The following is a 255,606-nucleotide window of genomic DNA, read 5'->3' as shown; positions in this document are numbered from 1 at the left end:
AACAAAATACTGCCTCAGCTTCCATAACAGCGTCAAGCTCATGCTTGGCTAAATCTTCCTTTGAGGTCTTGGCCAGACAAATCGTTATTTAACACACCTGCTTTTATTTTTTTAAATAAAATTGTCTTTAAAATGTATGGGGCGCATCGGAGGGTATAAGGTATACAAGGACGGACAGTGCACAGTCAGCCAAATAAGCAGCTAAATGCAATAAATAAGTAACGAGAGGAAGCAGAAGGTCCTGAAAGACAGGACCATAAAGATGCAGGAATGCCCGAGATAGCAGTCTCACAGATGGGCAAACACTAAAGCTCTGCTGCCAGACAGCCACCCAGCACAGAGGACATAGAAGACAAAGCTGCCACTTCTCCAGGCAGGTGTGGGAAGGCTCCAAACACAGGCACAGTCACTCCTAGGGCTAGAAATAGTAATGCTCTACATGGGAGTAGTCAGAGAGATGCTAATTGGAGGTCACAAGGGTAAGGAGAATCCGTTCCTACTTACAGTGATAAGCTCAGTGTGACTGTCCCAGAGGGATTAGATAGCCTGCAGTTTCCATTTGATGAATACTTGGCACTGTGTGGTAATGATGGTGTGACCCATTCAAGCAAATCTGGAATTGATCTCTTCTTTTCTCTTTCCCCAAGACAACAAGGGCGACAATCACCTGGTTCCACATGTCCAGCAAATCTGAGACATGAAGCAGGATTTCCATACCTTTGAAAGCAGGGCAGTAAGTAACATGCCCAGGCTGCTTGCCTGCTCAGAAGGATAACAGAAATGAAAATGGAGGTTGGAGAGGGAATGCCAGTGTGATCTGCCACAACTGGTACATACTGAAACGCATGAGGAAAAATCCCAACATTCGTTTGTTGGAAAGAGACACTGTTGTGAAGCTGTTAAATCCGAGTTGATGCCATTATTCCCAAGCGTTTCACTGATTCGTTACTTTGCCAAAAACATTATTAACTACCCAGATCACTGTGTGCCCTTGGCTTCTCATTTCTCCATTTAAATGGATGGAGACTGGAGGAGATACTTTCAAATAGAGGAGCTGTAAATTCAAGCAGTACTTGATTTTCAGAGGTGGCATGATTTCTGAACTGCCAATGAAATGAATCAGAGGGGCATTTGCTCAGCACTGCTGAAAATTAGGGTGGTTTTGCTCAGGTAGTGCATTAATGTGGAAAAAAAAAAAAAAAAAAAGGAAGGAGGAAAGGAAAAAAAGCCTAGATATGCAGCTGGGTTGAAGACTGACCATTATTTTTTATCAAATGTCAGTCTGAGGCCAAGTGCCTTAGTGGTACGTGAAGAAAATCCTCGCTTCATCCTTCACAAATGTTACGAGCAGCAATTTTGACTCAGCTTTTCTTTCTTAGTAGCGTACTGTGGTCTGGAGATTCATGGGTCTGCTCTATTTAGATGCTCATTAATTGAGTTGTCCCTGTTGGAGCAGAGGCAGGGTAGTAGCATAACTGATACCTAAAATTTCAATGGAAATCCCTTTTCTCTGTTCCTTAGGTGAGGAAAAGCTATAAATAGATTTGTTTACCATGAAAATGCAAAGGGCCTGTGGTATATTAATTTTTCACATGGAAAAAGATATAAACAGGTTGCAAGTTTAAATAATTTACTCAGAAGAGGTAATAGCCTCTCTTTTATCTAACTCATTCATTTTTCAATCACAGATGTTTCTGAGAAACAACCATGTGCTGGCTCCTCAGCATTTTGCAGTAGGTGTCTGTTTAGTGGCTCAGTGCAAACCCCAAGTGATCAGCCCAAGGGATCAGCCTCAGTGCTCCCTCTTCTTGCCACAGCTGGATCAGGTGAACAGCGGTGTGAGAGGAGGAAGCCCCTGTTGGCCAAGTAAAATACATGGGTGTAACACAGTGAGCCATTCACCAAAGCAGACTTAGTCTCTGCAGTGATACTTCTAGAAATTTATTCTCAGGCCTCTTGGGAATACTCTTTCCCACTGCAGTTATTAGATGAACAGCATGCTTTGCTGGGTTTTAGTCATCCTGCTTTCGGGAGTTACACTCTATATAAGGAAGAGGAATGGCTCCCTAACCTTTTCTGGCTACATATTACAGTACTGTTGAATCTGATAATGATGATTAATACTGTGCAGGAGGTTATGAATACAACAGTGCTAAATACAGAACTAGAACAGAAAATGCTTTGAAACGCACCCAAAACATTCAAATTCAATATTACTTCACAATACCAGAAAAAACCACTGAAGTCTTTCTTTACAAACAGTCCCATCTTTCAGAAATCTCCATTCAATTATCAATGTTGGGAGCATTTATTTGCCAAGCATTAAGTTTAGTTAGAAACTGAATCAGGAAACAAAATCTTCTGTTGCTTTCAGCTCCATTCCCAACATGAAAGAGCATCAGAAGCACAAAAATAAAGAGGATGTTATAAGGTTTTGCTCTCACACTGGGGAGAGAAGCTTTGAAAACACACTACCTCCGCTCCCCAAGGCCTGTCAGGAATTGTATTAGCAACAAAACTGGCAACAGTGTCTTAATCTCTGCTGAGCAGTGGTGGGGTGCAACCAGTCATGAAACACTTTGTACCATGCAAGGTCTACTGATATGAAGCCAAATCAGTGTCTCCTCTCTCTCGCAACAGAATGGCCCTTTTAGAATAAAGTATAGTAAAATATCTGCCTCCAGAATTCCACATTGTGAAGCCATCTGACAGATGGCAGCTGATGTGAATGTTGTGACCTAAATTACTTATCTGAGGGACAAAGAGCGTTCTGCACTTTGGGTGGATAGCTAAATTATGCCTACGCTGTTTGTTAATGATAACCTTAGGAGAGCTGATGATACTGGGCAGCATCTATTTTCCAACAGCGATACGACTTCATGGAACAGTCCCATATCAGTCTGATATTAGATTGCAAATATTACAGTGCCAAACAGCGAGGAGTACGAGTGAAGTTCCTCTGCTAACATTTCTTCATGCAAAATACTCAACGAGTAGCTCTGGGTGTGAGATTCACTTACAGAAGCTGTTATCTATTCAGAAACAAAATTCGAGCTCAATGGGTAAATAATTTGCTGCAGACAGCTTGGGTAGATAGACTGTGGCAGGCTGGGCACGCCAACATTGTTCTCTGTACCCACAAAAAGCACTTCTAAGGTTATATGCTGCAGATCAACGTAATGGAGAAGCAGAACATCAAACATTTTCTGTATGGAAAAAGTGAATGTGGTGCTTTTGTCAGCTGCTTCCAGTAGACAACATGAATCTGTGAGCAGGAAAGAGGAAGCTCTAATATAGCAAAGATTTTCTAAAGGGCAAGTCAAGCAAGCATTCTCTGAAATTTCCAACAGAACAAGCACACGTATTCCAGGCAAATCTGCTGTCCAACTGGATCTGTTTACAACCTGCCTTATCTCGGAGGCACAGCTGAAATAATAACAAGGATTTTGATGCTGGTGAGTTACTTTACATACGGCTTATCAAAACTCAGGGTGACTTGGGAACGTGAAATATTTGCTGTAAGACACAATAGTGTCAGAATCAGAGACTGACACAAAAGAATGCCCTCATTGCTGGCCGGCTTATGGCTGTGTGCGCTGGGGGGGTTGAAAATGACTCGTTTCACTTTGAGGAGGGGGCTTGAGGAGGCTGTGGGACAAAGAGGAATATATATACAAATCACAGTAGTTGCAGGTCTCCATTTCTATCACTATTACTGTCACAGGAGATGGTAGTAAAGATATGATTTATTCTTCCACACTTTTGTAAGATGCTGAAGCCTCAAAGCAGGCTGGAGAAAACTGCAGTGGGACTGGGTACGACGTAGTGCTTTTCTTGTTAAAGACACATGAGTAGCCTCCTGCTTCCTGCACTTCCTAACCTTGGTGATCTGAAGCCTGTTTCATGCTGACCATGCCAGGCTATGATCCCAGTGCACAGATTCTTGTGCAAAGGCAGTCAGCTACCCTGCGGGGATGGTTAGTGGCTCTCCCAGAAGAGGACAGTAACTTAATGTGAAGACTGCAGAAAACCCAAAGCTTCCAGCAGAATTAACAGGAAAACAAGGTAGATACTGAATCAGTAGGAATCTTGCCATAGGCATCCCATGTCCACTCCCACTGGAGTACATTTGGCTTCTGCACCCTCCAAGGAAGACTCACACACTTCCACCAGCTCCTGAATCATCATTGTGTTGTCAGAGCAAATGGTTATTCACTGAAGCCAGGGACTTTTAACCATGACTTGTCTATTAATATTCACTTTACTCACAAAGGTGAGATATCAAGGGGAGAAAGGGCTCATATTATTTACTGCTTATGTAGAACAATTGATTCTTCATGGAACAGAAATACTGGCACAGAGGTATCAATCAAAATCCAAGTCTGTAGCCCACAAGTGTGTTAGAATGTGTGCACCAGAAGAAAGTGCCAAAAAAACAAAACAAAACAAAAAAAAAAAAAAACCCCAAAAAAACCCACCCCAAACAAACAAACAAAAAACCCCGCACCTTTATCTTTCATTATATGGTAACAAAGAAGATTTTCTGGTGCCCTATCTGACTCACCCCTCTGCCTTTTTTTTCTTTGTCTCTGAAGGAGGATAGCAGGACATACTGCGTCACCCCTATTCAGTATTTAAAAACATAGAAAATTTATGATGAAACTGTGCTCTGCCAGCCCTTCAGAGGTCTCACAATACTTCATAAATGCTAATTCAGCCTTAGAAAATCCAGTAAGATAGGCTAAAGTCATAAATATCAGAAAACTGAGGCCCAGCTATGATTCACACAGTATTGCATCAGGAAGGGATCTTCAAAACAAGGAATTTTTGCAACAGAGCAAACTGGTTGGTGAGGGATAAATCAGAACATTCCAGGATTCATAATTCTCAAGGCATTCACCGTTATAGAGCACTTCATCTCCTTTCTTACTTGCTGCATGTATCTGATACCACTAGCTGTACAAGCTGTAAGAGGACAGGAGGTGCTTTCTTCCTAAAGCTTTCTTGATGACATTCTCTGATACTCTCCAGGGACTCCTGAATTGTGAGAGTTCTTTAAATGAAGAAGCTGCAGCTCAGCCAATCCGTTTCTAGACAGGTGCAGCACCTGTCTCTTTTTGTTTGTTAGTTTTAAATTAGAGGCACTATCACAGCCACAGCATTTTAAGATATTTATGACAGCAGCACTCTATGCTGAACTCAGAGCTGTTGCTGTCAGGTATTCTTGATGTCTTCTTGTTTAATTTTCCTTTAGTTGTTAAAGATTCAGGTGTTGTTTTACTGTAGTAGTGAAAGTACACCTCCTCTCTGTCATCTTTAGGATGACAAGGCAGGCGATTCTAGTGGTTGCTTACATACTCACTGTAAAGGATCTTTCCTTCCCCAGCAGTCAACCAAGAAGGGGAACATTTCCAGTTAATGCTGTCCCTTGCAGTTTTCCATGTTCTTCCAGAAGGTTAAGGTACACAGGGCAAGTGAAACCTGCTTTGGGTTTTTGAGTACATGAGACTTCCTTCGAGAATTCTTCATTCAGCTGCCTTTCCTTCAGCATATAAGGTTCAGCTGACCTAAGAAGCACATCCTGTTTTTCCGCTGAAAATACCGATAGTCATGTATCCAATGTAGCACGACACCATGGAAGACGAGCATTTTTCCATACTCAGCTCACAAGACATTTGCAATCTGTTTTCCTCTCCTGCACCTCCAGTTCCTGGTCACCCTAACCTTGCAAAGCTATAATTTGCAGAATTGCTCCACACATTATTCTTCAATCACATCTATATTTTCTAGGATTAAATTATCCTAATAAGGGTTTACCCCACACTATAGATACAGAGGTAGTCAGCCCTGGTACACTTTATAGCTAAGGTAGAGAACATGGACATACTGCTTACAGGCCTGTAAATCGTAGAGATGTTCTGTGTGGCAAGGAGCCCCAACTATAAACTGTGGCAGATCCAAAGCATCTCAGTGTGTGTGCCACATTGGCAGGATCTTGTGGGCAGGCAGGATAACATGCAGGGACCATTTCCAGGGCTATGAGGAGTAAGCCAGAAAACAGCTGTGAACATGAGCTCTGCTCATGCTGGATATGAGCTAACCACTTTGAGCTGTAATGTAGCTGCAGACCTAGGTCAGGGCTAGTGCTGCACTGCATAAATGAATCCTCCCTCTAGAAGACTGGGGAACACCCAAGTGACTCAGCAAGAGTCAGCCTGTCTCTAGCATGACCAGAAATAACAAGCCTGACAAAGCTCAGACCTACGTTTGGCACAGACATTGAGTACATCACAGTGTGCTCTCAGGTGCACCCAGCAGCATCTGTATGATCCAGGCTTCTCATCTCACAAGTTTCCCTGCTGCCTTTGATAATGGATGTTTTACTATAGGATCTCACTCCTGTCTTCTCTCCAAGAGGATTTATGCATGTGGCATGAAAGAACAAGTATGACAGATGAGATCTGCAATTTGCCAAGCTGTGTAACTGCAGCATCTCAGCATGCACTTTTCCATTCTTAGTTGCACATATTTTGCAGGAGATTCTAAAGATGAAAAATCTTTCGTATAGGACTTGATCAAACAGAGCTTTGTTCTTGGCTCATTTGTTCTCCCTGATGCTTTAGTTATTTGCAGAGATAAGGCAGATTAAACCCAGAGTAGTGCTATCTTGCCTTTCCAGGAGGTTGGGGAGGAACCAGGCAGGGTGCCAAGACATGGAAAGTACTGGAGAGCCCACCTGACACTGAGAAAAACGGACTGGTTTCTCTAGCAGGGGTGCTAAATTAATTAACTGTAGTTTTCACAATGTATTTAGTATACTTTGTGCCTTTCATGTTCAGGAAAAGCAATACTTTGGAGGGAAACTGTGATAAATAATTTTAAACTGGCTGATCAGGGCTACTGTTTTTCCACTTCTTTATTACCAAGACCTTGGCTGCCTTTTTTTTACTAAGTTGTGTGCATGATCAGCTTGAAGCTGATTTAATGAAAATCACATTTGCATGCAAATTTCGTTTCACATCAGTGTCTCCAAATCTAAGCTTCTTCTGAATTTTTGGCTTCCCATATCCAGTGTTTTTTTTGGTCACAGCCTCTCGGTTTGCTCTTTGTTTTGGCTGACATACAAGATCCAAGGTTTTGAGCAACGGCACCTATAGAAGTTCCAGTTTTCGAAAGAACCAGAAAATAACTCAGTTTTTTTCAAGAAATTCTATTGGATGGTTTTGGTTTTTTTTTCCTTTCAGTGGCCCTTCCATCTCTTTCCTAAGGATCTCTGTGTGTTTTTTACCCTACTTTCCCAGTCCTCTTGTTGTTTTTGTTGCCCTAAGGTTACTGCTGTTGAGCATATACTATACTTAGAGCTTAAAAAGTCCTACAGCTATGGACAGTAAATCCCTGACCTGGCTGCTGGTTTGCTGTTTCCTTACTATACCCATTAGAGAAGGCTTTCTCTTGATCAGAGTCCACAGAATTAATTCCTACAGGTCTCAGCTGGTGGGTTAGTTATCCTCCTTCCTTTCTGTCATCAAAAGAGCATGACATGAGTACAAAGAGGCCATGAACATAAAGAACATTATTTCAAGGTCATATTTTTACCAGCTGTTAATCATGCCAGTAGTTTCTTCCCAATCTGTTTCATGTGCTGAACCTTCTCATTTCCTTTAATCATGAATTAGTGAACTTGTCAAGCAAAGAGATTCTCACAAAGTCCAAGGCTCAGCCCTGACAGCCTTCCAGCTAAGTTTATTGGGTATGTTTTAGCAACTCTATTCATGGAAAAACAGTTTGTCACCAAGCTGAGATGTCACATTGATCCTGGTTGGTTACATTGTAGGGTAGTCACTTTCCTGATGTATCCTAGTGCCAAAGGGGTGCTTGTAGCAAATGCATGCCATTAAATGATTGTCCAGAAGAGTAGTAGCAGGACCAGAAAAGAGCAGACAGTAATGTGCAGGGCTTTGAATTTATTAATCTAAGATTCCCTGTTTACTTGTTGTTTTTTCTTCCCTGTCTCAGCACTTGTTCCCTCCCACCTTCATAAATTATAAACCTTACTTCCCAGGCTGAACATAGTTGTGCTGTTTAGTGGAAGCACACTAGGCTGAGCATCAGTATAAATACACAGAATTCTGTAAATGTCTCACTTTTTTTCCATTAGTTAAGCCATAAGTCTTGGTTTGCAATCCAAACCCCATTAAAGGGAAATTCAGACAAAATAGTTTTTGTATTTTGAAATACAGGTGTACTATCAGAAAGACAGCTGTTACAATCTCTTTTGCCACTAGATATGAAGAAAACCAACACCCTAAGTTATGTTTCTTCATTGCCAGATAGTAGGAGTGAAACTTTATTAAAGCCCGGAGTAGGACAGAATATACTGACTGCTTTCTGTAGTTTTAAAACCACGATAAAAATAGTATACTGTGTTTTCTAGTGAGAGAGACCAATGCTCTGTGGTCTCCATTTTCATCTAATAGACATTTGGGCAAGTCACTTTAAATCCACACTCCAGTCTGTGGTATATAAAAGTCAACAATTTTTTCATTTGCTTTGCCACAGACCCTTCCGTAGCCTCTGGCAATTGTTTTTCTACCTTACCTTTTATTTCCCTTGAAATTAGATTTCAAGTTCCTTGAGCCAGTGACCTCATAACCTGTTTTACATTGTAGAAGTGGTTAGAATATATTAGACTGAGTAACTTAAAAACATATAATGAGAAAAAAAACCCACAAAAACATAGCATGGCAATGATTCTGACTTTCAGTGGTCCTCTTTAATGTGTGTCTCTACCAGCATTTACTTCCCATACAATGGATTCTGGGTTAGGTTTGGAATTAAAGGCTGCAAGTGGGTGAACTGCGAGTGAAGACTACAAGCATAGAGTGAAGACTACAAGCATAATGTTTTCACCAAACATCAGGTACAGAGATCTGCTAGTGGGATGAGACTCTTATCAGACAAGTTTCTCTTGAGTATTTAAAGACCCCTTTGTCTTAGTAAAACAGCGGCTCTTTGGGAAAGAGGTTGCCTTCAGGCCGTGTATGTTCCTGTGGACAACCAATTCTGCCATTGCTGCAACATGGATGTTTTCTCATGTTTTTACACTGGGTTTTATTTCAAACATTCTTTTTTTTTTTTTTTTTTTTTTTTTTTTGTAATTCTGCCGTATAGAAACAAATGTTGATTCAGCTACAGACTTTAATGTTACCCTCCTAATTCACTATTACAACCAATACTCATTTCTTTGTTATCTGGGTGCCTAGGCAGAAAACTCCACTGCAGTTTTCTTAAAGAGTAAATAGAGTAGTAACCAGACAACCGTGCAGTTATGAAATCAAAAATCTCCCTCAAATATGCTTTAAATTCATGCTGTCTGTTTCACTCCTCTGATTGCTTTTGCCAGAGTTAGTTTTCTGGGTGACACAGGACAGCAAGAAATAGAAAGGACTTCTGAGAAATCACTGCATTCTCAGGCTCAGGCAGCAACAACAGCAGCACAGATGGACCTTATCTATCAGTGATGAACGCTCCCCATAAATACAAACAGTGCAGGAAAGCAGCTGATATTGTAGCTTCTTGGGTGAAACTCCATGATTTAGTGCGTAAAACAGTGCTGCTTACTGTGTGACTATAATAAAAAGCTCTGGAATTTACAGCAGTTGATTGTGCAAGACCATTGCCAAATACTGTGATTTGTATGAAGTAGAATTGGGAGAGTAGAAAGCATGGGTAAATATAACACATGGTTTTTGCTTCTTCTGCCCGCTTTGTTTCATTTATTTTTATATGCGTTAGCCAGTTAGGTGAGAGACTTGGGGAGCTGGATCAAACAAAGCTCTTGTGTGTGTGTTCATTTTCTTATACCTGTGAGCACATATTCATGCATCTATAGCATTATTTATCTAGAAGCGTGGGTGAAGAGTTATTGTTAGGCTTGTACAGTAGCAGTTGTACAAGCAATATCTATAACCAATTGATTATGTCTCAGAAGAAAGCCTGATAAGTTGGGGTTTTGTTTTCTTTATTTTTTTTTATTAGTCTGCTGTTCCTATTTTTTTACATTCATGCTACCATATATCTGATACTTTAGAGGTATGAGGTAGCAATATAGGCAGTAACTATAAATACTGCATGTGCTGCAGATCTTAGATTATATCTTTTCCTGACTCACAGCCTTTGGGTGTCACTAATCTGCCTGATTTTGACTAAGAGGGAGAAAGAAATTAGGAGAGAGGAACTTGGGGCTGTTGGGCAGAACATGACAGTTGTTTGTGTATTTCCTGTTTGAAATCAAAAGGAAGGCAAAGCAAAAGGAATTTAAGATAATGTTATTTCACACCAGTGTGGTCTGTTACTAGTAATTCATCCTTGTTAACGATATGTGTATACTGCTGCCTCTCAAAATCAGTGACATCCTTTAGTCTTGCTTTTCAATATCTGATGAAATTGTAGTAGGACATTGTGTGAAATTCCTTTGCAAATATGGGTAAGAATAGAAAAGTTTAATAGGTATCTGAAGGATAAACATTCAGTGCCATATACTATACTATGCTGTGCTACTCCTAACTGGAAAATGCAGCATCTTCATTTACTTATCTTCAGCAGTGATCTGAACTGGTTCTTCCTCAGTGTTGGAAAATGTGGCAGTAAGGTGGCCAAAAATACTCTTAGAAAATCTCCCTTAGTCTGCATTTCTTTAGACTGCCTTTGGATGAGCTGCCAGTGTGACTTGCTGGCTTCACTGACGCCTGTTGTGCTCTGGAAGAGGAGCCCTAAGCAAGCCAGGGCACTTGCTCTCACCCACCTGGTCACTGAGGGGGCGGTGAGGAGGGGGGTATGTCTCTTTGCTGATACCCCTCATTTTTCAGTGGAAATTGAGGCACAGTCAGCTTCAGGAAGTAGGAACTCAAGCTGCCTCCCATCTTAGAATGATGCTGTTCAATGCCTTCTTTTCACTCACTGCTGTTTCTACAGCTTCCAGCATTGAGATATTCAACTTTAAAAGCCTTCCCCAATTTAACACAGAGCGCCTGATGCATCTCTAACTAGGAAGGCTAATTAGATGAACCAGGCACACAATGAGTTCCACTAAGGATAGTCTCTGTGACAAACCTTTGAAAAGCAGCAAATAAACTCCCACTGGAATACACAATGAAGTAGTAGCCATATGGGGATTGTGGCATCGGATACATCAGAGAAACCAAGAAAAATGTATCTCAGGGTAAGTCAACATATGGCAGGCATAAGCAAGGCTTAAAGAGCCTCAGCTTGAGCTGTGTGTCTCTTGCAGAGGTCACAGAATAAATGCTAATGCCAGGGAAAAAAAAGGAAAGAAAGATCAAAGTTTGCACATGAGTTAAAAGCAGCTCAACATGCGGGCACAACATGTAATCTGTGCAGCAAAAAGAGCAGCATAACATATTGGAAGCTTCTAACACCTGATTGCAGCCATGGGGGTAAAGCAAAGTCCATTCCCCCACCCTGCAGCCTGCTCTTCTTCCTACTGATGTTTTCATTGGTGGAAAAAGAAACGAAATCAGACCTCGTATTTCAGGACAGACAGTGATCACCAGAAGGGATAATTAGAATTTTCTGTTTAAAACAAAAATTACACTGTAGTGATTTTTCCCCCCCTTCATTCCTTAGAGATTGCTGCCTGACCATCTTCCTCTTGTTTGGATGTGGTGCTCAGAGATATGATTTAGCAGAGGGTTGTTAGAGTTAGGGTACTATGGTTAGGCTAAGGTTGGACTTGATGATCTTAGAGGTCTTTTCCAACCTGAGTAATTCTATGGTTCTTCTATCCAGAACTGCTCAGCAGGGCGGATACGTTTTAAAGAACTCTTCTATCCCATTGGAAGTTTTGGACATCGGTCACCTGCTGGGTGACATCATCTTTGCGAGAAACAGTTTCCTCTCTGAAAGCAATTCATACATTCAGAAAGTGGTCAAACATGGTTTGCAATAAAATGGTCTATCGTTCAGTGAAAGTGAGTTAGCAATTTCCCAGGTAACTCCTCTGTTACCCTGCCAACAGCTCTGACAGGAGCCTCTGAGGAAATGACCATTAAGCAAACGTCTGTGGGGATGCTGATGTATAGGACACGCACAGCTCCAGAAGTGGGGGCTGATGTGAAGAACCAGCCAGTTCTTTCGGAGCCCAAAGTCTGAGGCAGCTGAGATTAGCAGAAACTCTGACTTAAAACTGATAAAGACTTAGAGATAGACCACACAGTGCAAAGTAGCAAATTGCTGTTTTCCTAAATGTATTATGTTCACCTTGATGCAATATATGTCAATTTTTACAATAGAAATCTCCCTGGAGAACTTACTGCAGGATTAGTATTGTCATCTGTCTAGTGTCATCTGCCTGGTGATGATACATCGTATTGTCACCCTGTCAAAATGATTAAGTGAGCTAAAAAGCTAGATTTTTAGCACTTTCATGATAAATAAAATGTACAAAGTTCTTTTTGTTTGTCAGCATCTGCTCTCCTTCAGTAATGTGACTCTGAAGAGGGATGGAAAAGAAAAAATGGTAGGGAGAATGACACATAAGGAAAACCATAAATCTTGAGAAAAATAAAGCTGCCTAACAACATCAAAATTAAAATCACTCCAAAAGAAATTGGCGAATTTACTTATATTTGAGGAAGAAAATGATAAAGCAACTTGCTACTTCACATCCTCAGGAGTAAAATTTACACTACAGCTGTCAGCTAGTCGCTTCTACAATGTCTTCAGGGAAACAGAATGCGTTACTATCTTCCTTGCCATAGAATGGGTCAGGTGACACTTTCAAACTAAACCTGAAATACATGTTTGCATAGCACCTAGCACAGAATAGTGCCTTCAGATACATCATGAGTGCAACCTTAACCCTATGTCATCTTTAATATTGATTAAAAACAGGGAGGTGCTGCAAGTGACATTTGTGATGGAGACTGTACTGTACTTAACTCATTACAAACTTGTAATCAAGTTAAAAACATTCGATATTTTGAATTTAGATATGACACAAGCATCTCCAGCTAAGTAAAAGCAAACCATTAAATATGATGTAGTGCCCCTCCATGGTATCTTACATTTATGTGCCTACCGATATGCCTCAACCTGTGACATCACAGCTGATATGACCTGTTTAATACTGAAATAAGTGGAAAGAATTATAGATCATATTTAGTCCACGTAATTCAGACACCTGTTAGCTTCAGTATCCAGCCTACTTGCTTCTGACTGCACAGACAGTCAGGATTTGCAAAGCAGATGTTATAAACACCAACTTTACTTACAGGTCAGTATGGCCTTGATATGGCCCCAAATGTTCACATTTCATCTCCTACTTTCTCTCTCATCTTCACACAAATAAAAAACATCACAACCATTACAATACAAAAGCACTTCCTTGACTATGGATCACCATAGCCTATGAGCTCCTTCATGTCTGGCCAAAGAGTTACTTCTTGAAGATGAATCCCCTTTCCTCATCTTCTGAGAGGGAATCTGACCTTTAACAGCTAAACTTAGAAACTGCTACATTGAAGTAATTGAGAAAGTTATTTCCCTAAGCAGCTACCTCTGTTTTCAGAGTTTATACTTGGTAAAACAAGAAAAAAAATACTCTGGGATATTAATAAACATGCAGTTTGTGTTTTTGAGGTCAATGGTATGAATAACAGCATGAAAGGAGTAACAGCATCCACTTTGAGAAGATTTAATCGTCCTAGTCATATACCCTAATGTCCAAATGCTGGCCCATCACCCAGAAAGATTATGTGCAAGTGTAATGGGCCGCAGGAGCTATTAAACACTCCATCAGTCAAACCCAAGTCTTGCAAATGCCAGAAGACGACAGCATTTCTTCCTGTCCTAGTCTGGTTTGAAACCAAAAGAAAGGTCAAATTAATGAGGAATTAGGATTTAATAAAGTGTGCAGGATAACATATCCATGTTCATACTATCACTCCCAATTTGAGAAAGGTGGAAAGAATACTGAAGCTAATTGTCTTTTCTAACCAGGGGCTAAACTACAGCTGAGGCAAAACTTTGCCCAGTTAAGACTTTGAAACTGCCAATGCTGTATTCAGTGTTCTGCCCAGGTAATTCTCCAGGTCTGCATTTGGAGGCAACATTTTGATAAAGGAGCATTTCTATGCATTTAAATAAATATTTTCATCAGTTCTACATAAGAACACGAACAAAGAAAATGTTTGTATAGTAAGGATATGCTCCATTTTCCTCACAACAGACTGAACTTTAGAGAACTTCACTGTCACTGATAGAAACCCCTCTGCACTGTAGTTACAGCAACACAAAGGGGAGGAAAGCTGCTGGAAGTAGGCCAAGAAAAAGTACCATTAAATATATAGGAGAGAGTAAAGTGTACAAATCCTCTGTTTTCTCTTCCTGCGCTTTTTCTGAAAGACACATCTTCTATCACCCTCAGTCACAAAGGCAGAGCTTTCTTCCCTTATGATCATCCTAACAGGTTTTAACCTAGAGATTATTATGACAGCAAACAAATTATAGGTTAATTCCTTTCTTTGTTCTGATCACTTACAAGGGTAGTTGTTTCTGTCTCATATTGTCATTAAAAACCATGAGCAATCAAAATGTTACTGTAATGTAAGCTTATGCATTTCCAGCAAGTTTGTTCTGGTGCCGTTTGGCTTTGAGCATGGCTAAAAGTATCACAGTATATTTTCCATTTATATTAACAAAATCCTATTTATTAATAGTAACACTATTAGCTTAAAAATATTTCTGTGAGAGAAAGTGTCATCTCCACTATATGATGCTGAAATCTGGACAGTGCAAGCAGCAGTAAAACTACACTGTGTCAGCACTTTAGTAAAAAATGTCTTTTCACCCAGCAGCCGATAACAGAATGTGATAATGAATTAAAACAACAAGGATATTTGTGCAGCAGTCCTGCAAAGGGCACTCAGCAAAAAGAACACGCTTGTCAAATCACCTATTTGTTCCACATTCTCATTTTTTAAAAATACACATCTTAAATGTACATTTCATGGGAATGATAGAAAGAAAGACCTTTTGAGATCCTTACAGTGGCATAAGTTTAATCCATTGCAGTGGCGGACTGAGAGCAAATTGCCTTGCTAAACCAAGCGTACTTGTAGAACTGCACTAGGGAGCCTCAGACACACCCCAACCTTTCTAATACTCTTTTATTAAGCCCCACATCAATATATTCAAATACACTTGTTTGTATATGATTTCCTCCTACACTTTGTACCTAAGTAAATCATGAAACCAGGCTGCAGAAAAAGCTTTTTTGTCAAAAAATGAATACCTCCAAATACAGCTCTGACTTGGTCTCATGCATGGGCTCCAATGCAAGTGCTATTATTAGCTGTTCTTAGAATCCCTTTTACATGGTTTTTAGCAGCAATCCTGGAATCATCAACAAAGCTTATTAACAAAGAATACAACAGTCCACATTTTCAAAGCTCACAAATGGTACAAATCAAACTAGGAATCTCTCATTGTACAAGTATGTGCATGCCCACGGCTGATTTGCTTGTAGCAGTTTGCATCCATTGAGCACACAGAGATACGAGCACCTACTCATGGCCTATAGACAGTCTTTAGATGAAATAAACACAGCTGTGTCTCAGCCTATGTTGTTGCCCTCTGCATGAGCTCCACGGCACAAGACAGTAGCCCAGGGAAGCAGGCACAAGGGAGAGCAATTGGTAATGCTTCATGACAACCAAATTCCTCAGCTATTCCATAATCATGCTTCCTTGGCTGGGTGTGGGTTGATTAGCAATACACACTACACCCTGAGCAGTGACTCCCATCTTCTAAAATCACACTAAATGCAGTAGCGATGGAGTCCAAATGCAATAGGGGACAGGTAAGAGCGTATGACCCAGCAGATAGGAAAGGGTAAAAACTGTTCCACGGTGCACAGAAGCGTGGCTTGTCTCTTCATTTCCTCTTTGGTAAACAAATTGGGAACACTCAGGATGGCATTTGCAGAGGAAATAATTACCTTATAAATATGTTAAGAGCCTTGAAGAAGTCAGTGAGCACAATGGTGCAAGTCATCAATTCAGTATACTATATGTAGGTTTCCAAAAAGCCTTTGATAAGGTTCTTCATGAACCTTCCTCTGCTACGGACTACTTTAAGAGGAGGGATGCCTAAGAAGGGAGACCATATCTCTCTCCAAAGGCTTAAGGAAACCGAGCTGTCAGGATACAGAATGTCCTCTCTTAAAGAATAACTGCTCAAAAAAATAAGAAGCCAAATATACCTTTATACCTTTCATATTCTAAAAATGCCTCCTCATGCCTGTTTGATTTTATCCTAGAGATGGTGATATTTCAGCACTAAGCGATCCCACTATATCCCATAGACACACGCCATGAATCTTAACATTCAAAAACCACGCTTGTTTGATCAAACAGAACGAGAGAAACTAGCATTTCTATGAATACACTGATAATAACTGGCCCGTGTCCTTTCTGCAAGCCAGGAGGGAACCTGTGCAGCTGGCAGGCTGTTTGTTGCTGATAGGAGTGAAGATTTATGGTTATTTCTATTCCTCCCTGAGTCATGCAGCCTTTAAAAAATAAAAGCTTAAAAATTTAAGCTTCAGCTTCCAAGCTTAACATCTTCAAAACAGATAGCAAAGAACAGTTGTACATAAATGGGACTAAAGCTGGCACTGCACAGAATAGACACATGCTATTTTCCAATGACTCTGCTGCAATAAGAGATAATTTTGAGATTAACTTGTTCTTATTAAGTGGGATACATTTTTTTTTTCCTATATACCTTTCCTTCTCTGATGCTTCAGAAACAAAAACAAACAAAACCAATTAAATACACCCCCACCCCACCTTTTTCCTGCTATGGAATAACATGTATTGGTAAATATTTGGGAAAGAAAAAGGGGAAGAATGGGAAAGCACGGGAGCAGAGAGACTCAAGTAAGATCTTACATTATTAATTCTTTTTTACCTTAAGCTACAAGGAGATCTGTGGAGCATAGCCTACAAGGGTATGTAAGTAGCAGTCAATAGAGGACAAATTACAAAATGATTAACGAAAATGTCCCATTTATGTGTATTTTGCTTTATATAGAGAAAAGAAAATGGTTTTTACATGGTATGTATCTGGTCTTTCCAACTCAGATGATGATATCACAGTGTCTTATGCTTAGATTGCCACTACTTGTTAACAAGTGAATCCATCCTCTAGAATTAGAAGTAATTTGGAAAAAAGTCCTTAGACTGTAGCAACCAACTGCCCCTGTACTCTGCTTCTGTTTGGAAAGGTGTCTGCATTTCCACTTCAGTCTGCATTCCCTCACGTACCCTTCCTATTCATAATCATTTTACAAGCCTAAGCACAAAGATAAACCAGATCCTTACCAGAGCAATGAGACAGAATATTTCTTCCACACTTTGTTCTCATCCAACTTGCCCCTCCTCGCTCTGTTTTGTAACTTTTTATTTTCTTTCCAGTATAATACATCAGCACGATGCTAGGAATTGCATTATCTTGGACATTACCAACATTGTGCCTGAGGGCTGCAGTGGAAATTCTTAAAGCCTTCAAGAAGCCTTTGATTCATCAAGATCGAGCAAAAAGCATTCACCTTCTTTGTGACTTGGACACATGGCCTGGGAACGCAGATGGTTTCAGAGTACATTGCTTTTCACTGAGTGGGTTATACAACTTTCTGGCTTACGTCCTGCCTGTACTGTATTAGACAAATATTATTTCAAAACCAAGTCTTCCTTGCATCACTAATACCATATGTTAAAAATGTCTAAGTTTAGTAAATGAGGTGACTGGCAGCTTATGCTCTAAAATATATACATCCATTTCTTAAAAGGAACAGCATTTCTTAAAAGGAACTTCGAATCACTGTGTTCTCAGTCTCCAAACCTAACAACTGTCAAACTCATCAACGGTTAATAAAAAACTCATTTTATGGCTAATAAATGCACAAAAGTAACCAGATCTAATTATATTATGCCATTTTTGTGATGGTTTACTATGGCATCTCAGTTTGATCTTACAATTTGGCATTGTACTTCTGTCCTTTGAGTTCGGTCTCTCCACTTCCCAGGTAACAAAGATTGTGTATTCATAATTTCTTCTTCCTAAGAGTACAGTGGCACATGCTGGTAGTAGCCTACTGCAGCTGTTGATTTCAATATTTTCAAAGCTTCAAGGAAGTGCACTGGCATGCAAGTGCCCAGTGTTTTCTATGCTGAAATTAAAGCTGCTGTATTATGAGTTCCACATCAATAGAGGCCTTGATGTGTCTAGGACCTAAGTCCAGTTCTTCCAAAAGCCTCAAATTCCTAAATGCAATAAGTGAACAGCACCAGAAAGGCTCCACCGTTACTTTAACAAAACTGCGGGTAAGTGTTTGAACATAAAAGATCACTTTATTTCTCAAGCTACATCCCTCTCGTTCCTGAAAAGCTGCATTTCTGATTATCACCATTTTAAATATACCCTATATTTTTTCTATGAAGTTAAATACTTAAAAGAAGAATCCCTAAAGAAAAGAATACAAAGCACAAGTTTCACTTGATGTTTTGAATTCAGCATTGTCTGGTCCCGTATTCGCTGTGGAAAGTTTGGCTGCTCTTTGAAACTCTAAAATAACAAATCCAGAGCTAGTCTTCCTTGCTGTCAGAAGCCTTTGCTTATCAGCTGTTCATGCAAACTGTTAATACAGTGCTAGAGAATGGACAGAATGCCCTATGCTTGTTTAATAACCCCGTAACTTGCATTACAAGCACAGTTGTTACAGAGGACTGTGTTGGTTGTTACAGAGGACTGTGTTGGTTGTTACAGAGGATTGAGATGCTTCTTTTTCTACAAGTTCACAGAAAACGACAATGTGCATATCTAATGGTAAATCAGTACTAACAAGGCTTACCAGGCTGAGTGGCTAACTTAAAATCCAGGCAGTTCTCAATGTTACCAATCAGATCACTGCAGTGCAATCTGCAACTAGCGTTCTCCCTGAAAACTGATTAGCTCAACTGGTTGGCAATGCATATCCACAGCAGTAGAAAACGTTACCAAGGTCATGGAAACAGTGCTTTGTGGGGGATTATTCTCACCTGATAAACACAGTCCAATACAGTAGTGCAGCTCCTAACAACCAGCAGTGGAGGTGTGATGTCACAACATATCCAATGGTTGTCACAATAAAAAATAGGTTAAAACAGTCCAGTGCAGGCAATATCATGTTCCTTCAAAGAACTCAACCACAAAGGTGAAGTATTTCCCATATCAGAAATCATGCTCCTTAAATGTTTTTCATGAAGGAGTGCTGAGTAGGAGCCCTGCTGGGTGTGCCTGTGAATTCATGCTGCTTAAATGCCTTACTCCAGAGACTGTGCTCCTGACAATGCAATTGCTGTCTGTCAGGCTGATTAAGCTCCATGTACGTGCACTTAATGTTTAAAGGACTATGATAAAGTATTCACTGTAACTGAATCTCATATCTGTTCACAGTAATGTCTGAGGTAGGTTTGGACCAGGCTTTGGTAAGTGGATGCTTAGGAAACATGAGAAACAAGGGTAGGGATTTAATGCACAAAACTATCAAGATAAAATGGTAATTGCTACAGAGAAGGGGAACATAACCATAGAGTTATATAAACCACTGCCAGCTGAGAAAGAGGAGCACTGATGGGAATGAGTGGAAAAAGTTCATTAAAAATAGAACTTCTGTTTGGCCTGGCTACTAATACTTAACTTATAATATTTGAAGGAACAATATTAACAATCACCCCACAAAGAAAATCAGTATTGATGAAACTGAGCAAAGCAGAAAGGAAGGTTCTGCAATATAATAGACAAAGTTAATAGCCATGGACACTGAATTGTGAAGCATTGCTGTATTTCTCACAAGGAGCCCGTGCGCTCAGTGTAACATTTGAATCTACAAGCAGCTGAAACAAGCGTTCTGAAAAGTTGCAGATTCTTTCAGAGTTCACTTTTCATGATGCAGTTTATTGAGAAAACAACACCTATATACAACTGGAACATCGAGCAATGAACAACTAACAAATTGAACATATATGAACATCACAATGAACAAGAAACACAATTATATTGGATTTAAATTAGATAAGCCCACACAAATCCTGACCTTTTACTTAAATCAACAGAAAATATCTCAACTGATTTTTCTCTTAAGGAAAACAGAGTTCAGATTATGAAAGTAGAAGCTTGAAAGCAGTTAGTATTTTCCATATCCAAAGACAGCCAAATTAAACTCACTATCTCTTGACAGCTCAGCAGTAACTGACTTTTAAATCTGATGTGAATGAATTGGGACTAGGCTACTGAATTCTGTATATAACAGAAAAAGGTGTAAAAGTCAATTAAATAAATTTAAATACTTAATATATCCCAGATTAGTGGAAAGTTCCGGGAAACACTGCAGCAACAGCAATATGATTCCAGATAGAGAGAAAAAGAAAAGGGGAAACAGGCAGACTGGGGGAATCGTGTAGGAAAAGTTAAGAGCTGTGAGGACAGGAAACAAGCAGATGTAGCTCAGACTACAGTGATCAGACCTTCATGTTGTTCTTCCTATTAAAATGAACAAAATCTTACTGCCTCAGTTCATCATCTTCCTCGGTTCATCATCTACATTCAGTTAAACTACAGACTCCTTATAGACACACACACACAAAAAAAGCATGTAAAAATACTTTTTTTGCCAAGTCACTTCAACTTGTGAAACAGAAGCATGCAACTACATAACAGCCTTTCTCCAGTTTCTTCCTCACAACTCCAGCTATAGAAGACACTAATAAACAATCCAGGGGACAAATCATGCTTCAAAAGCACAATATAAAACTTTTCATTAAAGACAAAAGTTCTTGATATCAATTGTTAAACATACTTATTGGATTCTAGGTACTTATGATTATAAACCACCTAGCAATTATAGCTCAGGAGTACAGAGACATGGGATGTAGAACAGAAACAACACAAAGAAAATGAATTATTTCTGGTACGCGTGCAAATTCCCTGCTTCCTCTGCAGAAAGAAGCTGCAGCCACTACTGTTCACTTGGATTGCATGGCACAGAGTTTTAGACATGCAAGATCTCATCTCAACAATAATACAGGCCAGCTTAAGATATTTTAAGGTCAGCTGGTACTGTTTGGACATACAGCATTTGTTGTATAACAGTTTTGCGAACTCCTTAATGCAGACAGTAGTGGTGAGGTATCTGTCAGTCTGCAGGAGACAATGAGTAACTTCGAAAGCCATGAGAAGCCAGCTTACCTTCTTCTAACAGAATGGATATGCCAAGATGCTAAACACAAAATAGATGAGTAAAAGTTCTGACAAAGAAATGTACTTACACTGCACCAACAATGTCTCCTTCCACTACAAAAGCTCAGGGCCTGAAGCAGCAGGAGGCACTGGGGAGGCAGATTTACACCTAAGCAGACAGAAGTCACGACTCCTTCTGATTTTTAGCTACAATAATCTAAACTTCAACTCCCAGGACATTTATGTAACAAATCAATTATTTTTTATTTTTTTTTTTATTTCTGAACATTTAGCTACGCTATTCTACTAGGCTGGAAGGAACAAGAAAAGAAAAACTTCTCTGATTTCCTGATGGGATGATAATGTCTACTACCAAGGGCATATTACTTAAGTATAGAGCTGGTTGTTTACTTACTTCCACCATCTGTATGTACATCATAGTGATTAAATACATACAGTATTAGAAAATCTAGTCAATCTATGTGTAAATACCAGATACTTGCATTTTCCTCATATTATACTACATTATGTTAATTTAGGCTTTGTTTCTCTAATAAAAATTGCAGGGTGCTTTTTATAACTGATTTTCCAGTAATCATTTTCAAAGACAAACAGACTCAAATTCTGTGATGGACTCTTGGTGTGACTTCCACATTACCTCAGTCTACACTGCAATGGAGCTTGTGAATGGCCTTTGAGAAGTCTGTACGTGTTTTTGAGAAGTCAGCTAAATTCATATGGAAGCTCACTGTGTAAAGACCACAAGTCACATGCAAGTTACCTAGGAGCAACATGCATAAATGTCTTTGAGATGAGCATCTGATTTGCTCTATTTTATAAACTTTACTACAGCCAAATCACCAATTCCTAACAACTTTGGAAAAACCAGCTTTGGACGTGTTCACCCATACCTTAGACATTTCCACATCTTAAGCAACCATCAAAGTGATCTCACATCCTGCCATACCACAGAGTATTAACATTTCACATAGTTTTTCTCAGTTTAGGAGCTTTAGGAACCTATTCTAAATTCAAGTGAAACGATAAGCTACTAAGCTCCATTTTAACACATATATGAATATGGTATTCCAATTAAAATTGGTATATGGTATATGAGTATGGTATTCCATTCAGAATTTAACCCAGTATTTTTATTACTTGTGTCCTGTACAAAGCCTGTGGAGCTCTGACATGTAATTTAACTAGTACAACAGCTGGCAACCAGAGACAGCTGAGGATTCTAACCTAAACACATCATCAGTTAAGAGAAGGGAAAGGGTACCAGGCCTCAAGAAGTATTATCTTCTAAGCACAGTTTTATCCTCTAGCAACTGCTACAATAACATACAAGTCTAAATGTCTACTCTTAAATACTCCATTAAATACCACTGGCTCTGGTGTTTGCTGATTGCTCCAACCACAACAACAAATTACAAATGCATTCATTTGCTGATTTGATGGTATGTCATCACCTGTCAAAAGACAAGCCAGCAAACATTTTCTTAGGGGAAAAATGATGCAGAGCTTTTCTGCTTCCTGTGAACTTAGCTGAATTCTGATTCCATATCAAGGGTCTCTGATTGGGTGACACTGTATAAGCAGAAGGATTACATAAGAATCAGACAAAAATGACACTAACTTTGCCTTCTGATCTTCACACTGACTTCTGTACAAAGCACTGTTGAACACTAAGTAGATACTCACATGCATTTGGCTAGGTAACTTAATTTGCTTAAAGTAAAAAGAAAACTACTGATATCATTTGCTTTCTTTTCTCTCATGGAAATCAAGTTAGGTAATAAACTGAAGACTCTCTGATTTGTTGTTATGATTAGTAAAGATGAAGAAGCATTAAGTTCATTTCAACTTTTCAGCAATAATGAAAAACACAGAGCTCCACCATGAACTGTCATACTGAACAAGCAAAACAGATTTGCATGGGAAAAGGATTAAATAGAGCTGTAAAGGAAGGAAAGTGCAATGAAAAACAGTTACTTTCCTAAGAACACTGATGATTCTTCCTCTGTACTGTCCTTTATGTAACTCTTGGATTAATTTCTCTCATTGACATTCTTGTTGTCATTCAGACTTGTTTTAGAGTTCATTTGAAAGCAGAGCTGCACAATTTTGCTCATTTTAGAAACTTATTTTCACACATAAATCAGTTTTACAAATACTGAATTTACTCTTGCTGAAGGCAATCTTTGGCCACAGATTTCAGTGAATAAAAATCTCTAAAATTCACTTGGAATTAGTGCATTAAATAAAGAGAATTTAGAAAGAGCTCTGTTAAGCTACATATGAGTTAGACCCAACTCTGAATTCAGTCAATGGAAGAAAAACAAGAGAAAAAGAGGACAAGAGAATTTAAAGATATCAAATGATAACTACGGCTGAAGTACTAACTAAACAAAATGGTTCAATATTGGCAATACAGTTAATTCTATTGTCTAGAAAGCTGACAACAGGTCTATCCTATAGTGTCCGACAAAAAGCAACGAACAGCTGGTCATTTCTCTTCAACCTCTGTTGCAAGTAAAAGAAAGTGATCATGCAGTTCTGAATAATTATAGTATCTCATGACTCAGTTAAACCCTGTTGCTTATAAGTGCCTTGATATTAAGCCATAACAGCACAATTTATTTCCACTGCAAGAAAAAAAACTAGATTTCAGAAGAACATCCAAGAGCTACATCTCATATTAGGAGTTAGTAGATGCAGAGAATACTTAGAAAGCACGAGAACACTCACAGAAAAGTATATATCAGTCTTCTCTGATGTCATCCTTTGCCAGTAGTAATATTTTGCTGGCACTGTGTTTAAGGCAGAGACCTATACTAGGCCACAAAGATATTGGGGGTGTTTGAGAGTGGATGATGTTAGAAGAACAAGCAGAGTTCAGGTCCCTTAGACATTTCAACATTATTTCTTTGAATAAAAAGGTAGACATTCTTAAGTTGTGGAAGGGATAAAGACTGTAAGAAAGGACACTGCTATACTGGCTTTTGTTTTGAATGATTTTTGGGGGTGCAAATTGGCATTTCTATAGGACAAGATTCTTTTTGCTTTGAGAATCTCTCTTATCTGTTCATTCAGATTCTTGGCAGAGCACTAATGCCATGGGAAATTAATAGACGTTTCTCTTCAACAGTGAGTCATAGGGCAAGATCAAAAAGAATCTGCAATAGCGTATGGTCTGTAAGGCTTATTAGTATACAAAAAAATTAATTGTGCACATCAAAGATTACAAACTGAAAATCCTGTTCTTTCTCTGAGCACCTAAACTCCCAACATCTGGCACAAACTTCTTTTTCTTGTTCTTTTTTAAAAAGTTAAGTATTTTCTGTAACAACAGCTAGGAAGTTACACCCCCTGCGTGTCCACAACTTGAAAAACGTACATTTGTTTGATCAAACTGCAAAGAAATATCATCACTGACACAAAAGGTCTTAACTACCAAAGACAAGACATGCTCCATTCAGCTCAGTAAGTTCTGGCATGGACTAAAACTAAACTAGATCTGTTTTCACTTTTCAAAGAAAAAATAATCCAACTTTTTGGACCTATAATTACATAAAGCAATTGCATCCCCAGTAGCTAGCCTCAATTCTTTCATGCTCCAAAGGCTGCTAAGCCATAAGGTAATCGGCAACCAAGACTAGGTACTGGCTCATAAGCAAGATCCTGTCTCAGAACTCAATGCTGCATAAGGCAGCCATGAAGTGTATTAAAAATGACAGACAATGTAGTGTGCATGCATCTTCACTGACAGACATCACAAGACAGACGACAACAGTGGGAAGGGATGGGACGACATGCAAATGTCAGTACTCAAAAGTAATTTGGCAATGAAAAATACTGTAATATTCTTGATGAAGTCTAGTCAATTTTATTGGAAACAACAAAGAGAAAGCATTTCTCCTATGATGCTTCTACTGATTCATTGCTGCCATTTGTTGTATTTCTTCCAGTTTTAAGCACAACCAGCACACAGTAGGGAAATTCTTTCAAATTACGTATTGTGATAAATTAGCATACTATTTGCTATATTGATATGTAGCTCATTTTATCAGTATGGTAATGCAAAGGAAAACCATTTTTATCCTATATTAGCTTTGTTTTCTTCTGACAAGGCTATTTGTCACCGCAGGAAATTCCATGTTCATAAAACTGGATGGCTGACATTTCCAGTATAAGATGCTTTGAGAGGAATCACTACCCTTCTAATCAATTTTGCCAATTACACCAGTGCTTGTCATAATACAAAAACACACTTTCACTGAAAGGCCAACAAGGAGCTCTTCCTAAGTCATCTGGATCTGGAAAGTGAGAGGTTGCATTCTCATTAATGTGTAAACACATAGAATAAGTGAAGTAGTAAGCAATTTAATCCAGACATGGATGGATAATTAATTCTGTGAAGTAAAATGAGAGCCAGATCCCTTATAATACAGTGCAAAAGCATAACACTCCATGAAGATTATGAGAAAGTTTATGTGTGGCCCTTAAATTTTTAGATTCAGGCTGTAAAGCATCGTTTCTTGGATAAAAATAGCCTTCTGCAAATCCTTTCTTTTGTATTCTGAACAACTACTTGTCAGTGACCAGATGAATTTTCACTTTCCGGACCAAAAAGTTTTGATTATCTGTTGCAAGTTGTCTTAGAAATATGAGTAAAATTTAAGTAATCATCTTCACGAGTGAAAAACAGGTTTTTCTCAAGATAGAGTTTTGATTTTGAAATTTTCCTTTTGACTCTAAGAAATGACAATTTTGCACACAGAAAAGCCAACTAGGATCGAGATTAATACAGCATCCATTAATTAGTTTGTTGATATCATAAAGGCTTTTCTTGACATCCCACTGATGTATGAGGGAATTTGCATCTCAGCAGGTAAACATGTTTGATGCTTCCTTAATCTACTGCACAGCATTTGCTGCAGCCAAAAATAAGAGAGAAAGTGGGATGCAAAGTTAAAACAATTTTAAAAAGAGATTACTGGTTACAAAGGAATATGAATGAAGAATAACTTTCAAAAATAACACATTCTGTACTGATGTGTTCCATAAACATTTTCTTCGCTAATGGAAGCCTTCAGGGAACAAATAGTTATTTCATATGCCTTCTATTCTGCTCAAGTCATTTTAGATTTTCATTGTAGGTCTGCCTTTTATTTCCTTTTGTTCTCCTTGCCTTGGTTAGATTAGAGAGGTAGGGTGTTAATGGGGTACTTGATGAAGATTGAAGACCTATTTTCTCCCCCTTTGGAGACCAGCCTGATTTGAACAAATTGAGAAGAGTGAAGCAGTCACTTCATGTCCTTGGGAAAAGCCTTTGCCATTTCAGCATTTCAAGACATGGTCCCCTTTCTTCACAGTGGAGAAGAAAGAAAAGGTGCCAGCGCAAGAAAGTTCTGAATAATTTTATATAATGTCAAGGGGGCTGCAAAAGCTCCCTTTCGATCTCCTTTATGGTTGGTGAGCATGTGAACGCAAGGTGGATCCAGGAAGAGAATGCAAAGAACTAGTGCTCCCAGCTCGAGCAGGACGAGAAACAAGCTGTTGTTCACTAGTCCCCACCTCTGCTGTTGCCACTTCCTTGCAACCCTCATCCTTGTGGGTACCACTTTGTGCAGGGCACTCAAAATGCACACAGTGAAACACCTGGAGAGAACAAAAAGGAAGATAAACAATTAAATGCCGGAAAAAGCATGATCAAAGTAAGATGAAATCTTTATGCAAGCATGCAGGCCAGATCAGTGCAAAAGCACTAAGTCCAATAAGAATGCGTCATCATGAGCTCACAACCTTTATTCCATGTGACAGAAATATTACAAACTGATACAAGTTATAAGAGTGGAGCAAGAGAAGGCCTAGAAATTATACAAACTTTTCCATATGACACAGAAAATTAGGAAGATAGCTTGAAGGCAGATAGATATAGTTGTGATTTTTCCTTTGCCAAATAGCATAAATATCTAATACATACTATTGGAAAACAATAAATCACATTAATTGTTTTAAATGTGTAATATGATTTAATTATCATCTTCAAAAGACTGCTATTCACACACACTAGATATGGAGTTCAAATCATTACCAATATGATCCTATTTCAAGATCGCCCATTTCTGTAACAACAGTGGCAGCTGTTCAGATCTTTTCTGGAGTTATGTAGAAATGTATTCAAACCTGTTCAAGGAAGCTGCTACTGAAGCAGATGAATTGTGCCCTTTATTACAGTGACCAGCTTTGGAGGCTTCAAACAATACCTGGACCACTATCATCAATCTTATATGTAGCTGATGTCTTTAAAGCTCTTCTCGCAAAGAAGTGCAGTCACTTCTAAATTCGCTTCCCAGGCCTTGTCAAGTTGAAATGGACAAAAGCAAATACCATAAACGAAACACAGGAGTACTACATATTCATTGAGGAATACACACTATTATATTTTTTTATCCTTCCTTTAATACAACTGAAAATCCTATTACTGTTTTTGACCATCCTTGCAAAAGTGCATATTGAGCAGATGCCTACATTGGCATGTCTGCAATAGCCCCTGGGTCTTTTCTGGGAAGGTAGCTTGTTAATTCAAATTCTAACAGCATGAATGAAATGAATAATAAAAAATAACAAAGCAAAAAACATTCACAGTCACTGCTTTTTTTCTTTTTTGAATCCCCATTATATTTTCTTGTTCCTTTCAATGTAGAAATTCTTGCAGATTTTGTATAGATACACTATGATGTATGTTTGTAATCCCTTATATATGTACACACGTTCACATAAAGATGCAGTGCCACCTCTCTGTCTGCACTGTTGCCAACATGTATATACACCCACATGGAAAGAATGGAAAAATGGCTTTTTCTCTGCATTTCTTCTGGTGATTTTTTTTCTAAGTCAAACTAATTTCTACAGTGGTGTGAATTCTCTCCATCTGCTACAGTTCTTAATAAGTCAATTCATGTGTTCAGTTCCATTTCTTGAGAAGCCACTTTTATATTCATTGCTCTCCTCTGCTTTTTAAATAACAGCTATTGACATTTTTCCAGCCATACTTATCACTATCAGTATTTTTAGAAGAGAACAATATATCTTATCGTTGTATCTCTTTAATACATAGCTTTCCTATAAAGGCAGCACACTCGAAAAAAAGGAATGGATAACTGTAAGTTAGAAATTCCTTATCTCTACTGTATGTTACACTAAGAACGTTTCTCACCTGAAGTTTCACTTCATATAGTATGTTAAAACAGTATAGTTACCACTGAAATTCAGCTGATACTGGTCAATAACATCTAAAGTAACTAATTCTTAAATTACAACTTTCTTTGTTACCACCTCCTTCACACTGAATTCTCAGCATCTGGCAAGTGTTAACAAGTCTGTGAATTCTCAACATCATTTTCAGTTGCTCTATCACTTCAACATATGCAGAATACAGCTTGTGAAAGAATCACAAGACAGAGCTCATGTACCTCAACCAGTATTGGAATTACGTATTTAAGACCAGTATTCTTGAAACAAAAAATCTGGTATGATTTTCTCTATAAGGGCCAAGATCACACGTCAGTATCACTGTCTAATTAGTAGCATGCTAAGTACACCTGAAGATTTGAAGGTAGGTTTGACACACAAAGCAAGTACATATACGCTGGTGCAGTAATCTGTTAGATAGGGCTTTCCCATTAGCAATTAGATGCTTATTCCAGGTCAATACTATTTGAAAGCTACAAGAGAAGCATTAGATGACCTGCCTGACTAATGCTAAAACAGACCAAGAAAAAATTCTTTTATTTATGAAGGTGGTATATCTGTAAGAGCAAGAAAAATAGTTACATTTTTACCATGTTGTAAAATAGAAAAGGAATTTACTAGGTCAAGTAAATCTATGAGCATCCTATCTTTCAACACATAGAAAAAATGGTGAATGAAAGATGAGTTAAAAAGATGAAAACATTTACAGAATTGAACAATTTTATGTTTTTCTTGTGCTTGCTTTTTTTTGTAGCTTCAAAAATCAGATTGTGCTTCGAAGTTAAGAAGAACTCTGCGGCAGTGCACTGACAGCACAAGTAGGTAATGCTTTCCTACATGTTACAGTTAAACTTGTGATGAGAACATGCTGCCATTAACATATTTTGTTTAAAATGAAAATGGTTTGACATATCATACCACTTGCTGTGGGCAAATAATTCTGCATTCTGGAAATGCTTACATTCCTATGGAAGTGACTAGCAAGGCTCCAGAACAAACTGAAACTTTCATTACAGTGCTGTTAATTAAACTGGATTTATGAAAAATATCTTGCTATATACTTTGAATAATAAAACTTTATAACAAAATATTACAGATTATTTGCTTAATATATATATCAAAGGAGTATAATACATTAGTATGTGAAAGCTAATAATGTTCTTTTTAGAAGCCTTTGGAGCAACAAACTGTCTAAAAATTAAAATAAAATAGCATGGGGCAATGTTCTTAAAGATAAAAGACAGAGGGACTTCGAATGGCAATGTATTTATGGTTTCACTGAACCTTTACGTGAATAAGCATAATCTCAACTTCTACATACTGATCTTCAGTGTAGTTATACAGAGCTCCATCTATCAGTAACTAAACAAGATATAAAATTTCTCGTAAACCAGTCTGTAATTAGAATTACGTTTAAAAGTCCATATGCTCATTACTTTTCAGGGCTGCCTTTGAGAATTAAAAGTTGGAAGCAGTGTTTCTAGTCGGCTGATTTGCTAAGTTTAGTCAACATGTCTCATATTCTCTTTTAATGAAGATTAAGAAATTACAGAGATTGGCATGAGAGCAAATAGGACTGCCTATACTGATCAGTAATGGAAAAGGACTCCCTCATGCACATGTAACAACCCCAGAGGCAGTTTCTGATTCTGTATTTCTGCGTACTCACTGATGAAGACTGAATTGTTCTCCATAAGAGGCAGTCCTTAGGAAAAATAAAATATAATTGATATTTTTGGTTTAATTTAATGGTCAGCTTCTTTCCAATTGTCTGCTGAAAACTAATGTTGACATCTCATTGTACAAACAATGCTATCTGACAACTCATTCAATGCTAAGAACTAGCACCCATTAATATCAACGTTAAATAACAGAATGGTTAAAGGTATAAGGGACTCCTGGAAGTCATCTGATCCCATTCTAATCAGTAACTCCTAATAGAGGTAGAACTGACAACCTCTAACACCACTACCTATGGTTCACTGTAAAGGGTGAAAGTACAATGTTCTGTGGGTACAGTACACAGATTGTGGACGTGCATTAACATAGAAGGAGCTCTCAGTGCCTCTAGTGTTTTGTTACGTAAGGTCCTGATATTGCAAAGACATACACATGTTCTTAGATTTACATACAGTAAATTGTTTCACTGAAGTCAACTGTCCTCTGGGACATTACACAACAATGATCAAAGACAAATAAAATGATCAAAGGCAATAAAACCAAGTAATCAGAGACTATACACCTTTCTCTAGTTCACCACAGTGCTATTTTTAACAGTCATCAAAATAAGGAATGATTCAAATATTAACCAAAGCTGACAGGAATGCTTGTTGGCACAGTGTATAGGTCAAAACCTGAAACACGCTGATAGTACTTTGTCTGTAAAACATGTCAAACCAAAATTATCTTCCACACCAGCAACAACCTTTCAAGTCTGTAGAGTGTAGAATTAAGGTAACACCATTCACTAATATTTTAATATTTAAATACAGAAAGCACTCATTCTCATTCTGCTAGATTTCCAGAGGGGAAAAGAAAAAAGAAAGAAAAAAAAAGTTCTCTTTAGAGGGTATTGTTAATTTCATTGTAAGATACCAAAAATTGTATAGTTAAATATTCATGAAGAATATAAGTTGTATTAGCAACTCCTTACCTCGTTAGCTGTGTTCTGAGTTCCAACTATTCTGATAAAGGATGCAGGCTGTTTATCAAAAGTGATTGTTTGCCAGGATCTACAAAAAAAAAAATTCAGAAAGACATACAAATATGAGGTTTGGTCACCACATCTTGCAGTGAAATACAGAGGGAATTTATCTAAACAACAGTACAGAATTACTTAAAAGGACAAACAAAGAAACACTTTGCAGCACCTGAATTATCAACACTATTTGTTCATTCTTATTTTTAAGTGCCTTGTCTCTGCTTTTGTGTATTCATACACAGTTTGTATCGCTACAACCTGAATGCAGCAATAATACCCAAATTACTGCTAACAAAAGAGAAGATAAATAAAAGTAGGTGCTCCTGTTAACTACCCACGAGAAATCTCAACTATCAGAGCTCAGTTTAAGAAAATTATAGCTCTAGGAAAAACAATCACTCCAACTCATTCTGTAAGTGGAACAGTGGAGGCAGAGATGGGGGGCACAGTTCTTCCAAGTGCAATAATGCATTCTTTTTTGTTCAGATTTTGAGGATTTCTCCATGTCACCCTCCCAGAGCTAGAGTGTAACTTTGGCTATAAGAGCTTGATTGGGAACCCTATAACCTTTCTGCTTCATTTGTACTCTTCTGACTTGGGTGAGGTACAACACGTTACAAGGAGCTTCATGAATGGCAGGCAAAGGACACCGCTGCCAATCACATCTTTGTGCTCACAGAACACACTGACAATAAAACAGAAGAATAAAAAAGGTCACAGGAGCTAGAGGCTCCAATGCCAGTCTTCTATTGCAGCTAAGAAGTGCTTTAATACAATAGAATTTATATTACATTTATTCACAAAACATGAAAACTAGGTACAGAATACAACTTTTCAGCAAAACTAGTCTCTACTATAGAAAGCTTTAGAAATAAAATGTTGTTAAGAATAACCAGATTAATTCACCAAACGGGATAAACATTGGATGAAATTATACTGAAAATACCTTTACAAATGCTCACAGAAGAAGGGACCAAAACAAAACCAGAACAAAACACTACTCACCATCAGTAAGTAGAGTGCACAAAGACATGCAGTATTAACAGCTTTGTTGCTTAGTATTTGTCACGCACTGGAATCTTACCCTGGCGGAAAGCTATCATCTCATTGACACAAACATAGCATTTCTGGGTCTGATTTCGTCTACTATTAGGTTTTCAGCTCCTGTCAGGTTATATTTGCTTAAAGAAGGTTACGAGCCTGATTAAGAACCTAATTTCATGTAGTTTACTGGTATTACTGCATGAAGTAATGGATGTGATTAGAGTTGCTCATCATAATAGAAGCATGAGGTCTGAATCAGGCCTTGGAGGTAGAGCTGTTACCTACCTATATTTCACAATTTATTTATAACCCTTAAGAGGCTATGTTTGCTTTAGCTTAAAGTTCAGGCTGTTTCTTCAACCTCGATATAAAATATAAAATGAAAATGGTCTGTTCTGTTGACTGCCCCAAGATCTGAAGAGTTGCCATGATCTAAATATTTTTTCCCCCTTAGCAGGAAAAAATTTTCCTTGAGGGTTCTTCTCATTTCAGTCTACTACAGTCAGTCAGCTAAGCTTCACTGCCAAGTGTAGACTTAACAATTAGACGATCACAACATTATTTCTCTAAACATGAGTATTTCCACAGTTAGCACAATGCATATGCTTTCACATTTATTGACCTGAACTTTAGTGAGAAAAGTGAAGATGTTAAAAATCAGATCTCTCCAGTGATTTGTAAAATATTAGTAACTGTTCTATACAAAAAGGGTTTAGAACCACAGGGAAGTTCTTGAGAATGGTCTGTGCTTTCCAGGGCTTTAAGACAAATTTTGTTTTCTGTGACCAAAGGAAAAAAAAAAAAAAAAAAAACAGAAAAAGAAAAGCCTAAATGAGGATCACAGAATGGAATGTTTTGTTGTTTTGTTGTTGGTTTTTTTTTTATAGTACTTCTGAGGACCGGTCAAAAATCACTGCTAGATGACAGCAGGAAGGATTGAGAGAAAGGCCTCTGCAGATCCTTTGAGAATGCTCATTTAGATCAGCAGCTCCAGGAATCTGAAGTTCTTCCCTTCATTTCTTCTATACTGCTGTTATTTGGATTCGATTATAATCACCCTTTCGATAATTCCAGAACACGCTACAATACATTAAAAAATGGAAGAATTTTTGAAAAAGAATGTGAGATTTGAACTGAGATTGGGTAAAGATTCTGTAAATTTGGACCTAAGAATATTTACTACTTTTATTATGTCCGTTTTGTTCCTTTCTCACTGGGGGAAAAAAAATCCCAAAATGTTAAAATTATACACAGCTTGCAGAAGAGTTATTAAGATTCAAGAATGCTGCCACCAGAGAATTAGCACTTGATGAGATAATGAGAACATCAGGTCTCTTAATTTATTTCCTTAGCAAAAAGAAAAAAGCAAACTAGAAAATGAAAAACTGTTTTGGAAAAAGTCGCTTTGGAAATAAGGAAGATAAACCTTGGTTGCTAAAATACTGCAGCAATTTTTGACTATAACAGAACATTTGAAAACAGAATAGAATCACACAGAATCATAGAACCATAGAATCACAAGGTTGGAGAGGACCTACAGGATCATCTAGTCCAACCATCCTCCCATCATCATTGCTACCACAAGCCTCTAAACCATCTCTCGTAGCTCCTCATCCAGACCCCTGTTGAACACGGCTAGGGACGGCGACTCCACCACCTCCCTGGGCAGCCATTCCAGTGCCTGACCACTTTTGGAGAGAAAAAGTTTTTCCTTATGTCTAATATAAACCTCCTCTGGTACAACTTGCGGACATTTCCTTGGGTAACACTGATATATACAAGGGAACGGAAAGATAATTTATGCAGTGTAACTATACCCATATGGGAAGATAGATAACTGACAAAAAATATCATGACTTATGTGCTCTCTTTTTATACTTTTTGCTGATGAAATAAATTCAGTCAGACTTCTATTTATGTATGAAGCTGTAACAACCGTCTTCAGAGGCATTCCTCAATTAAACAAAATAAATCCGTAGCAAACCTTCAGTTTCTTTTTAATTTTCTTACTTTACTGCAAGTTATACTTTTAATGCAATTTCAGTTTCTCCATAAGATTTTTATTTATTTATTTATTTTGCAAATGGTCAGTCAAGCCATGAATATTTGCTTATTTCCTTTCCTCATGAGAAATAATTCCTTTACAAAAATTTTCATCAAATTCAGTGAGTCTCTCCAGTATTGATGTATACATATGTCACTGCATGCAAGGAACAGCAGCAATAAAATTTGTCTAAAGCATCTCTATTTTTGGTCTGGGATTAGACACTTCTATAAAATAATAGTCATTTCTTCACCTTGGCTGCCCAAGCCAACAAACCTTTCAAGCTAATGACAGTGCTTTCTTTCCCATTATCTGACATTCTCACCTTTGGACTTCCTGTATTTATATATTCTTTATTAGTGATTTTTCAGCATTTAGCTTTTTTAAATATTCAGGGAGTGTAGATGGTTTGTTTTTTTCTGCTTCCATACCCACCTTGGTGTCTGATTCTTTTGGGATTTGCTGCTCAACCTACAGCAGCCTTGATCATCACTTTAAGATGGTCAGCTCTAAGATAACATTAGGGACTATCAGTGTACTCAGACTCATAACAGGGTCCTCAAGATGAAATGCAGCACTTTGGTTTGGCCAGCAAAGGTCTCCTGATAACTTAGCTCCATTTTCAAAAAGAAATTAGCCCTGCTACAGCCCTACAGTGTTTTATTTAACACTCTACATCTCACCTCTGCCATCCAGCTTCTACCTCTCTTGTTCTGCCTGGCTCCCCTAAGGAGATGCAGTAATTGATGATTAGCATTCCTAAGCCATGCTTGCATCTTGCGAGCCTGTCATATTTAATTACATTTTAACTATATTCGTCTTCTATAATAGACTGAACATAATTTAGATAATTATCTTTTGCTCTCTTATTCTCTGACTCTGCCCATCTTACTTAAAACTCCTTGCAGTGAAAATCACTTTCTCTGCTCAAACATATAAACAGACTCTTGGGCAACATGCTTTCATCTCTCCAACAGCTGTCATTGAAAACTCAATGGCTCTGTGCATCCCACAACTTATTCACTATATTCTATTCTCAGTAAGAAGAAAATCATTAAAAACCCCTCTACTTTCATGGTTTGTTTTTTTTTTTGCTTTTTCTATATTAGCCCACTGCAAGAAGAATGCAAGAAAAACTGATGTCCGGGTAAATTGTAATAATAGCTTGCCACAGCTTAAGCTATCTATAGCTTTAAAATTGCAATTTACCTCTTCAAGAATTTAATGGCTTTTCTCAGCATTTAAAATTCTTGCCTAGTTATCTCTATGAAAAACTGGTATCTTTCTACAGATTTATTATATAGAATGGGATATAAATAGTGACTTATCCCATTTATTTTCTCCTCTTCCAGAAGGAACAAATTAAGAAAGAAGTGGAAGCTTATCTTTTATTGAGAATTTCTAATGATCCAGTGGCATTACAAAAATACTACCACACTGTGGGATCACCAGAGCAGCACTGATTATAGTTGAAACCAAGTTCAGGCCAAAGACATAAGAGCAAAGAGAAAGATATTACTTGTAACCAAAATTCATCAAGATGTAATAACCATATCATATTCATTTCCTGGCCTGACTCAGGCTAACACTGTGAGTTTTGTGCATGCATACAACCTCCATTTTTTGTTCCTTCCTCCAAGAATAAGCAAAAGAGTTGGAAGAAAAAGTAGAAATAACAACCCACCTTGAAAAATTTAAACTGTCAACAAGTAGCCTCCATTTTGCTTTCTAATGCTTACCCGCATATGTCTAATATTGTAAGTGACAAAACACTCCTCAGCTTATTTGGATGTGGAATTCTTCAGTGATGACTACAACTTTTTGAACTGAAATCCAGTATTCATTGTGATGAATGAGAAGACATTTGAAAAAGGAGATGAAAGGAAAAGGAAAGAGTAGTTGTGTTGACTTTCCACACATCAGTCTGATGACTGTACTGAAAACAAGACAGCAAGAAAGTAACTAGCCAAATAAAAAGCTGTGTACACCTGTAAGCAATCAAACAGAGACAGGAGTAGTATTGTAGTATGTACTGCATGGTAAGTATTACATTTCCTATCTATTAACAAATACTATATTTGCTTCTGCTATGGAGTATCTAACAACGCGGGCAAATGCACTAAAAATGCTATAACGGTTATTGCTATACAGACTTTTTCTTTATAAAATAATAAGAAGATCTACAGCCACCTCATAAACTGCCAATGAAAAAACATGTTTTCCATTATAGCAGTACTAAACAATAAAGCAAAATAAAACTGCACCTGCTAAAACTGTCATTAAACAGCATATTAATTCAGAGTGTCAAAGCCATAAAGACTTAAAACTGGGTTTCCATGTATTCCATCATGACAGCACACTCACAAACCAAGGATGCAAGTTAGAAGCTTGAAGTGACAGCTTGCCTTCTGCTGGTCTATTTGAAACAGGGCCAAAACCTACCAAATAATAATGCACTACTTCTACTTATGTGATAGACCACTGAAGGGATAGCAAATATATCTTATTCGGTCTACTAAGGAAAGAACAAAACACCCAAGGACTGGCAATACTAATGGAAGGGGTAAAGAAAGTGGCTAAGGGAAATATAATGAGCCTAGAATAAATGCAAGAATATTAAAAACTAAAAATCTCTCACAGTGCTTGTTACATAAGTGCCTTATATATTTAATACACATAACGGTACCTCTCTTGGTAAAACTTCCCTCAAGAGTTTTTATTCTAAGTGTAATTCCTGTAAGGAACAGACATAATTTTGAAATAATCTGAAGAAAATATGTTAATATTTCTGTCATTCTCATTGGTCTTTCCCAATGCTAGGACAAATCCACACAAAATAGCTATTTAATTGTGCATCTTGTATCAGTAATAATTTAGTGTTTTAGACTTCCCTAAAACACTAAAAACCTTTTATTGTATATGATTTATTGGAGAAAATGTGAGCTTGATAAAGGAGATTAAAAAGTCTGCTGCAAAATATATTTAATGAACAGACTCCTAGTACAAGACTGCTTATAGCTCTGCATTTGCAGCTTCAGTGCTTATGGCTTGCTATTTTAGAAGCAACATTACATTAAATAACATTAAAAAGTAGTGAAATTAAGCAACAGTAAAGCTAAAAGTAAGTACTACTTTTCATACACATCCACACACCAATACAGGCATCCAATTACACTTCTGTGTTGCATAGGCTGTGTACTCACACATTTAGCTTGCTTGGACATTTTGGACATTTTAATAGGATATTTTTCTGTATTTCTAGAAACATATATTCTAAAATCTTTCCAAAAAATGAAATTATTACCAAATTGCTGCCAAATGTCTGACAAAATGCCACAAGCCAAAATTTTATGCTGCATCAAGAATGGGGCTTGTGTTATCTACACCTACACCCTTTGTAGATAGAGGATGTGGACTTAAGTATCTTGACCTACAAGTTCATTCTATCTACAAACTTTTCTGTACATTATAGCATACAAGCAGAAGACAAGCATGCACAATCAATCCTAACGGTTGAATTACTTTTGTTGTGTTCACTCATTACCAATATTTATTGCTTCTGATGTTCATTTAGATAGCGAAGATAATGAACAGCCACACAACATATGAACATGCTCAGTAATACAACTAGTGGGCTGCTCTTAACTGTAAAGACTTCTTACCCCTGTAATCCTAGAACAGTTTGTAAGCTATTGTTATTATATCGCTGTTCACACAAATGGAATAGTTGATTAACAGCAAATACATAAAAATATTTTTAGGGATAGGAGACAGAATCACACCCTCTATTAATCAGTTCCTTTGTAGCATATAATGTAACACCGTATTTATCGCTCTTCTCTCTTGCATTCCCATGGGCACCACTTCATGGACCACTCATAAAAACTTCACATTTACAGCAACTGCCCTTCTATTATTGTCGATAACATCTAATTGACATGTCAAACCTCCACGGAATGCAGTAAATTGAACCACAACCTCTAACAAGAATGAAACAGTGAAAAAAGTAAATCAGCATGTGCCTTCTTACAATTGCAATACAAACATACAGAGGTTTGCTAATGGAAGGCAGGAAAACTATAGCCCTTTATTCTACCAAACTGAATTATCTATTAACCTCAAGGTCAGAAAACAAAGCCTACTGAGTTCAGACTCAAACTTGCGTGGGCTGCCTAGAAAAAAAATGTAAATACATCCACAACTGCAATAATTTCAGAGATGAGACTGACGTGAATTATGGCAGACAAAACCAGCAAATACAACTTTTGTTCCCGTTATAGTGTTGCAGAACAATGAGGCTGCCCTCCTTCATGACTCCAATAAAACCATATTTAGCATTTTAGCATTTTGTTCCCAGCGCAGTACTTTAATAGTAAAGTACATAGAGACAAAGTAGAGGAAGCTGGGTGAAATTAACAAGCATCATTTTAAAAATGGAACAAATGATGAAACAGCATGGAATAAAGTCAGGCAAAATTGTTGAAATTGCAAACAGAGTTACAGGAAGTGGGCAGAATGACTTCATAAATATATAGCTGATGTGTATTAGAACTCATTAAGCAAGAAAAATTAAGTTTCCAGAGATACAAGCAAAACAATGGGATGAAATCAGGTAACACAATGTTCAGTAGTGACATCAAGAACAACAAAATTCTCACTGTGGGAACTCGGTGTAATAGAAAAGAGCAGAAAGGAATTAAACAGATGGAATAATATTCTAAAAAGCACACCGCATCCACAAAGTACAGAAATCCACAAAGGATGAACCCATAGATACAATAATCCTTCAATTTTGTGATTCATGGATATAATTTGCCCCAGTAAAAATACTACTGCGAATAAATCAATGGCTTAATACTGCATACATCTTTACACAGGATATTTGTAATGCTTAAGACTACACTTGTTTTGTCTACCATAAGAAAATGCATACTTTTCCAAGCATTAATGAAATCAAATCTCAAATGCCAACAATCTAACTAGGGCAAATCCTTAGAAATAAAATAGAATGTCACATTTAGCATAAGATGCAATGACATCTGTCTGGCCCACTGACTATACAGGGAGATGTCAGCACTTGCTATGTTTAATGACTTTGCCTGCAAGAATGGAAAACTGTAGACAGAATAGTAATTCAGCATCTTGTTCATGAACTTTTGGGCATCTCCTGTTTATTGGGCTGTTAGATGACCTTATGCAATAATCAATATCAAAGTAAACAAACACATCTGCAAAACAACATTTAAGTATTAGATATTCATTTTGAATCTCAAGCAGAAAAATGGGTCAGTTTCATAGGAGATCTATTACTTGCATGACTTTTTGTAGTAATATTTATTCATAAAGGTGCTGAGAGGGTGCATGTGCATGCATTCAGGTATATGCATTCATATGTAGACATTTTCAAAAGAGAATATTTTCAGCCTCTGTGAGTGCAACCCAGTGTACTGCCACAGCGCATATGTAAGGATCCTTCTATAGGATAAAAAGAAACAGGCACTGCTGATACTGTGGGTATTACTGGGTATTGGTTGTATTCCCTCAGGCAGAACTGAGCTAACATCTAAATTGATGTCAGTGATATTGTGATGTTTTCTTCACTGTCCTCACAGCAAAGTGCTGAGAACATAGCAGTCATGTGGAACAGCACAGCAAAGGAAAAGAAGCCACACAACCTTAAATGCATAGAGCGTATGCAGAGCTGCAGCTAAAGAAGCAGATGGTAAAGCATTCAAAAGAGACATATGCTGCAGTTAGCACCACCTTGCTACTCTTTTCAAAGCCTATTTAACGATTTGAAAACCTTCTTGTGATCCTGGATCTTTGTTGAGAGACATAACTTAAAAGAAGCTAGACCTTTCTTAATCAGACTAGACACAGTTAAAATAAAGGCCAACAAATTAAACGCTAGAAGCAGAACTTAAACACTTTGGAGTGCCTCCTAACATTCTGAACTGGTATACAACTCAGGTTCCTGTCTGTGAAATTTTATTTTTTGTGCTTAATAAGGCAAATCTTATTTTTTCTTTTGCTTTATGAGGATCTTACAAAATATGAGCATATAAACACCAAATAAAATATGTACTTAATGCCTCGATTGGCTCAATAATTACACAAAATGACCCTTAATATCTGTCTGACTTGCTTCAGCAGGCATTACTAGCAGCATAATGAACAGACTAATGAGAGCCCTCAGTTCATTTCTGCAAAGTGCAACTTGAAATTGAGCTTAACAACGTAGCAATTTCCAGACATGCTGCTTAACTATATTTCATCTTTGTATCATATGAATGTATCTGCACAAAGTTCTGCAAGTCTGGAGAAGACATCTGGATTACACAGAGTTACTGTGAAATTAGCATCATGTAAAATAAAATGAACTGTGGTTGAAGTATATTCTGTTTGACATAAGAGGTACAAGAACATTTTTACTACGAAATTAACTCCATGTAAAATAGGATGAGCTGTGGTTCAAATACATTGTTAAATACAGTAAGTACAAGAACATCTCTTTTCATCCTGCTCTACTTTGCTACTTAGCAGCTCAGGTGTGAGATAGAATGAAGAATTATATAAAAAAGAGACTTTTTTTTTGCCATCTAGGTATGACAGGATAATACATGCATGACAGACTAATGGGAAACAACAGAAAAAAACTATGGAGAGCTGGAATAGCAAAACAGCTTAGAAGTGCTCAAGAGGTTTTACTGTGGCACAAAACAGTCATATGAAAGTGGTTAAGGAGAAGACAGTGGTTGAAAGCGGAGGCAAATAAATGCGCAGATGAGATCACAGACTGCACTGGAGGAATCAGAGAACAGGAGTTAGAAACTGCTGCTTGTGCTCAAGTATGAGGAACTACTTCTTTCATAGAATCATAGAATGGCTCTGGTTGGAAGGGACCTCAAGGATCATTGACCTATGAGTATGTAACACATGCTGCATGCAGTTATGAACAAGGGTATTCACACTCTTCAAATATTACCACTGCAGCAAAATAGATGTTTACACCATAATAGAGGTTACAAAGATTTCACAAACGTACGTAAAAGAAAGAATGAGCAAAATTAAGTTTGCCACTAACATTTTGCAGAACTGTTTACTTAGTTTGTGCTCTCAGACAACATAGAAAACCCTATATTATGCATATAAAAAGCTGTTTAGAACAGTTAAATGCAAAAGTTGTTTTTAGCCTTAGATCTCTCCAGTGTGTTCTCCAGCTGCGATTTGTTATCAAAGGAAATAAGCAGTGTCTGAAAACTGGAGATGCTTAAAGGACACTGGTGTGTCAAAAATCTGAAACACTGGACAAAGCTGACAATTATTCTTGAGAAAATCCTTCAGGATGGTTAAAGAAAAACAAATCTGTTAACGAATGTCGCATCCGTGCCTCAAAGGGCCAGTCACATGGAAGTATTCCAGATAGAAACTATAGAAAAAATAATTGAGGGGAACTGAGCTCAGAATTTAGAAATTGAAATACTTATTACATTAGATAATAAACAATGGAAATATGAAATTAAGTTCGGAAGCTTCTAAACATCTATCATAACAACAGTAAGCTTTGCATTTTAAATAAGAAACGAGCTGAGGAGTAAAAAATAGTGACACAACGCAGTATGTTATAAAGCTTCTGAAAACAGTCATACCTTCCACAAAGAAAATGATAAATCTGTCTCTAAACAACCATATAGACAGCTGGTATCAATTGCTATAGAACTGCTTATAAATAAACTATATTAGAGTATTAGATTTCTTTTTCTCCTACTGGGAAACTGAACATAATACATCTGCTATCATGAACCAGATCCATTTCACAGTAAATATACATGAGAACATTCAAAATGATACTCAGTTGATAACCTTCATGACAGCCTGTTGCATATTTGTCTTTACAGGGCTTATTTTATCAAAAGAGTCATTAACTCTGAGCCTTGATCTCCAGTGGCCTTTAGATCTTGTTTTTCATTTGACTTTCAGCTTTTTTGTCAGCAAATTTTTCTAACAAGTGCAAGTCTCTACTGTCCAACACTAACACACTCAAGCCAACTTATCATACATGTTTTAAAAAGTAGAATGAAACGTGATTGCTTTTCATTGGTGTCACACTGGGTTGAGAAAAGCAGTTTATTGTGGAAATCAAAGAAAGAAAACATCTACATAGAGAGTTTTTAAACTGACAATTACACAGCCAGTGTGCATTAACTGGCACTCACTTAGGGGAGGAAAGCAAGCTTCCCTGTGAAGATAATAAACACAGTTTCTGTCCTCAGCCTTTTAAAACTGTGAGAGATGAGGAAGTTAGGAATACTCTGTCAGATTCTACCTTTGAACACTGAACTATTAATTTATACAACATACTACATTAAAAATGCTATTAAAACAGCCCAAAGTGGCATAACAAGAGTTTAAAGGGAAACTTCATAGTTCAGTAGACTGCCAAAATCAATACATCCTTTTGAAGCCAAATTCAATTTAATTTTCTCAATTGTTTTGTTTGCCACTTGCTGATCATCAAAGACGTCTCTATCAAGGTCTGAGCCTTAGTGGGTCATTCAACCCCTTGTGCCAAAGGTGCAGCAAAATGATTTGGAGAACTCACAAAACACTTGCAAGGCTGCACACTAATGAACGACTTCAGCAAAAGATTTTAACTCCACTGAAAGATTATGCAGACAAAGCCAGGCAGCAAAGAGTTAAGCAAACAGCTCTTATCCATGTGTCTTTGAAGAAAGAAAGAGCGAATAGAGAATATAACTAAGAAAGCAAATTTTTTCATTGCATGTATTCTATCTCTTTGAATGTGGCCCCCTGTGAAATTCAGACTGAATTTTTAACTCTACCCACTTTGATTTCCTACTGCAGCAGTAGCAAGTTATTTTTCTAGAGCCCGCTGAAGGATATTTAACACAGATGTAATGCAAGGAAGAGTGAGTTCAGGATTTCAGGGCAGTATCACCTACCTAGAGTTCACTCACATATCTAAAATCTATGAAAGAAACAGAGATAATTTGGGGTATACTTTTTGGAAGGCATTTCAATCTTGCAAAAAAATACACATATAGTGTTATTTTGTAACAGTAGACTTGTTGCTCTGCAAAGTAGTCAAGCAGACAGTCTGAGTCCCAGGCAAGGACTTATTTCTTGGATGTCTTTTTTTTTTTTTTTTTTTTTTTTTTTTTCCTAAAGCAAAACTGCATAAGCCTAAGTAATCACAATTTTTATACTTTTAAGAGCTGGAATGTTCCAGTTTTCATCTAAAGAAGTATGATTTGGCTGAGACAAACCACTGTTAAAACTTGAATAGACTTCATTTCTTCCAGGATAAATGGATGCTGCATTCATAAATATACACAGACAGAAGAGATGAAGGCATTGTTAATACCCAAGGGTGAGTCAGGCACTACACACAAGTCTGGTTCTCACCCATCCTTGGGAAATTCCTCAACTGCTTGACTAAAAAACATTTTGAGGAAAATTCCTCTCTTCTGGAGCTGTGCTGTTTGCATAAGATACCTATGTAATCAATAGTAAAGGGAAGGACAAAGACACGACAGCACATTGGATCTAAATGTCCTATACGAAGTAAGATACCTGTACTCTGCTCTTCAGGCTATAGAACACATTGGTCTAGAACACATCAGATAAAGTAGCTTAGATAAGAAGTTTAAAACTGCACTAGAGAAAAAAAAAATACTTTTCATGCATCAGGAGTATCTTCTCCATTACCTGATACTGCAGTTTGTCTGATTGACCACTATCTCTGCCTCACTGTAGCATCATTTAATTTTCTCATTTTCAAACTGCTTAAAGAATTATTTTTACTTTTTAAACTCCCAAGTGCAGAAACAAAATTAAAAAGACAGACCCGTACATGTTCCTTTAAGTGACTGGTTCAATTTTCTCTAATCATTAACATGTTTCCCTTACTGTATTGAAACCTTGTCCAGCAAGTCAGGGACTTGATTCAGTGCACAAGTCACGGACTGATGAGTCAGTGCATATTCTCCAAGCCCTTCACAAGCCTTACTGCCTTTCCTTGGACCTTCTCCAGCATCTCCATGTCCTTTCTGTACTGAGGTGCCCAAAACTGAACACAGTACTCGAGGTGAGGCCTCACCAATGCCGAGTACAGAGACAGGATGACTTCCCTAGTCCTGCTCACCACACCATTCCTGATACAAGCCAGGATGCCATTGGCCTTGGCCACCTAGGCACACTGCTGGCTCATATTCAGCCAACTGAATATGAAATATACATCTACAGAGAGAGCATTTAGACTCATCAATCTGCTCTTAAAAATCAGAGTAATTTTTGAAATTAAGTAACTCCAGCATTTTTGAAAATCTTACTTTAAAAGAAAATGAAACATACTTAAAGAGTGTTCTCTTCAGTGGTGAGATACTTGTAAATGTGATTTGCTGATCATAGGGCAAAAGATTTAAATTGAATATGAAAAATCCTCTCAAATACAAAGAAATCACTTGAAAATTGAGGGATGGTGCTGTGGGACAGCCTACAAACCTTTTAACATACCACAGTTACAAGTGATACAGGATTGAAATATAACTACAAAGGATAAAAAACTTTCAAAAAGAAAGATTTTATAAATGAAAATTATTCAAGTCAGTTTTTCAAAGTGACCCATTTTCCTCACAATTTTCTAGTCCTTGCTAAATTGTTCTGGAGTTTATCAATATATATATATATATTGTAAGCTTCAGAGCCAGGTCTTTGTATTTATTAAGAACAGATAGTTAGAGGCAGTGTTAGAACAGTAGACATCTGTAGACTTTAAATTCAAGACTACCATTTCATAAGCTGGATATATGCCTGTCAGAGTAAGCTAGTCAAAGCGCAGTTTCCTAATTCACATGAAAACAGTTCCTGCAGCTTTGAGAACTTCCATAGCAGTTACGTTTTGAGTCAGTACCCTGAAGTATATCATGACGGACAGCCACCTTTAGTTCAGGAATACACCTATTTTTGTCTAAGGTTAAGGGTTTCAAAAACATTGTTTGAACACAGTGAAAAGATACTTGAACTAGGATGTCAACCAGCAATTTAACCTGCAGTGTCCAAGTGCTTCTTTTGATTGTGCTAGGCTATTAGTACCAAAATGTAAATGTAATGCACAAAGCATTTGTGACCCTCTTTTTGCTGGTTTCGGCTTCCCAGTGCTACCACTCCTGGGGCAAACATGATGATGATTTTTTTTCCATTGAACTGAGATGTCCTTGAGAACAATCACATTTCTTTCTCCAGACAAAAGTCAGGATTTCTGCACATCAATATCATGGCTTCTTCACAGGCAGTAAAAGCATGTGTAAATTTCTTCTTCACCAACATCCCTAAGACTACATTGTAACTGCTTGGATCATAAATATTAGCAATCATGTATCAGCAGTGTTGCAATTTGGCACAAGTACAAGATGGGTGGGAGCTGTCCCCATATTAGCTAGTAACTTAGTTTTGCCCCACCAGCAAGAGAAGGCTTCTCTTTTCTTCTGGAAAACTACAAAAGTGGGGAAAGAAGAAAGGAAATACGTTTTTTCAAAGTCTGAATGCACCTAAGGATCATCATAAGGATCATCCAGGAGACTGTATACTGGATATGTAACTTGGATAATTTTACAGCCTATCTTTCAATTCCAGCTTGAATTATAAGTATCAAATTGTTTAGGTTGGCTATCAACACTGAATGACTTTTCTATATGAGATTTTTATCAGTGGACTCAATAATTACAGAAAAGCCAATGAAGAGTATACATCTGGAGAGTATTCATACTTTAATTCTTCTGATTGAAGTATACAAATAATAATGAAGGGGTTTTGTTATCCTTGTATTCCTTTGTTCTTATCTTTTTAAGAAGTGTGTTTTTTTGTTTTGTTTTGTTTTCCTGTGGAAGGGTCCTGATGAAAAGCAGAGGTTCTGCCCTGTATTCACTGACCTCATGATCACCACAGTGAAGAGGTTAAGCTTAGAGAAATGAGTTAAATGGTTGACTTGTTATGGTTTGGGCCCTACCCTAATTTCTTTCACTCATTTCAATTCTGTAGAAGGCATTTACAGAGTGCTTTGGTAGGGACAAAACGCACAGTACTCATCTGTCTCTTTACAACTTGATTCTGGTTTGAAAGTCGAGATATTTAGCCAAGCACAATGCTACAACTTTCTGATGTTGTAATTGAACAGTCTGGAATTAGTTATCCACAGGCTATTTAACCAACATTCTTTTAACAGTTGAGAAGTCATCTTTGTAAATATAGGAAAAAAAAGAAGAAAAGGAAAACCATTTTTCAGTTCTGCTTTGTGCAAATAAATAGAAAAAAAATTAAACTCACTTGCAGGAAACTTTTGTGCGATCAGCCACCATGGTCCATTGCTGCTGATTTGTTGAAACCTCTATGTAGTAGCTGTAGCTTCGATCATCACAGTCCCAAAGCAGTAACCTAAGTATGAAGAAGCATTTGAGTGATAAGTAAAACAAATGTCAAACCAAGATGATTACTTATGTTTCCTAGCCCTGCACATCTGCCTCTTAATCCTTTTTTATATTTAGTTATTTCTTCTGGAGTGCATCTCCAATGCTCAGGAAGGTCTTCACTGTTTTTGTCATCTCAATATTATCTGTATACTCATTATCCTACAGCTAGTAACTGACTTACAATAACCATCATACTAACACTGTTCTATGACATTCACCCAATTACCTCTAATTTATTTGAAAGACAGTAAATGAACTAATCTATCTGGCAAGTGGCATTGCCTCCTTTAAACGTTAGTCAAAGATCTTTCTTCAAAGGTCAGTTTAAAATGGGAAAGATAAAAAGATACTGCTGACTGAGAGGATTACACTGTCTCCTTAACTGTATTTTTCTTTTCCTTTTCTTTGTAAATATATAAGATTTTTTTTTGTTGTTGTTTTTAAAGTCAAGATTCAAAAATGGGAAGTTTCAGTTGTAGTTTATCATAATATAAGGAAAGCACAGAATTCTTGAGAAAATTGCTAAGGCAAAAAGAGAAAGAAAAGAAGGTCTCAAAGGATCCACTCCATATACATCCTCACAAATGTGCATTGCTTCAAGAAGTGCTCTAAATGTTACAGTCAACAGCCTTCAATTTTCATCCTTATCTCACACAGAAGAAGATCAAAAGCATCAGGAATGTGATTTAACCTATGCGTATAGTTTTCAAAAAACATGTATGTCAAATATTGTACCCCCCCCCATTCCTTCCCCTTACATGGGGATTCTCTCTCTTGTAATAGACATCAGAATATCCCAAGTTGGAAAAGGCTCACAAAGATCACCGAGTCCAACTCCTGGCTTCAGATTGCACCACCCAACATTCAAACCCCGTGCCTGCAAGTGTTGTCTAAACCCTCCTTGAACTCCAGAAGCTTGGAACAACAACGGCTGCTCTGGGCAGCCTGTTCCAGGGCCCAATCACCCCCTGGTGAAGAACCTTTTCCTAATGTCTCAACCTTACCCAACCTGACAGCTCCATGCCATTCCCTCAGGTACTGTTGCAGTCACCAGAGAGCAGAACTCAGTGCTGCTCTTCTCCCCTCATGAGGAGCTGCAGCCTCCCCTCAGCCTCCTCAGGTCCGGCCTGAACAACCAAGGGACCTCAGCCACTCCTCATACTCCTTGCCCTCCAGAACTTTCACCATCTTTATAGACCTCCCTTGGATGCTGACTCACGTTCAACAACCAACAGAATCCCCAGATCCTTTACAATAGCACTGCTCTCTAGCCTCTTACCCCCAGGTTTGTAAGCACATCCAAGACTGCCCAGCCCCAGGTGCAGAATCTGGAACTTCTTGCACTGAAGTTAAACTTTACGCTGTTGGTGATTGCCAAGCCCCCCAATTTAATAAGATCTCTCTCAAATGCCTCTCTATACACAAGGAAGGCAACAGCCATAACTCCAAGTCCTGTATCCAAGCCATCAATGAAAATATTAAAGACAATTGCCTTAAAATGGAGCCCTGCAGAAACCCACTAGTGCCTGGTCACCAATCCCATCACATAATGTATTTGTGTAACTGTATACTAGAACTTTGTTCAGAAGGATACTGTAAGAAACAGTATCAAAAGCTTTCCTGAAATCCAAAATAATATATTAATTATTCCCTTGTGAAGTCTGGGTAACCCCGTCATAAAAGCAAAAGAAGTTCATTAAACAGGACTTTCCCCTTACAAACCCACTCTGTCTGTGACCAGTTACTGAGCCGTCTTTTATGTATCTTTCAATAACTTCCAGAATAATCTTCTCCATAACTTTGCCATGCACTCACTTGAGATCGAGAGGCTGTAATTACTAGCATCTCCCTTCTGTTTCAGTTACAGATGACTAGAAACACAATCAGCATGATGATATAATATTCTCTCTCCAAACTACCCCAAATTTTGAAATTGCAATATTCTGAAGTGCACAGTCCTCATTATGTCTTCTGTGTACAATTATGCTTTGCTGATTTTGTTATTAAAACCCTTGCTCTCTGAACCCTAACACAATACTTATATGGAGAATAAATACCATACTGCAACATACTAGCAATTACTAGTTGTTGCTAGCTCTAGATCCTTAGGTTCTTGTCTCCAGTGGCAACTAACAATTCCTAGAGTAACACATTGTTGGATTTTGTTTACCTGGGGAATTGATAGTTAGTCAACAAACCTGCCATAGATAAATATAGAACAGTTAACAATCCAAAATGACTACAAGTGCACTGATGACTTAAATCAGAGTAGCTACAGCCACATACAACTAGAGAACTGTGAAAGCCAGGTAATACAGCCAATCTGCATTCATTCTTTAGCTGAGTGGAATAGCTACTGCAGATCCACACTTTTCAAAGTGTAATAGACAAGGACCCAATAATGAAAATAGTTCAGACATTTGAAAAGAAAAGCAACTTGTGCCATGCTACATTGAGAAACAAGACAGCTAGAGGGGGAAAATGACCTCACCATTTGCTGAACACAGAATCTTTTCGCTTACAGAGAAATGTTGTCCAAAGCAGTAGTTGGACTCTTCAGAACTGGCTTATTAAGGACATGTGTGACTGTATAGTTGCCTTAAAAACAGCACTATTAGCTTCAGTTTAGAGCAATCTGATTTAGTTCTTTATTTCCCATTTTGGAATCCTAGCATCCAAAGTGGAACTGGGTCTACAGGACAGGCAGAGTTTAAATAAACTCCCTCAATGCCCTCAATTAAGACTGGCTAATTGATATTATCAAAAATAATGAGCTATCAAAAGTAGCTTTAAGAAGCTCAAACTAAACACTTAACAGAAACCTTTTTGTACATTTGAATACTCTTTGCAAGTGAAAAAATTCAGAGCTGACAGAAAAAATAAAAATTGTTGCCCACAGCAACATGTAAGACTAAACTAAAAAAACAGAAGAAACAAAACCAGAGCCTAGGGCCTCATCAGATCTTCCCCATTCTGCTTTTCTACAGCTAGAAGGCATCCAAATGCTGAAGAGATTGAATGAAGCACTTTCTGCTTTAAAAAACAAACAATCAAACAAAAAGTTTATTAGTTAAAATCTACAATCTGTTAACTACTAATAATAGATGCTGAATTGATTTAATATCTATGTTTAGACAAAGTCTTCCAAATGTTAGAAAAACAGAGGAGAAAAGAATGTACATAAATTTGTTTTCTTTTAAATGGTTGCTAAAATGTAGCTAATTATGATTTTCAATAGGACCCTTTTCATCATGGAGGCTCAGTCCCGCTTCTTTGATCGATGTTTTCAAAGAGTTTGAGTATCAGAAGCATGCTAGTGACTGTAATTACAATTAACAATACTGTAATCAAAACTGGCTTGGCTTTAGAGTAAAAGGCTAATGGGAAATATGTATTACATGCACTCCTTTTAAGAACGCATATAATTGCTCTTTTCCAAAACAACTCAGCCCAAGTTAAAAAGCTTGACAAAGCATATGCCTTGAGATTATTACGAAACAAACAAGAAGTGAATGAAAAGTGGGAAGAATCTTTCCCAGCGTAACTCAGCATGTAAAGGTAAATGTAGCTCTTTCTCTCTTTGGGACTTGTGAAAGAAAAAAATAGTAATTCTTACTTCACCTCCCTGCAGTATCTTTTGTAAGAAAGAGACAGGAAGAAGACTTTACCATAGAATCTAGTTCAAATTTATTCTGCATGAAATGCCTTTCTGGATAAGCCAAAAAGAAGTTTCAGTTTGATAAAATGAATATTCACACTGGGCACAAGGATCACTTTCTATGCCAGGTACAATAATTTTTCAAACACATCCTAGGCAAGTTACCAGGTTAAACTTTTGTAGAGAAACTGTGTTTTGCTATGATGGATATTAATTCGCTTCAATGAAAATGTCAGAACTTACACTGGAAAGGCAAAAGGCAAAAACTTACACTCTAAGGCAAATTTCCCTGTGACCCCAGAACTCTCTATATAAGAATAAAAAGTTAAATTAGCTCTTGTTAGCAACTCTGCCCTCAAGATGAAGAAAGAAAAGCTGAACAAAGCTTTATCCAGCTCATTCCCTGCAAGATCATGAGATTTAAACATATGGCTAATATACCACTTCTTTGGGCATTTAAGTGCAAGCCTGTTAACCATTTAATGTGATACTATTTTTTACTATTTATATGCTGAAGATGCTTCATAACAGTTTTCAAATATAAACAAAATTTCATGTTATAAGTATGGGAAACTGTCTGCTACATCAAAAGAGGCTGCTGTACTTTCTCAGCAGTATTTCCCTGAATGTCATGTGTTCCCCTGTGATTGACTGCTCTGTGCTTGTATGAATATTCTGTGTTGTCTTTGCTTGCTTTTTACTGTCAGAATCCCCCAAAAGACTGTCACTGTTTAGTTCAGGCTGCTATGTAGCTATTTAAACAGAAGTTGATAGCAGAATACCAAACAGCAGTGGTGAAACTTACAGAATGCCATTCATTTCCTAAATACTATAAAGTCAGTATTTATCAAATACAGCATACATACTTCATAGTATTATGCTCATAAACTATTTACATGCTTACTGAATTCCAAAACACAGCAGAAAAATAAAACATGAGGTAATGACATTTGTTCAAAACTGGGGAAAAAGAAAAGTAAGCTCACAGAATGAGTATTTTTTTTATAAAATTACGATCACATTTTTGTCTCTGGTTGCCTAAAATCCCCTCACATTTTCTGCAGCAGAAAGTTAATCATTTTTATTCAGGATACTCCAAAGGAGACAAACTCCTACATATTTTCCATGTGCTTATGTGATCGTTTATTCTGAGTCATGATCTCACATTCAGTTCAGACAAGAGTAGAAAATGAGCAGTAAAGAAAGAAAAAACTTCACAAGGAGAAAGTGGTATTGAATATTAGAAAGCTTAAGAGCTGTACAGGATGATGATATAAGCAAACAAAAACACATTAAAGCTTCCTGATATCATTTATTAACTTAAGAATTAATCTGAATATGAAAAAAAAAAGAGTTATCCATAAAGTATGCATATTAATAATAAAGTATTCAAAGAGATTAAATAGGGATAAATGTTTAATCTACTTTTACAGAGATGCAATGCATCTGTATTTACTTTAATCTGAAAACCACTATGGTACAGAGGAATTCTGTCTTCTGCCACATTATTATAGCAAGTCCTGTTCTCATTCTATCTTGGAAATTCATAGAAAAAAATATAAAGTTAAAAATATAAAGTTATCAGCCAAAATTATGGTGTACTGATGTTACTTTTCAGTACAAGATAAATGTAGTGGGAGTTAAAGCTACTGTGATATGCCAACCATTTCAGTATTAAAGTTTGAGCCATTTAGAAGTTAAATAAAAGGCAGTCATATCATGTTTATTATGTTAAACATGTCAATTGCTGCCTTTTTGCATCTAGTTACATCTAATATTTTTTTTCTGTCACTGATAAGTGCTTTTTCAGAGAGGAAAAACAGTGAGGTTATTTTCTGTCCAAACAAGCAACAGGACAGAAATAAACAGCAGAAGTATGTATTTTCTCTGTTGACTGTTTCAACTATCTCATAAGCCGTTGAAGGAGGAGTTATACAGTCATTATACTAACTTTTTTTTTTAAACTAGATTTTTAAAAATTAATTCTAAAATCTGAAGACATTACTCATTTATAGTTACTTTTAAACAGAAGCTTTTCTAGCTCTTTTCTAGTAGGATTTTCTACTGACCACTGACTAAAGGGTTGTAAATAGGGTCCTGTCAACCTGATCATGGTACCAGGGAAGGTTATGGAGCAGATCATCTTGAGGGAGACCACATGGCATGTGCGGGGCAGGGATCAGGCCCAGTCAGCATGGGTTCATGAACGGCAGGTCCTGCTTGACCAATCTGATCTCCCATGATTGAATGACCCACATGGGGGGTGAGGGAAAGGCTGTTGGTGTGGTTTTCCTAGATTTCAGCAAAGCCTTTGACTCTGTCTCCCACAGTATTCTGGAGAAGCCAACAGCTCATGGCTTGGACAGGTATACTCTTTGCTGGGTAAGGAACTGGCTGCAGGGCCAGACCTAGAAAGTGGTGGTGAATGAAGTGAAATCCAGCTGCTGACAAGTTCCCCAGGGGAACCCACCTGGGGTCTTTCCTGTACAATATCTTTACTGATGACCTGGATGAAGGGATTGAGTGCATCCTCACTAAGTTTGCAGATGACATCAAAATGGGAGGAAGCATTGATCTGCCTGGGGTAGAAAAGTTCTACAGAGGGATCTGGACAAGCTGGACAGCTGGGATAAAGTTCAATGAGAATAAGTGCTGGGTCCTGCACTTTGGCCACAATAATCCTAAGCAATGCTGCAGGCTTGGGGCACAGTGGCTGGAAGACTGTGTAGAAGAAATGGACATGGGTGTGTTGGTTGACTCTCTTGGCTGAGCCAGCAGTGTGCCCAGGCGGTGAAAGAAGGCCAATCTTGTATGAGATACAATGTTGCCAGCAGGAGTAGGGAGATAATTGTTGCTCTGTACTCCGCAATGGTGAGACAGCGTCTCAAGTACTGCGTTCAGTTTTGGGCCCCTCACTGAAGAACTGGAATGTGTCCAAAGAAGGACAATGAAACTATGAGGGGTCTGGAGCATAAGTCTTAAGAGGAGCAATTTTGTATCCCAATACAACCTGATAAATCTAAACAAATCTAGCATAGGACCACCAAGAAGCTCTAGAAGTTGGTGCAGGTACACAGAGAGACTGGGGAAAATGTCTTGCTCAGCCTAGGAGAGCTTGAGATGGTGGAGGAACTGTACAGCATTTTTCAATACCTGAAAGAAGGTTATCAAAAAGAATGAGTCAGGCTCTTTTCTCAGGATCAAAATGGGAGAAACACAAGACAATGTTGATAAATTGAAGCAGAAGTTCCAAGGGGCCTAAAGCCATGAGAAAACAGGAACCACATTAAAGGGAAAAAAATGTGCAGTGAGGATAATTAAATATTGAAATAAGCTACCCAGAAAAGTTGTGGATCTTCAAGACCTGCTTGCATAAAGCCTTGAATAAGATGGTCTTAGTTCCTTCCCGGTAATGCTATTTTGTTCAAAAGGCTGGACCAGATTCTCACATTCTCAAGTCCCTTCCAACATGAATGATTCAAAGATACTAAAATAAATTGACAGATCTTGCAGAAAACATGCAGACAACATGTACTCTAGAATCAGCTCTCAGTACATTTCTAACACATATTTGAGTACCAACACTCCTGCTTTTCTCAATTCTCAGAATTGAGTTGCCATAGTAACACATTTTGACTCTAGGCTCTCTTCAGTGGAATTCTGATTTCTAGAAACTAGAAGCATCTATTTTCATTTATTTATTTATTTTTTTAAGAAAGAGAAGTTTATGTATTTAGTATCTATCTCTGATACAAGCACATTCATTGGCATGCTGATGTCTCCAAATGTAGAACATGTAGACTTTAATTTCTAATTCTTCCTTTAAAATCTAAACCCAACGACTCAGTTTCTGGGGGCAGAACAATTCATGACATTCTTTAGTGTGGCTATAGCCTAAAGGAACTGCTCCTGGAAACATTATCCTGGTAGAAGAATGAGATCAAGGAATTTTTCAAGTAAACGTAACAGTAAAACAGGCAATTAATACAATTTAATCAGTTCTGGAAGACCTGCTAAAAATAAATAAATAAATAGATAAATAAAATAACCCTTCCACTTCCATTAAGATGAAATAGTAAAACTTTTTTGCTTTCTGTCTGTATGTTACTTGAACTCTGTTCCAGCCACAAATTTCAAAGTATTAGAGATCTTTGTCACTGTCTTCCACATTGCAGAGTAGAAGACATTACAGACTCATGCCAAAGAAGCAGCTGCTATGTAGTGAAACCTCTCTTCTCCACCCAAAGGGGCATCAATCCCTTATCTGCCTATGATCTGACAGAGACATTAGCCTAAAACACTTGCTTTTTCTAGGCAGAACTTGAATGAAAGGATGACATAGTGCTAGCATCTCTCTCTCTAGGCAAGGCATGTCGTCTTGTCTCTCAGATCCTGATGATGATGATGCCTATTATTGTCATTTTTTGAGGAAAGCTGTACATCTTGCTTGTACGGTATATGCAGGAAAAGCCATCAGAATAAGATGAGACTCTGACTTCATATATTTACAATGCAATAGCACGTAAACAATTAAATGCCTGTTCACTTAGAAATATCTAATAAAAATGATTATTATTTTGCTCTACATACTTTCCAATTGTGCAATTCTTTCTTGACAACCAAAAACCTAGTTCATCTAATACATCATTAAATATGAAATTTTATTAAAAACAACATCAAAAAACCAAACCAAACAAGAAACCCCACAACTCCTGCTCAAGAAGAATTAATGCTAGCATTAAATTTAATATAGGAAAGCCAAACTATTGCATTAACTTGTAGTGACAGTATGACTCACTCATTGAAAGACAGCAGAAAATTCTAAGGCTGGGAGACAGAGGGACTGCGAACTGTATACAATATATTTCAGTTAATGCATTCTTCTCTTATTCCTTCACATGTGCAAGTCTCTGCTGCTACTTAAAATTAAAGCTCAAAGTGGCATGAAAATGTTGTAATTACATTTTCAATTACTTCTTTTAAGAAATCCAAGTACTGTATCTTTTTAGTTTTCTACTTGAGATGTAATACTTAATTTAACAATAAAAACATCAAACTCAAAAGCATAAAGTATTCGCTGTGGAAAACTGCCAACTACGCTTCTTATTCAACTTCTTGCACATGATGAGAACAACTCTGGACTCACAGTAAGCATAATTTGTGTAGCAAGGAAACAGACAAATCAGTACATTTGTAATGGATAGAGTCTGGATTTCTGACTTTAAACTTTCATGTTTATAATCATCACAGCAATGCTACAAGCTGAAAACAAAACACACAGCTTTGGAAGAAAGGAACCTTTTATTTTCATGATTTAGGGATATTGGGATTTTGTACTTTTTTTTTTCCCCCTCTGAACTCATTTAGAAAGTCTGCTTTTGAGAAATATGAATGTACAGTGAGCAGACAGAGAAGCGAATCCAAGAAAACTAATGACAGTCTCAAGCATTTTCTTACACCTCCCTGTTCTCCTTCAGCCTAAATAGCTTTAAACTACCTTTTTTTCCATTGCTGGAAAACAAAAACTGGCAATTATGAAATGTCACATCTCACTCACTAAGCAACTGACTTAAGACAACTCTGATAGGCAGATGGCACAGATCCTAGCAGTATATACTTATACTGGGTCTCTGCTGCTAACAAGGACCTACCCTGCAGTTTCTACATTCACACACTAGGACATGAGCTTCAGAAAGCTCTTTCTTTTTTTTATTATCACAGTTAATTAAATTAAGTTCCTGACATCACACTCCAAATTTACAGAGAACAAATGATATCAGGACAAGGTTCTGAATGCCTGATTTTGCTAAATACAATCATTTACATTCCAAATCTGATGTTGGAAAGACTATTTTCTTCTTCACCCGTTTACAGTCCTGCTCTCCAATCTACTTCTAAAGCACAAAGGAAATCCAAAGAAGTGCAAGAAGATTTTACATTACCTAAAAGCTGGTTCATCAAATCCACAAACATTTCCGACATGAGAACAGACAAAAATATTTCAATCCAGATCTAAATAATGTAATTAATCCAACACTGTAAAGCAATATTCAGTTTACTGTGCCCTTATTATGCACTCCATATTCATGTTAAGAGCTTGTATTAATTGCATAGTGAAAAGGAAACCTAGCTGACTCTGATATGATGGATCTCCTCAATGAATGTTTCCGCTTTCACAATGAGATGCATATGAAGAACTGCACATACTGTGATCACAAGGGAGGCTGCAATTGAATTTCTATTCTACTACAAATACACATCTTTAATCTTACAATTTGACTATTACTATTATTATGCCTCTGAAAAGTAATATTTTCTGGAATTGAACTGTTCTATCTTGACATACAATTCATGTATTTAATTTTTAACATACCCATTATACTGAAATAAAAATGTCAAAGGACAATTACTAAACTAGACACCTCACTACCATAATTGCCAAACATCCTGTATTCTAAAGAAAATAACTGCATTCAGCAGAAGTCTCACTGTTGCCTTTATTTTAGAGAAAAATAAACCCTCTTACCGTATAGATCCAATCATGTAGGGCTGTGCTAGTTGGACTACAATAGCTCCACTCCCAAGCTGATGGCACGTGTACCCAGAATCCCAGTCATAGTTTTTTGTGTCTCCATTCAACAAGGCGTTGCGACTCCTGCTGACACCCTCAATCACACTGGCACAATCTGCAATTGTTGCAACGTTTTCAGCAGGAACTGCAAATTAAAACACAAGGAAGATACACACAATAAAACAGTCAGAAAGCAGTTCAGACTGTAATGGTATTCATTCCCAGCAAAGAACTGGAAAAAAAAAAAAACAAAAAACACCAAAAACCTAACTATTAAAGTATGGCTAACACAAGGAAACATTAATTCTTGTTTAATATAAACTATGAAACTCTGCTATACATGTGCTTCAACACTTATTTTTGGAATTACATATTTACCTAATTATCTTTGTTTACATTTAAAACAATGCAGAACTTGGCCTGTATTTCAGAGAGATTCCCAAGCTTTTTGACTCTCATCATTCAGTAAGTTGATGAAAGGACATTAAAAATCTATTTAAGATGCCCTATTCATGCAAGACATCTATGTCTCACTCTTTTTTTTCTTTTTCAACACTCTAGTAAAAAATCAGATTAACAAGGTTGCAAAATGATGTTCTCTGAACATGCAAAAATCAAGGTTATCTGTTCATTCTTTTGATGTGCTAAGTAACACTGAAAACACCACTTTAGCTAAACAACAATAAGTATTCTTTGGAAAAAAAAGCTAAGACTGTCAGCTTTTGATGAAGAATAACCAATATGTGTGTGGTAACAAGATAAACAAGAGTGGAAGAAATAACATCAAATTATTACAGTCATATGAAGGACAATGATCAATTCAACAGAACTTCCAAAATCACAACATCTCATGCCAAACAAATCAGAAAATCAGAAAATGAACAAATAAGCCAAAAGATGAAATGTACAGAAAACTTTGAAACACTGACAACTAAAATCCAAGATTATTTGTATTTTCACACAGGGAAACAAATAATGTATAGCATAGATGAAGATGGATTTATGCAACATCTTAAATCCACTTCAGAGTGAAAACTTAATAACAGACTGTGATTTTCTCTAAAATATATATTAAAACTACTACATCATCTGAAAAGAGCTGAAATACCACTATATGAAATCTCAGAACAAATTTTAATGTCTCCAGAAAGAGCTAGGATTCCAGTACTTAAGGGGGGAATACACAGAAGATGAAAAAGGGCTTATCATAAGGGTACGTAATGACAGCACAAGCGGCTTTCAACTGAAAAAGAGGAGATTTAGATTAGATGTTTGGAAGAAATTCTTCACTGTGAGAGTGATGAGGCCCCAGAACAGGTTGCCTATAGAAGCAGGGAATGCTCCCTCCTAGGAGATGTTCCAAGCCAGGCTGGATGGGCTTTGGGCAATCTGGTCTAGTGCAAAGTGCCCCTGCCCACCATAGGGAGTTGGAACTAGATGAACCTTAATGTTCTTTCCAATCCGAACCATTCTGTGATCACATGATTCTGTGTTTTAATTGTGCTAGTGGTGCTGGGGACAGAATCTTCAATGGTTAAAAAAAAAAAAAAAAAAAAAAGTGTAAGCTTATTGCGATGTAATAATTCAAGGCAATGAAGAAACAACAGTTTTCCCCAAATCTACTGCACTATCAAATTTGATAACGTCACTGTGTGCTCATCACAAACTAGTAAAACCACTGCATTCTTATTCTAGAAATCACTTGATTTGGTATTACTAAACAGAGACATTCAGAAAATCTGAGATTCCTATGGGGAAGAAAGAAGCAGACATGGCGTGTACTTCACTAGAAATTATCTGAATAAAGCAAAGATCAACAACGCAAACTATGTCCACAGGCATCGAAGCAGAGTGTGCCTTGGTTTTCTTTTCTTCCCCTCTTCCTTGGCAATAAGAGAACTATTTGAGTACTCGTTTATACAGGCATTAAAGCATCTTCTATACAGTGCTGCTTTTTGTAGGAAACTGAAGCTACTAGGTTAAAAAAAAATATGTACAAGAGAAAATGTCAAAATGAATTTTCATGCCATCACTCTATGGAATATTCCAGGCACTCTATGAGTTACGTAAGTCATTAACTGTACACAGTGCAACTTGGTTCATAAAATATTTTACCTGCATGCCCCCTAAGCTTCACCCTGCTCCTTTGCACATTTATATTTCTCTGCCTATCTGCAGACTGACAAGATGTTGCCCCGATTAGCCTAACTCCTTAAGCAGCCATATAGCAACTGTCTTAGTGTACATTTGAAAGTTCAGTCTTTTTCTCTGCAATGGTTAATTAGAATGTGATTCTAACTAATGGTAGCATGCAGAAGGTGTCATACTGCTTCTTCTCTCTAGGGGATTCTGCCACTCCCTATTTTGAATGTTTATTATCTTCTTTTATATCTGTTTGATAGGTTTATTAAAAACACCATCTGGTGGGGACTCTGATCTGTGCTGTATTTTCAGTTCTTCTGGTTTTCTTCCTTTCTCCCATTAGGATTTCTGTTTAAATTTGGGTCACTTGTTTACAAGAATGTACTGCCAAAAACAACGGTCTTGTTTCTATTTTCTTTTTCTTTTTTTTAATTCACCAAGCATCCAGCTATTACAGTAACCAACTTTGTTAAAGAAAACAAAAGAAGAGATTACAAACATGGATTTATTTTTTTTTCCCCACTGTTTATACTCTCACAAATTGAATTTGCTTTTAGGGAATAGAAAAGATGTTTGCTAGCAAACCATACACATTCTGTAAGCAAACAGCAGAAGAAGGTGATTGAAGTTACAGAACAGCAGCATCAAAACAGTTATTAAAACTTACTTTGTTCCCTGGTCTTAAGCTGCAGCATGGAGCAATGAACTCCTTGGCAGTATATTTAACTACAGTAGTATTATCTTAAGAAAGGACTTGGATGCTTTTTAATCTGTCTCCATGGTATAAATGCTTCCAAAAAATCTGATAAATAATCTGATTTATAAGGTACTGTTATCGTCTACTAAATTGTAAACACCAACCTATGCCATAGATATTGCAATTGCTGAAAGATACAAAGTAATGCATACTATAGGCACTATATCAGAATGTGAAGGCTTTAGAAAGAATTACAGTTTCGATGGATTGTGAAAGGAATTCCCACTAATAATGTTTTTCAATGTGCAATTGTCAGTTTGGATTAAAACAACTACATAGAAGACTGATTTTTCAGGTGCTGAGGCTTGTGATTTCTGATTCCCAAAAGCATACCAAAAGCCATTAGAATTGAGCATACTTTTACAAAGTTGGCAACTAACTATCTACCTAAAGAACTGCTTCACTGAACAGTGAAGGTTGTCTGAAGAAGGCAATGACAACAGTCGTTACAGAAAAGCCCTAGGAAGTAAGCCCTTGTTGTAGCACTGGAAACAGGAAGGAAAAAAAAGTCACTGGAACCGTATGAGCAGATCTTTATTGAAGATTGGGTAGCAGCTACTAGCCTGACCACATGACTGTCCTTTTCTGCTGTAAGAGGGAAAAAAAAAGGGTTTCCTGCAGTATTTAGATGGTCTTAAAATTTTAATAAGTTCCTAGGGCTATGCTTGCAGAAACAGTGACTTAACGCTGCTGGGGAAACCTGCATGGCTTTAAAGAACACTACCCTTTAAAAAGAGAAGATACAAAATGAAATACCTCTGCATGTAATTAACATTAAAGTAGAGATGAAAACAGCACCTCTTGTGGCTTCCTTGGAGAGAGTCAGCAGTATGAATGCCGAACCACATACTAGAAAACCGATACAACTGGTTTCTCTCTGTTATACATTTAAAAGTGACTTTTTTGTTGTTGTTCTTGTTTTTTGTTTGCTTTTCATTTTTAATGACTGTCAGTGAGTAAAAGATGAATGATAATTTCTAAGTTGTTTTCCTTTACAACAAATACTCCGAAGGTTTACAATGATTCATAAGTATTGAACAGCATCCCCCAGAGGGTGAACAAGGACATACCCATGTTTCATATCTCTTGCTCTTTGGTCATTATTCATTGTTCCCCATTTCATATGTAATGCACCAGTGTAAAGACAGTCTGATAGACTGAGACAGATCACAGATAAACACAACTTCATGTACAAGCCTTCCACGTTGTATTCCCTACGACCTTAGCCAAGCTCAAAGTAGGACGTTGGGCTAGGCAAACCTGTGTGCTACACGGTCCTTAATTGCATCTCAGCAGGGAGCACTGATTAAAGGTTTTTTAACCATGGGACTAAAAGAAATTACCATTTTTTTTCCTTTTGCAGCAGATAAAAGGAATCAGTTCCCATACATTCGGGGGAAAATGAAATAAAAAAGCAAGAGGCATTATGTACAAGAAGCCCCTTACTCATTACTGTAGCTGCTTGCCAGTGGGTAGGTTAGAAGCCATTACCAAGCATCACTTCATACTGGGTACTGCATCTGCATTCAAAGGAGTATGCCTCCTGCTTGTAAAAACTTTAATTTGTTTTGGATTTCAGATTAAACATTAATGACTAAAGACCATTCAAATTTCAGGAGCTCACACTCACTAAAAACAAACACTATGCTTTGGAGATTTGAAAAAATTTGCATCCCTGTTAAACAAAACAGTTTAAGTCAATCTAGTGTGAATCCAATACGCAAAACTGCTAATGTGCATACGCATTTGGAGATAATATGCCAAAAGGAAAATTACATTTCAACTCTAACATCTGCATTAGGGAATAATTTTGTATGATTGAATTAATTTCTGTCACTTACCTCATTTAACAAGACAACAAAGTGTATATCAACACTAGAATACCAAGATGGTGCTAGAAAAAGCATTTCCTGCAACTTTTACCTCAAAACTGCTAGTTAATTGTCAGTGGGTTGTGTCAGTACTGCATCCAGCACTGTGTACTAGAACTGTATAAATCATCTTGCATATGAACTTTTAAATGTAATGTGTTGAGTTAATCATTTGTGATGAAATCTTGATATGTAAAAACACAGTCATATAAAACTGCTATTATCATGACATTTCATTTTTATTATTTGTTTACCAGTGTTCTAATCTTCACTTTAGAATGACAGCCATTAAATCGATATTACATATCAGTAATAATATGATAAATTACCCAATTTTTACATAAAGCTTTCTGATCAAGTTGAATAGGTTTAATGAAAATTAAATAATTACTTCTAAATCTATAGGAACCCTAAACAAAAACCTCAGTGGTCTTACTACTCTGGAATGAGATTTGAAATGAGAACGTCCTTGAATAGTATCTTCAGTGTAATTTGGTAGAAGTTTGGGTCACAAAGGCTTTCAGAAATGACCATATGACTTTCAAGGAATGAGTAACATTTCCTTTTCTTAATTTAAATAGGTTCTAGAAAGAGCAGTTATGGTATTAAATTAGGTTGGAACAGACACATTTAATCCTATACTACATAAACAACAAAGTCAATAATTTGACCGCTTTTTCAAGGGTTAAGAATAAGTTTCTTTGCTCACTGAAACTCAGAAGTAATCTATTCTGATTATCACACTTTCGTACATCTCCTGTAGCCTTCCCAACTGCTTTCAATTCACTTCAACCTATCCAGTCACTGGAAAAATAGAAGTCACAACATTATGAATCCCATTAGAGCATTAAGATACATCTTTGCCAACTATGCTACTGGTAGTTACACAAGTGTTTTTTTATGGAACTGGGACAGTCTGCTTGATACAGCAAGTCAGATAACACACTGCCTGAACAGTAACCAATTACAGGTATGTAAAACCAAGCACTAAACGGATAAAAGGTCATTTTGCTTGATCAAATCTGTTGAGAGTATTTTTAAAGAGGAAAAAGATATAATTTCTGATGGAACAGCCATTGTGTCTGTGCAGGAGTCCACAAGTGGCCTGTCCACAAGTGGTTCCAAAATCTTTCCATTTGTCGCTTTCTCACCATAAAATCTGCATATATTCAACTTCCACTGCCTCATTTGCAGTCAGAAATTGGTTGACATACTCCCTCTTTCAATTAGCTACTCTGTGAATTCTTACTGCTTTAATTTTCTGAGAACTGCACTGACTACCATCACTTCAATATGAAAAGCCCTATGGACCTCTTTTTACTTTTTGCAAATTACATCAAATGACTTACAGGTACAACAAACTGATTTACCCACACTGAATGACTGCATAGTTCCACAGTTCACTACTGGATACTTAACAGTATGTAGACAAAACCCTATTTATTGTGACCAAAAATGGGTTTGGATGGAAGTGGTGGATCTACTTAGAATATTCTAGAGCAAAGCATGTATGCAAGGACCATTACAGTGTCTTTGTGGTATGTGCTGTGATCTCTCATATGCTAAGCTATGTAATTCAGTACACCCAGAGGTTCCATGAGCTCTAGTGTCCATTCATGCAAACATCCTGTTACCTCTTCCTATCTAACGTGGTTGGCAAGACAAGCCCCATTACCTGTTTTCTAATACAAAAATGTAAGAAGTATGCCGTGATGTGGTACAGAACTTCTCTTAAGATTGCAGTAGGTCTTTCATATCACTACAAAGAAATGACCCTCACAGATTTTAACTATCAGGAGATGTTTTCAAAACTTGATAGCCCATGGGTGAAGAGAACTATATATACCCACAGCATAGGTTTCACCAGCACCTATTGATAGCCTAACAGATTCTAAACAGCATATGCATCATCCCATGTAATTTTGCTGAATGTCAAATTTGTAATCCCATACTGGCTCAAGAGAAAGGTGTAAGTTAACAGCTACCCTTACAAACTCTACATTGCTGGCTGCTCAGAGCTCAGCGAGTTTTACCCATTAAGTAAAGAATCTAGTATACCATATATTCATGTAAATTGTCCTTTTCATCCTCTACTTGGCTCCAATTTCCTCTTCATAGCTAACACTCCCAGATGTGTAGCGATTTATTAGTCAGCAATTTTCTCAATAATTCACTCTTTCAAATGTCATCAGAAGTACTTCACAATACACACTGCATCTCTAGTTTCGCTTGCATTTTAGGAGGACAGCCTGCTCTGAACAAGGAATACAATATCCATTGTTCAGTGACTTTGTAAGCATCTGCATTACCATTTGCAAGTGTCAGCACATTTTAATCTCTGATAAAAACTGTAGTGAAAAAGAGAAGTAAAAATAATAAAAGTTCTCTGTAGTACTAGGAAGCACAGAACTTATGTGAGTTTATAGGAAAGAAAGATCACTGATTGCCATAGTTGAACTAAGAAACCTGTACCAAAACTTACATTGACATAGTTTACTTACTTTAGCAAACCATGCCTGTTTAGGACTTTTACCTTAAGTAACGTAGTATTACACAGACATAATTAAGTTAGTATTAAATAATCTGTTTTGAGCAGCAGAAGTAACAGAGCTCCATCAGCGTGGTGTTCTGGGAATAATGGTAGTCAATATAATGTTCTGCCCTGAACTCTTTGTTGGAAAAATCAACAGAGTTCACTTTCAGCAGCTGAAAGCAGGCTGCATAAGAAGCTGAATGTGCCCAAATTCATCTTCATTGCAATAAATAGCTCTAGTTACTCCATCCCAGTTTGGAAATATAAGCAAACCTACCTGGAGGCAATAACAACCATACTGTCACATGGAAGGAAAAATTGAATTTGGAGCAAAGAGAGACTGAATTCCCAGTCGTTTTGTCAGCAGCAGTTAATTTAATTTGAACTTTCAATATTGCTGCAGCATTCATTACTAATTGATCCATAGCACTGGAATTTCAAAGCAGCCATGAGAACTAGCCAACTAACTCTAAGCATACAGCACCATTTATCTCAAGTTAAGAGATTTCTGCGTGGAAAAAGAAGTACAGGAAGAATACTGTGATAGCCAGTCTTAAAAGGCAAGTGTACCCAACAGTTCATGTAAAATGGAAATCGTTGCATTTCTTACCTATCAGACCCTTCTCCAGAGCAAAAGTTTTGTTGGTAAACATGCATTCAAATGCCACAATATGGAAAACTTTGTTCACTGTGTTGTGTGTCCCAACGATGCGAATATACCTGCAGAAGTGGAAAAAAGGATAAGAAGCACATGTTGATCATAATGAAATTCTAGGCACCAAAAAATAAATGTTTCAGTGAGACTCTATTGTGCCAAACTGTACATGTGGGATTCACTTGCACAGAATCAAATAATTGCTAAAAATAATTAAAAAGGAATAAAAAAGAGAAATTTCACAGCAAAACACAATAGGGTGCCAAGAGAAAAAGAGCTGACAAATGTATCAAAGTCTTTCCAGAGTAATATGCCCAGAAAAACAGGAATAGACAGTGCAAATGTATACTCAAGGAGACTTTAAAGCATGGGGGTCCAACCTTTTGGTTTTCTGGACCACACTCAGTGAAGATGAATTGTTGTGGTCCACTAGTAAAATATATGGTCTTTGTTGTTGATCTTTTATTAATCATAATACATATCTGAACAGAAAAAAATTGTGAAACAAAGCTAGCTCTGGATTTCATTCCTGCTTGTGTAAGTTGTACATTTAGACTCTAATTCAAAATCAAATAGAGCTGCTCTTGAACATCATAACCTATTCACCTTTTATATAACCCTGGAGACTTTACATTCTATAAAGTCATTAATCTTGATTCAATCTGATTCATTCATTTTCAGAACAGATCCAACAGTACTTATCATAAATTTTTCATATAAATGGAATACTGTACTCTATTTCAATAAATATTGAACAAACAGCATAGAAAACTATATTGAACAAGTATCATCATCCCACAGAACGGGTTGCCTATAATGTAGGAAGCTGTGTGTTAAATGAACTCATTTCAATTAAGAATCACCAGAATGTATGGATCTTTAGCAATATCATTTCTCTGCTGTATAATACAATCTTTTGCTTACATAGTATAACTAAAGTTTCAGAGTAATGGCTGCCCACCAACAGAATAATTTTGGCTTGTGTTCATCATAACAAGTTTTAAAGAAATGCAGATTTCAGTCTTGTGAGAGTTACTGACTTCTGATCCTTTCAGATAATATAACGAGTTCATTAAAAAACAAAAGTCATCCATTATATGTCTTTTTCAAAATGTATATACAACATGCTCAACATTTCAATTAATTTAAAAAATGATTTATATTATAATTGCTTGAAACAAAACAGACAGGTATGTTATTCCCAATTCAACTTGTAGGTCAATTATCACAATTAAGAACGATGCTGAACTTAGCTTTTGCCATGTAATTACGACAAGTGCCTGCAAAGAACATGGCAGGAATGTTTATTCACAGTTAGGGAAACAGCAGGTCTTCCCCAGACATGCTCACAGAAGTGAATCAGCTGCTGTTAGCTGATATATGGATGCCGTACTTTGCAATAAGAATGCAAAAATTGATACAGGCCTCAGTTTTTCTTAACACAATAAGGATAATTTGTAGTGCACAGTCAGCCACAGCAACAGCAGAATCACAACAGAGAACCAGAAACAAGAATCACCTAATTTACTGCAGTGTAAGAGACCCTATGTTTTCTACTCACAAAGCACGAGAAGAACACTAGACAATAGACTCAAAACAGAGCTGGCTCAGAAGCATGATTCTGATGAGAAACTGCAATGTTCCCCAGGTCAAAATGAACGGTAAAGTTTTAATTCAAAGGATAGAGATTCCAGAAATATAAAATGTGTATTACATCTCGTGATATGCTTGAAAATGTAGATTTTCCTAAGCACTTCTCTGATAGAAGGAAATGCAACTGAAGCATAATTAAAAGTAAAAGCACCCTTCATGCAATCAGAGCATATGTACCATCTCATCATTTTGTTGGAGCAATTTATTAGATGAAATACAAGATTACAGGTAACAACATTAGTAAGTACAATTATTTAGCAAGTGCACATTTACAAATGCTTAAAATGCACAGAATGTGAGCTAAGTAATGCTCACTTTTAAAGGACAGTTTCAATATCAGCAAAAAGTACATTACCACCATCACCATCACAAGTACAAAAGGAGTTTGAAATACATATTTTCCATTGAAGTGATGTGTAGGTTATGGAGTATGCACTAACCTTGAAAACAAAAGCTTCCATATTTCCTTTTGTTAGCTATATTTCCACAATCTCCAAAGACTTTAACACTGACTTCTACTGCTTATTGCAAGCCTTAGAAATCATATGAATATTAGCTTTTATTTTCTTTATTTTTATGTTCACATTATTCATAAAGAGCTGAAGAAAATTTAGCAACATGAGTTGAAAATGAAATTTCATGCTAATATGACACACAAGACACAGTTCCTTTACACTGAGGAAAACAAGTGTACCTCAGTTACCTTACATCCACTCCCAGCATCATATTCTCCTACAGAAACAAGAACAGCCTGGTAGTGAAGTACTGCAAAAACTGGGTGTGGTTCTGCACAATAGGTTCAACCAAAAAACAAGGAAACTCAGTTGAAATCATAGTTAAAACATCTCCCATAGAAACTTAAGAATTCCTGTATTGACAATAGCTTGAAGAAATAAGGTGTTCAAACATGATACACAACTTCAATCTGCACTGCAACAAAATGAAGAAATTCTCTGTTTTAGTTGATGGTATCATGGTCAAAACTGAGTTATGCTGCATACCATAAATTTTAATGAAGAATTTCTTATAAATAAATAAATAAATCAGTAGAAACAGTGAACTTATTAGGGAGGAGATAATTATAATTTATATTTGCATACATACTGATTTTGGCTGGGACAGAGTTAATTTTCTTTATCCTAGCTCATATAATGATACATTTTAAATCTGCGACCTAAACAGGGCTGATAAGGCACTGATGTTTTTGATTAATGTTTGAAAAGAATGGATATCAATAGCACTGAAATGCTTTAGGAATTTCATCCACATGTCAAACCTCTCCAGTCACTTAGTGTGACTAATATAGTTATGCTACAATTGACCTTGAATTACCCATGACACCATGATACCAGAAAATCTGCATTCTCAATATTTATTTTTACATTAATAAGGAAACTGTTTTAACTAGTGAGAAACAGTATGCTCTGCTGGATCTTGGTAGAATCTTAAGCTATAAAAAATGGAATGAATGACCTGAGTTGATTAATCAGGCAGCCCTCACCCACCCCAGAGCAATTCTTCACCTTTACATGAAACTATGACTCGGGTAGTTTGTTGCAACTACAAACACTCATATTTCTAAACAACTACATTATGTTTTACTTCTGTTCATTTCATTTGTGCAGCTGACACATTTAATTCAGGCAACAGCTGCTGCTGAGCACACTACTGATTCAGCTATGGATACCCTGAGGGGACTACCAATACCAAAGCTCAGCTGCCTGCATCCTAGCAGTACTTGGGGCATGTGTGCCAAAGCATAAGAATATACATGCTCTAAGGAGCCTTTTTAATCCTTCACTCTAATAGCACCAGTAAGGTACAGACAAAGCCTGGAATATATCACACACAGATTCTAAACCCTTAAGAATACTAAACAGAAAACTAAATAAAGAGAGTTAAAGGAAATTAACAGATACTTTGCACTGATATCCCACTCTTAGTTACTATCATGGCAACAGAGAACAGCAATAGGGAACTAAAATAAATAATTAGACTCAATATCTACTAAACAAGCTCTTAAGAATTTGGCATTTTATTTTCATTTCTGGAACACTGTGTATGAGATACTAATGCTAACATTTCATATATACTTAAACTGCCTAGAAAACATTAATATTTGCATTCTAATCACTGCCTCAGTGATGTATGAGATGTTGCCCAGCACACAAGGGTGTTAGAAGACATTCTGTTTGTCTTTCGGTGGAAAAGGAAACAGTGCTATTCACAGCCATCTAAACATCATTTATTGACAACTCCGTAAAACCCACAATCCTTCAGACCCACACAGCTGAATCAACAGACTCCTGGCAGAAGGGATTAAAAAAAAAATCTCTTGCCAGAATTAAATCATGTGAAAAAACAGTGTGCATAAATTAAAAACATAAAAATAAAGAACTAGGTCAGAACAAATGTGGAAAGCATTCCTGTTTTTTGATGAGTTTTCCTGCACTCCGACAAAAAAAGTGTATTTTGTACCAAAGGAAATCCCTGCTGCAAATACACAAAGCTACAGAGAAGAATCGAATAGTAGAAAAAAAAGAACTGTCCAACTCTAGTGTACGTAATTTCCACAAAGCCAACACAGAAACAAACTTTCCTACACAGTTGGTGTAAAACAAGCAACAACACAGAAGTTAGCAAATTACAACAAGAAATGTCTTTTCAAAAATGTTTATCTAGATATTCTACACCACAGATTTCAATGGAAAAAAATATTACTATGCAATAACCATACAGGATATGTAGTTGTTCACTACATATAAGGAGCACAACAACTTCAGCCAATTTTTTTAGTCTGGGCACATTTAATCAACTTAACACTGACATAAATGTTCTGTTTTCCACGTGTAAAGAATGGTAAGCATGCAAAAGAGTACTTTTCTCACGACAAGTTTCTAGTTTTATTTTGAGCAAATTAAACCAAAGAAACCATGGAATCTAAGATCACCCTGACAGAATCATCACACTGTGTGCATCTCTACTGACAATCCATTTCTGAGCACGTCTCTGCAGGGTTTGTTTCAGGTCAGATCTCAACCCAAAATAGTTGTATTTCCCAGAACTTATCTCATAGTCTCATAGTCTCGTGCGGGTTGGAAGGGACCTTAGAGATCATCGAGTCCAACCCCCCGGGATTCGAGCCTCCTGTGTAGCAGCGCGGCACTTCTACCACTTGCGCCACAGGGGATTCGAGCCCAGGCCTCCGGTGCTGCAACGCAGCATTCCTACCACTGCACCACCGGGGCACAATTTACATGAATATGGACAACTATAATTTCCCATGACCTCTCAAAAGACTTTCATTCATCACATAAATTTGAAGTCTGTTAGGAGAATATAATGAGATTTTGATGTTCTGTAACGAAGTCCTACCCCTGATTCAAGTTTGCAGCCAACCCCAATGTCAACATCACCTCTGTTTATCTTTGTGCTACCTCTGTTGAATATGTTAAAAAGGACTCACAAACTTAATTTAATGGAGAACATTAATTCTTCTTAATACAGAAGAAAGCATTAGTCTTCTGGAAGCCTGATTCTAAAACCATCTGCACACAGAATTTGAAGAAGAGATGTGGGAACCTATTCTGCATCACTTTCAGGCTGGTGTGACACAAAGCCAGATTCCTTCCAAAAAAGCACAAAAATGTTTAACAGGACTTGTTTTCTTAAAATCAGTTATACTAATATAGTTCTGTGGCTTTGGGCCAATGTAGCTTATTCTGTCTTATGTAGAGATGTTGAAACCTCCACTTTTTATATGTATTGAATGTAATGCAACAAAATTCAGGAAAGTTCTTTGTGTTGAAATCTGAGAATGTTTTCCATTTTCCCCAAATTCTCATGTTCCATGAATTTAACATGTAATAATCACTTCTTGTTCCAAGAGCACCTCAGCAACAGCTGTCTAGATTTTCCCTGGAATCAGACTATATAAGATATGACAAAGAGAAATATTTGGAAAGTATTAGACAAAGCGATCTACAACTAAGCAGATAAAAAAAAATGAGATCTCAACTTGCATTATGGTAACTCAACAAAGAAATGGTTGTGTTTTTGACCTGTGTTTACACAAGCAAGGAATCTAGGATTTATTCTACAAAACTGTAGTGAAGGCACATAAGGAAAATTGTATTTAGATCTGGCATCTCAATATCAAAAAGACGGTGGTAAAGAAGACTTTCAAAGGGAATGAAAATGATTTTTTTTTTCTTTAAATTAATATGGCAATTATGGAAAACTCTTTTTATCTGTTTTTGGATAAACAACCTGGATAAATAGAAGTACAGAAACTCCAAGTATTTGAGCACAAAAGCTAAAGAGAATAAGCGAAGACTTCCATAGCTCTCAAAGCAGGGGGAGGTGACAAAATTGTACTTGAAACTTGTAATATTAAAAAATAAAGCAAACCCAGATGTCAGTAAAACGTTTTGCCTACTGAGACATACAGCCAATGATAGAGGTGAGGAGATTCACCTATGTTGAAACTACAATGGAAACTGTAAACAAATCTCTACCACAAACAGCTAAGTACAGGTAAGAAAAATGACTGGATACATCTTCTTCATCATTATTTTTAGTACTTTAAAATCATACTACCAAAAATACAACTCTTTGTACTTGAAGAATATCAGAAAAGGCTAACTACCATTGTTTCAGTTTGTAATTTGCTGCACAAACAGTTACAGAAAGCTGAAATGTGGAATAACTCATTATTTTATACTGAGTTTGCCTTACCTATTTTCAACATTTATCATAAAACATTTATTACTAATAATCAGCTTGATCAGATCTGAGGCACGTATGCCTTTCTTAATTAGTTCTTTGATTCAATATATGATCAGTTAACACTTAACTGTGCTCATTCTTTACAGACATTTTAGAAATAATTTAATGAAGACTGATATTCACACTGGCATTTGTATCAGATACTGCAAAATGAACAAGAAATCTCATTAGAAATTACAAGACACAGATCAGGGAAATGGAAGTCTAATGTGAAATAGATCACTGAAAGCATCAAGCAATTATTTCTAGAACTAAGATGCTTGGAGTTTTACAAGAAAAATCTGATACAGTATCAATTAGCAATGTCACTTGCTATGAATATGAATGCTACCTCTGCTAATCAGTGTACATAACCTGCATTGCCTACACTTTCCAATATACCCAAGACCTACATGTTAACTACTGCAAGTTTGAACTGAACAAACTAAGGACAAATTGAATATTATTTATGAGAGTGTTTAGCAGATCAGGACAGTACAGTAGATTCAACCTGGTGAGCTTCACAGTTCTAGGTACTTTAAAAATCAAATTCTATTTTACTGCAAAAAAATGCAGATAACATGGAAAAAGATAATAAAAATGGACTATGAGTAGGTCTGTATCAACATGCACAATCAGATCAGAATCAATGAGCTTGAGGAAGAGAAGAACAATGACTTCCAATACCTGAAAATATATCTTAGGAAATTCAAGCTTCTGTGACAAGAGTGGAATTATTTTATTTCAAAGAATTCCTCAGAGCATTTAAGGCATACAACTGTCTGAATGTAAGTATATCTTGCCCTTGCTGCTCCTTTGTTTCAGCTGTAGAGTGGAACCACAGCTATCAGATACAACTCGCCACATTTCAGTTGTTGATATTATAAGCAAGCAGCAGACTAACTGATCACTAGGAGATGACTGAATGTCAGAGCTTCTGTGCCTGCAGAACAAAAACATATTTACTGAGCTCCTAAACTCAGGCTTCATATCTCTTCAACTGGTGTCTTAATCAAAGAAGAATTTATCTTAACAACCAGCCTTAATAGTTATCTCCAACTGGTAAAACATAAAAACAAAAAAAAAAAACCACCCACAAAACAAAACAAAAAAAACACAACCCACCACCAACAAAAAGAAGCCCAACCACCTGTTTTTAATCTAATGCCATAAATCCAAAAATCAATTTGGAGGCAATGGAGAAAACAATAATATATAAAACAACAATTGGGCAAAGAAAGACTTTTCTTTTAAGTCATTTTTCTTTCATTTTAAATGTCACAGAATAAAAAGCTTTCACCTTGTCCAAAGTTTGCTCAACATGGGCTGCAACATGAGCTGCAGATAATTTCTTCTAGGTGATACTTATCCATCATAACTAAGTGCTTGAAAATTAGCCATGAAGTTTTATTCTATTCAAACATACTTTAAGCATAAGAGCTAAAGTTGCTACCGTTTTGATAAAATTACAAAAATCATTACACTGCTAGGAACCAGTTTGGATTTGTCTTTGATTGACACCTTATCTTTAACCACAATCTGCACTGGAATGCTAGTGTGTTGATGAATCCAACTAAAATGATAGACTTTACCAAAAGTCTATCTTTATCAAAAAATGCAGTAAAGTCAAGTTGCAATAAATCAAAATGTTGCACATAATGCCATATTAAGGTAACTTCTAATTTACCAGAACCCTTTCACTATTTCTGTAAACGTATGCAGCCCAAGCCATACAAGGACAGTCAGGGCCACAAGTACTTAGAAAAAAAAGAGCTGAATGAAGGAATTGTGTTTCATTTTGACTCTGTTAAAAAAAACCCACATATTTCCCCTGAAAAAATGTAGAAGTTAGGGTTAGGTTACATTCACATAATGTTTCACTTATTGGATTTTTCCAGGAGAACTGAAAAGTTACAGGCGGCCACACATTATCACTTATATCACTGGTGAAAGAAAGATCTCAGTGGGGGAAACGTAGCAATTTGCCATTTGTACAATGCCTTCAGGTTAGCATAGCTTGACATTAACAGGACACAACAACACAATATAATCACTCTGCACTGCAGTGAAGTGCACTTCCATTGTGGCCACTACAATGGAGAAAATTTTATGAAAATAATTAGTCTTGATGAATAGAATCGCACTGTATTTTTTTTCTTTTATCACTAACAACCAATCCTCATTGATCTCCCTTAGTAACACATTTCAAATACTTAATAACAATCGCACAGAACATTGAAAAGAAAGGCAAAAAGTCAATATCTGCTTGCATATGAATTTCTAACAGTTGTAGGATGACTACTTCTGCAGTGAAATTAATGTTATGGCCATGGAATAAAACAAGCGTAATGATCTCCTTCACTACAAATAAAGAAATTCAAACAAATGGTACCTCGACTACACAGGATCACTTGTTAAAGAAAAAGCAGGATTTCAGCATCAGGCAGGAAAATGTTAATTACTGAGATGATGATGCCTCTAAATCCCTGTGCAAGGTAACCTGAAATAAGGGTGGGATAGTTGAAGGGCAGTTTGAAAAACAAGTTGAGATTTACTTCACATCTTTTATAGGAGAATCAATCAGAGCTTTGTCTAGATAGCTACTTAAAGACAGAATACATTAAGCCATGATCCTTTTAGCCATCCATATATTATGAAGTGTCAGAGAGGTGCTTTATCATCTGTTTCAAAAAAAACCAAACTCTGTATATAAAAGTTGTTTTGTAAATGCTGCGAAGTTGCAAATGGATAGACTTAGAGTCAAGAAATAAAGGCTCCTTAAGCAAATTTAATGATCCACTTTGGTTCCCATAATGTAATAAAATTCTCCATATGACTCTGCCTTGTTTAGTACAGAAAGATGCAGTATGTAGAAAGGATAAACTTTTTCCTTGCTCAATGACATCACTGACATACACCCTTAGCTTCTGAAAGCCGCAATTCATGTAAGCCTTCTTCATATTTTTCTCTATCATTACACACGATACTACGTTCATGATGAAATCCACTCAAAAGTAGCTTTAAAAAATCATCTTTTCTTTAAGAAAATGTGAAAGAGACTTAAGTGCTCTGACCAAATCTAAAGTTTTATCACATTCAATATCCCTGATAACACTTTTAAACTGGTGTCCCACATCTGTCTTTTCACTTTGATAGCAGATAGAACAAGAATTCTGCTCATGCACCACATCCCTAACACTGAAAAAAAGCTCCTAAAACAAAGGCATAAAGTTTAAGAACAAATTGTTTTCTTTTCTGTTGAGTATTGCTGATGTAGCTGAGAACATTTTTAAATGTGCCTACTCAGTGAAGAAATCAGCCATTACATTCAAACCAAAGTGAGGAGATAAAAAAAAAAAAACAACAAACAACAACAGATAAACAACAATCTTCATGTAGAATACAACCTGTTGTACAACCTCATGATTATAATCTTTTCAATATTACCTATCCTGCACACAGCAACGAAACAGGAAAAACGAAATACGTGATTTAGGTTATTAGCTCTAACAGTTGTACACTTAGGACTCTGTAAGGGAACAACTGAATGGCCTACCAGAAACCTGCACATACATACTGGTGTTTAAAGAAAAAGTGCTGATCTAGTGCTTTCATACACTTGTTTAACCATACCTGTTCTGATATCTGCTAGCTCGCCATGGTTATTACCTTGTACTTGGCCTTCCATAAGTGGCTATGAACATAAAGAACTCTCAAACTACAATTAGATCATTACAACATCACCTTGCAACAACTGCCACTGAAGGGCACTAGCTGGTATCATAACTTAAAGAACACTTTTTCCTCTAAGCAACATGATTTCTGCTTCAGAAATGACAGCAAAACTCTGTGGTAAAGAGCATCTCCTAAACAAACCTTACCACATAGTTATATTAATCTTGATTCTATACGGACTTACTTCATAAGTATATTAATTCAATTCACTGGATTGTGTTGTAACACTTTTTACATAATCCACTTCACTTTATTAAGTTGGTAATTGTAACTCAGCACTGTGTTATTTTGGAAAGAGAAGAAGTTTATAGATTGTATTCATATATACTAACATAGTTAAATGCAAGGTGTAATTTAGACGTTGTTAGTATCCATACTGACCAGATTAGACTTAAAACTTGAATGCCTAGTTTGTTTTAGGATCACACTTTCATTTTGACGCATACCACAGAAATATGATTTATACATAATCAAAATACATTTGAAATAATCACTTACACTTAGAAATTCTTCTACATTTGCTGATTTTCCAAAAGCGAGGAAGTAAAACAAAAATGTAGTGGTAAGACCAGAACAAATTTCAGCTTCATTAAGTTTAAATAGCTGCAATACTAAAAGACATTTGTTCAATGTTTGAATCTGTTTTTATATGTAATGATCAAGTTCACATAATGACCACTACCCAAAAACTTTACAAGTAGATACTACCCTTATCTGAATCCAAAGCATCCCTTTAAATGAACTTACAATTCTCCAAAAAGAGAATATTTTAATCTCACAGTAAAAGATAACAAATACCCTCATCTCACACAACTGAGATCTGATTTCACTGTGATATTTGTTAACAGATTCAGGCCACGTTCACCGTCTTTTGTGAAGAAAAGATCTTTTAGCAGAACTCGTGTCCCCCTTTACCGCTGTGACCTAATATAGGTCACAGAATAGTATTGTAACTGAATCTGTCCTGTGACTCCAGCCATGTTTTTGTTTTGTGCCAGTGGTCTTCTAAGAATATGTCTATTCTGCACCAAAAAATTCAACCTTGAAATGTCTCCCATTCTCATAAATACTAAATCCCAAAGGCCTGAGATACATTTAAATTAGAACTCAAAGTTAAACCTTCATGACTTTTGAAATATTAAATCATCATCATAAAAAAAACATTTTCAGAGGCATTACCTAAATTTAATGCTGTGATACCCTTTCTGAAAAGTGAAATTTCAGTCTCGTATTTCAGTAGCAGATTTGAGCTACAGACAGAATTTTATTTGAAGTAAGACAAACTGACAAACCAGTGAAGCCTTTGGCCTGGAAATAACTGCCTTGATTCTGAAGAAGCACAGTTTGCTTAGTTTTGAGGGTGAATTCATATGTAGCTGACTGACTCCTTTCTTTTTAAAAAGATTGCTGGAACTATTCTGTTACCAGTTTTCTTCTATGTTTATACACACAGTTTGCGGCATAGGATCATGATTAAACTCTGCTCCAGTAGATGAGGACAAGCAAAGCTGATTCTTTTACTGTCAATGGATTAATGCTGTTTGTCTGTTCTTTTTTATTATTATTATCTTTTAAAGATTTGTTTAAGAGCTGCTTAACACCAGTATCTCCGCAGTATAGAGAGCTACACTATATTACTGATAACCAATAAAAGCTTAAACTAACTGGTTTTAACCTATAGTAAATCCAGTCTGAAAGTTAATATTAAACCTATCTTCATGCCATATTAGTGTGTAGTGAATAAAAAAATACTTTGTGTCAGTGGAGATCATTATGATTATATGTGCTAAAAGAGAACTTATTTAGACCAGATGTTACTAATGCTAGACACCAACAGGATGCACCCTACACAAATTCCTGGGCAGAAACATGCCAGTTCTAATAGTGACATCTGAAGTCCCCATATTTTGATATTTTGTGAGATTAAAGCATTCAAGCACGTGGTTGTAGAAACTCCATCTGAAAACTAACTAGTAGTGGTGAGCCCTAAAGAGAGGGCACAGCTGCATCACAGCCACAGCTCACCTGAGCTTGTAACATTTTCCACCTCTCCAACCCCTTTTAAAATGTACGATGATATTCAATAGATCTCCTCAATGAAAATTAAATAAGCATATATATGCAAAAGGCATACATGCACGTATATACTTGTGATAAAAAACACTGAGGAAATCAGCATAAAACCACACTTTAATGTCCAGCTAAAATGGACATTAAATATGTGGTTATGAGCACTGAATATTAAAATGAGGTGAAACTTGTCATAACAGTTATAAAGATCCAATCAAAACTGTGTTTAAAAGCTTGAAGAACAGTTTTATGCATTCTCATCTGCTCAAGGACACAAAAAATAAAGGATATTCATATAATGAAATTTACAACGACAGTAAGCAAGTGATGATTAAAGGAACTTTGTATACATTTCAAAAAGTGCTCATATATAGCTATCTAAAGTTTTCTGAGGTGAAAAGAGAGCAAAGTTAGCTTCCATGGGCATGTGGGTAAATAAAAGAGTAATACTAAGAATATCAGATAAAAAGATAAATCTTACCTTCTTGCAGCACAGACATCATAGTTGGATATTAGTTTTGGTGTTACACCTGAAAAGTATTTCTAAATATTTTTTGTTTGCCTGCTGAGTATTTGGGTTTTTTTGTTGTTGTTTTTCTCTGTTTTATTTTTATAGGAATACCTCGACACAGAATGGATGAACCTTACAAAACAAAAAATTAGCCTTTCAAGCAGGAAGGAGGCTCAAAACAGACCTTGCACTTAATTTAACATCAATAATAACTCTAGTAAATGTCCACATTAAATAAACCTGTAGGTTAAAACATGGAGCGGGTAAACATCTAACATTTGATGTGTTAATTCTAATTTGCCAATATTGGTTTTGACGATGCAGAGACTGCTGTAGGAATCAAACACATTTTGTTGGAAGACATCCACAGCAGATATTAGATTTGCCAGAATCATAAAGAATCACCTTATTCAAATCTTAAAATATATGACAAACCTTCATAATCTACCACTAGAATCTCATACTACAGTTATTTACTAAGGGTATTTTATTCCCCTCAGTAGAAATGAATCATTTTATGAAGTGACATAACCTAGGAGTTTAACAGTACAGAATATAGTGGTCAACAAGTCTAGAGATTTTCAAATATCAACATGAAATTTCAAAACAGCCCACTTCACAGAAACGAAACCAGAGAACAACTTAAAGGACAAATGATAACGGTCTCACCATTCCCCATCCCACAAAAAGAGAACATGATAATGACTCAATTTTTTTTCAATGATATTGAGTTTGGGATTTGTTGCAACCTTAATAGATCAGTACAGCTCGTTTCCAATTCAAAGACTCAGACCTCTTTCTTTTTTCTTTTCTTTTTTTTTCTTTTTTTCCTTTGTAATCCTTGCTTTGCTGAATTTAATTGCCTTGGCAATGCCAGAATAGTGTCTGATCCTAATAGGTCAGCATTGATCGCTCTAAACCAATTGGTTCCTTCATTACAGAGAAAATGAAGTAAAGAGAAAGGCAGGTGTGCTCTCACACAGTCAGCTGGACTTCAGCTTCTCTTGCCCTTCTTCTCCCTCATTAACCAGCAACCAATCGATCAGAAACCTGCTCAAATCCCATGAAAACTATTCATAAGATCTGACATCGAATGATTTTAACATATCACCAAAGTAAAGAATATTTGAGGTATCTATCTTTAGAGCCCATACAGTTTTTAAACTGATGTTCCAGAGAATGGAAAATTGAAATATTATACCTTTTATGAGGTTCTAGTCTAAATCTTAAATCTAAAATAAAATGCTGGTTAGTTATTTTCCAAGACAGGAATCCATGCTGTGCCCTAATTTTAAACATTCCTTATTATAAAGACCTCTGAGGATGGAGAGACAGGGAGAAATGGCACACAGCACCCCAGTCCCAGCATACTGCTCATTCTCTCGTGTACTTCTGTAGACTTTAGTAGACTTAACTCAAAATTCCAGTGAACGTTCATCCTTTAGACATCATTTCTTCCTATTATTTCACCTTCTTTAAATATTTGAACAGTGCTTGTATTTCCCATCTCTAACAGCCCCTTCCTATCAAGCTACTCACTGCTCATCATTTGCCCATACAATTGCAGTAGAAACCCTTTACATTGTTTGCCAAAAACTACTAATTGTTCAAATCACTTTCACATTATTCTCCCTGAAATGTTATCTGTAATGACATTTTTACAAGCTCACAGTCTAGTCTGATATTCTTTTTTTTTTCCCCTTCTTTCTCCAAATGTAAATTCTGTAGAACATGCCTTGTCCTTATGCTTCAGTCATTGAAAAGGCTTGTTATTTTACGTTACTGTCAGCTCCAAATACTCCACTGAGGCAATTCATGAGAAAAGACCAAAGAGATGAAGCAATAAATACATAAGCAGGGGAAAAAAAAAAAAAAAGGAATTAAAAAAAAAAAAGTGGAAAAATCCTCAAGAGAATTAAAAGAGAAAAGGGAAAACAGGGAAAGAATAAAGGAAAGGCAGTAGACAAACAAATTAGGTGAGGAAACAAAGAAGAACAGCTCTGCTTTGATTAGGACAAAGACAATTCCAGTGTCAGAAAATGAAAGCTACTAGTCTGCAATATCTTCAGTGGTAAGCAACAAGGAGATGGAGAAGATGATGAGGTCAATAAAAGGAGAAATGGATTAAAGAGTTTGTAATATATCTTCTCCATAATAAGACCATCTCTTTTCACATCATGTTCTATCTAATCAAAACCAAAACCTCACTGAGAGCTCAAGAAAAGTGGAAGAGTGAATTTGCAACTCCTTTAAAGCTATTTGCTAAGCCTGGGCACAGTGAGAATTTGTGGGACAAATAAAAAAAAATGCTGGGGGTTTGAACTGAATACTGAACTTGGAAATTGCTCTTTGGTGCAAGAAAGTAAAGCAATAGGAAACAAATCTTGGAGATAAAAAAAACCCACAACAAACAAAAGCCCCTAAGAAAGCTCAACATCCAACCAAGCGATTCAGAGCTTCTAAGCTTCCAGTGCAATTTTAATTCCATATTCCAGTAAAACTCAGATAGGGCAAATGGTGACGATCACAATTACAAGACAGGAAAGCTGGAAAAAGTGACTCAAAGTATGAAAAAAAATGAAATGCCTTCCTTCCATTTATTTAATAATGCTTGCGTGGCATTTAAACAATGATACTTCCGACACAGAAGCCAAATTGCAGAACTGTGCCTCCAGTATTGAACAAGTGACCCATCATTCCTGCACAGAAACAAAGCCTTGCAACAACACACTGATAGAACAATTACTTAATCTGGGGTAGTGGAACGAAGGTACTTATTTTGAGCATTTGGTAAAGGTTTTTGTGAAAAGTCATCTGCAGTGAAATAAAAACTGCAGCGTTTTTCAAGGCATTTCTCAAGAAAGGAGATTTAAAAAAGACAATCCTTTCAACTATATTTAAAAATTTGAGATTTTGACAGTTTCTCAAGAATTTTTTTTTAAGTTCTTTTCTCTCTCTCTCTCTCTCTTTTTTTTTTTTCACATTACGAACTGATTGCAAAAAAATGTGGCACATCTGGTAGAGAGAACTGTAAAAGAGAAAGAACCAACACGTCACTTTATGGTCCAATGAATGAGAGAAAAGAATTTAAAGGGCAACAGAACACAGCAATGTAATTCTTTCATGTGCAAATCATCAGAATAGTGACTTCTCTCTCAGTTCTATTGTCTCACATAGCAAATAGTCCCTCTCTCAAAATTATTTTATTTCATTCTCTGCACATGGAGAAAATGTTTACATGGAACAAATCCACGGGAGAGATTGATTGAATCTCATGGAATCATACAAGGAAAATCAGAAATTTCATTTCACACGGTCATCTAAGGCTGGAAAATACCTCTGTGACCATCTAGTCCAAACCTCAATGCATCCCCCACCGTGCCCACTGACCACGTCCCTCAGTGCCACATCGACACAGCTCTTGAACACCTCCAGGGATGGTGACTGCACCACCTCCCTGCGCAGCCTGTGCCACTGCCTTACCACTGTCCGAGAAGAAATTTTTCCTGTCATCCAACCTGAACCTCCCCTGGCACAACACAAGGTCATTGCCTCTCATCCTATCACTTACTACCTGAGTGACAAGGCTGACCCCTACCTCTGTTCAGGTAGTTGTAGAGAATGATAAGGTCTCCCCCAAGCATCCTCTTCTGCAGACTAAATAAGTCCAATTTGTGTAATAGAAACATGATGTGAACAGGGAAAGTCATTTCAGTTGGGATAAATATTATCAATCACACGCTATTTATCCCAAATTACTATTATAGCTCTCAATTATGCAGAAAAAATGAAATTATCACAGAAAAAGAACTTATCTAATTCTCTTGCTATAATTTCTTTCCTTGTAATTATACAGTATTTACTGTGAAAGATCATAGAGTATTTCTGTCATGAAAAGGGAAATAAATGTCCACATGCAAGCACAAATACTGGTAATGGAATCAGCTTGCTTTTTATTGTTGTATCATTTATCCCCACGTCATTCTAAAGCCTTGATTTTTGAAAAGATGATACTGTTATTCAGGAGCACAGTCTCAATTTACCAACATAGTAAACACTATAAACAGTCATGTGTATTGTACATATGACCTAAATTAAACAATTTGGATTCTATTCAAGCAGCCTATATATATACATCAGCCTACCCTGAGGCTGATGCAAGCTCCCCAAGTCTGTATTGCTTATCTTTTACCACCAAATCTCTCTCCCTAACACACTCACCTATCCACATACCTAAATCAGACAGGAACTGGATGATTACATTTGCTGTGATTGCTGAGTATGGCTCACTGTTCAGAAACAAATAACCATACAGAAATGATAAAAAAAAAGAAATTGGTCACAGTAAACACTTAGTTTAACATCAATACAATGAGGGAGCTTAACAGATCTTTCACACTACTAGTCAGAAATCTACTCCTAATGATAAATGTATATTCCAGTAGATTTGTGAGAATGCTACAAAAGAAGAAAATCATTACAAAGGAAACATGATTCACCATACTATTTATTATGACCTCATGAACAGTGATCAATAAATCAGAGATTAGATGCCCTTCATTTTGGTACATCACCTCCAAACTCATGATGCAAGAGCAGAGAATACAAAACCATAAGAAACACCAGGTTTTAAGAAATAACATAGTATCGATTCTATGGTTATTTTCATGCTGCTATTAATTAAACTACCAATTTGAGTTATGTATAGTCTAGTAATCAGAGTAGAAGTCAAAAAAAGAAAAAAGGCTGAAAACAGAAATTAAGAGGTCATGTAACCCTTCCCTCCCATTACTCTGTCACAAAGGGGGGGGGGGGGCAGATAAAGATAAATTCATCTTTTCAGACTGATAGATGTCTAAAATGTTGTTAAAATTTCCCAGTTAGAATGCTTTCACAACCTTCACTTTACTATTTTAAGTTCTTAGTGTCAAATCCAACCTCTTCTTTATATAATCTGTCTTATTCCTTGTGAAGACAAGGATACGTTAATCTCTCTCCTTTTTTTAAAATACGTCTCTCTTTTTTTTTTTTTTTTAATATGCAGCATTTTTTTTGTTTGTTTTTTAACCTTGAGAGGTCTTTTTTCTTATTATTATTATTATTTTTTTTCTTTTACCTCATCAGAGGCTCTCAGACCTCTCTTCTCTAAATCAATCAGACACAAGTTTTTCTGTCTTGTCTTGTAGGTTGAACTATGCTGGTAGACAATTCCCACGTTTCTTCAAGTATGAAATGGTAATTCCCTCAGCTGTCCAAAATTAGCAATTCAGATAAGACTCAACTGAATGACTGATGCCAATTCATCTTACAAGCTATGCTCCTATTTATAAATTCAATTAGATTTTTGGTTTTGTTTGGTTTCATTTAGTTGGTTTTATGCAGAAATACTATCCGGACATTTGTTCCTCAACCTGTTTTTTTAAATCATTCCTTTCCCTGCACAAGCACAAATTCTTATATTTGTTCTTTGAAAACTGCATTGTATTTATCCAAATCCAATTGGTCAAGATCCTTTTAATTCTGATTTTGTCCTCTCACATACCTGGATACCCTCTTCATTTCATTCTACTCTCTAATTCAAGAAAATGCTCCTTTTTTCAAAGAATTAACCATTTACTGAGTAATATGGAACGCAGGATGGACTGCATTAAAGAATCCCAATTCTTGTATTTTTGTTTTCCATTCCCATGTAACTATGCTTACAGGTGGAGCCCTACTCTTATATCCATGTTATTACATTTTCATCTAGACCATTTCTCTTGCTTGCATACTGACATATCACATTAGTGTCAAAAACTGTACCAAATAAGAAACATATAACATGCACTGATTTGTTTCTTATCCATGCCCTGATTTTTTTTTTTTTTTGCCTCAGAAGGTAAAAGTAAACTGACCATTAGTTTTTGAAAAATTTAATTTAGCTGATAGTAATTTCCTTATCTTCCAGTACTTACAATTTGGTTCAATCAATTGCTTCAATATTTTTCTGGGAACCAAACATGTGGTCTATGATGTAATTCCCCAACTCCTTCCTCTTACTGCTTTTAAAGATGGGAAAATAACAAACTTGGTGCCCATCACCTACTTTCCATGAGTTGAAAAAACAAAATTGGTAACTTTTCTATGCTAATGGATATAAATTATACCTATTGGTTCTAATGCTGCTTTCTGGGTTTTAGAATGAAAGTCATATATTTAAATAACTAGACAAACTAGGATTGTAAGTAACAGCACAGGAGTTATATTTCTGATATTACTTACACTAATTGTTAGTTGCTACTGTTACCGCCAGGAGATGGGAGACTTACACACTGCAAATTTTCAAGGACATCTGAGAGCTAAAGCTCACCTTGTCATGTTTTTTCAATTTGCACTAAATTTTAGGAATTATAGAACAAGCACTTCCATGTCCCTAACATGATTATTTCTCCATACATTTCAAAAGTGAAATAAATGCAGCATTTTTTGAATTAACTTTTATGTATCATGAAGTTATGATGCTCTGTACACATATGCAAGATCAAAGAAAGCAAACCTCAGAAGAGGAGTAATATGCCTAAAATACTATTCTTTATGTGACATAAAATGAGAACACATAAGATAAACAAATGGATATAATCTTATATATTTGCAGATAACTGCTGGAAAGTTAGTTTAAAAGAAAGCATTTGAGTGGGAATATTCAGCTCTAAGGATAAAGAGTGAACACAAGCTCTATACCAATAGTTCTGCTCTAACATGATGAAATAACATTCTTTATTATACAAGGCTGAGGACCATTTATAGACCTCCAACAGAAGACTGAGAAGGGAAGGAAATTGAGATATTGATCTATTTTAACCTAACCTTCCTACAGAAAGAACCTAGACACAAAAAGATACAGGTCGCTTTACTGCTTACACTAAGAAAGCATCAATGAAAAACTCCAAAGCTTGTGGACTTCTTGAAAAGATTCCAATCTTCAGAAACTAATAATCATGACATCACGATGGCAGTATCAATTTTCAAAGACATGCTCATCTTGTTTTTAAATATAGGTCTGAAATCACTGAAAGCACGATATGTTATATGCTATCAGTTATAGATCTGATGGATCTATGGAGTATCGGTAAAGATACTTTTAAATTCTTTCTCATAGCACCATATATGGATGTTAAAATAAGGGGAAGTATTCACACTCTTTTTCCTAAATATAAATCATGTAGTGAAAAGCATAAACAAAAGGAAGCCAATTATCTATGACTTGTTCTTCCTCTGTAAGTAAAAAACACTGATATTAAAATAAACAATAAGGAGACAGTTTTTACTTATTTGAAATAACTATGATATATAGCATGATTAAATTGGAAATAAAACACAGAGGGTAATACACTGAATTTGTTTTATGCAAATATACTGTTGTTTCAAAATTCAGGGACACAAAATAAGTAAGTAGAAATTCAATTATGTCAGTAACAATTCTTTTTATGCTTTGCAACAGACAGCTGAAAACAACTTTCTCACTTTAAATAAGTGCCAAAAAAACCCACCAAACAACAACAACAAGCTTAATTTGAGCAACCACTTCCATAACATTACCCTGTTATGTTTGTAACATAAAGCAGCATTTTCGGATTAATTACATATAGTAACCTCTGTGTTGAAAAGTAAATTGCTGTCACTTCCAGGACAAATTCTTAGCCTCGTAGCACTGAAAATCTGTACTCTGATTACTTTGATACTTATATATCCTGATATTTAAACTGTGTTGCAGCAGATGAATTTACAGTGCCACAATCAGAAGTTACAAGCTGTTCCTACAAAGCCAAGTACCCCTAAGTAGAAACATGAACTCTCCATCAGAAGAAGTATTAAGTAAGAACAAGATCAGAGACTTACAGTGGAGATCAGTAGCTAGTTAGATAAGACTGAGACGATAACATATGTTTAGTATATAACTAATGAAGCCTATGTTTCAATGAAAAGCTGTTTGTTTTAGACACACAATACTGACAAGGTATTAACTGACATGAAGAATCTCACAAATCTAGCAAGACACTGCATAAAGTACAAGGACTAAGATACTTCAGGAAAAAGCTGAGTGCTTCAATGAATTTAATTTTCAGTATTGTTACATCACTCTTTTGTGGCCAAGATCAGATAACAGAGGAATGAGCAGAATTCTACATGACAAATTAATTATAATCTTTTCTGTTACACAGTATTTTCCAGTCCCTTTTCCTCCATGAGAAATACAAACCTTAAAAGAAACCAACACTGCATATCATCATCTTAAAATATTATTTTAAAAATTAGAGGTCTGGAAAAATAAAATTGAATGTAAAAATAGATAAAATTAGAACTGTGGGCAAAAGATTTGTGTCTTTCAATCTGATGACCTCCAAAGATACCCGGAGTTTTTCTCTTCACATTGAGCAATGACAGGCATACCATTGTGACATTTCTTGTATATACTGTTCTTGAGGTATTCTAATCCACCTACTTAAGAAGGATGTTAGGTGAGAGACAGCAACAGGATAATAGCATGAGGTTTTCAAACATGACAGAAGGTAGAGGAATAGTTTCCTGTTCTACTCAAATGCAGTGTATAGTTTTGAGTATTAATAAATGTTCTTTATAAGTGAAATATGGTTCTGTAACTACTGAACAAGTATTAAACTAAGTCCTTAAATAAAAAATCTTCAAGCACTTCTTAGTATTTTTGAATATCAGGTATTTCAAAAGAAGCCATATCTAGGAATTTCCATAAAAGCCTAGGTAAGTCACAGAAAAACATTCTAACATTAAACATTTTCTCCTTTATTACTAAGCTGTGCAACAGCAAATCACAGTTTAGGTGCCAGACTAAAAATAGCATTATCCCATTGTGGATTTTATGGAATCTATTTTTCATGTCTTTACAGAGAAGAACACTGAAATGACACTTAAAAAACTATTTACAGTTAATTTTCACCCTTGGATCATACTTAGTTTTGTAACAAATTTCTTTACTATGAATTCAGCTAAGATATCAATATGCATCTACTTACCTTATCATTCTGTTAACATCTTATTCTTTATTTTTAATACATACTAATACAATCAATACATTATTTTTCTACAGTAAACTATCAAATACAAACCACACACCACCATCATGTTAAACAAGCGTGAAGTGTAATAAACATTCAAATTGCTATTTTGTTCCAGGAAGCTGAAAAAAATGCTCTGCCCAACAGCAGGAATAAGAAACTCAGTCCAAGATCAAATGAAGAGAAGGAAGTAATAAACAAAACTTAAAGATTTATTTTTATATTAGAAATTTTTCAGAGTATGAACAAGAAAGCATTAAAATGCTCTTAGCATCCCACTATTGGCAACACATTTGCTAGGATTATGGAGAGCGGTACTTCCCTGAAATACCAAAATAGATCAGAATTAAAAACAACAACAAACAAACAAAAAACAAAACCAAAAAATCCCAAATCAAAACAAATTTTCAGTTGGAAGAAACCTACAGAGTTAATCAAGTTCAACTGCCAAGTTCAACATCAGGGCTAACCAAAAGTTACAGCTCTTGAATGTTCACAAGTGTGGGGCATCAACCACCTCAGTAGAGAGCCTGGTACAGTGTCTGACCACTATTGTGGTAAAGAAATTTTTCTAAACATCCAGTCTGAACCTCACCTAATGTAGCTTTGTGCCAATTCCAAGCAACCGGTCAGTGACAACTGGGGGAAGAACCCAGCACCTCCCCTCTGAGCTTCTTCCCCCCCTCAGGGAGCTACAGAGCTCAATGAGGTCACCTCTGAGGCTACTCTTCTCCAGACTAGACAAATCCTGTGTTCCCAGCCTCTCTACACAGGACAGGCCTTCCAGCCGTGTTACCTGCATTATTGCACTCCTCTGGAGTCATTCAAGTACCAGAACATCCTTTGCATATTGTGGACGCCACAATATTGTGCACACAATATTCAAGGTGAGGCCACACCAACACTAAATATATCAGGATAATCACCTCTTCTGAGCAGCTGGCTGTGCTGCATTTAATTCACCTCAAAATGCATTTTGCCCTCTTGGCAGACAGAGCACACTGCCACTTTATGCTGAGCCTGCTGTTGACATGAACCTCCTGATCACTTTCTGCTGAGCTCTCTCCAAACACTTGTAACCCCATCTGAATTTGTGTCCTGCACTATTCCCTCCAAGGTGCAGCACTCAGCATTTTCATTTTCATGCTGTTGATCATTGCCCAATTAGAAAATAAACTGCTCAAGTAAGACTGATCTGATGTGTTATCATCACTGTGGTATGATGGATCAATTCTGCAAAATAAAGCATTTGTAAAATTGGAAAAATACGTAAGCTATGGACTTTGAATTGTAGTCTAAATTAAGTACATTAGGATGTACTTTGTTATCCTATTCATGTACATATTTACAAGTTAGAAACGAATGCTCAGTCTCGGACAGCTCAGAGAAAGACTTGGTTCCTAACAATTTTCTGCCAAAAGCTTGCTATCTTCTCTGTAAAGTAAGATGAGATCATTCCTTTGATCACAGATTACTAGCTTACAGTCTAGCTTATGAGCTGAAATGTGAGACACTGCCTAGATGGAAGTCATCTGAGTATTCCAAGTCCTCTTGTTGTTACAAAAGGATCCCGACCATCAAAACCATAGTGACCCTAAATACTTAGCTAAGATTAATTTGGAAAGAAAACAGACCTAATAGACCAAAAAAATAGCTAAGAGTACACAAAACTGTAAGAATTAAAACTGCTGAGAAAAGTCAGCTATGATTTGATCATTCCCGTTATACTGGCATTTTTGTTTTACGAACAAACAAGAAATGGCAAACAGAAGTCACCCTCTGAGAACATGTACACAGGCATATGCTTGATGTTCTCAAAACAAATCTTTCACATTTCAGAGTTACTTGTTTTTAACTTAATATCTCAAATGAAAATTTGCAAAATAAGTCATATAAATCATTTGGAAATAAAAATACTGAACAACAAATACAAACCATAGACATTTTCAAATAAAACAATTGACAAAAACACTGAGAACTACAGCTCTACAGCTCTGACATTTTGTGCTTTCGATTAACATCAACAGATTTCACTTTTGAAAATAATAATAATAATAAATCCAAAAAATGAGCCTGAGAACGGGTTTTATCTGCTGTTTCTTTTTTTTATATACAACACGATAGGATAGAATAGATTTTATCTATTGATCATTTTCCTTGCCCCACAACCATTAAGGGGTTGAATAAAATGCACCAGCAGCCGGTTCTGTACAGCTTTGCTAGTTATAACATTGTCCATTTGTTTGAAACAGAGTCTGGTTTTGATATGAGACCATATAACAAGTAACCTTTGTCTATCTCAAAGATTTATTTATTCAGCCCATTCCAATATTGTCTTACTGATAATATGGATACAAGAATAAAACCAGAGGTAACAAACTCATTCTGCAGTTTCCCATAACAGCTGGACAGGGAATTTTTCCAATCAAATTTATCTTTCAGTATTAAGAAACCTTGATACATGTAATATACTTCCACGGTGAACACAATGTGGCTTCCAAAGTCATTAAATGGCACATTATCATTCCCTCTTTCAATATGTTCATTTTATCTCAAAGAGATAAGGGCCCAAAGCAACCATCTCAAATACTTTCCCTTCCTTATTATACAGTCCACAGCTGCAGGGGTCAATGTTTGTGATGACATAAAAGAAGAGACTGTAGCAGCCTCAAACACTATTGAATTACCAGGAACAGCAATGATTCAAATACATGGGTCTCTTAGAAAAAGAACATGAAGGTGTTTAAAAATCATAAAGAAAATTACAAGAAACACCCAAGACGCAAAGAACACAGCAGTCACTATCATACTCAGAAAAGCAAGACTGTATACTATGTGTAAATTCCCAACTCTTCAAACCTATATAAATCAGTTTTATTTTTAAGCTAGTGTGGTCTACTCGTAGTTAAGCTTTCCATTCACCACTGTCTCCAACACTAGAAAAAACAAATGCAAAGAGTATCTTCCATGGAATACATTCAATCCTGAAATTATCAATTCCAACTAAAAAAAACAACCAACCAAACAAAAGCAAACAAAAAACCTTTAATCTATTTTTCAGAGAAAAGGCAGGACTTCATAAAATTGATTTGTCTTTCCTAAGGACTTGTGCTGTGCTGTGCTATCTCCTGATATAGTTACATTGAAAACTCTTTAAGACATGAACAAGGTATTAATATTTACTTGAAGGATTAAACAAGGGCTTTATTTCTGTGACAGAATCACCATGATGATTTAAGATCCTTATCTAATATATACCATTCTCTCACACTTAAACTGTTTCACTCTGTAGTTCTCCTGGGCAATTGCTATGTATGTGCGCTTTGAGCAGGAATAGTTTACACTTTTCACAATGGCTACTATATTGTGTCATGTCCCACAAAATATACTGCCTTATATAGTACAAAGCCTGGACCAGAAATCCACTGTGCTACAGTAGATCGGCATTGATGAATTTCTAACAGGTAACAAGAACAAACAAACAAACAAACAAACAAACAAAATCTTAGGAATTTTAATTATATCCCTGAAAGAAAATTTTATCTCCTATTAAATTGCTGGCAACAGCTAACTGTCACTTAAGTTCTGAAGAGCTGGTGACAGTCAAACCTTCTATTTCTAATACATTACACTCATGTTCTCCTGTCATTCACGTTAAGATTTAAGTAATGAATACCACACTATTAGCAATGTTAAGTCTTTTTTTTTCTTTTTTTCTTTTTCTTTCTTTTTTTTTTTTGCAGTTTCTTCTGGCTCAACAGATGCCCAGTGGGCTTTCCAATATGCTCTATTCTATGAAAGGTGCCTCAAGCCATGATAAATTAGCAGTCAATCACAATGTTAAGCAAATTGTGTTTAAGTCTGTGCTAAGTAACGACTGCTATCCTTAGTGCCACCTCAGTGTGTAGATAAAGGTGAATAGAAGCATAAAATCCCTGCATTACACAGACAAATCCTGGAAATGCTGCACTTTCAACTGAAAGACTGATGTTCATTGGGTCCCTATACATCTCAAGGTACTCAACTGGCACTCTTCCCTTCGTTTCATGTTTCAGGGGTACATCTCCCTTAATTCCCCACACCTGCCACTGCTGCGTTGCTCAGTCACCATCATCCATGAACTCCCAATGTGTTTCCACTTCTTCTGAATGCCCTTCTTAGGACAGGTGATCTGTGTCCTTCCAACATTTGCTACTCTGCTTAAACAGATATTGCAGTACACCAAGGCAAGAGCTCTGAGTTCATCCCCATTTTCCCTCTGCATTTGTTGTCTTTTCACTTCCCCAAGAGACATGATAAAAATTAAAATAAAGGGTACTACTACACTGCTCTGTGCTAGTATCAGCCACCAACAATTTCTTTAATTCATAAATATTGTGAGGTTTCTAAACATGGTGGATGTGCTAAGCAGGCCTGTCATACAACATCTTTCACCGTCCCTACAGTTTGTAAATAATAACAAAGATAAATTAAAAAAAATCCATGAGCTTTTGCCATCAACATCTAAGCAGGTGGTTGAGATTCCAGAAATGACTGAATTTATCACAAAAAGTGACTGAATTGGAATACATCCAATGAAGAAACAACACAAAAGTCACAGAATCACAGAACTGCAGGGGTTGCAAGGGAAATTTTAATTTTAACATCTGCCAATTAAGATAAAATTACTGTTAGAAATTTTTCATACAGAGAACTATTTCAATGCAATCTTCAGTTACTCTTGCTATTCCTTAAGTCACAACTGATATTTAAAGCAGAACGTTCTTGTTACTTTAATGGGAGCATTTGTATTGCCTACCACAGGTAGAAAAGGTGTATATACTAGAACTGTACCTTATGTATGGACACACACATACATATATCATAGAACCAAAGCCAAGCTAATATTAGCGTCAGACTATACTGGTATGAGTCGCTCATTTCTTTCAGTTTTTAAAAGCATTTATAGCTCTTCTGAAAAGCTTCAGCTCTAAGAGATCAGCTGAAACATCATTGGGCAACAATTTGAAGTCCACAGTGAAAAGATATTAAAGTCATATTTAGTTATGATTCATTGCTGCTTCTTCAATATGAAATGAATAAGGTAGCAAATTGGAAAACCTATCTACAATTTGTTCTGCTAATTTCTAATGTTTTTCAGAAAAGCTTTATGACGAGAAGAAAAAAAAGTTACACAGTTCAGTGCTACTGAAACTTAGAAAATAATTAAAGCAGAGCTTTATCCCTTTTACTGAGTGTCTTCTTTAGGGAAAGGCAGTCATACATGAGTTGAGGGGTTTAGAATCTTGTAGGTATCTGTGTAAAATAAAACACTTAACTAAATGCCTACAGTACCAACCAAAGGTTAAAGTTAAAACTTCTACTTAATGAAGCCTTAAGTATTTAATTTAGAATCCTCTTAACAACAGTAATACAATCATTTGCCTGAGGAAGCTGCTCCCCAAGGAAAGTCCCCCAGTTCAGTTCTTTAATAGGGAGGCCTTCCCCACTGGAAAGCTTTGAAATTGCTGCCTGTCTTTGCAGGTCTGTTGCAACTGTTAAGACTTTATTGCAATCCTTGATTCCAGCAGCCTAGGAAACCATAGTCTAAAGGCATACCCTGAACCCATACATTAATGCAGTTCTGACTACATACTGCAATGCAAACTTAATCAAAGACTCCTGAGCTTACTACAAGTGAGATTATTTCTGTGAGATCAAGTGCAATGCTGTAATATTAAATTAGGTCCTGGAATTACTGTATCTACAGCTACACCTGTTGTGGCCCAGCTAACTACACCCTGCTGAATAACCAAAAGGTACAGTGTATCACAGAACAGTGACACAAGTCTCCACTTCAGAGGTTGCTTCAGGATTTTCACACAAGGCACCATGGTACAGGACAAAAAATGCTTTTAACATGCAATATGTCATTATTCTAGATTAACTAAGATCACTGCTCCTTTTTAACATGACATGGGGGATATATTACTACAGTTCGCACTAAACGGGCTGGTTTTGTTACCAGACACCAAGCTGCTGTACTTTCAGAAACACCTTAATCAGGTCACCAGGTCACACTAAGCTGCAGATAAGAGACCTAGGAGGAAAACTGCATTCAGGTTGCACGCTACCCTGTAAGAAGGTGTAGGAATTGCTAAAGTTGAGTCCACATAATCCTAATTACTGAAATGTTATACAATTATTTATGACTTTAAAATACAACTACAAATCAGAATCTGAAAATCAATGCTTTGAATAGGACATAATTTAAACGTCCTTCTCATTTTATTTCAAAACGGAAAAAAAATAGGAATTTCCTTCAAAAATTTCTAACATATGAGCATAAAACAAATTGCAACACAAATCTATCCAAAGTAATGAAACTCACACATCTCTTCAGTAAAATAATTTTATGTGATATATCACTAAGAAAAATTACGAGCAACATTCAGTAGTTCTTTCCCCAAGACACTACTTTTCTTATTCATTCTACACCATTTCAGGTCAGGTTAAGATATAAAATCTCTTTAGGAAACGTTAAGACAACATTATACAACAATTTACAGCTTATCTGTCAAACTGTGATAATGCTGCATTTGTTATCATACAACCTACAAGTCATCTATAACCTTGCATGAAAATGTACCCTTAAATAACTTCACAGTTATTTTAGATAACAGCAAAATTAAGAAAGCTTTCAATACATAATCATGATTGGTTATGCTGAGCTTTATATTGTATACTTATTTATGGGAAGGCATATGCAGCATTCACGCCCACACACTGCCCCACACACCTGGAAAATGGGATTTAGTGGCTGTGCCACCACTGTTCTTCTTTACCTAAGAAAGGAGGTTAAGAAAAGGGAATATGAAGCAATCTTGGTTGCTGCAACTTTGAAGGTAATAAAAACTGAAAAAAATAGACCTTATGCAAAGACTGATACCAACACTTGAATTACAACAAACAGAACAATAATAAAAGACTGAGGTCAGTCTGATGATCCAGCTGGAAAAGTTAGGAAAGGATACATCATAGCTAAATATTTGATCTCTCACAGAAATACTTAAACTGGGGAAAAACAGCGGGAATTTTGGCTAACATTCTGCAGTTATATAAGAAAGTTCCATTTCATTTCCATCCCTAGTGAGGAATCTTAAAGCTAACCAAAGTCTAGTGATTTAAGAGCTCTTCAGCATGCCATGCTATTTTTTTTTCCTCTCTCAAAAGTAAAGAAAAAATCAACCTCTTTTTCTGGCTGTACCATCACTGTCAACAATGAGGTTGGGAAGCATTCTTTCAACTGCTATAGCTATGGAATTCTGATAACTAACTTCTGTATCAGTGAGTGCTGACGCACTGTAAACTATTGAATTTCAAATAAAACAGCAGCCACAATTTTTACAGCATTCTAGAGTTGTACATTCTAACTTTCTAAAACTGCACAAAGTGTTTTTGTACTCTTTTACTAACTGAATTTATGCCAAGAACACAAAACACTTCTGAAGAGAACTCTGGGCTTGCATACTGAGGTTGTAACTTCAGAAGTGGGAGATAGAAATGCTAGCACTACTACCATCAGCTAGGCCAATCTTATACTCCCTTGTTTGACAATCACTCTAAATTTGATACTTCAACAAACACAACAACAACAACTTCTGATCAACAGGTGAATGACAGAGAGGAAAAAAAAGCTCATACAGTGTCTAAACATTCAAGATTTAGTGGAAGTGGCCACTAGATCTAATCAACACAATTCTAATATCAGCTGTAAGTCAACCTAAACATAACCACAGAAGGAATTCCAAATCATTATAAAACTGAAGACAGAAAATGATAGATTAATTAAACATTTGAGAACTCATTTAAAAGAAAAACTTCAAGAATAGGTTTAGCTTCAAAATATCCTTCTAAATGACTTCTCATGAACCTGAACGCACAGTTATAAAGTTTTATTCGGTGCTTTTTTTGGTTTTATTTCATTTTAGTTTTTACTTTTTTTTTTTAAACTTTAGTAATTTAAAAAATGCTAAAAAAATGTCAGTAGCATCTTGCTTTGATTTACTCAAAAAATTAGGCGCATTTGCATTTGAGTAAATTATAACATTAAACACTTACACAGCTTGCAATGCAACTATGACTGTCATTCAACCAAGTTTTTACAGTTAGAGACTGAATGTTAAATACAAACTGATCTGGGATTTGTAAGAGCATCAATAGTTCATCCATTTAATGCGAAGACAGAAAGATATAATTTTGATTTTTTTTTCTGGAGAGGGAATATTTTTGTGACTGTGTAGCACTCTCTAGTGGCAAATGTTATCTTATTCAACTCGGTATTCACAATAATTCTAACTAAGAAATTCAGCAGTTAAGCTGTACAATAATTTTAGATGACATAAAATATGGTAATTTGGAACAAGGGTAATTTGGAAAAGGATCATTGCTGTGGGTTTTTTGTTCTTGTTTTCTCTTTTTCTCACCATTTACAATCTGTCACACACAACTTTTCTCTACAGTATATCAGATATTTTTATGAAGGCTATCGATGCTGAAATCTAATCATCTTTAAAACTCTTTAAATAACATCTTAATTCCTATCTTCGGGGGATATTTCACAAGCAACAAAACAGACGGCATTTACATTACTATTTATTTAGACTCCCTGCTTGAAATGTGTGGAAATACTTTCTACAGTCTGCATGTATATTTCTTCTGGACACAGATTTCCACAAGGCTGACAACACTTACAGGTTATGAATGAAGATTTAGATACCCAACCTTACACATGTATGATCATGTATTTTATATATTAGGGTTGCTCTGAAAGTAATGCCTATTATTATATTATATTGATCCACAATGTCAGAGGCAGCTGTTGGTGGTACAGCAGTAGAAGGTGAACCTTCCCACCAATATTCCATTACATGTTGTTGCTGTGTGACAGATAGAAGCAGTGGGGCAGTCTAACAAAACAGTGTCTGACAGGGAAGTGCGTATGAAACAAAGGTGTACCACTGAATTCCTCTGAGTGGAAAAAATGGCACTCACTGACACTCACAGATCCTTGCTAAATGTTTATGGATACCAAAGAGCAGATGTGAGCACAGTGAGGCGGTGTGTGGCGCATTTCAAAAGTGGTGAAGGCAGGTCACCTCTGCTAGCACACATTTTTACAAGTGCAGCATGCGGGCTACTGCTTGCCACCAGTGAAAATGCATAGCTAATGATGGTGACTACACTGAAAAGCAGTGTTTTGCAGCTAAGAATGCGCTCTATTAAATACTGTTATTGAGCTCTTTGTATCTCCTGTAGTTTCCATGGAAATAAAAATGAGGCATTACTTTCAGAGTATAACGCCTATTTTATGTATAATTCTGTATTTTATAATATGTTATATATATTGGCTATTGTCTATTGTTTTATATATATATTATTTTTTTTTCTATTGTTATATATATTGTCTACCTAATGTAGACAATCTCCATTAGCCTGTCTGTCAATGACTTGCAGTATAAAGTATAAAGGTCAACTTGACTTCATAAAACCAAGTGATTTTTTATGATGAATATTAGTTTTGTATATATATATATATAGCAACACAAACTTTCTTGTCAGTCACCAGGGAACAAAGACACTGTTGGAAGAAAAAATGACAGTAACAGCTGAATAGGCTCTGACCAAAGCAAACAGACTTAGCAATCCAAAATCAGCCTTGGAAAGCAATCCAAAAACTTTGCATTCAAAGGATCATCCACTGCTGGAGAAATGTAAAACTCATTGGAAACACCTTAGTGGGATTAATTTTCTTCATGCATAAAATTTACATCTGTAACTTCTGGAGTTTTATTGGTTCTGATACCTCTTTCCAGCCAATTTTATTACCTAGCAATTAACTAGAAGACTGCTCTCTCCAAAGAGAAACAAAGTAAACCCTGGAGTTTTTAATAGGTTTCTAGTAAGCACCTAGAATGCCAGAGAACTATCCTGATACAGCATCGTGACTGCCTTATGAACTGATAGCTCATGACAGATTTGGACTTAACCATTTATCGCTTTAATGAGCACTGTATTATAAACCGCAGCATTTCCTGGAAATTTTAATAACAGTGCAAGATAAAATACGCATCACTGTCATCTTGCAAGTTTGAGTTAAGAAGGACTTTCCATCAAAGAACTCCTGCTCCCATGAAGAAAGCCTCAGCTAGAGCAGTTTGTACCATTTAGTTTTCATTTTAAGAAAATATCTGTAAAATGGTAGGCTCTAGCTGGAAAAAGACAGTGGTTTTAACACTATAGAAATTCATGACAATCCTTTTCAAAATTTCACTGTAGCTTGCTCGATTAGACTGTAGTACATTTATCCTAAATTACAAGATTTTCCAAAACATTTTAATCTTTAAATTGAATTCAATTAATGGAGTACATAACAACAAACCTGCAGTTGTTTTAAGAAGTGAGAATCGACGAAAGGATATCCATTGGTATCTTAATGAAAAATGTAATAAGAAGTTCAGAATAACCAATAATTAATAGTTCTCAAATGCACATCCTTTTAAATCAAAAGAACAAGTTTCATAAGCATTATAAATTTAGACTTAAAAAAAAAAAATAATTGTGCTATTACTCAGCAAGCTAAATAATCATTCCCAGCCGGACCCTGACTGTAAGTGACTTTCCCAATTAAATATTACATTTATGAATAAGCAGAGTATTACTTGAGCATACACTGTGAATTTAAAAGAATCATAGATTGCATCTGTACACTACCTTCGCTTAATCTTCCTGAGAGTACTCTTAAAATACTTAGAATACGGTTGTGTGTTCACATATGGGTACACACACACGTGTGTGTGAGTAGGTGTAGAAAATGCTGTTGAAAATCACAATCATGTCTACAATTGTCTCATTTTTTATTTTTTTATTTTTTAATTAGAAGATAACACCAAAGAGGAAATCTGCAGCTTATATCATAAGAAAGTTTTACTGAACTACTTTATTCTACTTCTGTCAAAACGCTTTCAATTAGAATTTAGCACCTAAACAGGGTTAAATACATGATACACAGTTTTGCTTGCTAATGAAAAATGTGACTGTGTATACTTCATGTTCAACATTGTTATAGCAATTTAATTAATAAAATAAGTGATTTCTCTCAAGCATATTGGCTTTTGCTGTGAAAATACACTGTGCCTATATGACAGTTCTAATATACGTATTGCTCCAATACTATGTATTGAACTACTCTACAGACTGAAAGACAGTATCTTGCTTCCAAAAAGCACTCTAACAGCATTTTGATCAAAATAAGAATTTGAAATGAGAGCACGATGGCTCAAACTGTGACTAAACATAATATTTTGCTGGCATCTTTCCTTACTGTCAAATAAATGGATATTCTACATATAAACTGTGAGATTTCCTGCTTACATCTCAAAGCTGATTTGCCTGTGCACTGCAAATTTTAGCATAACACTACGGCCCAAAGAGCAGCAGTTTTAAAATTATTTTTTATTTTTTATCCTTTTTTTTTTAAAAACTTTCTTTTTTTTCCTTTAATTTTATATCAACAGGAAAGCAATATGCACACAAGTTTTCATCCTCCAGCTCCTATACTTCTTTTTCCAAGTAAGAATGCAAATGGCTCCAGTTCAACAGAAAACAGAAAGGCATCCAACGGCAGAGACAGAAACTCCTTTCTGGGCCCTTAATGAGGTCTCCAGAGTCCAAGGCAAACTGATAACAAATTGTGCTTTCCACATATCAGGAAGTGGGGGCTGTGTGAGGGGAGAGGAAGAAAACCCTAGAGCTTGTCATCTGAAATTAATTGAACTTAGCCATGCCAAAGAAAATGCCAGTAATAAACCCTCCCCACCTAAATTAAGGCTTTATACAGTGCAATAAAAAAATAAAATAAAATTATGGCAGTAATTTTATCTTAGGTTTTTCAAGACCTTGCTGATTTTCCTGCACTCAATACAAAAATCCCAGTGGAGCAATGCAAGCAGCAATAAGGCAGACTTCTAAAAAGATACCACTTAATTTCTCAGTCTTCCCCTTGCACTATTGCTACTCTTCCACTTTTATTTAACTGAATTTTAACTCTATCACTGCAATTTGCTACCATCAGGTTTCTCGTTGCACAAAGGTGTAACTCATGTTTCACTATTCCCTTACGAGGGTATTAGATCTCTGCAGGTTCATCAGTCACACTGTTTTCCTAAAAGCAATCAAGAGATTCTAGATAAACTGGGATTAACAAAATGGTTCAAACATCAAAACAGAAAAGATTTTGAAATGTAAAATCTCAGTTTGGGTCAGATGATAAACTTTCTACTTATGACTAACTGGCACTGTACTTCTTATTCCCTACAGGCTGCAAAACGAAATGATCATGAATATGTCAATTGCTGAATACATATCCTGCTTCACCCACTTCTGCATCTTACACCCTATCAAAAATCCAGCAACTAATATTCAATGCATCTATTTAATATAAAGCATTGTAGCCTTTCATTCCTGAACTAAAAATTTGACATTCTGGTTTTAGTTTGTTCTGCAAACAGAAACAAATTGGTGGGTATATTTTAGCTATGTTTTCCTCACCTGCAAAAGGACGATAACTTCAAGTTAGAGAAAATTTTTTAAAGATTATATTATAAAGTATTATCTGTCTACTCTATGAAACCTACAGAAAAGATAAGTGACATCCTTTGCTGCTTCACTCTATCATTAAAACAGAAAATGAAAATATCTACACAGCTCACACATTTAACCGTTGTGTTATTGAACAGCTTATACTGAGATGCTTTTGGCATGTCAGAAAAATGACTGTCAAAGCTCTCCAAATCAATCATTTAACAAATTGAGGCTCACTCACAGAACCTTCACACTCTTTATAGCACTGTTCAAGCAAACTATAGCCACAAATTTGATGGAATTCATCAACTTAAGACACTGTCTCAAACTGTTCCCCCACTCCACACAGCAGTGACTGTGCATGAAAGGACAGGAAAACCTCTGTAATACAGTCTTGAGATTATTCTAGCTTCACTACTCATCTTTAAGGTCATCTGAAAATGAAAGCTGACACACTGTCTATGCTGCTGAAGCATTAGAACTATCTAGGCTTAATTTCAGCCTAGACCAAGTGGCTCACCGTTCTAAAGAAGTGCTTGAGAAACTTCACAGTCCATTCCTTGCCACAGGAAGTGGGAACAGTTAATCCATTCTGGAAGCTGCAAGTTTAATTCAACAAATGTTGCCAAGTTGTGACACAGATTATTTCAGGAGTGAAGAATGGGCCTTGGGACTATTCAGTCCATCAATTTAGATATGGTTGTAGACTACTTGGAAAGGTTTCAAAACTCTATTGCAACAATTACTAGAAGCAAACATACTTTTTAGGCAGAACAATACATTCTTGAAGTTTTTCTAACATCCCTAAGCACTCTTAAGCCTTGTCTTGCATTGGTCTTGCAATTGCATGCAAATATTTCTGCATTTAACACACAACACCTCAGATCAGCCTATCTTCTGTATACACCTCGTTTTACTCTCTGGCTAATACCTCAGTTTAAAATACCTTCTTTACTTTGAAAGCTTATATTCTCCTATTCCTCTCTTCTCTCGAGACATTTTAAACCTCTCCAATCTCTTCAGAGACTCACAAGCTACAGAATTCTTCAGATCTTATTTAATCATCCTGATCAGGATAATACTGTATTTTTGAAGACAGTCTGGAGAAAGCTATCAAGAAAGAAAACTGCGTAGTATTTGTTTCCCTTTAATTACAGTAATTATCAGGCTGATTTTCTGATAGGAACTTACAGAATACATCAGTGACACTGAAAGAACTGCATTATCCTGCACTTGCATTGATCCAATTACATTATGCACAGATGCTCAAAAATGTGTTATAAATAATCTTGACTACCTGGCATATACATCTGCCATTTCACTTGCTAGTAGAAGATACATGGAGTCCAGCAAAAGATTTGATGACTGATCCAATTCTACCACCAGGCAGAAAGTGGTAGAAAGAGAAAAAGGAGCATTAAGCTTGATCCTTGGAGTTCATGCTCGTATTTAACTCAGCAGATAGACTTTCTCCAAAAGCAGGCTGTCAGAATTTCCCTCAAGCTTAGCATGGAAGGACAAACTCTCAGTCTAAGCTTAAGAGGTCAAAAGGAAAGGGAGAATCAGTAGCTCAGCCTTAAAAATCCCTACTGTGAGAAAACTTGAGCAGAGGTCAGCAGATGAGGGAATCACCATTAAGTCCATAGGAAAGGAAACCACTGTAAGGCCTTAGGAAGGAATATGAAAAAGCATGTAAGTAGAGTAGGAAAATGGCTGTCTTAACATTTATTTTTCTGATCCAGAATGAATCATCATTAATTCAGTCCTGGCTCGGAACACTTTATATTACTGTTCAGCCATTTCTGCCATTAGCTGAATAATTCTGAAAACCAGGAGGCTGCAAGGAAAACCAGTAAAGTGTGAGAAGAAGTAAAACAACAGACATTTAGAGAACCCCAGGAAAAAAACCCACAGAATAGTACACAACCTTTTTCTCTTTAAAAAGAAATCAGCAGAAATAAGAAAGAAACAGCAGAGATAACCAAAAAGTTCAGTCCCATCTATCAGCCTGATATGACGCACATTCTAAAAAAGCACTCTACATTGTTTGTGGCTCCTGCAGTGACCTCTGTTTTATCTTAAGTACTGCAAGTACTTCAAGTGATTTCTGTAGCAACCACTTACATGGTTCCTAATTTTAATACCCAAAACAAATTCTCATCTGAATGATTTCAATATTAGATGTATTCAGACACAACTCACTCAAAATTAAAATGAACAAAGATATTCTGAAAATGCATTAAAGGCCCAAAAAATACCTGAAAAATAAAAGAATGTCATTTTCCAGTTTTATAGCTGCTTTCAGAATTCTGTCTGAAGGATCACACTCTGCAGCTATTCAACTGCAAAATATTACTTCTATTCCACAGATTTTGAATGTGAACTATTAAATCTATTAGATCAATAATAATTCCTCCCACCTGCACTTTAGAAATTGATGTAACGACCGTACAATTTCCATACCGCAACATTTCCTTTTTATGTAACACAGAAGAGAACGAATGCATTTAACTTTATCAATTTCATCATAGCAGTTGCTTACAACGTAAGATATGAAGCTACAAAAAGATGAGATTACGATTTTAACCAAAATGACAATTTTAAACAATATACTGCAGGATTTAAAAATAAAATGAGGTAACAGATGCTTTTCAATGCCTAAACGAATCCTTTGCCCCTGCAATTTATTTATTTTTTTAATGTAGCAAACAAATTTGGTGGCTCATTTCTGAACAGCTCAAACACTCATCATCCACAGCACAAAATGAAAATAAAGTGCAAGTTCAACCGAAATAAATATTCAGAAAAGAAATGCTTTCGAGTCAGCTGGCTAATTTTAAAATACTTATACACAATGCACCTGTGAAGTCCTCCAAAAGCTCAAGAGGCTGGTCACAAACTGCACCACCTCTCAGTTCTCCTATCTTCCATCAGAAAAAAATAAAAAACAACAAAAACACCAAGACCCATCAAACACCACATTTAAATACAGTCATCCTGAAATACGCAAAGACTATGCATTATTCAGTAACATATTAAACTGAGTTGCCACATAGTACAACCAATCGTTCCAAAGCCAATAGAGGATACAGGTAAATATAGGATAGGCAGACACAGTCTGCATTTTGTGCATTACTTGAAGCAATATTTCTTATCAGATGATTTAGAAGATGTTTTAACCAATTTTGTTTTGAATGCACGCTAAACAAGTCTGAAATACAGAATAAAACATTCAGTCAACTCTTCATTTGCAGAATGCCTTTTTGCCTTATTTTAGACACAAACTAATACTGTTAATCAAAACTAAAAAAAAAACCAACAGATTAAATCATATAATTTCAAATAATTCATTGCACTGAGTCACCTCCATTTCATACGACAAATAGATAAAAACATATATTAAAGTACAGAAACATACACCAGTGAAATAAAGGGGCAACTGTCTGTTGCCCCTTGTATCACAGAATTGCTTAGGCTGGAAAAGACCTTAAGGATCAGTGAATCCAACCGCAACCAAACCATGCTACCCTAACAACCCTGCGCTAAACCATGTCACTGTGCAGTTCCTTACTTCAGACCATCAAAGGAACTTGTTCTGAAGATATCCTCCAAAACTATTTCTTCTTTAATATTAATCAATATATCAATAACAGTGGTTATTTCCTAAGTACAGGCCTTACCTGCAGTCTGTCCTTGTACCAACATTTCTCCAAAGAAGCAGTATTACTCTCTTCCATCACACATCTCTAGTTCATAACACGAACACTCATAATGGAAAACACTTCCCAAATGAGAGTAATTATTCACATCATTTAACTGCAACTGGGATAGCTACTCTGTAGAAAGGAGTCATCTGAGGTTCCCCAGCGCTGTCAATAAATATAAAAAGGATCCTCTAAAAGGCCATCAAAATACTATTTAGGTTTTTGTTCTCGTCAGGTCTCACGGGAGTTCCTCCACTCTTTATTAAATATACATGCAATGTAGCAAAAAGAGTTTCCCGCAACAAATGTAGCAAAAAGTTTCCTGCAACAAATGTAGCAAAAAGAGTTTCCTGCAACAATGTTTTACCATAGGTTGGTATCTAGAATTAAGTTGCCAGAAAGTCACCCAACCTTTATCCTTGTCACGCTGTATCTGTGAAAAATCTTATGAATCTGTCCTTTGATATATGAGAGTAATGACCTCCAAACTATTCTTATATACCAGAAAAGTACATACCTATCTGCATACCTTTCAGCAGAGCATCTTGTCACATGAAAACTAAAGCAAGCAACCTCAATCTCTAGCATTCATACTACTGAGAAAATAACAACCCAATACATGTGGAAAGTTGGCTTAAAAACACATTTTACTGAAATCTTATCAATGTAAGAATTCCCAGTAACAAATCAGTTATGAATAACTTAAGGGAATCAGTTTTTGGCAAAGAAGAATAAACTATTAGCAAGTAGCTTGGCATGCGATTAGCCATAAACCAATCCATGAAAGTTTGGATTGAGAAATACTGATGAATACAGCATCTAAGGAGACAGTGATTTTCTAGCTATTCTGCCATGACTGTCATCAAGTCAGAGAGATGTTGTATTTTGCATGATTAGGGCAGTTTACTTTGATTAACTCTGTCACCATAAAGATGATGGAAAATCAAGATTTCTGGTGGCTGTAAATACTTTTCCTTATACTTTGCCTGTATACCATTACTACAAATGCCACAAACTCAACTTGCATACATGTACCTTTAAGGTGGTTATTCTCTACAAAATTCCAAGAGACTGCAAATCATTTATGGAAATGAAGTATTTGAGATATACTGACTCCAAATCTGACTAAATTCCAGACACCTATGCTGAAGACCAGTCAGGAGGTAGATGTGACAGTGCCAACGCATGCCTAAGGGAACTACTAAAAGTTGGAAGTCTATATAGAGCCTATAGTATCTTCTCACAAATCAGATGACACTTAGCAACTCAGAGCTAACTAAACTTTCCATAGTGTAAAGAATTAAAAGGGTTAACATCTGAGAACACGGGTTTTCTAACAACCACAAAATCATGGAATGGCTTGAGTTGAAAAGGACCACAATGATCATCTAGTTTCAACCCCCTGCCATGGGCAGGGTGACCAACCACTAGACCACGCTGCCCAGAGCTACATCCAGCCTGGCCCTGAAATGAACAGCAGGTTCTATTAAAACAATGAATTACATGCTCTTCTATGTAAATTACATGAAATTATGGTGAACCTCTCTTTCTCAACCATAATTCAGTACACAAGAATGTGTTTGACTACTGTTGTTATGAGGAACATTGTCTTGTTACTACTCTGCAGAATGTCAATTTGCTGCAAGAGGATAAAATACATTTATAGTTTCTAGTTTCACACAAGAGTGAATTATTTGAATTTCACTCATTTTCACTGAAAAGAAATAATATAGATTTCCCATATCGAAACAATTTGCTTCCCTTTCATTTACACACTTATCTACTACAGCAATATAAAATATGACCTAGGAAGCAATCTCTCTGTACAGCTGTTATATATGCTTTATAATTTAGTAAAAAATGGAATAATCAGTGATAACGTCTTCCAGCCCTTCATTCTGTTTTGATCTACTGAAGTTTTAAAACCAGTTTTCATCTACATATACAATAAATCCTTCAAGGAAAAAAAAAACACACAAAATGAGAGGCAGGGGATGAAATACAGCCTGAATGAGAAGGATGTCTATGCATACATATATGCAGCGTTCCACCTATATTTAGTTTCCTACATATTAAATCAGAATTAAGAATACTCTGGTATCTTTCTTAAAGAACAACAAATCTTAAGTAAAACATTATTATTAGCAAAACAAAAGAAAACATACAAAAAAAAGTATATTTAGATTGAATAAAAGGCTCTAGACAGTGATGAGGACTGCAGAAGGTTGTCCACAGAAGCTGTGGATGCCCCACATCTGGAGGCATTCAAGGCCAGGCTGGATGGGGATGTGGGCAGCTTGCTGTATTCAAACGTATTTCTGCCCCTGGCGGTAGTATTGGACATGAGCTTTCCAATCTAAACCATTCTATGATTCTGTGATAATCATTCCGCACAGTAAATTGCCCTCCTACTTATTCTTTCATTAAAGTAATAACGACAAAATTAAAAATAAAAAAAAAAAATTAAAAAAAGCAAATATATTTTTAATTATTTAGTTTGTAGTTCTTAAAAAGGGAATCTTATACAGAGCAAGTTCATTAGTATGCACTAAAGAATGTAACTGCCAGACATAAACACTGTAAGGCACAGTTAAGATAAATTACATTCTTTATTACAAAGTGCTCAGCATTTACTTTTTTTTTTTTTTTTTTTAATGTCCAAGCAAGTGACACTTCAACTCTTAATTTCCAGACTGTAAAAAGCTTATTACAGATACAATATTATATTAGCATCTCTTGAATATTTTTTTAAAATAATAATTATTTTAATCTCTTCCCATAGTCCAAATTTTGGCACCATAAAAAAGGGTGATTGAAAAGGTAATGTAAAAATAAACTTACAACTTTCTGCGTGATTTGACATTATGTGCTTCCCTCCACAAGTCCTGCACATTTGAAGAATCAGCTATCCCTAAGCTGAAGAAGTCTCAAGCTATTTATTCGTGAGAACTTGAAAGAAAATACTGATTTTAAGCCTAGAATGTGTCACTCATTTTAAAAGACTACAACTGCACTCATTAGCTAAGGAAGATGCTCCATATCTCTTTTTCCCCAAGGATAAGGTGTTATGTAACTAGATTATATTTCCCTGTTGGTCAATGCATTATGAAAGTAAAATAAGTTTTAGGTTTTTTTTTAATTTGCAAAATACTGTCAATATGAGGAACTATCAACCCATGGAACCTATTATCTTGCTTCTAAGTAGCCCAGGAATGTTCTCATCAGTGCAGCTAGAAGTAGTTTCTTTCTTTTTTGGAGCAATCAAATGCTGCACTGATCACAAGTAGCTCAAGTAACCCACTTTTGCCAAGTGGGCAAAAAGGCATGGAATCACAGAATCATAGGATTAGCCAAAAAATGTTAATGTTTTTGCCCATTATCACTACAGTAGAAAACTGTTTTAAAATACTCTTCACCTCACTTTGAGATTTCCTTTTAAAAACACGCTGCATATTTTGTGGCCTCTCTCTCCTCTTGCTTTCTTTCCTTTACTCATTTCTGTTGCTTATACAACTTTACACAAACAGTTTATTAATGTAAATTTGTTCAGTTTTGACTTTTGATCTTTCCAGCTTGGCTTTTAATACTCAACTGTGTCCTATCTTCTCAGCCTGTTCTTCCCAGCTGAAACCGGGATGAGAAACTACAGTCCAAACTCAACAAGCTTCAGTCTATCATGGGTTCTACAAGCATTTTTTTAAAAGAGGAAAGTGATGCTGAATAAAGCAATGTACTTCAGAGCTTTATCATTCATACACTCATACACTGGTTTATACCTTGAAAAAGAGTTAACTAGAAGAAAATTAGAGGTTTCTGAACACAGAAGACAGTTAAACTACAGGCATGTTTGCTTTACTACAACATTCTTAATGTCATCCAAATTATTCCACATCTGTGCTTGGCCTAGCACCCTTTGACAGATCACTTCATAAACTTAAACTGAGAAGACAATATATGCAAGCATATTAGTAGGTTTTTCATACACAATTTGAATACTAATGACATGTGATTTTAAGTTTAGTACAGTGTTTTGAGCACATCAACAAACCATGCCCCTCATCTGCTTAGAAATGGGGATAAAAAAAAAAAAGCTTTATACAGTGACATCAAACAAATTCCACAGATGGCCATGATTGATAAACAAACTAAAATAAATGAGAATACTTACAAACTTGGCAAAAGAAAATCTCCTTCTGTAGAAGTCTGTCTCTATAAGTATGTATGTTTTCACAGTTAATTCTAGTTTTTGGAATGCAAAAGAGGCTTGAAGATATTTTCTAAACACAGATTTGTCTTATGCAACAATAACTTTAAAACTGATCTTGCTGTAAAATTATTATGTACAATTTTATAATTCAGTGTTTAGGTGTATCTTTATGTATCATTGTAAAGCTGAATAACTACAAATAATTTTCACCTATGTTGGATTCCTTATGAGGTGTAACCACTTAAAAACAGACCTAAAAGCTATTTACTGTTTCTAAACTCATAGTGAACACACAGAAGTTCTGAATACATACTCTTTTTAATTGTACTACAAAAGTTCCTGCCAAACATCAAGAATATGTAATCTGGATCACTTAAAGTTGACCATTTCTTCTAAACTATAAACCAATGAACAAGACAAGTTACATATTTGCAGGGTATATAAATATATTCACAATTTATAGCCAACAAACTGGATGGGGAACAATTTTTTCCTACATATTTCCACACAAGCTATATTAACTCCTCTACACACACTTGTTCACAAACACATTTTTCAGAAGATGAACTGTCTGGCAGGTTGTCATCAACAGCTTATATTCATACTATCTGCTTTTTCATCAAAGACGAGCTAGGTTCTTTAAGTTAGGATCAGTGAAATTATTATGGCAGAGACAAAAGAAAGAATTAAGAAAAAAGCTGTCTTAATAAAGTTATTGATGAAAAATGTTATTGATTATGCCTGCAGAGAAATCAGCTTCTATAGCACTACATATCTGCAGCCAGACTTAGAAGTGCACACTTAGGATCAAAAGTACATGTGAACTAAGAGGAAAAAAAGGATCTTTTAAATCAATAAACATTCTGTCACAGACAGGCAATAGCCTTCTTGATCTTCCACAGAAGATTTACACCATGTTAAAAATCTGAGACTATCTCCTTATCTCAGGAAAAGAAAAAGAAAAAAGTCAGTCTGAATACATACTGGAAAGAAAAATGTTGAAAAAAAAGCATGAAAAAATACAGGATAGGAATTTAAGGATAAGAACTTAAGCAAGCAGCGCTTAACTACTAAAATAGAGACTTCAGAAAATCATTTTCATGCATTTCAGAAGTTTACTTACAAGGCAACAGTTGGGAAACATGCCCAGAAAAAATCCTTAATGCAATCACCTGGTCCTAAGAAGAATGAGTAGCCTCTTCTCCCCATCCTCAAAGCACAAATAAAGAAAGAAAGAAACCAAGAAAACCACACACACAAACACAAAAAACCAACCAAACAAAACTGTGTGCCTGAAGTGAAAACTGGTTGGTCAAAATAACATCAGTGAAGACCTTAAGGGTTTGAAATAACATTTCAAAATTGTTTTCATTTAAGACCGTGTTCCTATAAAACAAGCCAAGATATTTTTAAAATTATCTCTGGACATTACATTATCACTGTGCTGTAAACAGTATTTGAATTAGCTAAAGATTTTAAGCTTCTAGTTATCCAGAGATTGAAAAAAATGTCTTTTCCAGAAAGATATCTTTTCTAAACTCTGAAATGTCAGCATAGCTGCAGAGTTAGAAATAAAATATTTTCTCAGCAGTAAAAGCCTCCCAAAGCATGCTATACAAGCTAGTCAAATTAACATGTTGCCTATGTAACCCTTCATATTCCCCGTGTACAGTAAGTAAGGGAAGGATGTCCCACTTGCATGATGTTAATCAATACATTTATAAGAACTCCTTTTCATAAGGCTCTTATTGACAGTCCTCCCCCTCTCTGATGCTTTTTGGACTTTCTGAAGGCCTTACCAGAGCTCATGCCAACAGTCCTTTAAGTTTTTCAGTTACATCAGTAATGTGGCAGAGATGGATCTTAAGTTAAAACTATGTTTAAAATCCCTTTTTTGATGTCTATGTGCTTCTACTAAACACCACTCCAAAGGGGCATGAGGCTTATAAAATAGAATTGCTTGCTTCAAAAAGCTCCAGAGCTGAATTAGAGCTGCAGACATTGTTTTCTACTCAGCCTATTTTAAGTACCAGATAAAGTGTTTGCTTCAATTGCTTTTTCCTCAAGAGTTAACTCCTCTCTTTTTATAATATATCCTCAGATTGAACCATATTCCAAATACCATTTGGCAAGTTACTGCATTTCTACTAAGCACAGGAACACTGGGTACCTACCACAGATAAGGTTTTCAGAGATCTACTGGTAAGGCTGAAAGTGAAAGACTTCAGCTTAATTAGTTACTTACTTCAATGCTTCATACAAAAGGAAAGAAAAATAAAAAAATGGTGCCACCATTACTAGTAAGCACACATATCTGAAGCCACCTCACTGAGGTGAATTAAGGAAAAAAGAACTTGTTTAACCTATATTTTAAAGCCACATCACCTTGCATGTCAGTACCTGCTATTATCAACATTATAAACTAAGGAATATTTAGAACTGTGTGCCTACCAAACCTTTTTTGCATTTTGTCCTCTTTTTTTTTTTTTTTTTTTTTCCCTCCAAAAGCTTAGGAGATGCAGGGTCTATAATTTAATTTGTCTGCACACAGGTAGAGGATTATAAACTGTGTAATCACCAGTATCAAAAACTCTTGAGGCATTGCTGCTTAATAAAAGCACAGTAAGTCTCTGTCTCAGACTTTTCTTACAGTGACACCTTGTGGTTACATTTGATTTAAGACCTCTCAAAATTTTCATTTTTATGTAACAGCTTTAAATAGGCTTTCAAGACTTGTGAACTAGGATAAAGCATGAAGATGAAACCGCAAAACAAAAGTGGAAGCACGAAAAAGTGTAAAGGTTAAGATACAAAAGAGCACTGCCTGTCTGAAGACCTTTGGAATTTTTAACATTCACTTGCTGAGGTCCCAGCGTCCCACAAGTTCTTCCCATCAGGGATGTACAGTAATATCCTTAATTCTAAATCTATTGTGGATAATCCACAGTGCTACATACATAAAAATAAAAAAAAATATAAAAATATAAAAAAAAATCAAAGTCACAGTAAAGGTTATAATAGAAATGATGTAATAAGTGACTAAGCAAGAGCACTGGGTTGATCTTAATTCATTGTATATACATGCATTGTCTATACATTGTATATTACATGCATTTTACTCAATAACTGTCAGAAAGTTGCATCCTTTCCACCCAGCAAGTATGAAAGAGACCTTGAATATAGATTTTAAAATGGGTAATGAGTCAAAGAGTTAATTCAAGAGAAAACTGAAAAGATTTAAAGAATGTAAAAGGTAACTCAAGAAGGCAACTATCCTTGCCTAATGTTTCAGGTCTAATTATCTCTTTATAATCTACATTTCAGCAATTGCTCTAGTGTATTAGACAAACAGGCTGACCTTCAATCCGGCATGTTCTACTCTCTTGTTTTGAAAATGGTGTGTAAAATAAAATCAGTCAATAACCTCTCCAATTCTCCATTACTCCTCAGTCATCCAATACAGTGTTACCACAAAGCACTTTGCTTTATGACAAGCAGACAAATTGACGTTGAAATAGAAAATCAATTTGGGACAAGTCTTTGGATAAGGCCATAGAATTGCTGTCCTTCTGAAGGAAGATTAAGAGAAGCCCCACTCTAATGCCCTAGACCTCTTCAAATCCTCTTGCTTACAGGAGGAAATAAAATAAAACAAGGCTTAGTAGCAATCTGTCCATTTACTACCAAGTTAAAGAAAAAAAAAAAAGAAAAAAAAAAGAAGAAATAAAAAAAAGAAGAAACAAAATCAACAAGAACAGATAAAAACAAAACAAAAAAAAAAAAACAACAGCAAACTAAACAGAAAACCAAGTGCCTATAAACTCCACGAGGCACTTTGTAATTGCTAGATGATTTAACAGAGATACCTTTAAGCAAAGACTTTATCAGACATGCAGGCAGCTGTGTCCATTTCAGAAAGAGAAAACAGTAATATCAGAACCACAGAACTTACAGGGAAAAGGTGAAAATGCATTTGTCTGCATCAGGAAAATTAAATTTCAAGCCAATTACACTCAGAAGGGATGACAAAAATGACAGAATCTGAGAAGTTTGTTAGTTCTGAAATGGCTCACAAGTAACCCACCATATTTTTTCTGCATAGACAACTGTTTCCTACAATTTCATCCCATAAAGCAGTGACCATCAGAGTAAGAAAACACTCTTTGAGGGGGAAAATAACAACAAAACACAAAAAATGTGTTTCCCTTTGTTGAAGATTCCACTAATTTCTGAGTGATTGAGAAGTCTGTCTACATAATTACGACATACATGCCTTATATATAGTGCATTTCCTCTGTAAGGCGAAGTGTATTGACAACAATCTGTTTGGAATATACAGAGATAGTAGTTTCTCTATTAAAAAGATTAAGATAGATTTTGCTTGGGCCAGTTTAGTGATCACAAGTGTCTTCCAGAACTTCCAGCACCTCCAGTAAAATGACACTATCAGCTCAAGAATGAATAAAGATTATAACTTATTTTGAATGAGCTTATTCATGATTATATGAATAAAGCCATCGTATTCAGTTCTATGAATAAGCTCATCCAGCTGCTTTGTGCTACACATAACACTACCCAAACCTCCTGCACCTTAATTCTCTTCTTTTCTCTCTTCCACAACTGTGAAAAATACTTTTCAATGCAACAAGAGAATATAGAAAATACGTGAATATAAATGAAAATACATTCCTAAGCAGTAAAGCAAATATTGAAAACCATTTAAAAGGTTTTGACAGTCAAGGAGCGATGTTTACTTCTAAGCCAAAAAAGACTGTACAACTTTAAAAATCACTTTAAAAAAAAAAAAAAAAAAAAAAGAAAAGAAAAAAAAAAAAGAGGGAGAGAAGTACCAGAGATTTCAAAACAGGATATCTGAAATTTATCAAATGTAGTTATATCAAAATGGAAAAGCGACATTTTTTGTTTGTTTGAAGATGGCTGATGAAAGTTGTGTACACCATACATTACCAGAATGATGTAATATAGTAGCAAAACCCAGGATTTCTCTGGAATCTGCATTATTTAATGATAGCCATGCAACATTAAATTCATGCACTAACCTGCAAACTCGGGCAGGAAAATACAGATTCTGCCAGGACCGACAGAGGTATTTAGAGTGATCGATAACTCGAATCCAGTCTAACTCATCCATGGACACTTCAATGTAGTAGGAGTAAGACCTTTGGATTTTAAAATAAAGGATGGGTTAGAATATGAGCAGCCACATCTTGGATTTCAGTCATGTTGTAAAGAAGGCTATTTCCTCCTACTGCAGTCTCGTATCTAAAACATCTAAAGAGATCCGTATTTTAAACTTGCTTTGATAACAAATCCACATGCAGTTATGTTAAAAGATGTTTTCAGAATGACTTGAAATATCCTGACACACAATCTGCAGTAATCCAGTCCACCCTCTCTGATTCTGCTGCCAATGATGGCTTGTTCTTCTAAGTTCAGAGGACAGGTGTACGACGGTTGGCAGCAGAATATTTTTGACTAAACTGTCCTAAGGAGAATGTTTCTCACAGTCTCCACTCCCAGCTTCAGCAGCTACTAGTTGATTTACATCTTGTAGATGAGGGGCAATTTACAAGCTACTCACTACTTTCACCTCTCATATTTTTCAAAATCTCATTGAACACTGGGTTTACTTGACTGATCTGTGACAAATAGTTTAATATTGTATAAAGTTGTTTATTGCACCTATTAAAGTTTCACTTTTCCATCTTGCCAAAAAGAAAAGAGAAGCATAAACTGCATCTGAACTCACTTCAAAATAACTAAATAGCTAAAAAAACATATGAAACTTGTTTTGAATGACAACTGTAATTGATATTAAAAAGAAATTAATTTACAATTAAAAAAATATCTGAAGAACATCAATGTTTCCTGTAATGAAATAACAGAGCTTGCTCAAGAAAACAAAACTTTTGCAATTCTCATTCGTTAGCCTGCAACTACAAAAAAATACAGTATAAATAGCAAGTTCCATTGTTTTTAAAATGCCTGCATTAGCTATATTCTAAATTAAGAAAAAAATCTGTGATGACATTTTATAAAACAAATATATTCTGTTTGTCTGATAAAAAAAGCCTTGCAATTTTCCTTCTTAAACAGTTGCTCAGTTCAAATACGCATTATTTGATTTTTCATGCATTCCACAATAATCTAAAGAAGCTGTGCATAAATGGGATAAGGTATCCATGACAGTTTATACTTCATCAGTCTCCCTGTGAAGTGGTTTTTAATAAACACTGTATTTAGTTGGTAATTCCAGGTGCTGGAGCAGGTCCAAAGGAGGGCAACAAGGCTTGTGAAGGGCTTGGAGAATATGCCCTACAAGGAGAGACTGAAGGAACCGGGGCAGTTTAGTCTGGGGGAGAGGACGAGGGGAGACCTTATTGCTCTCTTCCAATACCTGAAAGGTGATTATAGTGAGAGCAGGGTTGGTCTCTGCTCACAGCTGACAGCTGACAGGAAGAGGGGAAATGGCCTCAAGTTGCTCCAGGGTAAGTTTAGGTTGGATATCAGGAAACACTTCTTTAAAGAAAGGGTTGTTAAGCACTGGAATAGGCTCCCCAGGGAGGTGGTTGAGTCACCATCCCTGGATGTGTTTAAAAACCATTTGGATGTGGTGCTTGGAGATATGATTTAGAGAGTTGTTAGTTAGGGTAATATGGTTAGGCTGTGGTTGGACTCGATGATTTAAGATCTTTTCCAGCCTGAGCAATTCAATGATTCTATTCCAAATAACTTTTTATTCCCTGAATTACTGTCAGAAATGTTATCTCTTGACAATTTTGACATACTGAAAAACTCTAAACAAACATTCTTCCAATGCCTAGGATGATATCTGTGCAAGAACTAGAATACCCAACTTTATACTAGTATTTGGAAATTAAATTGCAAATAGAAAACAAAACAACTAAAAGTATTTAAATTATGTAAGATTTCAATAAAAATATATTTAACGAAAACACAGAATACAATGAAATATCACGAGATATTTTAATACCACATAATAAGGTATTCCATATATGTAATAACAACTGTATTTTAAAAACAGTGTTTTTAAATAAAACTTGTCATTGTCATCCCCAGCATGGTTATCATGCTGTTTTAATAAAATCTTTATGAACATTTTGCATTTATGTGCTATCACAATTAAAAAATGCATTACCTTCCCTGTTTAAGTCAACTTGGCACCTACCGACTGTCTCTGTCCCACAGGAGTATTCGTATGTGGTTGATAATTGATGGCTGGCCTAGCTTGATTTCAATACCAGAACGGCAGTCATCATCAATTGGGTGCCGAGAGAAGCCATGATCCAAGTCATAGTTCTGAGTATCCCCATCTAATAAAGCAGACTTCAGCTCTCCTTTTACAACCTGGGCTCCATACTTCATTGTTGCAATATTTTCCCCAGGTACTACAAAGAAAAGAGTTGTTTACTATTTATACTCACATCATGCAAGTTAAACGTTCTAAACATCAACTATATGCAGTTAAAATGAAGATTGATTGACATTATCATTTCTCTAATACTGGCTACAAACAGACCCTCAGAGAAAGAATCATAAAAGGAGTCAGTGCAGAGCAATACCTCCTCTGTAAATCCATTGTTCCCAGCAATTCACAATTCCATTTCCTAAACCATAAGACACTGTTCTTTGCCGTTTAATACAGAGATGTAAAATTTAGAAATTATTTTCTCTGTTTTAATAAAACCTACTTTATATTTCCACAATATTGGATTATGAGCACAAAGTAATTATGCATTTTATAAATAGATCTTAGAAATTCTGTTTCTTCCATTTCATTTGATGCCACCTAGATCTTGTGTGATGAAAGAAGCCATCATTGACTAGCACATAGTATCTGTATTTCATGATTTTATAGAAATCTAACATGCCTTCCTTATTCAATTGCCAGTTTCCACCGAACAGAAATTTTTGGACTAATTTGTCTCTCTTTGCAATCAGTGTCCACAATCTCTCTCATTATTTCTGGGCCATTTCTTCCTGTCTTTTTGTCTTGAATTCGATTTTTTAAATTCATTTTTATTTTGAAGTAGAATGAAACTAAAACCATGTAAAATGCTACGAAAGCCAAGTGAACCTGAGAAAAAGACTATGAAGACTATGGAAAACTTCTTACTATTTAGCTTTGAGCCAACATGTTAAAACAAGTGACCATCTCAAAGTTATCAATCTGTGTAACCCAGGAACAAATGTCCCATCAGGAAAACTGGGGATAATGATAGTTAGCTACAAAGCAATCCACTGACCAACTACCCTGTTATAAAAACATTTTTAACAGCCTTCTTTAAGAAGAGAACCTGGAAAATATGACACCAGTGTTGGAAAAAAAACGTCCACCCCAAACTCTTCAAGTATGTTGGCAAGGGAAGTAGGAAATTTAACCCAATATTAATTATGTTAATTCTTATATCTAAAAAACATTCAGTGGTACACTTGAACATACAACATTTGAAGTGGTAAAAATTTAATTGTACTGTATTGTAGTATTTCTACACAAAAACTATAAATGTTGTAATGCACAACTGAAATTGCAAGAGGTCACCAGTGTTCCTACAGAGAAAGACCCAAAAGTCTGCCTGAACTAGTACCAAAACAACACAGAAATTCAAATTTTTAGAAAGCTGTGATTTTAGCGAAGATAGAAATTCTGAGATTAGCCACATATTGTTATTGTGATGTAAGGTGGCAGAGAAAGGAGTCACTTTGAAAAATGTATTTACTGAACAGTCAACAGAATGTCTTGTATTGATTTGTACAGTAGCACAATATTAGCTCAGATTTTTTAATACTAACTTCTAACAAAAAACAAAGGGGAGATAGAATTGCAAGAAATACATTATCTTTTTTCAAGGCTTATTCTGCATCACTGACAGACCACAGGGCAAACTTTGCGGTGTGGTAAATAGCCTATAAATCATATACTATATATAAAGCAACAGTATCTCCACAAAGCTCAGCATTAGATATTCTTGTTGAATTAACAGTGAGCACAAATAAGGGAAACCAAACAAAAGGCTTTTCATGCTTTTTTTGTGATTTTTTTTTTTTTTTTTTCCAAATTGTTTCCATTAAGCAATTCAGAAAATCTGTTTATGCTATTTGGGCAAACACGTAAACAGTAAAAAGAAACAAAACAACAATATTGGAGAAAAGATGGATGTTTTCATAAACAAGTCCGCATCAATGTAAAACCACTGAAATTCCATTTAGTACACAACAAATCATTTTTTCCCTCCAAAGATTTTCTATTACAATAACAATTCCTGAAGGAAAATATGTTCTTAAAACAAAGAACAATTCCTGAGATGCAAGCCAAGAAAACATGCTGACTAATGTTATTTCCCATTTCAGGAATAAAAACTCAAAGAACAAATTAATCATACCTTCCAGAGAACTACAGTACAGCAGTAACTAAAGGAGAGAAAACACAAAAATGCTTACTTAACATGCCCCTGTAGTTGAGGTCCATGTCCCGACTCTCAGAACGAATCTTAATGGCATCAAGGATGGCATCGGGTGACAACAATCCAGAAGGTCTTACAACATTTAGCAGTTCTGTTAGACTCATTAGTGGCAAACGCACCGCTTGCATGATTTCAGCGTGGTTTTCCTTGGGGTTATGTTTACACCAATTCATCAAGGCTTGAAAAATGTCCTTCTCAGGAGCTGCAAAAGAGTCCCTCAGTACAATACTTAGAAGAGCAGCCTGGAAGAGCAGGAGAAAAAGAAAAAAAGAAAAAAAGTTTTTGCTTGTTTATTTCTTTTAACAGGTCATTTAAACTTGCAATTATTAGAAATAAACTCCAAGAGTGACTACTAGAAACAGCACATAATAGAAGCATAAGTCCCCTTAAGATTCCTGAAACCTAATTAAGTTTCTCTGATGAATAAACAACAACAAAAAAATCCACATTAGTCTACAGTAACCGTACTATGAGTACTGCTCATCAAGACAATTTTCAGTTTCTGTACTGTTTTTATGCCTTGTTTTAGTTTCTTATTGAAGATTCAGTAAATCTCTAATAAAATACTAAGCAATATTATTTCTCTTGGTAGAATAATAAGATGGAATGGAAACGTGGAAAAAAAAAATCTATTTTATACCAAGTTACATTAAATTATGTAAGTAAATTTAAGGTAATAAACAATGTAAGAACTAATTTGGGGATTCAGTAGTACAATTCAAAACACTCCTTTAAACTTATACAGACATAACACAACTGATGCAATTGTGTCAGCTGAGGGTTGGAATTACCTTCTTAAACCATTTCTAATTACTTGGGCATCCTTATCCCTTTTCTCTTTCTTTTGGGACCAGCTTGTTATCACAGCAGGTAAAAACCCTCAGTGACTCCTACTCATGCAAATAATCCACAGATAGCAAAACGAGAACAAAAAGAACTGAATGAATTTTGACTTTCACTTAGCAAGTAAAATAATTAGAAGTCTGCCTCTGAAAGGCACAAATCTCTTTTACATGCCAGGATTGGTTAGAACAAATATTTCAGAAAGTATATGCCCTAGGAACTCAGATTTAATAAACTGATTATGACAGACTACTGTAGGGAGAAAACATCCCTTCCCTGCACAGTTAGCAAGTTAGTCAGCAAAGCAGAAATGTCTTGCACTTATTCAAGGCACAGATTCATCACAATTTTTCCACTATCACTTCTAACACCTTTTTCTTTATTCTTTTAAGTATAATTAAGTTATCTTTCATTCAAGATACTTAGCTGCTCCACTTAAACACTACTTGAGAACATTAAACCACTATTTTGCCTAGCTCAAAGACCATTCCGGAGAATGTAGAATAATTCAATAGCACAGAATTCCCTGAATCTTATACAAATATTTATGTATCTAACAACAACAAATATATTAAAACAAAATTAAACATACACCCTGCAATACCATCATATTACATGATTTCAGACTGCACAAATAATTAGCAACATAAATCATATAAAACCTCAGGATACTGTAGCCTACACTGTGGAAAAGTGCCTATGACAGAGATTGCCTATATCAAGAAATTAATAAAATGAAGTACCTTCTATCTTCAAATCTTTACAACTACTGGGCAACATTCAGAAACCAAATAATACTATCTCAAGGACAGATAAAAAAAAATACAAGGTAAGATAAAGTTGTGTGTAACCAGCTACCAGAATATTCTTGTATTTAGCTACAGTGTGTGGTCAGACCTAAATATGTGGATGAATGGATCACCAACGTTTTTACTTCATCTTGGTCTAAATATTTCCAATTGCCTCAGTCCCATGAATACCGAGTGATAACTGTTAACAAACTTAAGAGCTTATATTTTACACCATTAGTATTTTATCATAAAATGTATGCAAATAAAAATTAATAATCCCAAGGAAAAATGCAAACAAAAACTATACCTTAGAAAGTGACAAGAAGCCTTCGCTGGAGAGAACCTCCTGAGCATTTCTATCCATGAACATACAGCACATACAAGTTAATTTGGGAAGGGAATAAAGACTGGCAACATCAAATGTCATACAAACATTCTGAATATTAAGTATGGTGCAAAGATAATCAGATGTGGAATCCTCCAGTTCTGGAAACCCATACTTATGTGCCAGGCTTAGGAAGTCTAGGAGGACCTCCTCTTTCTCATCTCGTAGTGTGGCACGACCAGTGTAAATATATTTCATCAGCATGGCAAAAGCTTCTGCAGTTGTGTCCTGAAGAGGAATTTCTGCTTCAGGCTGAGACTCTCTCATTCCACCATACAGTAACGCTCTACAAGGAAGACAAAATTTGAGAAATTACAACCTAGAAATATCTGTTTGTTAATAAAACACAAAAAAACAAAACAAAAACAAAAACACATACAAAATGTAGAGAAACAAAGCATCAAGTAAGAACACAGGGGATGCACTTTATAGAAGCTACAAATGAAAAAGCTTTATACATGTCATTTAAAGGGCAGCTGAACACTGAAAACAGTGCAGAGCAAAGAATAATATTCTAATGCATTGTGCTTTTATTCTTTGGAACAATTGCTCCATCTCCACTTTGAGCAATAGCTGCAAAGCAGAAACTCAGTTGGGTTTTCTGTTGTTACTGATTTTTTGTTTGTTTTTAAAAAGTGTTAATGGTGAGAAAGAAAGAAAAAAGAAAAAATGGCAGAAAACAAATGAAACAACTAGTTCATCACCATAACAGCTCTGGTGGATTAAAGTAAAGAATAAAGGATCGAGAATCCTGGGATTTGTTAAACTCAACAAGAGACAACCCTAAAGATGTCCTGAATCTTTAGGGGGAAAAGAAAGAACTAAATACATCCATAATCTGTTGGATTTTATTTTGTTTTCTTTTTGAAGTGTGATATATGGCTTGAACACAATTTGCTCTCAAGCTTCAGTTTTGTCAAAGGGGTATATTAGTAACTAAATTAGAATGTAAATTCATAATAATCTTTTCCAGAAAAGTAATTCCATTTAGAGCTGAAAAGATCTGGATCTTTAAAATGTGTTACTATTATTCCTAGTTTTAAAATATTCTAGCCTGAATCAAACAGACCTTTTCAAATACTTGATTTCAACGCACCAAAAGTAAACTTCTGATGAATGTGGTCCACTGTACAGCAGAACTTTTCTGTTTCAAAGTTATTTTTCTCCTGAATTTATGAAAATAACTTCAAAGTCCAATTTAATGAAGGTCAAAAGAATAACATCATGACATGGTATTTATCTTCTTATATCTGGACACAATGATTTGATGTGCAGAGAAACATTCACATAGAAAAGGTCACACTCAATGGACAGATGATTACACACTGAAAAGTTCATGGAGAAACAATGTTTATCTTATCTGCATGAAAATTTGCAGTGAGCCTGACAAAAGCTATGCTTCACCTGAAATAATGGCACCTCGCAGCCAGGATTACTCTGTGTGCTGGAAAACGTTTCTTTTCCACAATAAAAGTAACGTCGCTATATTCTTCCCCATTCATCAGAGCGCCGATATGCTCCGACAGAATGTGAACATGGTCAATCTCCCCAACAGCGGTGTAAGGACGGAGTGGATGGCTGTTACTCATCTTGGAGGAATGATGATATTGATAGCCTACAGAGAGAAAGGAAATAACTACTGTAAAGGGCACAAATATTTAGAAATAGCAATGATGAAAAGTGCAGTTATGGAAAAAAAAAAAGAACTACTGTAAGCTCTCTATGATTCTCTCACATATTTATTACAAGGAAAACGAAACAAAGAGCTTTTCTATTCAAGGTAATTTATAACAGGTCTCAGGGCAGACTGCATCAACAACTCTAGTCAAAAATATTTCAGGGAATTCCATCATTGCACTCCTCCATCAATCCATCTACTTAAAAAAAGTTAAAATGAATAAAAATTAAACAATTTTAATTACAATCATCATTGTAAACAACTTTTGTCTGAATTAAAACACAAATTACTACAGAGAAAAGAGTGAGCTGACCAATTTAACTTCGCCTCAACTCTGAAACCTCTACTAAAATCAGTGATGAGTAAAACCAACAGTGTTTGTAAGCCATCCCTGAAGAACTCCAAGCAGCTTTCCAGAACTGGAAGAATATAACTGTTCAAAGTTATGCCTGATGCTTTTACAGACTAAGTCTCAGAGGCAAGAGCATCCAGAGGACTATTTCGGTCTTAAATCAGGTTTTCTTGTCAACATTCAGTTTACTTTTCAACAAAAAAGGTCAGCTCCCTCACATAATAATCACCTATAATTTCAGCGTCACTTCCTGTGCTACAACAACGGATCACATTCTTAATTGGCACATTTTTAGTGCTAAAGTAAGATGGTGTGTACAGAAAATGAAACCATATACTGCATGCAGCTAACACACTAATCTTCTATGTGAAATACTCGTGAAGTGAATGCATTTTAGCCATACTTTGAAGCATAATCAGAAAATGCATGTCTGTTTCCAGGTATTTTTACAGAACACAGAAAGAAAAACACGTGGATAGGAGATAATGTATTAATTGTACTTCAAAGCACCTGGAAACAACACAAAATCAAGATATCACAGAAACACCATTCTGAAGAACTTTAAACTAGGAAAAGTGCTAGAGATAGCAAATCAGATTGGAGAAAAATATAGCACAGTACATTGATGACAGATCACAGCATGAGTAGGAGCAGAACCCAGCTTCCCTCAGGCTGCCTGCCATTTGAATTCAAAGCTGTATGCCTGCAGAGACATTACAATGTGGAACAAGCAATACTGGCCAAGGCACTCAAGGCAGTCTAGCCATAACTGTATGAAGTTATTCTTCTACCTTGAAATAAAAATAATTTTTTTTTTTTTTACATCCTTCCCCCCCTCCACTCCCCCCATAACATAACATTTCCTCCATTCGCACTGGTTAATTTAGTTATTTAAAGTAATGCTGCACTGAAGAGATCTATGCAACACATCCAATTCTAATAACATTTGCTTTGTAACAAGAAAGATTAACTTAATTCACATCAATCAAGCTGCAACTAGCAACAGTATTTATTGCAGCATAATTACTTGAGAATGCATAGACAACAATGAAATTGAAATGTCCTCAAATTCTAAAACCTTTTATTACACTAAAGGAGCAAACAAAAGCATGTGTTTGTTACTCAGTTGCAAATCAAAAGCTTCCACATTACTTCATAACTTCCACGTCTTTTAAGTCTGTAAATACTGTTGTTGATCTTCATTGTTACGCACAATAGCCAGGCAACCTGACTAAATACAAATTACATGCATATTATCAAACAAAACATATTCTCCTCTCCTGCTAGTTCCATTTATCATTAATTAGAGAATTTCATTTAAGATGCTACATGCATGTATTAGGATGGGCACATTTTGGTTTTAAAATCTGTTTTACTTCCATTTTCTCTACATTATACTTTTTTGTTCATCCACATTGTTTTGTTTTGTTTGTTTTTTGTTTTTGGTTTTTTGTTTGTTTTTTTCCTGTAAAATTGGGAATAGGTACCGCTTGAATAAAACTGAGAGACAATAAAAGTGCTAAAATAAGAAAAAGCCTTAAAAGCCATTGGTTGCACACTCACTTTGTTTGCTGTATCTTCAGGTTTTGTCATATGCTAAGAGGGCAAAGAGCCCAAGGAAAATTGTTCCCATTTCAAAGAAATGAATAAAGAAGAAAGAGAATCAAAATAACACTTCCTTGCTAAGGGTACATAAACCTACCTCTAAACAAGCATAGTGTCTGAGCCAGAGGCATTTGCTAATAAGCTGATAATGACAGTCTGATATCAACATCCTGGACTAACACAAGTGACGAAAGTAGAAATTTCAAAGTTCTTTTGTGTCAGACGCAAACTAAGTTTTTTTCATAGATGTTCAGTGCCCCCCACACTGCTGGGATGGTCCATTATTCTCGATTACTAGTTTCAAACTGATCATCGAACCTACGGGATACAAAAACAGCTACAAGCCCTGGCTGAGCAGCCTTTCAAATGCTTGATGATGCAGAGGGTTGAAAACTTATGAGTCTGAGAGCTACACATGTGCATTATATACTTTCCATGGATAACACTAGTATACTGAAGAACTCAAATTTATTTGCCCATTTACTACACATTTCTAATGCAAGTTTCAACAGTACTCCACACAAAGCAGCACTGTATGAGAGCAGTCTTGTCTTGGAAATGTAGAACCAAATATTACATGACCTCAGATCCTCCCAGGCTGGATTATTTAGAGGTGTTTATACAGCCAGCCCTTGAAGAGATTAGCACGTTTCTTGTTTGAGGAAGTGAATAGTAATATACCAATTTAGCTGTGGCAAATTGCCACAAGCTTACCTGCATACCTAGACTTTACAACCAACATTCCTGGTTGTAACTCAAAGATTTAAATACACTAAAAAAAAAGACAGAAACGGCCTGGAGCTTGGCAAAATCCTTTATGATGAACTCTCCAGCATCATCTGTAATCACTGACATCCCATTCAGATACACGCATTTGCTCAAAGAAGAACATTTAATAAACTGCAGATAAAAGGCCAAGCCATTTATAAACCTCTCACTAGCACCATAACCTAATTTCCAGGAGCTATTAAAAGCTAATCGGGTGCTTCAGAAGTCAGCTGCTGCAGCTTTGTTCATGCCACAGATATAGGTTAAGTACACCCATCTCAGTAAGTTTGAGGAGCTATTAACATTGAAATGATTTTAAACCGCACCTATGAGATCAGAAAGGTCTACAAATCCCAGAATCGAAACAGAAGACCTACTTCCTGGTGGCCATCTTCAGTAGTAAGCGTGGAAAAACTGTGCCTTAGTATTTATTGTATAACGTAGCATGCAATATTATAAAGTATGTCAAGGTTAGAAAAAAAACACCAAGTCAGTTTCCAGCTTGCTACAATCCCTTTTTAATAAATAATCTATAACATGTTACAGCATGCAATACCGTGACCTACAAAACACAACATAAACCACAATGACTTCTTGACTAAACGACTCTCGAACCAGAACTGCAACAAAGACCAACACAATGTCACCTCCCTCCCCTGCCATTCGGGCTATCATTAAAGACAGCCCTCTGAAAAACAGTACTATTTCACTGAAAAAGGAGGAGAAATACTTTTATAGTGCACAGAAAAAAAGGATATAAGAAATTGTCCATGAATGCATTGGAATTTCTTTTTTTTTTTTTAAATTAAAAATTAATTAATTAATTAAAAAACATCAAAACTAATATATATATATATATATGTATATATATATATATGCACTCACACTATAAATATACACTATATATATACTACATATATATACTATACATATACTACTATATATACACTACATATATATGTATATATATATATACTATGTTCACACTATGTGTATATACACTATATATATATAGTGTATATATATGTGTATATATAGTATATACACATATATATTTACTATATTATATATATATTTACTATATAGTATATTTACTATATATATGTATAAACTATAGATATACTATATATAGTGCATATACATATATACTACATACTATATATACTATATATATGTAGTATTATATATACTATATATAAATAGTAACAAGAAGAAAATGCAATCAAAATAACACCCATGTTCCAGAAAAGAAATTCTTCACACTGAAGTACGTTCAGTTTGCAAAGGATTTCAGTTCACACATGTAAAGCTCTCATAAGCACCAGCAGTAAAACAAGTAGTTCTATGGCTTGATGCAAGCCCACAAAGCTATGAAAGCCTGCACACTGTTTCTTTTAGCTTCACAACAGGAGAAAGGACTGATGTGCTATTGATAGTTGTGATATTTAGAATTTGGTTGCAAATAAAATTTTAAATCACATTGACTTATATGTGAACAACTCACAGTGTCACCTGATTCAAAAGCTAACTAAATGAGGATAATTGGAATTAATCTGTATGAGATCTCCACAACATCCATAATAGTTTAAAAAAAGTAAATTCTAACTTTAATTAAAATCCTCATATCATATTAATTAACCAACTTTGTATATTAATAACTACCTCTGCATGTCCAAGGAACTAACTGGCCCTACTTATCCAATACCCAACAATAACATAATCCACAAAGTTTGAATTCATAGACTCAGAATGTGAAAAGCCAAATAAATGGAATTCCCAGAACTTTTAAGTCATCTCCAGCCCTTTTTTGTGGAAATAATCAAAAGAAAACTGGATGTTAACTCTATTTACCATGTCTTTCAATGACCAAAAATGTTCTTACTTCAAATATATGGACATTTACATCTCACTATGCCTTCCAGTTCCCAAGCATCGTTGTGCTACTGTTTTGCATTCTGCTTAGAGAGATATTCCTCTGACTGGACAACAAAAATAAGCTTAGCCACATACAAAGAATGAGGTAGTAGGATTTATTAAAACTCATGTGAAATCAATATTAATGCACTTGATGTGACATGGCTAAAATAGCATATAACTAAATCCTTAAGTTTCTCAGGAAAATATATTGGTGTACTCACCAGTAAAGCTCTCTGAAGGCCTACAATGGACGTAGCTTGTGGGCAGGTGACCAACTTCTTGAAAATTAGGGTTTTTTGCCATTCTGAACAACTGATAGATGGAACAGGAAGCTCATAGAAACACTAGTCAGCAACATCCAGCTGCATAGTAACAACTGTACCATATTCCTGAAACAATGCATAAAATATATCATTAAAAAGAGTTGGCATGTGGCAGTAATTGTTAAGAATACTTCTATATTCTATGAGAAATCTTTAAGAACCATTAGACCATAACATTAGAAGTATATTTTCTTTTTTTTTTTAAACAGTCATTTAATTTTGATAATACTTTTATTTCGACCAAAAAAGCAGCAATTCATTTTCTCATTATAAGGCACAAAAACAGTGATCATATTGTTTCTCCATATGAGTCTCTTAATTAAACTACTTCTATGCAATGTTTATCAAACAAACATTATTCCCCAAACATCCTGTAATTGGCCTTGACTAGCCCTAAGTGGAAGGCAGGAGGTGGCTGGTTTTTGTTTGGTTGTGGGGTTTCAGGTCTTGGGGTTAGGACAGGGATACCATCCAGAGGGACCTGGACAGGCTCAAAAAGTGGGCATACCAGAAGCTAATGAGATTCAATAAGGCCAAGTGCAAGCTGTTGCACTTGGGTTAGGGCAATCCCACGTTTGTCTAAGGATTGAGAGAAGAATTCCTTCGGAGTAGCTCTGCTGAGAAGGACCTGGGGATCCTAATGGTAAAAAACCTGGACATGAGCCAGCAGTGTGCTCCTGCAACCTGGAAGACCAACTGTATCCTGGAGTGCATTAAGAAAGGGGTGGCCAACAGGGAGAAAGAGGTGATTGTCCCCCTCTACTCTGCCCTTGTGAGGACCAATCTGGGGTACTGCATCCAGGTCCGGGGCCCTCAGCACAAGAAAGACCTAGAGCTGTTGGAATGGGTCCAGAGGATGGCGACAGAGATGAGCAAAGGGCTGGAGCAACTCTCCTATGAAGAAAGGCTGAAGGAGTTGAGCTTGTTTAGCTTGTAGAAGACAGACTGGGAAAACCTCACTGCAGACTTCCAGTACTTGAAGGAAGCTTATAAACAAGAGGGAGACCGACATTTTAGGCACAGGGAGAACACTCACCTTAAAGCTTAAAACGCAAACAAAAAATTCAGTGATCGCAGCACAGCGCTTTTGGGACAGGTCTGTGCACTGAGCTTTAAAAGCAGTGCTAACAAGGGGCATTACTGGGGAGGTAAGATTACTGCTGCACTGAGAACAATTTAACAGTCTGGCTTTTTTATTATTTGATAGCACAATGATTTAAGTCAATCGTTATTTGAATGAGTCATAGAAGGGCACGGTTTGCAGTAGTAGCTTGTACTATGAACCCAACAGAGCCTGATAAAGCACTACGTGCTATCACCACCCAAACACGTCGAGCTAACTTAAGAAGAAAGCTACAGCACAGCATCGATAAGCACTGCGGGCAGCAGTGCCACACGCTGAGCACCTGCCAAGGTCACACCCGAAGCAACTCGGGGCTAAGCGACCCGGAGCCGCGGTTCCTCACTGAGGGCTCTCGGAGGCCGCTCAGCCGGCAGCCACCCCGGGCCCGCACAAATGATGCTCGGCTGACAGCTCGGCTCCCAGCGGACTCAGCACTGAGTTTTCAGCCGCTGAAGGGCAGAAACCCGCCACAAGGGAAGCCCCAGGCGCCGCCCGACCACTACAAGCGCTGCTCAGGCGGGAGGCGAAGCCACAACGTCCCCAGCCACCAGACCACAATCATCCCCTCCACTCACCAGCCCCGACGACGACCAGGCCTCCACCCTCCACAACCCGGCGCAACCGCAACGTCAGTCGCTGCGATGACGCCATCAGTAACAGCCGCCGTTCTCCTGCGTGTTGACGTAGGCGGGCCGGGCCGGTGTGGGGAGGGGTTGTGGGATATTGAGTGTTTGCTTGTTCCTGCCGGGCTCTTGGAAATCAGCTTCTACATTCGCACATCGCCGTGTTGGCACAGGGTGCACAGGGAGGTGATGCAGTCACCAGCCCTGGAGGTGTTCAAGAGCTGTGTGGATGTGGCACTGAGGGACGTGGTCAGAGGGCATGGTAGAGGTGAGCTGGCGGTTGGACAAGATGATCTTAGAGGTCTTTTCCTTACCTTAATGATTCTGTGATTCTATGAACTGCTTGAAATCAGCAGAACCTCTTACCGTCTATAAAAAGAATGTGAATTTGTCTCACAAATGTGCAATTGCCATTTAATTCGGTGCTTTTTTTAGCAGGAAAAAAAAATGCAAAATTAGAATTTCCTATAATCATTAATATACATTTCACAAGATCTCCCATATTAATACTAAGCAGAGAACATTAAGTTGAGGCTACTGCTTCCTGTGTAGCTGTCTACTGAATTATGCACGCACACCCTTCGACATAGAAATGTGCAGTTTACAAACTATTCCTCTTAATTACTGGATTCCATATAATTGTGTCAATAGCATTTCCAGTCACACCTGTGCTTTGAAGTGTCACGAAACACACTGGAGTAAAATACTGTGTGTAGATAAAATACAAACTACTCAACTCATTACAAGGGTAGATGATAGCAGGACAAGGGGGAATGTTAAGGGAAGGAAGATATAGGTTGGATATCAGGGAAGTTTTTTACAAAGGGAGTGGTGAGGTGCTAGAACAGGCTGCCCAGAGGGGCTGTGGATGCCCTGTCACTGGAGGTGTTCTAGGCCAGGATGGATGGGGCCCTGGGCAGCCTGGTCTAGCATTTGATATGAAGGTTGGCAGCCCTGAATGTGGCAGGGGGTTTGGAGCTTCATGATCCTTGAGGTCCCTTCCAGCCCAGGCCTTTCTATGATTCTATGAAACTACTTACTTAATTTACATGCTTGTAAAACGTAGAGATTTTCCTTGTCAGTAAATACGCAATGCAACTTCAGAAGTTGTATCTGTATTGATGGTAAATAGTTTTAGATAGCTTCACTCACTAGCATTAGCCTAAATAACCTCTATCACAATCTACTGCAAGATTCTGGTTGGGAAGCAAATGCAGTCAGTGCTTGCGCTTCTGCTGAGTTTCACTTCATTTTAAGTTCCTTATTTCAGAACAAGAGCATTAGAAGGGATGCAGTTTAGTAATGAAAAAATACATAAGCTGCAAACAAGAGAGCTCTGTCTCATACTGATAGCTCTCCTTCTTGGCTCTACTCACATCTAAGGGGCTACTAACTTCAAAAGATATCATACTAAACCTATACAACAACAGTCTTCAATTAAGAATTTTCTTAATTGCTCCTGTAAGGAAGTATGAAATATTGTGTATGTCTTTTTCAAAGTAGGGTGAGGTTTCCTGAGTCACTTGAGCCAAGCTAAATTTCCACTAAAGGGATCAGTTTTACTTGTTCAGGAAACTGAGAAGCCTTGAAATCCTTAATTTCTGTTTAATGATCTTGGCATAAAGCTAACCCAGCATTTAAGAACATCATTAAGAACCATCAACTTTTTAAGTAGCCTGCCTAGGTTTGGGTGCAACATCAAAAGCACCGCATCTAGGGGGAAGTTGGCTGAGATTGTTTAGTGACAGCTATTAAGGCTGCTCAGTTTCTCACATCTTGCTATGAACAGTTGGAACTACATCCTCCCTCTCATAATGACCTAGCATACAAGGGAATCATCAATTACAGAGAAACAAGACAGGGGACAGGCTAGGTATTCTAGAAATATAGGAGGGCACACAGAATGCAAACATGAGCTAGTTGTAGGAAACAGCAAGGGGTTAGAAACTGAAAGACAAGATTACATATGCATTGCACCTGTAAGGCACACCTATAGTACAGTATAGGCTTAAGTAGAGACCACACAGAAAATAATACACAAAATTTAATTTGAAGTATCTGGTTTCTTTTATGAAGAGTTGTTTCATAAATCAAAAAAGAGATCGTCTTCTGAGTTACTGTTTCTACCTTCCAATAAATCTATGGTTGTTTGTACATCTGTAGGGGGCTTTTGTCAGGGCAATGGTTTTCATTTTCACATTCTGTTTTTCAACACCTATAACAAGCTCAGTGGAATCATGTTGCATATTTTACTTATTTCCAATTGAAAACAATATCTTGCATTAACTTTACTGATTTTTTGCATGGAGCTCTGTAAAATTACTGAATTTAAAAGGTCTGTTGTTAAGCTGAGGTGTAGAGAATTAAGCATTTTTCAGACAAGAAGACAGGACAATAGTACTTACTATTTGTCACTAGTATCTACATTAGCACAATAGAAATTGAATCCAATACTTTCTACACTTCTCTTTTAACTGAATAGTTAGGGAATTATTGAACAAGTTAATGAAAACTGCACACTATCATTAAGTATCCTGCTATTCAAGTTATCTTCACAACTGTATTCCCAACAAATATTATATCCTTCATGACCAGGTTTCTCTTGAAAAAAATAAATAAATCCATGGACCAAAACAGTGTTTTGTTTACCTGGGATTCAAGAATTAGCAAAGATACATGTCATACTGCTTTAGAAATGACTTTTCATCAGTGCTTTATTTCAAAGTGAATTGCAATGCCATTTCACTATCCAGTAGTCACATAACTGAAGACTCAGCAGGAGTTACATGGTACTAGGAAGAATCACAATAAAACAGTGCAGAGAAATTTGCTTTGGTTTTGTTAACCAAAACTTGGCAAGTTTTCCACTCTTCATACAAATATACAAGTATAATTTCAGTAACCATCACTGGCTTTGAGGGGGCAGATCAAAATGCCTGCTAGTAGGAAGCTATTTTAGATACTCTTTCTCACTAAATTCCTAAAACAGAATTGTACAGAGTCTGTAAGTGGAATAGAGCCCCAGACTTGCATCAGAACACAAATTATGAACAAGTTCCTTCTAGTGTTGGAAGAGACAAAGAGGGCCACTGGCAGTTAAGATCTATGAGACCTCTTTTGTTGACTGGCAATCAGCAGAAGACAGAAGTTTAACTACTGAATTCTTCCTGCTGGACTAATTAACTGCCTCTACAGAGCTTCGTGTTCCAGGAAAAGCTGTTTAAGTCTGGTCAATGAAGGGTTTTGCTTGGCATAACATAAATCAGACTTTCACAAACATGCTGCTACTCAAGTCTTGATATTTTATTTTCTAGTATACAGGGAGGTGCACAAAGACTTCAGGGTATCTTTGACTTCATTGAAAAAAAAAAAAACAACACAAAAAACCCATATGCTCCTCGCTGAAGCTCATGAGCTTCATGATTCAAAAATTCAGGATTTTTTGTTTGTTAGCTTATGTTACATAGTGTGAAATAAAGTAAACTTCAGGTCACATACCTTAGAGAGATTAGTGAAATATTGGTAGAATCTGTTCAAGGGCAGAGTACATATTTGTGCTCTTAAAAAGATGGGTAAGGATTCCTAATCAGAAGCAAATTGCAGTGGCATCACAGGAGAACAGGATAACTTCAGAAGAAAATCTGAACGTGATTGATTCCTCTCCATTAAGCAATAATTTTACAAACACTGCTATAGATTTTATCCAGAGAACTGAAAGTTTGTATTTCTTATACAGTATATTTCCTTAGATCTAAGTGAGAGTCACCATATGTTTAGGATTCAAAATTTCAATCCAGTAGCCATCAGGATCCTGGACAAATGCAAGTCCTTTCATTTTACCTATTGGGAAAAAAAGTAGAAGAAATGATGAACGCAAGATGAAGGTAAGGCCATATGACTAAATCTTAATGTCAAATGCAATTACATTCAATTTTTCTTTCTTCCTTTTGTATGAGTATTAATTCAACTTTAGACAGCTACTTCTGAAAACATCCAGGTTAGCTTTTAATCACAACTTGACCTTTGTGTACTAAACTGTTAACCTGATACTTAATAAAGCTGCACATTAAAGTCATTATGAAATCCTATCTTTCATTGATTTATTTATTTTTTATTTTTTTAAACCCCTGCAAATGTTCATCCTCTAATTTGGGAAAAATATTTTTGTGTTCCAGGATATTTTGCTAAACTGTTCTGCCAGTATAAAGTTCTTTGTTCCTCAGCCCTGTTCATTCCTGCCTACACAGTGAAGTTTTGTGCACTACTAGTTTTTATTTGGTTAATCCCCACTCCCAATCTGGTTTACAGCACACATTTGCATTACTGTGTAAAATAGAAGAGTGCAGGAATGTTTTAAACTGTTAGTAAAAAAATATTCTTCACAAAAATAGTGTCCCCAAAGTATTCGTCAACAGTGTGAATTGCAACAGCACAGCTTAACATTTTATCTTAGACACACAGTTTCAATTATACTTACTCTATTACCCTGTTTACTGTAACAGAACCAATGTTAATGCTTATTATATTCTAGTTATAAAAACTTCTGAGAGAATAGGAGCTGTGATTCAGTAATATAGTGGGGAAAAAAAATACCAAGAACTCTCTCATCCAGCCCCACAAACAATGGATGCTAAATCCAAAACCTTTTCATCTTTGACATTTGTTGCATCAGTTTAAATTCCTAATGTTATAAACTGGTTTTGCAATTTTTTATTTTTATATTTTTTTAAATATAAACAAACAGGACAATTTTGCATTGTCAGCTTTGTGCTGACACTCTAAGGAGTGACAACTATAGCAGTGTATCACTGAGCTGTCCAGTACAAAAATCTACCAGGCACAGTATATTAAAATCAAACAACTGAAAAAGACAAAAACAAAACAACAACGAAATAAATCCACATTTGTATTTCTGGTTAAGACTTACCATCATCTGGTTTCTTCACAAATTTCACTCCTAGTTCTTCGAACCTTTTACAAGCTTTATAAACATCAGGGACAGCAATTCCAATGTGCCCTGTAAAACAGGGTAAAGACAGTAAAGTACAATGTAAGTATTTCTATGCGATTGAGGAAAAAGTTTGCTCAGCATTTCATGATCTGCAATAAGTTCTTATGCATATACAAAGGATATGATGAACTCAAGAAAATCATTGCTTCCAGCAAGAAGATCATTTCAGAACTTAACAGTATCTTCCTTGAGAAAGCTGGCTTTTTAATAATGATTTTAAAATAGGAACTTTACAGTTATTCATTTCATTTGGATGAGAAGATTATTTTTTTCCTACTGCAGATAAGTTATTCAAACTATTTTATCTGTACTGCCTTTCTAGAGGCACACCTACGTAACAGGATTTTGTTGCGTTTGCTTAGCTCAGTATTGCAAGGCATTCATTATTAGTGCTGTATTAGTAGATACTAACAGCTGCACCTTGCAAGGCCTGAACTTACAAATAACTTCAGTTTTAAATGTCAAGTGGCTATATTGAGTACAAGACTTATTTCACATACCAACGACCTTTCAAGCACTCAAAATATCAAGTTGAGCCACATGAATGCTATCCTTGGTGCTACAGATGAATTCTCCTTCTAGCTTAAAAGAGGTCACCAGTGCATTACAAAACAGAAATCCAAATTTATAATCAATCTGAACATTGTTATAATCCAGTATGCAAGAACAATTATTGAACTTCATTGAGTAGTTAGTATTAAAATGTGTCTGCTTGACAAAAAATTAGGTTTATAACAAGTGCAGTTGTGGCTTTTTACTCTGAAACACATTTAACTATTTTTATGAGTTTTCATGCATACACGCTGGAAGAAGTAAATTAAAGAGCAGCACTTACACTTCAAAGTACCTTACTTGAAAAGTCTTTTTGCCTATACAAATTTTACATGATTACCAATTTCCCCTAAAATAAAGCCTACAACATACTTAACCTTTGCATTGATTTCATACAAATGTTTTATAAAGAGAAAACTGAACCTCCTTTTTTCCTAAATACACAAAGCAAAACTGTAAGTCAAAGCACAGTAAAACAAAGCATTGGAACAACATGCACTAAACAAAAAACCTACCAAATCCTCGGGGATCTGAATTGCCATTATGATAGGACTGCTTTTCATCATTTTCAGTGCCCCAGTTGCTGTAAAAAAGAATTATTACACATTAAAGAAAAGCATCAAAACCAATTCTTGAGTGTGTAGCTTCCTCAGGAAGGCAGTTTGTTTCTTCTAAAAAACAGAGAACTTCAATTGTTGGCTACATTCATTAAACTATCAAGACTTTATCTTAACACAGATTCTTCACAGTAGACATCAGGGCTAATTCAGTCAAATTCATACCCTTCACTAGTACTCAGTTTCCACGTTTGAATGAGTCTGAGAAACACTCCTATCTCATTCAGATTGCAAGGACAGTTCTGATGCATGGGTCAGTTTACTCAGTAACGGTAATTAATTAACACAGAATGGTGAAGTAAGCTAAGCACGATGGCAGGGTATTTGTGAGAACCTCTCTTTCCCCAATCTTAATTATAATCATTAGTATTATCAAAAATTTTCCAGTTCATATGATGTGTTTTGACTTAATACCTCCTTGTATTAGAGATCGAAAGCAATAGTTAATCCATTACTGGGCAACTTCAGAGGATGCAAAAGAAGTTCTAACTGCAACACTTTTGCTTCAATCCCACTGTTTCCCTCCCCAGGTGGGCAAACATTATTTGATACACTACTGTTTACCTTTTAGTATCACTGGAAAGAGAAAGATTAAACTTGCCAAGTATCTAAGATCTCAGCTATATTTTAAGGCTTATTATATAACAGTAAAGATGTTTCCACAGTAATTACTACATTTGTTTTCAATTCAACAGGACCGTACATTCATCCACTTCCCTTAATTGCCATTAAGTGTCATCTCTCGTTGTATTAGCACTTACTGTGTCAATTCAAGCGTAGCTTTTCTGGAGAAGGTCCAAGGTGTTCTCTCAGCTTTATCTTTTGGAATATCATTTTTATCTTCATAACCCAGGAAATACAGCGAGAACTTCATAGGAGGAAAGTCAAATTTTTGAAGCAGCCTACATGGCAAAAATTATTTTGGAACAGTAACTAGAAAAGATAACCACAAAGCCTGAAAATACAAGTGGAAGAATTACAGGTGCAATTTTTACCTTTCTGACTGCAATCCACACCTTAAAGTAGCTACATTTTGAATTCTCAATTGAATTCTCAAATAGAAACTTTCCAGCACACCTTATAATCTATAAAACCTAGAAGAATCAGATGCTTAAAAGCAATCAGTAGATGAACAGCAAAACCAGAACAAAGGTTCAAGTCTGAAGCTGCCATTTTGTTACCTTTTACATATTTTCTCAGGAAGGTAATAGATAATTTAGCAGATAATTTAACTTCCAGGTTTATAAAAATTATTCCTATTAAAAGCATTATTACAAAAGTTACCAGTTGAGAGTAGAATCAGGGAGGGGAAAGTTGTACAAGTTGTACGCTGATGATTAATGACCTACTTAAAAGGGGAAAAAAGATTTCCAGACAAAGCCACTTTTAGTTCATTTGCAATTTAGGCATTAAATATACTGTGGAAGTTCCCAGAGATTGGCAGGCTACCCAAGCTGGCACTAGCAAATAGGCCAGCACTGTTGTCATAGTTAATTAGTATAACTATGTAACAAAAAATGTAACAAAAAAACTTTTCATCAGAATGAAGAAACAACCAAAGTTATTGTGGTATACAACTTCCACTTACGTCATTCCAAGAACTCTTGTATAGAAATCCAATGACTTCTTAGGATCCTTTACTCTTAACATTGTCTGCTGAAACATAAAATCCTAGGAGGGGGGGGGAAAAAGAAAAAAAGAGGTACTTTTATTACACATCAAAAAGAATTTAATTGTGTGTCAGCAAAGATATCAGTCAATAATGGAAACCAAACCCAACAGGTCTAGAAGTAACAAATACAGTACTACATACAATGTAAATATGGTATTCTACTTTAGAATATTCCAAGTTGGAAGGGACCCACAAGGATCACCAAGTCCATCTCCTGGCTCCACTCAGCACCACCTAGAAATCAGACCATTCTGCTGAGAGTACTGTCCAAATGCCTCTCGAACTCCAGCATCTTGGTGCCACCACTACTGCACTGGGTGCCTGTACCCCATCCCAGCTGCAGGATGCAGTAGCACCCTTGCTCAGGTAGGTGGCTGCCCAGCTCTCCACTTTGTCAATATCTCTTTACCCTTGAGGGAGTCAACAGCTTCTCCCAATTCAGTGTCATCCACAAACATCCTTAGTACACTTTCCAGAGCTGAAACCACATCACATTAAAGAGACTGGACACAAAACAGAGCCCTGCAGAACCCCACCAGCCCCACTCACTGCAGCCCTTTGCGCCTGAGCCATCGGCCAATAGTGATGGATTTAGAACGGTTTAAATGCTACTGCATGCTTCCCCTAAGAGAGCAGCCTCTATCCTGCAGCAGTGGCATAGGAAGTTAAAGAGTCAAGCGGAGGAGGGGGCAAGGTATTTGTAACGCCGGACTTTGCCTCTGAAGTAATTTAAGACAATACAACAGAGAGCAGGGACAATTCGCTCCCCTGAGCTGAGTTTGGTTAAAGGCTTAACCAAACACCAGCACATTCGCACAAGTGCTAATCCGGACAAGCGTGCCACTGCAGCTCTGATTTCAGAACGAGTCGGAACCACCGCAGCAGCTGCACAGACCCGAACTCACCGGAACCTCCCTCACCCGCCCAGCCCCATGCTGCAGCCCGGCCATGGCACGTCCGCACGCCAAAGGGCGGTAGTACTGCCGGTACTGCCGGTACCGCCACGGCCGCCGCAGCCTCCGCCGCTTGCAGCCCTGCTCCAGCCCACCCAGCCCACCTTCGTGCTGGGATCCGGTTCCGAGCAAACTCCATAAGCAGCCTCGTCACTCAGGCCGCTCGGTTCCGCCATGTTGGACGCGGAGAAAAGGAGGTGGGAGGAGAAGGCAGCGCAAAAAGGCGGAGCTCCGCCCAGCAGTCCTTCAATTACATGCAAGGGGTCCTGTGTATCCGACCAGCTGCTCAGCACCCAAATGAAACGGTGTTTTGTTTAGCGCTTCTTATCAGCACTTTAAGGAGTTTTCATAGCCCGGTGTTATGCCTTCACACCATAACGTCTAAAAACACATTTAACGTGTGGTTTATTCCCTTGGGGAATTAGAGATGTCAGTTTCCACTCGTCATGAATATTGAGCAAAAATAAAATAAAATAAAGTAAAATAATTACACTTTTGTTAAGAACAGTGGGACTGGGCATGGCAGACGGTTACCCTTCCACTTTACACCTTCCTCGGCCGGGCAGAACGAACCGAACCCCTCGCGAACAGCGACGTAGCCGTTACAGGCTCCCCATAACGGCCAGCAGCGCCGGTGCCGGACGGGGAGGGCACTGGAGCTACCGGCTAACATCAAAACTTAACTTTTCTTCGTCCTCCTTTCCTTCTAGTCCTCCTGTTAAGTTGCTCCTGCTCTAAAAGTGCCAGGAGCAAAGCTGAGCGAGAGTCATACACTTGTCAACGGACTGGGGGTGCTGGTGAGCAAGGTAACAGTCGTGCGGAGTGATGTAGAATAAACTAAGAATTTGCATCCGTACACATATGTATAGCACCTGGTTGGCTATACCTGTAGTTGGCTGCCTTAAGGTCTCGTAGGAACTGCTATGTAATCTGTGATACTTGCTTTAATCTTTATGGTAGTAGTGCTCCGAGTAGAATGGCATTTTCAATATTTTTTTATCTGTTACTTTGCATATTTATATAGGTTATGCACGTATTTATCCATTCTAACATCCCTGTGTTTTTAATGATGAAAATCTGGTTTTTGTATTAATTTAAAATAAAACTTGTTAAGTAGTGACATAGTAATACTGTAGAAATTAAATACTTCAGCTGACGAAATACTACGCAACATCCTCCATCCTACATTTTATCTGAACTTGTGTGTGTTCAGGGTATCATGTATGGTGGGGCATTCTGTACAAAGTTCACTATCTGTGTAAAAACACTATTTTTTCCTTTTTGGATGAACTTCAGAATGGAAAACGTACAAGAAGATAATAATGAAAATTCCAACGTTGCAGAAGATTCTGAGCCCAGTCATGTGGCAGAAGAATCTGAGCCCAGTAATGTGGCAGAAGATAATACTGAGCCAAGTCTCACTACAGAGGATTCTATGTCTGCCTCTGATGCACCAGAGGATGCTGAAGCCAAACCTGTTCAGCCTGCTCAACAAATAGTAAACGCTTCCCCTTCCCAGGAGGCTCTTCTTGCTGCAAACCGAAAGATGTCTAGGCTTTACCGGAGCTCTGCTGGAGTTCTATCCATGCAAGAAATTTTAAAAGAAAAACAGGTTTAGTATTCAATATTAGGTCTTGACATAGATTACATAGATTCTCGTAATTCTTTCTCAGATAATTAAACTCAGTTTATATGAATTGTTTCTCTTTTCCTTTTCTGTTTCCTTTTTGTTGTTGTTGTTGTTCTTAATTATATCCAGTATTTTTATTCCATGTAGAAAGTGATGTGTGTATCTGTTTGTAATGTTTTCAATATTTTAAGATTCTCTTTTAAAGTTCTAGTGGAAGGAGGCTGAAGATATTTACTGAATAATTTGCACTGAAGCAAAACAGTACCCAGCTTGATTCCTGAAAATATTTCTTGTCTGTAGATTCTTTGGCTTGATATTATTACTGATATAATCTGGTTTAGCAATGGAGATCAGTTTATCAATTTAAAGAACATTAATTAATTTAATAATTTGAAATATTTTTTGTGAAAAAGAAAACTAGTTAATACGGCACATAAATATATTAAGGTTTACTGTAGTATATTTAACATTTGCTTCTCCTTACCATATCCTTTGTTGACTTCATCATATTAATTTGGTCTTTGGGTAGCCTCTGAATATGCACATACTTCTGAAGAGTAAGGCAGTTATATATCTATACTACAAGATGTTCAGTGTCTTGTCAATGGTGTTGCGATGGAATTGTGTATATTTTATTTGAAAGATGTTTAATGTTTTAGGCTCGATACAAAGAAGCAAGAGAAAACCGAAAAACAAAAATCAATCCTTCATATAAATACGTATTTGAAGTTCTCAGCATCACTCTAGGCTTAGACTTAGCAGCTGTGGAAGAATTGATTTTGGATGTCCCTTCGGTGAGTATGTTCTGTGAATCTGTTGAACTTCAATTATTAGTCAAAATATGTAGCAGGTTACCCCTTTGATATGAAATGCTAATCATCATTTAGATCACTTCTGCTAGAAAATGTGATTAATAAGGCATGCAGCTCATCTGGAGTGATACCTGACTACATCATTCAGCTTAGTTTCCTGGAAGATTTTCAAGTATTCCATTGTTTTTTGATAGCAGCTTTTTCTTCTTTCTTACCTCAAGGGAAGCTTAATTTCTACTATTATTTTAACCCAGTGGATTCTTGTCATATCCACCAAGTTTAATTCTTTTCAGACTAATATTATTATATTCTAAAAGTAAGCATTTTTATTTTTAAAGCAAGACCCAATTGAAATGTCAAAGTTAAAAAAGAAGTGTAACTTCATAGAAATGTTTGGGGGGGGGGGGGGGGGGGGAAAGATGGTTTTTTTAGTAAAAAGGGAGATGAAGAATCCATTTCACTAATGTTGTTACATTTGGAAACACCTGTTAAATAATTCCCAGTTTTGAGTCCTTCAGTTATTTGTAAATGTTTAAAGGCATTTCACAGTGCTTAAACAAACAGGAGCAATCAGCTAAATTGTTCTTTTAGCGTCAAAATTCAGCATGTATGTATGTAAAATGCAGCCCTTGTTATCTCAGTATGATGTTTTTGTTGGTTAGAGATTAGACTTAGCCTTCAAAATTTAACATTATCAACTTTGATTAGATACTTGAGCTCTCTGGTACAAGCTGAATATATACTCATATTCAAAATTATTGTTCATTGTTTCCTTATTGATATTTACACATCATAAAATAGGTATAATCTCTTTTATTCTTATGCTTACACAACATCAAAGAGCTTTAAGCTTTGTCAGTTAACTGACATTTTGTTTCTTTGCTGTTGATAAGTGGTATATAATTTTAGAATATTCTGACTTCCTGTCAATTGACTGTTCTACACTAAGTTTCACTAACTCAGACATGTAAGAATCTTTGGGATGGTGTGTGTGTGTTCTTCCTTTCTCTTTTTCAGCATCTTATTTTGTCACTGACCTTTCGGCACTTTATCCATTTATTTTATATGCACTATGTATTACCAATTGAGGAGGATTTTTATTTATTTATTTATTTATTTCACACTTCAAACACCATTATCCCCTATTGCCTATTAAAAAAAACCCAAACAAACAAAAAAAAACAAAACAAAACTCACTGATTTTCCTCTAGAGTAGAGTTGCTATAGCAGGATATGTCAGGTCATGTAAGTTTGCCTTGTGTACTTCTAAGTCTCTTAATGACCACTTACTTCAGCTTAATACTTCAGACTTACAGATCTGTAAGAGTAACAGAATACCCTCTAGTTTCTCTGCAGTACTAGTGGAGACCATTAATATATGATATACAGATATCTAGGCTAAGCCATCTGTGTGAGTGAGATAAGTAATCCAAGGCAATATTTCAACAATCTGTTGTTTCATAACTTCTCATAACATTTGAGTGTGAACAACAAACACCATCAAAACCAGAGGCAGTACCATGGACAAATGATGTTGCATATGTTACAGCCACATAAAAAATAATGATTTGAGTAACAAATATTCACTAATTTCTTTTGTTTGTTTGTTTTGTTTGTTTTAATTTAATTTAACAGCTTGAAGCATTTGAATCATTTTTTACCAAGGGAGGAAGTAAAGGATTGAAAATTTTCTATCAAGAAGGCGATGTACCAGGAATAGGTAACTTTTTAATAACATTAATACAGGCAGATGTAATAATACCATCTACTGCTAAATTTACTGTTAGCCAGAATAAAGAACAGTTTTTATTTGTTCAAAGTTTTACAGTCTATTGCTATGAGGACTGAAAAAACTTAATTGTAGATGCATATTGCTTCAAGTCAAATAGTTCAGAAAATATTCAGTCAATTTCAACCATTTCTAGAAGGAAGTCTATAGAAACAGAAATTACTTTGAAATGTTAAAATGTTTGCAATTATTTCTTTCAAAAGTTTTGCCCTCAATTAATTAGAAACTTATTTCATAAAATCTTTGGGAGATCAACTTTTCACGCAATCTGATAGTGAGAGGACAAGGGGGGGGATGGCTTTTAACTAAAAGAAGGGAGATTTAAGTTAAATGTTAGGAAGAAACTCTTTACCCAGATTGTGGCAAGACACTGGAACAGATTACCTAGAGAAGCTGTGGATTCTCCACCTTTGGAGGGTCTCAAGGGCAGGCTGGTGAAGCCCTGGGCAGTGTGAGCTGGTGGGGGACAGCTCTGCCCATGGCAGGGGAGTTGGGACAGGATGGTCATTAAGTCCCCTTCCAATCCAAGCCATTCTATGATTCTATGATATGATCTGTCTGAATTTGCATCTATTATCAACATTTGAAAATATATATATATATTTGGTCTTAACCGTAAAATTAAGTATAAAAGTATAAAGTATAATGCTGCCTTAATTTTTCTTACTGTTTTTCTGTTTTCCATATCCTGCTCTTTCTACTTCTCATTCTGCCTCATGCCTATCTAATTCCTTACTACTTGTTTTGCTATTTTTTAATTAATATGAATATATTTAGTATAGTATCTTTGTTAGGGTGAATGAAAATCAGCATATAATGCATCTTAGCCACCAGCAAATTACAAGATGATGGACCTGAGCAAATTCCCTCTTCAGTGCAGCACAATATACTGAAATTGCTTTGTGAGGCATACACTGTATGCTTGGTATAGATTTTTAATTTTGTAAGTTCACTCATGGATTATTTCTTTTTTGCTTCCCTTACACACAGAAGATGAAAATAAGTGATTTCTGTGTTGAATTCTATTTCACTGTATTTCAAGCATTTTGTAATAATTCACATCGAAAAATAAATAAATAAATAGTGACATCTATGAAACTCTTTTCAGAATGTGGTCGGATAATTCCAGGAGCTGCAAAAGGAAGTAAAATGATGCAATTTTATGTGGACAACGCACCGGACAAATTTCAAGGACTATGCTTGTTTTTTGTTCGTCTTAAGAATGACAACGATGTAAAGTCAAAAAGTATAAACGAGGTAATCTTTCATACTATTTTAAAAATGAGGAACTTAAAAAAGAGATCATTTTGTTTTCATTATTTGTTTCAGTATTGTTATGTTACTAAATGTACTGGTAATTCCATAATTTTGAATATTAAGTTGTATCACACTATGCTTTCATCTCTGCTGAGACGATGAAGAGCTGCATTGCTTCGGCAAATACTCAGAATACCTGGTGAAAATTCTGTCTCGCAGGGCAGTTGTTAAAGAAGTGGTCAACATTGAGATTAGTTTATTGTTCTACCATTCTCCTCATGCCCCCCCTTCCCCCCCCCCCCCCCTTTTTTTTTTTAATCTTTTATTTTTACTTATTTATTTAATTTAAGAAGGTAAAGCCTTGATGCAACCCTAAGCTAGAAGGACTCACAGTTGCCTAGAAGACTCTATATACAACAAATTCCTGCAGAGAAAAGGTTTATTTGTATCACTCTCTCCCTTCTGTATATTTGAATGTGTGAAATGAGCATTTATCCTAAGAAATTTATGTAGCATGAGTTTTTTCTGCCATACAACAATTTAAGACAAATTATTAGATATGTGTGGAGTTGATTATCATCAATCAATGAGGCACTTCTCCTTGTGTTAAAATTTTCTTATGCAAAATCAGAGTGCTTCTATTAAAAAAAATAATAAAATGCTGACTTTGTAATACTGTTTCCACTCTAAGATACCACATCACTAACAATTATTCTGTTACAATGCAGGAGATATTCTTTTGTGTTTTGGATGCGACTGAAGGACTCTTACATGGTATTAAGAAGATGTTAGAAAATATTTTTATCCCAGCTATTCTTGCAACAAATAACTGGGGTGTTTTAAGTCAGAACAAGCAGGATACAAAAGACAAACAGAATTTTGTGGAAAATATTAGAAGATACATTTCATTTCTAGAAGGTAAGCTTTGCATTTAGAAAGCAATCAAATAAGAGGAATTCTATTTAAGAATTTTCTTTTAAGCATGGTAGGACACAGGTAAGCAATGTACCAAAGCCTTTGAGGAAAAATAAAACTATCAAAAGCTTGCCTAGTTAACATATGGAGAGATCATTAATTGAGAAAATTATCTAGTGATCCATTACTTATAAGGAGGAACACATGGGATTTAAAAGAAGAATTTTTGGTTTTATGCAACTTCAGTAAAATGCCTATTATCTTGAAACATTACAGTTTACAGATATGTATTCCCAAACATAAATTGATTATACTTGTGGAAATAAATTTTTGAGTCTTAACTGGTTTTGTATTGTAATAGCTTTCTTTCTTTCTTTCTTTCTTTCTTTCTTTCTTTCTTTCTTTCTTTCTTTCTTTCTTTCTTTCTTTCTTTCTTTCTTTCTTTCTTTCTTTCTTTCTTTCTTTCTTTCTTTCTTTCTTTCTTTCTTTCTTTCTTTCTTTTTCTTTCTTTCTTTCTTTCTAATTATTCTTTTATTTTTTTAAAAATTTGTTATTATACAGTGGCTATAAAAAGTATTGAAGGCACTGTTGAGTTGGAAAAAATGGATCACATTAATTTTTCTAAACTCCAGTCCTTTGAGGAAGTAGCAGCAGCAGCAGATAATCCTGATATGATTCACCAGTTAGAAGAAGTACTTCTGATCTGGCATAAACAAATTGAAAGAGTAAGTTGTTTTAACACATCGCTCCAACATGAATGCTGAGATCCACCCAGTTTTAACAATGGCTGAACATATACTTTGGTTGCCTTGACTTCTCTATAAGAATACCATTAGTTGCAATTCTGAATCAGGATGCTTTTCCAAATCAGAACCATTTTCAAAAGGCAATACAAACAAGCTTGTTCCTTTCCTGTTAGCATTCTCAGAACATCTCTTCTTCTTTATAACAATTTGTCTAAAAACAGCTTGCTTTCTTTCTCTTTTTCTTTCTTATTTTTTTTTCCAATTTGAATGCAGGTTCTGATTGAGAGTCAGCAGATGAGGAAAGAAGCTGATAATTCAGGTCCATTGACTGAACTGGAGCACTGGAAATGTATGTCTGCTAAATTTAATTTCATTATTGAGCAGATCAAAGGATCAGACTGCAGATCTGTCATTAATGTTCTGAATGCTGGACATTCTAAACTGCTAAAGGTAACTAATTCTTTTTTCCTTTTCAGTAGACAAAGCTCATATTTATTTATTTATTTATTTATTTATTTATTTATTTATTTATTTATTTATTAGAGGGGTTTTCTGAGGAGAATAAGGAGGGGAAAATGTAGAGATGTTGTTAGTGTGCTTGATGTAGTGAGAGAAAAAGATATTAGAGATGCTGGGGAAAAAAAGGGGGGAATCCTAATTGTAAACTACTTACATTACTTATTTTATTGGTGCCTTTAAAAAAGAGTTCCAAGGTTTGCTTATAAGCATGTCAGTGCTAGTTAAAAGAAAGAGATCACTATCTATGGAGTCTTTTCACAGTAACGTTTTTTTGTCCAGATGTGGCAAGAGCTAGATGCCAAGATCACAGATGCAGCAAATGAATCGAAAGATAATGCGAAATATTTGTGCACGCTTGAAAACGTTTGTCAGCCTCTTTATCACTTTGACCTTGTAAGTATATCTTTCATTATTCTCTAAGCAAAGTTCAATTCTTAATATACAATGTCCATAAAAAAATTTCAGGGTAAAAGGAAGTAAAAGGAATCTTCTTTGTATTTGTTTTAATGTATTGATTTTTTTGAACCACCTGTCTAGCTAAACTTATAACTAAAGTAAAACGTTATTTTATTAGAAACATATTTGTAAGTATGTATTTTATGAATAAACATATACACGTGATTTCCTAGTTAGCTCCCTGCCATTATTACTTCAAAATGAGCCAAACATGTATATTTGCAGTGCAAGAATCTCAAAATATGTATTTCACTGAAAATTCCACATGCCAGTGAAGACATAATAAATACACAACCATAACCAAAATGCCAGAATTTCAGTTATATAAAAATAATGGAAACATAAAGAGGCCCCAGCGGCTTCTAGGGGGGTAAAACAATATTTTGATACTGAATATTTTGTTAGCTGCTTCTATTTGTAGAAATTACAGTTGGGAAAAACATAAATGTTAGGTTGTTTGTCTTGAGCTAATTCAGTAAAAGATATTAAGTTTACTTTTCACCATTAATATTTATAACAAGTACGTATGTGTAAGGGCTGTTGCAGGATATGGTGGAAGGAGGAAATAGCCTACGAAAAGGTGTTAGTTCTCTTCTTTTTTCTAGTCCTCTCTGTTTTAATCCTACATGATTCCTGTCCTTCACCAGAAAGTTTTGCATATTTTGCTTAATTTCTGGTAATCTCGGATCCTGATTCAAGTTTTAACTGAGGAGAAGCAAAAATAAACAGCAACCCCACTAAACAAACACAAAAACAAAGTGGGAACAACAAGTGTATAGAAGAATGGCAGTGGACTACGCAGCTCATCTTCCTCAGTCCTTCAGGCTATCGCTAGAGGGCGCCAGCAACCGCAGAATAAAAGAGTCAAGTCTGTCTCAGATTTAAAGTGCTTCTTAAGGAGTTATTAAGATAAGCTAACATTTGTGGGTGAGGGCCCGTTAAAGAATTTGTTAGTTTACTAACATGAAGTAATTAGCTTCGTTCTTTATCTGATCAAGAACACTTTGAGTAAATCTGAATTCCTGTTTCATCTCTCCCCACTGTGGGGAGGGCTGAGTAAAGCAGCTTAGTGCTGCTTAGCCAGTTGCTGTGTTAAACCACAGCAGCTGGACATTCCTTTTAAACTGCTTTTTTTTAATCTTTTTTTTTCATTGTCACTATACTACATATACATAAATATTTTTCTCATTAAGCAGATATTATTCCTCCAGTGGTTATATACGCTTTGCATGCTTCCCAGGTCAAGGAACTTTTTTCAAGCAGAACCCTTTTACTCTGGTTTAGCTGACAAATGAGAAAGTCCTCTCCTGTAACCTTCCCTAGAAGACAGTGTCACATGTGATATGACTTGTGTCACATTTGTAAGAACAACCTGGGCCTATTTGATATTTTCTCAGTAATTACTACTTTTTTTGCAGTGTCTGGATATTATTTATAAATAGTCTTCTGTTTTGCCTCTTTTTTTTTCTTTGAACAAAGTATTTTGAAGTTGTTCAGTGACCAGACAGCAGTTACGTGGTCACTTAGTTTTAATGAACAGTGATTTTATCAAATGCATATAGGATTTTGATCTTTTATATGATAAACACTCATTAGTAACATTAATAATGTGACCATTATTTTATGACCTTTGTGGAAACTCTAAATTAATCATTTTATGCAATGATTATTTTTACAGCATAAGTGCGTAGAATATATTTAACAGCTGTACTTGAAGAAAAACAAAAGCATTAATCATGAACAACCATTTTCAGCTGCCAGAAGAATTCTTTCTTTTGTGCCAAAAAATTCAACCTGTACTTTTGGATTCAGTGTTCAGTTATGCTCATCAAAATAACATTAAAAGTATTTGTATGAATCTCTTTATCTGATCAAATAATCTGAGATTATTACTGTGTATTCATTTAGATTCCTTTGGAAATGTGTTGAGTGTGATTAGGTTTTTTGACAAGAAACTTTTTGGTAAGAAGCAATGATGCAATTTTAAAGGTTACTTAATGTCATTTAGGCAAAAAATTTTAGATATTGTCAATATAATAAAAGAGTTACAATAAAAGTGTTGCTAGCAATGGAAAATTAAGTTTTTCTCAAAACTCTGCTTTAAGGCGGCAATGAAAAATGGAATACCAAACTTGATAAATGCTATCCGAATGATTCACAGTGTTTCAAGGTATTACAATACTTCTGAAAGAATGACATCGTTGTTTATAAAGGTAAATATATTAAGCTTAATAATGTTTACTGTTAAAAACCAGGAGGTTTGTTTTTTTCTGAAAAATATGAGACATCTAATTTTTAGTTGATAAAGCAGTGGCAAATAGTGGGTGTATGTAAGGGAAAGGAAGAGAAGTCTTTAGATCAGGAGCGGTTGAATTCAGAGTAGAAAATTACCTTTAGGGATGAATTTTATTATCCCTGGTTCAGCAAAATTGATTTTTTCTTCTCAGTAATTGTCAGGATCTGAATTAACCTGCTCTGTTACTTTCTAAACGAAAATGAGAAGATAGTGCTTCATCTGTGATGTTATACCTCTACTTAAAGTTCTTGGAGGGCTGAAGCTATAGATATTACTTTTTCACCTTGATGTGACTGTTTATACAATGTAAAACCATGAATTTGCAGTCACTATGATCTTTGAAAACAGCTTAAAATATCTGGGCAATTCTTGTAACTTGGCTGAGCATTCATTTACCTTTGTTATTTGTGCACTTCTTCAAGAGCTTGGAATGCTAGTTTACAGCCAAACTGGTTACATGAAGCTGTGCTGTGACATAACATGGAGAAATTCTATTACAATCTAAGCTTTTTCATCAAAGCTCAAGTGTTCATCCCTTACTGAATGCTTGCATTTAAAGATCATCAGCGGGGACACTGAAAATCCTGCCTATAGCCTTAGCTATTATTGTGTTTCAGTGTAAGATGACAGTGTAAGTGAAGAATAGTTGGGATGAAATTACTTTGTTATTGAATTGTCTTTGTTCTTGTGTTTAGTGACATCTGTTTTTATGCATATATATTGCTGTTCTTATGAACTGAATGTACTTGTAAGTACTTCTTGTGACTTGAGTATGCTTCTGGGCACATTTAAAGACATTCTATAAGGTGTTTTTCTTTTATGTTGCATATATTATTTTGCCATTATTATTCCCACAAGTAAAATTCATTCAAACTCTGTTAGTACTAACACAGGCAAATGGGAATTTTGACAGATTCTGTGAAAAAGGCAGTTTTTCTTCTGAGCTTGAAACCTAATTCTTTCATTTATCTACACAAGGTTACAAATCAGATGGTTGCGACATGCAGAGCTTACATTACAGATGGTGGATTGACTCATGTATGGGAACAGGAGACACCAATAATCCTTGGAAAAATTAAGGTTTGTATTTTGGTATTTCTGTTATTTTGCTATTGAACTTACTGATTACCTATTGATGTGCATGAGGAAGTTCATATCAATATGTATCAAGTACTTTACCCCTCTGCTAATTTGTTTAGGGTGGCTTTGAGTGTTTTCTCATTTCTTATCCCACCTTCATTTGTTGAAATTAGAATGATGTCATTTTCATCAGCTTTTTCCATCACTGACCTTGGAACTGGCATCTTCATCATATCTGTGAGCAAGAAATCTTAGGATCCTGCACAATCCATGTTCTTCCATGCTGATGATCTCTGATATGGTGCCATCTTTCTCTGCCATAGGAAGCTGTTTTTGAATAGTCTTCCTTATGTTGCAGTACCTCCTTCCAATACCAGACTCCCTTGGCTGTAAAAGTTCAATGACAAGAGGGTTTTCATCTTCTTCAGGTGATGGTAGGACATAGTAGGACCAACTTAAGCACGTTAAGTGTACCATGACCTTTAGCTGTGGGGTTACTGATTGCCATTATAGTTTCTATTTCCACCTTCTCCTTTAATAGACCTCAGCTATTGACTTCCTACCTTACCCAGAAATGCATACTTATTGGCTTTATATGGCAAAGTTTTGGGTAGTTTCAAGATTATTAAGGAGTGGCTACTGTGAGAAGAGACCAGGAGCTGCCCTGTCTTGGATAGAGCCAATTTCAGCTGATGCAAAAAGTGACCTGCTAGCCAAACCTGAGCCAATGAGTGATTCTGCTTGTACTTCTGTGATAAGGTATTTAAGAATAACAAAAAATGCTGTACAACAGCTGTGAGAGGGAGAGGAGATAGGAAAAATGAGAGAAATAGCTCTGCAGGCACCAAAGTTGGTGAAGGAGAGAGGGAAGATGCTCCAGGTACCAGTATAGAGATTCCCCTGTAGTTGGTGGAAAAGACTCTGGTGGCAGAGGTGGTCTCCCTGTAGCCTGTGGAGGACCATAGTGGAGCTGGTGGTAATTGCCCAAATAATGCTGTCACCCATGGAGATCCTATGTAGGTTTTCCTGAACACTGTAGAAAGGTCCCATGCTGGAGCAATGACAAAAACATTGTATGTAAGCCATTACTGCCTGTTGACTGAAACTAGACTCAGTGATAATAAACCACTTTGGAACTACAGTGGATTTTGACTCTTTTATTTCTTGCATATGAGTGAAACTTAAAGAATATGATATTTATTTCTTCCCTTTTTAGGAATGCATCTCCCTGTTGAAAGAGTATCAGAGATGCTTTCAGGAAGCAAAGCAAGAGATTTTGGCAAATCTAGGAGAAAAATCATTTGAAGTATCTGAAATGTACATTTTTGGGAAATCTGAAGCTTTTTGTAGGAGATTAGAAAAAGTGAGTAAATTGTGTGTTTTTATTGTCAGTACAGAAGTAGAACTTCTCCAGAGAACAGCTGACAAGGCAAACCCAACTTTACATTACTTTACTTAATAAAAGTGTGGAAGAGTTTTTAATTTTTCTTTTGAGAGAAGTTTGACACTTCCACAGAGTAAGAAAGATTAATATTTTAGACAATTACCTTGCAGTGCTCTACTGAATTTGTCAGTTTTTCTGTTTTAAGCAAGTGAATTATCTCCATTAATCCATGTTTATTTTGGGGGGCTTAGAATAACGTGAAGAATACCAAAGTTTTATTATGAGAATGGTGACCTAAGTCATTAAAAATTTATGTTAATGATGAGCACGGTTCTTCAGATGATTCTGCTGCTTGCTATAATCTTAACATTTATCATGCCAACCTGATGAAAAGACTTTAATCTATCATCTGTGGGGTTTGTATAGAACAGATGTTAGGTGTTTCTAGATGCAGAATAAAGTGATAGAAATAATAAGAGAGTACTGGGATAAGGAAGGTAGGAATTAGGTGATTCATTGTTTTTCCTTATCATGCAGTATGCATATTGCAATCTAGATAGTGTTTTTCTATACAATAAAACCACTTCATATCATCATCATGTTTCAACTCTTTTACTGTATGACTCTACTTAACCTAACAGTCAAATATGAAAAAACAAACAAACAAACAAACAAACAAACAAAACCACAAATCAACTCACAAAAAAAATTTCCCAGCAAGAAAAACAAATATGGTTTCATGTTATTTTGAGTTATGGTGATAAGTGACCTTGAAAATGGAGTTAACTATGTTCTGTTGGTATTTTTCTTAGAAGCTCAGAAACAGAGAAGTTCTGAATGTACTAGTTTGAGAGGACTAGCTATAGTTTGGATTATTTTCCTCAGATTTTAGTTAATAGAGGAACTTAAAAAAGTATTTATTATGAGCATGATTATAACCTTTATATTTCAGATTACAGAGATGATAAATATAGTACAAACTTTTCAAGCACTGGGTACGTCAACCATTGAAGGTATAGAAATCATGTCAATAAAATTCAAAAATATCTACCACAATGTTCAAAAGAAACAATACGACATCCTTGATCCAAGAAAAAAAGAATTTGATGTGGATTTTGTGGACTTCATGTCAAAAATTGAAGCTTTAGAGGTAAACAGTATTGCAATATATAACTTAATTGGTGGAGGATCTCATCACTACTGATTACCTTAAGTAATTATTAGACATCAAAATATTACTATTTGACTAGAAAAACTGTATTAAATTATGTGTCTCTTAGGTACAGATACAAACATTTATGAGATCTTGTTTTGGAAGAATTTTGTCTTCACAACACGCAGTCAAGTTACTCCGAAGGTATTGGCAAATTGCTTTAAAATATTTTAAAACATATGTGAAATTACTGGTTAGCACAATTTAAATAACATGGTTATGTTTGTAACAAAGGATCTCATATTTTTTTCATTATTGTTGTTATAAATCTTGCAGCCTTTACAAGAGAGTTGTATTTTAGCTTTGTAATACAAATCAACATATTCTTCTGTTTCTTCATTTAATTACCACATCTTTTGCACATACAAGTTAAATAAACAAAGAAAAATGTACATTGATAAGTAAAGCTAGAGCAGAACTTTTTATGTTGCTCAAACTTGCTCTGGACAACAACCAAAAAATTACACAGGCTGAAAAACAATTCCTAGATCTGCACATCTTTCATTTTACTTAATATTTATGTATCTCATCATGGAAAGAAGAAGAGGAAAAGAAGAAAATAGTGTTTTATAAATATAATTTTTGATACTTGTTTTTAATACAGATTTCAAAATCTGAGAATGCCATGCCTTCAAGAAGAAGTAACACACACAATTGCTTCTATTCTTAAACATTATGTAGCAGAACTTGAAGCTATTAAAAAGGTATTTTATTTCTTTTGCAGTAAATTTCAAACATTTTAAAACATGAACAAATACTTTAATAAAATGTGTATTTATTCTTTATATTTCAATAACTGACTGTGCATTATCATGTCACTTCATACAAATTTAACTTGCTTAAAAGGAGATAAAAACTGTGGTAGTGTAGGAAAAACAGTTTAACATTTCAAAAAGGTTTCTTTCTTTGCTAGATTTGTTTTTTTTATTTTTGAATTTATTTATCTAACGATATCGCAGATTTACCAAATTCAAAAAGATGACCCCCCTCTTGCTCGAAACATGCCACCTGTTGCAGGAAAGATACTGTGGGTGAGACAGCTCTTCAGGAGGATAAATGAGCCAATCAACTATTTCCAGGTAAGCTGATGTGAAGAAAATCAAATATTGTTATTCTCAGTGACCTTACTTCAATAGAGGGACCATAGTGTTTCTGGCTATGATGTAGAGGCTTCTCATATGCTAGATAACCTGTTTATTTGTATGTGAATTGCTATTAAAAATGTATTATCCACAATAACTACTGTTGTGAATCCAAGTTGTAACATTTGTTTGACTTGCCTCTCAACTAGCACCCCAAGCTGGAAATCTGCACTGATTTGTTGATACATCTGTGTTTACCTGAAGAAGTATTATGCCATTCCATCCAGTGCTGTTTTTCTGTTTCTGTTTATTATGGGGCAGTCTGAGGCTCATAAAGTTGGCATACATTTTTTACTTTAACTGAATACTCACCCATTCTGTTCTTCTAGTCATGAGTTTCTCTATGGAGAGTAATGTCTGTTTACTAAGCCTAAGTAAGTAGGGAGTAGTTTAAGGCATATATGTGGACTGCCAGACATCCTGGAATTGTCTAGTGTGTATATTCTGGAACCACTCAAGGAATTTATTATAAGGATCCTCACAACAACTGCATTTTGTAAGTTCCACTGCAGATAGTCTCTGTACTAGTGTGGGAACAGAGAATTCTGTTATTGAACTACTCAATTCTACATTATCTGTACAACTTCACGTACAATTGAATGTTGGTACTGGCATTTGTTGGTACTGAATGTTGGTACTGGCATACTCCTTGACATTTTTAATCCTAGAGGATTTTTTTGTGTCCTCTACTGCAATAGTCAGCATCTTGCTACATTAAGATCTGCTATATTTCACAAAACACTTGAAAGATTCTCCTGTGAAGTTTCTAGGGTCTGCTATTCTGCTATTAAATTCTAAGTGAGGGAGGTTTTTTTTTCTTGTTTCCATTAAATAAGAATAATGATTATCTAAATATATTCCAAAGGAAAAAACAACAACAACAACAACAATAAAAAACTTAAGCATCACATCAGATGTAAGACATTTTAATCAGTAAAAATCGATGATTAATAAAGATTTACTTTTTTTTTGTTTTTTAAATGATTTTTTTAGTTACCTTTTAGTTTTGAGTAGAACTGAGCATTTATTTCCCTGGAAATTACAGATGTGTAATGCTTGCATATGTTATAAATTTACTATTCATTACTCTGCAAGTTCATGTTGACTTCACTGTGCTGTAAAATTGAGTTCTAAGTACAGTTTTTAAGAATTCTGTGATTATAATTTCTAGTAGCTTAAATAAGGTATATTCAGTAGTTAATTTGAGGGAAAACTCAAATAGGATGGATTTCTTTTGATGTGATTGAAATATGAACGTTCCCTGTTTTAATAGAAAAATTCAAGTATCTTGACAAGTCCAGAGGGTAAAACAGTTGTCCGATTATACAACAGAGTTGCCTACGTCTTGGTGCAATTTGAGGTAGTCTATCATAATGCATGGATGAAGGAAATGTCAGAGTTACAATATCGTAAGTAATTGAAGTTGTAATTGGTTTCTTTTAATTGTTATTGAATGCTAGGTAATGCAAATCAAATTATTTTTAAGTCTCATTCACCCTAAAACTATGCAAATTAGTAATGAGCCAATATGCTGGTCCAATAATGCAAATTAGTATTCCTGACTATTATTTTGGTCCAGAGCAATGCAGATTTGGTACACTTTTTGACAGATAATTGCTAGAAATGTACTGAAACAAACTTAAGGTCTACAAAACTTGATTTCTATATTCGTATTCTCTGTATATTTCATTTAAGAAATTTTTCAGTTTCCTTTCCACTGTAGTAACTTATGTATTTTAGGTATCACAGTCCCTCTTAGGACAAGTATAGCTCTTTGTCTAGGAAAAAAATTGATACCCAAGTTCTGCTGTTTTAAGATGAAGAGTTGTCTATTTGGAGTACATTTTGCATGTAAATTGTAGACACTTCATGGCTTCAAAGCTACAAAAAGATCTATAAGAATAAAATCTTAATTTTGTGTATTCCCACACTTAACAGATGCTTATACTTTTAATTTGATAGTTTTGAAATATTATCATTTAAGCATTCATCTTCTGAATGAACAAGTACCTGTAAGAGATGGAGCATCTCCTGAGAGTTTTTAATTTCTTTAAAAAAATACGTTCATAATTTTATAACTCAAACCAAGAAAAAATATACCACAAATAGTGCTATCTCTGATGCTTGCTTTGTTCATAATGATACAGTTTATATAGTGAAAAGTGAATATGGTGAGGTGTTTGCATGTTTTCTTTAGCTTTCTTTAGAAAGTATTGTAAAGCTACTTCACAAAATAACCATGTATATTTAATCATTCTATAGTAGTGTTAGAAATTTGTGTTTGGTATTAACTGAAACAATTTTTTGTCTTAGAAACTTATATAAAATTGTCTTTACAGCCTTACAAGCCACAGTGTTTGTACGTCATCCTGAAACTGGAAAGTTCCTGGTTAATTTTGATCCCCAGATTCCAGAGATTGTTCGAGAGACCAAATGTATGATAAAGTTGGGTTTGGAAGTACCAGAGCAAGCCAAAAAGATAGCAAAAGTAGAAGATAAGCTGAAGTCATACAAGTTGCGTTTAGAGGTAAATTTAAAACTTATTGTTTTTACTTTGGAGAAAACAAGTATCACTTTTTCTAAGATCTTTTAGAACCTTATTATCCTTTGGTAAAAGTAAAATTTATTTGTCAGAATAGATTAAAATGAATGAGATCTAGAGTTGTACTTTTTCCTTAGATCATCACTAGTGTTTAGGAAAATGCAGATCTAAACAAGAATCTAGCAAATAAAGTATTCTCAAGTATTTGTAAAACAAACAAATGGAAAAACCTCCAAAACCAAACAATAGCAAAGCAACAGCAACAACAACAACAAATCTTGTCTGCAGAGATGAATGTGAAAACTGGAAATTAGGTAAGTCAATAGAATGTGCATGTGGGCATAGAGGATCTCATTTTAAAAGCCTGCACTGACTGCTGTGTGCTCTCTGATATTTCTTGTGCATTAAATGTGTTCTGGCAATGAAGCAATTAAGCCTATCCAAACTGCATTCACTGTTTGAAAATCAGTAAAAAGCAGTTCAAACGAACTGAGGATTGGAATACTGTATTTGGAAGATACAGTGAGCCACAAAAACACAAAGACCTTTGTAGACTACCTGTGAGAGAAGTCAAGTATCTGCTGTTTCTTTAAGTATTTGCTATGGACTTGTCAATAAGCTTGTATCTTGGGGATGAGCATCTGATTCACGCACTCAGGTGTGAAAGACCCAAATCATTTATTACAAGTTCTCATATCACTTATATACCTTCACAAGTTTTCCTTTAATAGCTTTCCCATCTGCCCACACATGTCAACAGAGCATTCTACAAACTCTTCAACCATTCATGTGGGCACTTATCCAGTCAGAGCCGTGAGCTGTTCCTTCTTCTTCTAGAGGTGTCCTTGGATCTCATGCTGTTTATGTTTCTTCACAGCTGCTGCTCTGTACAGTCCTTCTTGTATTCCCACAACTAGCTATATCGTACAAGATTTTCAGTGTGTTCTCTCTCTCTCTTTTTTTTTTTTTTTTTTTTTTTTTTTTTAAATTTTGTATGAGTGTGTACATATGACAAAAAGCAAGAGGGTATTTTTAAAAAATGTGTATATATGTGACTCATCTAATGCATGTAATACTCAGTTTCAAGGGGCTACTTCAAGTTACGATCACTATAGTTCAAACTGTCTTAAGCTTTAGAGAAAGATCATGCTTTCTGCATACAGTCATTTTTATTACCTTACAAATATAGTTTACTTAGCTATGTAATTTCAGTATAAAATACTACATTTTTTTCAAGAGTAGCCCTACACTGCGTAGTTATTTTGGGGTTTTTTTCTTTGCTTGTTCTGTTTAATTTTTTTTATTATTTTTTTTCCCTTGATTATTTGGTTATATAGGAAGTTGTTTACATCACTAAGGAAAGCACTTAAGATATTCCCTTTAATACTACCCTTTCCTAATAATTTACAGGGTCTTCTCCAACATTATGAAGAATTATGTCAAGACACACGAACCATTTTTGTTAGTCTAATGGCACCAAAAATGCAAAAGGTTGGTATCACTAAATGCACTTCAGGATACATCAAAAGATTTAGAGTAACATAACTATACAGTTTAAAAATATTTAGATTCATCTGTAATTCAGATACTTCCGAATTTTGCTAAAACCTTCAAGACCAATATTTGCTCTTTGTATTCCTCAGATAATAATGCTCAAAGAATATGAATTATAGCAGAATAATCTCAGTTTCTTTGAATTGTAAACCCAAAGGAACAAAGAAGAGAGACTTTGTGGGTGTATTTATCTACGCAATTCTGTTTTTGACATGGAAGCGCATTATCACTTCTTTCAATTTATGGATATTCATATATTTCATTTAGCTAAAATACTAAATGCTGTGGTCTTTTGAGATAATTATTAGCCTTGTGCATTGAGTCATTCAATTCACTGATGCTGAAAGTTTGAGACCATGGTAAATATGATTATACTGTGGAAGGAATCATATACCTAATAGTATTTAAAGGAAAACTATTAGCAAAAGAGAATGATCACTACTCTACAAACAACAGAAGAAAAAAATATTTTTTGGAGACAGAAGCCTTCATTTCTTACAAAAGAGGGAAGAAAGAATAAATCCAAAACTGGAATGAGCAAGTCTTTTGTAGATGGGCTAAGCTGGTTATCAGTAATAGCACCACCCCCACATGGTGTAGTTGTGTAGTTGCACAAAAGCACTAAAAGTGCTGGTATGTATTTGGGTGATAGAAATAGCTTTATTTACTGTGTGTCTATGATTTGAATTATGTTTTTAGTCTCTGATCTTGATTAGCAAAAAGATGCATTAGAATGGAATGTGTAGAGCCCTGCTTAATAAATGTCAAGCTGAAAGAGCAGGCATGATAGATGACTATTCAGTGTTAACCATGAATAAAAGTAACTCCAAATTTCTCAATAATATAAGGAAAATAAAATTTCTGTCACTTCATGGATGATGGAGATAGCAAAATTTTAAATTGTGGTGGCTTTATACCAGGACATCAGTGAGAACTTTTGGAATAATAAACAAAAGTTTCAGAGGAGCTCTATGGGACAGCCTAAGAAGGTTGATTTTCAAGGTTTGGAGGTAGTATAGAACTTTCTTTTCCTCAGAGTTTCATCTCCATTGAAGTTCCAAGATTTGCAAATAAAGAACCTTCATACATATCATGCAGTGACAGAGAAAGGAACGGATTTCAGCTGTGTGCTGAACATCTTGTGGTGACAAATATAGAAGAAACAGACCACAAGAAACCAAGAATTTAGTGAGGGGAATGATAAGGGAAAGAAATGTGTGTTGTGTAGCTTTTTGGGTATTTTTGTTTGATTCTGTTTTGCTTTTTGAATATCATAGAGTCTATAATGAAAGTATTGACAGCTGGCTCAGCAAGAGCCTGCAGTGTGCCCTGGAACCCAGGACAACAAACTGCATTTTTGGATGCATTAAACACACAGCCAGCCAGTCAAAAGACAATTTTCCTATGTATTTAATGTTGGTGTGCTCTCACCTTGAATATTATGAAGTTCTGGGCTCCACAATCTAAAAAGGATATTAAAGTACTTGACAACCACTAAAAAATAGTATCTAGGAAAACAGAAAGAGGAAGATTTTACTAGGCACGTACACTTAACAGTTGAAGATAGAGGCTGTAGTATGTGCTACTCTTGCTCCCACAATGTTGCATAAATTTCTTTGATGTTTTCCTTGAAAATTTGTAAGCTTTTCTACAAAAATAACACAGCTTTTTACCTCATCAGTGACATTAGTGATTCTAATAATAATGGTATTTGTTTTCTATTTCTCATTTTAAAAATTCTATTAAATATGTTTTTTATGCTCAGATGGAAGCTGTGCTAAGGCAAGGACTTACAATGTTGACTTGGTCATCAGTAACACTGGACAGTTTCTTTCAAGAAGCTGATGAAGTTCTGTGTATGTTTAAACAGTTTTTGAAAAAGGTATGCTTTGATCACTATACCATGATTGAAATGCTGTTTTAGAGAAATTATTCCAGATAGACTCCTCTTCATATTGCATGTAGTTTTGTTTCTTTTTAAAAGTATGTTTTGTGTTTCTTTGTAAAATAACGAACTCTGTGATTCTCTCCCACAGTTACTCTCATACGTTTGATCTTTGCTTCTGTTCTTTCAGTACAATGTATTTCCACCTATTGTGGAATTGTATGACTGTTACTCTGATTTTAAAACATTACTTCTTTTTTGAGCATGTGTTCATGAGTGAAATTGCAGAGAAGATACCTCTATGCAAAAACTGACCAGTGAAAAAACTTCTAGTATTGACACTATTCACATTAGGCATGCTGTTAGACTGTCTAGTGCACTAGTTCACAAGATAATGGAAGGAAGCATACTTTCCCCTTACATTTCTCTGTATGATGAATCTTTGTTGTTTTCCTTAGTGACTGACAAACAATTTCTGATTTCTTCTAATGTACTTGAGGACCTGTATTAACGCTTTTTCTACTTGTTATTCAGATTGTATTTCTGGCCATGAACATGGTATCTCTTAGTAGTAAACAGTGTTTTTTGTTAAAGGGGATTGTTAGTTTGGGAATCTTGTGTTCCTCTGGAAGTCTAGTACAGGCAATGTAGTGGAACAAGAGTTTTCTTCTATTCTAGCAAAATAAAACAAAAAGTTACTCCGTAGTAGTGGAGGATAAGGTTCTCAAGACATAGGAGGTAGTCCTTTCCGGTGTTGCTCATTCATCTGCTCTCCAAGACTGATGAGCTCAAAAAGCTAGCAATAGAAACTCATTCAGAAATTAAGTCACTGCTGTTGTGGAACAGAAATATTCTCAAGATAAATTTCAAAATATCATGCTTATGACCAGAAATCTGTAAAGAAACAGACGAAAGCAGTGGATTACTCTATTCACTTTCTCCAACATTCAGCATTCATATACCTCAGATTTCCAACATGGAACCTGCCCACCAATCCTAGACAGATACTTATGAATTACAAGATGTTTTTAAAAAGCTGTCTGAAATAAAACAGTGCACAGTAAAAATCTTTTAAAAGTTATTTTATCATACTGTACAAGATGTAAATATATTCACTCTTACCAATCTAGTTATTATTTCCAGTATTATAACCATTCTTTCATTGATCATATTTCAGTTTGTCTGTAGTAGAATGAGTTAAGACTGAATATTTTTGTTGGCTACTTGTCTTCCTGAATCCTCCCTACAATAATAGATGATAATTCACAGTTTAAAACAAAACAAAACAACAACAACAACAAACAGACTATATTTAGCCATATCTTTTAATATCTTTAAAATATCTTTTAAACTGCCATAACGTGGGAAGCATTGTTTTGCTTCCTCTTTTTAATGTGCTTCTTTTGTCTTAAGAATTTAAATTATGTGCTTTTACCTCAGTTGGTTTTTGTTTTTGTTTGTTTTTTTTCCTTTCATGATTCCCCTTTTATTTTATTCTCTCTGCAATATATTGTATTGCATTGTTGTCTGTTAGAACTCCCTAGAGAAGCAGATTATGTTTGACACATAGATGTATGGTACTAATATGATCTTCTCCTTCTAGGTAAATGATATATGTGAAGCACGGATTGACTTAATATTAAAAGAAATATCGAATACTCTTTTAATTGTCTTACCAGTAGACGATCCTGTCAAAGTAGAGGATATGTTGGCTTCTAATGAGGTATGTACTGCTTAACATATATGAACAAGAATTCTTGATTCTGTTAGAAGTGAAGCCTTAGTAAATTAATATAAATTCAGAAAAAAAGTCATTTTTCCAGCAGAAATATGAAACATTATTTTTTTCTTAAATATTTTAAGAGTATAAATTAATACTTGGGTATTGGAGGTACCTACACTGTACTATTGCATATAACATGTAATTGCATATATAATTTTATTTATTTAACTACTTTGCAAAGTTGTTTGGTTGTTTGGTTGTTTGGTTTTTTTTTATATGAAGATACTTGGGACTACATATGGACCTTTTTAACTTTTTTTTTTTTTTTCCTAAACTGTTGCTTTTTTTTTTTTTTTTTTTTGGTTTGTATTGGAGAAGGTTAAAAAATACTTTCCAAAAAATCTGCTTGAGAATTTGAAAGTTTCCTTCACTTCAAGTGAGACTTTTTAACTGAAGGCAGCTAAATAATACCATAAAGATTAGTTGAAAAAGTTTATTTGAATTTCACCAGATTCAGATTTTGACCTTCTTTCAATATTCAGTGATTTCTTCTGGCCTTTAAAGATGTCATTTCATTTTTCAGTTTTGAGAAAAATAAAAAACATTAAACGTAATATTTTTGAAAATTTTACTTTTAGTTTCTCAGTTTTCTTCTCAAAATGTTGCTCTTTCATTGAAATGAATTCTTTCCTTTATGTAGTTTCTGTGTGAAGGTTGCAATATTCAGGAAATTATTTGGTTCTCCGTGAAAGGGAACAATGAAAATGTAGTTAGTGGTACTAAGATAATTCCTTGATGTTTTTGCTTAACAGATTTATACCAAACAGTGTGCTGAATTATTGAACCACAAAAGTATGAATATTGAAGATGCTGTTCAGGACCTAACCTCTGTATTTGAAAGTAATTATGGAATTAAATATCCTAGGAAAACCTCAAAAAAACAGTCTTTGCCAGGTAGGTAATTATGGCTGTTTAAAGAATTTTTTGTTTCTGTAGATTTGACTAGCAGATATAAAAAAAAAAAAAAAAAAGAATTGTTTATGCTAATTTTCTTGAGTTTTCTTCTTCTGCCATGTTTTCATCTATGAAACTGTGCTTTCACCCTTCTGCATTCATTAATGATTCCTAAGTTAAATCACTAGTGCTTGAAATACACATGTAATTCATTCTTGGTGGAGTTTCTAGAATTAAACTCTATCCTGTTTAGATTACCAAGATAATGCTGTAGTATTCTGCTATTCTTGCAACTTTATGGTTCTTTTTCTCCTACTCATTATTTTTTTTCTACATTTTTTTTAAACTTTTTTCCAACTTCTTATTTTCTTTAAGTAAAATGTAGTGTTCTCTTTTAAGCTACATCACATACTTTGTACTGTCTCTCTCTTAGCATTTTTTCTGTCACAGCAGTATTTTATCATAAATTTCACTGCATTCTATACAAAAACAAGTTCTACTGGCTGTCCAGTTTAATTATTGCATTCAACTGACCATCAGCTGTTTGTACAAGGCTCAATCATTAGTGTATCTGGTCCCCACTGCTCTGAGAAGTATTGTGAAGATTTTTAGAGGTCCTGTAGCATTGCTTTTGTAGGTTGTTTTTTTTTGTTTGTTTCTTTGTTTTTCAATAGCAATATGTAATTTAAAGTTTAATTAGGAAGGGAACTCCCTTTTTTTACCCGGGACTTTTTCCTTCTGGGCTCAGATTCCTCCAGGTATAGAGGTTAGGGTCAGGGTTAGCACCCCAGAGAGTTAAATATCACACAACAAAAACCAAAAAATCTGATGAAAAGAGACTGTATTTTGGTAAATAGTTTATATTGATTTTTGGCCTCTTCCAGCTGATATATTCAAGTCCTTCTATCTGTCTTTCCACACACATTTATACTGTATGATGTTTATTAGCCTGAAGCTTATAACCTAGACTCTTAACCAGGTTCCCATAAAACGATGTGAAATACATCTGGTTAGCTGATTTAGTTACTACTAAAATTAATAGCAATGTTGTTTTGATTGTGAAGAGGTGCATTGGGAGGGGGGTAAGGGGGTGGGGGAGGATGGGCAGGGGATGGGCAGGGGGGGGACAGACTGTGCTTCAAAGCAGAACATATTTCAGTTTAAAAAAATGCACTTCTGTTTATTTTACAGGAAAAGGAAAACGTATAATGTTTGAAGATCTTGAAGGTGAAGATGAAAATACTGAAGCTCTTCATGATGATGATAAGAAGGGCAAAGATAAAGAAGATGAGTTTGAAGAGGTATTTTGTGATAAGAGATTTAAGCCTGATCAAATTAGTAGAATTGAGAACTGATCCTACATGGACTTCCTGCTGGCTACAGCTCTTCATGCATTGCTCCAGCATGGGTCTGCGTGACAGGGTGCATCCTTCAGGAGTGGAGTGCTCCATCACTGGTCCCCCCAGCACCAATTTAAAAACAGGCGCCATTTCTGCAGCACATGCAGCTTTGCATGGTGCCCATGAGCTGCAAAGTGACAGCTTGCTCCACCATGGGCCTCCCCTGGACTTCAGGGAACTTCTGCTCTGTGCCCGGAGCACCTCCTGCCCTCTTTCTGCACTGACCTTGGTGTCTGAAGGGCTGTTTCTCTCACATTCCTCACTTCTCTCTTCTAGCTTATGCCGCAGGTTTTTCTCTTTCTTAAACCTGCTCTCCTTGAAGCACAATTGGTGTCACTCAGTGCCTCAACTGTGTCCAGCAGTGGGTTCCTTTTTGTAGGAGCTGGCCCTGATCTGACATGGTGGGCTCTGCTCAAAGACCCTTCCTGTAGCCCACCCCCCTACCCCCCATTACTGAAACCTTGCTTTGTAAGGCCAATAGAACATATTCCTTTTTGTTGTTGTTGTTCTACTTAATCCAGTACAGTGAGGTTTTACCATTTTTCTCTCTTATTTGAGAAAGATAATATGAATAAATAAGACAAACTGAGGTTTCTCAGATGTTATACTGTATGTAGCTTGCTCTGAAAGTAATACTTCCTGTTTTAGATCCATTGAAAATACAACTAATACAATGAATGTAATAACACTATTTCATAGAGCAATTTATCAGCTACAAAACATTGTTTTTCAACATAGTCACCACTATTAGCTAGGTGTTTTCACCAGCGTTGAAGAAAAGCCTGCATGCTCTGCTCATAAATATCTGCACCAGTGGTAATGACCCACTGCTGCTGTTGCCACTGCTGAAATGCACTATCCTGTGCTACACTGTGGTCACATCCACTATTAGCTCTCCATAAACAATCAGCAAATGACAATGAATGTCAATGGGTGCCTATTTTTCCACACGGACATGCTTTTTTTTCATATGCACTTGCAAGTCAGATGCCAGTATGTCAGAATGCTCCTCTCCTGTGATTTGTCACATGGCAACAAATTGGTGGAATGGTTCAACCTCTATTGCCATTGTTGCTGTCATACTAGCAACATCAGCCCCTAACTTTGTGGCCTAACATCATAAAATAGGAGGCAGTTCTGTTAGAGCTGCCCCTGTGTATATACTTTTTTTCATGCAGATTTTACTTACTTATTTCACTCACAAGGTCGTTTCCCACCTAACATCTCCCCTTGTGTTTCTCATGTAGTCCTGCAGCATAAATTTCCTTAGACTAGAACTACTACATTTGACCAATATATTTTGAAGTAATCTTCTGCTTTCTTTCTGAATATAATGCTAAATAATGCATGTTTTTCTTATTACAGAAATGTAAAGAAATGGTTGCCTATTTCAGTCACCAGCTGCTAGATAGTCTCCAGAAAGCTACTCGACTATCTTTGGATACTCTTAAAAAACGAATATATATTCCAAAGTGAGTTACAGAAAGATTTCTTCTGTAGCAGTACCCAAACAAGATTATTATTTTTATGTCGAATTGTACATACGTATTCACACTGAGTGCCTGTGTCATTAGTCAAACAGCTTCTGACCTTTTGCAGATCAAGAAGAACCAGGATACCTGTCACTCTGCAACAGTGATGCTTTAGGCCAGCACTTTTATGCTTTATGTCTTGAGGTTGTTAGTTATATTCTGTGCTTTTTCTTTTCCTGCTTTTATTTCCCCTTGTCCTGAACCCTTTTGATTTTTTTCTTCTGTATTTTACTTGGAATTGCTTGCAAAATGTTATACGAGTTATTTTCCAATGTGAATAACTAGAACTTAAATGACCTTTTTATGTCATACATGGCAGTGAGACCATCTGTTCATATTACTTCAGATTATTTGTGCAGGCATGTCTGTTCACTCTGGATTGTTTCCTATAGGTTTAAGACCATCAGTGCACTCAATGAATGCTTTGTGACCATGCAGTTGTACTCTTTTTATGTTTTGTTTTGGTTTTTTTTTGGTTGTTGTTTTTTTTGTTTTTTTCTATTTGTTCATTTGTTCTGTAGTATTATTTCCATATAAGTTCTCTGTGGTGACTGAAACATATACTTTATAGACAGAATTTTTTCCCTATGATGTATTATCTATTGAAGAGCTCACCTATTTAGACTTCTGTTAAGATGGGTTATTTTAAGTAGGTAAAGTTGATGGTATTTTATCAGTAATACATATTGAAGTTTGTATTACTTCTTTTAATAAGGTTGTCTTTCACATGAAATTTATTGAAATTCCGATCTTACTGAAGTCAGAGGGAATTTTATTGGATACAATACATTTGCAATGATTAAAAATGGTTTCATATTTTTATTTGGCTACAATATCATATTGTTGAATGCAACATTTTTTGTGTCATTCAGTCATGTGGTAGCGCTCAGAAACTATTCTTTGCACTTTGTCTTTAATTTTAGTTTTGAGGGGCTTCAGGTTTTTTGGTATTTTGTACTGATTTATCATCTTTGGAACTGCCTGGTTGTATATTTATCTAAACTTCCATGCAGCAACTCTTACTGTTGTAGTCTGTTGCATGAAATGGTCAGTGAAACCTTTTTATGCCCTACTCAAAACACTGGCAAATCATCTTCATTCTTAAACTGGGAGATCGGAATCCAGAATCAGAAAATATTCTGGATAAAAAGTTCAGAAAACAATGTCAATATCTAAAATAACCTTTGTCTGAATGATGGACTTGTGGCTATTTTCTTTATCCTTTAAGCATAAAACTTGTCAAATAGATAATACCCTAATAATGTAGGTTGCTACTGAAATGGTAGCTCAGCTGACATTTCTAAGATAATTTGAATGTGTTTCGTAGCAAAGTATGTGTGACATATTTCAATTTTTTTTTTGGCAAAACTACATTTAGGAGACCAACGTTTTCTGCTCAGTCAAGCAAACATGAAGAGAATGTTCCTTTTCTCAAAGCAGAAGTGCACCTTGTTATACCTAATGCGGTAAGATATGTGTTACATAGCTAAGGTAAAATACACTGTCTTATAATGTCTCTGCATTTGCACAAGCACAGGATGTGGGTACATGTCTACTGAACCAGCACCAATTTAGAAACGGAACTTCATTTTAACAAATCGAATTTTGCAAGTTCCTTGTTCTAATGCATACAACTGCTCAGTCTGTTAAATTGATTTGTAAAACATTACAGTCTCTTTTTTAGCAGTTTATACAAAAGTTCTGAGTACTCCTGTGGGATAATTTCATTGTTTCAGAATATTGCCTTAGGCTTGAAAGCTATAAGGTAATGTTTTAAGGACTACGTTTGAGGACTGAGAGTATCCCATGATTGATGTTTGTTCTGAAGTTTAAAAAAAAAATGTTGGTTTACTGTTCTTTCCTGTATCACTCTCAGGTAGATTCTTCCTCCTATTCAGCATTCTGGAGGACCTTTTCTCAAGCTTATCCTTCATATAAATATTTTCAGAGATGAGTAGGACAAATCTACAATTAACATTATTCTGACAGTGCAGCTGAGAATTCCTGGCTGTCGCGTAATACGAAATAAAATAGGCTACTGTCTGATCTTTGGCCTCAAAGCCAGCTGACCTGAAATAGCTTCTGTTTATGGTTACAATTGCTTTTACTCCTGAATCTAGGAGTTTGTATTTAAACTGTGTTGCAGGAACAGCAGCTGTCTATAATTTATTCTCCAGACTGTGCCTGATTATTTGTGTTTGGTATTTTTTCAGAGAGTGCTATTTTACATACCCTCAAACTATGCAAGGGAGCATACAAGTATTTATATAGTGTGGAGGATGGCACACTAGAGCCTGTGTTTTCAGTCTGTTCTGTTTGTTTGTTGCTCTGGATCAAGGATTCTTGTTTTACTCTAGTCACTGATTAAGTTCTCTATCTGTTTGGCTTTGAGTATTCTGGATACAAAATATAATGTGAATACGTAAGTTGAGATTAGAGCTAATGCATGGAGTTTCATTCATTGTCTAATTACTCTGCTTTCTATAAAGCTTTTGAAACAATACTGCTTTGGGGAGAAAAAAATGTAGATCAGTACTTATTCAAGTAGAACCTTTATCACTGTGATGTAGGTGATTGTTGTCTTTCTATATATGCAAGTGCCTAGAAGGAGAGGTTACATACTTTAAAATATTCTTTAAGACAGGCATCTGTATGCACAGTTATGACTAACCCTCTTATAATTCTCTCTCACAGAATTTAGGATCTGGTTGTTAAGAGGAAGAGAGAGGAAGATGTTGATCTGATGTTTATAATGCCTTATAATTCTAGGTTGCAGGGGAAAAAAAAACCACAACAAACAACCTTGTAACATATGTCCCAGATTATAAGAATCTTTTAGGAATTGTAAAAATGAATTAAAAAGAAAACAGCGACAACAGCAAAATAAGCTACTAATGCTTGGATTTCAGTTTGCCTTCAGTGTAACTGTACAAATAGGTGTCAGTTCAGTACAGTGCAGTATGTTTCCTTTAGAATCAATTCTGAGGCAGACATACTCTAACAGTTACATTTTCTAGATCCTCTTCTGGGATGTGTTCTGCAGTTCACTGTAGATGAAGTGAAGCTGAGATCATAGAGAATGACAGTTGCATTTTTTCCAACAGTATTTCAACTGTTTTGAATAGGTAATGGTTCCCACTTTAGACGATATGCAGCAAGCCATCAATCGTATGATTCAACTGATTCTGGATGTAAGTCGTGGAGTTGCACAGTGGGGACAGAAGCATTTGCTAAAATCTAGTTTAAAAGCATCGTCTGCAAAAGGAGCAGGAAAATTAGCCAAAAAGGAGGAAAGTAAGTTGATTTATTTTTATTTTTTAATGATTTCAACTTTGAATTCTAATAACAATGCCATATTCTTATTATGAATCCTTTGGAAAATTGGTCTAGGAGAGTTTTTATTTCTGATAGTCCTGTACTGGATCTTTAAAATCGATTAAAACACAGAAGTGGCAGAACATAATCCTCATGAGATAGACCTTTTCTCTGCTTTGTCAAAATACAACATTAGCAAGTAACCATTTTCATAACCATCAAGTCACTCATTAGCAATCGTCAGGGAGGAAGGGATAGATTATTGTTTGGTCAAGGAGATCTATGGAGTGTATTGGTGTGAATGAGTCAATCTGAGACATCATTTCTGGTGACCAGGTCCCCGTGATGGTCTTCATGCTAAAAAAATGCTCTCTTTAAACAGCGTGAGTGTCAGGAAGAGTGAGTTTTCCTTATAAGTTTTGTTAAATCTGCTTTGTAATGCTCAGGCACCTGTCATGACAGTAAGGGTTACTTAGATCTCACAACTGTCCATGTCTACAATGACTCAGATTGTATCAAAAGTTCATCAAATATTGAGGGACACCATAGATTGCATTTTACTTTCCTTCTGCATGAGTTTACTTTTAGATCTTAAAGGAGTCAGAGCTTCTGTTTCAGCATGAACAGTGTAACTGGAGCAGCAGCTATCAGCATTTAAGCCTTTCAGTTAACACTGAAAAGACAGAGATATCAACAGTTAGAATCTTGCAGACTCAAAACACAGACTTTATTTTGGCACTCATAAAAGTCTTCTGGCAAAGTCTTCTGTTTCTGCTTGTTTTGTTGGTTGATTTTTTTTCTCCAGGAACTAACAAAAAGCTATCTAGAATATTCTAAAAATTTACAGTATTTTAAGGGGTTTATACAATTTAAAACATACACATTTAAAAGGAAAAAACACCTGATATTTACCAGGCCTTCTCATGTTCTAGTTGCAGTTAAACTAGACAAAGTAAAATTATAATAGTGAATGAAGAAGACTCTTTTCTTTCTGTTTGGAATCACTAAATGCAGGCTGTATCTGGCCTAACTCTGTAGAGCCTGGCCTGAACTAGCACCTGGTACCTAAATATTAAGTAGTTAGGTATATAAGGAAGGTTGATCAGCCTTATTGAAGAGCATAGTTGCTGTTTAAAGGAAAACTATCACTAACTGGACTTTTAGCAACTGTTAAATTTACATTTTATTTTGCAGAAAAAGCTGAAGATGGGATGAAAAGAAAACCAAGAAATTTTTATTCAGGTGTTGCTGAAAGTGAAGATGTTTCTAAATCAGTTGTGCTCCTCTCTTCTTCTATGAATTCTATAAGAGAAATAGCTAGTGAAGCTCTGCAGGAATTTCAGAAATATGAAGTACTTTGGACAGAAGATAGAGATGCCAAAATTCAGGTGAGTTTAATGCTAATCTCCTGCAGGACTGTTCATCCATCATCTTTTCATAATTTAAAAGTAGAAAATATTAAGAAAAAACAGCATGAAGGAAAAGAGTGTAGAAAAGTAACAGCTCAAATTTTAATTTTCTTTATCAATTGTGGTAGGAGTGATAGTATATTTCCTAAGCAGAAGGGACCGCACACTACCTACTTTTGATTTGAGGGCAGGGTTTTTCTGTTTCAATGCCCTTATAGATGCTGATAAAGTGGACTTCTAATTTTTTCATTTGTTAACTTTTTCTTTATACATCTCTGGATTTAGAGCAGTAAGAAAATTCTATAGTATGGTATGGTGTATATGACAAATCGTAGAGCTTGTTACAGCTTCAGTGCTAATTACTTGTATGTTTTTCTGAATGGAAAATATTTAAGCTCTTATTTTGATTTAAATGTTTATTTTTATTCATCACTCTTCCTTTATTTTTACTGGATGAATTCTTCAGTCTCTATTCAGCAGATATTCTCTATTCCCTTCCTTGTTGTTTGAGTTATAGAGGGTGACTTCTCTAAGTTGAATCCTCAGAAGTGGAAGAAAAATGTAGCACTTACTATGGAAAGAAAAAGATTTGTTTCCAGTAATTTTCTAGTTTTTGGGAATTCCACTTCAGAATGTTCACATCACTCTACAACAGCATTTCAATTTAAATCCAGTAGAGGAAAGTTGTCTGCCATTTAATCTCATTTTAATTTAGTTTTCTATTTAATAGAAACATATTGTATATTGTACTCTCTGTGCATAGATCAGTGAGTATTACATCAGCTTGTTTACTGAAGGAGTACTGGTCTCTTTGTGGGCACACTGCGACTTGTACTAAGAAATATGCATTATATGCAGAAGCATGAATTGTACTGTTAGTCTAATTGAATTTTATGTCTAGCCAAATAAATATTGTAATTTTGACCTAGATAATGCTAAAGAAAAGAATGTTGTTAGAAAAGAAGCCTTAATAATGGGGTATTTAATGTTTGTGCACACTCGCCCCTCCTTTCTTTATCTTGTGTGGGTACTTTCAGACAAAAGTAGTATGAAAGATCTTTCCGCATTTATTGCTTACCTATGAAATTTAGACATATTGAATGCTGCTTTTGAGTAACATCTTCAAAATGCAGCTTTTTGGATTAAAAACTTTTGTGCTCTTAAGTTCTTCTGCTGATGGAGCTGCTTACAAAATTTGTTTTCTCGTGGTTGTTTTACATTATACTGGTGGTGTAACTTTTATGGATGTGCAAACGTGTTATTTTTAATCTCTGTTAAGGTCACCTGATTTCACAAAACCAATAGGAAACCAATATGACTTGGATGTCTGTTTCTCTGTTAAATTTGATTGGAATTTGTCAATGAGATTGATAATTGTTGACTGGGAATTGAATATATTTTCATGCCTACTCATGTGCATATTAGTATTTAGCAAGTGAATGGAAGGCTAAATTCACGTATAAAATTGATATAAATTTTCAGTAATTCCTGAATAAGCGCTGCCACCTGCCTTACCAAAAAGGTGAAAAATGACATTTGTTGACTCAACTTTTTTTTATTTTTTTAACATCACTTAGGAATTTTTGGCTACTTCTCCATCTCTGACTGAAATTAGAGAAGAAATACTTCACTATGCTATGTTTGAGCAAGAGATGAAAGATTTGAAACCCACTCTTCTTCTTGGTCCAATCGAGTTGCACACAGGTATGACATTTTCTTTTCTTTGTACTAAGGTAATAAAAAGATAAAATGTCATGTTACTTGGTTTATTCTTTGAAATAAAATATTTACAGATATCAATACAGATTACAAAGGAGATTTATTTTCATATTGCTGCAAGATGCCTTGCAGTTTTACTTGTGAAGTATTCCAATTCCCAGTACTGAAATCCCAATATACCACTTAGACAACAGAAAAAAAGCAATTTAAATATCACTCATCTTCATATGCTTGGTTAATATATATTAATTAAATATAATCACTGAGAATTTAAATTTATAATCAGAGATTTATTTTTTTTTCATTCACCTTCTTTGCACGTTGTATATGTTAGCTTGCCAGTGTGTTTTATGGATATACCATACAAAAAGAGAGGTGTATTTCAGTATACTATAAATTGTTTAAATGCAGCAATTGGATTGCTCTTCTGCTGGCACTCTTCCTAATTGCTCTGTAGAACTATCCGTGACGTGTGAATTTTTTGTTTGTTTGCTTTTGTTTCTAAATCAGGACCATTGAAAACAGCTTTATCAGCCGAAGCCAAAGCCTGGAAGTTACTCCTTTGTCAATATTTAAATGAGGAATATAAAAAGAAAATGTTAGACATGATATCATTCATAACCAAATATTTAAAGATATTGGCTCGACCTCTGAATGACCTAGATGATGTCAGGCTTGCGATGGAAGCTTTATCTATCATACGTGATAAAAAAATAGAAATGGATATGACCCTGGGACCTATTGAAGTAAGATGGCTTTTAATTTTTTGTTTTTATCGATACAGTATTATATAGTAGGAGTCATAAAAGAAACTTTTATTCAAAGTTTTTTTTCAAAGAAATATTTTTTTTTACTGTTTTGACCTCATTCATATTCATTCTCTATCTTTATTTTAATAGAAAAAAATCAACATTTTATGCTTAAATTATATGATGAGATTTTATCTGATATATATGTAGCACATGGGAACTATGTTTCTGCAAATGAATTAAAAATGGATCATTATTAAGGTGTTGTTTTTTTTTAAATTTTCATGTAGGAAGCCTATGCCATTTTAAACACATTTGAAATTCAGATTACAAAAGAGGAATCAGAAGGAGTTGATTCACTCAGATATTCTTTTAAGAAATTGCAAAGTAAAGCCGTAAGTGTATAAAACTGTTTCTGTGTTTTTCAGAGTTCAAAAGGTTGTGTGGGACCAGTTGTAACTCCATCCTGTTTTCTCATTTCTTGTCTCAGTTGCACACTAGTATCTATACCTTGGATTACCATGTACATTTTCTGTTATTAGTATTTTTTTTTTATGAAGCAGTTCTTTACTATTTACATATTATTTCCACCCATATGTAGTGGTTCAAAAACTGCAAGAAAATAAGGAATTCATTACTTTTCCTCATTTGTTTCACTGCTTTCATTTCCTGTTTTTGCTTCATTCTGCACTTAGGTTACAAGAGTTTCATAGGTGCATACTCTGTCATAGCCCTTACCCTTAAGTAATGATTTCACACTTACCTTTATTGTTTAGGTCAGACTTACGTCAGTAAAAGCTCCGTGTGTATTGGATGTTGTCCTGAAGTGTAGATGTTTAGATGGAAATATTTATATGCAACATAAAAATATTTTATTGCAATAAAAAAATCTTGTCACAAAGATTAAAAATTCTAGAAAGGACTCAAGAGGTCAAATAGTATTTTTTCATTTCCATTTCACACAGTTCTTGATTATTTCTCTCAAGCTTTTGAACAAATAATAAAAAAATATTTTGTATTGGAAAGGACCTTAAGGATCCTTTATTTGGAACTCCCTTCTTGTTGGCAGGGACTCCTTCCACTAGACTAGGTTGCTAAAAGCTCCATCCAACTTCACTTTTAACATTTCCAGGAGTGGGGCATTCATAACTTCTCTAGACAATGTATTTCAGTGCCTCACCACCCTCTAAGAATTTCTTCAGAATATAAAACTATCCTCTTGTCCTATCATTACACTCTGATAAAGGGTCCCTCTCCATCTTTCTTGTAGGCTTCCTTTAGATATTGGGAGTTGTTAAAGAGAATACTGAACCATCACTGATGAGGAGAAATGTAATGTTTTGGGTTTAGAGAGCCTTTTGGAAGGAAGGAAATACCCTTTTGTTCCCTTCTCACCCTTCTTCGTAATGAAATATGTTCATGTATAAGTGAAGGGAGAAATTATTTTTTCCCACTTTTTAGCTAAAAAAAATGGATCACGTAGCACTGTAAAAGAAAACTGTTTAGCTTCAAATCATTTTTTTTTTTTTAAATAACTTTCATTATTAACCTTCTGTCTGTCAGAACAAAATTCAAAATGAGCTGACTCGAGTGCAGCCCAAATTTAAAAGCGAATTACTGGAAGCAGTCGCAGTTTTTCGGGAGGATGTGTCAAACTTTGAAACATCATATGAGACGGTAACTAATTCAAACTTTTTGTTAATGTACAAGTTTGTACACTAGTTTGTACTTAGTTTTTCATTATTTTTTATTTGCATCAGTTAGATGTCAGAGTATTATTCTGTTGAGCTACTGGATACTTGATGTCATGGTTTCTAAGAAGGCATTGCTATATGTCAACATTTTTAGTTGGAGTAACAGCAGCACAAACAGCTTCACAGGTGAAAACAATCCTGGTGACAACTCTTTCCATGAGATACATACTTAGAAATGAGTTTAGAAATTGCAACACATTATGACGTCTTTTATTATACCACAATATTTAAAAGATGTTCTTGGGCCACTCACTGATTTTGTTTGATTTTAACAAAAACAAGACTCAATTAAGCCAGTGAGTGAATATTACCTTTTATTAGATTTACGGTTGTAAGTATTACATCACCAACAGACATACAGACATAAGTTGACTGGAACCTGACTGTCAAAAGATTATGTAGCTTGGACTTCAATCACTTTATGAATTAACATTCAGTTTCTGTTTATTGTTTGTTTAAAAGGAAGGCCCTATGGTTCCAAATATTCCACCTCAGGAAGCTAGTAATAGGCTACAGATCTTTCAGGTAAGCAAATAAACAGGTAATTTTTGAAAGAATTAAAATTAGATCCAGTGTTGCTTTTCAAAGTAAGTTTAGGAAGATACATTTTAAAATATTGCAGTCTTTACTAATATTCTATGTAGAATTCTCCTAACTATAATTTTGTCAGGTACTATGTTTCTTAATGTGGAGGAATTGATTGGTAATGTGCAGACTTGCTTCACTCTCCATGTTTCATGAAAATATCTACTTGAAACAATATTTAAAAATAATTAAAAAAAAAAGACAAGTAACACGGTTTAAAAATGGCTGAAAAGAAGGCAAGTTAAATATCAGTCACATGAGACGGTATTTTCTTCCTCCTGTAATCATCAAATCTTCCAGTAGAGATTTACCATTCAGCTTGATTTTTGTTCGCTATGAGCCTTAGTTCATGGATCTCCAGTTGGCTTAATTCAATTTTTAATACTTTTCTTTGCAAATAGTAGTAAATTTATTTATTTATTTATTGGTAGGACTTCTCTCAGTCACTTATGAGTTGTATATGATTCTCAATATTCTTGAAAAGCACTGACAAAGTAGAAAAACGTGCTTAAATCCTGATGTGTCTCTAATGTATAGAGACAATGGAGAGACTTCAAATTAATTTGCTTTTCAGATACATTTTTTTTTAGGTACATTTATTTTGCTAAAAGAATGCTTTATACTACTTACTACTAACTTCATTCTTCTTTCTGTTTTACCATCTCAATCCAATACTTTGGACAGCAGTTACACTTTTCCTGAACATAATTGTGTTGGCGCTCTCCAATGTTTTTATCCATTCTGTACAATTTAGCAACCATTTATCCATTCTGTACAATTTAGCAACTAATACATATATCTTATTTCCTGTCTGAAGGGTGTGGAATTAATTTCACATCCCATTATTGTAAAATATTTCTTCAAATTATTGCTTCTCATATACATAGGTCACTCCTATTAGCCTGCATTCCATGCTCATACAAATTTAGACCAAGGGGGATTGCCCCAGGCTCTCTTGTCACTACTGAAGAGTGCCACCCTGCTGCCTTGTGGTCAAATCCACTGTTTGGTCTCCATAAACAATCAGCAAGCAGCAGTGAATATCAATTGGTGCCATTTTTTCTGTATGGAGGAATTCAGCCACAAGACTTTTCTTCATAAGCACTTCCATGTGAGATGCCATTGTGTCAGAATGCCCCCCTGCTGCCATTTGTCACATGGAAATAGGTGGAATGGTTCAACCTCTACTGCCATACCACCATCTGCCTCTGAATTGGTGGCCCACCACGATAAAATAGGAGGCATTACTTTCAGAGTCACTCATATATTTTCACCAACTGAGTTCAATAAACGGATTTGAGTATTGCTATACACGAGAACTGTTTAAAAATTTTATATGAAAATTTTTTTTTAAACGTTTAAATAATACTTTTTAGATGACAAGTTTAGAATGTTAATGATTTCTTATTAGATAATTTAAAGTATTTTTTTTTATTTTGTCTGGATGAATCCTAATTTATTCAGTGTAATTTTGATGAGATTTGGAGAAAGTTTATCACATACTCTGCTGGGGAACAATTGTTTGGACTGCCTGTCACAGACTATGGATTTTTGCATAAACTCAGGTAACTGTTGAAATACAACTGTCTGAGGTATGTAATAGGTATACTGGAAAGGCAGAGGGTACATCAAGGAGAGAAATGTTAAAATGTGGAATGTTTCCACGATTTTAAATTGAGAAAATATCAACAAAAAGTTTATAATTCTAAGGAATTTGCTAAAAAAAAAAAAGTAATTTTATTTATATATTGTGGTGACAGAACCACACCAGATTATCTTAATACAGGAATGCCATGTCCTAATAATATAGCCATGTATACACATAAGTAAGTATAATATTATATTATAGTGATAAGATAAAATAGTAACTAAGAAGAAACAGGCAAGGAAAAGTCAGTGTGTAATCATACGTGACTTTATATCATTAGAGGTTTATGAAGTGTAAGTTTTTTGAGCAGCTGTACTAACGAAAATCATACTGAAGTTTCTGCAGCAGCCATTTTAGTGATTGATTATGATTCATATAAATGAGGATCTGACCCTTTCTGGCTGCTTTTGCATTAACATTTTAGTTCAGATTCAGAGTGTGCTTCTGTAGTAAATTGAGTAATTGTCACCCTTTGCCATGGCACACTCTGATTTGCACAGCAGAGCCAGCTCAAAGTGGGCAGAATCACACCTATAGCTGAAACAACCCAGGAGGATCCAAATTCCATCTCCAGAGTCTGCACAGAGAAACATAAAGGTTAAACCGCATGTCTAAGTGCATTGTCCATATGTCTCTTGAATACAAGTAGGCTTTAGTACATTGCTCCTTTCCTGGGGACCTCATTCCTGTTCTTGACCACCCACTCAGTAAAGAACCTTTTCCTTATGTTCATCCTGAACTTTCCCTGACTCAGGTTTATGCTGTTCCCTTATGTCCTATCACCAGTCACTAGAGAAAAGAGGTTAATGCCTTGTTCTGTGCACCTTATCTTGAGAAAGGTGCAGACAGCAATGAGGTCATCCCTCTGTTTTTTCTAAGCTAAGCAATGCAAGCATTTTCAGCCACTCCTCATAGGCCATGCCCTCTTGTACTTTATTCATCATTGTTGGCCTAGTTTGGAGACATTCTATTAGTTCTTATGTTCTTATATTTATATCCCAGAACTGCACATGTTACTTGAGGTAAGGCTGCTGATGCTGACTACAGGGGATGCTTGCTTCTTTGGATGAACAGAATTTGTTTTGAACTAGACCAAAGCAAAATGTCCCCCATATAAGTTTGGTATGGATAATAGGTATTCAGTATAATTTTTTGTGCATGTGTGTTTTATTAACAAAATGTTCTTTTCTGGATTAAAAAACATAATCTAATTGATCTATTCCAAGTTTTGGTAGTAATAGTAGAGGTACTATATGTAGAGATACTATATATTTAAGTACTGATAAATATTCAAATAGCTGTTTTCATTTCTTGATATGATTATTTTTCTTCCAGAAAGGAGTTAGCCTTCCTTCAGAAACTGTATGGATTGTATGATGCTGTAATAAGCAGCATAAATGGTTATTACGAGATACTTTGGACAGATGTAGATATTGAAAAAATTAATGCTGAGCTTCTGGAATTTCAGAACAGGTGTGATCGCTGTATGAACTGTAACTTATGTTAAATATATTAACATTCAGGTGACTTCAGTAGAGTTCTTTGCTATATTTACAATATAAAACTTACACAAATAACATTTATCTTAAGGTGATCAGGCTTGCCAAGGAGAGCAGGATAATACTGTACTTTTATTTGGCCAGCCTATTACCTGTAGTTTTGACAACAGATGTTGTGGTTTAACCGATCAGGCAGCTAAGCATCACAACCATTCATTCGCACCCCTGCAGTGGAATTAGGGAAAACTGGAACTGGAAAAAACAAGGTAAAACCAAAGGGTGGAAATAAAGATGGTTTATCAGGACAGAAAATGAAGGAACAGTAGTTACAATAATAGTAAAAGAATATTCAAAACAAATGATTCACAACAGTCACTCACCACCCACTGACCAATGCCTGGTTTGTTCCCAAGCAGTAGCTCTCCAGCACTAGCCAATTCCCCAGAGTTTTATAGTTCTGCATGATGTCATATGGAACAGAATATCTCTTTTGCCAGTTTGGGTAAGCCGTCCTGTTGTTTCTTCTCCCAGCTTCTTGTGAAGCTCTAACTTCCTTGTTGTTAGAGTAGCATGAGAAGCTGAAAAGTCTCTGATTTAGCATAAGCACTTCTCAGGAACAGCCAAAACACTGGTGTGCTGTCAACGTCATTTTCATACTAAATCCAAAGCACAGAATTATACAAGCTGCTAGGAAGAAAGCTAACTATTTTATTAAAACTGTATCAGAAGTATTTTATTTTATTAGATTGCTTCAGAAATATATATTTATTTATTTATTTATTTATTTATTTATTTTAAGGAGTACGTTTATTATTACTGGAAGAAATGTTCCTATAATACTGGAAGGATGTTAGGGGAAAGTTCTTTACTAGAAGAGTGGTTAGGTCCTGGAACAGGCTGCCCAGTGAGGTTGTGGATGCCGCGTCCTTGGAGGTGTTCAAGACCAGGTTGGACGGGGCCCTGGGCAACCTGATCTAGTAAAGGCGTATGTTTGGTGGCCCTGCTAGGCAGGGGGGTTGGAACTACATGATCCTTGAGGTCCCTTCCAACCTGGGTAATTCTGTGATTCTGTGATTCTGTGAAATAACAGTAGGACAAGAATCGCTTTGCAACAGAATAACTTCATTAAGTTCAGTCCATCACTAACCTGATACATAATGCAGTACTGCATTATGACAAGCTCCACCCTTTTGGGTAGGCTCTGTAAAAACAGGGCCAGTGTGATAATTATTCCTTTAACACTCTTTCCTTGCCCTGCCCCCATTAGAAGTATTTAGTTTTTCTTTTCTTAGCTAGTATTTTCAGGACCTCTAACCGATATGAGAAGAGAATGTGATCATATATTTCTAATTTTTCTGTCTGTCTCCAATGTGATATGATACTGTGTGTCATGTAAATCTTGCAGAAATCAATAATACATATATGAAGTTAACTAATCAGATTTTTTATTAATAAACATTTGTAAGGAAAACCAGCTAATGGACATATGTCTTAATGCAAACTGCAGTATTTCTGTTTATTTGGTAAAAAATGTTAAATATTATTGTTATTAACACAAGTTAAATTTGACACAATTTTACACAGAAAATGTTGATTTTGATAGCAGCAACTTTTCATCTCCTATTTGATTTTAGATGATTTTAAGATTTCCTGAATCTATAAAAGGCCATTTTCTACTGCATCAATTTAACTTAATTACAGGTGCCGTAGACTACCTAAAGGACTTCAGACCTGGCAAGCATTTTTAGATCTCAAGAAAAAAATTGATGATTTTAGTGAGTCTTGTCCTTTGTTGGAAATGATGACTGACAAAGCAATGAAGACAAGGCACTGGGACCGTATAGCTGATGTAACAGGACATAAATTTGACGTAGAATCTGATACATTTTGCCTTCGAAACATCATGGAAGCCCCAATTCTTCAAAATAAAGATGATATTGAGGTAGGTAAATACATTTTTTTGTCCTTCATTTGATGATATTAAGAAAGAACATTAAAAATTAAAAGTTAGGTGAACATAAAAATATTTTTTGCATTGTCTGTCAAGCAGACCACACTGGTTTAAATTAATAAAAACCATGTTTAGAAATCTTATCTCTATAAAGAAAAACAGAAATGGTGACTGGAATCTTTGGACACATGTTTGTAGATAATCTCTTCTTCCCAGTCCTGATTTCTTAGCCCTTGCTTAATAGAATATTAACTTCAAACAATGATATTCACCTAAATTTTTATTGTCTGATTGCTTTAAAGATTTGTAAAAGAATCAGAGGTTTTACAGAGAAAAACTCCATGATTCTTCATTTAACTCACACAGCCTGAAAAAGAACTCTGAATGGAGTTTGTGAGTGTTATGGGTTAAATACAAATGCAAATGATATTGTATTCATACTTAATTTGATTTTTTTTCTCAATGGAAGCATTACAGGTTGATCTGCTTAATTTTAAATCAAACTCTGGTTTGAATGGGTTATTGGATTTAATGATCTCCAGAGATTCTTTCCATCTTAAATGCTGTTGATTATATAAATTGAAATGTGACGGGATTAGGAGTTGGTAACAAGTATATCTATGTCATTACCCAAAACCATATAGAAACAATGATTCAGAAATCTTGTGATGCAGAAATAACAAGATACAAAGTCACAGAAATGGGATACTGATGCATTTCCAATGGAGTATTTTTCATATACTTCATTTCAGAGAGATTTCAGTAAAAATAGTATAATATTATGTTACAACATTTCATACACTGATTTTAAATAAACCATTATTGGAAGATTAACATTAGAAACAGTTTCATTTATGGAGAACAAAGATTCTAAAAAATTTCTTTTCTTTTTTTTTTTTTTTTTTTTTTTTTTTTTTTTTTTTTTCCCAGGATATATGCATTTCTGCTACAAAGGAAAAGGATATAGAAGCCAAACTAGCTCAAATATCTGAAAGTTGGGGAAACCAATTTCTGAGCTTTTCACCATTCAAAGCGAGAGGAGAGCTACTGCTAAAGGGAACTGAAGCAACAGAAATCATGACTTTAATGGAGGACAGTTTAATGATTCTTGGTTCTTTACTGAGCAATAGGTACTTTTAAAATGATTTTGCCTGGTGTTATCAGTAACTGTACTATTATTAGAATAAATCAATAGTAAATTTGAATTGAATGTTATTTGTTAATTAAAGAAAAAAAAGAATAAAAGCTAAAATTTCTGATTTAAAAACTGTTACTGGCAGACATTCATGTATTAGTAGCAACTTAATATCTCAATATATTTGAGTGTAATAAAGTGGTTAGGTACTCTTCAGGAGATTCTTCTTGCTCTCTAAGTAAAAAAAAATATGAAAAATGTTTTCTAGCCATCATATTTTAGCTTCTTATTTTGTAATAGCTGTCTTTAGAATTAAATTCCTCTGTTTTTATCCTTTATTTCAGATACAATGCAGCATTTAAAAAAGATATTCAGAGTTGGGTTGCTAAATTAAGTGGCTCTACAGACATAATTGAAGAATGGTTGGTTGTACAGAACCTCTGGGTTTATCTAGAAGCAGTTTTCGTAGGAGGAGATATTGCAAAACAGTTACCACAGGTAAACTTATAGTGTTTGCCTATTACATATTAATAGCTATCTGTGTACTAATTTCCAACAGAGGATGCTATTAAAGCATTTATTTTTTTAATTGTATATAGGAAGCAAAGCGTTTTCAGAATATTGATAAGTCATGGGTAAGAATAATGCAACGAGCTCATGAAAACCCAAATGTAATTGCCTGCTGTGTTGGAGATGAGACTATGGAGCAACTTCTGCCTCATTTACATGAACAACTGGAAGTATGTCAGAAGTCACTTACAGGGTATGAATTGCTTGATTTTATATATATGTAAACTATTTTCAAAATAGAAACACATTAAGTTAGTTTAATTTTAGTTCTAAATGAAATATTTAAGGATTTTCTAAGAGAAATCTGAAGACCAGGTCTACTTTTTCTACATTATAGCTACACAATTTCTGCTTACTTCTAATCTGCATGTTTCAGTATCTAGCAAGAGAAGACTTCCAAATTTTTTGTAATTAGGTTTCTTCAAAACTGCACAGATAAATGCTAAAGATCATCTCTCTTAAATGAGAATTTATATTGATAATACTTGAAAGGTAAGGATTAGGTGCAGTTTTAGGAGTTTTGTTTACATAAAATTGAACAGTAAATTCTGCTCCATTTGTTACCCATTCATTGTGCATTGGTTTAGATGTGCTTTAGCTGAGCCTCTTGCCTCATCCCCAGTCCCATCATTATTTCCCTAGGCTCATCTCTAGCAGGCCTGGTTTTATCCCCTTCAAATTTAGTTTAAAGCCTTCTGAACAAGCTCTGCCAGCTTCTGGGCTAGGATCCATTTCCCCTTTTGGGAAGGGGAACTCAGGCCAGGAGTTAAGAGTATTTGCATCATGGGGTTATGATCTATAAGATCATAAGATGGTACTTAAGAAAGTACCATTGCTGGTGAGCAAGCCAATGAGCAAACATTCTTGGTGTGTATACAAGCACATAATTTTCTGTTATTGTAAAAAATATTCTGGTTTGTTACTGTTTCTAAAAAGCATTTCCTATTAAAAAACTTCTTTAAAATGTTCTGAAGTGAGATTTATTGATGTGAACCCAAGTCTTCTTTTTTGAATTAAATCATCCACAGAAAATGGAATATTTATGCTTCAGTCCTACTTTCAGTCTTAAGGGGGAAAAATACGAGGTGAAAGATACTAATGGAAGTCTCGTTCAATTTTAAAGATACTTAGAGAAGAAGAGGCTACTGTTTCCTAGATTCTTTTTTGTTTCTGATCCTGTCCTTCTTGAAATTCTTGGACAAGCAAGTGATTCACATACAATTCAGGTACAGCCCTAGTGTGTGGGTTTTTGTTTTTTTTCTGTTTAGAACTAAAAGGAAATTAAAATATGGAAAATTAGTTAACAGATTAGAATGTGAACACTTTCTTGAAAAATCTAGAGATTATTTTTTGTTACGTTTGTTTGCTTCTTGCTCTTTAGTCTCTAACAAAATAGGAACTAGATATCTGTAATTAAAAACATTTTTATTCAGAATCCAGAACACTAGAATATGGTCCCCATTTATGATATGCTGGAGGTTCATTTAATAAAAGGAACCCTATGTGGCCTTGATACTTAGCATAGCACTAAATCAATCTGGCTACTCTGGATTGTATCTGAAAACTGAGATAAGATAGTAGACCTAATGTAATAACTGATTTTTTGTCCGCTTGATCACCTGTGGAAACTGTAAAACTGTAATACAATGATTAACAGATTGAGATAAAATCCAACACAAATACTTCTGTAGTTATTATCTTTGGATGGCCTGAAGTGCATCCATAAGTTCAGACAAATCTTCCCAAGATAACCTTACCTTAAATTTTGTGGGGTTTGCTTTTCTATGGTAATGTTATTTAATGTTAGTGCTATTGAATAATTTGAATGACTTTTGAATTATCCTTGCAGCCACATCTGCTCTCCATAGCTGACAATATAAATGAAGTAGAATTTCATGAAAAGGATTATGATCGCATACTGGCAGTCATATCAAGAGAAGGAGAAAAAGTAGCGGTAAATCACTGATTTTTTTATTTCTCCCACAGCAATCTCATAATACATAAAAAATTCTATTGCCCAACATATCAATATAAATTAAGTGGAATTACTGTTAGTTAGAAATAAATATTTCAATCATCAATGTAATAAAATTGTTATTTGCAGTATTTATAGTATTTACATTTGTAGCTGTTGTGCAAACTTTAATAACTATGTGTTATCCAACAGTGTTGAACAGAAGTTTGTTAACTACGTCTTATTTTCTCCCTTTAACTTTTATTAATTTCTCAGTTGGACACTCCGGTGATTGCAAAAGGACCAGTAGAGCTTTGGTTGCAAAATTTATTACAGGTTCAGCAGGCTTCATTGCATGCTATAATTAGGTCAGCATATTACCAAATTAGTGAACCAGAATATGATTTGCTGAGTTTTCTCAACCAATTTCAAGCACAGGTGAGAATACAGAGCATGGGTTTGTGTGTGCAGTCTAGACTGTGTGTGGGGGGGCCTAGAAAATACACAACATATAAACTAATGGACTGTCTATATGAGGAATTTTCCAAAGAGAAAACAAGGATATGAATCTACCCAGTAGCAGGAAGACTTCAATTTTGGTACACAATGTCTAGCATAACATTTTTCTTGTAATGTACATTAAAATAATTTTGTCTTCTTACAGAAAATACAGTAATAGTAATAGTAATAGTAATAGTAATAGTAATAGTAATAGTAATAGTAATAGTAATAGTAATAGTCTCGTGCGGGTTGGAAGGGACCTTAGAGATCATCGAGTCCAGCCCCCGGGATTCGAGCCTCTGTGTTGCAGAGCGGCACTTCTACCACTTGCGCCACAGGGGGATATAAAGTAGAGCTTACATCCTCTGTGATGGCTATTGAACCTCTTTGATATGGAAACAAAATTTACTGTGCAGATTGATTTCTCTCTCATAATTCATGATTGTGAGGGCTATTATTATGGTTATCTTGTGATGATTTATGGTACTTCATAATTATTGTATTTGTCATTATAATACACCCCTAGTAGAAGCCTATCTTGAAAGATTCTAGTTTGCATAAATACTTTTCCATCTTAGTGATTGATCATGAATTTCATTAAGAAATAATTAATTGTTTTGCATACTTTCTGTGTTCTGACCCAGTCATTTGTTAATCATTACAGCAGTAGGCAAAACCATTTTATGGAATCTATGAAAATATTAAGACCAGCCAGTATATTCCTAATTTTAAAAGTTGGTCAGGACATTTAGATTTTGAACAGAATTATCGTAGAGGGGTGTTTATTATAATTGTTTTATCTTAGCAGAATTTAAGATGTCTATTACTTTAAGAAAAAAGGAATGATGTACTGTCTGTTTTGCCTACATGTCAGACATTTTGAGGTGGCTTTATTATCACCTGATAAGAAGAAACAAGAAAGATCTTGTTTCCCAATCCAAATTTTAGGATTGTTGAGACTGCACAAATTAATTGTCTTAGAAGTAGTGGACAGGGTGGGAGGAATGAGAAGAAAATGGTATTTAATCAAGAAATGTAAAATACAGAGAAATAAATGCTTTATTATAGGACACAGAAAAAAAAATAGGCAAAATACTTAGAAGTGTTTGATATATTGTTTAAATTACCATTTTACTGTCTCAGATACTCCTGTTTTAGACAGGTTAAAAAAAGTTGCATCCACAGGTGTTTTTTTCCCCTCTAACTCAGCTGTCATTTTAAAATAAATTAGATTTCTGATAGCCAGATTATTCTAAAATGGTGAGATATTTCCTGCTTCACAGTCTCTGTAGCCTTGAATATGTTACAGATATTGGAGATAAATGTATAAATTGGATGTCAAAGAATTAGGTCAAAGTACTTTGTGAATGTAACAACGTGGGATGGAAAGGTACTGATAGAATTCTCTTCGATCATGTTTTGTCATGGATGTCAATTGGATTCATGGAAATCTTATGTCATTTAAATGAATATGTGGTAATAAAAATCTGAGACTGCAGTTTACACTCAACATCACAGATTTATTTGGAATCAAAAATACTTTCTAGTTCAGAGTGCACTAATGAGGACAGCCAGTTATCAATACAGTAATGCATCCCATGTTCAATAGAAAATGAATGTATTTTTTAAAAAAATGAATTAGCTGTGAGCTATCAGAGAAAAATTTTCAGCAGAATGTCTCCCTATAGTTTAAGATCTGTTTGTTTCTGATGCTGGAGTATACTTAGACTGGATTGTAGCTTGAGGGTTGTGCTTAATTCATGCATATTTCAGTGTATGATAATTTTTTTGTAACTTAAAAAAAAAATGTTTTCTCAGGAGTTTGAAATCCTCTAATAGAACCTGTCAACTCAAGCAGAGCATTATGGTGATATATTACCATAATAGGAGCTAGTGATAGTTTGGCACACCTGGTGCTGTAATTTATTTTCACATTATGCCCAGGGCATTTAGGAAATGGATAGTATTGAACAAGTTATTATTTTGTATTCATTCACATATTAAATTTGTAGGTTGGATTACTGGGAATTCAAATGTTGTGGACACGTGATTCTGAAGAAGCACTAAAGAATGCTAGAGAGGACAAAAAAATCATGCAAACGACCAATGGGAGATTTCTGGAAATTTTGAATATGTTGATTAGCCAGACCACACATGATCTTTCCAAGTTCGACAGGGAGAAGTTTGAAACACTCATTACTATTCACGTACATCAACGTGACATTTTTGATGATCTGGTAAACCACAGGTTTTTATTTCTGACAATTGGTCTCTGTATTCCATAACACCTAATTGATTCTTTGTCTCTCCTGCTCCTTCAGAGAGCAGGCTACTGGGATTTTCTTTATTGTTCCTAAAGTGTATATGTAGAAGAAAAACAAATGAAAAAAAAAAAAAGAATCCTAAAATCAGTAATTTGCTTGAACTTCTTAGAGTCTGCTATGTTCTTTACGTTCATTTATTCTGTGAGAAATGCTAACTATTCCTCATATTTTTACTGCTGATGACATGAACATATTAGATTACCCAGATTTTACCTTCTGTGTCTCCATTAAATCCTTCCTGCACCATGTCCTTTGTTACTGTGCGTTTGGTGAATTCACACAATGTGGATTGCTAATTTCTCTTGGAGGCTTAGATGCAGAACCAAAGCAATTTAAGCTTCGTTTGATTAACATGGAGTTGATTACAATCAGTTGAAATGATCAGATCATTCGTTAGTCAGCTTAAAATAGATCTGTAAATATTAGGTGGGGTTTGCATTCACTTTACTTCTTAGGAACTCTAACTTAAGAAATCACTAATTATTTTAATTATTAGCCAATTAGGATTTTATTGAAGTTATCAAATGTAATAAAATGAGTGTTGTGACAGATATTTGTTTACTTTCTTTCAAGGTAAAAATGCACATCAAATCACCAACTGATTTTGAGTGGCTAAAGCAGTCTAGATTTTATTTCAAGGAGGATCTTGATCAAGTTATTGTATCCATTACAGATGTTGATTTTATTTACCAAAATGAATTTCTGGGTTGCACTGAACGTCTGGTTATAACACCTCTTACAGACAGGTGAGAAATATGATTATATGTAATCAATATTATTATATACATTGAGTTTATTTAACATAGTACAATTATTATTTAACATAGTTTAAAGAGAAATATTCTGAATTAACCTTTGTGTGTTCTAAGTCACTATTGAAAGTCTTCTCATACATTTGCTTAAGTGTATCCTAAAAGAAAGGAAGAAGAAAAATAAGAAGTGAAGTACATTCTCACTATTTTGTACACTTAGTCATTCTTTAACAGTTTTACCATGCCATGATCTTAAATGATGTACTAGCGGAACTGAGTTATTACACACTAGTTTACATTTTTTGCAGAATTTCTATTCTGAAAAGAGAGACTGGATCAAATGTTTCAAGCTCTGTAATGAAGGATTCACTAAGGATTTTATTGCTACCCTGAGTGTCAAGGATTACCTTCACTACCCCAGTGTCTTTGAAAGTCTAAGACAACCAATTATTAGTACTGGGAAACAACCATTAACTTTGCTTCAAATGTGGATTGATGTTGTTTTGTTGTTGTTTTTCCTATGAAGTTCCATGGCCTCTTCCTCAGTTTGTCCCTTTCTTGAGGTGTCACTTTTGGCCAAATTGGAAACTAGACTGCCAAAAGATACTTCACTTGCCAAAAATTCCACTCAGTACGTTGCAATAACTTCCACGATGCTATTATTAATTTTGTTATTTATGTGGAATATGGGTCTGTACAGCTTTCTAGAACATCTTTATTTCTCCAGAATAGGTAGGACTGTTATTGTGACAATATGGAATGCTCAATTCATTTCTATGGTATATTGTGTTTCACTCAGCAATCAAATATTTTTGGCATGAAAAATTTAATTTCTACTCCAAAATTTGTCTTTATCCCAGTAAACTCATAGAAGTAAAACCTTAAAGTTATTTATATTTCTTATTAGTTGACAGAGTCAGATAATAGACATCAATGAGCCTGTAGTGGCTTGATATAAAGCACCACAATTATTCAATCTAAGTCATAGGAATTAGGTAGTTATTAAAGTCTATAGACTAAAAACTCTGAATAAATGCTTTTTAGCAATGTTAGTTACTTAAAACTGATTTGACAGTGAAGATACCTCCTCAGAAACTTGGTCATTTTAATTTGAGTATTCTGCCATTTAACTGTGTGTGAAAATCCTAAGTATTGCATTTAACTAATATGGCAGTCAAGACTCTTCAGGACTGAAAAAAAAAGTTGGTGATTCAAAGTTTTAATCCATAATTGTGGTGAGGGTCATGTATCCTGATTCTTTCAGACTTCAAGATGTAGATGAGAGTAACCTAACCTGGTAATATAAAGATTGAGCTATTGCTGAAAATGATAAGATGGTATCATTTAACATCAGAATTGTCTCACTGAAGCTTCGAAAGGAATTAATGACAAATTCCTTTGTGTTGTTCACTGATCTGCTTGTTTATCTAATTTTAATGTACTAGAGAAAGATCATATGATTTTTTTGTTGTTTTACTAGTAATGCTTAAATTCTGCATTTTTGCCATTCTGAAATTTCTGTATTCAAGTGAAATCAGTGGAATTGCTTATAAAGAATCTATGCTTTAACACAACAATATATCACATAACTCATTTTTGTATTTATATAAAACTTATTCATCATAGTTTAATAAATTGATATGATTTAATGTTTTTAGGTGCTATATAACTTTAGCTCAGGCTTTGGGAATGAACATGGGAGGAGCTCCAGCTGGACCTGCTGGAACTGGTAAAACAGAAACAACAAAAGACATGGGAAAGGCTCTGGGAAAATACGTAGTAGTCTTCAACTGTTCTGATCAAATGGACTTCAGAGGTTTGGGTAGGATTTTCAAAGGTAAGATTTCATAGAACGAAATAGGGTGGAATGGACCTCCACAGGTTGCAAAGTACTACCCTCATACTCAGAGCAGGTGCAATTAGGGCAGGTTGCCCTTATTGGGTTTAAATATCTCCAGGGATGGCTAGAACACTTCAGGGCCACTGTTCAAGTGTTTAACCAACCTCATTTTTTGGTAACTATTGTCTTGAAATTAATCATATTTCAACCTGTGTCCAATGGCTTTTCTTCCACCGTTGATCTCTGAGAAGAGCCTGGCTCCAGCTCCAATGAACTGGAGTAGTCTTTTCAATTAGCTTTCCCTTCAGGCTGAAGAAACCATATTCTGTCAGCCCCCCTTTTGAATCATATCGTCCATACCCTGCCAATCATGGGTATGGATGGTCCACAAGTCCATCTGATGGACTTGTTCCAGTGAGCCATTATCTTTTCTTTCCTGGAAAGCCTCAGAACATGTATGCTACTACAACTGCTATCTCAAAAGTTCAAGGTAAAGTTGAACAATGATTTCCCCAAAACTTTTGGATAATAAGCAGTGGGATACCTCTGCTGCAAGGACCTATTTCTGGTTCATGCTCAGTTGTTAAGGATGATACCAGGTCCTTTTCTGCGGAACTGCATTCTAGCCAGTCAGCACCAAGCATGCAGTTATTCTCTGCCAGATAAATGGCTTGTTGGACTTCATATAGTTTCCAACAGTTGATTTTTGAAGTCATAGTATTGTCTGCACTGAGAAGCAAAGGGTGAAATTATTTAGATTTTTATTGTTTGGTTTATCAAAGAAATAATTATAGCATAATATTGCCTAAAGCTGCATGTTTCTAAAAGTATCATGTTTGAAAGTGAAAACACAAAGAAAAGTTAAAAAGCAGGACTTTTTCTGCAATATCTTCGGGCTATTTTTTTTTAAGTTGTAAGTCACTCCTTTTTTAATTTTTAGATGAACCATTGCTTCTTGCAAAATAACCAAATTGCCATATTAAAGGTTCAATTTATGGTAATAACAGTACCAGACTCTTCTGGATGCCCCGAGATAACAAAAGATGTTTCTGATTTTAATTCACTAGTAAGCATTTTCTAGGAAACGGAATACTGATATGAAAATACTCAGGAGGAAGAAGTTAGACATTGGCCCCAGACAATTTTATTCAGTTATTTGGAGAAAAGTACAGACATATAGTTCAAGTATCTCAAGTATACCTGGAAGAAAAACAGATTACACATTTTTCTATCCTTTTTTTTTGTTTGTTTGTTTTTTCAGGTCTCGCGCAGTCTGGATCTTGGGGATGTTTTGATGAATTCAACCGGATTGAGTTGCCTGTCTTGTCAGTAGCAGCACAACAAGTTTATATTATCTTAACAGCAAGGAAAGAAAAAAAAAAGCAGTTCATTTTTTCTGATGGAGACTGTGTAGATTTAAACCCAGAGTTTGGAATTTTCCTAACAATGGTAAATAGAGCAATAATTCCCTAGAAGTAACAAATTATGCCATATGACATTTATGACATGAAAAGGTGAAAGCAACTTGCTTGATTAATTAGTTGGAGCTGTTGCTAAGATATAGACTGAACTAGCAGAACATATAAATAATTCTTCAAGAATTGCATGCCTTAGCTTTTACTTTAAGATTATTCCTGAGCATCACACCCCCTCATTACTGTACTACAACTCATTATGGCATCTACCTACAAGTCTGACCAAGCTTTCAAAATTCTCTGTGCTTGTTGAGAGGGTCAAAACAGTGTTTGTACTGTTTTTGCAGTGTTACTTTTATTTAGTTAGTTAGTTAGTTAAAGTATGTTATACTTATCTACCTTAACCTGAAATGCTTTAATGTTATTAGGGAGAAAATTACTCTGGTGGGAAAAAGAAAAAACAAAATAGACCCTTTTCCTCAACCTGAATGTTTCTTACCAGGAAAGACAGTTTTCAAGTAGATACATCCTGTCTTTATGTGGATAATACAAAAGTAAAGCTGATTTACAGAGCATGAGTATGATGACAGCAGATCTTTCAAAACAAATTTATCAGGTTTCATTGCAAATACAGGATGTGCTTACTGGTTTAGGCACAATACTGGTTGTCCAGTTTTGGCCTTCTGCAGCAAAGAGATCTGCTCTGCTGTGTGCTCCAACACCAGATTTAGCAAAGGCATTATGAAAAATTGTCTTGAAATCTATGGGAGACTTTTGTATAATGGCAGCCTGTGAAAAATTCTTGCAGTATATGCAAGATAACTCCCACAAATGAATGGATAATCTGTGCAAATAAATAAATATAAATACATATAAATAAATAATATGAAGGGGGAAAAAAAAGGCAAAGTGGTATATATATATATGTATATGTATATATAGTTTCAGATGGACGACCAACCCATTCTACCCAAATGTAGAAGCACAAACTCCTGGATTTAGAATAAGAACTTTCAGGATATGCTGTCTTGTCACTGCATGATTTCTGAAGCATTACAGGACTGATTCCTGTAATCTCATGAGTGGGGAATTTTATAGTCTATGTTTCCCGATGCCAAGGCAGATGGCAATCCAGAATGACCTTATGGGAAATTAAACTACACATCTACACATTCAAGTGTAGATTAATAACTGAGGTGCTTATAAATATTGTTTGATCACTTTTAATCTTTTGAAAGTGACCTGTTTGATGTCAGTTGTTCAACGTGTTTGCAGCAAGTAACAGGAAATCCTCAATCAAACTCAGTCATTAAAACTGTATTCCATACGATTCATAGTTTGCTTGAAGTTTCTTCTTCATATTTTAATCATTAGTGGAGAAAGGATGTAACCCAACCGATCTAAGTATTTATGCATAAATTTGCTTAAAATTAATAAAAAGGATATTATTTGACTAATGCAAATAATAATGCAATTTGTTTTCTTGTACAGAATCCTGGATATGCTGGGCGCCAAGAGCTACCAGAAAATCTCAAAATTCTGTTTAGAACTGTGTCAATGATGGTTCCAGACAGACAGGTACAATCAATGACTGAACTGAAAGAATTGTTCTTTGTTATTTGAATATTTTAATTTGCTTGTCTATTTAAAGAAAAAGAAAAAGAAAACCCTTATTTCTAAAAGGAAAACATTGCGTTTCAGATCATTATAAGAGTTAAGCTTGCAAGTTATGGATTTATTGATAACGTGGTTTTGTCTCAGAAGTTCTTCGTTCTTTATAAACTTTGTGAGGAGCAGCTGACTAAGCAGGTAATGTTATGCATTCTCTTCCCCTTTGTCTTAATATTTACAGTGCAACCCTTTAGATTTTGATTTGTGCAGATTGTTTCTGAGCAGTCACTTTTATGCTTTTAACAAAATATTGAAGTAGTTGAAATATAATTCAAGCATTTTTTTAATTAACATTTTTGAACTGTGTAAGCTCATGTATGTGTAGTTATATAAACATATTCATCAAACTGTTAAAAAATTATGACTTGTTTCCTATGTATGAAGTTCTTTGCCTAAATGTGGCAGGCAGGGAAAATTAACCTTGTGTCTCATTTTTGTGTAGTGCATAGTGAAAGCATCTGTATCTTCAAAACTGCAGGAGGAATGTCTGGAGTTTGATTTAAGTTATAGCACTGCTTTATATTTCACAGTACTGATTTCTTCTGAAAGGTTTAAGCTGCCTTTGTTAGGAACATTCAGGGTAGAATGCAAATATTGTTTTTATAGAACACTAATGTAGAGAGCTACAACACAGTTGCTATATCAGTTCATAAATGGTGAAGTCAATGAAATCCAAACTAGAAAGCTTATACCCTCTTTCCTGAAAAAGACTTCTTATCTGTTGTTTATTTTAATAGAAAAATTCCTAAAGAACCGCAACACTTCCAAATTAAGTTAACTTGTCAAGGCAAGGTGACTGTACTTTAGAACAGAGAAGTAAGATTTGCTATTCTAATGAATTAAAGGTAGAGAACTTGCTACTGATGCATAAACTGTATTTTCACATTCAACTAGGTTCATTATGACTTTGGTCTGAGGAATATCCTTTCAGTACTTAGAACTCTTGGAACTCAAAAAAGGGCCAGACCAAATGAAAGTGAATTAAGCATTGTTATGAGGGGACTAAGAGATATGAATCTTTCAAAGCTGGTAAGAATCTAATTTAAGATTTTAGCACCAAAATAGGCAGGACAGCTAATTATCACTGTATTATAATGAAGCAGCGGTGAGCATTCACTAAACTTGTAAACAGTTGTTAGAGTGCAAAGATTCAACTGGGTTAAAAGTGGCTTGTCTGGAGGTATGATGTTTTACATACTGATGCGTATAGACTGATTACCATCAATAAATGAAATAATTTGAATATGAATTAAATTTATGTGCCATAAATACAGTATATTTACCAAATCAGTAGTGTATGACATCCAGCAGGGATGAGAAATCTATCTTTCACACCTTTTTTAAAAGGTTTTATAGGTGCTCTTCAAGCATTAGAATTGAAACATCATACACTTTGTAAGTATAGATTTAGTGTACACTGAGAAATAAAATAAATTTCAAATTTATTTTTCACATGACATAGAGATAACACTAGGAAAATGCTGTCTGCTTAGTGAGATGTCCTGTGGGCTGACTGTGCTTATGAATACAAGCACTTGTATTTAAAAACTGTATTCTTATTGTTTAATATTTTACAGTAGATATTAATCTGTGTTTAAGAACTGTGGATAACTGGGCACTAATGCCAAATGACTTTTTCAGATAGATGAAGACGAACCCTTGTTTCTCAGTCTTATCAATGATCTGTTTCCGGGGATGCAGTTGGACAGTAATACATATAATGAACTTCAGGCTGCAGTAGCTAATCAGATTGAAGAGGCAGGATTGACTAATCATCCACCATGGAATCTTAAGCTTGTTCAGGTAAAAAAAAAATAAAAAATAAAAATAAAAAAAATCAAATATCTTAGCAAATGCAAGTCAGAACACCATGCTATTGGTTAAATTGCTGTCTCATTCAAAGACCTGTGCTGCTAGTATAAGAATAAAATTAAGACTGCATGTAAACCACACTAGCAAGGCTAATCTATTATTTATTTATATCCAGAAGAAGAATAAAAAACCCAAACCTTTTAGAATGCTGCTAACCCAACCTTTGCCTTATATTTTAGTGCATCTGAGTTATCTGAAGCAGAAAAGTATGTACTTGGCTCTCTAAATATGAGTCTTGTAGGCTGGAGCAGGGGCAGTAGGGCATAAGAATGCATTCTGAAGGCCAAGGCAGTAAATAAAGTTTAAAAAAGATAGCCAGGTCACAACTTCTACAGCATAGAGGGTAAGTGCTAAAAGAGATATCCCAGGGCAAAGAAGAACATGAGAGGTATGTATTTGTATATTTGAACAGATATTGTAGTAAATTAATATTTTCTCACATAAGTGTTAAGAACCTATATTCTGGTTGAATGATCATCCAGTTCACATATATTGGGTTTAAAGACATAAAGTGTAAGGATGTGTAGTGGCCTCAGACAGTGTTAGTGTCTGATCTATTGCAACCTTATGTAAACCTATGACAAGGTTAATTATGCAAGTGAACAAGATGTAAGTGCTATAAAAGCAAAGAACCAAAGGTGCAAATGAATGAACTGTGTCTTTCAAGGACATATGTGGTTGAATGGTTAAAGCTGTGAAGAGACTTGGAGGTTTTCTAGACATCGAAGGATGTGAACCAGCCTGACTATGGTCAATTTGTGTATGTAGTGTTCAAAGCTAGCTTTTTCTCAAGTACATGAACCAGGTGAATATTGTGGAAAGACCACACCTATGTGCGATATGTATCCCTGTTACCTGAATATAGCATGATTAGTAAAAATGAGTAAGAAAAAATTAGTATCTGAATGGGAGATGTTATATAGTTGTTGGCAAACAACGTTGCCTGCAAACAAGAAAAAGTTGTATAATTTTGACATATTTTATTCTTGGCATTTGAGGAATTGAAAGATAGACCCTATACATTGCCAGGTTGCTTGTAGTGTAGTAGTGTAGTATGTTTTGCTTGCTTTATATTGCATGCTCTTTAGACCAAAATTACACTGACTGAAAAGCAAAAGACTTAAGGTATTCCAAGAAATTACTTATTCTGTTACTGGAACATTTGTAAGACATGGTGCTTAGTCAACTTGTGATTTAATAGTTAAACTATAACTTTGGGCTACAGTAATTTGTACATAAATATGTCAAGGAAGTCCTTGAGGTGTTAGATTTGTTAATCAGCTGTGTAGTCTTAATTTAAAATCCCATAGGAAGTGTTACATCTGTTTATTTGATGTACTTAAGATGCTTTAGCACTTTCATGATTATACATCCTTGTGTTAAATGTTTTGCTACTACTTATCTTTTTCCTTCTGTGTAAGACGAGGCTATAATTACTGTATGGCTGTAAAGCCATTTTATAGTAAACTTGTTTGGTGTTTAATAGATAAGGATAAAAAAGTATGTACAGTTCCTCAAAACACTACAAATTAGCAAATACAAACTGATTTCTGAATTCCTTATCTTCAATGTCTAATGTATTCATAATCTGTGACTATTAAACATACGTAAGTGCAAGCAAAAATCTTCCAAAAGCATATTTCTCAAAATATTTTGCTTTTTAATAGTTGTATGAAACTTCTCTAGTACGTCATGGGCTGATGACACTTGGACCCAGTGGATCTGGAAAAACAATGGTCATAACTATATTAATGAGAGCACTGACGGAATGTGGACAACTTCATAGAGAAATGCGAATGAATCCCAAAGCTATTACAGCTCCTCAGATGTTTGGAAGACTAGATGCTGCCACTAATGATTGGACAGATGGAATTTTTTCTACACTGTGGAGGAAAACACTTAAAACTAAAAAGGGTATGTAAACACTATTTCTGAGTCATCGAAAATGCGTCTTGAATAATGTGTTGAAAAGAATCCCAAGTTTGAAAAGTTCCCTCTTGAAAACAGTGGTAGGTGATATTGCAGATCTCTTTACAAGAAAGAGGAAGACTTTAAAAACTTACTGTTTCCATGTTAACATTAAACAGTAAAAACTATAATAATAAAATTTTTTGTCCCCTTGCTACTTCGGTTCTACATTGCAGATGTGTTACTTGGAGGCTGATAAATTACACTGAAGATTTATATTTTTGTACTTATTCCACCAGTTTTAATATTTTTTTTCTGTTATTTTTGTGTGTTCACTACTTATATTTATTTTGCAGTGTACTGAAATTCCTTTTCACAGAGATATATTCATTTGCATCTTAAAGAATAAAAATATTTGTATTAATGAACGGGAATTCTTCTATGGTACCTTCCCAGGTATACATATATAGGTTCCTATATATATATAGGTTCCTCTATTTAAAAAAGAGGGATTAAAAAGGGGAACAGAGGCCAAGAAGGCAGAGTACTGAGATGCCAAGGCTCCCTTCCTCACTCTGAAGTGATTCACAGTAAAGACCCACCAGTCTGTCTGAACCCCCCTGTGAAGTTTTGTGACATTCCTACACATCCTATCATTGATTACCAGGGAAAAGAGACCAGTACTTCTCTCTCCACTTCCTCTCGGGAAATTGTAAAGATCAATTAAGTCTCCTCTCTGCTACCTTTGATCCAAATTATACAAAGCCACTTCGACCTCTCCTCACAGGACGTGACCTCCAGGCCTTTTACCTGCTTGGTTGCTCTCCTCTTTAAAAATTCAAGTATCTTAACATCCTTTCTATATCCTTTAATCATTTGAATAAATATCCTTTAATATCCTTTAAATAAATTATTATTATTTTTTTTTTCAAATTGAGTCTGTGTTACATGTCAGTGTTTAGTAAACAATCTTTCTGTCTTTGCCTTAAGCCATGAGCAATTTCTTTTTAATTTCTCCTCTTTTCCTGTTGAGGAGGGAGACTGAGAGAATGGCAATCTGATTGTTCGCACATAGATGGGGTAATCTCTTCTCAGATGTATGCTATGAAGATATAATCATACCTTCATTTGCTTCTTTCAGAGATGATGCCTTTACTAGCTGTGCAATTCATACAGTAATGAATATTTGTGAAGACAGTAGAATTTACAATAAGCTTGGTCTTTGGGAATGGGGATAAGAACTATAACTCTTTTCATTGTTTTTGTTTTTTTGATGGTTTTTGTTTGTTTGTTTGTTTGTTTTGTTTGTTTTTTTTTTCCAGGTGAATATGTGTTTCTGATTTTAGATGGTCCTGTAGATGCAATCTGGATTGAGAATCTAAATTCAGTTTTGGATGATAACAAGACTCTCACTCTAGCAAATGGAGATCGTATTCCCATGTCTCCTTCTTGTAAGCTGTTATTTGAAGTCCACAACATTGAGAATGCTTCTCCAGCTACAGTTTCTCGTATGGGTATGGTCTTCATCAGTTCTTCTGCCCTTAGCTGGAGACCAATATTACAAGTAAGATTATCATTGCTAGCTACTCCTAATTTTACTTGGTTATATGTTTGCACAGAATAACATTGTGGATGTTTTTCAGGCATGGCTGAAAACACGTTCTGTTCAAGAATCTGAAGTTTTGCAAAGTCTGTATGACAGAATCTTTGAACCAGCATATACATACATGAAACTAAACCTTACTCCAAAAATGGAGCTTCTGGAGTGTAACTACATTATGCAGGTAAAATAGATACCGTGTAATTTTGCATGAATTGACATTGTAAGTCTGCAAAATTGAACAACATGATAGCAATAAAATTTCATTTGAAAAGGTTGTTTTGTGATGAGGAAAACCACAGCCTTCATATTAGTTTCTTTGGGAATACAGGAGAAGCAGTTAGAGTTGTGTGGAATGAACTTCTCCTAATTGCTTCATATTTAAACTGATCTTGAGATGAATAGAATCTGAAGGCTTTATTTGGTTTTCAGAAGCATATGGTTAATAAGCTAGTGAGTGGTTTCATTCCAGTTCTGTAAACACGAAACAAATTGCAGTAAAGGTCAAACCAAACCTCCTGATACTTTCAGCAGAGAATAATTCTATTTTTATCTCCAGATGTTGTCAATCAGTTCTTCCAAGGTCAACATAGTTATTTTTGCTTTCCTCTTCCTGCCAGTCACAATTTTTCTTAAAGTGGGAGCCAATCAGTGATTTTTTAGATTTTTGATTTCACAGATCTATTGTGATTGCCAATCCTATACTGCATGCCTCCAGCTGTTTTGCTTATGAATCAGTTGTCAGGTGCTGATTCTGAGTCTCTGGACTCTGTATTTGTCCATTTAATCTGTTCTATATTGACAGTGTCATAAATTCAGAATAAGTGAATAGACAAGATAATATTTTTGCTAACACCACGGTTAATACTTAAACTAGCCAATCAGCACCTGATAGCTATTTCCTGTTCACTAGGGATTTAGCTTCAGATTTGCAATAGTTGGAAGTATTTTGCTGCAGATCAATAGCCACAGCAGATGGTACAAAGATTAACTATGTTTCTATGTTACTTTTGATTAAGTTTTCTTCAGAAAATATGAGCAAGTCAGCACTCTACTCATATTATTTTACCGGTAAAAGGTTTCCCTGATTAAACCTGCTTTGATTATTTCTTCCTTTAATGAAAATCTGTAGTGTGTTCCTGTCACAGATGTAACAGCAAAACCCTTAGTGTATCTTCATGCTAGTGTTTAGCTGCGATCCAATGAGATAAGACCATTTATTCTACTTAATCACTTTATATATTCAGTTACTCACCTGCTTCCCCACTCTGGTTCACTTTCTTATCCAGACAGGGATTTTACTTTTGATATGGGAAGTTCAGGCAATATACCTTGTTGGTTCTATGCTGTGCAACCACCTGCAGTTACCAGATTCAGACTAATGCTCATTTGCATCATCCAGTGCTTGTCTATATGCATCATTCTGATCATTACTCCACTTCCAAGATCTTTATTTCATCCATGATTTTTACCTCCTTCTTTCACTTACTTCTGGAAACGCTTTTTTTTCTGCCCTACCTCTTCTTTACAGGACGTCATGGTCACACCTTTTCCATAAATGGTGTATGTGCAGAAGCACTTTTCCTGATTAGCCTCCTGACTGGTGGTTCTATCTCATGTCTCTGTTAATTTCAGGATGTGGATGTGCAACTGGCATTTGGTCCAGGTGCAACTCAAATTTGTGTACCAAAATAGTTGCAGATAGCAGATGTATTCTTAAGAGTTCTTTGTGTTCAATTTAGGATATTTACTCACATATATTCAGGTACCCAATTATCTATTGTTTGTGAAGATTCACAGTTAAGTCTATTTGTTATTTGTTGTTGGTTTTCCCCCCACCCATGATAGCTTCATAATATTTTTTATTTTTGTAAAAGCAGTGTCACCATTGCTTGCCTTCCTTATACTTTCCACTGACATTCTAACTGCATTTATTCTATCACTGTTTAGATTAACTTTTCATCTGCCATTTTTATTTTTATATTTGTGTTTTGGCTGTTTGCCTTCCTCTGGACAACCTTATTAGATAGACAAGTAAAATTTGTCTGAGAAGAGTCAGCAGTTTTATTTACGACTATCCCACCTTGTAAGTATATTTGAAAAGTCAGTTTCCAATTAGATGTGGCCTTCATGAAGAAATAAAAGTGCCCAGTGGAGTTCTTCATCAGAGATTTACATGGAACTTGAAGCAATAATAGCAAAAATCAAGTGATACATTTCTAGGTAAATAATTGATTACAAGGTAGGAAACAAGTGACTGAAATATGGAAGTAATTCTTACAAATGGGAGAGGATACCACTGATCCTGAAGTAACAGTGCTGGGGCTGGTGCTACTCAAAATATTAATAAACAACTAGGAAAAGTTGTGGCTGAAGAAGTTTACTGATGACATTGAATTGTTGAGGGTGTTGAGGACAAAGCAGCTAACCATGAAGAGCTATAGACAGACTTTATGAGACTGAATAAATAGGTAATGAAATGGCAAATGAAGTTCATGGAGAGGTTCACACGGGGAAAAAACAAACTGTACCGTGCTGCATGTAACAGACCTATGGAACATCTTGCTGAAGGGTGTTGTGTATAGTAAAAGTTTATGTACGTTCAGGACCAGTCCTGAAATTTTCATGGTTTAAACATCTATAGATGATTACTAAACACAGGCAAAGGCTATTTGGTTTAGAAAGCCCTACTCTGAAGAGAGTACAGGAAGTACCACTGCCAAGTACCACTGCAAGACAAGAGAGTACCAGTAGGATTTGTCCTAGTTTTCCTATGTTTTGACTTTTCAGAGGGTATCCACTTTTGGTCACTGTTACAGATGAGATGCCGGGAAAAAGTGTTTTCCTCGTACTTTTCAGAACCATTTGTGTATTTTTGAGGTAGTTGGTTTCCATTTTCTTCCTCCAAAAACCTGCTGCAGAACACTTTTATAAGCCAATCCATCATGGGAGAAATTTAAAGTGGGCTTATGTTTGAGGGGATTAACAGATTTTGTTCAGTTAAACAGATACAGCCTGTTTATGAAATGATTAGATAGCATATAATTCGTATTCCTAAGAAAATTAGTGGTATTATTTTAACATTTTAAAGTGTCATTAATAGTGGTCTGTCATCTTATTAAAACTGATTTTGAAAGCAATTAAAAATATTTAAATCATTTAGGTCCCTACGCTGTATTATATATTTTGGCATATAGACATTATATGCACATGCATATATAGGTGTGGGTGTGTTTGTTTATATATGGTACTACATTAATTCCTACTCATAAGTAAGAAGTATATGAGATTATGAGAGCTAAGACATTATAAAGAATGCTGTTCTGTTATTCTAGCTTGTAAGTGATGTTATTTAGATGTATTTTAAAAGAATAGTGGACTGTAAAAGTACTGAAAAATTTAAAAAACATGCAAGCTGACATGGATAGCTTTAATCTATTTTCTTGGGTTTACAGATCTGAATGTTATGTTATTCTTTGATATTCTGAGATTTATATTACTCTTTTGTAATCTGTATCTATTTTCAAATTATAATTTAAGGTGTGAATACATATGAATAATTGATGTAAATATATGGGGATATAAAAAGTGATTATGTAATGCTTTCTTAATAAATTATATTTTAAAATATTTGCAGACCATTAATCTTCTGGAAGGTTTGATTCCATCGAAGGAAGAAGGTGGTTTATCAAGTATGTCTCATCTGCATAAATTGTTCTGCTTTGGAATAATGTGGAGTTTAGGTGCCCTTTTGGAGTTGGACAACAGAGATAAACTTGAAGCCTTCATTAGAGATCATGATAACAAATTAGATTTACCAGAAATTCCCCCCGGCACCAATCAAACAATGTATGAGTTTTATGTTACTGATAATGGTAAGAATAATCTGAATAATAAAAAGAGACTTTTTTTTTTTTTTTTTTTTTTTTTTTTTTACTGGCATTTTAAAATTGAGTGTAGCTCACTAGAAATTTAAATTTACTCCTTACTCCTTGGTTGTATGAGCAAAGATTTTGGAAGTATAGAGGTAGCTCATATTCTCTATGCCTCAGTTCTAACAAGATAAGACGTTAGAAACCTGTTTCATTGGTAATATTTTCTCATTTCTTTTGCTTTTAATTTCATTCTTACAAGGTTGTTGTTGTTGTAGTTTTTTGTTGTTCTCTTATCTATCTTTAACCATATATATTTTTTACATAATTTATTTCCAGACTATTCTAGATTAATTTCATTTTACATTTGTATGTAATTTCTTCACATCTATTATTTTTGGTTAAACATATAATCCAATTTAAATTCCCCTTTACAATCATTGTTTATCCATGTTTGATAATCAGTAATAAATCTTAGAATTCACAAGATTTCAAATATTTTATTATTTTCCACAGGTAATTTATAGGCTAAATAATGCAGGCACATCATTTTCAGTAAGAATTTACTGTTTTTGCACAGTATGTTATGGAAATGCATCTATTTCTAATTTATCCAAATTCAGATATTTTTCTGCCAGCAATATTGATTTAGTTTATACACACCACCCATGTTTTCATATCCTATAACTTTTCCAGCAGAATAAGAACAAGTTTTCAGGTAATATTATTTTAATTTTTTAATTTAGGTAGCTATATATGTATTTAAATAGCACATTGATATTTTATAGGATTTTTTTATTATTGTTTTTTGGACTAAAAAAATCTTTTTGTAATTTCAGGTGATTGGGCACATTGGAGTAAAAGTGTTCAGGAATATGTGTATCCAACAGATAGTGTCCCAGAATATGCATCTATTCTTGTTCCAAATGTTGACAATGTCAGAACTCAGTTTTTGATAAACACAATTGCAAAACAACACAAAGTAAGTACTAAATTACTTATTTTAAGTGTAGAAAAACAGAAACCTATGTATATATATACTAATTGAGGGTTACAGTCATTCTCTACCTCTAATCATGGCTTTCCAGCTGCACCATTACTTACATATTGATCTGTTTTTAGTTCAATAACAAATTCTCTGTAGTTATTTCTGTCCCCTGAGGAATTTTAAAATATCTTAATAAAATACTTTTTCTCTTAGAACTTAAACCCAATAATGCATCATCTTTCTTAGAGAAAGGACTTAAAACCTTGCTCCCAGTATGTACACCATAGTCCTCATTCTAACTTATGCTTTTTGAATAGGCAATAAGCATAATCAATTTCATATGTCAATTCATTGTAAACATGAAATCATTATTAAACATTAAATGCTTTTACTGCTTTTTTTTTTTTTTTTTTTTTTTCAGCAGGAAAGCTGTGTTTAATAGCATTGCCACTGTTCATAGAATAGGAGAAAGCAAATTACATGTAGATTTAACCAGTAAAATCCAATCTGGCATCATGGCCAAAAGACCACATCAAACAATAGTTATTTAAAACATAAATATGTATAGGCCTATTTGCACAGTTGATGCTCTGGACAAACAAACAAGCAAAAAAACCACAGTTGCTTTATCACAGTCCTATCCTACAGGATTTTAGTGTGGAAACCTATGCTGGATTGCGAAGTGCAGTTCAGTGTACTCCTTTCATGGAATCTGGAGCAAAAATTAGAAATACCAGAAGTGCATGATCCAGTGATGGAACTTGGCTTTTCTGTGAAATCCTTGGATTTAGCACAAGAGCATTTACTTGGATTTGATAAACTGTTCCTGAGGCCATAATGTGGCTGTCTCTTTGATGTATCTGACATAGATTATAAAAACATATGCAATCTTGATATTTGAGAACAAATGATTAATCTTTGTATGTCAAAGCCTTGGGAAATACTTGTAGTATTTCCAGGTACATTCTTGTGCAATCATTACAGTGCATGTAGTGAATACTGAAATATTCTAAAGATAGTTTCTGAAGCACACTCTTTTACACAATTCAGTGCTCCTGTAATGTATGGTTTTACCCACGTCTCTACTTCAGAATTCAGTGTATCATGGGACTTGGGTCTCCATTTCGGTTGAGCCAAAATTTCCCATCTAAGATAGCAGTCATTGTGCTTTCTTTTCAAGCATTCCTATTTTGTAAGGCATTGAATTTTGATTTGAGGAATATTTTTATTATTTTCTCTCCTCAATCAGATAATAACAGCATGAACTATCTTTCTGGCTACGACTGAATTAAATGAGCTAGATAAAAACAAAGTGATGTTTTACTGATCTGACTTGTTGATTCTCCAAAGTTTATTACTATGTGTGTTATAGTGGTCAACTGATCTCTTGAATATTCAAGAAATAGGATAAGGAAAGAGACCACATAGCATTAATTTAAAGGAGACAGTAACAAATATTTGAACATTTCAAATAAAATATTGTCAGAGATCTACTTCATCATCAAGCTTAGTGCCCACAGTCATAAATACTCCCCTCTTTGAACTGATTAAATTCCTCTAATGGCGTGGATGAAGAGAGTGGCATCTGTCAAAGACATAAGTAGGATGAAAATGTAATCTGGAAAGAAAACAAGAAGGATTCTTATATGTCTGAAGAAAAGAGCAGGGTTCCTATTTAGTTTCCTTTCCTTTCATGAAATGGGAGATTTCTGTGGAATGTTGAAAAGAAAGGAAAAAAATACAACTGCAGCATTAATCCTTCAATTCAGCAACAATCTGATTTTAACTCAGATTTTACCAAGACATGAAGGAAACCAGAAAATCTTTATTTTTCTTGGTGTATTTATTTGGTGGGGGGGTTTTTTTGTTTGTTTTTTTGTTGTTGTTTGTTTGTTTGTTTTTGTATGAAGATGACAGTTAGCATACAGTTTAATCCAGAAATGAGATATTAAAAGTAAAGGCAAAAAACAAACAAAAAAAAAAAAAAAAAAAAGAAACTTACTAAGGAAACAACTTGGAACAACACTCAGATTAGATGTTAGAGATCACTTTCCATTATATAAAAAAAAGCAAAACACTTCTTAAGGTCATCTGCTAAGAATCACTACTGCAATGAGTGTGTTAGAAAACTGAGAAGTTAAGCAACTGGTTTTACAAAAACAAGCAAGAAAACAAAAATACTCACAATCCATCTCCAGAACATTGTCTATTCTTTCTTTTTTGACTCAGTAACTAATTTGTCTTGGAAAATGGAATTGGTATGAAAAACACATACCGTGTCATTGCATACGGACACATGGAATGAACTATCAGAACAATATATAATCTAATATTAGACCAAAGAATTAGAGAAAAAATTCCCTTTGTCTAAAATGTTATGTGTATTTAGTTAACAGTTTTGGTCCTACTTGTGGAATTTAAATGTCTATTGCAGGCAGTTTTGCTCATAGGAGAACCGGGAACTGCAAAGACAGTCATGATTAAGGCATACTTGAAGAAATATAATCCAGAAGAACATTTGTCAAAATGTTTAAACTTTTCATCTGCCACAGAACCATTTATGTTTCAGGTAAAAATATACCCTTTAAGCAATTCTTGAATATATACTCAAATGTACTTATTTCTGATGATAAGAGAGGTAGAAATATAGTTTAAAGGAACTTCTTTTTTTGCCTAGGTCACTTAAAGTCTTCAGATAATTCCATAAAGTAATCATTTTTTTGCAGAGAAGAGTAAAATATATTCACTCATGTAGGGATGCATATATTCCTGATTACTGTGTGCTTTTTCACAATTGAATTTTAAGAATTCTTTGTCTAAAGACCCTTCATTTCTTGTTAGATCAATGATATTTTTTGCTTAATCAATTTGTCCTATTTATGCAGTTTCTATATATATATATATATTTAAACAAAAAATAGATTTTAAATTCTAGATCTTATTTTTTCACAGTTCAGGAAAGGTGAGTACAGCAAAAATCTAGTCTTTAAGGCTCTCTAGCAGTGAAACTTTGTACAGATTTCCCTTTTCCAAAATAATGGCAAACATCTATATAAATAGAAACAAATACTACCGATACCTTCTCAAGTGATAGAAAGTATGATTTATATCACAGCACTGTGATTGAGTATGAGTACTTTGTTAGGATGTGATCTTGAATATTGAATTGGTTTCATTACCTCTTCAAAGCAATGAATTCATGGTAAGAATCCTCTAGTAGGGTGAAGTAATCACCTGAGAAGCTTTCTTGATTGGAAAGCCTGCTGATGAGGCAGGTCATAAATTCTATCCCACAATCCAGTAACTGTTTTTAGAAAGGTAATTCAAAATGGTATTAAGATAGTGGTTAGAAGTAATAACTTAACTCTCCATTTTTATTATAATTCCAAAATCAGAAAATAACTGCAGGGCTTTTCTGGTATGCAGAGGATCACTGTCCATGGCATATATCAAGCCATGAGACAGAATAAGGCAGGTATCCCTTCACACATGAAAGATTAACTGAACAAGTGTCACTTGTCTCAGCATCCTTAATGTATTATGGGACCCCAGAACATTACTATCTTAAAAAATAGAACCCAGATGTCCTCCTATCTGGTACAGAGGCACTCTGGAAGGGTCTTATTTTTTCTTGCCTCTGTTATAGTTCTGTGATACCTCAGAAGAAGTGCTCATTCTTTTCAGCTAGCAATCTGAACACATGCTTCACTTTGTTGTTTTCCAATATTGAAATGTGGCAGACAAAATAGGAAAAAAAAACCAAACAGACAACAAAAAAACAGCTGAAATGTTTGTTTCTAAACATTTAAAAGGGCCACGTTCAAAATAGGTTCTGAAGTTTGAGCCATCATTTTGAGGATATTCAAAAGATCAGACAATTTTAGATGCTAGAAAGTCCTGAATTTCATAAGTAATCATTATCTGATCCTTAGCAGTTTCTCTTTTTTTATTTTAATCGTATCTCCATATTGATATATTAATGTTGTCAATATTCTATATGCAATTACTCTAGAACACTCAGCTAAATATTTTGTGTAACAAAAAGCCATCGGATAAAACCTTTATCTCTTTTCCTGATCCCTCAAAAAATGTTTTTTATCACAGAATCATAGAATTCCCTGGGTTTGGGAAGACCTCCAACATCTTCAAGTCCAAACACAACCAGACCATACAATCCTAACTCTAACAACCCACTGCCAAATCATGCCGCTGAGCACCATTTCTATCGTCCTCATAGCATATGCCGCATTCCTCATATAGAATGAGAGATGGAATGATAGAATGACAAACAAAAACTTTAGTTGTTTAATGAAAATATTCCTACTATCTTTTGAGGTATTTTTACTGCAATTGTTTCTCTAAGTCCTAGTACCTTTGGAAGGACTGTTAAGCTGTATTACTTTGAAGATGCATTCTGATTAAATATCAAGGTCTTATCTGTTTGTTTCATACTATTTATTATTCAGTCCACAGCTTTTTTCACCAAAATGCTAAAATACTGAACAACTTCGCTTACAAACCATCTGAGATATCACTGTAATATTAAGTCGCCTTCATATGGTCTGCTTGCTGTACTGCAAATAGAGAACTGAGTTTAGCAAGGGAAATACAAAGCAATCAGAGCCTTCAGATGGTACATATCAAAGTTGGATTCCCTTTCTCGAAGGAAGATTCTGAGTTCATTTTGTAGCAAATCCGATATATATATATATATATATATATAATGTAGGTAAAGAAAATACTATTTCTGCCTTCTGATTTTCTGGCTTAATCATAATTAATTATGATTTTGGTTAATCTTCTGTCTTTCAAATTGTGTCCCACTATTTCTTTCTTGTTTGTGAAGCATGAGAAAAAAGATGCTACATATTTCACAACTTACAATCTCCTTTCCCTTTATATTTACAGTTTCTCTTCTTGCATTAATCATGAAGTGTTTGAAGGCTGTAAAAGACTTCACAGAAAATGTAATGTTTCCCATAGAAATAATGCAACATAGTAAAATAAATAACACTTTTGTCACTTTTAAGAAAACTTCTCTGGTAGCTACAGTTGGGTTGTATACTGTAGTGCTGTCTGGAGAACTGAAGTAGCTGAATAGAGTTCTTTTATTAACAAAGCTGAGGCTACTCAAAAGAAGAGGAAATTGTAGGTTAAGTTTTGTAGAAGAAAGCTAGACTTAAAATAAATAAATAAATAAATAAACAACATTTTATATATTGTGCTTTAGATAAAAAAAAAAAATGAAGAGCTTTCTTTATTTTTTAGAGGACAATTGAGAGTTATGTGGATAAACGTGTTGGCAGTACTTATGGACCTCCTGGAGGCAGGAAAATGACTGTTTTTGTTGATGATATCAATATGCCGGTTGTCAATGAATGGGGAGATCAGGTATGTTTTTAACAAGTACAGTTTATTCTAAACTGTTGGTATTCTTTTCATATATATGGAGATCAGTAGACACCAAAATTTTAGTTAAATTTAAGTTATTGGAAATGCTATTTAATACTTTCATCTGAGTTTGGACTAAGCCTCTGTAGGTATTAATGGTAATATTACAAGAAGAAATTGAATTATTCCATGATATGTTCTGGCTTGAATTTCTAATTTGTGTGTTACATAAACTTACAGATAACAAATGAAATTGTGCGTCAGATGATGGAAATGAAAGGAATGTACAATTTAGATAAACCCGGAGACTTCACTACTATTGTAGATGTACAATTAATAGCAGCGATGATACATCCAGGAGGAGGCCGTAATGATATTCCTCAGCGTTTAAAAAGACAGTTTTGTATATTCAATTGTACATTACCATCCAATGCATCCATAGACAAAATCTTTGGTACTTCTTTCTCTTGTTTTAGTTTGTTGGGTTTTTTTTATTTTTTAATTTTTTTTAATTTTTTTTTGGTTTTAAGTAATTGCTTTAAAATGTGTAGAAGTAGGTTCTCTATTTTCATATCATGCAAATATACACTAATTTTGTTGAAACAATTGAAGGTGTATTACAACAAAATACTGCAATTGAACAGAAATTAATCCCTCTTAATGTTTACCTTTCTGATTTTAGGTGTGAAAAATAGTTAATAAGAAAATAATTGTGATTTTCTGAAAGATTATGAGCACTGATATTAATATGTAATACACATACACTGTCTGAACAAACTTCTGTTCCTAAAATTCATTTAACTTTGACAATACATTTGACACCCATTGTTTCTACACCAGTTCAGCAAATCCATGGATAAGAGAGACAACATTATTTCATCCATAATTTAAAAGCAAATTACTTTAAAATATGTTTTTTTGAACATTGCTTACAACTTAACTTACTAAATCCTGCACCTTGAGATTATTTATATATTCCATTTTCTATTTTCAGGTGTTATTGGATGTGGATATTTTCATTCATGTAGAGACTTCAGTTCTGAAGTATGTGATATGGTGCAAAAATTGATCCCAACAGGTAGAATATTGTGGCAGCGGACAAAGGTATGAGTTACAGGGAAAGTTTTATCATCATCAGTGTGCCTGTCTGGTGTACAGGAAGATGTCCCTGTCAAGAGCAAGGGAGTTGGAGCTAGATTATCTTAAAGGTCCCTTCCAAATCAAACCATTATATGATTCTATTAATCTCCTCAAAGCTCATACTCCTTAAGAATAAATGTTGGAGAAAGAATCTGGAAAATATCAGATTTAAGTGTATATGACAGATAAATGACTGTATAATTTCATTCATTCCTATAGTTCAATTCATGTTATCCAAAGCTTTAATCACTATAACTTGGGAACAGGATGTGAAATTATTTACTATTTATCATTTTTAATTTGTAAAGCTCAAAGCAACATATGAGATAATCACACGCTCTAAGAGTGTTTGCTCCTGCTTCGAAACAGATCAGATATGTTTAGATGACTTCTTAGAAAGAGTTTGCCCAGAGTGGTATGTGAGAAAATTAGTCTTTTTGTTATTTTAATATATATATAATTATTTATGAATATATAATTTATGCTATTCTCATTTCATTCTAAATATTGCTGATTTTGAATATTAATAATACTTTTCTTTAGATAAAGATGCTGCCTACACCGGCTAAATTCCACTATATCTTCAACCTTCGAGATCTGTCTAGAATTTGGCAAGGGATGTTAACTATAAAGGCAGAAGAATGCAAGAACACAACTGTCCTTCTAGCACTTTTTAAACATGAATGTACTAGAGTAATTGCTGACAGGTATCATTGTATATTTAGTAGGCTTCAGTTTCATTTTCTGTTCACTTCATTTTATTTATGCTCATATTCATTTATGCTCATATACCTCCAATTGTTTAACAAGATAAATGTAATATGAAAAATGTTGTCTTATTTTGCATATTGTCTTGTTATGACAGATGTCAGTTCTCTGCTAATAGATTATCATCCAGTCTCTTTGTTTAAAAAGATAAAAAAGAGGATTGTACAGCATCCTAACTTGACACTGTGGCCCTCAGACAATAATATGAAATTGCTTTGATCTCTTCATTGGAAAAAGTAATCATCACAAGCGTATGATTGAAAAATAGTGATTCTCATCAAAAACTCCTTTAAATGATTCATGAAACAGATGGTTATCAGTTATCAGCACGTACTCAATTTGAAGAAGAAATAAAACAAGGAAGATAAGTAAAGCTTTGAAATCATGCATACCTGAAACTGATATATGAAAGAACTCTCCTTACCTTTCTAGGAAAATGCTAGTAACAGTTTCAGGCAGGACACAGACCACACATTCAACCAGTTTTAATTACCATCCTTTCCTGTATCCTCCAGAATCCCACTTCTTTTTTCATGTAAATTGAATCATTTTGCAGATACTTTCTTATTTTTTGCAGGAGGATACATTCACAAACTGAAGCTATTGCTGTTTATGATGAGCTCCAGTATCCCAGAGGAGCTCTAATTTGAAAACCCTGCTTACTTTCTCTCCTCTCCTTGTATAAATACTGAGCTCAGAAAATGCATACAAGAAATGTAAAAGGAAATCTTATCGATCGTTTTTTCAAGAATATAAAAATGAAGTCAAGAGTTTTCGGCTGACTTTCACTATCCTATATTTCACTGCAGTTTCATTGACAGAACAGTAATAACATAAAATATGCTATTCCGCTGCTAGTCAAAAGAATGCAAGGGAATCTTAGCCATGGTTCTTTTGGAAAAAATTCAGCCTTTTTCGTTTGAGAAATTAAGTGGTTTGTCTTTTCATAGTTGTTGATAAAATGCGGAGAATTGTTTTCCTCTACTGCAATGATTGACCGTGATCCTTGTAGAACATGAAAGCATTTCATTTTTCTGAATATTGCCTGACCATTTTGGTTGCTATTACTTAATATGTATTTTCTATTGAAATGTTAGAAAGTTTTGGTGTTTTTTGTTAGTTTGTTTGTTAGTATTTAATTGTCTGCTTTTCTCCTATCTTAAATGATTTTGTTTTTAATTAGGCTAATTTATTACTTTTAGATTTATTACTCCTGAGGATATAGACTGGTTTGATGAAACTATTATGAAAGCAATAGAAGAAAATGTGGGTACAGGTGTAGCATTTCCTCAAGCAGAGCCATATTTTGTTGATTTTCTGCGGGATGTGCCTGAAGCAACTGGTGACGAACCAGAAGATTTTGTGTTTGAAGCACCAAAAATTTATGAGGAGGTATTTAATTTTACACCAAAATATTCAGCACTGTGTCTTTCCCTTAATAATTAAAGTATGTTATGTTCCCAGATTCATATCATACAGAAAGTTTTGTTGAGTATCTGCAGCACATTTGTCTATATCTACCATATAAAGATGGTTTATTCATTCCTGCACTCCTTGCTCCTATTTTTAACATCATGTGCAGAAGAATTCTGCTTACACACAGGTGCATGTGCTGAAGTGATTTAAAAGGACAATTTCGTTATGTGTGACTAAAACATGAACTCATGTTAGTGCATAAAATTGCCAGCAGGGCTTTAAACTCTGAATGGATGTGCTGATGTTGTTGGCTAATGTTGTAACTAGTTGTTTTGTTGTTGTTTTTTAACTTATTTTTAATCTTTCAGATTCCAAGCTTTGAGTTTCTCTGTGAAAAATTGCAAACATATCAAAGACAATACAATGAGTACATTAGAGGATCTTCTCTTGACTTGGTGTTTTTTAAGGATGCAATGACACATATTATTAAGGTTTGGGATTTGTTCCTTTTTTACTATCGTAACCATGTACTTAGTTAATATAATGTTCTTTAATCTTTAAGGATTCAGATGGCACTTCCAGGGGATATGTACATGACAAGTGATGAAAACTACGTGAGGTAGAATCTGATTGGATGAGAAACAAGAAAAGATGTATAAATATGAGCTGCAGTAGAAAGCTGTGGGGTAGAGGAAAGTCTCAGATGGCAAAAACAAAAACACCTGAACCTGTATTCAGAAAGGAAGACATAAGGGAAGAATTGATTTGAAGACAAAATTGAAATTAGCTTTAAAAAAAGAAAAAAAAGGCTCAGCATATGCTTTGTTGGAAGTGTGGTGCCTTTGGTTTAAGAAGTTGTGTTGCTTCAGAAATGTTTGAACTTGATGATATATTTGCTAAAATAAATGTGGAAGCAACTTTGAAACCAAAACAGAAAAAAAGAAGTTCTATTCTTCTCTAGTTAATCTCAAGAGAATTAAACAACTTCTTTTTCTGTGAATGTGAATAGAAGAAAAATATCTTATTTTTAGATTCACTCAGTGTGGTGTTAGGTAAATTTCAGGAGATGCTGGAAGTCTCTAGATCTCCATTTCCATTGGCAAGTTTTAACCAGAGTATCTGGGATATGCATGTGCACTGCTGTAAAAACAGTGGCAATAGATATTTGTTACACTCATAATGATATTAAAATAGAAGTCTAAACGTGAATAGACTCAGAGGGAACTGCATATATAACTAAGGATTCTTTTAAGGAACACATTTATAGAATTCAAAAACATGATGTAAGCTGTGAAGCAAACTATAGTTCACGACCATATAACAGAACCAAGAAAGACATGATGTATACAGATGAGTTCTCAGAAGAAAAAAGAAACTCAAAAACAAAACAAAAGCAAAAACAAAACAAAACAAAAGCAAACAAAACAAAAACAAAAGCAAAAAGCAAAACAAAACAAACAAAAAACCCAATAAAACAATAAGTTTATAATCCAGCTTTTGTATCTGAGAGAATTGTTGCAGAAATGACTTCAAAAGGCATAGGAAGTAGATAGAATAGATGGGTGTGATCAAATTATTTTCTTCAGTAAAAACATCCAAGTATTTCAGATTCTTAAAATTAAGGTAGCATATTTAATTATTCTAGATGATTATTTTTTTTTTCCTTTATAAGTGTAGTATAGCCAACATGGAACAGGGCTTAAAGTGTCTACCTTTATGTAATCCAACATTCACCTCATATAGCCATCCTATAGGCTTACATGAGAATTCTTTCCATTCCACAAAATTCTTAAAGGAGATACTGTTATTCTTTGGAGAGGAAAAATTTTCTTCACAACTCACAGTCCTCTTAATAACCTTTACATTGTATTCTACTAAACGAATTGTATTGTATGACAGATTTTTAGTTTTTCAAATTCAAGTTTGGGTTTTTTTCTGTGCACTATTCTTTTTTCCTATATAGATTTCCCGGATAATTCGAACCTCAAATGGAAATGCTTTACTTGTTGGAGTTGGTGGTTCTGGAAAACAAAGTCTTTCAAGGTTGGCTTCCTATATTGCTGGCTATAAAATATTTCAGATTACTTTATCCAGGTAAGAAATGCAAGAAATATACAGATGCAATTTATGCTATTTCATAACTATATGTTTTTAACAGCTTATCTTTTTCATTTTGTGACCAACCAAAAATGAAAATTAAAAAATATACATGCATATATATACATACATATATATATATATAGTTTATATGCAATATTGAACAAAGTTTTTAGCTCAAGAAGCTGTAGTACCATGTAGAAGTACCATGTGTTACCTATTCCTGAGCGAAAATATGCATAATTATATACAAAAGGTGTTTGCACTGTTGTTTATAAAACACTGTAATCTGGAAATAGCGGTATTCTCTGTTTTAAACTAACAGATCATGTTTCTTATTCTTTACAGATCATATAACATAAGCAATCTGTCAGATGATTTAAAATTTCTGTATAGAACAGCTGGAGCAGAGGGACAAGGCATCACTTTTATTTTCACTGATAATGAAATAAAAGAGGAGGCATTTTTGGAATACATTAATAATCTTCTGTCTTCAGGAGAGGTAAAGAGACTCACTGTGACAATGTAGATTGCTCCAAAAGTGATGCCTTTATTTATTTCCATGGAAACTACAACAGATACAAAGAGCACAACAACAGTTTTGATAGAGCAATGATAGAGCAAGTTCTCAGCTACAAAACTCTATTTTTAACACAGTCACCACCCTTAATTGTACATTTTTGCTAGCTGAAATGACCCGTCACTGTTACCACTGGTGAAGTGCACCACTCATTGCTTCACTGTGCTCACATTCAAAGTTTTGTCTCCATAAATGTTCAGTAAGTGTCAGTGAGTGCCAGTGGATGCCATTTTTTTCTGCATGGAGGAATTCAGCTGCTGTACCACCACTACCTGCCACTGATAATATGAACCAACATAATAAAATGGGAGATATTACTTAATGGTCCTACTCCCATATGCTCCTTTTTAAAGCAGCTTTGTAAACAGTTTTGTAAATAGTAATTATCACTACCTATTACTTTTCCCCCCCCCGGACCCTTTTTTTTTTTTTTTTGTCTTAGTTTTTATTTTAATCTGTGAGTTCTTATTTTTTCCCCCCTCAAATCTCTCCTCCATCCCACTGGGAAGGTAGGGAGTGAGCAAACAGCTGTTTGTTGCTGAGCTGCCTCCTGTTGGGTTAAACCACTGCACTTTTTGAGTTAGAATTTCTAGATGTTAATGGAGTTTAAGTCTAAATCACAGACAGATTTGGTTTTTAGTATGTCTGAACTGTGTATATGCATAGAGAGATACACAGATGTAAAGAGAAAAAACCTAAATCAACGCTATTTATTCTATTATTGCTTTTAATTCTATGTGAAGATTTCTAATTTATTTGCTCGGGATGAATTGGATGAAATCACCCAAGCATTAATACCAGTGATGAAAAAAGAGATGCCTCGATGTCCTCCTACCTTTGATAATCTGTATGAATATTTTTTAACTCGGGCAAAGAAGAACTTGCATGTTGTCCTCTGCTTTTCTCCCGTAAGTATTTTCTTTGTATCTGGCATCTTTACTCACATCAGCAAAGTATCCTGGAAATTATGACAGGATTATTCAAGATCTGTATTTTTAGGGGAATTTGAAGATGCATAATAAGATTAGTGAAATCTGGATTATAATGGCTGATACTTTAGAAATAATAGTGCAGTTATCTGAACTTTGAAAGCAAATACTTGAAAATTGTCATTCTTTACATGTTAAATTGACTTTCATTTTTCCCTCCTATTCTTTCCTATTACAGATCAGTGTATGCAGCTTTATGAAATTTTTACTTGTTACTCATTTTCATGAAAATTAAAAGACGTTAAGATGTTAATTGAAGTTTTGAAATATTAAGAAACATTTATATTTTTCCTGATCTTATTCAAATTTCTTAAAATACTGAATGTTGCAAATGTAACAAAATATTTAAAAGTAAAAACAATGTGGAAAATTAGGAAGAAGTATAGTCTATTTAGCTGTTCATATGCATCGAGCATTTTGATCGACCTAATTTAGATACTGTATCACTAACTGACATTGTTACTCTCCATAGGTTGGTGAGAAGTTCCGTGCACGTTCTTTGAAATTTCCTGGTCTCATATCAGGGTGCACCATGGATTGGTTCAGTCCATGGCCCAAGGAAGCTCTTGTAGCTGTAGCCAGTTATTTTCTTTCAGAATTTAATATGGTCTGCTCTGCATCAGTTAAAGAACAAGTAGTAGAAACCATGGGTCTCTTTCATGATATAGTTTCAGAAAGCTGTGAGAATTATTTCCAAAGGTAATATTTTAAACAAATGCAAAGATCAATCTCCAATGTATTGTTACTGATATTGTTTTGTAATTCATTGTATTATAAGATTAAATAACTGTATTTTAAGGACAATATTGAAATTAATCTGCTCAATAAATATATGAAAAGGCCACGAAAAGTACTATTATGTTGCAAATTTATTATCTTCATTCCTACTATTAATCAGTCTTTAGTGTTGTTTATCTGGATGTAAACAATATAACTGGAAATAGGACTTTATATTATGAAGAAACTTGACTGACTTGAAATCTTGCTTTATGTAATTTTCTGTTTCATTGCAAGTAATCAAATTGATGTATATATCAAAAATATATATGAACTTCATGCTGCCAATATACCATATTTTAGGTATCGAAGAAGAACTCACGTAACACCTAAATCTTACCTCTCTTTCGTCAATGGCTACAAAGAAGTTTATGCTGAAAAGTTAGAAAATATTAATGAACAAGCTGAACGTATGCAAATTGGTAAGATATTTCCATGTTTGGTCTCAAACGATCTGTGTTTTTAATATTAAGCATCTTAATCATCACTTAGATATATTTCTGTTAATCACAGTCCTAAACTAGTAGCCAGTGAGAACCATTTCTGATCACTTCTGAGCTACCACTGACCCACAATACCCCCCTTGAAAGCATGCCTTAAAGAAAATGCCAATTTAATCAACCATCACAGCATAATATTAAACTTTAGTACTTCCACTTTATCATTTTTAAGAGAAAGTAGGACATGAGATGGCCAAAGAGAGGCCCTTATTTCCTTTTCTGGAGAGGAAGATCTAAAGGCTATTATTAATTTATTTCTGGACTTCGTAGCATCATACAATCACTTCACTTGGACCCTCAGAAATCTAGTCCAAATCTCCACTTGTCTATGAAATCCTTTCTATACAATCTGATTGCTTTGTGTTTTATTTATTTAAGATTTCTGCTGTGCAATGAGCTGCTTTTATGTGTGGTCATTTTATAAATAGAAATCTGAAATACAGGAAAGTATGACTTACATGTTCTTCCAATTTGGAATTTCTGTTTGAAGCGACCTAATTTTCCATTTATAATAGTACTTAATGGGTTCATAGTACAGTTCCAGTTTTCTACCATTAGGTATACTTTTGTAAATCTACATTGAAACAGTTTAGACAACTAGAAGATGGCACTCTATTTTAGTTTATCAGAATAGAGAAACATATGCATAAGATTTTTCTTACAAAGTTAAAAAAAAAAAAAAAAAGAAGAAGAAGAAAGAGCAGCATAGTTTTAGACAATGATTAAGAATGCAGCATGAAGAATAGGATAAGCATGTGTGGGTATTTTATTCACAGACTGCTGAATCAGAATGGTACATAGGCAAATAAGTGATCCACAAAGTGATTTTGTCATAGTGCAGATTTCCCTGCACAGATACATGGCCAGTTCTAGAAATCATAGAAATCATTGCAATAAGTCCTGCTACTGGGACTGAAGTCTGGGAGCCCTGAAGATTTGACTTGTTTTTGTTTGTTTGTTTGTGTGTGTGTGTCTGTAGGCATATGTAAAAATTCCTTGCGTAGTCTTCAAAACAAAAATATCTTGTTTAGATGACCATCTGTCTTCAGTGCACCATATCATATTACTGATGCTCAGAAATTTGTATCCATCAGTTTATAGGCATCAATCATACCACTTAGAAAAAAAAAAATCTAGTTTTGTTTGCATATGAAATGTTTATTACAAAATCACTAAAACACTTCATCATCCATAATACCAAATGTATTCCAGTTTACTGCATTCTACAGAATGATCTCAAAAACTCAACCTCAAAGTTTTATTTATCTCACATGTCCATAACTTAATCCTTAGTCTTGCATTGCTTAATATGAAAAGATTTAGAAGGTTAAAAACAATAATTTTGAAGTTGGTACAGTCTATTAGGAGATTATTCTGATAGAGGATTTAAATTTTATGATATTAAAACAAAAGTAAGCTAAAATAATGCCACTCATTTTGTCTGCTTGTTGAGATGCCTTTGCTGTATGCAGTGATGTATAGGATAATTAAAAATACTTGTGAAGCAGCAAAATTGTGAGAAATTCCGTGATCAGTATTGCTTTGCTTTCCATAAGACGGCCTGGTCTGAGCACATTGAATGTGTGCTCATCAGCACTGTTCTGTCAATACAAGCAAAACAATTTGAAAGATATAAGAAATCTCTTCCGCTTTATCACTTTGTGTGGACACTCATGTAACAAAGATGAGGAAAAACAGAGATAGCTGACCATGGAATCCATGAAATTTCACTTCTTTCTGGAAGTTCTACAACAGTATTGGATCTGAATACTTACATTACATTACAAATGTATCTAACTGCATTGTGTGTCTGTTTGACACAATACATCCTCAATATAACACTTTTAGGTACTGCATACAGCTGTAACAAAGCAAGCATAAAAATCTGGGTGTTTTTTGTTTGTTTGTTTGTTTGTTTTTTAAGAAGACTTAACAATGTTTGTAGTCATTTTATACAGTTTGAAATTGTTTGTATCTATTAAAAATGAATATGAAGCACAATCCTGTTAGTATGATCACTTGCATCCACTTTCTGTCCCTTACACACAAATTAAAATGAGAACCATACTGCATTATGTAATAAGAAAAACTAATAGTTTTAATTGCTCTTATTTTTGTCTTTTACTTAATAGGTCTGGCTAAGTTGATGGAAGCCAGTGAATCTGTTGCTAAGCTCTCTAAGGAACTGGCTGTTAAGGAAAAGGAACTTGCTGTGGCATCTGTAAAGGCAGATGAAGTACGTACTCAAGTGTTAAATAGCAAAAGGACATGGATAACATCAGGTTACATACTGGAGTAAAAGCATGCATCTGGTTATATACTGGAGTAAAAGCATGCATCTAAAAAGATTTCACCTGTGTCCACACTGAGTTGATAATGCACACACTTCTGAATCTGAGGCACTTTAAGACTGCAGCAAAGGCTGGGATTATACAGACTTGGTTTGAAATCATGAACAAATTCAAATGTTGAGTGCCTTTCTTGTTTCCTTCCCATTTCTTCCCACTCCTATAAGCATCAGATATCATTTTTTGTTTGTTTCTTGGGCTTTTTTGTGTGTTTGTTTGAAATTTATTAATTTGTAAAATTGTAATTAAATTGTCATTAAATGATAGAATTGTTATAAGAGCATTTATTTGTAGACAAGAAGTTAACCGATGGTAAGAGCACTTTACTATTTCAGAATTGCTTTTAAAAATTCATCCACCTTTAGTTTAGTTTCATATTTCATTAGCATATTAGCAAAATATTCATGTGTTCATGAGACTGGATTTACTAATGTGAATTCAATATTACTTGTAAGCATTCTGTTTTCTGAAAGATTCCATAATATTCTGACAGTGCATGTATAGTATGCACTTGGGAGTGAATCTTTGGCCAGCAATAGCAACAAGACTCCTTATATTCATCAAGACCTTTATTCATGTAAGAGAAAACAATTACAGAATTGAATGTATCAACACAGTATGATAAATATGCTGGTAGGTTCACTTTGTTTAATATTTGTATTTGACATGCATTTTGAAATAACCATCTCAGAATTACATAACCTCTGGACTGTCAGCTTTTTCAATAGGATACTGCTTATGAGACTGAGGATACGTAAGATTTGCAGACAAACAATAAAAGAACAGATACTCATTTTAAATAAATGTGATATTATTTATATTCTCTAACTTTCTTTCCACTTAATACTGAGCCTTCTAGAATTCAGAATCAGATAGACAAAACTAAACTAAACAATAGTCATTTGTTTTTATCAATCATTTCTTCTCATAGGTATTCAAGAATACAGTTTATGTTCTCGTAAACACAATCAGAGTGCTGGTCTTGACCCTACAGCTGATCCTGATCAAAAACTATTCTGACATCAACTGTGTGTTACACATAAAATTGAACTAAATACATGTTCACTAAGGAAACAAATATAGAAGTGGATAACTTAATTACATAGGTTCACAATGGGATATATTGGAGCAAAAGAGAGGAGGCTCATCATTTGTCAGGCTGGTTTGCCATCCTCCAGTACTTCAATTAGCTGTATTATTTATCTTTATCTGTAGAATTATGGTGAAAAATGCAAGAACTGTTTGCACTGAAAAAGTAGATTCAAAGATGAAAATCCATCATAGGATGAAACACCATAGCTTTAAAAGACACTAAAGAGCCTTCTATCAATTATTAAAATAATCAGTCTATACAACTCCTACTGGGAAAACTTCTCCAATATTTCTCTGTGGGGATTCTGTAAATGATAGATTTGATTCCATATATAGGTAGGGTCTGCTTTGTATACATATCTGTAACAGGCTCTTACTTGTTTTCTCTTGTGTCCTATTGCTCAATTACTTGTTCCACCATTTTGATGTGTGCTTTTTATGTGTTTACTATCAATCCCAGGTACTAGCAGAAGTCAAAGTAAGTGCTGAAGCTGCATCTATAGTAAAAAATGAAGTCCAGGCTGTAAAGGATAAAGCACAAAAAATTGTAGATGAAATTGATGTAGAAAAAGTGAAAGCAGAAACTAAACTGGAGGCAGCAAAACCGGCCTTAGAAGAAGCAGAAGCTGCGCTGAATGTGAATAAATTTCTTACATTCTTATTAGTTTAAGCATCTTTAATCAATTTCTTGTTTGTTTGTTTGTTTAAGTTTAGTACTATTTGAGTCACCAGTGAAGGCAAATCTATTGCCACAAATATGTAGTTGGTTGGTTTTGACTGCTGACACAACTCTTGTCCTTGTGGTCATGCCTCTGATAAGTATTTATGGAACTGGCAATGTGCTTCTAAAAACACTGGGAATATTTTGTAGTATTTATTATTACTTGGTCATTAAGAAGATGCGAACATAAATCTATCCAAAAGTTACAGGTGTTAGTTTCTTTTTTCATATCTTGCTCCTCTTTAGAGGAGTGAAAGGCTGATAAACTTGACCAAAAACACATTTTGTCTAAGAGACTCAGGAGTCTTGCACTGTCCTGTGAATTTAGTATTGAGTCTGTAACTACATTTTCCAGATAGACACTGACGTGCTTATTTTGCAGATACAAATTACTTTGTTATTTTTGAAGTTTGTGGTCATTTATTATTATCATAAAAATTATTATTAAGCTGAGCATAGTGTTAGTGATGCTACTAGGAAATGAAGTTTAAGAAAATCTCGTACCTCGAATAAATTAGAAAGCAACAAAACATCAAATTTATCTCAGAATAAATAGTGTCACCTAACCCTTAAAAATCCAAAATATTGTCATGCCAAGAAAATGCTTTTAATTAAACCATCTGCCATTTTCTTCAGTTACTTCAACTGTCAAATTAAGTTAATGCTGCTGTTCTAGCTACTTAAGTTTTGAGTGCTGTCTTTACGATTGAGAAAATGTTTGTGTCTGATATTTATTAAGAGTATTAAGGTGTCATGAAACTATTAATAAAGTAAACCAGTGAGTCATTTTTGTGCATGTGTTCTCTATCCAGCTTACTTCAGACTGAAGTATGTGAAACAAACATTAAAATACTGATAAGATACTGATAAGATACTGAATAGGAAAATAGAATGATGGTAACAAGACAGCAGTGTTTTTTTGTTTTTTTTTCTTCAAACAGACAATCAAACCAGTGGATATCGCTACTGTTAGAAAACTGGCAAAACCTCCTCATCTAATTATGAGGATTATGGACTGCTGTCTGATACTATTCCAAAAGCAATTAGATCCAGTTACCATGGATCCAGAAAAGCCTTGCTGCAAACCATCATGGGGAGAATCATTAAAAGTAAGTTGAGTTTTCTAAAAATATTAGAAAAAGTTATAAATGTTAGAAAAGTCAGAAATAGCAGCTTGAATAACAGGGAATTTATAATGCTGTTTGCTCAAAGTAGGATAGAAGATTGTGAAAATGCAATCTTGGTTTTAAGATTAATATAGCATAAGAAGGCTACTACAAGTTGTAGGTGAATTACTCAGAGAATTTAGCTGGTCCAGTTCCACATGTAATACCTGGAAAAGAATTCTTGATGGCGGAATTTCTTTCTATTGTTCACCTAGGACGTGATTATCTGCTGCTCTTTGTATGTTGCTGTATAGTTACAAATGTACAGTTTATAAAGTTGATGGATAAACAAAGGTTATGTAATAGAAAGAGGCTCAATGATAAAAGCTCACCATAAACTCCACACAGGAGCAATCTCCAGAAAGAGATGCTACCATAGTGGTGGTCAGCCCTTAAATGGGATCTAGGGGAGGTGGAGCCAAGCTCCACCCCTAACAGGTGCACAGCTGAATTACCTTCACCTGTGCTCTCCTGGCTGACTCATCACTTGCCTCAGATGGTTAATCAGCGGTTCAGACTGTGATCAACAGTTTCTCACACAATTGCCATATATGAAGTACTAGAAATCTTAAACATCCTCTTTCTCTTTGCTGATTTACATTTACATTTAGACTGGTTGTTTGGTTTTTTGTTGTTGTTGTTGTTTTTCCCAAACATCATGATTGTTTGAAAAACTATATAATTAAGAGATTAAGAGGTTTTTTCCTATATTGTATTTCAGTATTCCTGGCCCAAGTTCTTGGGACTGTCTTTGGAATTCTCTCAGAACACTTTTTCCCCATGTCTTCTGCAGTTCTTTAAATTTAAAATGTTCTAAACATACTCATTAATGAACAGCCTTTCAGACAGAAAGTGAGTGAGGTGCTAATAAATACCTCATGTTGCTTTTTAAAAAATTTTATTACTGCAGCTTATGAGTGGGCCATTCCTGCAGAGTTTACAGCAGTTTCCTAAGGATACAATCAATGAAGAGACAGTAGAATTACTCCAGCCTTACTTTCACATGGAAGACTATACACTGGAGAGTGGCAAAAAAGTGTGTGGCAATGTGGCAGGACTCCTCTCTTGGACACAAGCCATGGCAGTATTTTATGGTGTTAACAGGGATGTCTTGCCGCTTAAGGTAACTAATTACCTCATTATTTTGCTTTCTGTGTAATTTAACTTCATTTACTTCAATTATAGTGGGATCTTATATTTATTTATTTATTTATTTATTTATTTATGTGTGTACACACACATATACATATGTATGTGTAAATAAATTTATTCTGACTTAATTACCTCTAGAATGTAGCAGCTAAGGATGATGGGAACAGAAAAAAAAACCCAGCTGATATCTTGCCTAAATGTTGGCATTTTAAAGAGTTTTGGAGCTTTCCTCAATAAAGGACTTAACTTCCAACAGTAGGAATCAAAAAGAAAAACATTTTAGGAGTAATTTTTACTTTACCATGCATTTTCTTTTACATGGTGTTAAACTTTTGAATGGAAACTGTTTTTTATAACAGTTGAGTTCAACATAACCTTGAGTTCAACATAAAAGTAGTATCTACATTATATATGTGACACAGGAAATAGTATTTGTATAAATATTAATATAAAATATTTCATTATACTATTGACTGCTGAGTTCCAATTCAGCAGGCTGAAAATAATTCATCAAAATACATTCAAATTTCATACCACTGTTCTAATATTCCTTCTCCTTGCAGGCTAACTTGGCAAAACAGGAAGCCCGTCTGAAAGTAGCTAATGCAGAATTAGCACAGGCTCAAGAGCAATTGGATGAAAAGCAAGCTGAACTGGATAAAGTACAGGCAAAGTTTGATGCAGCAATGAAGGAGAAAATGGTGAGATACAAGTATTTCTGTTATAAAATTGCTTACTTAAAAACTTATGTAAACAGGAATTGATACAGAAATCCATTTAGAGCCCACTACCTAGAGTTACATGCATGATGTTCATGTAAGAAAAAAAAAATATTAAATCTGTGCTATCTTGTATTTCCTTCTTCCTGTGAATAAGAGCATATTAGACAATAATTGTGCATGCAGCTCTTTGGTATGACCTCTAAATACTTAAGTTAACCATAATAAGAGGATGAGTGCATACATATAGATAGATAGATAGATAGATAGATAGATAGATAGATAGATAGATATGAAACTATTGAAGATTTTTTCCATTTTATTACTGAATGAAGCAGGATATTCTTTCATTTTTAGGACTTAATGAATGATGCAGAAACATGCAGAAGAAAGATGCAAGCAGCCTCTGCACTTATACAAGGACTGAGTGGAGAGAAATCGAGGTGGACTGAGAAAAGGAAAGAATTTAAATCTCAGATTAACAGGTATTAAAGTCATCAGGAAAAAAAAAAAAAACAACAACAAATTATCTATAATGCAGAGCTAGCAAACAATTGAAGAACTTTAGTAGTTATACTTCATTTTCCTCCTTGAAATCTTAATATGATTAAACAATTAGGTGAACTGTCCTGAAATTTGACTTTTCCTCCTATAATTAATTGTGACTAACAGAGTGCTTGTTTTTATGGCTGTATTTATGTATTTATGGCTGGGTAAAGAGCTGGCTGGAGGGCTGGGCTCAGAAAGTGGTGGTGAATGGAGTTAAATCCAACTGGCAACCGGTCATGAGTGGGGCTCCCTAGGGGTCAGTGCTGGGGCCTGCCCTCTTCAATATCTTTATTGATGACCTGGATGAGGGCATTGAGTGCACCCTCATTAAGTTCACAGATGACACCAAATTGTCTGGGAGTGTGGATCTGCCTGGGGGTATCGAGGCTCTACAGAGGGATCTGGACAGGCTGGAGAGCTGGGCTGAAGCCAATGGGATGAGGTTCAACAGGACCAAATGCCGAGTCCTGCATTTCAGCCACAACAACCCCAGGCAGCGCTATAGGCTTGGGGCGGAGTGGCTGGAGGACCTGGGGATACTGATTGATGCTTGGCTGAACTTGAGCCAACAGTGTGCCTGGGTGGCCAAGAAGGCCAAGGGCATCCTGGCTTGCATCAAAAACAGTGTTACTAGCAGGAACAGGGAGGTAATTGTCCCCCTGTACTCGGCACTGGTGAGGCCGCACCTCGAGTACTGTGTTCAGTTTTGGGCCCCTTTGCAAGAAAGACATTGAGGCCCTGGAATGTGTTCAGAGGAGGGCTACGAAGCTGGTGAGGGGCCTGGAGCACAGGCCTTATGAGAAGCGGCTGAGGGAGCTGGGATTGTTCAGCCTGGAGAAGAGGAGGCTCAGGGGAGACCTTATTGCTCTCTATAACTTCCTGAAGGAAGGTTGTAGTGAGCTAGAGGTCGGCCTTTTCTCTCGTGTAGACAGTGATAGAACTAGAGGCAATGGAAAGAGGCAAGAGGAAATTGTGCATCACCTTTTTTTATTTTTCTTTTCTTTTTCCTAGACTTGTGGGAGATATACTGCTTTGCACAGGTTTCCTGTCATACTGCGGACCTTTCAATCAAATTTTCAGGAACCTTTTACTTAAAGATTTATGGGAAGTGGAGATGAGAGCCCATAAAATTCCCTTTACTGAAAACTTGAACTTGATTTCTATGCTGGTAGATCCACCAACTGTAAGTTCTTTGTAATCAGTGGACTTCCTTTATCCTGAATGAGCATGTTCTTTTGGTGTTAGCCATCATAATGCTTAACTGGAACAGGACGATAATTCTGTGCAGTGTAGTTCTGTTTTTGTGGCAATTTCCATTACAGACATAAGCAGTGAGGAATGCTTAGATACTAGCAGATGAACAAGTCATGTATTATGCAATTAGATAATAACCAATGAGAGTGCAGTTTCAACTTTATTGCTTTGAGAATCTGTCACCAGAACTACAAAATTTGTATCTACTAAGAAAATATTGCTTGTTGACTGTTATTAGTTCTCCATGTCATCTGGGTCTTGGCAGAAAAATAGATTTTATATTAAAGAGAACATTTAACAAAGAATATATACAATATTTTCACTGAAATCAAACAGCGGGCAATGTCTTTCCAGAATTTCTAAGTACTCTTCAGCAAATACTAAACCCAAAATTCTCTTTGTCTAGTTTTCTCTACATCAATCCCAATGTTTAACTTGGCTACCAGGTTGACTTACCAACTTCTAGTTCTTTAAGTCATCATTTTGTCATTGAGGACAATCTTATCTGAATGATAATAGTTTGAGATTTTATTCCAAATGTTTGTTTATTTATTTATTTATTTTAATATTCTGTAGATTAGCGAGTGGAATCTCCAAGGACTGCCTGGAGATGACCTCTCAATTCAGAATGGTATAATTGTCACTAAGGCATCTAGATATCCCCTTTTGATAGACCCACAAACTCAAGGGAAAACATGGATTAAAAAGAAAGAAGAGGATAATGAATTACAGGTGAGCAGTGTTTTTAAAACAAAATGCTCTTTCTTTTAATGTTATTGACTAGATCTGGACTTGTCCACATTTGTGTGTTCAGTAACGAAGGATCACTCTGCTCAACCTGCCTGTGAGACCCTTCCTAATACAGCTCAGAATGCTGTTGGCCTTCACTGGAAAAGAAAGCTACTGGTTCACGCTCATCTCATCCATCAGGACTTCTGGATCTTTTTACATGAAGCTGTTGCCCTATTTCATAGCCATAGAGAAAATCTTGAAATGTATATGAGAGCTTTATGAAAACTAAAATCTAGAAAGCAATACAAAGTAGTATGTTTTTTAAATTAGTATTTTTAAGGTGATTTCATATGTTACAAGTCCATTTTTGTGCTATCTCAAATATCTGAGTTCATAATATTCTACCAGTGAATAAGAGTTGCTCAACATTAAAAAGATAAAATTAGTGAATATTTTTTCTAAGGACATTGAATAGAAAATTAAAAGTTAGGCATCTCTGATTTCAAAAATACTCATAACATTTTAATCTCCCAGTAAGCTGTGCCAGTTTTGCTTCTGCTTTGATAGTGAAGTTTTGAAGAATTAGAGCCAATTTTTCACCTTGAGTTTTTATGATACATTGATTTGTGTACACAAGTATTCCTTTTTGCAGGAATTGCTGCAAAGCCAATTTGTTACCACCTTTAAAATTTCAGTAACAAAAACAGAACAATTTTTCTAATGAGATCTATGGTTTTCATGTACGTCTTTGAATAAATGCTTTTGTCCTTATATCAGTTTATAATTTACTTTTTAAGGTAACAACATTGAATCACAAATATTTCCGTACACATCTAGAAGATAGTCTTTCACTGGGACGATCACTTGTGATTGAAGATATAGGTGAAGAGTTGGATCCAGTACTTGATAATGTATTAGAAAAGAATTTCATAAAATCTGGAAGTTCTTTTAAGGTTAGTAATTGAATAAAAGAGACAGAATAAGTTAATTTTATGAATTAATTATATTTTTTATAATTTTATCTTATATAATTTATATAATTATATATATATACATATATATATACACACTTATATATATATATTTATATATATATATTCATTTGTTTGTTTTTCTGTTTTTCTGTTTATTGCAAATCTTTGCTGAACCAGGTAAACTTTCTACTCAGGAGGGCAATGTTGCAGAATCAAACTAAACTCAAAAATAGACAGTCTCAGTGGAGTAATCAACTAATGAATCTAGAATTTAACTACTGCAGTTAATTCTGAAATTTCCAAGCAAGAACCTATTACAATAGGCTTACAATACTTCCTATTCATTTTCAAGCAGTTTCATTTTATACCATGGAATAGAATTATATAGATTTGAAAAGCTGTCTCTGTTGTGTGTATTGGTGGTAGTGACAGCAGACAAGAATATTTTATCTGGAAAAGAAATATTTTCTAATGAAACAAGCCCCAAATTTGAAACTTTAATAACAGTATTAAATATACTCCCAACCTTGAAAAATAATGCAGGTATCTGACTTTCATTTAGATAAATAAACCACTGTCAAATTCTAAACACATCCTCTTTTCACATATTCTGAAATAAAAGGACTGTACATGCTGTATAGTTTTTTGGTTTGTTTTTTTTTTCCAAACTACTTTCTTTAACTGTATGAGATAGATTTTAGAAATGATTGCAGATGGTAACTGATAAAATTATTCATTTTGTCAATATGATTCTGACTTACTTACAGGTGAAAGTTGGTGATAAGGAAGTTGAAGTAATGAGTTCCTTTAGACTGTACATCACTACGAAGCTACCCAATCCTGCTTTCACACCTGAAATTAATGCAAAAACATCAATTATTGATTTTACTGTTACAATGAAAGGACTTGAGAATCAGTTACTGAGAAGAGTAATTCTTACTGAAAAACAGGTAATGTTAGGTGCACATAAACCATAGTGCTGCTTAATTTTTATCAGTTTTAGTATATATGAAAAAGAAATGTTTAAGTGAAGAAAAAAAGAACAAAAAATGTAAAATTTTGTGTAGACTCAATAAAAAAATTTCTAAAAACAAAAAAAAAGAAATTAAAGATTAAAAAAAAGGAAAGCATGGGTGATTTTCTTCAGATGGTTGTTAGTATGACATAATATTAAGCACAAGCAACTGACATTCTTAAGATACTTCAGACTGAAGAAACACTGCAACAACAACAACAAAAAAAGTTACAATAACATGTTCCATACAGCAGAAAAAATAAAATGCACTTTCCATGAACTTGAAAAATCAGCACTTAGATTTCAAGTATGACTCATCTCTGCAGTCTATCAAGAGTCATGCCATTTTCTTTGTTTTTTTTTTTTAATATTAGGAACTGGAGGCAGAACGAATTAAACTCATGGAAGACGTAGCTATTAATAAAAGAAAGATGCAAGAACTGGAAGACAATCTTCTATACAAACTAAGTGCAACCAAAGGTTCTGTATCAAACTGTAAAATAAGTAGGGATTTTATAAGGCTAATTAAGCTGCTGAACTTTTGGAACATACTATACAGGAACTGACTTGTTCACCCCAAATGTAATGAATGAACTTGTAAAGACAGAGATCTGAAGGATGTGAAACTTGGTGGAATAGCATGCCGTTATATATCCATTTCAGATACTAGGTGTTTTTAAGCACCTAAACAATTTTTGCAAAATAAAGCTATTTATTGTGATGAGATATAGAATCTGATCATGGGCAAAACCTTAAACCATTAAAAACTGCAGAGTTAAATGGGCTACATAAAACATTACTGATGTGAAAACCTTTGGATCATTTTAGGAACCTGCACATGATCAAATTCTTTATCATCAGTAGGAAAACAAAGGTGGTAGCTTCTAGTAAATGAAAATACATTTGAATGCTATTATGTGACCAGTGCTTTTAAGACTCTTTTGGAGTGAACAATCAACAAATTTTAAAAACAATTAAGTAATGGTGCATGAATGCTGTATTTTATGCACTGCAGAGAGTTGACATCTCTTGTATGTGCCGGGAAACATTTTGTACTGACACATTCAAATTGACACAAATTGCATGCATTATGTTCAGTGCCCTCAATTTATTTAAAATATTTTTAAATATTTTTTTCATCTGTTTTGTCTCTGTTTTAAAGTGTTTTCTGCAATTCAGAAAATCATTTCCATTTGGTGTGAATAATTCATTTTTGTTTTTACAATTTTGAAGTGACAGAAAGTGACTAAATATCTGATATTTCACTTTTTAGGCTCACTGGTAGATGATGAATCCCTGATTGGAGTTCTGCAAATAACTAAACAAACAGCTTCCGAAGTAACTAAAAAGTTGACCGTGGCAGCAGAAACTGAAGTGAAAATTAACAATGCTCAGGAGGATTATCGACCCGCTGCTACACGTGGGAGCATTCTTTATTTTCTTATTACAGAAATGAGCATGGTCAATAATATGTATCAGACTTCACTGGCTCAGTTCTTAAAGTTATTTGACCAATCCATGGCCAGGTAGGAAATTTCTACTATGCCAGTGTGTGTCTTTCCCATGTGTTTCCCATGTGTTTGTTTTTATTAAAATGTTTTTCTTGTTCTTTTGTTTTCATGATTCAGATCTGAGAAATCTCCTGTATCCCATAAAAGAATATCAAATATTATTGAGTACCTTACCTATGAAATTTTCACATATTCTGTTAGAGGCTTATATGAAAACCACAAGTTCCTTTTTACCCTTCTCCTGACGCTGAAAATTGATCTTCAGAGAGAACATGTGAAAAACACAGAGTTCCAGACATTCATTAGAGGTGAGTTTAAAAAATTATGTGTTATGTAGAGGTAATTTCAATCTTTAAAACTCTTATACCATTTCAAGATATGATTTCATTTTATTTTATTTTTGCTTCATGTTTTCTGCCAATACTTCTGTGGGATCAGGCACTGTCTTTATGAATTTACGACTGCTGAAAAACTTGACCACAATTGCTTATGAAGAGATCCGTAAAAAACCTGCTTGAATCTTCTTATGTTCAAATGAATTTTGCAAATGTCTAGTGTCAAAGTAGTGAATGTATTTCTTTTTAACATCATTATCTACCCTTACTGAATAAAATGGATAGAAAAAAGGATTGCATTCATATTCTGTTTTGCTTTCCAGTTTGTCATAGGGACTTTATCTTCTGAGAGTAGTATCCAGACACTGCTTTACCACTGATGGCAGGCAGGGTACACTTAGAAATGCTTTCACAACAAACTGTCAGCTTTAGTAAAGCTTTACATAAGGAACCATATTTCTTTCTTCTCAGCTCATAGATTCTTGTTTTGCTGGAGGAAGATATACCTTAACATCTGATGCAGAAATTGGATGGTTATCCTTCTTTTATTTATTAAAATCTGTAACAAAATACAGGAATAATTTTAGCAATTTTTTAATCTGGAACAAGGAAAGCCATTTCCCACCTATGTTCACCACAAGTTATTTGATTATGAGAAATTCTTCCATTGCACAAAATGACACCGAAGTGATAACACATTTTCTGTTCTTCTCTTTCCTGCTTTTCTGATTAAATTTCTGTGTATGTCTTTCATGGAGAATTTGGAGAAGAAGGGCATGAAGAATAAAAAATGATCCTTGTTAAAATGCTTCATAATCTATGGAATAATGACAAATAGTTTGTAGAAGTGTGAACATTTGAATTGAAAGGGAATGTATACTTACATATGTATGTTGATGAGTATGTGTGTATAATTAGAAAGTATTTAAATAATTACAGCTTATGTGCATAGGTTAACTATACACACATTTTATGCAAATGGTTCTACCTGCAGGAGGTGCAGCACTGGATCTAAAGGCTTGCCCACCTAAACCATTCCGCTGGATTCTTGACATGATGTGGCTAAACTTAGTGGAACTGAGCAAACTTCCAGAGTTTGCAAAAATTTTGAATCAGGTGATACTTATTAATTACTTTAATTACCAGTTTCCCTTCATAATTTTCCTAACACACTTCACATTGGAAATGCACATGAAAAATGTAGTTAAGAACAAAGCTAAAGAGGGCGTAGAATAAAGGCACTGAAATGAACAGTCAGATAGTGGGAAACGGATATATTTCTTTATCTGCATTTTTTTCTTTATCAGGTTTTTTTGTTATTAAAATTGAAGTAGAATGAGAGCAGGGCCAAAGATCATATAAATCAAAAGAGGCTAGAGAGAGACAGAAAGGGGAAAAAAAAAAAAAAAAAAAAAAAGTAAAAAAAAAAAAAAAAGTAGAGATATAAAAAAATCTCAGTTTTTTTTTGAGTTTCAGGCTTTTTTGTTTAATTATATTTTATGCCTTGAGTCTGTTAGATTTTACAAATAAACTGCTTGCTATCTTTTTAAACAATCATTTCTGATCAAGGTCAAAATATTACTCAGTTATGATATGCTAGCTATAAAAGTACTATTTCTGTTCGATATACATGATCTTATATACATGTAAGATTGTGTTGTTTATTAATTTATTTGCTAAACTTGTCTTTTTATTATCATTATTATCATTATTATTATTGTAGCTAGAATCCTCCCTAAGCCTTTCTCTTTCATTTCTTGCCAAATACTGCTAGCCAGGCTTTTGGTCTGATCACTGAGGCCTTCTTACTGATGCTGTTACAACAGTGGTCAAACGAGTTGAATTTGTGACAGTATTCAGTGCCCTGAAGTTATGCAGAGTCTTCACTTAAATGGTGTATCTGAAAGTGGTCTTAACTGTTCCCCAGCTCTATATCAAGGAATGACTCGGATACTTAACCTGCCATTTTTCTCCACATTTTTGTTTCTGGGTGTACTGAAGCAGTACGTTGAGTCTGGAGCAAGCTGGAGGAACCTAGTCAGGTCTCTGCTCTGGGTTGTTAGTGAGCTACAATCCAAAAAGCATGACACTGTGCACATCACCGAGATGTTTAAATTTAGTCATGTTCATCAGTTGAAATCTTTTCTTTTTAGTTTGTAGTTTGTAATGGTTTTCTACCTTGTTGGCAGGCATGGTTTCAAATAGGAGTCTGTACTTTTAAATTTGTGATTCTTTGGCTGTCTATACTGTAATGGGACAAAAAGGATTTTTCTCTTATTTGCATTTCTGTGGTGTGGTATCAGTAATTAGTAGAAGGATTCTATACTAGAAAAGAAATGCACCATGGTATTCTCTCTTAATGCATGAATTCGTGACGCTTGAGGTCCCTTCCAACCTGGGCCATTCTGTGATTCTGAGGTTGGAAGGGACCTCAAGGATCATGAATCGTTAGGGTTAGGCATAGGGGTAGGGTAGGGATAGGGTTGTTGTAGGGCTAGGTTTAGGGTAAGGGTTAGTGTTAGGGTTACTTATTTTTAAATAGCTGCACCTTAATACTAGCATTTCTAATTGTAATATTGTAATTCTGGTGTGTGTCTTAAGTGCTACAGTCTGTTAATGTTGTAATATATTCTAATATACTAAAAAAAAAAATCATTTAAAAATAAATTTCCAAGATGATTTTACTACTGCTAAAATGTATTTATGCATATATTAACGTAATAAATTTAGATAACCAGTAACGAAAAGGCATGGAAAAATTGGTATGATAAAGATGCTCCTGAGGAAGAAGTTATCCCTGATGGATATGATTCACTTGACACCTTCCACAGACTTTTACTTATCAGGTGAGCATCTTCAGAAATTTGGGAAATGACATACATTGTTGCAGCACGTGTCTCAGAAAATTGATATGCTATTGTCATAATAGCATCATTGTAATTAATTTTTTGGTGATATTAGATATTGTTAATTCAATGGTGTATCAGAGTATTATTATTAATTCACATAGTACTATATATCATAGTATATCATAGTACTAAACTTGCTCATTTCAGAGCTCTCCTCTGAAGAGTTGAATAATATTTTTTCTTAAAAATAGCTTGCTGACTGTTTTTATGACATGATAAAAGGAAACTGCTGATCACTTTGCAGCCTTCTCCAGAGAGCCAATGAAATTGGAGGCTCAATCAGAGAGTTTTCAAAATAACCTTTTCTCACTTTTCTTTCTCTAAATATCTTATGTAGTTAGAAACATTAATGTCTGTATACATGTGTGTTTGTGAAAATGCAAAGCAGATATTCTAAAGTCCCATGTGTAAAATGTGGTGTAGAAGATATTATTTCATTACCTAAGATTACTGTGACAGTACTTGGGATGGAAAGGATTTCTCCACAGCTGCCTTATACATAGATCCTGTGTTCTTTTCTCATCTGCACTCATCATAAAGTTTCTAAATTCTGCAAGAAGTAAATCAGACACTCTGCATAAAACATTAATTACTAGACTATGAAATGCATTTGGAGTGGATTCAGCCTGTTCAGTAAAAAAGACCTAAATATGATGAAAGAAATGCTATTGTGATACATACCATACACACAGAAGATTGAGTAGTGTCTGTAAATAAGAAGACTATAAGTTGATGTTTTGCATAGAAGTCATATAATTAAGTCTAAAAGTAGTGGTTTGTTTTCTTTTCTCCCTGGCAACAATAAGGACTCATCCCAAACACCAAGACAATCCATTGCAAGAGTAATGTCCTGAAAGACTAACAGACCCAGAAAGATCTGTAGAATTTTACTAAGGAGTGAAACCAATCTTATATTTCCCTACTTGTGCACTCATACAAAAGCTCTATTTAAAATGGAGTGTGCCCCTATTTGATAAAGGTACCCAGAGCAGAGATTTCCAGAGCAAATGATTTACTTGTGGCAAAATTGTAAGCAATTGTGAAGTACTGACCAGTCATAAGTACTGGGAAGACTACCAGCTCTTTATGTCTTTATAATTGTAGAGACATGGAGATATAAATATGAATGTGTGTGTTATGAAGCAAAAATCTCTATTTGATTAAAATAAAATTTCTCTGCAACAGGAAGTGGGAATGAATTTTTACTTTCATGTATTTGTATGTTATTTCTAGATCTTGGTGTCCAGACCGGACTCTTTCCCAAGCCAGGAAATACATTGCAAGTTCCTTGGATGAGAAATATACAGAACCAGTCATTCTGAATTTAAAAAAAACTTGGAAGGAAAGTGACCCACGAACACCTCTTATCTGTTTCTTGTCTATGGGATCTGATCCAACGATTCAAATTGATTCCTTGGCTAGGAAGCTTAAATTGGGTAGGAAACTAATTAATCATTATCTCGAGTCTTTTAATATATAGAAGAGTAACGCAAGTAATTTCACTTCTGTTTTTCCTTTTTTTTTTTTTCTGAAAAGATTTTTAAAATTCATTTGTACCACCATTGCCATTCATGAACCATTAGCTTAGTGATAATATAGTATTAAATAAAATACAGTATGCCATATACTATATTGCACGCTGTTGGAAAATAGTGTTTTCTGTTCTTCTTTTATAAACTGTTATCATGTTTTTTGCCTCTTAGTCTAAGACAGTATTTATGTTTTACTGATTCTAGCATGACGACAACACTGTCTTTTTATTTATAAAATGAAGGTGAAGAAATAATCAGCAATCTTCTTAAAAGATTCCTTTGTTTAAAAATACAAAACCAAACAAAAAAGAACCCAGAACCACACATCTTATCTGCGTTTGCATATTCTGGACTTTGTATTTACATTGTATGGAAATTCTGGAAATTGCGTGTACAAACTGAGCTGGATGTAGATACATACATGGTTGACACTGGTCACACTAAGATGCTCGTAATTTAGATTTTAAATTATGGATGTTGTTAATCTACATGGTTCCTACACTGAAAGAAAAATCTGGGTACATATTTCAAAGTAAGCTGTGACTCAATTACAGTTTGGCTCAAATTCTCATTGACAATAACTTTAGGCACAGTATTTCACTTCTGCCAACACTGTAAATGTTAAGGATGAATATTTTAATGTTCATGTTTCAGTATTTCAGTGTTAAAAAAAACTTAAAGCTAGTGAAAGGATTCTACTTGGATTTTTTTCTTGTAAGCATACTTAATTGTGTTGTATTTATGTCACTCATTTTTCTACTGAATAGGAATTCATTTTTCAAGAATTTTAGTTCATTAATCATTGTCAAATTTGTTGCAGAATGTAGGGCCATCTCCATGGGTCAAGGACAAGAATACCATGCACGCAAACTCATACAGATGTCAATGCAACAGGTGAGAAAAAACACTGTAATATTAATTCATTTGCCGCTCTAGCAGAAAAGCTCTTCTTGCATGCAATTCTCTCTGAGAACCAGAGCCTTGAAAGCATTTCTCTGTGGGATATTCGTGTACCTGTGGAGTCCAAGTGAATATTTCTGCCAGCCATATTTTTGAGCATCATTTCAGGGGTAACCTATTCCCTTCTTTTTGCTGCATTGTTGTCTGAGAGCAGAAGGACATAGCATCCTAATTCTATCCTGAAAGGCTTTCAGAATCCTCTTGTTCAAAGGAAATTTGTTGTTGTTGTTTATTTTCTTTTGTCCTGTTGTTGGACCGGGATTGTGTTTGGTCTTTGTTTTCCTTCCTTATGACAGCTACACTGAAGTTACAAATATTCTACAGGATAAAATGATGAGTCTGAAGCAAACACAGTATAAAGGTGAAGGCTGAGGCTCTCCAGATTTTCTTTTTTGCATATGTGCTATTGGCAAGGCCCCTTGTTCCACAGCTGTTGTTTTTGATTCTTTCTTTCTCTGTTTGTCAATCACTGTAGCTCTGCATCTCAGGAGCATCTTGTTTGTTTGTTTGTTTGTTTTTCTATATATATATATATATATTTTTTTTTGTGGTAGATGATATTCTCATATAGTAAAAACTTGAGAGCAGCTCTGGAAAGATAGTAACTGGAAACTCTGGATGCAATGTGAATGTTATAGTGTAGAAATAGCACAGTCAGCTGAACACTGGAGCTGGAGCACAGGTGTTGTGCACAGTGCTGTAGCTGAAGATATATAGCCAAATTGCCTGTAAACCCAAAATATCAGGAATTTTTAAGGATTAAAATACCGTACTCATTGAAAACTGAAGAAGTTACTTATTAATTGAAGACCAAAAGGACTACATTGATAAATGAAACGTCTGACCATTATCAATTATTCGTCCCTTTTGAACCATGAAGATAATACCCGTAATATTCTCCTAAAGAATTCTGATCTGACTTGTGTTCAGTAAAAGTTTTGATTGGTGCCATACTATGTATCTGTCATATTCTTTAATACTTACAGTGGGAATATTCATGAAAAGTTTGATAATCAATTCAAGATGAATCCAATGAGATCTGTGATTTAAAGCTTACCTTCCACAATAAATGGTATATATTAGATTCCTTGGCTCTCTGTCTCATCCCATCAACTTCTTGGAATGATGAAAAACTGGGCAGCCGTGCCAGCTCTGTTGAAAGCACAAGGGTACTCAGAACAATACTCCAGTAGGGCTACTAGTACTAATTTCTGAACCAGATCCCTTGGTGGTAAACACATTTTAGAGGGAGAGGAACATGTGAACATCAAATGTGAAAAGAAAAATAAAAAAACAGTTAATATAGAGACAAGCATCTGTTGGTTTTTCTGCCTCTTGCCAATGGTCTATAATATGATTAAAGCTGCTGTGCAGTGTTACATATAGATAATTTTGAAGAACTGAGACTCATCCATTTGGAAATGGCACACAGTGATTAAAAAAACAAAAAAAAACACAAAAAAAACAAGCTCTATCTTCATGAAAGAAAGAAAGAAAATCTTCAAAAGGTCTCTGTTGTAGATGGTTTTTTTGTTTGTTTGTTTGTTTTTATATATATATATTTCTTTATTTTGTTTTCGTTGTTCTAGTAGTCATTAGTTCACTGTAAATATTTTTTAAATATTCAGTAGAAAATGTTATTTCTCTCTCTCTAAATAGATTAGAACAAAATTGCTGATGTGAAATTACAATCTGTAATGAAATCCACACATCACTTTTTAGAACTGATTAAATAATGTCCAGTTTGAATATCTGGCTTCAGATGCACCAGGCTTCTTAAGTGATGCTAGAAAAGCTGATTGAATTTAAATTCATAAGCAGAAGTACAGAGAAAGAATAACCAAAATACAGCTTTGATGTAATTGAGAGCTGAATTAGAATGAAATTAATATGCAGCAGGTTGAATTTAGTAAAAATATGCTCACTGCCAATAGCCAAATTGAAGTTAGAAACTTTGGAGTTTTGATGCCACCTCTCTATGCTTACTGTGTCATTAAAAATACAGGTGTTTGTGTGTGTGTATGTTAAGATCTAAGTTTTTGATTTTAGCTGTTAATTTTTCATTTGTATTCTATTGGATCTGCTGGTAGGATTGCTTTTCACTGGTGTTTTGCTGGAAGAGGATAGGAATTATTTCTTTTTGCCACTAGGTAGCACTGATACTTTACTTAGAACATTTGACTCTAGTTGTTATATCATTATCAATTTATAGAATGTGAAAGTAAGTTTTACACTAACTTTTTTTGTTTGTTTTAACTGTGCTAGTGTCAAATCAAACAATAATACATGTTTAGAAACAGATCAGAAGAAAAATTACTCAAAAATTGCATGCAAGTCCAAATTTGATTCTAACATAGATGGTTGTTCTTAATGTTACAAATTACTCAGTCATAATTTTATATAGTAATAGTCAGTGTTCCTATTTAGGGTGGATGGGTGCTACTACAGAATTGTCATCTTGGGCTGGATTTCATGGATGAACTACTGGAGACAGTTCTTACTGCTGAGATACAGAATGACTCATTTCGAGTTTGGATAACTACTGAACCACACCCTAAGTTCCCAATTACGCTGCTTCAGGTTTGTTCAAATGTTTAGTTCAGGCACTTTGTACCATTTAATTTGTTCAAGTTTGTAAAATGAAATGGAATAGATAAAGAGCAGAGGGGCATGAAAAAAACGAATGTTACAATCCAAATGACACTAAACAAGAAGGTTAGCTACCAGTAACAGGAAGTTTTCTCAAAGATGCATTATGCATGTGTGAATTCACACTAAGTCAGTACACATTATACACACACAGTTGAATCAGGCTTGACTTGTTTGAGTTTTTTGCTCAAGTGCTTTGTGCACAGAGTAATGCCAGTTACTGCTCTTAGACTCTTTTAGATTTCTCTGACTGGAATAAAACAGAGAGAGAACAGAACACACAAGAACAGCATGGCTCAAAGAAGATCATCTACCAAGAAGTAGATGACTTTTTTTGGCTAAACCATAAATGGTTGTTCTGTAGATCCTAAGGAGACATTTTTTCATCAGTACCAGGAAAATGACCTAACCTCTAGCAAAGTGCAGTTACTTTTGCAGCAGGTAATAATGCTGGTTAATATCTAGTGTAATAGATTTGTGCTGACTCTTCAGTGTTCAAAGACCTCTCTCCTCTTTAAAGCAGTGGTAGTCTTCTTATTAGTTTCCATTTTCTAAAAATAAATAATAAAAAAAAAAAGATAGCATGTTGATTCCTAGGGTACAAAGGGAAGCATTAGCCTTTATATATATGATTCCAGGTGGCATGCAGAATGGAGGAGGAAATTCCTTTCTGGATTGAATTTAGGAGAGGGCCTCCAGTAATAAATGTATTATTTATAATACCAGCCACCATGTATAGAAGATAGCTCTTAACAGAAGATGAGATCCTAAATATATGAGTTTATGAGTAGTAGGGTATGTAAATACATGATCTGCTAAATTTCAGAATAGAGAATTATGAGGGTTGCTAGTATAATTTTCACTGCATTTATCTCAAATCTGTGATGTTTGCAGTCTATAGTGACGCATCAACTGTTAAGACTTTATCATATCAAGGATACCAGAAAATGAGTAACTGATAAATCAAAAGTCATCACATTTTTGGAAAAAAAGGAGAGAGTCATTTGCTTTTTAATAAAACAATTTTTAACACTAAGGAGGATAACGCTTGAAATATGGAAATATTGGTTAGCAAGTGTTCCCATTCAGTCCAAAACTTCAGTGTGTTCATGTGCAGATAGGTCACTGCAAAAGTATAGAGCCTGCTTAGGCTCTGTAGTCCAGAGATAAGAATTTGTGAAACTAAGTTGAAAAATCAGTCCTTAAAAATAATCGAAAATACTTATTACAAGCATGGGGATAGTAGAACTGCTAGAAGTACCTATTCATTAATGCAGTCTTTTAAAGTTCTCTCAGAGGTAGAAGCAGCTTGCATTCAGCTGCCCTACAGCCTGACATTTACTATGACTTCAGCACTTGCTGTGATGTTATGCAAGTCAGCCAGACAGGCACATACTGCTGGAGCGGACGAATGCTTTGTTTTTATTTGAGTCCCTCCAGCATTTGAAAGTGTCTTGTGGAATGTATATCAGATTCTGGTAAAGTCAGTCTGTGTCCGAACTAACAGATTCAAGTGTGCCCATGAACATTAACCAGCAGGATGCAGAGGAGTAGTAGGTAGATATAACATTCTCTGACATGGAAACCTGTGGTAACTAGCACACTTTAAATAATTTGCAGATATGGTTTGACAATTGAAGTTTTCTAGAAACCATTCCTACTAGGCAGTTTGCATGAAACCTAGGGGCTATTGCCAAAAACTTTGGCATTTTACTGCCACAGATTTGGCTTCCAGCACTGCTGACTGGAGTGCCCAGGAACGTTCTCAGGCAATCTCCTAATTTACTGTTGCTGACATAACAACAGAGTCCACAGTAGCTTCCAAGAACAAGAAGACTCAAACTGAGGAGAGGTGAGGTTACTGTGCATTTACTTTCAAGTCTTGGGAAAAAAATACAGCAGGGTTACTGTCTACTCTGAAGAGTACATTCAGGCCTTGAACTGGGGATAAAGGATCATATGGTGCATAATGAAAAGCATGGCGACTGCTCGCAAGTTATTGATGAAAATTCTTGCATCTGTGGTCAGTGATGGCTCTCACCAAAATAAACAGAAAATCCATGTTCAGGATCTTAGAGTAATGCATGTCATAGGTTTTTTGCAGTATAATGTAACTTTACTTCTACAAAGTAAAGCAGTATCAATTCTGAATCTACAGTGATTCAACTACTGACATTACATATTTCATTTCTCACTAATATCTTTGACATTTTTGTGTGATGCTTCTGTTTCAGTAAATAAGTACGTTTCTTTTATCTTTTTACAAAACAGGTTTCTCTGAAGTTCACAAACGAACCTCCCCAGGGTGTACGTGCTGGTTTAAAAAGAACATTTTCTGGAATTAATCAGGATCTGTTAGATGTTAGCAATATGCCTATGTGGAAACCTTTGCTATACACCGTAGCATTTCTGCATTCTACTGTGCAGGTATTTCTTAGAACATTTGAAAATTAAGTCGTGATAAATGTAGTTGCTTTAACAGTGTTTCCTAAGAAAAAACACACATTCTGATATTTACTATAGCATCATGTTGCAGAGCTGGAGCTTTAATTTCTATCATTTGTATTTCAGTATACTTTCTTATTTTAATTGGCTTCTAAAGTATATGCAATTTTCATGCTGTAGACGTTTAGAATGAGGATTTCTTTCATGTAATTTTAGCTGTCCAAGTTAGTCACAGAAGGGATAACATCTAAACTCGCTGTCAGTAATAGACATAGATAAGCACCTCAAAACAGCAAATCAGTTTATCAGGCAGCTCACTGTGAAGGTGTAAATGATTTTCTGCAGAGGTATCAGTATTTTTTCCCATAGATTTTAAAAGTAGTTTGTATTCCCAGCTTAGACTAGCTTTCTACTTTCTAGATGGCTAATACCAAATAAAATTCTGTCACTTAGTGTCTTGTTTTTAATTTATTTTTATGTGATATTTTCTATACTAATATCAATGCAACAAGATGGCATATGTATTTGGTATGTTAATGACACATAATATTTGCGATCACAAAATCTATCAAGAATTTGGTTTCTCTGAATATAGCTTTTTTTTAAGCAAGAGTATCAAAATAGTTTTATAACACTATTAAAACTTCAGGCTCTGTTGAGTTTGCATTTTCAGTGCAGCAAATATGGTGTAAGGACTTTTGTAGAAGGTCCCTATTAATATTGCATTCTGAATTACTTTTCTCCTTCTACCCATTAGAAACAGTGAAAAAGTTGTCATGTGTGCTGTTTACTGGTTATAATGTTCTTATAGACACAGAAGACATAAGTCTGTACAATCATCAATACTTTCAAAACTATTCCGTTATCCATCTGCTCTGAAAATTTGTTGCTAGATTGTCGATCGGCAAACAATATATACAGTTCTCTAGCTTTAAACTGACCAGTATATGATATCCTTTCTTGACAAGACTGCCACGATAAATATAGCTTAAGAAGTAATTCAGAGAATTTGGCAGAAAATCATTTTATGTTTCTGCAGGGTATTATTGGTTAGTGCTGTCTTATCTGTAATAAAAATATATATGCTTTGGGAAAAATAGGAAAAGTAAAAGGTCTGGTGGTTGTTTTTTTAATATATATGTTATATATATATGTTTATATAAATGTTTATATATATATAAAATTTTCTTTTTCTTTCTCCTTCTAGTTTTTTACAAATATTGTAGCTAAGGTAGCTAAATTCTGCTTAATGATGTCAGCACTTCCAAGTCATTGTTCACCCAGTTGCTTGAAATCCAATAAGTGTACTATAACTTTATTAATTTTAGAACATCAATATGACACTGTTTATTCATTTAACAAATAATAGCACTATTCAACAAAGTAATTATTTGTGGAGTAATTTATTTATTTCTTTATTTATTTATTTTTGCATCCTGGAAAAATAGATGGAGTGATGTAACTGGGGTGAAATCTCATAGTGTTAAGATGTTTAAAGCGTCTCTGAGTTGCAGATTACATTCTCACACTTTTATAGTAAATTATTTTTCTGTTGCTCCTATCATTATAATATTAAATTCAAATATATACAGCGCTATTGAAAACTGCTGTGATGGCAGCATGAGTAAAGCAAATAAATTTTTTAATTTCAAGACATGTTGAAATGGTACTTTGAGCCAATGAAGACAAAAGGGGCAACTTAGAATCTGAAAAGTTGCAGCTATCATTAGTAGATGGTATGCATATAAATAAATAAAATTATAGAGTTCAGAGAGAATTGTTGAGTATGCTGAAAAGGTAGACCACACGTCCTTAGCAGAACAACGTGATCATCCACATAGACCTGAGACACATAAAAGCTATGACTCATACACTGATTAGTAAAAGTAATTTGCACTGAAAGTAAATAAATGATTCTGTTGATTCTTCTGTACGTTTTTATCCCCTTGGTGGGGCTCAATACCACATCGTCAACTACTGATATGTTTGAGGCACATAGATGTTAGACTTTTTTTTTTTCCTTGAATTTAACTTGAACAATGAACCAAACAATACATTCCATTAACATACCTGTTTTTAATTGCATTCCTAAGGAACGACGAAAGTTTGGGCCTTTGGGTTGGAATATTCCCTATGAATTTAACTCGGCAGACTTTACAGCCAGCGTTCAGTTTATACAAAATCACCTAGATGAATGTGACATCAAGAAGGTGAATACTACAAGTTGCATACAATATATTTAATTGCTTTATGCAGCACTTCTAATTGCTTTTCATTGTGTTTCTACTAATCTTTATTCCTTCAGCACAGCTAATAATGATCAAAGTTCAGGTTTTTTTTATACTATCCTCCACGTTGAAAAAAATTAGTAGATAAGAACTTCAGAACCTGATCTTGTTTTTTCAGTACCATAAAGCAAAATATTAACGAATCTATACAATATCTGTTTAGAAAAGGGGGCTCCAATGTTCTTCAGGTTTTGAGACATTCAATCAGACTACTTTGTGTCTGCCAATTGGGCTTCTGCTTTTTCACTGGAATAATGTAGAATAGCCATTCCTTGCTATCCTATCAGTTTGCTGATTAAGAAATATGAGAAACTGCAAAGGAAAAACAGAGAAAAGAGACCATAGCATCTGAGGGTGATTCCAAATCACACAAGAAATAATGAGATGTGTGTCTTAAAGCAATATCAAGCCCAATTCTAGTTTAAAATTACAGAGCTAGGCTTAGAAAACACATTGGAATTCAAGTATCATCTTTTGTTCCAAGTGTAATCTTTTCAGCTTACATTTTAGAAGCTGATGAGCTTCAGATTATATCTGAATTACTATTTCTTATGTGTTTTAACTACAGTCTTTGATTTGCTTTACTTGCATGCAGGGAATATCATGGACCACAGTACGCTACATGATTGGAGAAGTGCAATATGGAGGCCGGGTCACAGATGACTTTGATAAGCGTCTTCTTAATTGCTTTGCAAGGGTGAGAATCTTCGAAAATACAGCTATTTGTCATTTTTATTGGTTGTTCCTATGCAGAAATTAGAAGACCGTCTTTCTAGTGCATATGCACTTCTTCACCAGCTTGTAAGACTCTTCAAAGTAAAATGAATTTTTCATAACATTGTTCTTTGCCAGGGAGGTTCTTCCTCTTGATTTCTCTTTAGTGAGTAGTAGAAATCATTAAAAAGATATAATAGAACAAGAAGTCAAACTTCAAAGATATAACTCTTAATGATTTACTTATATATTCAAGGGAAAAAAAAAAAGAAAACAAAAAGGATGTATTAGCTAAAGCAAGAACTCATTCTCTAAAATTGAGATTATAAACTCTTAAGGGGCAGAATAATGTACTTTTTTTCCTTTGGATTTTACACAGGTGTGGTTTAGTGAAAAGATGTTTGACAGTGCTTTCTGTTTTTACACTGGATATCAAATTCCAGTGTGTAAAACCCTGGATCAGTATTTTGAATACATCCAGTCACTCCCAGCTGTAGATAGCCCAAAGGTCTTTGGTCTTCATCCTAACGCTGATATTACGTAAGTAGCACTCAATATATTGAAACTAGTGACTCTTATTTATTATTAAGAAACTAAATCTCTGTGAAATGTCTATTTTTCAAGAGATATCCAGGGTTCATGTGAATTTCACCATTGAGGTAGAATACTTTGTATCCATGTAAATGACTGTGAATGCAGTATCTTCTGATATATTGTTCATATTCTTTTGAAGTAGTCAGAATTTACTCATTTATTATTATTTTTATGTGCTTTTTAAAATTTTAAAAATGAAATCATTATGAAACATCTCTTGAAATACAATATAGGATTTGTATAGTTCAACTTTTACAAGTACTGTTTCCCTTTGAGACTCCTACTTGGAGAATATCTTTCAAAAACTGCTCTGTATTATCTGTTTTTCCTTAAAGTTTGCATACAGCAGTTTCTAATTATTTTTTACATAGGGAAAGAACAAACATTTTTATATTTTAGTTTTTAATTAACATAATAATCATGGGACTTGCAGTATGAGGAAAAAGTTCATATCTATTCTGCCAGTGGTTGTGTGGTCATTGAGACACAGGGAAGAGGTTAAAAGCACGAGTGTGGCACCAAAATTAGGAGCAAAATCACAAGTACTAGAGAAATATTATTGTATCCAATTTCTATGATAGTATGTAACCTTGAATAAATATGTCAATTTTTAAATGAAGGGGCATAAATAGAAAACAGCTTGTGAGTTTTGAATATAAAGTCCAGTGTTATTAAAGACCAAGAGAGCCCCACCATTCTTACATTCAGAAGCAGAAATTACATACTCTGAGAAGTAAAGTGCCAGTAGAATTTCTTCTATTTTTTCTGCACAGTGTCTAGCTTCTGTAGTCTTATGACACTATCTTCAATCTTAGATACTTTCTTTATGAGTTCATATGTTCTAGCCTGTGGAATAATCCTTGATTTCATTTCTTATATAATTATGTATGACAAAGTAATAAGAGGGATGGATGTCAGATGAAGGTTGAAAAGGAAACTGGCATGTAAAATTATGCTTTGAGTTGTAATAAATTTATGTTCTGAGTCAGACCAAGGCTGTATTTTCCTCACGTACTTATACCATAAGGTAAAAGTAGACAATGCCACCACTAAAATATGAACAGATCAACTTTATGCTTGCTTTCTTACAGCCTGTCAGAATGCTATGCCTCTTGATAGTATTATAACAAAAGTACTTCAGTTGTTCTACTTGTGTTGAAGCACTGATGTGGTCTACTATCTTTTACCATTAATGCTATGCTTTTTTTGTATTGATTAAGAACATAAATTTACATTAGCATTGCCCATGCTGTACTATTAAATATAAAGTTTAATCTCCAGTGTTATAAATTTAGAAACTTTTGTAATTAATCCTGAAATAATGCCTTGAGGAAGAATGAATGTTCTAATTAATGAAGAGGCAGCATGCAGAGTTATGGCTCCACCTTTTCCTTCATCTGCATTCCACTTTTAAGAAGCATCTAAAAGAAATAAATATGCTTTCTTGTTACAAAACTAGAATCATATGATAATTTTTTTCTGCTGTCTCATTTACTCAGACAGAGGTTAAGAAGTAGCCTCTGTAGCACTCTCTTTTTCTTAGCTCTGAATTAGAAGAACAACAAGCACATAATGATGGGTAGATGGCAAACCAGATTCTTTACAATCACACAAAGCCAAAAGATCTTCACAAAGAGTGTGTTTGGCTTAGGACAGTAAACACAGGAAAATAATTTGTGTTGGGAGTTTAAAATTACCCTGGTGACACAGTATGTTTTTTCTGCACTTTCAAATTTTGCATTCTACCAAGTGTATGTTTAAACTATTAAAAAACCCTCCGCAATTTATAACACATTTCTTATCCTTGTAGATACCAAAGTAACACAGCAGCTGATGTTCTAGATACTATTACCAATATTCAGCCTAAAGAAAGTGGTTCAGGACCTGGAGAAACTCGTGAAGCAATTGTTTATCGTTTAGCTGAAGATATGCTAGAGAAACTTCCTCCAGATTATATACCACATGAGGCAAGCTCACCTTAGTAGTTTTCATACTATTCTCTCTCTGTTCAGCATTCACGTATGAGACCCCAACTTCTCTGTTCATCTGCATATCTCTCCCCTCCCCCCACTTCCCTCCCCCCCAAAAAAAGCACAAAGAAACCTTATTAAATTCATTCAATATCATATTCAAGCAAAAAATCAACACTTTTATCTCTATCACTGCAAAAAAGTGATGGAGATTTGTCTGGAGACTGTGCTTGCCACAACTAGATGTGAAAACAGCAACAGAAAAACAGTCTTAACTTTTTGTGACAGCAGTCTCCTGGGTCTTTTCAGGTTGACTTGTCTAGCACGTGAGTAATTAGGCAGTATCAGACAACCAAAAAACCCAAAAAACAAACAAAAAAAAATAGCCCTGCAGTGGTTTTAAGGTAGAAATTTTTAGTTGAATAGCTGAAAATACAAATTGACAGTTTGTCTTTCTCAAACAAAGAGTTATATTGTTGAATAACATTATACGGTCACAATATCTTAACATTTCAGGTTGACTTGTCTAGCGTGTGAGTAATTAGGCAGTATCAGACAACCAATAAACCCAAAAAACAAACAAACAAAAAAGCCCTGCAGTGGTTTTAAGGTAGAAATTTTTAGTTGAATAGCTGAAAATACAAATTGACAGTTTGTCTTTCTCAAACAAAGAGTTATATTGTTGAATAACAATATACAGTCACAGTATCTTAACATTTCGTTTTTAACTAAGTTCATTCTTCTGGGCATCTGTCTTTTTAGGTAAAAGCTCGTTTAATTAAAATGGGACAACTCAACTCTATGAATATTTTTCTTCGGCAAGAAATTGACAGAATGCAAAAAGTTATCACAGTAGTCCGCAACAGTTTGAATGATCTTAAATTAGCCATAGAAGGAACTATTATTATGAGTGAGGCAAGTATAAACACATCTACTATGAATGGATTATTCTATTTAAGCTATTACCTCAAGGGCTCTAGATCATATGTTATCATTTTACTCCTTCAGAATTTGAGAGATGCACTGGATAATATGTATGATGCTCGAATTCCTCAAGTATGGAGAAGAATATCTTGGGATTCTTCAACACTGGGCTTTTGGTTTACTGAATTTCTGGAAAGAAATACTCAGTTCTCTACTTGGATATTTGGAGGAAGACCAAATGTGTTTTGGATGACTGGATTCTTTAACCCACAAGGTAGAGTACTGAAAGGATTTGAGTAATAATGTATTTAACATAATTTAATGGGTTTTACTATATGTCTAACTTAATGTTACGCCTAGAAAGGAATTTATTTTTTTTTTTCATAATTGTCAGAATACATTGTAGAAGAGGAAGTTACAAATAAATTCAAACAAAGACAAAGTCATGGGAAACTCAGTTCAAAGGCAGCTGTGAACATGATTGTCTAAACTTAACCTCCAAGTTGGGAGACTCATAAGTTCCACATTGCCAGAATTTTGAAGAACACAGAAAGGGAAGGATTTATGAGTCGTTTTGCCTGTTCTAGTGTTATGTTAGTAAGCATCTTCCTTTTTTCTAGAGTCAGGATGCTGGTACAGTGGTCATCTGATCTGACCTGCAGACACAGTTTTTACATTAAAAGAAAGAAAGCACACAACTAACAAGTATAGTGCTTTATCTTGTTGGTCTTTTGTTGCAAACAATGATAGAACTTCTGTAGAAAATGTATTTTTCCTGCTTTTCCTGTGGCTTCAAACTCTTTATCCATTTCCAAAGTGCAAGTTGCAAGTATGGAAAAGTCTAGAGCAATAGGTTATGTTTATACTGTACAGTAGCAACATACAACTCAAACAGAACTGTCTACCTTCCACTGTCATCTTTCAGTGTCATTTTCACAGTGTTTCTGTTTACATACAATTTATTCAAATTCAGTGAAGATATACTGCAAAGTACAAGTGAACACGATCTATCGTTGTCTGCTATGGCTTGATATATTTATTGAGAAGAACAAAAAACAACTAGAACCATCTTTGTGGTTAACAAAAAATGTTACCTTATTAGATGTATGTTTGCAGTATATTTTAGCCTACACAATTACCCATACAAAATGCACGTGGAACATTTTTCACATGTAACAGCCATGATTTTTATTTTTCTTTAGTATTCATCTATGATATCCTGACCATCTTATGAGTTGTAATGCTTCCATTCATACTGATATCTTTATGACTAGGACTGTAAAATACAAGACTTTTTTTTAGAGTTACACTCAGAAGCAGTTAAGGTGCCTGGAGAGCATCACAGTTATTGTTAAAAGATTGTTTTGAGATGCCAGTCAAAACATCACACCATTTATATCATAAGTAGCATAGCTGGTGTGTGCACTGATCTCCAATGAGCGCACAAGAGCATATATTGATGATATAGGATGATAATGGAATAAATGGTATAAATGATGATAATGGAACAGATTCTTTTGATTAAAGAAAATACTTAGCCTAAGAGCTAACCCCAGCACACAGGCTATCTTGAAGCTGATGACTGTTTAAATTTCTCTGTTCCAAAATGCTAGCACTGGAAACTGAGAAAGTAGTCTGCTAAGCATAGATGGTGCACTACAGGATAAGAGCATGGTATAGTTACTGTGTTAATAATACAGCTCGCCAGGAAACAGAGTAAATCAAATCACAAATTAAAGTTCAAAAATTGACTGGGGTGAGGCAATTCAGCAATTGGACTACCTTGTACTGCCATTGCAAGTAAACACAGACTGATTGCAATGGGGAGTCAAGCTCTAAATCGATCATGGTATTGGCAAATACATTACAGTGTTAAAATAAGAGGAATATATTTTATCTGTTTATTGGAAAAATCTCTGTATAATATTATAAAGTCTCACCAATAATTGTGTTTAAAATCTGTTGTGATGTTTGGGCAAGTATCAGTGTTTGTCATCTATAAATTAAAATTACTAAGGGAGAGCAAATGTTTGTGGTGAGGCAGTAGGTATTCCTTTAAGTAAACACTGCACTTCAACAGGCTTATAAAAGATAAAATTGCATATATTATTATGGATATTATTAGTTCTAGCGAAGTTTAGAAACTTAGACCTGTTTTATTTTTATAGAATAGACAGTATTTGAGGAAATTATTACATGTTCATTTTATGTACTACATTCTGTTTGCAACACGTATGAATATTTCAGCTGTGACACAGCTTCTAGTTGAACTTTTCCTAAGTAGTATGTTCAACCACTTCTTACATCTGGAATTGCTGCCTTCTACTTCATGACTGTGTTCTGTCATGGTTTCCTTCCTGGCTTGTCAGTAACCTCATTCAATGGTTTCTGCTTGTATACACTCAACAGCTTTCTAAATGCTAGTCTCTTTTCTTTGTGCCCCATCAAGTAGGAACTGATGCCATTTCAACTTTAATACTTTATAGTAATCACTCTCAAGCATGTAGTTCTCTCTGTTAACTTTTCTCCATTTTCCTCAGTCCCCTTCTGACAACTCCAAGTACTACTTCATCTGACAGCAGAAAAAAAGCAGCTACTGTTTTGTTTTGGTGGCTACCATATTCTGAGACACCTGTAGTAAATACCTGGTTGTTTATATCTGTCTTTCACTTCCATAGCTTTCTCTATTATAATACATCTAAATTTTCCCTTTACCTCTCAAACCTTTTATCATTGCAAAGCTCTGCAAAGTCTACTCAAAACAATACTCTGAAAACCACCTCACTGCTTATGTCATCCTCTACCTTCAGTTCTTCCTTTTCTTCACTAACAAAATAATGGTAATAATTCTTTACAAACGCTGACTTGTTTAGATCCCCCTTGCACACAGTCATTTGTACTATCTCTTCAGACTCACCTTTGGTTTTCTATCATTGAAACTTTGCATTTTTTGAAATTTATTATATTTTTATTTTATTATATTACATTGTCCATTTAAAAACCAAACAAACAATCTACAAACTTTTTCCTAAGTTGCCTTTACATCAGTATATGCTCACTTGTCCTCAAATTACTTCTTGAAGCCCAAATCTACTGTGGTTCTTTTAGCAGATAACATAATAATAATAAGCAAGTCAGTATCCTGAGCAAACGTTTTCTCAGCTACCGAATTATTCAGCCAACAAAAACCGTATTGTATGCCATTTAAAAATGTTTGTCCCTGCAGTGACTTCCATGGGGATAAAATAGGAACAAAAAGGTGTCATATAAAAGTTTTTTATGATTAGTTAAGGCATTTGGTTTCATTAGAACTTTGAATATCTGCCTATGACATTGAATGTAGAACCATACACATTATAAGCAAAATTTCTTTGCCACGTGAGACACGTACTAAATCTACGGCTTAATTTTTCAAGGATTCCTAACAGCAATGAGACAGGAAGCTACTCGAGCACATAAAGGCTGGGCTTTAGATACAGTTACAGTACATAACAATGTGCTTAAGCTAAACAAAGAAGAAATCACAGCACCTCCTGCTGTAAGTATGATATGCAGAGAGATTTTATTATTCATTTCAGTACTGTAATATAACATATTACAGTTTGTATAACTCAGTAATTTGGGACTGCTGAAGGGGAAAGTTACTAACCTCTTCACCTCACTGTTTGTTCTCAATTTAAAAGATTATAAACACTTATAAATCTTTTCTGTATTTTTTGCATTTATAAAAGTATTTTAAAGCCATTTACTTCAAAAAAAAAGCTATTTCTCTTAAATGATCTTCAGCCATAGAATCAGGTGTGTATTTAATGGATGTATAATAAACTTCAAGTAAAACTGTATGCAGAATAGATTTATTAAAACTTCTATTGCCATCATTTTCAGTAGCAATTTCTTGCTAAATACAAAAAAGGGGAGGATATTATAATCTAATTTTATATGTTAGAAAGATTCAATGTCAGATACTCTTCCAATTAAAGTTTTCCTTTTTGTAGCTTACTCAATTATTCATTTTACAAAGCAGATGTTTTCTTTTGTGTGATGTGAATCTGCTTACTGTCCACACAGGAAGGTGTATATATTCATGGCCTGTACTTGGAAGGAGCAGGTTGGGACAAAAGAAACAGTAAACTCACTGAATCTACACCAAAGATGCTTTTTGTCCAGCTGCCAGTAGTACATATATTTGCTGTTAATTCAACCGGTCCTAAGGATTCCAAGCTCTATGTTTGCCCTGTTTACAAGAAGCCCATGAGAACAGATCTGAACTATATTACAGTCATCTACTTAAAGACAGCAGTGCCTCCAGACCACTGGATATTGAGAGGAGTGGCTCTCCTATGTGACATCAAGTAAAATGTTCTTCATAGCAGAAATAAACAAGAAAGCATATATTTATATTTAGAATATATGACCAGTTACATCTGTAATTCTTCTGCTTTTTAGTTGAGGGCCATCTGTTATTATACAATAAAGCTTTCAGTGTTGGCTTATGAATTTTTTTCTCTTTGGTGATATGGTGAAAACTTGATCTTAAAACCAAACTAACTGATTGTATGTAGTCTTCAATATTTCCATTATATTACTTTAACAAAAACTGGCTTAAATGATACAATTCATGTAAAAAAAAGAAGAAAAAAAAAGTTAAGCTTGAAAAAGAGAAAACCAGATTTTTTTCATTTTCTTATGTGCAGCTTTTAGTTTGTGTTTCACTAAGATATAATGACAACAGAAGACAGTGCAAGGCATAATACAATTTAACTTCTCTGAGATACAAGTATTCCTGGGCTCAGCATGATAAATGTATGATTCTCTTAGACTGTGTGGGAAGCTAAGATAAAAAAAAATACTGTATTTGCTCTGTATTTTTTTGCTTGTGGTTTTTCAGAGTTCACTCGTTCTTGTTAAACTATGTAGATTATGCAAACCAAGGTTATTACACCAAGAATGTTTTCTCCACACTGTCTGATGGGATGCAGGAACTTCTCTGTTCAATTAAGCAGCATAGGAACATAGCAGCAGCACAGTGTCAGGTAGTTAATACAGATGCTTTTCGAGTTGGAATAATGAAGCAATTTATATATAGCTATGATAATTTTCCTGCATTTCACCTTTACTCTAAAACACAGGCTGGAATCCCAGGAGTGGCTAATCACAGCATTATTTTCCAATAAATATCCATGAAATATCCACAGATAATTAGTACTGCACTAATTATATGCACATAATAGTAAGCAAGATATGCAGTCTACACTCTCTTTAGTAATCTTTATCAGATTTGTTCTTCGTTCAGATTCCTCTACTTAGCAGCTGTTTTTCACTTACATGACTGGACTGTGTTCTTCATTTTGCTGTTTAGGAAGGATCAAATCTGTGTAATGTGGGAAAGTGCAAAGAGCCTACCCACCTGATAAATGTTATGTGATCCTAATTAGTAGTGATTCAAACTACTACTACCAAAAACAATTAGAGGTCTCAATTTTTGTTCCAGGTCACTGGGCAATCTTAGCACTAGCAAATGCTGTTCACACTGGCCTAGCTCCTCAACACTGACCTGAAAACTCTGTTCATCAGGCAGTACTGTGAAAGCCCTGAAAGGATCTGTATTTCTAGAAGGCTGTCGTGGCACTAGTGCAAATATGTTGGGACTTAAAGGGAAGGGTTTTCAATGACACCCGATCTTGGTAAAAACTTTCTTACCCCAACTCATTTATTATCATTTGCAAATCTTTTTTAAATTGACAATGGACTTGGTTCTGGAGGAAAATTCAATGCAAAATATTTTAGCTCATATCCAAAACCATCACAATAGCTTAGTTTATACATTCCTATAATGTCTTTCCTGTTCTGGCCTCTCAGCTTCATCACTGTGTGGAAAATGTGTAACCATGCAACCATTGCCACATGTCAAGTTGTGCATTGCCACGTTATACCTGAAAGTCTATATGGGAAAATATAAGCAAATGTCTAAATTAATAATGTCCCAAGTTATGTAACAGAAGAGGATTTCATTCTCCAAACTGTGTAATAGCAAGATAGAGGTAAATAATGCATTGCTGCTCTTGACTAATTCATATATTGCATTAGGTTCTTGACAGCTGATCTGATTCCATTCACCCTTGCCCATATTCTGTGAGCCTGCCTGGTGTTTTGTTCTATCAATACATTTCTCACAGTTGACATAATCTGTGGGAATTCAAGATCTCAGTAGATGACCTTTCACTCCCAGAAACGCTCTGTACTCACAGAACAAGCTTTAAGATTCCTAAATTAACCTTGACGTGCTTTTTTCCCCCTCAAGTTCTTTCCTGATATTTCTTTAATGTGCATTTGCTATTCAAGATACTTCTGTTTCTGTAGTGAAATGTTATTATGTTGCATGAATTGACAAAGGCAAAAATACCTCATCTGCAAAATATAAAAATTTAACAGATGATTAGAACAAGGAAAAAAGAAACAAAAAACACACACACACACACACAAAAAAAAACCCACAAACCAACAAAAAAAATTAATCATCACCACACACAGACACAAAAAGGACCTAACTCATGAATATGTGAGTAAGAATGAGTAGAAAAATTACTCCAGAATTAGAGGGCACATCTGTAGTCTTTATCAGTTTTGTTCTTTGTTCACTGGAGCTGTTTTGCAGAAAGCTTTTCCCTCTGATTTTCAGAGGTAAATTCTTACAGGTGAGACAAGGTATGTCATTATTTTTTCCCTTGCTTTAGAGTAAAAATGTTAATGAGCATTCTTCAATTTGCCATGTATACCAAGATGATCATTTTCCACAGAAGTGGAAGAGGTGATGATTCGCAAGAGGTCTGAAGCATGGCTGTATGGTAAGCTTTTGTATAACAGTAGATAAAGTTACTGAAAACTATGGAATATAATTTGAAAATTGAGGGGAAAAGGGAGGGAGATCACAGAATCATCTCATCCAACCATCCACCTATCAATATTACCAGCTAAATGCCACAACAACCCTTTTCTTAGACACTTCCAGGAACGGTGACTCCACCACCACCCTGGGCAGCCCATTCCAGTGCATCACCACTACCACCGAGAAGACATTTTTCCTAATATTCAACCCAAACCTCCCCTGGTACAACTTAAGGCCATCAGCTCTCATCCTATTGCCATTACCTGGGAGAAGATCTTGCTACATCCTCCCTTCAAGGAGTTGTAGACAGCAACAGTATCTCCCCTGAGCCTCCACTTTGGACTGAACAATCCCAGCTGCTCCTCATAAGACTTGTATTCCAGATGTTTTCTTCTCAGGATGCTATATCTCACAGAACAACTGATGGGGCATGAGCTTGTTCCAAAAGTATAATATTTCAGCTACACTTTACTTTAAAAGATTTATTATTTTCATGGAAACATTTTTTTCCATTTCTGCCTTAAGATTCTGGTTGCTTGTAACTAAAGTTTGTTTAAAGAATCAGAACATTCACTTTCAAGGTGAAATATTTTATGGAAAGACCAAGGATTTGCTTGATCTGTTCAGTAATTTCATTTCATGCTGATTATATCTATTCTTAATGTGAAGTTCAGTATTATTTTGGGGTAGTCTGGAAGAACGTTTACCAGTAGTATCTAAGTATGAATTCATTAATGCATATAGTAAAATAATAAAAATAAATCAAGCGTATAGAATGTGCACACTGCAGTTTTAAGTATACTGTTGTTTCTGCTGGTTTGTTGTTGTTTTTTGCTTCTTTGATTTTAATATTGGAATATATTGTGTGGAATATAGTGTGCCCCAGTGGCGCAGTGGTTAAAGACGCCGCCTTGCAACACCAGGGCCTGGGGTTCGAATCCCCCCTGTGGTGCAAGTGGTAGAAGTGCCGCTCTGCAGCACAGAGGCTCGAATCCCGGGAGTTGGACTCGATAATCTCTAAGGTCCCTTCCAACCCGCACGAGACTATTACTATTACTATAATCAGATGATTATGGTACACAGACAAGGGTATTCCTAAGGCAAATCCAGTTGTACATAAGCCAAAAGAGATGCCTTTTCTCTTGGTTAATACTCTTTTCAGAACGTAAGAGATACGTGCAGGGATCAGCTCTGAAAAAAAAAAAAAAATCAGTCTAAGTTTGTTTGTTTTTAATTTTGCAACAGTCCACTATAAAGGTCAAATCCAGAAAAAGATTTCTGAAACAGAAATACCATGAGTCTTTACACAGCAGAGGTTAGAACGGTGAAGAACAACTGACAATATGGGCAGTATACTTTTCTGCCTCTACTTCTATTAAGATTTCTAATTTACTATAGAAATGCTAGCAAAGTCCTTGGGGATATCTGTAGTTTCTGATTGACTCTATTGAATATTTAATAAGAGGAAAGAGAAGGATCTGAAGGACCCAATTGAGGCCTTCAGTATCTAAGGAGGGGCTATAAGAAATAAGGGGACATACTCTTTAGCAGGGTTTTGTTGTGATATAACAAGGGGAAATGGTTTCAAACTATTAGAGAGGAGGGGAGATTTAGATTGGACATAGAATTTTTTTTACAGTAAGTCTATGAGGCACAGGTTGCCCAGAGAGATGGTGGATGCCCTGTCCCCGGAGAAACTCAGAGTCAGGCTGGATGGGGCTCTGAGCACCTGATTGTATGGGCAATCATGATAGTTTGAACCACTGATTAATCAGCTGAGGCAAGTGTTGGGTCAGCTGTGGGAGCACAGGTCAGAGTAATTTAGCTGTGCTCCTGGAAGGGGTGGAGTTTGACTCCACCCCCTCTGAGACCTCATTTAAGGGCTGACCACCACTGAGGCAGCATCTCTTGGAGATTGCTCCCTAGTGGAGACTGCCTCAGCTATCTGATCCAGGCATCAATATTGGTGAGTTTTCTTTACTAATAACCTTTGACTATTTATCACCATCTTGGTCAATATCTTTATATTAGCCACCTTAAAACCAACCTCTGTTACCACCCTTACACCTGATACAGTGTCCCTGATATTTGCAGGAGAGACCAGATTGCCTTTTATGGTCCCTTCCTACTCAAATGATTCTATGACAATGACTAATCAGTAATTCCTCCTATAGCCATTTCTATTTGATATTCAGATTAGTTAAGTGGTTGTTCAAGAGGTTAGCTAATTAAAAGTCCTCTAAATTGTAATTTTGTGAAGTAGCTACCTAATCACCAAAGCAGAATATCTGTGAACAGATACCAAAAGGTAGAATGACAATTTTCTCAACAGATGCCCAGATAATTGTCCTTCCTCCTCATATCTTCAGGATTTGTGAGAACTTGCTGCATAGTGATGGAACTAAACAACAGTTAGGATCACTTTCTTTTGTTGGGGATGTTTATTATGTGAAAAGTTATGGCCTCAAAGGACACTGTGATTAACAGACTGTGTTCTCCTTATTGGAGAAATGAGAACAAAACATAAAATTCAAGTGAAAAGAACAGATATATCAGCGTAAATGGCTATTCTTTCCAGAGGAAGGCTTTGGCCTGTATATTTACTATGTAGACAGTACATATGGTAGCCACGATAGTGCACAGGAAACCCATAAAATCAATTTCCTATCTCATTCATTCATCCAGGGAATATTTTTAAATTAAAACTGCTAGACTATAAGATATCACCTCTCTCTCAACAGATGTATCCTGCACACTTTCAAAAGGATTTTTTGTATCCAAAAACCCATCAGATGTTACCGACAAGCTACTAAATGCCTTCTCAGCATTTGGGCAAACTTTTTCTGTTGAAATCCAGATCCTCTCTGCTTGACATCTAGCAGCTGAGAAGGCAGATGCCCACCCTGCCTCTTTAGAAAAGATCAGCATCATGAGTATTGTACAAAACATATATCAAAACATACAGGCAATTTTCCTTCTCTGTATCAAAGTTTTCCCTTGTTGAGAAAATACTGAAAGGATTAATTTCCAGGCAAAACTGATCCTTGCTTCAGATATTTTAGCTTTTATTGAGCTTATAAAGACCCATTCTGATAATTCCTCTTAGCAGGAAAAAGAATGAACCCAGACATCTCCTTGCTGCTACACACACAAATCACAGGACTAAGCAGCTAACAGCCTTTCAGACACATGGCCAATACTTACATTGCATTAAATGCTGTACAGAGTAACATCTCCCTCCATTCTTCATGTAAATCCAGAATTCAGGTAAAACACCAAACTCTTCGTATCGCAGCAACCTCACATCCTGCATCTTCTAATATATGTAAGGTAGAAGGAACTAATGAAAGGAAAAAGAAGTCCTATACGTCAAGTAGTACATGCAGTCCTTCCTTTGCAAAACAAACAAAAGAAAACCAACAAAAAGGTGCTGGACAAAGCTTTCTCAACTCATTGCACTGTATTTTTCAAACTGAAAGAATCTCATCTCCTTTCACTTTTAGATAGTATCATTTTAACGTTTCTCTTAGCTCTCTATTCTGAGATTACCTTTCTCTAACATTAACACAGATAGAAGATTAAGTTAGATTTTAGTATTGAAAAGAAACAGTAATAAATATAACAAAAATCCAATAGAGCTTCATTATAGTGACAACTTTCATCATTATCCACTCCTCCTAAGAAAACCTGAATTTGTTGGACAAATACCCTTCTATCTCAAAGAAAATAACCTTTCTTTTATCACAGTCATTTAAGTCAATAGGTGGAGTTTTTCTTCAGTTTTCTGAAATGAGATAATAGTTTCCTAATGGGCACAATAAAAACATACCTTCTTAGAGTCCACTCTTTATAGTTAAACCTCTTGAGTAAAGTCAGTCAACATTTCTTCTATCACAATCCCATTTTCATCTCATCCTCCTCTAGAAGAGGAACTGGGCTCTAAGCACAAGCAAATTACCTGGTCTGAATGAGACTAGAGGATATTTTGCTCAGCTGCAGAGTGTTTTTGTTGGTTTACTTGAGAGCAGCTGCAACAAGCATCATCTTCAGGTGCCATGAGGCAAGACCAGTAAGTGCTTCCAGACTGAGTCAGGTGCTAGACTTCAGGTCAGATACTGACTTGAGCCAGGGTCTTCTCTTGGTCTTTCAGGAAAGTAAAACCACTAGAATTTGAAGCAAATGCTTTGTTTTTCTAGTTGTGTTTCTCAGCAGTTTAGTATGGCTAATTTTCTCTCTGTTTGCTTCCTTTGAGGGTGTGATAACTGCAGGTAACAGTACTGTAGATTTCTTCAGAAGTTTCTTATATCTATGTGTAATTTGTTTTATCTGAGTGTAAGGTGGAACAATACAAAGATGGTAACAAAGATGATGACAGATATTCAAAAGGTTATTTATAAGGGAAGACTCTCCAATATGGATGCCTTCACTGAGAAATGCTGAGGCAATCTCCACCAAGGAACAATCTCCAAGAGATGCTGCCTTAGTGCTGGTCATCCCTTAAATGAGGTCTAGAGGAGGTGGAGTCAAGCTCCACCCCTTCCGGGAGCACAGCTCAATTACTCTCACC

The 255,606-nt window shown here is 35.2% G+C and overlaps 3 protein-coding genes across 7 annotated transcripts; 1 reads left to right on the top strand and 2 right to left on the bottom strand.

Annotated features, from left to right (window-relative positions):
* Window positions 1-19,998: 19,998 nt before the first annotated feature.
* Window positions 19,999-127,276, bottom strand: BTBD9 (BTB domain containing 9). 4 transcript variants are annotated; one of them, XM_015857669.3, is made up of 12 exons: window positions 127,230-127,276; window positions 125,430-125,597; window positions 120,293-120,503; window positions 118,811-119,174; window positions 116,847-117,111; window positions 114,574-114,793; window positions 112,424-112,543; window positions 64,980-65,089; window positions 57,022-57,211; window positions 46,695-46,802; window positions 31,214-31,292; window positions 19,999-26,964 (listed from the first exon to the last, which is right to left on the bottom strand). In XM_015857669.3, exons 2-12 carry the CDS (start codon window positions 125,509-125,511, stop codon window positions 26,770-26,772), a joined length of 1,944 nt encoding a protein of 647 aa, XP_015713155.1. In that variant the 5' UTR covers window positions 125,512-125,597; window positions 127,230-127,276; the 3' UTR covers window positions 19,999-26,769. The 4 variants fall into 4 exon arrangements, with proteins under 4 accessions (XP_015713155.1, XP_085399300.1, XP_085399301.1 ...); XM_085543174.1 differs by lacking the exons at window positions 19,999-26,964; window positions 31,214-31,292; window positions 46,695-46,802 and adding an exon at window positions 50,689-53,648; XM_085543175.1 differs by lacking the exons at window positions 19,999-26,964; window positions 31,214-31,292; window positions 46,695-46,802; window positions 57,022-57,211 and adding an exon at window positions 99,973-100,051 and having other exon boundaries at window positions 65,063-98,590.
* A 3,283-nt stretch (window positions 127,277-130,559) lies between these two features.
* Window positions 130,560-136,277, bottom strand: GLO1 (glyoxalase I). Its single transcript, XM_015857670.2, has 6 exons — window positions 136,187-136,277; window positions 135,046-135,128; window positions 134,219-134,359; window positions 133,356-133,423; window positions 132,205-132,294; window positions 130,560-131,117 (listed from the first exon to the last, which is right to left on the bottom strand). Exons 1-6 carry the CDS (start codon window positions 136,256-136,258, stop codon window positions 131,029-131,031), a joined length of 543 nt encoding a protein of 180 aa, XP_015713156.1. The 5' UTR covers window positions 136,259-136,277; the 3' UTR covers window positions 130,560-131,028.
* A 420-nt stretch (window positions 136,278-136,697) lies between these two features.
* Window positions 136,698-248,650, top strand: DNAH8 (dynein axonemal heavy chain 8). Of its 2 annotated transcripts, XM_085543172.1 has the most exons (93): window positions 136,698-136,888; window positions 137,379-137,694; window positions 138,372-138,506; window positions 140,160-140,244; window positions 141,422-141,570; window positions 142,299-142,488; window positions 143,047-143,210; window positions 143,505-143,681; window positions 144,030-144,143; window positions 146,312-146,419; window positions 147,481-147,582; window positions 148,799-148,945; window positions 149,919-150,116; window positions 150,247-150,323; window positions 150,784-150,883; window positions 151,139-151,258; window positions 152,595-152,730; window positions 153,661-153,848; window positions 155,274-155,354; window positions 157,183-157,299; window positions 158,906-159,025; window positions 159,838-159,979; window positions 161,171-161,280; window positions 162,745-162,851; window positions 164,290-164,377; window positions 166,037-166,205; window positions 167,421-167,614; window positions 169,213-169,339; window positions 169,865-170,100; window positions 170,394-170,498; window positions 171,667-171,780; window positions 172,320-172,382; window positions 173,907-174,007; window positions 175,426-175,563; window positions 177,291-177,531; window positions 178,471-178,670; window positions 179,020-179,173; window positions 179,275-179,438; window positions 180,369-180,471; window positions 181,095-181,199; window positions 181,476-181,637; window positions 183,713-183,937; window positions 184,598-184,770; window positions 186,435-186,613; window positions 187,878-188,065; window positions 189,523-189,609; window positions 189,733-189,840; window positions 190,597-190,731; window positions 191,344-191,505; window positions 193,242-193,488; window positions 194,805-195,046; window positions 195,126-195,266; window positions 198,720-198,957; window positions 199,794-199,936; window positions 202,377-202,511; window positions 205,211-205,333; window positions 205,574-205,787; window positions 206,328-206,437; window positions 207,017-207,180; window positions 208,444-208,633; window positions 209,026-209,148; window positions 210,621-210,751; window positions 211,103-211,256; window positions 212,078-212,242; window positions 212,796-213,022; window positions 213,404-213,522; window positions 215,733-215,836; window positions 217,501-217,677; window positions 218,703-218,870; window positions 219,838-220,050; window positions 220,643-220,780; window positions 221,156-221,283; window positions 222,359-222,530; window positions 223,178-223,333; window positions 224,131-224,286; window positions 225,075-225,257; window positions 225,697-225,802; window positions 226,596-226,848; window positions 226,951-227,141; window positions 228,163-228,284; window positions 229,899-230,014; window positions 231,311-231,513; window positions 232,430-232,503; window positions 234,997-235,149; window positions 237,490-237,645; window positions 239,757-239,873; window positions 240,547-240,648; window positions 241,045-241,205; window positions 243,070-243,226; window positions 243,992-244,144; window positions 244,238-244,427; window positions 247,570-247,691; window positions 248,222-248,650. In XM_085543172.1, exons 2-93 carry the CDS (start codon window positions 137,380-137,382, stop codon window positions 248,507-248,509), a joined length of 14,028 nt encoding a protein of 4,675 aa, XP_085399298.1. In that variant the 5' UTR covers window positions 136,698-136,888; window position 137,379; the 3' UTR covers window positions 248,510-248,650. The 2 variants fall into 2 exon arrangements, with proteins under 2 accessions (XP_085399298.1, XP_085399299.1); XM_085543173.1 differs by lacking the exons at window positions 136,698-136,888; window positions 137,379-137,694; window positions 138,372-138,506; ... (1 more) ...; window positions 141,422-141,570; window positions 143,047-143,210 and having other exon boundaries at window positions 142,390-142,488.
* Window positions 248,651-255,606: the final 6,956 nt, after the last annotated feature.

The sequence above is a fragment of the Coturnix japonica genome, chromosome 3 (assembly GCF_054131305.1).
Source record: "Coturnix japonica strain WE chromosome 3, WE-NBRP24, whole genome shotgun sequence".
Classification (NCBI taxonomy): Eukaryota; Metazoa; Chordata; class Aves; order Galliformes; family Phasianidae; genus Coturnix; species Coturnix japonica.
The sequence above is the reverse complement of the archived record's forward strand: the minus strand, read 5'-3'. Positions and strand labels throughout refer to the sequence as shown.

Excerpts from the sequence above, each read along its gene's own strand:
- GLO1 (XM_015857670.2), bottom strand. The coding sequence starts at position 136,258 with ATGGCGGAACCGAGCGGCCTGAGTGACGAGGCTGCTTATGGAGTTTGC. Across the intron at positions 135,129-136,186 it reads AACCGGATCCCAGCACGAAG|GATTTTATGTTTCAGCAGAC; the intron begins GTGGGCTGGGTG and ends CCCCCCTCCTAG. Across the intron at positions 133,424-134,218 it reads GCTACGCTTGAATTGACACA|CAACTGGGGCACTGAAAATG; the intron begins GTAAGTGCTAAT and ends TCTTTTTTACAG.
- DNAH8 (XM_085543172.1), top strand. The coding sequence starts at position 137,380 with ATGGAAAACGTACAAGAAGATAATAATGAAAATTCCAACGTTGCAGAA. Across the intron at positions 224,287-225,074 it reads AATCTGGAAGTTCTTTTAAG|GTGAAAGTTGGTGATAAGGA; the intron begins GTTAGTAATTGA and ends ACTTACTTACAG. Across the intron at positions 244,428-247,569 it reads TGGATTCTTTAACCCACAAG|GATTCCTAACAGCAATGAGA; the intron begins GTAGAGTACTGA and ends TAATTTTTCAAG.
- BTBD9 (XM_015857669.3), bottom strand. The coding sequence starts at position 125,511 with ATGGCAAAAAACCCTAATTTTCAAGAAGTTGGTCACCTGCCCACAAGC. Across the intron at positions 65,090-112,423 it reads TTTCCTGCCCGAGTTTGCAG|GTATATTCGCATCGTTGGGA; the intron begins GTTAGTGCATGA and ends CCACTTCTGCAG. Across the intron at positions 31,293-46,694 it reads CGCACAAAAGTTTCCTGCAA|ATCCTGGCAAACAATCACTT; the intron begins GTGAGTTTAATT and ends TTTTTTTTGTAG.